General features: G+C 38.7%; 2 protein-coding genes across 3 annotated transcripts; one reads left to right on the top strand and one right to left on the bottom strand.

Moving 5' to 3' along the window:
- The first annotated feature begins 17,597 nt into the window (after window positions 1-17,597).
- TTC9 (tetratricopeptide repeat domain 9) lies at window positions 17,598-77,104 on the top strand. Its single transcript, XM_001376165.4, has 3 exons — window positions 17,598-18,805; window positions 53,752-53,934; window positions 71,165-77,104. Exons 1-3 carry the CDS (start codon window positions 18,382-18,384, stop codon window positions 71,242-71,244), a joined length of 687 nt encoding a protein of 228 aa, XP_001376202.1. The 5' UTR covers window positions 17,598-18,381; the 3' UTR covers window positions 71,245-77,104.
- A 73,316-nt stretch (window positions 77,105-150,420) lies between these two features.
- On the bottom strand, window positions 150,421-283,419 carry MAP3K9 (mitogen-activated protein kinase kinase kinase 9). 2 transcript variants are annotated; one of them, XM_001368515.5, is made up of 12 exons: window positions 282,537-283,419; window positions 271,045-271,458; window positions 190,195-190,375; window positions 188,058-188,206; window positions 186,526-186,701; window positions 181,628-181,868; window positions 175,806-175,928; window positions 173,227-173,380; window positions 170,551-170,619; window positions 168,701-168,813; window positions 161,696-162,499; window positions 150,421-160,702 (listed from the first exon to the last, which is right to left on the bottom strand). In XM_001368515.5, exons 1-12 carry the CDS (start codon window positions 282,949-282,951, stop codon window positions 160,218-160,220), a joined length of 3,324 nt encoding a protein of 1,107 aa, XP_001368552.3. In that variant the 5' UTR covers window positions 282,952-283,419; the 3' UTR covers window positions 150,421-160,217. The 2 variants fall into 2 exon arrangements, with proteins under 2 accessions (XP_001368552.3, XP_003339538.2); XM_003339490.4 differs by lacking the exon at window positions 170,551-170,619.
- Between the last annotated feature and the right edge of the window lie 4,939 nt (window positions 283,420-288,358).

Below are 288,358 nucleotides of genomic sequence, written 5' to 3'. Positions count from 1 at the left end.
CAATTAAAATATTTCCTCCATCATCCTGCCACTATTTTTATGAAATTTAGGTTAATAGTATAAATATATTCAGACAGAGAGTATGCTATTCAAAAGTAAAAAGCATGAAGGCCTAACTAATGAATTCAGAATAAAAACAGAGAAGCAATTAAAATTTACACAAGAAAAGATTTTATCATACATTGTTGAAATGGTCACAAAATTAAGAAATTATTGATACCAAACTTAAACTATAATATTAAAATAGATAATATTACATACAGGCATTTTAAAATTAACAATAATGAATATTACTCATGAATCTGGATTGCCTATTTTGCTTCCCAGGATGATTATTTCTAACTCACTGTTTGTTATGCCTATCATGTGAAATCCATGATCTATGGGTCTCCAAACTGTAGGCCCACACTGAGCAGTTTCAATGCTAAGATATTTTCTAAAAGGTCCATGTCTCAAGGAAAGAGGAAAAACAAATTGATAATATCCAAGAGGAAAAGGGAGACCTCACCTCTAATGAAGAAGAAATTAAGGCAATCATTAAAAATTATTATGCCCAATTATGTGGCAATAAATAAGGCAATCTAGGTGATATGGATGAATATTTACAAAAATATAAATTGCCTAGACTAGCAGAGGAAGAAATAGAATTCTTAAATAATCCCATATCAGAAAAAGAAATCCAACAGACCATCAAAGAACTCCCTAAGAAAAAATACACACGGCCTGATGAATTCACAAATGAATTCTAACAAACATTCAAAGAACTACTAATCCCATTATTATACAAACTATTTGACATAATAAGCAAAGAGGGAGTTCTACCAAATTGATTTTACGACACAAATATGGTACTGATTCCAAAGCCAGGCAGGTCAAAAACAGAGAAAGAAAACTACAGACCAATCTCCTTAATAAACATAGATGCAAAAATCTTAAATAGGATACTAGCAAAAAGACTCCAGCAAGTGATCACGAGGGTTATTCATTATGACAAGGTAGGATTTATACCAGGAATACAAGGATAGTTCAATATTAGGAAAATCATTTACATAATTGACCATATTAACAAGCAAACTGACAAAAATCACATGATTATCTCAATAGATGCTGAAAAAGCCTTTGATAAAATACAACACTCATTCTTATTGAAAACACTAGAAAGTATAGGAATAGAAGGGCCTTTTCTAAAAATAATAAACAATATATGTCTAAAACCATCAGCACACATCATCTGCAATGGGGATAAACTAGATACATTCCCAATAAGATCAGGAGTGAAACAAGGATGCCCATTATCACCTATATTATTTAACATTGTACTAGAAACACTAGCAGTAGCAATTAGAGAAGAAAAAGAAATTGAAGGTATTAAAATTGGCAATGAGAAGACGAAGCTATCACTCTTTGCAGATGACATGATGGTCTACTTAAAGAATCCTAGGGAATCAACCAAAAAGCTAGTCGAAATAATCAACAACTTTAGCAAAGTTGCAGGATACAAAATAAACCCGCATAAGTCATCAGCATTTCTATATATCTCCAACCCATTTCAGCAGCAAGAATTAGAAAGAGAAATTCCATTTAAAATCATCCTAGACAATATAAAATACTTGGGAATCTATCTGCCAAGACAAACACAGGAACTATATGAACACAATTACAAAACACTCTCCACACAATTAAAACCATATCTAATCAAATGGAAAAACATAAATTACTCATGGGTAGGATGAGCTAACATAATAAAAATGACAATCCTACCCAAATTAATTAATTTATTTAGTGCCATACCCATTGAACTACCAAAAAAACTTTTTTACTGAATTAGAAAAAAACCATAACAAAGTTCATTTGGAAGAACAAAAGACCAAGGATATCCAGGGAGATAATGAAAAAAAAAATGCAAAGGAAGGTAGCTTTGCAGTCCCAGATCTCAAACTATACTATAAAGCAGTGGTCATCAAAACAATATGGCACTGGCTAAGAGACAGAAAGGAGGATCAATGGAATAGATGTGGGTTAACTGACCTCAGCAAGACAGTCTATGATAAGCCCAAAGATTCCAGTTTTTGGAACCAAAATCCACTATTTGATAAAAACTGCTGGGAACATTGGAAGACAGTATGGGAGAGATTAGGTTTGGATGAACATCTCACACCCTACACCAAGATAAACTCAGAATGGGTGAATGACTTGACTATAAAGAAAAAAACTATAAGTAAATTTGGTGAACACAGAATAGTATACATGTCAGGGCTTTGGGAAATGAAAGACTTTAAAACCAAGCAAGATCTAGAAAAAAATCACAAAATATGAAATCAATAATTTTGATTATATCAAATTAAAAAGTTTTTTTACAAACAAAACCAATGCAACCAAAATTAGAAGGGAAGCAACAAATTGGGAAACAATCTTCATAACAAAAACCTTTGACAAAGGTCTAATTACTCAAATTTATAAAGAGCTAAATCAATTGTACAAAAAAATTAAGCCATTCTCCAATTGATAAATGGACAAAGGACATGAATAGGCAATTTTCAGATAAAGAAATCAAAACTATTAACGAGCACATGAAAAAGTGTTCTAAATCTCTTATAATCAGAGAGATGCAAATCAAAACAACTCTGAGGTATCACTTCACACCTAGCAGATTGGCTTACATGACAGCAATGGAAAGTAATGAATGTTGGAGGGGATGTGGCAAAGTTGGGACATTAATGCATTACTTGTGGAGTTGTGAATTCATCCAACCATTCTGGAGGGCAATTTGGAACTATGCCCAAAGGGCGCTAAAGACTGTCTGCCCTTTGATCCAGACATAGCACTGCTGGGTTTGTACCCCAAAGAGACAATAAAGAAAAAGATATGTACAAGAATATTCATAGCTGTACTCTTCGTGGTAGCAAAAAAAAATGGAAAATGAGGGGATGCCCTTTGATTGGGGAATGGCTGAACTAATTGTGGTGTATGTTGGTGATGGAATACTATTGTGCTCAAAGGAATAATAAACTGGAGAAATTCCATGTGAACTGGAATGACCTCCAGGAATTGATGCAGAGTGAGAGGAGCAGAACCAGGAGAATATTGTACACAGAGACTGTTACACTGTGGTACAATCGAATGTAATGGATTTCTCCATTAGTGGCAATGCAATGACCCTGAATGACCTGGAGGGATCTGTGAGAAAGAACACAATCCAATCAGAGGAAAAACTGTGGGAATAGAAACACAGAAGAAAAATAACTTCTTGATTACATGGGTTGAGGGGGATATGATTGGGGATGTAGACTCTAAATGAACATCCTAGTGCAAACATCAACAACATGGAAATAGATTCTGATCAAGGACACATGTAATACCCAGTGGAATTGCGGGTCAGCTATGGGAAGGGTTGGGGGAGGGGAGGGAGGGAAAGAATATGATTCTTGTAACCAAGGAATAATGTTCTAAATTGACTAATTTAGACTAATTTATTGACTAAATAAACTTTAAAAAATTAAAATAAAAAATAAAAGGTCAATGTCTCTCTGGCTCATGTTTTATCTCTCAATTTACTCTTGGATATATCTCTGAATTTAGCTCAAATCTAGTCATCCACTAATGTGAGTAGAATGGTTTCTAGTCCCTTCACAAGTAAAGTACTCAAGATAACAATTGGATATTAGGTTGAGGAGAACTCTGTAGAAAATAAGATAACAAACAAATAAAAACCTAAACAAATGCATAAATCATAGCATTCCATAAAAAGACAAAAAAGACAATTCACCTTCCTTTCTGATAAATATTACTTTCCTTCCAGGTTTTACAGTCCTAACTCAGAGCCATCTTATTGCCAGAACTCTACTCAGATGGGATCTAAACTATAAATTGACCACAGGGTAGTCATACCCTAATATTCTGGAGAATCTCTAGCTCTCCCACATGGTCCTAAATGTAATATTTTTCATAATGTCACCCTGTAGGTTGGGGCTGGTAGATAAGCAACCCCCTTCCCATTGGATCTGCATTGTTTGAATAATTCATGGCAATAGAGGGGAGTAAATTATAATTCTTCTGTTCCCCTAATTTTCTCACTTATTCCTTATTTTCCTTCTTGGCTACTGGAGCCAAATAGGTGTTCCTTTTCTCTCCAAGAAGGGTGCTGCTTAGAAACTTACCTGACTAATTTAGAAGGAAAAATTAGCCAAGTGTTTAAACTAGAGTTTATTCACAAGACAGCTTCTAAGGTGATTCCAATATATTTCTCTCCTCTGGTTAGAAGACTAGATGCTAGCATTATTGTGCTTCGGAAATCTGCTCTTCTCCAACTGTATGGCAGGGCTTCAGGAATGACATTCTTCATGAACTCCCCCGTGTAGTTGATTAAATGTGGGTGCCATTTGCTTTTGTAACAAGGTAGTCATTCATGGCTCTTGATGATGAAAAAAGAAATTCCTGCTCCTTCTCTCTCCCTACCCTAAACTCTGTAATAAGGAAAAAGATAGTAAAAAGCACCCTGCCTTGGGAGAAATCAAATCACATTTAAAGGCCAGCAAAAAGTTACTCCTCACAAGAGAGTTCAGCCTGCCAACAGACCAACCCAACCAAATCATTTTGGAAGCATCCCCAAGATAATTTGGTGTGGTCGTTTATGCTCTTAGCAGAATGTCAACAGGCATGGCTATACCATACAGAGAGAAGTATCAAATGTCCTAAACAAAGACTTGCCTCCTAGAAAAGTGAGGGATCACCTCCCATTCATCAAATTGATCAGGGAACTTCTCTGATCAGCCCTACTTACATGTATATTTATCATTGTAGCATAAGTTCAGAACTGGTGGGGACCTTAGAATCCAATTGGTCTATCCAAATAAAGCAGAAGCATTGAAGTGTCCTAAGAAAAAGTAAGGAGGTAGCATGAGCAAGGGGCCAAACCAGCACCATTGCAATCACTACCTCCTTCCACTCTTCATGGAATTGCTTCAGAATCCTGCTCAAGAGTCCTAGAAGTAGGTCATTATCCATGGGGGCTTCTCCTGTGGAGATGGGGCTAGACAGTTACCTCTACCAAGGCTACAGTACTCAACTGCTTACTGAAAAGACAATTCTGTACACTCAAGTCCTCAGGACAGTCAAATGCTTAGCATTAGAAAAAGAGTATTTTTATCAAGAGAGGTGACAGTGAGAGGGGAAAAGACTTTTGTCCAAAAATACTTCAAGAGCTCTTTTTGTGGTGGCAAAGAATTGGAAATCAAGGAGATGTTCATCAGTAGGGAAATGGCTGAAGAAGTCACCATATATTCCTGTATATAGACATTTGAAGTCATAGATTTTCTTGCTGCCACCATTCTTAGTTCTTGTGTCCTGTGAACTGCTGGTTTTCTTTTCATTTATTCTTCTTCCTACTACTCTCTATAGTATCAGGTTTTGGGGGGTTTTTTTAACCTTGTTTTCTTTCTCAGTATCGGTTCTAAGACTGAAGAGTGCTAAGGTTTAGGCAACTGAGGATAAGTGACTTGCCCAGAGTCACATAGCTAGAAAGGTCTGAGGCCGGATTTTAACCCAGGTCCTCCCAACTCTAGGCATGGCACTCTATCCACTGTGCTACCTAGCTGCTACTATGGTATCAGTCTTGACAGGTCTATGGGGGGAGTTTTCCCTTCCATGTCTCTTAATTTTATAGCATTCTTCTCTAAACAAATAGGATTGTTGTTGTTATTAGTGGTAGTGGTGGCATTGTGTGTGTGTGTGTGTTTCACCAATTCTTTTAGATTTTCTCATTCTCTGGTCAAAAATGTATCATTCCTGTACTTTCAATCATGACCCAGAAATCCAAATTCCATTACCAGGACTAGGAAAGCTTCATTAAGGACGTGCCATTTTAGTTGGGTCTTGAGGAATGAATAGGTTTTGATAGGTAAAGCTAGGAGAGCAAGAGAGTATCTTGGTAGAGGGAACAGCATGAACAAAAGGATATTTGGAGAACATTGGATAGCCTGATTTGAAAAACCCAGAGACGATATTGGCAAGCTATTGTCCACGGGGTCACAGAGTCAGACAGAACTGAACAACTGAGCAAAAACATAGTGCACGTTTAGGAGAAGGCTAAGATGGATGAAAAGAGGATTATGAAGGGCCTTAGAAATTAAAATGTTGAGCTGGACAAGAGAATAACAAAGTCCAAGATATTATAGCCACCAGGTGGTGATGGTGAGTAAGGCTGGCCACTCTGTCAATCGCCCCAAAGCTTAGGACTTTGTTTGGGCTTGCCACTTTGTGTGGGCAGAGCTTCCCTAGCAACTCACTCCCTTTCTGGTGTGACTTTTCTTAAAACTCAATGTTGCCTTCCAGGGAAAGTGGGAAAAAAATGGTTGCCTTCCTTTGCTCACTTACTTCTAGGGTTGTTCAAAAGACAACTAGGAATCGTCTTCCCAAAGCTTGTTCTTTCTCTTTCCCTCTGGTCAACTTTTAAGACAAACTAATAAACTCTTATCTTTATTGGATGTGTGGCTCCAAACCCCTAGCTAGTTTGTATAAGCAAAATCCAAATTGGTTTACAAACCCTGAATAGTTTAGATCATTTCCCTTTTGGGTTGTCCTTCTCTCCTTTCTAATCTACTCATATACATTTAATTAAAGAGAGCTAGCACAGATTCAAAAGCTATCTGATTTTAATACAATTTCAAGTACATAACAAGAAACTCAAAATGCCACATAATGGGATAACAATTCCAAATGTCAGTTACTTAGCCTGTAGAGGAGGTAAGGTAAAGAGTAGCAACAGGGAGGGAGGGAGAGGATGGGCAGGCAGAACCATTGCTGTCTTCATTCTCTGTTGGGATGAATAAAATCTGGAGTAGATAGAGGCAAACAAAAGTGGAACCTGTCTTCATTCCAGGAGTGCACTAGCAGGATCCCAAAGTAGTCTCACCAAAAGATACCTTTGGCATTAGCAGTTTCCACATCATTCCTTTTCCAAACAGAACCTCCTCTAGTACTTTGTCCTCCTTTAGCCTTGGTCAGGGCAACTAGGTGTCACAATACGTAGACTCCCTGAAGTCAAGAAGACAAAAGTTCAAATACAACCTCAGATACTAGCTGTCTGGCTCTGAGCAAATCAGTTAACCCTGTTTGCCTCAGTTTCCTCATCTGTTAATTGAGCTGAAAAAGAAAATGGCAAACCACTCTAGTATCTTTGCCAAGAAAAGTCTAAATAGCATCCAGAAGAATCAGGCTCAACTGAATAATGACAAAAAAGCGCCTTGGTTAGGAAAATGATGACCATTCAGCCTACAACTTGACCCTATATCAGATCCTGGAGCTAGTAAGTTAGGAGACCAAGAGTTAGAAAGGCATAAGTTCAAATCTGACCTCAGATACTCACTCTATGACCCTGGATCACTTAACCTTTTTCAACCTCAGTTTCCTCATTGTAAAAATGGCAATAATAATAGCACCTATCTTTCAGGGTTGTTGTAAGGATTAAATGAGATCACAATTACAAAGTGATTAGCACAATGCCTGACACATAGCAAGCACTATATAAATGTCAGCTATTATTGCTGCTATTATTATTATTAATAGCTTGAGAGGTAGTATGGTATTACAAGTACAAAGTCTCAAAGTTAGAAAAACCTGAGTTCAAGTTTTGCCTCCGGCGCATATTCACTGTGTAACTGTGGACAAAGTCACTTAACCTTTCAATGGCCTCTACAACTCAATAAGACTATAAATTATGGATTAGTTGAATAAATGAGTAAAACATTTATTAATCACTTAACAGTGTGCAAAGCACATTACAAATAGAGAAATGAAACTGTCCTTTTCTCTCAAGGAACTCAGTCTAAGAGGAGACACAGAGCATATAGAAAGTTTCAATGACAAGGCAGATGTCAAGATCCCAGGGCTTTTGGAGCACAGAAGTAAAGCAGATGCTCCTGTCATTTCCACCAATAAAATCATGCCATTTGTTGATGCTGAACCAATTGATGATGCCAAGGACTTTGGAGGCAAGAACTTTCTTTTCCGGGTCTTCAATAGCTGTAGCTGTAGCACCTGCAGAAGCAGTTGCCAGGTTGCAACTCCACAGGGTTTGCTTCCCAGGATGATAATAAAAGGTGTAGGCCTATAGCAATGTTATTCCCAAGACTCTTGGGTTCATGAGAAGAGACTGATGATAGCATCGGATGGGCTGGAGAAAGCCAGTGATGGACAAGCAACATATATGCAGAGCTCTGAATAAATATGTGGGCCATAACAAGGCCTGGAAACTATTCTAGAGAACACAAAATCACTTCTGACTTTACCACATCTATGGAATATTGAAGATATAAGCCTTTCCCCTAGCATTTAGTAGTTAACTCAAATTTGTTCAGCATTATGAGGTGGCAGAGTGGACAGAGTGCCAGGTCTAGAGTCAGGAAGATCTGAGTTCAAACCTGGCCTCAGACCCTCTAGATTGACCATAGGCAAATCATTTAACCCTATTTGTCTCCATTTCCTCATCTGGAAAAATGAGCTGGAGAAGGAAATAGCAATCCAGTCCAGTATTTTTGCCAGGAAAACCCGAAATAGAGTCACAAAGAGTTGGACATGACCAAAAAACAAATGCTACTATTACTAGATTACTGAATGAAGGGATCTAGAAACAGAAGGACAAGAAATGTCAAATTGTCTTAAGACATATAAAGCTATTTGGATGAATAGACAATTTGAATATATCTCCGAAGTTTAGCCTACTACTTGGCACCTGCCCTATCCAATCCAAAGTATCAAGCCAAACAAGCTTTTTGTATTACACACACATGCCAGACTGGAACATGTGAGAACTGTCCTGTACCAAAGGTGTGATGGTTACCAGAAATAAATTACATTTGTTAGCAGAATGTTGATTAATAGTAAGACTCAATATACTATTCACAAACTGAAGTTCTTTTCTTTTAAGTGGTCTGTCACTAAAAAATTCAGACTCAGAGCATGGAGCAAAATTCTAACTGGCAGACTGCTAATGGACTGACATATTGTGACCAGTCACGTTAGAGGCTTCATGCCAGAGATGGGTGATAGCACAAAGTAGCCATGAATTCAGCATACACTTTATAATCCATGGAAGATTAATATGGATACAAATGCTTTGTCTCAAAGACCTTGTGACCCAGTTGCAACGATACCAAAAGATGATATAAAAACTATGTGTGAAACCCAGGGAGCTGGGCTAAAATCAAATGGAGATTAAGATTAAAAAGAGAAACAATTAATTTGGGGAAAAAATCTTTCCAGTAAGTCTCCTGGATATGAATCTCATTTCTAAGATATATAAGGAATGGGTTCAAATTTATAGGGGAAAAAAAGAGCCATTCTCTAATTGAGTAATGGTCTAAAGATATGAACAGACGGTCCTTAAGGAAAGAAGCCCAGGCTATCTATACCATATTTTTAAAATGCTCCAAGGCTCTACTAATTAGAGATATGCAAATTAAAGTTTTTCTCAGATTCTACTTCACACCCATGAGAGTGACAAAGATGACAAAATAGGGAAATGATAAGTGTTGGAGGGTCTGTGGAAAAGCAGGCACATTGAGGCACTTTAGTGGATCTGTGAATGGGTAGAATCCTCTAGAGACATTGGAATTTCCTCTAGATAAATTGACAGAAGAATATTATAATCTATGATGATATTTTTATTTTTGTCCTTCATTTTAGAATAGTGATGTCTTAACTTGTAAATTAATTGGATTTAATTGAGGCAGAGTTGCACAAAATCATCAGCCTCACTCTGTCTTCCAGAGTCATTGAAGTCCAGTGTCAAAACAAAAGTCTAGAGGATTGGCAATGGCCCAGGATTCAGTGGATTACTTTGGCATTTTTGAGCACCTACATTAGCCACCTTTATAGCCATTGGAACAATTTATTCTCATCTGCCAGTTACATTGAGGGAAGTCTTCACTTTCTTGGGGTAGTATCCCTCCAAATGCCCTGACAGCCTTGAGACCTATTTGTTATTCTCAATCTGGTCTAGCCTGTCTGCCAAAATGGTGGTTTGACCAGGGTGCAGATAGATGCCCTTGCATGGTTTAGCTTTTTGAAGCCAAAGGTGAGAGTTGGGTGAAAGGTGGACTTCAAAGTTGTTCATTATCGGGTAAACCATCCACCAGCTCAAGTATAAGAGCAGAGAGGTCATCAGGTCACAAAATAGCTAGATCAATTCAAATTGTGACCAGACTAATTTAGGATGTTGAAGGGGAATCTGAAGAAGTCAATTGCCATAAAGTCAAGTGCCAATACTAGAGATGACCCATAGAAAGTGTATGTTGTGTGTAATTGCCTGTTTCATGATGCACATGTCAATTACTGTATGCTGAAGTTATACTCCTATTTTATTATTGTTTTTATGTACTTGTGTTATGTTCAGAGCATAGTAGTATCTGCCTGTTAGCTACAATTTTGTCCATTGCTTATTTGTGTGTGTCTTATTTTTTTTCTTTTTTTAGGCTTGTTGATAACTGTGAGAGTTAGCTAGCTTTTTTTCTGTTTCTGATCATTTGCTTGTGGACTATTCTCTTAGGAAATGCATATGCTAGGTCCTTCTTGTAACCTAGATATTTAGTTCCTGAAGTGATATTTTGTATAGTGTTCAATCTCTTGTATGTATTACTAATACTCATTTCTCTTCAACAATACTATAGGGTGATTGATTACCTTAGATTTGGGGGGATGATAGCTCTTATTATTTTGAAGTAGTTACTATTTATTTTAATGTGTGTACTGTATAATTAAAGATTTTAAGTGTGCCCCAGCTAATTTTTGTAAGTACTGAAAGATTTTTTACCCTGGGGAAGAATTTAGCCTGGTGCTCCTGAGTACCCAGCACATATATTACTATATAGTGATATTTTTTGTTCAGTTGTTTCAGTCTTCCTGAGCCCATTTGGGAATTTCTTGGCAGCAATATTGGAGTGATTTGCCTTTTCCTTCTCCAGTTCATTTTACAGATGAGGAACATGAAGTAAACAGAGTTAAGTGTCCAGAGTCACACAGCTAGTAAGTGTCTGAAACAAGATTTGAACTTAGGAAAAAGAGCCTTCCTGACTCCAGGCCAGACCTAGAACTCTATCCACTATGTCACCTATATGCCTCTGGTACAGAAATGCAAGTCTTTTTTGTTTGTTTGTTTGTTTTGTTTTGTTTTTCATTTGAATTCATTTATTTAGTCAATTTAGAACATTATTCCTTGGTTACAATAATCACATTATTTCCCTCCCTCCCCTCCACCCACTCTTCCCTTAGCCAATGTGGAGTTTCTTTGGGTATTACTTGTGTCCTTGATCAGAACCTATTTCCATGTTGTTGATGTTTGCACTAGGATGATCATTTAGAGTCTACCCAACAATATCCCTTCGACCCATGTATTCAAGCAATTGTTTTTCTTTGGTGTTTTTACTCCTACAGTGTTTCCTCTGGATGTGGATAGTGGTTTTTCTTGTAGGATCCTCTGAGTTGTTCAGGGTCATTGCATTGCAACTAATGGAGAAGTTCATTACATTCGATTGTACCATAGTGTATCAGTGTCTGTGTACAATGTTTTCCTGGTTCTGTTCCTTTCATTCTGCATCAATTCCTGGAGGTCATTCCAGTCCCCATGGAATTCCTCTACTTTATTATTCCTTTGAGCACAATAGTATTCCATCACCAACATACACCACAATTTGTTCAGCCATTCCCCAATTGAAGGGCATCCCCTCATTTTCCATTTTTTTTGCTACCATGAAGAGTACAGCTATGAATGTTTTTGTACATGTCTTTTTCCTTATTATCTCTTTGGGGTACAAACCCAGCAATGCTATGGCTGGTTCAAAGGGCAGACAGTCTTTTAGCCCCCTTTGGACATAGTTCCAAATTGCCCTCCAGAATGGTTGGATGAATTCACAACTCCACCAGAAATGAATTAATGTCCCAACTTTGCCACATCCCCTCCAGCATTCATTACATTCCTTTGCTGTCATGTTAGCAAATCTGCTAGGCGTGAGGTGGTACCTCAGAGTTGTTTTGATTTGCATCTCTCTGATTATAAGAGATTTAGAACACTTTTTCATGTGCTTATTAATAGTTTTGATTTCTTTAACTGAAAATTGCCTATTCATGTCTCTTGCCCATTTTTCAATTGGAGAATGGCTTGAATTTTTTGTACAACTGGTTTAGCTCTTTATAAATTTGAGTAATTAGACCTTTGTCAGAGGTTTTTGTAATGAAGATTGTTTCCCAATTTGTTGCTTCCCTTCTAATTTTGGATGCATTCATTTTGTTTGTACAAAACCTTTTTAATTTGATGTAATCAAAATTATTGATTTTACATTTTGTGGTTTTTTTCTAGCTCTTGCTTGGTTTTAAAGTCTTTCCTTTCTCAAAGATCTGACAAGTATACTATTCTGTGTTCACCTAATTTGCTTATAGTTTCCTTCTTTATATTCAGGTCATTCACCCATTCTGAGTTTATCTTGCTGTAGGGTGTGAGATGTTGATCCAAACCTAATCTCTCCCATACTGTCTTCCAATTTTCCCAGCAGTTTTTTTTATTATCAAAAAGTGAGTTTTGGTCCAAAAACTGGAATCTTTGGGTTTATCATAGACTATCTTGTTGAGGTCATTTACCCCAAGTCTATTCCACTGATCCTCTTTTCTGTCTCTTAGCCAGTATCTGGTACAGAGATACAAGTCTATCCTAGATTTTACCAGTTGGGGGATGTCTCTGAAACTTGGATTTCTGAGATTGTGGTTTCGTAGGATGTGAGGAGAGACAAGACTAAAAGTCATGGTGAATAGTTGTTCCATGTAATGAGTGAGGAATTATAGGTAAGATATGGTGAGATATCCAATCTCTGGCTCCCTTCCCTTGATGTCCAGCTCTCCTTTCTATTCCTCTGAGATTGGATGAAGTTCCATCAGAAATGTTAGAAATCAGAAACTGATGAATGACCCTCCCCATCCCAGTTGAGAATTGATGGAGTTTGCTGGTGGAACTGTAAAGTACCTTGAGGGGAATTTGCTTTTCTTCTCATTTGCCTGTAAAAGAAAGATTACCTCAAAGCTCATATTTTTGTTAAAGCTGGTGGACAATTTTTCCTTCTTTAGGAGAAATCAATTCTATTTCCCATTACTAGCAGCTTAAGCAACTGTTTCTTGAACTTTGTTCTTTAATTGCTTACTATTTTTGTTATTTCTTATGAATCTATTCCCTCTCTTTGGCATAAAAGAAAATCCAGTAATCATTGAATCTTCTTTTTTATGGTGGGATTAATGATGCCAGTAGGCTGTCCTTCGAAGACAGGGGATTCAACTTAAATTTAACATGACTGAGGAAGGAAGGGAGGAAGAACAGGACAGGATAAAGGATGAGGAAAAGTAGAAAAGTGGTTCTTTCTTTCTGAAAATACTATAATCGTTCCCATGAAGAAAATGAAAGGAAGTGGGATGAATGAGAATACAATTCATTTTCCCCATGAAGTAAAACTAAGAATAAAATAGTTAAATATCTCATGCATTCTTTATTGACATAAACATTGAATACAAGTGTAGCCCTGATTTTAAAACTTCTACAGAAGCCATAAACACTGTTACTTTAAAAAGAAAAGAAGCTTTGAAAACTATAATTGCTTCTGCTTGTCTTTGTGGAGTCTAGAGGAGTGTGGCTTTTTACCTTTAATCTATGAGAATCTGTGAGAAATCATAGAGAAGACAGAGGGAAAGAAAGTGAAAAGAAACTTTCTTGTAAGAACTATCAACTTTTATGAAAAAAAATTTTTAAAGAGACATGATGAGCAATCCTAAAGAGAAACTATTAAAAGTAATGGTTTGATGGAAGGTGAAAATACTGTTTTCCTGTCATGGTTGGAGAGAAGCTGCAGAAGACAGAGGGAATGAAGATGGCGAGGTCATCTTTCTTTCTGAAACTATCATAATCTTTATCATAGAGGAGATTCTTTAAAATAGACCTCATTATATTAAATGAAAAAAAATGGTGTGGGACCATGTTTTCAGAAAGGAAATATTTTGTGAATAATAGGGTCTGAGGTCATTGGCTATGATCATTCTCATATCTAAAACAATTATCCATATATTTTATTATTTATTTGTTAATTATATATTCAGTAATCTTAACATTTATTTAATCCTTGGAGATTAAGGGAGTTAAAATGTAGAGACACATAACTACTGTTGGTCAAGGAAGTTTTTTCAGTTTATTAAATAACATTTGATAAATTGAGGTGGGGGCTCTGAGCTTAGTTGACGGAGAGATATATTGACATTTTATTAAATTAATGAGGAAATATCCATATATATGCCTAGACTTTCCTAGAGTTAAAGATGATAAGTTTAAAAATGGAAACTAGTCAAGGAGCAGGCAGAACAGTGACCTACTAGTGAGGTGAATGACCCATATAACCTTTTATGTACTTGAGGAGTTTTCATTTGAATACCGTTAGGTAAAAGCTGTGATTTTTCTTGGGTAAACTACAAGAGAAGCTGTGATTAGAAGAATAAGTTCTAGTTATTGTTGACTAGTCATAGCTAAACTCTGAGTAACTTAGAAAGGAACATGAGAAATTCAAATATATGGAGGGAGAGATAAATGAACAGAAAAAGGGGTAGATTTGCAAGGGCCTAAGAAATATTGTTATATGGTATGACATGGAATAACATGCCTGAGAAATATTAATGTGGATGCAAGGATGATGAGTAAATAAACACTGCAAGTCCAAATCAGGGCAGTAGGAAATAAGCAACTGCCTTTGTTATTACACTGTTTCTCCTCTTCTTTAAAATTCGCTTCCAAATATACTTCCTCTAAAAAGACATCCCACATTAACTTCACCTGAATCTAGCTATCTTTATTGAATTGGCTATAATTAGTAATATTTAGTAAAATTTCTTTAATCCTTTTTTATGACCCTTGAGCCTACCTTGGTTTTTGCATTAAAGTAAAAGACACAGAACACATCTCTGTCCCCTCACCTCACCCCTGATGAAAAGGCTGTGTAGGGTACTAAGCTTTTCATAACTTCTAGTGCCTAGAATATTGCTTTGCTTATAGCAGATATGATCATATCTGCCCTTATCCTGTGGTTTGCATCTCCACAACTCTATTGAAATTGTATCCTGGAAGGTCATTAATTGCCCAAATACCCTATCCTCTGCTTTTATTCTTCTCAACCCTTCTACAACCTTTATATCAGACAATATAGGTTACTAATTGTCATCGACATGTTTGATGAATTTTTATTAACACCTATCTTCATTCACACATGGAGTTTGGAGACCAATTCTGAGAATCCCACAGGCAGCTATGTAGCATACTGGATAGTGCACTATCCTTGAATTTGGGAAGACCCGGGTTTAAATACTGGTTCCAGCACTTAAATGGATATGTGAGTGTGTGAAGTCATGCTGCCTCTCTGAGTCTCAGCTTCCTTATCTGTAAAATGGATATAATGCCTACCTCACAGGATTGTTGCCAGATCAATGAAGTAATTCATATAAAAGGTTTGGCAAACTTTAAGTCTCAATGTAAATATCAGCTGTTCTTATGAATAGGTGGCAAAATAGAGAAGAAAAAGTATGCTGTTAAAATGAAAATATGTACTACGGAAGACACAGGATGAATGCCATGACTAATATCCATCCAATTAACCATTTGGAATGTGAAGACCTTAATTCAAGTCTTGTCTCTGTTACTTCTGTGTGTGTGCATGTGTGTGCATGCATGTGTGTGTACGTGTGTATATGAGAGAGAGAGAGATTAGAAAAGTCATTCAACTCACTGAACCTTAATTGTTTTATCTATTAAAAAATAAGAAAGTTAACATTGTCATCATTCAGGGTGATTGAAGGAAAGCAGTTTCTAAACTGTAGAGCACCATATAAAAATCTGAGCTATTATCATTGTATTTAATGTACAGTATTATAATAAAGTTTCTGTCCTGCTGCCCTTTTCTTAAACTCAAAGCCCAAGAATTAACTTCTAGACCATTAGATGAGAGCATTGTGGGAAACAAAGCCCTTTTCTGGGCTCCTTGCCTTTAAAATGTCTATGACCTGGTCGACCTCATTCATCTTTTGGCTCTGTTAGTAGCCAAGCCCCAGGAGTCAGTTTTCCAGCATTATGCCTCAATATTTCTTTCTTTAGCCTTAATCTTCTTTTGCAGTGCAAATTCAAAGCTCTTACTCAACTTGCAAGTTCCCACCTTTGTTCAGAACTACAGATTGTAGAATGAGGATGGGACTTTGAGTTGAAAGGCCTCAAAGGACTGGAGATGAGTATTTGTTGTGTAACTTCAAGTAAGCCATTTTACTCTGAGAAGGTGCTATTTGTACAATGGAGATAATAACACTTTCATATTACTTGCTTCAAAGGGTTTTTGTGAAGATAAAATGAAATAGCGAAAGCTTAAAGTGTTTTCTAACTGAAAAGTGCTAATATGCTTGAATATTTCAAGGATCTGTGAGAGGGTTGGTGTGGCTACTTACTCTCTACCATTTAAATGCAAATCCCAACCTCTTTATCACTTAGTGGATAACAATAATAATAGCAAATTTATATCCCTTTAAGGTGTGCAAGATGATTTACATGTATTATGCTGTTTAATCCTCATAGCAACTAAAGGAGGTAAATGTTATTAATTTTCTTTTACAGATGAGGGCTCTAAAGCTGAGAGATATTAAAAGTCCTGCCTTGAGTCAAAGAGTGTTGGAGACAGGATTTGAACTCCAATCTTCCTGACTCCAGGTATAGTGAACTGCACAGGTAGCTGGACCTATACTGTCTTCTAGAGAGTTATAATGATTGAAAAAAATCATTGGTTCCCAAGACAATCTGGTAATGGACCTCTCAAAACTTCTCTCAAAACTGAGTTGCTGGTCCTGGAAGAAAAGACATCCAGTCCATCGAAGCCTTTTTAGTTCATCTGGATTTGCCAAACCTCTATTGTCAAAACCTCCAAGCCATTATGAGGGATCAGACTAGGACTTAGTAAAGTGCCATGTAAATAGACAGTTATTACTATTAACAATTCATATAATGATATTAATGATAATTCCAAACCTACAGCTTCCTCTAATGAGTAAAAGTCAGTTCCCACCTGCAGCCTCCATTCTAGAGTTTCCCTAGCAGAAGTCATACGACCTTGAGCAATCAACAGATTATTTAAGGAGCCAGTTTGCGCTCTGCTGCGGAGTTTCGCCGTTCCCCCATTTTCCTGCCACTCATAATCATACCTTCCCTTCATCTAAAGGGCTTTTATGAGATAAAAAAAAAAAGGCAATAAATATGGAAGCCCTTGGAAAAGCCAGAACCTCCATATAAACGTTGGTTGCTGTTATTATTGTGGTTTTATCCATATCAGAGAGCAACAAAATGAATTTAAAGGACCTGTCCAGTAATCCTGGACGGTGTCTATGGAGGTGGGAAACCAAAACACCTTCAGGAGCAGAACCTTAGATGAGCAAAATGAACAGTTCTAAAGTCAAGGAGTCTGAGGAAACCTCCCAAGATACAGTTGCCCACAAAGGGAAATGAGGACACTCAGGGACACCTAGACATAAACCAGCCCACGCTCACTTAGACATCTACTTCATAGAGATGTATTTACTCACACTCATACCCTAGCCACAACTCGGAACCCCTAAACGGGAAACTTCTCCTTTAAGAACACTATTACCTTGCAAAAAGGCAAGGTGATGGATCTTGCTTCTTTTGCCCTCATCCCCACCCACCCCAGCCTCTCCTACCTTAAAAAAAAAAAAAAAATGTATGATTCAGTGTGTGCACACGCAGACGTTGCGTTGCCACCTTCCCCTCCCCCCGTATTTAGTTTTTAATATTTTTTTTTCCATCCTCCTCCTCTTCCCCCTCCCCTTCCTTCCTTCCCTCTTTTCCAGATTGTGCTTTGAAGGTTGGATTGAATGGGAGAGAGTTCGGCTCTCTTTGTCATTTTTCTTCCCTCCCAACGGTGTTCAAGCTCCTTCCGGGTCAACAATAATTATCATCCTTCTAATCACACCCGAGATCGCCAGCACCACTAGGCAGCAGAGGCCGACCACAGCCCCGCAGGTTGCTGGAGGGGTGGAGGAAAGGGGGAAGGGCGGGGGGATACGGGGGCGGGGAGGGGAGAGTAGAGAAGGAGGGCGGAGGAGGAGGAGGGTGAGGAGGGTGAGAAAAAAGAGAAGGAGCCAGTCTGGTGGCGGGAGAGAAGAATGGGAGTAAGGGGCAAAAGAGAGCCAAGTAGTGTCACGGCTGCTAGAAAGACTGGGAGCTCCGAGACTCGCTCCTGGAGCTTCTGAATCCCGGAGGGCTTGGCAAGATCGCAGTGAGCTGGCGAACCTGGGCACAGTAACTGCAGAGACTAGGGTATGGAGAGGAACAGCTCGGGCGGAGCGAAGCTGAGTGCCAGCCACCGCCTGGCAGGGGATGGGCAGCAGCAGCAGCCCCTGAAGTCCTGTACCCTGGGCAGCAGCAGCGGCGGTGGTGGCGGCGCTGGCGGTGCCCCTCGGGGCCAGGCTGGGGCGGCGGCGGATCTCGGGGAGCTCCTCCAGAGAGCCCAGGATTTCAAGAACCAAGGAGCGCAGTGCTACAAAGACAAAAAATTCCGCGAAGCCATTGGCAAATACCACCGGGCACTTCTGGAGCTCAAGGGGCTGCTGCCAGCCCTGGAGGAGCGGGACAAGGACACCCAAGCACCTTCCACCACCCACGGGGCCAAGCTGTGCCACCTAACCGAGGAGCAGAGCAAGACCGTGGAAGCCGTAGAAATCGACTGTTACAACAGCCTGGCAGGTAAATGCAGCTTTTCTTATATGCTCCTAACCCGCTTTCCCCCCTTATTCTCTCGCAACCATCTACCCCTTGCCCTCATACTTTCCAGTTAATCTTTCGATCATTAGCCATTCTTTGCACCCCCTTTCCCTGCGTATCTACCCCCCAAGTCCTCCCACTTTTCCAGTTCATCTTTTGATCATTAACCTTGATCATTTACTGTATGTCCAGGTTTTGAAACCACCCCACGCTATGACCACCTCTTTCTGGAGACTGAGGATAGGGCTTTGGAGAGGAAGAAGTATGACTTTTAAAAAATCTTTCCAGCCATAGGACGCGGCCAGTTTCGCTCTTTTTACATCCCCTCCCCCAGATAACTGGGGCAGACCGAAAGGGAGACACCGCGGCTGCTAATCTGAGGGCAGAGTTCCAAATGCATGAAGGAGATAGGGAAGGGTCTGGGTCACCCAAACAACATGCTCTGTTTACTTCAATCGCAAGACTGTTTGGGGGGAATGCAGAGGGCCAGGGCATGCCATTCATGGATCTGTTGAATTTCCCAGGAACAGTGATACTTTCTGACACTAAATCCTGTCTCCTCTCTCACCAATGAAGATGCCATTAAAAATCTAGGATGAGTTCCTCCCCCCTCCCCCCAGTTGGAAGCTGCTTAAATACCCTTCTATAAAGTTTGATTGCTTTTGTCTACCGGGGCAGCCTGCCACAATGTCTTCGGTGTAGTAGGCAAGCAGATTCCCCAAAGACCACTTTGGCTCAGCTCTTCCCCATTCCCCCTCTTCTGTGTTAGGTGAGGAAGGAGACCTCACAGGGCTAGGAGATCAGACCTGGGGCTTGAAACATATGTATACCCTTCTCTCTCACCAACCTCCAAATAGAAATCTTCTGTCACAGATCTTTGAAACCCAGGGCATCAATTTGTACACTAGGTGCAGCATTTACAAAGAAGTGGGGTGGGCCCCTAGGATGAGAGATGATGATGAGGAGAATCAGGGTTAATTCTGATGATTGTGGTCAACACCAATTCTTCCTTCCTTCCTTCCTTCCTTCCTTCCTTCCTTCCTTCCTTCCTTCCTTCCTTCCTTCCTTCCTTCCTTCCTTCCTTCCTTCCTTCCTTCCTTCCTTCCTTCCTTCCTTCCTTCCTTCCTTCCTTCCTTCCTTCTTTCTTCTTTACCTCCCTTCCCTATTCTCTTTTTAACTTTGGAAGAGGATTTAAAATCATTACTGGAGGAAGAGGCTGGGTCTTGATAGAGGCTGCCTGTTGGAAAGCGGAGGAGGTAGTGGCCTTCAATTGGGTTTGCCACTGGTCTCTCATCCTCTCCTCTTTGGTACAATCCTGGCAGGGTTGAGCTATCCTGTTTGGGTTAGAGAAAACTATTTTCCTTAACCCTTGAAGGGATCCAAAATTAGACATAAATGGTCTTGTGTGTGTTTGTGTGTACACTCTTGGGTGTGGCTGTGTGGTTGTGGTATGTTTGAGCCTGGGGGAAATAGAGTAATGTAAGTATAAACATTTCTCAGGACTCTTCTTGTCCTCTAAGTGCAGATCTTTCCCCTGTGGTTCTGTCAAAGCAGCTTGACCCTTGCCTACATGCAATCTTAAGTAGCAGTTTTAACCAGACTAGAGAGATCCTTGCTGGCTGTGTGATTGGCAGAATTAAGCAAAATTGACAGGATCCATTTTCAAGGTGGAATGGCTAAACCATCCAAAGATCTGTTTTGTTTTCCTTTTTTTCCTGTAACCCCTTGGCACACATGCTCCCCAATTAATATTTAAAGGATGCAGAGGAACTGGGGGAGGGTGAAGTGGTTTGGGGTGGAAAGAAACGTTGAATTGATAACTCAGTCAATTCTAAGTAATAATAGAGCTTTCTCAAAAGTTTCAGTCTTGGTGACCAGCATTCTAGCCTCTCCCTCTTCCCCTAGACTTTTGCCTCTGTGCCAGGTGCTACTCTTACCTTGTACCCTGTAGCTAGCTACATCTCTGTAGCAAAGCCAGAGGTATGTCCTTGGTCAGAGCTAGGCCATCCCTAGGGTGAGGCTGAGACCAGGGCCTGGCACTTTGGAAATTTCTGCTTGCTGTACAAATTGGATTGAGTTATGTAGCTAGGTCAGACAGTGAGAGAAAAGTAATGGGCTACTTAAACCCTTATGTTTTCTTACTTCCTCCCCTCCTTCCTGATATGCCACCTGGCACCCATCACCTTCTGGATGCAATCTCACCTGTGCTCTGTATTTCCAAACACTAGGCCTTATGCTTCATGACACCTCTGGGCTAACGGGGTGCCTGGTCCTGTTGCTAGGCAAATCAATGTCTCATTTAAAAAAAAATTGAAATGGGGTCATTTCTCAACATTGTCCATTTTCACAAGTGGAAGAAAAGGAAAAGGAGGTTCACTGCAGGCTGATCAGTGATCTCAGATGCAGGACCCAAAGGCCAGACTGCTTAGGCTTAGCATGTTAAGGAGATCAGGCCAAGAAGAGACAGTGGTGGGCAGCTGCATAAAAAGTCGCCTTGGTTACTCAGGTAACAATCATGCTGGGGCTGTCTTCCCAGGACCTTGGCATCAGTCAGGTCTGGGGCTGTAGATGGAGGCAAGATTTCCTTCCACTCTCTCAAGGGTTGACATCCCTGGATAATAGGAGAATGAATTTTTTTATATTATCTCTCGATGGAAAGAGCTGAAAAGCATACAAAGGAAGAGAAAGAACCATTATGTCAGGGCTGGATTTGACCACTTGTAAGACTTTACTCACTCCCATTCACCCACTGAAAAACTGAGAGCCCAAACAATGGCAGAGCCAGATAGAAAGATTGTAGTCTGCCTCCAGCTGGGCTAAAGCTACTAGTAACTAGGCAGCTTCCAGGCATCAAAGTCTCTGAAGATTTCCTCTCATCTGCCTTCCCTTTGCCAGGGCTGCGAAAGTCCATAATGGGTGGAGCAATGCAGGGGCTGAAGAGGGAACCCAAACTGGGCCAAACTTAGCAATTAGGATGTTGCTAAGGGGGAATCTCTGCTCCAAATAAGAGGTGCTGCACCAAGAATTTGTGAAGCAGCACAGGCTGATTGGAGCAGCTTCACTCAGCTCTGGGGACTCCTCCCAAAAGGAATAGCAAGGAGGCACTGCTTGGACGTGCTAAATCAGGCCAGCACCGAGTGAGTGTCTGTTGGGCTGGGGAACGTCAGGCCTTCACGCCACAGTGCACAGGTGAATTGCAAAGTGTAAATGGGTGACCTGCACTGAACTCATCTATTTTTGGAGGGATGTTGTGATTCCCTGGGCTTGAAGTGCTTTTCTTTTATAGTAATCCCTTCAGGGAAAGAGGAAGGAATTTCAATGACTGCCCCGTGGTGATCAGGAAAGAATCTTGACAAAAAGCCTCAAGCCCTACTAGAAGAATACCCAGAGGAATCTCTAAGCAGTAGAGACCCAAAAAGTGTATTTCACCAGACTGAGCAGCAGGTTGCAACTATCTTTGACCTTGAGTGAGGCGTCCTTTTTTGTTCTCGGTAAACCCCCTAAAAGGCAGTTAGATCCAGTAGAAAAATGCTGGTTTCTGAGTCAGAGGACTGTAACCTTGGATAAGTCACCTTACTGTCTTTGCATCAGTTTCCTCATCTGTAAATTTAAGGGGTTGTTCTCTATGGTCCCTTAGAGCTCCATTGCCATAGATTTAAACAATCTATGGATAAATGCCTTGTGTCTGGACTGATGCTGTCAATAGAAAGGGCTAGGATAAATTCAGGAGCCAGTACAAAGCACATTGATTTTTTTTAATGACTTCAAATGAGGTTTGAGGATCAAATGTCAAGAATATAGAAGTGTAGTCATGGGATTAAACCATGAGACTAGGAGTCTAAGGCTTCTGTCCCCTGAGTCACTGTTTGACCTTGGAGAAATCTTGTCCCTCTACCTTGGCTTCCCTAGGCGTCAAAATCAACTTTTCTCATCACTACCACCAGCCCTGAAAATGGTTAGAAACTGGCAAGGAATGGCATGAGATTTAATTTGGTCATGCATTTGTAGGAAAGATACCAGATGAGACAAGGTTAGACATCAGGAAGAACCTTCTGTCTATAAGGGTAATTAGATAGAATGAGTTTCTTTTTTTGTTTGTTTGTTTAACCCTTTTCTGTCTTGGAATCAATACTGAGTATTGGATCCAAGGCAGAAGAGTGGTAAGGGCTGGGCAATGGGGGTTAAATGACTTGCCCAGGGTCACACAGCTGGGAAGTATCTGAGGCTGGATTTGAACCTAGGACCTCCTGTCTCTAAGCCTGGCTCTCAATCCACTGAGCTACCCAGCTGCTCCCAGATAGAATGAGTTTCTAAGGAAGATGAAGAAATATTCTTAGAGGAATGGAATGTACATCTTCCAGTTTACAGACAGAGTGGAAGATGACTTGACCCCTCTTTCCACCCAACACTTGGTGTATCCTAGAAAGCTTTTTATAACTGCAGAACCTTCCTGGAATGGGTCACAAAAGACAGGTGACACAAAGCCAGGGCAGCTCAGAGGCCAAGAGGCCAAACAACCAAGACTGAGAGGTCTTGTTTCTCATTCATTCAACTAATGTTTCTAAATATCTGTGTGCAATGTGTGGGTTAGGTGCCGGGGTAGGGGGCCAAAATCATAGAAAGATGAATAAAAGACCGTCTCTAAGAATGAGATTGCAATCAAGCCGGGGAAAGAAAGTCGATTAGTGTAATACTAATTAGAATATAAATGAATGAGAAGAGAATAAAAACTATGAAATTAGATGAGAAAGAGATCATTTCTAGTTTAGGGGAACTGGAGAGTCTTTGTTAAAAAAATTCTATTTGAGCTAGGCCTTAAAGGATAAATAGGTAAAATGTTAAGGGCTTTTTTTTGGGGGGGAAGGGAGGAGAATCAGTTAAGAGAAGGCATTCCAGGACTTAGGAATAGCATGAGCCAGGCATTAAGATAAGAAAATGTGGTTAGTGTTCAGGGAAGAGAAGATCGTCCAATTGGCCTCAACTATCTATGAAAGAAGAATAGTATGAAATAAGATTAGGGAGGGTGAAACAAGATTGTGGGAGTCCTCAGATGCCAGAATGATGGAAACACACATGACGTGAAAAGACGAGGTGATCAGATCACACACAGATCTGTGTGAAGGCTCTATTTCACCCTGGAGGTAGCTCCCTGGGACCAAACATGTTTAAAACATGTTTAAAACCAAAAACTTCAATGAGTTATCCGGGTCTCTCCAAATGCCCAGCTGTTAGCTTTGAGGAGGCCGACTTTCCATTTTCATCCTGATATCTGACAGCATGTAATCATAGCCCCAGATAGCAATCCCAGCAGCTGCCAAGTCTTAAGGTATGAAGGATGATGACATCAGATTTTTAAATTTTCAAATGGATTTTAATCAGAATAAGGGTACAGAAGAGAAGAATAAAGGAATTTTGGATTCAGGCCCTTTGAAGTTAGGTCTTTGATTTTTAGGGGTATCTCAGTGGAGATCAGGGCTGGAGTCAGGAAGACTTATCTTCTTGAGTTCAAATCCAGCCTCTGATCCCAGCTGTGTGATCCTGGTCAAGTTTTTGGCCTCAGTTTCCTCGTCTGTCAAATAAACTAGAGGGGGAAATGGCAAACCACTCCAATATCTTTGCCAAGAAAACCCCAAATGGAGTCACAAAGAGTCAGATACATCTGAAAAATTACTCTATGACATGATTCTTTTAATTTCTCAGTCCATGGAACCCCCAAAATCTGTTCTTTCATACATAACATAAATACTCACCTCCCTCTCCCAACACTCCCCCTTGGAAAATTGCTTCTTTTGACAAAACACAGAAGGGATACTCTCTTGGCAATGTGCCTAGCACTGTGCTCTGTTAGCAGTAGGTGCTTAATAAATGTGGAAAGAATGAATGTGGGGAGGGGAAACGGAAGAGAAGTGATGAAGCAGTATGAACCAGAAGCAAAAACAAACCCAAACTGGAACAGGGTCAGGAATAAGCTCCTTCACCAGCTTTACTGAAAAGACTTAGGAAAGACCTACAGATGACTTCACGTGAATAATAGGAATCATATTTCTTGCCTTCCCAAGGGATTGGAGATGGGGAAGAATTTGAAACCAAAAATATTTTTTAAAAAAATCAATAATAACAAAAATGGAGACCTGCAGAAAGAGTCCTAGCTGAGGTGATCCAATGGGCACTTACTTGACCTGCACTGAAGGACAGAAGAGGTGAGGCTGAAAAAAAAAAAGAGAGAACACTTTTGGGCACCTCAATATCTATTGAGAAAAAGCATCAGGGGACTTTTTTTCCTTCTCTAGTTAGTCAGTCAACACTTATTAAATATTTACTATGTATAAGTAACTATGGCAAACACTGGAGGTATCAGGGAAGGCAAAAAACAGTTCCTACCCTCAACGAGCTCACATCCTAGTGAGGAAGAGCACCATAAATAGGCCATTTGGTGTTTGTCATCATGTTGTCTCAAATTGCATCTGGCTCTTTGTGACCCCATTTGGGGTTTTGTTGGCAAAGATACTGGAGTAGTTCATCTTTTCCTTTTCCAACTCATTTTACAGGTGAGGAAACTGAGACCATCAGGGTTAAGTGACTCACCTAGTGTCACCCAGCTAGTCTGAGGCCAGATTTGAAAACAGAAAGACAAAATCTCTCTGACTTTTAGGTCTGGCACTTTATCTATATTTATAGTTGCTTCCAAAAAGTAGAAATAAGCTGGATTCTAAGTCTTGATTCTGATGCATATTGGTGGTGTGACCCTGGGCAAGTCACTTCTCTTGTTTGCGTCCCAGACATTTGTATGGGCAAAAGGCAGCTCCTCACCAGAGATTTCCCTGCATGTATGAAATCAAAGTAGTGGTGGGAGGATTTTTAGTTCCTCTTCTCCACCTCTTAGAATTCATATCTCTCTTCAAATCTCAGCTCCTCTGCTACCCTTTACATGAGACCTTTATGGATTCCCCCAACCTCAGTAGCTAGTGCTTACTCCTCTCTGAAATAACTTTATATTTACTTTTATATAATTATCTGTGTACATGTTACTCCTGATACAATGTAAGCCTCCTGAGGACAGTTTCTTTTTTTTCTTTGTATCTCCTGTGCCTAGCATAGTGCCTAGTATAAAGTAGGTACTTAATAAAATGTTTTGATACAGGAATGCCTTTTGACATGACTAGATGGCTATGAATCTCAATCCAAAGCTCCCATCATAGGTTGGGAGGTGATATGATGGGTCATCCTGACTTTGGCCAAAGTAGTTGACTAGCCCAATCTTGAGAATGTGTGATGGGGTGGTCTCTACTATTCTCTTCTCATTGGTATCTGCTGAGAAATGATCTTTTAGTGATATCACAGGAAAAAACAGAAAACCTGACATCCAGGCAGCCCCTGAAGGGTCTGGAGGTCACCACAGTAAGGAGCCTTTCCAACTGCCAAGAGTTCTTAAGTGAGAGTTTTTGTTGGGAAAGTGGGCTGAGTGGAATGGGGGAGAATCATAAAACTTCCAATACTGGTTGGTTTCTATTGCAATAAACCTGGCAAAAAAAGCCTGGGGAGGATAATTAAGACCTGGATGCCTTTAATTGTTTTGTACTGATGAGCTGTATGACCATGGGAAAGTCATTTTGTTTCTCTGATGGATATTGGAAGCATGATGCCCTTCTTGCCAGATCTGACAAAATTATGAAATCTTGGCAACGCTGACCCTTTGAGATGGCAACAGGAAAAAAAAGAGTTCTTTTTTGAGAACAAGTTGGTTGAATTAAGCCTGGCAATAACCCGTGCATAAATTGTCAAGGCCACACTAGCATCTGAGGTATTTATCCATCTTGGCTCCAGGGTCTGCTCAGGGAAGGTCCTAGCACTGGGGAGCCTCTCATGCTTTGGTCCTTCTCAGAAGAGGGCTGTTTAATGGTCTGGGTACCTCTCATCCATTTAGCTTCTGGGTCTTTGGCCATCAGGATCCTGTGAGTATTCTTTCCCTTATACTGAAAGGGCTTAGAAGAGCAGGGAGATAGGAGAGAAATGTGAAACTTAGAGGGAGTCCACAGACAATCTTTTTTGGCAGCCATGGTATACTTTTTTTTTTCTGGTGCATTAAGGCCTATGAAACTGACATTAGCTCTCAAGCCCAAATACATACACTAGTAGAATCTTAGAGGAAAGTAGATAAGAGATGATGAAAAAAAGAAAAGATGATATCAGAAAAGGAATACTAGAAAGTAAAAGCATAAGAAGAAAAAAAGAGAAGGGGTGAAATGTAGTTTGTCTACGCCAGGGTTTACTGATGGTGGAGAAGGAGTAAGGATGCTATCCAAACTAGTTCTTGAGTTCCAAGAGCCTTTTGCTAGATATATTTTGTTTTTTGTTTTTTTTTTAAATGGTACCTTCCTGTGATTGACTCAGGACTCACATCCAGAGGAAACCCAGCAGGCTCCTTACCAGGGGTAGCTGAACTCCAGCCCATCTATTGAGTTGCCCAGATAGAGCCCCCACCCTACCTCTAGGGGTGGGTGAAGCCACTTGGCTCTTGAACTGGTCTGTCTGGTACAGAGTCCTGTCATCAAGTGCTAAATATCTACTTGGTAGAGAGTTAAATGTCCTGTGATCAATTATGGAGCTTAGCAAACCGGATAGCTGGCTGGGGTGAGAACTGATACTTACACCATAGAGCATTGAGACTCAGAGGAATGAGGAAACAACAATATAAGAAGGTGGAAAAGTGGATAGAGCACTGGGCTTGGAGCCAGAAAGATCTGAATCCATAGCCAGCTTCACATTTACCAACTTTGTGACCCAAGTCACATAACCAGCCTCAGTTTCCCAATCTATAAAATGGGGATAATCATACCACCTTCTTTCTCAGGGTTGTTAGGATGACAAAATGAGATAATATTTGTAAAACACTTTACAAATATCAAGGTGCTGGTTGTTGTTATTACAAGAAGCAGTTAAACTGGTCAGTCTACTGCTTCTTTTTCTTTTTCAAACCCTTAGCTTCCATTTTTAAATCAATACTAAGGATTGGTATCAAGGCAAAAGAATAGTAAAGACCAGGCAATTGGGATTAAGTGACTTGCTCTATATCTGAAGTAAGATTTGAACCCAGGACCTCCCATTTCTAGGGCTCACTCTCTATCCACTGAGCCACTTAGTTGACCTGCTTCTTTTTCTTTGTTCAAAGTTCAAGGTATATAAGTGTTTGGATAGAATGAAAACCTGTATTTTCCCCAACCACTGTTGACTATCCCAAGCACATTGCCAGAAATTGACCATACTAAGCTTTGAATCACAGAATCATAATGAGAAGGGACTTTGGGGGTCATCCAGACCACCCTGTACTTAAGTGGAAATTGCTACAATATTCTTGACAAGCAATCACCTGGTCTTGGATGGAAGACCTCAAATAAGAGGGAAATCATTCATCTCAGAGCTAGCTCATTCCACTTTGAATTCATTGATAGTTGGGAAATTCTTCCTTCAGTGGAACTGAAGTCTGTCTCTCTAAAACTTCCCATTGATAACTCCTAGTTCTGCCCTTTGGGACCAAGCACTTTAAGTCTAATCCTTCTATAACCTTTGCTATTTGGAGAGCTATTAAAATTTCTCATTTCTGGGTTAAATACCTTGGACAAGTCATTTACCTTGTCTTGTTTTCCGTTTTCTCATTTGTAAAATGAGAGGATTAGATGAGATGATCTCTAGGGTCCTTTTTCAGCACCAAATCTTATTTCAAGTGATTGTCATAAAAGGAGATGGTCTCTAAATCAGAAATAACCTGGATTCAAATACTGCCTTCAATATATACTGACTGTGTGACTGTGGGCAAGTCACTTAATGGTTTTTAATGCCCAAAGCAATTTTCTAAGTTGCAGAAAAGGGGTTTTCCCAAAATTGATAGAGGGAGCTCCTCAGCAGGGATTCCCTACTCCATTTTAAGGACAGGTCTATAAAAAATAAGGAACAACAACTGGTCTTAATATGTCATAATATATATTTTTTTAAAACTCTTGCCTTCTGTCTTAGCATCAATTCTAAGACAGAAGAGCAACAAGGGCTAAGCAATGGTGGTTAAGTGATTTGCCCACAATCACACTGGTAAGAATTGTCTGAGATCAAATTTGAACCCAGGTCCTCAGCTCTACATCTGGGTCTCTTATCTGCTGTGCTACTTAGCTGCCCCCATATACCATAGTACTGAAATGCCTCACCATTCTAGTCATCCTTCCTATAGTCATAACAAAATAATAACAAGGATTTTTATAGAGCTTTGGGACAGCTAGGTGGAAATCTCTACAGATTGAAGACATCCTCCTGAGCTCAAATATGGGCTCTTACTAGCCGGGTGACCGTGTACAAGTCACTTGACCCTGTTGGCCTCAGTTTCATCATCTGTAAAATGATCTGGAGAAGGAAATAGCAAACCACTCTAGTATTTCTGCCAAGAAACTATCAATTGGAATCACAAAGAGTTAGACACAACTGAAAAACAACAGATTTGCAAGACATTTTACATATATTATCATTGTTCCTCTCGACAGCCCTGTAAGGTGGATGCTATTATTACATCCATTTTTGAGATGAAGAAAAGGAGGCAGAGGGGTTAAATGACTTGCCCAGGGTCATGCAGCTAGGAAGTATCTGAGGGAAGATTTGAGCAAAGATCTTGATTTTAACTAGTCAGTGTCTTTCCTAAAATGCATTGATGAACATCGTAACAGTTCAGATGTGGTCAAATTAGAGCAAAGTATAGGGGAACTGCTGCCTCCCTGACTCTGCTTCCTAAAATGCATCCTGAGCTCCCATGAGTTTTTTTTTTTTTGAGGTCATCATGTTACTTGCAGACACAATGTGAGTCAACAAAATGTTCAGGTTTGGAAGATTGTACAATAGATTTTTTTTTTAATTTGGGTACAAGACCCAAGGAGGAAATGGTCAAAAAAATTCAGAACTTGACATTACTGGGTACTTAGAGGGGAAAAGAACCTATAATAGGTAAGGAAAGACCTAACACTAAAGGATCAATGAGGCAGCTAGGTGCCTCTGTGTAGAGTACTGGGTCTGGAGTTAGAAAGATCTGAATTCAAATACAGTATTAGACAGTTTCTAGCTGTGTGACCCTAGATAAGTCACTTAACCTTTGTTTGCTTTAATCCACTGGAAAAGGAAATGGCAAGCCATTCCAGTATTTTTGCCAAGAAAACTTCATGACCATCATGGTCCAGGAGTCAGGGAGAGTTGGACATAACTGAATAACAACAATAGACTTTACATTTCTTCTCATTCATTCTAGTCCATTGCTCCATCCTATATCCTATCTATTTTTTTCTTCTTCTTTTTGGTTCATTGATTCTACAGTCTTAGTTCATTGCAGCTGTTTTCTGGGGGTGGGGGGGGACTTCTAGATTTTCAAAGAAGCAAACCAGTTGATAATAATTTTTTAATTTTAAAAAATAAATTAAATTAAATTAATTAAAAAAATTTTAAACCTTTAAAAATGCATTTTACCTCACAGGAAGGAAGGATTTAATTTGAGACACTTGGAGAGGAATATGAGGAAAGAGGGCAAGGGAAGAGGAGGCCAGCGTGCATTGGGTTCACAGTTACCTGTGCTAGCAATAAGGACAGGGATCCAGCCCTCTCCCAGTGACCCAGATAGACGCTCAGCTTTGCCTGTGGGTGATAGGATCTTGAACAGAGGTATCAAACATGTTCTTTTTTCCCATCTTCAATTCAATACCGTATATTGGTTCCAAGGCAGAGAAGAAATAAGGACTAGGCAATGGGGGTTAAATGACTTGCCCAGAGTCACACGGCTAGGGAGGGTCTGAGTTTGCATTTGATCCAGAATCTCTGATTTCCAGGCTTGGCTCTCAATCCATTGAGCCACCTAGTTGTCCCCTCAAAACACGCCTTTTAGACTGTGTCCCAGAACACCTCTATGAACTGTCCAAACGATTAAAATTGGGGAATATTTAACAAAATAAATAAGCATCCAATAAAACATAGATACTTAAGGTCCTGTGCAGCCCACTGGGATCCTTCTGGACTGTTTAGTGGCCCCTGATTCTCTCTGGGTTTGGCACCAGTGAACTTGAGGCCAGGGCAGGAAGAGGAAAAGAGTCAAAGATTATGCCCTCTGGATCTCCCTAGTTCAGTCTAGGTACACCTGGGTATCCCATCACACCCAATGTGAGGACTGTGTGGGCATGTTCATCCCACAAAACAGGAATGTTAACCCATGTTTTGAGATAAGGAAGTAGGTTGGGTATTTTATAGGGCTGAGAGGGACATTGCTCAGGCTTGTCTCATTGGTTTCTCATCTCTGATGTCACAGGAAGACAGCCCCCAGTTAACTAAGATGCTAGAAATTTCCAGGGAGGCTAATTTCTCATAAGATAAGAGTCTAGAGAAGGGATAGGATAAATGTCCCAAAGGAAAGACCATCTAGAAGGATTTAGGGGGTTCATAGAGCTTTGGGTCTGGAGTCAAGAAGACTTGAGTTAGAATTCTGCTTCAGATACTTGTGACCTTGAGCAAGTTATTTAACTTTTATCAGCCTCAGTTTACTCATCTGTAGAAGAGGATAATAATTACACCTACCTCCCAGGGTTGTTATAATGATCAAATGAAATAACATATGTAAAACAACCTTAAAGTGAGTAGCCAAGTGGTACAGAGGGTAGAGTGCTAGTCCTGGAGTCAGGAAAATTTATCTTCCTGATTTCAAATACTAGAGACACACTAGTTGTGTGACCCTGAGCAAGTCACTTAACCCTATTTGCCTCAGTTTCTTCATCTGACAAATGATCTGGAGAAGGAAATGACAAACCACTCCAGTCTCTCTGCCAAGAGAACCCCGAATGGAGTCATGAAGAATTGGACATGACTGAAAGGGACTGTGAATAACAAAATCTTAATGTACTTTGTAAATACTAGCTATTAATATTATCATTTGTGTGAAAGAGGCAGCCTATTTCATGAAAGATTAAGCTTAGAGAGCCAGTGGGTTGTTCTTTTGTTTGTTTGTTTGTTTGTTTGTTTGTGGGGATGGGGACTATCAGACTCTGGCATCCAACATGTGAATTATTGTTCCCAGTTTCTCTTTATCTGCAGAGGATGCAAATATTATCTCCAACTACACTCAAGCCATTGATTAAAAATGTCACACAGCACCAGAGAAAGGACAAATGCCTACGGGTATATTCAGACAAGCAATGTGGCCCCAACAAAAAAGAGGTAGATTCATTGATCCTTCACCTTTAGACCTTCCATGACTTCTTAAGAGTTCCTCTCCCCTCTTAACTACCTAATTTCCTCTTGCTACCTACTAAGGTCAAGTTCCAATTCTCTCTTGACCACTTCCCCTACCCAAGTACCCTTCTATAACATCGTTCCTCAAGATCTTCTTCTCAAGCAAGAAACAAAGAATAGCAATCAGACTTGAACCCTGCTAGTCTATTGGATAGCTAATATATTATCCCTTGCAGAATACTTGATTTCAATGATATGATAAAATAATAGAATTAAATTAGATGACCTCCATCTTCCATTTTAGTTTTAAATCTATATAATCCCATAAATTCCTTAAGGTTATTGTTTTAACCCTTCTCTTTTATTTTAAAAAAGATAATATTTCTATGGCAGAAGAGTGGTAAGGGCTGGGCAACTGGGGTTAGGTGACTTGCCCAGGGTCACACAACTAAATGTCTGAAACCAGATTTGAAGCCAAGAGCCTGGTTATTCCTTAAGGTTTTGAAAGTGCTAAGCACTGGCCTTTCTCCATTGTAAAGGGCAGGCATTTTAGGCAACAGACAGACAGACCATTTGGGGTGGGGCGGGGTAAGAAAAGATTTTTTGTTCAGGTGGGCAAGAGTCCCCTGTAATTAAACCATGTAATTTGTTGTTGGATGGAAGATAAAGAGAGGCAAATTTAGGCTTGCTCTAAGAAGAAGCTTCCTAACAATTAGAGCTCTTCCAAAGGGTAATCAAATGCCTTAGAATGTTCTTCCTCACCGAAAGTCTTCTAGCAGACTTGTTAACTATGTATATGACAAATACTGAAGAAATTCCGGTTCAATGTGGTCCCTAAGGTCCAACCTACCCTGAGATTGAGTAAACCTTGCTGAGGCCTCTCTGTAGATATGTACAAGCACTGTGCATTAGGGACTGAGGTTACAAGGATGGAATGAAATCATCCCATCCCAAAAGGAACTTACATTCAATTAGGAGAAAACAACATTCAAGATCAAAATGTGTCCAAATTAATTTCCAGTGAGAGGGCACAGGACAAATGAGAAAGCCAGATTGTCAGTAATTAAAAAAGGGATTTTAAAGGGCACAATGGAGAAAGTCCAGTGCTTAGCACAGTACCTGGCACAGAGTAGACACTTAATAAATGCTTGTAGACTTGATGTAAGTCAGGAAGATTTTGTGATTCTCTTTTGTTGTTGTTCAGTTATTTTAATTATGTCTAACTCTTCATGACTCCATTTGGGGTTTTCTTGGCAGAGATACTGTAGTGGTTTGCCATTTCTTATCCAGTTCATTTGACAGATGTGGAAACTGAAGCCAACAGGGTTAAGTGACTTGCCCAGGGACACATAGCTAGTAGGTTTCTGTGGCTGAATTTGAGCTCAGGTTTTCCTGATTCTAGGCCCAGCTTTTTATCCAATGTGCCATCTGGAGTGATTAAGGTAGAGCTGTCCCCCAAAGGTCAGCTTTGGGATCTGTGATTGAACATTTTTATCATAATTGGAAGATAGAATGAAGTTACTGTTGTTTTCTCAGGAAAAGAAACCAAAGACAGAACTCATAAAGCTTTTCTCCAAAGGTCTGTCAGAATTCAGAGAAATTAGTTAGGTTTGTACCTCAAAGAGATAATAATGGAAAATATTTGTACAAGAATATTGATAGCTACACTCTTTGTGGTGGCCAAAAATTGGAAAATGAGGGGCTGCCCTTCAATTGGGGAATGGCTGAACAAATTGTGGTATATGATGGTGATGGAATACTATTGTGCTGTGAGAAATGATGATGTAGATAGAGGCTTTCTTTTTTTTTTTTAACCCTTACCTTCTGTCTTGGAATTAATACTGTGTATTGGTTCCAAGGCAGAAGAGTGGTAAGGACTAGGCAATGAGGGTTAAGTGACTTGCCCAGGGTCACACAGCTAGGAAGTGTCTGAGGTCAGATTTGAACCTAGGACCTCCTGTCTCTAGGCCTGGCTCTCAATCCACTGAGCTACCCAGCTGCCCCCTGGAGGCTTTCTGTATGAACTGAAAGAACTTCCATGAACTGATGCAGAATGAAATGTGCAGAACCAGGAGAACATTGTACACAAAAAAGTGAAACATTGTGTAACTATCCAATGTAATAGACTTTGCTACTAGTAGCAATGCAATGATCTAGGCTACTTCTTAAGGAATTATGAGAAAGAATTCTTTCCACATTGAAAGAACTATGGGAGTAGAAACACAAAGGAAAAACATATGACTTATGACTTATCACTTGTATATGTGGGTATATGATTTGAGGTTTGGCCTTTAAAAGATTTCTCTATAGCAAACATGAATAATATGGGAATCGATATCAAGTGATAATATTTGTATAACCCAGTGGAACTGCTTGTAGGCTCTGGGAGGGGGAAGGGAAAGAAAATGAATCATGTAAACATGGAAAAATATTTTAAAAATAAAATAAAATAAATAAAAAGAATGTAGTGGACTTTCAGCTTTCCAGGATAATCTACTTGGCCCTCCTGAAAGAGTGAAGGTAGCAGGAAACTGGGGTATGGGGGAGAATAGACTCAATAATTTTCAGGGTCCCTCCTGACTTTAGCATGTTAGGGTACAGAGAAGGCAGTAGAAAAGATTGACCCAGGTCTCCACCAGTAGTTATGGGATTTAAAAGTTTAACAAGAAAAATCAACCAGACTAGTAAATGCATAAGGCAATAAGAATTTTATTATGATGCTTTATCTCACCCAAAAAGGCAAGGGAAAGACACAAACTTCTCCTATAGGAGTCTGCCACAATTCTGGGTGTAATGAATGGTTTTAAAACTGAGGCAGAAAGAGGAAGGGTAGAGGATTGGTCATGGTCCTTTAGGAAGGAGACCATCCGCAGACTTTGGCACATTCCTATACTCTCTCCTCCTATACTCCTTCACTCCAAGAGGAAAGATGTTGGTGAGAGTTGGTCCAGGGATAAGTGGGTAGTATTTGTTCTCACAACCCCAGGACTCCTCAAGGCAATCGAAAGCCATGATTTTATAGGAAGGAGATAGGTTCTCATTCTCACATGTCTGGTTTATTTATCTTCTCTGACATCATAGGCAAGGAAAAATGGGGATTGGCCAGATGTATTAAATAGAGAGGTGACACAATGAATACAGTGTTGGGTCTGGAGTCAGGAAGACCTGAGTTCAGATTCTGCTTCAGTAACTTACTAGCTGTGTGTACTAGGCAAGTCACTTAACCCTTTTTGCCTCAATTTTCTCATTTGTAAAATGAGCTGAAGAAGGAAATGGCAAACCACTCCAGTATCTTTGCCAAGAAAACCACAAATGGGGTCACAGAGAGTCAAACATGACTGAAAAAAAAAAGCAACAATTGAAGAACAACAAATCAAATAGGGAATCCAAGAATGCAGTAAGGAAGTTTCTAGAAATTAATTAGAAGGAGTTTGCCTGATTTCTAGATCAAAGGCAGCATCTGTAAATGAAATTTACAAGTCTCAGAAAGACCCCTCAGCTCCAGATTTTTGGATAGCCATACATTGCATCATCCTTGAAAATGTCATCCTGTTGAATTTAAGATGGATTAGTCCTCTCAGACACTTCCCAGCTGTGTGACCTTGGGCAAATCACTTAACCCTCTTTGCCTAGCCCTTACCACTCTTATTCCTAGGAACCAATACACAGTATTGATTCTAAGACAGTAGTAGGTAAGGGTTTAAAAAGGAAAAAAAAAAAGATGTATTAGTTCTATTAAATTGCAAATGTTCTCATTGTCTGGAATAAAGCTCACTCAGTTAGTATAGCATCACTTGAAGAGGCAAAAGTTAGAGGAAGAAAGGAATTAACTTTATTTTTTGCTTTAATTTTGACTTTTAAAAATAAATTCCTTTGATGCCTTTTTATTTTTAAACATTTTTAGATATGTCCCCTCTTCCTCTCCCCATCCCATATTACCTCCTTGTAAGAAAAACAGTAAAGTGAAAGAAAACAGTGATTATATTTGACCGAGTATTCAGTACCTGTAGTCCCCCTACCTCTCTGCCAAAAGGAAAGAAGTACATTTCTTAGTCCCTCAGGGGATTTACCTTCTATTATTCTGCTAATGTATGGGTATTCAAGGAGGACTAGCCTCTCAGGTATGAGAGCTTGCTTAGTCCCTTTGAGGGGTGCTCATCCATTTTTGGTGTCTACCTTTCACCCAATTCTCACCTGTGGCTCTAAGAAACTGTCACCTGCCCAGCAGCCACACCTGGCAAACCATCTCAGCAAATGGGCTAAACCAGATTGAGGGTATCCCACAAGTCTCAGGCCTGTTGGTGAATTAGGAGGGTGTCTACTCCAAGCATGTGAAGACTTCCGTTGGTGGAATGGACAGATGGAAACAATTTGTTCCAATGGCCATGAAAGCAGCTGAAACAGGCAGTTCGGAGTGCTTAGAGCTTGGTCAGACATTGAAGGTGCCAAGGTCATCCACTGAATCCCACACCAGCTCCTCAATCTTACTTCTGTCTAGATTTCAGTGACTCTAGAAGAGTGTGGATGAAAATCTTGTCAATTCTGCCTCACTTAAACCCAACCCATTCTTGAAAATGAAGACAACAGCAACATTCTGCTAATAACCACTGGTGTCAAGAGGGCAAGTCCCTTAACCCTGTTTGCCTCAATTTCCTAATGTCAGATGAGTGGGAAAAGGAAATGGCAAACCATTCTAGTATCTTTGCCAAGAAAACCACAAATAGTCACAAAGAATCAGATGTGACTGAAAAAAAAAACAATTGAACAACAACAAATCAAATAGGGACTGCTTTGGTGTTTTATGTTTTCAGAGAAAAAAAACTTTGTATTGAGCTTCTTTTGAGTCTCACTTATGAACCCAACTACTCTGTTCTCTCCATCATTTCGCAATGCCTCTCCAGAGATCACTGAGATAATTATATTTAAGTCAGAGTAGAAGATGTCTCTTGGGAATGTTGTTCAAACAATAACAGGAGTAGAACAACCTCACTGAAGGCTCCCTGGCCTTGGGGGATTTTATTTCCCTTAGTGCTATAGAAGCTGCTTGAGGACAGATAATGTTTTCTTTGGTCTTTGTATCCTTGGTTTCTGGTACAGTTCTGTTCTCATAGTAGGGGTTTAATAGATGTTGAGTTGAACAACTGAATTTCTGTGATATGTGGAGAAGATAAAACACTTTTATGAAATGAGGATAACACCTGCAACATTTTCAAGGTCCAAACTAGCAGAAGCATCTATTGTCAGGTATATAAAATCTTAGAATTAAAAGTGGTTTTAGAAGTCAGCTAATTCTACCTCTAACCTCATGTAGGAATTGCTTCTTTAGCCTCTCTGAAAGGAGGTCTTTCTACCCTCTGCTCAGGGCATCCCCCCCTTGTTTAAGACAGCTAGACAGAGTATCAGACCTGTAGTCAGGAAGACTCTTCTTCCTTTTTTCAAATCTAGCCTCAGATAATTACTAGCAGGGTGACCCTGGGCAAGTCACTTAACCATGTGACCTCAGTTTCCTCATTTGTAAATTGAGCTAGAGAAAGAAATGACAAATTATTCCAATCTATTTGCCAAGAAAACCCCAAAAGGGGTTACAAAGAGTTAGACGAGACTGAACAACAGCACCCTCTGCTCAACTCTTTCTGTGAAAGCGAGCTCATTGGGTTGCCTACCCACTCCACCTCTGACTTTTAAAGAGTTCTTCCTTGCAATGAGCTGAAATCTGACTCCTTACAGATCCCACTCACTGGGGCTACTTCTTTCCTTTGGGATCATCTGAAATAAACCTCATCGCTCTTCCAGATGTGACTCTTAGAAGGCAGCTCTCAAATCCCCACTAAATGATCTCATTTTTAGGCTCAGCCTTAGGTCCTCTGACCATTCTTCATATCACATGATTTTCAGATTCTTCTTCATCCTGATCTCCTTTCTCTGGATGCATTCCAGTTCATCAATATCCTGCTTAAGAGTGTGGTGCCCAGAACTGATGTGGTCAGACCAGTGCAGAAGTACACTCAAACTTTGGCTGCCCCTTGCCTCCTCCCTCCTCCTACTGCCGGGCTCTAAACACTGCTCTTCTATTAATGTAGCCGAAGTTGACATATACTTTTTTGGCTGCCATGTCATACTGCTGACTCCGCTTGTTGACAGCAAAAAAACCCCAACCTTTTCACACAGATTATTATTAAGCCATGTCTCCCCCATCCGGTATTTGTACAGCTGCTTTTTTTTGCCTATGGGTAAGACTTTATGTCTATCCTTTTTAAACTTCATCTTGTTATTTTCAGCCTTTTGGGATCTTTATGGTCCCTGACTTTAATCTATTATATTCAGCCCACCTGTGCCTTACTTGACTTTGCCTTTCTCACTGGTTCCCAGTCTGTACTCTACCTTGCCAAAGGGTTTAGGATGCTTGTTTCCAAAAGGCATAGCCCACTGTGAGCTACAGACTTAGAAAAAAAGGTCTGAAAATTTGCTAAAGGATCTGTGCCAAAAGTATCTAAGTGAGAGGCTACCATGGTTCTTAGAAGAAACCTTCCAGCCCGGTATGATGATGCACACTTATAATCCCAGTGGAGGTTGGGGAATCTCTTGTGCTCAGCTGCAGTGGGCTATGCTGATCATGTGTCTCCATTAAGGGACCACCAGAATGCCCAGATGAGTAGGAAGGACTTAGAGAAAGACATTGGATGGAGCAGTTAAAAAATCCTTTTGAGAAAGCAATAATAGTGGGTGTTGAGGCTGGAAGCCTCATTATAAAGGCAAAGGAGATGAGTGGTAAGAATCTAGAAGCAGAAAATGCACACCCTTTATTCTAGGAACCTGAGAGTGACAGGGAAGAGAGATATTGGGAGGGTACTAGAGGTTAGGGGAAGAGAAGTTTTCTGAGGATAAAGGAGATTTAACCTTGAGGATAGAAACAGCCTGCTTAGAGAGAGTTGGTTAGGGAGGAATCAAAGTATCACTGTGCAGCAGCAAGGGACCCAGTTGAGATTAGATAATATGAATTAGTAGTGGATATAACCAACATAGTTGCATGTGACATCTGGCAGCATGGGAATGCAAATGGAGAAGGCAGATGGTTGGTTTAACCTAAGGGTTGAGGACTGGAAGGGTATGGATGGGCCATGGGACAAGGGAGCATGAAATTCAAGCATGGATTGGGAATTGAGCAAGTTGACTCTGAGGAGGAAAAGAAAGCCAGTGTAATAGACTTGGAGAACAGGGAACAATGGAGATATCAGAGATATCAGTGAAAATAAAACCCAAGAGTGAGGCATGGAGAGAGATGGAAAGGGAAGAGATTATATGAAAGGGAAGAATTTCAGAGCTCAAGATCCTGATTTGGAGAGAGAATAAAGAATTCCTTTTTACAGAGAGAATGTAAACAGAGTGGCAGAGAAGACTATAGATGTCAATGGCCCAAGCAATTGGGTGGGGACCAGGAAAGTATAGAACAGTAGAAAGGACACCAACTCCAGAGTCAGAAGAACTGGGTTCATATTCAGCCTTTGACATTTGCTATCAGTGAGACCTTGGTTAAGTTACTCTTTCTGGCCTGCTTTTTCCTCATCCATAAAATGAGGGTTGGACAAGATTGAGGGTTCTTGAACTTCTGTGTGACTTGATCTTTGGGAGTCTGGTGAAACATATAGATCATATCTTAGTATAATGCTTTAAAATTCATAAAATACATAGGATCACCAAAGAAACCAATTATATTGAAATAGTTACTTACAGTTGTTCAGACATTTTATCAGTAACATCTGACTTTTCATGGATCCCATTTGGGGTTTTCTTGGCAAAGATTCTGGAGTGGTTTGCCATTTCTTCTCCAGCCCACTTTCCAGATGAGAAAACTGAAGTAAACTGGGTTAAGTAACTTGCCCAGTGCCCAGCACTCTATCCATTGTACCTAGTTACTAGGTTGATATATATATGTATATATATCAATATATCAATTAGGTGGCACATATATATATGTGTGTATACATGTATGTATATGTATATACACATCTGTAAAATTCACTGGGGGATGAAATGGACCACTGCAGTCTCTTTGTCAAAGAAATCCTGAATGGGGTCATGAAGAGTCAGACAGGACTAATCAACAAAACAACAATTAAATAAACACAGATATACATGTCTGGGCATATATATGTTCATTTACATATATACATAGGTTAAGAACTCCTAGACTTGATGACCTCTGAGGTCCATTGAGGCTCTAGATCTCTGATCTCCTTGTTCCACCTTCTCATTTCTTTGTGGCCAAATTTTATCCCCTATTAGACTAGAAGTTCCTTATGGGCAAAGCTCATGCCATTTTGTGTTTTTTATATCTGGGGTCCCTGGCACCGTGCCTATGGAACGTATGTTGTTCCTGGAGGAGCCAGGTTGTTTCATATCTGTGTCCTCAGCACTTAACCAGGTTGGGGGGGGGGGGAAGAGAAGACAATAAATGTTTGTTGATTGATTGTACTTCATAACTGTTAAATTGCATTGAATTGGGAGATCAAAGGAAAATTGAAGGACTAGTCTGACAGCCATGACTCAATAATAGTCTCCCCTGTATTTGATTAAACTTCTCTGAGTGTAGACCAACTAAATAAATAGAGGAGTGAGCATACAGAAAAATAGATTCAGCCTCCTCTCACCAAACCCCCCCCCCATCTAAAGCAGAGGGTTCCTTAAAAAATTTTTTATTGATGTCCTTTGTTTTTTATATCAACAAAATTTCTTCTCTCCCTTCTCTTTCCCAGAAAGTCATCTCATATAATAGTTGTTGTTGCTTTTTTTTTTTCCCAAAGAAAAAGCAGAAGGCAAAAAATTCAGCAGAACTGTTCAATAAATTTTAAAAAATCTGAAAATATATGCAATGTTCCATACCGGCAGTCCTCCCACTTCTGCAAATGAGTGGGGTGAAAATATCTTATCATATTTGTTCTGTGGGGCTAGGCAAAACAGGGATTCTTAATTAGAGATCCGTGAACTTGGATAGGTAAAGATATTACACCTTTACTTTCATTAAACTCTGACTGAAATGTCACATTTTCTTCAGTTATTTAAAAATGTGATTCTGAGGAGTTAGGTTTCAGCAGTGTAAGGGGTCCATGGCACACAGAGGGTTAGAAACGCTGGAGCAGATTGGAATTTGGTTGTCCAGTAAGGTTTCTAGTAACAAGTTCTCTGGGTCCTAAACCCTGAAGCCAAATATACTTATGAAATGGTTCAAGGGAAAAGACATGGGTTTGTGCACAGGAGTCATCCTGTGATTTCTTCTCATCTCAAGCAACATTAAACCTATCATTTGGAGCAGAAGGGAAAAACCTATGCATGCTTCATTAGAAGAGAAAGGAGAAAAGAGTCAAGCATTGCTTGAGGGCCACACCTTAGCAAGACTGCTGCTACTACATCTGGTACTTACAAATGGCTTTGGGGTTCCTTTCTTACAAGAGCTGCATGCATTTGGCAAGCAGGGAGTCTTCTAAGGCCCCACAGCAATCCTTCAAGGAAATGGCAAAGCAGAAAACATTTTGATCAACATATTATAGACTTAAAATTGAGGACCAAAGCCAGAACTCAGAGGAACCATTTTCAAATTGGACTTCCAGCTGACTCCACTCTCCATTGTCTATTGTGCCTGATTCAACTTCGTGGGACAAGATGCCCCACACCTCTGGGTACCCCTCACTCATGTTTCCCCAACTTTCTAGTTTTCTTTTGTGTATTGTCTACACCATTAGATTGTAAGCTACTTGAGGGCAGTGTTTTAGCATAGTGCCTGGTACAGAGTAGGTGTTTTGGGATTGAATTGAAAATTAGTTCTTCCATTTTTCACCTTTTAGACCTAGAGTAAGTTCTTCCCATTCTTGGGCTTCCATTTCTCCATTTGTAAAGCAAGAGACCTGAACCAGATGATTTCCAAGGCCCCTTGTCTTAGCCTTAAATCCTTCTTACTTATCTGAAGAACCCCAAGTAATTCACTGGCGGAGCTGGAAGAGATAGTTCCTAAATACAAGCTAGGACTTGCTAATGGGGTCAGAAAAGAGAGTCACTAAAACATCCTTTCTTCTTCCTCAAGGGCTCCTGGTATGGGGTCTGGAGCCAGGGCTGCTGGTTTCCCTCACTCCAACTGGCTTTTAAAAGCTTTAAGCTCTCAGCTCAGTCAATAGAACTGGTGAGAGGTGAGGGTGAGGGAGAGGGAGGCAGAGGGGAAGGAGTGGAGAGGAAGGAGCCCAGGGGACTTTTTGGTGCCTCAGGCACCATCCAGAAAACTGTCAGCCTGATAGCTGAATTCTGATCAGAATCTTTAGCTGGTGATGAAAGCCCACAGCTGGATGGCGAGACTATCAGCAAAAAGTTCCCTCTCCCTTCCCCCAAGTCTGTTGACTCACAGACTGACTAGGTTTGATCTGGATAAGATTTGGAAGGAATTGGAGCAGATCCCCATCACCTCCTTCTCCCTGATGCCTCCTGCCCTCCCATAGTAATTACTGCCCCTCCCCCCCCAAAGGAGGGAAACAAAAACCAATTAGAAAAAAAGCCTCTACCTGGATAAGAAGATTGTTTAGGGAGGTCTAAGCATTAATCCACGAAGTGAAGCTCCCTGCCCTCCCTCCCCAAGTCATTTAACTTCTCTGTTTCAATCTCAGTTTCCTTATCTGTGAATTGGAGAGGATAACACCCACCTCAGGCCAAACCATTCTTCTTGGACTTTGGGACTGTTTTAGGCAAATAATCAGAATTTATGTGGCTGTTAAGAAAATAGTGTATGTCAATGCTTAGATAATGAGTAACCAAAAAAAGAGAGGTCCATCCAGAAGGTTCTATGGAGTCAAATCATCATAGAAACAGGTCAGTTCATTGGTGTAGCAATTCATTTGAAAACTGAAGGGAAAATCAGGATTTATATGAGGAAGAAGAATTCTATAATCTACATGTAGAATATGTATTTTATTTATTCTACATATATGATATATTTTATATAATATATTAATGTAGAATATGCAGATATATATGATTCTATATATAGAAATAAGGACAAATAATTCTGAATCTGGACTTTTTTCTACAATCACCATAACCCCCCACCCCCTCAGATGCCATATGTCCTATTGATCCGATATCGTGTACACTCACTATGGCCCCCAAAATGCATTCATTATTAGGTATTAAATCAGTTACACAGAATCACAGGGTTGGAAGGAACTCCAGTGGTCATTAGGTCAGGGGTTGGCAGCAAACAGGCCAAACCAAATATGGCTTACTGCCTATTTTGTAAGGCCACTGAACAAAGAATGGCATTTACATTTTTAAATAAAGTTTTATTGTACAGTATTTTAAAATGTAAAAGTCATTCTTAACTCTCAGGCTTTACAAAAACAAGCAGCAGTTCCAGACTGTAGTTTGCTGACTCCTGATCTAGTCTAAGCTGTCTGAACTAGGATTTTCTTTATAACATCCATGAAAAGTGATTTTCCAACTTCCACTTGAAGACCTCCAGTGGTGGGAAACTCAGTCTCCTCATTTCTTCTCTCTGCCCCTTGTCAACCTATTCTGGTGTTGAACAGCTCTAATTGAAAAACTGTTTTGCCTCCTAATGAGCCCAAATCTGCTGCCTTCTCTTCCTAGTACTACTAGCTTTTGGAGATACATAAAATCAATTTAATCCTTAATGGCAACCCTTGAAATACATGAAGTTCACATTGATGGTCCTTCCTTCTACCCTTATCCCAAAGAAACTTCTCTCTTTTCCAGGCTAAACATCCTTCAGCTATTCTTTGTTTACTATAATATCAAGTTCCTTCACAATGTAGGTGGTCCCCTCTTGTCAATAGCCTTCTTATACCTATATCTGACTTATTATTAAAAACCTAATTTGAATCGGTGGGAGCTTTGGCTGTTCATATTATGTACTGTCTGCAAAACTCATTAAGTCCCCTTTGATCACTTAGTCCAGTACCAAGGAGAGTCACTACAGAAAGAGACTACTTCAACATAATTAATAGTAAGGATGATATGCTCTTGAGATACCAGAAGTAAAAAGTAGTAGGTAGCTATCAGAAAATGATGATCATAGGTAATATACTATTTTAAAGTGTGGACCAGAGGATAGCTGGGTATCTCAATGGTTTGAGAACCAGGTCTAGAGATGGGAGGTCCTAGGGTCAAAACTGGCCTCAGACACTTCCTATCAGTGTGACCCTGGGCAAGTCACCTAACCCCCTTTGCCTATCCCTTACCACTCTTCTGCCTTGGAACCAATAAACAGGATTGATTCTAAGGCAGAAGGTAAAGGTTTAAAAAAATAGAAATAAATAAAAGTGAGGAACAGAACTATTGAATAAATGTCTTTGTGTTGAGTCAATTGTGTCCTTTGATTGTAAGAGGTATGCACTGGTACCGATTCATAGGTTATAGTGAATAGGATCATAGGAGTGCTTCCTCCAGAGCAGAGATGTTCCACAGTATCTTATGCTTTAAAAAAAAAGTCCCATCAATGTCCACATATCAAAAATTTTGGACAATCCAAAAACTGACAGCATTCCATGAGAGCTGGTGGAAATGGAAATCTCTCTCCCCTATTTTTGTTCTTGAAATTGATCCTAAGTATCATTGCCAAGATGGAAAAATTGTAAGGGCTCAGCAATTGGGGTTAAATGGCTTGCCCAAGGTTACACAACTAGGAAGTGTCTTGAGGCCTGATTAGAACCTAGGACCTCCTGTCTCTAGACCTGTCTTTCAATCCACTGAGTCACCTAGTTGTCCCACCACAATAAATGGTTATACAACTCAAGAAAGGTGCAGCTAGGTGACACAGTGGATAGAATGGTGGACCTAGAATTAAGAAGAGTACTCTTCCCGAGTTCACATCTGGCATTAGTCACTTATTAGCTGTGTGACCCTTGTCAAGTCACTTAACCCTGTTTGCCTCAGTTTTTTCATGTGTAAAATGAGCTGAAGAAGGCAATAGGGAACAACTCCAGTACCTCTGCCAAGACAATCCCAAAATTCTCATAGATTTCCACTTGTCTTCATGCTTTTAAAGGTCCAGCCCAAAGTCAATAAAGAAAATTGAGTTTCACCTCAAAGAAGGAAAATCTGGTCCCAGCAGGGCTCCCAATAGGGATAGGGGACTTGGGGTTGACTGGAAGTCACCCTCTCATTTTCACAGGCAAGAATTCCTCTGGGTCTTTGCAATGTACTAGGACACCTGATGTTTCCTAGTGGTTCTTTGCAACACATGGGGTGTTTCAAACAGAGATCCTTGCAAGATTAGTAGGCTACATTAAAAAGAAATTAAACAATCTCAGAAAAATCCCCAAAAAGGTGTATGACCCACAGGAAGGGATTATATACATAAAGTTGACTCTGTGATTTCTAGACCATCAGGAAAAACTTATACTATATATGAGTAGTATATAAGGCCTTCAGACAACTATCTCGATGCATACCACAGTAAGTCAAAAGGACACATCTTCAAAGAAGTAAAATTTTAAAGTTTTAACATGGATGATTCCTCCATAGAGTGATCTAGATGTATTGCTAAGCACCAGTATTCTAGGAATGTTTAACATCCATACTGCTTCTATCAGTTTCCAAACCAATAATGGACATACAGGTATCAACAGATATTAGTATATAAAGATTAAACAATAAGAAATTATTTCAAAGAAACTGGTCTAACTGGTAATGAAAATACAGAGCACTATCTAGTTCATAGTCTGAAAATACACACAAATTGTTTTTTCTCCAGTGGATCCTTACAAATGAATGGGGAACTCCAGAGAATCACGACCAGAATTACCTGCCCTTTGTCTGTCATACAGCATTAAGAAATAACTTCTTTATACTTTAAAAGATGACAGATTTAGAGCTGGAAGAGACATTAATGGTCACTGAATCCATCTTTCCCTATGAGGAAACTAAGGCTGAGAAAGGTTGAGTGACTTGAACAGAGTGACATAGCTAGCAAATATCTGACAAAGAATTTGAACTTAAGTCTTACTGATTTTTAAGTCCAATGCTCTGTCTACTAAACAACCTCGCTACCTCTAAGACCTTCCTTTAAGGCCAAGGTTTCTTAACCATTCTTATACCATGGACCCTTTTCAAAGCTCAGTGAAGCCTAAGCATGTCTTCTCAGAATATTTTTAAATGCATAAAATAAAATACATAGGATTACCAAAGAAACCAATTGTATCGAACTAAAAGTATAATTTTTGCCTTATTCACATTCAAGGACCTCCCTGAAATCTATCCTACCCTTCTTGGGGAGAAATCAGTTAACCAGATGCCCTATACTATTCTAAAATGAATCAATCCCTTTCCTCAAGAAGATTTGAATGCTGGTGCTATTTCCACTTGGCCGCTCTGTTGTTAAAATACTAGCCCTAAGATTTTAACCCTTCTTTTATCTCCCTAAGAATTTTCCCAATTCCTAGGGGTCTCTGATCACCCCACAGAGGACTAGTCACTGATAACTCTACCATCTCCTTCTTAAAATGTGGAGCCCTTGATTGACAACAGCTTTGTGATGTTGACTAAAAGGCCACCTGAAAGCAAACTGGTAGTCCTACAGACATGGGAAGGAGGGGGTAGGGGAGATAAAATGAAAACATTAAGTTAACCTCTTGGCAACTGTTTTGCTCCTTTCTATTGACTTACCTGGATTCCCTTCTAGAGAACCTGACTAGCCAGTTCAAGCATCATTTCCCATTCTCTTTCATTTCCTGGTTTTCTTACCCTCAGGTCCTCAACTTCAGAAATCTTGGTTTGTGGCTCACTGATGTTGCAAGGGAAAGTTTTCTTTCATCCAAAACTTGTCGGTTACAAACCACTCAATGAAAGGTTTGTTCTTTCTGAATGAATGTATTACCACATTTCTGATGACTGGAAAGGTATCTGAATTAGCAGGATTGAAGTTGGACCTTTCTAGGAGACATCAGTCAGTCAATGAGTATTTAGTTGTTGTTGTTGTTGTCATGTCCAACTCTTTGTGACCCTGTGGGCCATACTGACCATGTGCTTTTCTTGGCAAAGATTCTACAGTGATTTGTTATTTCCTTTACCAGTGGATTAAGGAAAACAGAAATTAATTGGCTTTCTCAGGGTTACACAACTAGCAAGTATCCGAGTCTGGATTTGAACTTCATGATTCCAAACTCAGTGCTCTATCCACTCAGCCACCTAACTGCTCAAAAGATTCTAGAATGATTTTCCATTTCCTTCTCCAGCTCATTTGACAGATGAGAAAACTGAAGCAAACAGGGTCAAGTAACTTGGCCGTAGTCACACAGCTAGAAAGTATCTAAAGACAGATTTGAACTCAGATCTTCCTGAATCCAGGCCCATCCCTCTATCCGCTAGGACTCTCTAAATACTAACCACTGTGTAGCTTTGAATTCAAAGAATAAAATAAACCCCCACTAACAAAGAGGAATCACTTATGTTCTAATGAGGAAGATAGGTAAATATATACAAAGATAAAAATATATACAAGGCAGTTTAGGAGGAAGGGTGCTAGCAATTAGGGGAAGAGGGTAGGAATCAGGCTAGGTTTCATGGGAGGGGTTGTTGAGGAGGTGAAAAGGAAGAGAAGGACTCTGAGGTCAAGCTAAAGGAGTGAGTTATAGGCATAGGGCATGGCCAGTACAAAGGCACAAAAGGGAGATAGAAAGTTCTATGTGAAAAATGGAGAAGGCCACTTTGGCAGTGTCATGGAGTACATGAGGGGAAGGAACATCTAATGAGGATGGGAAGATAGGTTGGGACCAGATTAAGGAGTCTTAAAAGAACGTCTTTTGTGTCTGGTTCAACAATTTGTTACTGTCTCAGGAATCATGGTTTGCCAGACCCTGTGAGCCTGGAGCAAGGTCAGAGAAGGGAGCTAGCTAGCTAACACGAATGGGTCATAATTTCCTATATTGGCCCCTTGTGTCCCCATTCATTTCTCTAGAGCTGAGAGTGATGCCCCTTATTTATTTTGTGTTCTCCCAAAGTAGCTAGCACTGTGTTCTGCACACAAGTTGGCACTTAAATGCTTGATTGTTCTAATGAGAGAGAGGCTACAAAGCTGTCTGGGAGATATTTAAGGAAAATAACTGCTCACTTACTACCATTAGTCTTTTATTTATCTCACACAACTCCTTTTCATTTAATCTGTGAACAGTCAAATTAGACTTGTCACCATTCGTCAAACATGTTCTTCCACTGCCTAACTGTATGCTGTTGTTAATCCTGCCCCTAGAATGTGCCTAAAATGCATCACCTCCCTCCTCTCAATCTTCTTTCCATATTTATCAACTCCAACAAATGTTTATTAAATGTCTACTATGTGTAAAGCACTGTGGTAGATGCTAGGGATATAAAGACAAAAATAAGACACTGAGCTCTCAGGGAGCTGTCCTTATTGATGGAGTTTTACTAACAAGAGTGGATAGGGTCCTGGACCTGGGATCAGAAAGGAGCCTGAGTTCCAATCTGCTAAGCTACTTACTAGTTATATGACCTTGGGCAAGTCACTTCACCCTGTTTGCCTGTTTCCTCATCTGTAAAATGAGCTAGAGAAAGAAATGGTAAACCAAAAAACCCAAATGGAGTTACAAAGAGTTAGACAAGACTGAAATAGCTGAACAATAACAAATAAAGTGTTTGAACACAAAATCTTTCCTATATGTGTGATTCTGGGCAAGTCACTTAAATTTTATCTGCCTCAGTTTCCACAAGGTTGTTGTAAGTATAAAATGGGAAAATATATTTAACATGCTTTTCAGATCTTAAAGTGCTATAGTAATGCTAGCTATGTCATCATCATTATTACTAGTACTATTGGGGAGATAGATAGATAGATAGATAGATAGATAGATAGATACATACATACATACATACATAGATACATAGATACATAGATGGATGGATGGATGGATGGATGGATAGATAGATGGATAGATAGATGGATAGAGACAGACATACAGACAGAGAGACACATAGAGAGAGAGATACACATAAGGAAATCTGATGGGGCAGTTTCACTAACAGTTGGGGGGATGAGAGGACATGGTACATGAAATGAACTTTGAAGGAACACGAGGAAGCTTAGAGGTGGGTGGAGGAGAAGAAGGCATACATCAGGTCTAGTGAATGGCTTGTAAAAACATCAGAGAATAGGGGATTGAACAAGATCTGAGAATAGCTAATATAGCATTTTGATAGAAATGTGGTGTTCAAGAAAAGAAATAGTATGAAATAAGATTGCGTGGAAGATCTACAAAGAAATAACCTTTACATTGATATAAGAAAAAAATATTAATGAACATATCCAAAAGTGGAATGAGTGTCTTAAGAGACTGTGGATTTCTCATACTGGAGTTCCTCAAACAAAGGCTTCATGACTCTTGCCAGGTATGTTGTACAAGAGACTTTTATTCAGGCAAGGCATGGCCACTAAAGTATCTTCTGGATTTAAAAACAATGAACTTATGTTCATTTAATTCAATTAATGTTCAATTAAATTCCACATTTTACCAAAAAGAAAGAAGAAAGGAAGAAAAGAAAGAAAAAGGGAGGGAAAGAAGGAAGTAAGGGAGAGAGAGAAGAAAGGGAGCAAAGAGAAGGAAGGAGCTTGAGAGCTAGATGGGGAAGGTCTTAAATGGCAGGCTAAGGATTTTGTATTTTATCTTCTCAATAATGAAATACCATGAAGTATTTTTAGAAGGGAAATCTGTACCTTCTGGGAATATTATTTTGGCAGGTGTATGGAGAGGGGGTTGGAGAAGGCAAGAAGCAGACTTTTATAGTCTAAACAAGAGGTAATAGAAGCCTGAATTAGGTTGGGGGCTCTATGAGTGGAAAGCAAGGCATAATTAGAAGATGCTATAGAGCAAGAATTGACAGGATTTAGGAACTGATCATATATGGGAGTGTAGGAGAGGAAATATCAGTGACTCTGAGGTTATAAATTTGTGTGCCTGGGAGGATGCTGACATCCTCAAAAGAAACAAGATTAGAGAAGGAGCATGTTGCAGAGTAGGAATGGCAATAGTGGGTTCTGTTTTGGATATGCTGAATTTGAGATGCCCTACAGGACATCCAAGAAGAGATATCAAATGAACTAGGGTTCAGGAAAAAGGTTAGAAATTAATATAGAGATTTGTAGAAATTTAGATTTGTAGATAAGTAGAAATGATCTTTGGAATGAATAAATGAAAAGCTTTCTCATGGGGCAGTTAGGTGGCTGAGTGGATCGAAAACCAGTCCTGGACACGGAAGTCCTAGGTTCAAATATGGCCTTAGACACTTCCTAGCGGTGTGACAAAGCTGGGCAAATCACTTAACTCTAGTTGCCTAATCCTTATCACTCTTCTACCTTGGAATCTATACTTAGTTTTCATTCTAAGACTGAAAATAAGGGTTAAAAAAAAAAGAGCTTACTATGCTGTAGATACAAATGCAGAGAACAAGCAAACAAACAAGCCAAAAGAGTTCCTTCCCTCAAAGACCTTACATTCTAACAGGAAGACCACATACATAGGGGAGAGTGGTGGCTTGGCAAAAGAAACTGTGGTCAGGAAAGTTCAAAAGCTGTTAAGGGGAATTGTTTGGTAGTGAATTAACAAACCTTTTCCAGAGACAATGGTAATGTTAACTTGATGATGGTTTTCAGGGGATGAGGTGGAAAATTGGGATATAATTACAGAACAATAAATGGTAAGAGTAGAGAGGAGCCTGCATTGTCCCAGATAATGCCAAAATGAGTGGTCTTGTTCTTCCCAGGCTTGGTCTCAGACAATGCATTTTGAAAAGTAGAGCAGCAGAGTAGCAAAAGAAGCAGATAGATAGAAAATCTAAGGAGATGTGCCTATGGGGAGGGAAAAGAATAGGAACCAGGACAGAACTGTGCTTAACACCCATGCTAAGGTCAAAGGAGACAGATGATAAAACTACTGCAAAGGAGACTGAGAAAGAGTGTTCAGTCACGAAGGAGAATCAGGAGAGAGCTGGGTCACAGAAGCCATGGGAGGAGCAAATGTCCAGAGAGGAGGGAATGATTTCCAGTATCAAAAGCTGCAGAGAAGGACAAGAAGGATGAGGACTAAAGATAAAAAGATGAATGGACTGGTAAGATCCTTAGGTGACCCACTACATCTAAGCAGGCTCCAGCTATGACTCACTTTACTTCCTGGGCAACATTTCCCCTGATGCCTTGCCAGTGTGTGTGTGTTCGTGACCCCTCATCCATCTCATTCGTCGGCTGAGGCAGTTTCTAAGCTTTTTTTATTTCTTTGATATGACAACTGCTTTATAGCTGTTAAGCTTTTGCCAGAAATAATGATAATCAAGGTCAATGTCTACCTTTTACTTTTCCATTTTCCAGCTTCAATGACTTATTTGAATAGATCATGTTGAAGCTGTTGCAATTATACAGTGTTTTCTTGTCATCTTTACTGTTTCTCCTAAATGGATGCTGATTTTGTCATTTGTTCTAACTAAACGATCTGACTGAACATAGATTTTCATATGGCTTCCATTTCAGTAGTCATTTCTGATCTTTCAATATGATCATTCATTTTTTGCACCATTCATCAGTGCTAACAAAATCTTGAGCTTTTATAGCCATTTTTAGAAGTATAGATATTTCTTTTCAATATATAACATGTATCATAACAATATAATATATTATCAACATATATATAATATAACATAGCAATGTAATAGATATTATTTTTATAAATATGTAATAAATTATAACAAATATGCTTATCCAAGAGAAACAAATTCTCACGTTAGTTATGTTCGAAAATCCATGTCTCATTCTTTTTTCTTCCTCCTTTCTATCTTTCACTCTCCCTAAGAAGGCAAATAATATGATGTATTTTATATATATATATTATCACATAATACATATTTCCTTGTTCATGTTGTGAAGGAGGACACATATTGCTTACACTAGAGAAAAATTCATGGAGGAAATACAGTGAAGAATGGTATGTTTCAATCTGCATTCAGACTCCATCTGTTCCTTCTATGGAGGTGGATATTCTTTTTTGTCAGGAGTCCCTTTATAGCTATTTTTAATTTAGCCCTAATATTACAAGTGTACATACAGGAAATGAAGGCTGTATCTTCTTTTTTAAAGTCTCTTCTTCTCTTTACATGACCGTGTACCTTTCCTAGACCCATTAGTAGGTTTAGAGCAAGAATCTATAATCTCATTTTACAGACAAGAAATTTGAGGCCCAGAAGGGTGACTTGCCTAACTTCCAACTCTATTCTAGAATGTCATCATGAGATACAGAGGTGAGACTTCTTAGTAGTTTATAGGGTATCTGCCTATTTCTTCAATGTGAGCCATATTTTCCAACATACTTATCACTATCCTTCCCCAGAACCACCTTTGCATTGAAGTCACCAGATATCAACATATATGCTGACTTGGTTTGAAGAAACCTATCAAATTCTTTGTAGAATTTCCCTACCTCCTCATCCCTTACAATGCAGTTTAATGCTTAACACTGTAATTTTCTTCTTGGTGTTTTTTTTTTGCTTTGTTTTGTTTTTGCCCATGTTCTCAACTTAAATAATATAAGACAAGGAACCAAAGGCTTTTATGAAATGAATGGCATGTTTTATTGGGTTCATTATGAAACCAACACCATCAGTTAATTTGTTTTTCTAAGAGAGAACTATGAACTATCCTAACATTTAGCTGAAACTTTTTGTCTTTTGTGTCATATATTATGATGTTAAATATGTATGTGTTGAATATTCATGATGTTGATTCATGGTGTTAAATATTCATGTGATTCAGTTTTTCTAATAATTTCACAGTTTATCAGCCATTAGTCAAAGATCTCATGTTTGAACTAGCAGCAGTTAAGTTAATATTGTGATTTCATTGGTTTAGGGAATTTCCAGATAAGGAAATCCCCTTGCTACCAATTCAGGTTAGCACCTTCTCTGTACCTTTTAATATTAGAGAATTGCCTAGATAACCAAGAAATTACATTTCTTCCCCAGAGGCATATGGTTAATATGTGTCAAATGTGAGAGTTGAACCCAGGTCTTCCTAACTCTGATTTTAATTCTCTATCTATTAGGATATATTGCTTTAAAAAAAACCCAACAACTTATATATTTAAGTAGGATTTATTTCTTTAGTTTCTTTTTTTACCATTTATTTTTATTTCATCTTCATATGTATAACAATATAATATGTAATATAGAAATAAATGTAATACATATGATTTGTTATAAATATGTAATAAATGCTTATTTATCCAAGGGAAGCATAGCTGCTTCCATATCATGAGTTACCATGGCCAATGAACTCAAAACCTCATGGCTAGTCATAAGCCTTCCCATGTTTGAGTCGGTCCTCAGCAAAATCAGTCAAAGAGATGAATTTGGATATTATGTCAGGAAAAACTTCCTAATATTCAGAAATGTCTGAAAATAGGGTGAGCTGGTTCAGGGGATGATTGGTTCCCCCTTTTTGGAGGACTTTAAGTGGAGGCTGGAAAACCACTTATTGGATACATCATGGCAGGGAATCCTTTGTATGTGGGGTTAGACCACATGGCCACTTCATGGAGTCCTTTCCAACTCTCAAATTCTGTGATTCTGTGAAGGAAGCTTACAGCTTTCTCCATTCCGAGTTCATGTCCTTCTCTCTTCTTCCCTCTCAACCTCCATAGCCTGCCTACTCCAAGCTGAATTGGTGAATTATGAACGAGTCAAGGAGTATTGTCTCAAAGTTCTGAAGAAAGAAGGGGAAAATTTCAAAGCTCTCTACCGATCAGGCGTGGCTTTTTACCACCTGGGTGACTATGACAAGGCACTCTACTACCTGAAAGAAGCAAGGTCCCGGCAACCAACAGGTAAGCTTGTAGCACCTTCTTTCTTTCTTTTTTTTTTAAGTTTATTTACTTTTTAAAAATTAATTTAGAATATTTTTCCATGGTTACATGAATTATGTTCTTTCCCTCCCCTCTTCTCAACCTCCTCCCATAGCCAATGAGCAATTCCACTGGGTTTTACATGTGTCATTGATCAAGACCTATTTTCATATTATTAATATTTGCACTAAAGTGATCATTTAGAGTCTACATCCCCAATCATATCCCCATTGAACCATGTGATCAAGCAGTTGTTTTTCTTCTCTGTTTCTACTCCCACAGTTCTTTCTCAGGATGTGGATATCATTCTTTCTCATAAATACCCTAGAATTGTCCTAGATCATTGTATTGCTGCTAGTAGAGAAGTCCATTACATTTGATTGTACCACAGTGTATCCATCTCTATGTATAATGTTCTCCTGGTTCTGCTTCTTTCACTCTGCATCAATTCCTGGAGGTCCTTCCAGTTCACATGGAATTCCTCCAGTTCATTATTTCTTTCAGCACAATAGTATTCCATCACCAACAGATATCACAGTTTGTTTAGTCATTCCCTAATCGAAGGGCATCCAGTTTCTTATCAACTAGCCAAGGCAGGTTTTCTGGACCCTTCTTGGATAAGGTGGCCTTTTTTCAGGACTAGATAATGAAATTATAACAAGAGTTAGATTGTATCATTAGGATTTTACTCAAAGTTGATAGAAGTTTGGGTGTCATGGAGGGAATGTGGAGAGCAACTACTTAGCCCTTAAAGGATGAAGAGTGTTCCACATCCACTGAACACACCTCCCAATATAGACAATTCCCTGGCAGCTAATCATCCTTGACCCTTAGCTTAGGTCGCTAAAAATGAGAGGTGACCCCCTCCCCATTATTATCCCAAGTAATTCTAGAAAAAATAAAATCAATGTCATAAACATCATATAAGAAGAGACAAAACTATCCTTATTTGCAGATGACAAGATGGTGTCTTTGGAAAATCTCACAGATTTAGTGAGGAAACCTAAGTGAGATAATTAGCAACTGCAAAGAGATGGCAATACATAAAATAAACCCACAAAAAAAAATCATCCTTATTCTGCCTGCATATTATAGAGCAATACCAAAATTTAGGAGGAAATAATTGAAGGAGAAAGCCATTTAAGATAAAGACAAAGAACATAAAATGATAACCTCTCCAGAAACACACAAGATTCCTACACATACAACTTCAAAATACTCTTTACAGATATAAAAGACTTAACTAATTGGGAAGAGATAATAATAGCTAGCATTCATATGAGATTCACTGCACATGAATGAGCCTTGTCCTTGTAATTAAAATGACAATACTACCTATTTAATTTGTAGATTTGGTGCCATACCAATCAAATTACTGAGGTGATGCTTTTTAAGAACTAGGAAAAAAAAAAACTCCAGAATTTATTTAGAACCAAAGGTCTAGAATGCACAGGGAACTAATAATAAGAAATACAAAGGAAAGGAACATAGCATTACCAGATCTTAAACTATATTATGAAATAGTAGTCATCAAAATTATTGGTTTTTAAAATAGATAAATAAATTATTGGAACAAGCTATATAGGCAAGAGACAGCAGCAATGAAAAATAGTTATGTTTGATAAATCCAAGAATAAAAATTCCTGGGAAGATATATTTTTTGACTCTAGCTGTTTGGCAGAAATTAGGTTTAGAACAAAATGCCATATCCCATATATACCATGTACATACAATAAGCTCAATATTGATACATATCCCGAATCTAAAAGTTGCATCTTTTTTTTTAAAAAGCAGAAAAAAATAAGATCTACTATGGTAAGAATAAGAATTTTTAATTTGAATTTTTAAGAGTAAGAATTATTTTAGCAAATAATAGGACTCGTAAAAAAAAAGCAAATAAATTTTAAGTCTATAAGTTAAGAAAATAAAAAACTTCTGTTCAAAATTTGCTAGCTTCATGACCCTGGATAAGTTACTTAATCCCAATTGCCTAGCCCTTACTGCTCTTCCATCTTGGAACCAAAATACTTAGTTTTGGTTCCAAGATGGAAGGTAAGGGTTTAAAAAAAACAAACAAACTTCTGCATAAATAAAATTAATGGATCTGGAACTAGAAGAGAAATGGTAGAGTGAGTGAGGAAAATGTCTACCCTATATAACCAATAAAGGACAAACATAAATATCATGCAAAAATATGCATAACATATAGCACAAAGATATAATACCAAGAGCCAATGCCAATACCAATTTACAAATAGAAAAGTGATAAAAAACAATTAACAATTTTCAAAATAAGAGTTGCAAACTATAAATGAGAAAACTATTTGCTCCAAATGACATTTAATAGTATAATTAATGCAAATTAAAATAACTCAGTTTTCATTATTCAAATTTGCAAAGAAAAAAGATGGAAACAACCAGTGCTGAGGGAAAATATGAAGATATAGGCACACTAAATCACATTGATGGAGCTGTGAGGTGGTCTTACTTGTTCTTAATTTCAGTTTGGAATTGTGCAAGAAAAGTGATTAAATTGCCTATACCATTTGGCCCAGCAATCTCACTCCTGGGCACATATCTCAAAGAAGCTTATGGCAGAAAAAAAGGTCCAGTGTATACCAAAATGTGCATAGCTACACTCTTTTTGGTAGCAAAGAATTAGAAATAAAATGGGTGCCCATAATTTGGAGAATGATTGGAAAATGCCTTGCATAATAAATATATGAATGTAATAGAATAACATGCAATAAGAAATGAAGACAAATATATGAATATAAAAAGAACATTATTTAGTAAAAAATGGAGACAAATAAAGCTTTCATCCAGAGAAAAATGAGAATATGTGTATGACCAGATGCAGAGGAAAAGAATGGACATAATGACTGTGACAACAAGAAGGTCCTTGGAAAAAGTCAAAATCAAGATCTTGGAGAGGTGATAATAAGCATACTTTTCCCTTACAAAAGGGAGGTGGGTAACTATTAGGACAGAATATTTTACCAAATTATCAGATATGATCTCTGATTCAGATGTTTTATTTTGCTAATTTTCTTTATCACAAGAAAGCTTTCCTTCTGGAGGGAGGGGTAACATGACTGTGATTTGAAAATGAAAGGTATTTAAAAAAAGAATAGAGGTGGAACATAGTGAAGATGGGTGACTCAGGACCAGAATTAGTCCTAAAAGATCAGAGGGAACAGAATTTAGCCCAGTCAGTATTTTCATAGGATGGAAACCCATCAGACCAGTCTTGCTAGTCTTTTAAACCTGCTGTGAGGTATTAAACCACGAAGCAGGGGCAAGTTGATGGCTAAGAGGAACAATGGTTAACATAGTTGGGTTGGATTGTGGTCAGTGATCAGTGGCTGTGGCAAGGGAACCTGTGGCAAAGAAACAAGAGGAAAGAGAAGTTATGGAAACAAAAATGTGTCTATTTTCTAGGCACTACAATTGGGATCCCTAATTAGTTGTATTTGGATCTGGATAGTCAATAAAGCTGTCATGGTCCCTGCCTCTCTGTGAGTTTATATTTAAAGATAATTCAACAGAGCAATCCAAACAAACCCAGCCCAACAGAGAACATGTCAACATGACCAAAAATGCGGAAAGCAAGAAAAGAGAATGCCATGAACCCAGAACAGGGCTGGCTTATAGCTTCCTTTCCCTATCTTATAGGTGAAAAGGGTGGCCTGAAAAAGGAGGTTGGGAAAATGTGTACACCAGGGTTGTTTGCAATAACAATAAATTGGAAGCAAACTATGTGCCTGGCAATTTAGAGAATGGCTGAATCTGTCAATCAATAAACATTTATTAAGTACCTACTTTGTACCAGGTCTCGTGTTAATCACTGGGGATACAAAAAGAGACAATCTCTGCCCTCAAGAAACTTACAATTTAAGGGGAGAAATAACATGCAAACAAAAATATACAAAGCCTTATTATTATTTAAACTATATATTTTGTAATAAAATGTTTTATTTTGTATACAAAATATACTGTATATTTTATACACAAAATATACAGTATAAATAGGAAATAATTAAAATAAGGAAGGCTCTCGAATTAAGAAGGGTTAGGGAAAGTTTCCTGTAGAAAGTTGGAATTTAGTTGGAGCTTAAAGGAAGCCAAAGGGATGCATAGTGATAAAGGAGGAAGGAGAGCATCCCAGGTATGGGGAACAGGCAGAGAAAATGTCCAGAGCTGAAAGATGCAGTGTCTTGTGCACGGAACAACTAAGACACCAGTGTTCCCAAATCAAAGAGTATGTTTTGGGGAATAAGGTACAAGACTAGAAAGGTAGAAGAGGGCTAGATTCTGAAGGACTTTAATGCCAAACAGAGCATTTTGTATTTCAAAGGAAGCTACTAGAGTTAATTGAGTAGGGTGGCAACATGAACAGACTTGCTTTTTAGGAAAATCACTTTAGTGACTGAATAGAGAAAGGATTGAAGAAAGCTAAGGCTTGAGGCAAGTAAACCCACCAGCAGACCATTAAAATAATCAAGCCATCTGGTGATGAGGACCTGTACTAGAGTGGTGACAGTGTCAGAGAAGAGAAGGGAGCATATTCAAGAGATGTTGAAGAGATAAAATCGACAGACCTTGGCTAGAACTTGCATATGGGGGACTTGAGATAGTGAAGAATTGGGGATAGTTAGGTGATTCAGTGGAATGAGAGCAAGGTATAGAGAAGGAAGGTCCTGGGTTCAAATATGACCTCAGACACTTCTTAGCTGTGTGACCCTGGGCAAGTCACTTGGCCCCCATCTTCTAGTCTTTACTACACTTGTATGTTGGAACCAACACACAGACTTGATTCTAAGTCAAAAGGAAAAGGTTAAAAAAAAAAGATAGTGAGGAATCCAGGATGACTCCTAGGCTGTGTGCCTGAGGCAAGATGATATTGTCCACTACAGTAACAGGAAAGATAGGAGGGGACAAAGGTTAGGGGGAAGATAGTGAGTTCCATTTTGGATATACTAATTTTTAAGATGTATACTAGATATCTGGTTCAAGATGTCTGAAGGGCATTTGGAGATGCAAGATTGGGGGTCAGCAGATAGACTAGGGAAGCAAAGATAGATAGATTTGAGAATCATCAGCATAGAAATGATAATTAAATCCATGGGAGCTGATGAGCTAATGAAGTAAAGTAATACTGAGGGAGAAGAGAAGAGAGTCAAGGATACCTACAGGTAGAGGGTGTGATCTGGAAGAGGATCCTGGAAAAAAGACAAAGAAGGAGTGGTCAGTAAGTAGGAGGAGAACCAGGAGAATAGTGTCTCAAAAAACTAGAAAAGACTATCTAGGAGGAGAGAGTAATCAACAGTGTCAAAGGTCAAGGAGATTGAGGATTGAGAAAAAATCTCTGGATTTGGCAACTAAGAGATCATTTGTAACTTTAGAAAGAGAAGTCTTGATGGATTAATAAGGTCAGAAGCCAGATTATAAGGGGTTAAGATAAGAATGAGAGGAGAGAAAGGAGAGGCACCTAGTTTGGATTGCCTTTTTGAGGAGTTTAGCTACAAAGAGTAGAGAGTTGGGAATGATTGTTAGCAGGAACAGAAGGATCAAGTGATAGATTTTTTAGAGTGGGGTAGAATAGATATATTTGTAGGCAATGGGAAATGAATCAGTATAGAAGGGGTAACAGAGGGGGCAGTTTGTTGGAGGAAAGGGAATGGAATTCGATAGCTTGAGCAAGAAAAGAGGTTATCCTTGGTAAGGAGAAAGATCAGTTTTATCATATGAAGTAGGAGTGAAGAGAGAGATGGGGTCAGAAGGCATCTGAATGGTAGATGAGGAAGAAGGGAGAAGAGAGAGCTAATGTTCAGTGGCCTTAATTTTTTTCTGTAAAATATGAGGTAAAGTTCTCTGCTAAGAGATTGGGGGGAATAGGGAAGCCATTGAAGGTACGAGGAGTGATAAAGAGGTTTGGAAGAGCCATTGTGAAGACTGAGATATCAAGTGGATAAGGAAGTAGGATTGCCTAGCAGCAATGAGGGTCCAGTTGAGATAGTGTAACATAGATTTGTAGGAGACCCAGTCAGGATGGTTGCATGATTTTCTCCACCTTCTTTCAGCAACTTAGGTGAAGAAACAACAGTGATGAGAGACTTGTCTGAGTGTAATCAGTGATTAGATAAGGGGGTTAGAAATTCAAGGGAAGGCAACAGTGAAGAATTGAATTGGCTTGTCAAGGAGTGAAGATGTGAAGAGGAGAGAATAGATAGTACAGGGAAGATGGCCTAGAAGAGAATTGAGGGGTCACAGTGTGGATGGGTTATATTCTGAGGGACTTATGACAAAGAATGCTATCCACTCCCAGAGAAAGAACTGTTGGAGTCAAAATGCAGATCAAAACATATACTTTTCACTTTAGTTTATTTAGGTTTTTATTTGGGAGTTGGTTTTATATGATTATATGATTATTCTCTTACAAAAATGAACAATATAGCAATATGTTTTGCATGATAAAATATTTATCGTCCAAATTGAATTGCTTTCCAGATCTAGGAAGGGGGAGGAAAGGGAGAGAGGGTGACAATTCAGATCTTATACCTTGGGAAAACTTGGGTAGAAATTTATTACAAGTGATTGATAAAATATAAAAATTAAAAATAAAGAGTAGGATTATATAAGAGAAGGCAGAGAGAGAGAGAGAGAGAGAGAGAGAGAGAGAGAGAGAGAGAGAGAGAGAGAGGAAAGCTAATAGATTATGGTTGGATAAGGGAATGTCAGAATTCTTGAACATGGAGGTGGTACATTTATGAGTGATGGTAAGATTAAAGGTATGATCATTTTTGTGTGTGTCTAAAATGGGGTGAGGAGGTGAACAAAGTGAAGAACTGAGTGGTTAGGGTATTTGAGGGAGAATTAACATTTGTCGTGACCTTTACTAGAATGAAGACAAGAATTGAAAAGGAGAGGAAAATCATAAGCTAGGTATGAAACTCATTGAGGAAGGAAAGGGAGGTCTATAGACAACTGCTACCAGAATTTTGATTGGGCAGTAGATATAAATAGCATCAACCTCAAAAGAAGAGAGGTTACTGAATAATAAAGGAAGGGGGAAAGTTGGATGTGGAAACAGGGAGCAAGAATGTCTTGAATGTCTTGACCACTGAGGTGAAGAGAATGAAGAAAGGTGTAGCCACTACTGGGAAGTGTGGCCAAAGAAACTGTCATCAGGAGAAAGTTGGGTTTCAGTAAGAGCTAGCAGATGGAAGGAGTGGGAAAAGAATAGATTTAAAATGAAGGGAAATTTATTGCGTATGGAAAAGGAATTCCAAAACAGAAAAGCTGGATAGTTTAAGATGAAACTTTGGGTTGGGAGGGTTGAAAGGGATGGAAATGAGGAATCTGGTGGAAGAGGGTTTGAAGTGGGGTTAGAATGATGATTTTCAGGAGTTGTAATCTGGAATGTGAAGGGTATGACTAGGTGTGAGAACATTCATCTTTGAGTGGAAAGCATCACCCACAGAGGACTAGCACAAGAGTCAAAAGGGAGGTTTATTCTTCTTTGCCCTGGGGTTTCCCCATATCCCAATTGGGACTGGCAACAGGAGGTGGAAGATTCGATGTGCAGGTACAAAGGAAGTAGTTGTTTTGGGGCAAATAGAAGATGCCTGGCCTAGCCTGAAGCAGCTGAGCCCAGCAGATGGAAGACCTTTGATCTGAGGACTTCTCACCTGAGGAGGATAAATGATACTATGTAAATGTAACGTCCAGTCCATTCAGTTTACTTCCCAAACTTGCCCTTACTCTCAGATTGAGTGCTGAGAGAATGACAGCTACCTCAAGTTCTAGGGGTTCTCCTATTACTGTAGCCTCTAATTCCTCACTAGTATGCTTCCCATTTTTAATCCTGCAAAAGACTTAGTTAGCATTTAATAAAGGCATTTATTCATACAGTATAGCAAGAATAATAGCTATAAAATATTCTTCCACCAATAAGCACAGCATCCTCCAGGAGAATTGATTTGGAGTGGTAGTGATGCATTCATGTGGGATACACATGGCAAAGGCAGCTTATTGCCTGTGGCACTGAAGAGTCTGGGGAACTTTTTTTCTCTTTGTAGAGTCCTCCCACAGCCCACACATCTTTGTTGGGCAGATTTCTCAGCTGGGCTTTTAGGGTTTGCTCCTATCTATGCAGCTAGGTGTCGAATTGGGCCTTTAGTTAGGAAGAGATGAGTTCAAATCTGGCTTACTATACTTACTAGATAGATTCTATACTAGGTACTTACTAGCTGTGTGACCCTGGCCATATCACTTAACCCTATTTGCCTCAGTTTCCTCATCTGGAAAAATGAACTAGAGAAGAAAATGGCAAATCACTCCAGAATCTGTGCCAAGAAAACCCCAAATGGGATCGCGAAAAGTTGGTCACCACTGAAATGAGTGAACAACACACCAAAACTGATAGAAAGTGTTTGTGTTTGTGTATCCAAATAGAAAGTATCGCAATGGAAAGAAAGCTAGAAATAAGTTAAAGAAATAAAAGAAACATCAGTTTCAGGAAATCTCCAAGGGCCTCGGTTGTCTTCATCCAGGCCCTGAGAGAAACTACGCTGGCTGCTTCAGGGAGGGCTATGCCATCCGCTGCTGACCATCCCTGGCTTCATGCTCCAGGAGTATGTCATCAGAGTCCAGCTGCCATTGTGAGGGAGAACTTTTGTAAAGGGCATGCAGGAATTCCTCCACACAGACTTCCTCTGTTCTGAAAGGAGTGCCTAGTGGAGCCATAGATTCAGAGAACCATTCAGTGTCAGAACTGGAAGAGACCTAGGAGATCATTTAGGTCAACCCCCTCATTTCACAGAAAAGAACTCTGCAAACAGCTGCCAAGGAGGGTAGGGGGTCAGGGGCAAGGGCAGGCCAGCTGCATTGCCCGCCTCCTCCCTTCTCTAGCACAGAAAACAAAGGTCAGGAGACACAAGAACTTTATATAACTCTTGTTTGAATGAATGCTGTCCTTATAAAAGGGAGTCTCTTCAATCCTCAGAGATTGTCCTGTTGACAAGGGTAGGAGGCATCCAATAATGGACAATTAAATTTAATTCAATAAGCATTTATTTGGTCATTTGCTGTGTGCAAAATAATAGCACTGTTAGATGCTTGAATGCTAGAAACAAAGTTTAGATTTGTGTTTATAGTCAAGAAGACTCTCGAATGTGACCTCAGACACAATAGCTGTGTGATATTGGGCAAGTCAATTAAAAATAAAGCAAAACATATACCCTCCAAAAACATCTTTTTACCTCAGTCTCCCCAAGTGTAAAATGTAAAATAATAAGTATATGATATGTAAAATAATAGCACCTATATTCTAGGGTTGTACTAAGGATAAATAAAATGGGGAGGGTGCTGGACCTGGAGCCAGAAGGAAGTTTCATTTTGAGTTCAAAACTAGCTTCAGATACTTCTAGCTCTGTGTCTCATGGCAAATTACTTAATCCTGTTTACCTCAGTTTCCTCATCTGTAATATGAGCTGGAGAAGGAAATAAAAAATGGGTTCACAAAGCATTGGACACAACTGAAAAACAACTGGAAAACAAAAAAGTGCTTAGCACAATGTTTGGCAAATAGTAGATATTAAGTGAATGTTAGCTAAAATCATCAGTATTATTGTTATTGTTTTGTTTGTTATTAGTATTATTGTCATTATTATTATTAGATGAGATGTGGTCCTTGCACTAGGGGAGTTTATAGTTTTACTTGGGAGAAATAATAAAACAGCAGCAATAATAATAGTAACATTTTTGATGCTTTACAATTTACAAACCACTTTACACATCTCATCTCTTCCACTCATACAGAGCAAACCAAGAAGCATATGTGATCAGTACAATGGAGAATTGTGAGATGAAATGCTATGGGAGATTGGAGGCAAAGATCACTCCAAATGAAGAGTGTCATGCAGGATTTGGTGAAGAAGGTAGCATTTGAGGTTTAAAGGATGAGCAGGAATTCAGTGGGTAAAGAGGGAGAAGGCATAGGAACTAGTGTAAGCAGAGGACACTGAGTCAGGGAAATACATTGTATTGTCAGGGTGTAGAAAAAGAAGACCCCAATTTGATTAGAGTACATGAAGAAGAGTAATAAAAATAGTGACTACCATTTACAGAGTGCTTTAAGGTTTGCAAAGCTCTTTCCAAATATTATCTCATTTGATACTCACAAAAATCTTAGGAAGTTCTTGCTAATATTATTATTATTGTTATTATTCTCATTTTATAGATGAGGAAACTGAGATATATATAGTGGCAAGGTAACTTACCCAGATTCATACATCTAGTTTTATGTCTGAGGCTACATGTATGAACTTTGGTTTTCTAGACCCAGGTCAAGATCTCAACCCACTGTATCAAAACAGCTACTTCTCTAATAAGACGCAAGGCTGGAAAATTAAGGTGGGACCAGTTTGAGAAGGGCCATGAATGCTTAGCAATGGAAACTAAACTATATTTGTTGAGTGATTTGGGGCTGCAGAAGATTTTTGAGTTTAACTACCAGGTGGCATTGCTAGCCATTTGCCTATGCTCACTTCATGCCCAGCTGGAGCTGAAACTGCTCAGTAAGGACAACGTTCTTTATGATTACCAATTAACTAGCCTCTCACAATACAGTACTAGTTTATCAAGGGCTGGGTGGGTCTAGCCAATCAAAATTAATTTTTGACTGTCATCCTCTCCATCCCATCCATACATGAGAAACCATTCTACCTTTTGAAGAGGTATTGGCATAATGGAATGGGCTTCATGCAGGAATAGACCGGCATAGCTGGTTGCTGTAAGTGGCGTTTCCTCTTAGCAAAGAATCACCAAGAAAAGAAACATTAAATAATAACCAGAGTATGCAAATAGAAGAGTCATGTTTGGCATATAAAATAACTACTGAGCACATGGCGGGCCCAAACACTGAGCTTCCTCAGATCCTGGAAATTCCACCAGGTTCTGCACAGCCATTGCTTCAGCAGGGAAAGCAGTGCTCATTTGAGGTTTTTTTGGTTTTTTTTCCCACAAGACAAAGAGGCAGACACTCTGGAAGTACTTTAATCCAGTTATTCATGGCGTAGAAAATAGACTCTGGATGTAGGTGGCATCAAGAGCTCAATTTAGGCCAACGAGTATAATTCAAGATCTGATATGAATAGAAAGTCAGAAGAGTTCATGCTTCCTCTGGTCTTGGCTGTCTCATTGCCAGCCAGAATCCTTGGCATCATTTGGCCTTTCAGAGGCATTCCTTTCTGACACTGAGCACGTGGGCTCCCCTATTTGCTTCTGTGTTTTTTCTCAGACCACTTCTATCTCACTCTCCCAATCCAAAGACCCCATTAGTCCTCATAGAAGAGATTAAGATAAGCTATAGAGGGAGGGGGCTTTTCATGAGTAAAGAGAGGAAGAGGAAGCGATCTCATGATAATAAGTGCATCTTAAGGGAATTTGTACATTATAAGACAACCTCTCATAAAAGGTTATACCTAGCAGGACTGTATCCTCATCCTCAGGAGAGGGGATGTATGAGTTCCCATTGGCAACAAGTTCCCAAAATGTTAATGGTCAACAGAATAATAGACACAATTAACATAGTCTTAGGAGCCAGGAGTTGATCCTGGAAGGACAAAGACCACATGCCTTGGGATAAAGAGTAAATCTCAACAAAATATTACCCCCTTTCATTTGACTGCCTCCTGAAGGATCTTATCTTTTTTTTTTTTTGGCTATGTCAAGAATGTATATTTCAATCTGTGACTATCAACTTTTTGTCAGGAAGTCAAATAGTATAATAGATGATATTTGGAGATATATTTGATGGATAATAGATAACTAATAAATCAGGTAGTTATCTTCTTTTTATTCCTCCTTTTTATAACTTCTCCTTCCTCCCATCTTCTTCCCTTCAGTTTCCCCCTTCAGTTTCCCCTTCCCCCTTCTTCTTCAGCCTCCTTTTTTTTGTCATTTTAAAAAAATTATTTTTTTTTGGTTACAATACTCACTTTATTTCCCTCCCTCCCCTCCACCCACCCTTTCCACAGCCGATGCACAGTTTCATCGGGTATTACTTGTGTCCTTGATCAGAACCTATTTCCATGTTGTTGTTTGCACTAGGATGTTCATTTAGTTTTCATTCCCACCCATATCCCTTTGACCCATGTATTCAAGCAGTTGTTTTTCTTCAGTGTTTTTACTCCCACTATTATTTAATATAGTTTTAGAAATCCCAACAATAGCAAGAAAAGAAAAAGAAATTAAAAGGCAATAATAGTGATGAAGAGGAGAGAAAATTAGAACTCTGTTTTCAGGTGTTTTATTTGAAGAACTCTAGAGAATCAGCAAAGAAACTGACAAATAATAGCTTCAATAAATAGCTATTCTTACTTATGTATATAAAAGAAATCTACAAAACCCATCAGCATTTCTACATAGCAATAACAAATTTCCAGGAGGAAATAATAGCAAGAAAAGTTCCAGGGGGCAGCTGGGTAGCTCAGTGGATTGAGAGCCAGTCCTAGAGACGGGAGGTCCTAGGTTCAAATCTGGCCTCAGACACTTCCCAGATGTGTGACCCTGGGCAAGTCACTTGACCCCCATTGCCTAGCCCTTACCACTCTTCTGCCTTGGAGCCAATACACAGTATTGACTCCAAGATGGAAGGTAAGGATTAAAAAAAAAAAGTTCCATTCAGGATAACTAAAAAATTCACAACATCATCTACCAAGACATAGAAACACAATTATAAAGAAAAAAATGAAGTAAATAATTGGAGACATATTTACTATCCATGCCTAGGCTACACCAATATGATAAAATTGCTGATACTATCTAAATTAACTTGCAGATTAAACAATAGACCAAATAAGTTATAAAGGGAGCACTTTATAAAGTTAGACAAAATGAAATAAAAATTAATTTGAGGGAACAAGGGGCTAAGAAACTCAAAGTAAATCATTTTTTTAAAGGATGAAAGGAGAAAAGTACTTCCAGACCTCAAATTATATTATAGAGTAATAATAGCAAAATTTGGTACTGTTTAAAATTATAAAAGTAGATCAATAGAACAGACTAGTTGACAATATTAAAAAAAAACAACCAAACTCGACAACTCTATTCTTCAATAAACTTAAAACATAAACTGTTTGGGAATAAACTCCCTATTTGGCAAATGCTTCTGGAGAAATGGAAAGCATTTGGGTAAAAATTTGGTTTGCATTGGCCTTTATACCAAATAAATTCAAAAAAGAAATGTGACCTGAATATAAAAGAACAGTATAAAAAGTAAAAGAAAATAGTGAGATTTTGTACGTTTTATGACTGTACCTGGGGGAGAATATTTTAAAATTTGTATTAATATCCTTTGTTTTTTATCACCCACATTTCCCAATTTCATTTCACTTTTCTCTCCCCAGAGATTCAGCCCTTAAAAATAAAAAAGGAGAAAAAGAAAAGTTTAGAAAAGCAAATCAGCATACCAACCAAGTTTGACAAGTTTTACATACATGTAGTACTTTCCCAAATCCCCTGCAAATAAAGGAGAGGGAGAGAAACATATTATTTTTTCTCTTTGGGACTATTCTTGATCAATAGTTTCATAACATTCATTTTTTAATTGTTATGTTGCTGTTATTTTCATCCATGTTATTATAGTCAGTATATATGCTATGGGGAGAAATTCTTAACCCAAAAGCAGTGGCAGGGGGAAGAGATCATAAAAGCTAAAGAAAATAAATAAATAATTCCAATGATGTGAAATTAAAAAACCTCTGTACAAATAAAATCAATGCAACTAGGAAAATTGTCAAATTGGAGAAAAAAAGGTTTTGCATCAGATGTCTCTAACAATGCTTAGATGTACAGAGCATAAAGGGAATTAACACAAATATATGACTAAGAGACATTCCCAATAGATAAGTGGTCAAAGAATATGACCACTTTCAAAAGAAGATCTTTAAACTATTAACAGTTTTCTGAATGTTTGTTCCAAATAAGTTAATAATCATTGAAATACAAATGAAAACAACTCAGATTTCACTTGAGGCATAGAGATGACACAATGGATAAAGTGCTGAGTCTGGAGTCAGAGAGACCTAGGTTCAAACCTGGCCTCCACCACTGGCTGTGTGACTTTGGGCAAGTCACTTAATCCTATTTGCCTTAGTTTCCCCAACTGTAAAATGGGAGTGATAATAATAACACCTACTTTCCAGGGTTGCTGTTGAGGAATAAATGGGATAATATTTGTAAATCAGCACAGTATTTGGCACATAAGATAACATTTGCATTTGCCTTGGATAAAGGATTAAATGGCATATTTATTAGATCTATCGCAAAGCTAAGAGGGATAACTGGAACACTGAATGAAAGTAAGGTTCTCCAGGCAAAAAAAAAAAAAAATATATATATATATAGGCATTTGAGCTGAATTTAAGAATTCAAGAGAAATAAGTGTAATTGTATATTTGTATACAAAACAACAACAACAACCGCAACCAGTCCAAGATGGGGAAAGTATAGTAAGCTGTTTATCTGGAAAATATTTGGGGGGTTTAGTGGCCTGCAAGCCCAGTCTGAGTCAGCAGTGTAGTATGGCAGCCAAAAAAAACAATACAATTTTGGACTATATTTAGAGAAACATAGCTTCCAGGAATAAAGAGGTGTTAGTCCCTTTGTACACTGTCCTGGTAAGATCTAGGATGTGTTATTTATCTCTGAACTCCACAGGTTCATAAAGCCATTGCTAAATGGTGCAACGTTCAGAAGAGTGCAACCAAAATGGTGAAAAGACTGAAGTCCTTATTCTTTGAGGATTAGGTGAAGGAATTAGGCATGTTTGATCTGGAATAGCACATAAGGGGCATGTTTTTCCTCCCCTTCCATCCTCTCTATCAATAGATAAAGTAATATATATATATGTACATATATATATATTTACATATATATGTGTATATTTGTATATATATATTAAGGTTTTTACATAGATATTTACTGGGAAGATATAGTAAAAACAAAAATACTAGTGGTATCTCCCATTTCCCAATACTTTGGGACATTCTCTCTTATTACCTTGGTCCTGAAGGAAAGTGGACTGACTTAAAGCGGTTTCTACAAAGCACTTTAGGCTGGCTGTCTTGGATTCGAGGACTCTTTGTGGCCAAAGGCATAGGCTTGTTTTATTTATTGGCAGAGAGAAGAATCAGGAGTAACAAATGGAAATGACAAAAATACAGATTTAGGTATAATGTCCATAAAAACTTCCTCATAGAGATATCCAAAAGTTAAGTGGACTACCTCAAGACATAATGGGTTCTGCTTTCTTGGAGGTCTTTAAGGCAAGGCAATCACCATTTATTCAGCACTTGTTATGTGCTAAGCCCTGTCCAATACTAGTGAAAAGACCATACATGTCCTCAAGGAGCTTACATTCCAAGTGAGGAAGGTAACACGCAAGGGAAGTTGAAAAGGAAGGTACCTACCCATAGGAGCATTGTCTTGGTGTCCAGAGAGGCAGAATCATAACCAAGAGGGAAATAAAGGTTGTGTATGGGATTGAAAGTTGGTTTGCTAAGGTCTCTTCCCCAAAACGGAGGCCTGGGAGGGACTCACCAAGGAGAGACGGTTCCATCATGGTAGAGGTGTGTTCCAGGGTGAGAAGGTCTTGGGGACAGATGGATGTTGCAGAATGAGGAGGACCCTGGTCTTGAGGGAAGGCCCACAATGAGTATCAAAGTCAGAGAAGTCCAAAGCACAATCAGGAGAGGCTGAGTGAGTAGTTGTTAGTGCATCATAGTGGAAATTTCTTTAGGGTTTGTATTAAGACTAGATGACTGCTAAAAATCCCTGCCAACTCTCAAATTCCTTGATTCTATGATACCTTGTTTCCAGTTCTTTGTTACTGCAAAAACCTTACTATAAATATATGAGTATATTTTGGTGTATTTTTGTGTGTGTGTATAAAAATGACATATGTAAATATATTGTTGTATATGTGTATATATATAATAGTATTATGTATGTAAAGTATTTGTCAGAGTTGGCTAATAGATTGCTTTATTTTTTACTCTCTTTTTTTTCTTTGTTGTAAGGGATGATTCTCTGGGAAGAGGAGGGAGAAATGTATTGGAAAAGGTTGATAATTTTTTAAAAAAGGTATCCATATAAATTTTAAAATATTCTCTCCAGGTTCAAGTCATAAAATGGGCTAAATCTCTTCAGCTCTCTAGAACGGGGTCCCAGGGACCCTCAATGGCCTATGTAACATACTTTGAGAACTGTTATATTAAGTCATGAGCTAGGCATTCAGAGGAAATGAAGAGGAAAAAATATAATATATTGTATATAAATTATATATATGTATATAATATAAATCTAGATATATGCTTATCTGTGTGGATATTCACATCTCTTCTTGGAGTATATGCCCATCAATGGGATGCTATTCCAAAATGCTTGCAACAATTATTTCACATCTATACCAACAGAATCACATATTGTTCTGCATTATCTAACAGTTCGATGTATCCGTCTCTTGTTTTCCAGCCAGATCACAAGGTTTCTGAGGGTAGTTGGCCCCCAATGCTACTAGCAGAGCCTGTGCAGAACACTTTCTCTATCCTCCTGGCTAGAGTTGATAGAGTAGCCTGCAAGTAAAGGGTTATACGTGTCCTAGTTCCTTCCATTCCCCAGTGGGTTGTCTTGCCAGCTGTCTTTAGGAAACTCTGCCCAGTGGTCTGGCATTGTAGGAATCTGTCCAGCCTGCTTTGTGGAGTTTGTCAGGCTGGCCCTAGCTATAAGGATAATGTGATGCTAGAGCCGAAGGCTCTGTGCCCCTCGCCTTCATTCCTCACCATCCTTTCTGTTTCCGTAGGGGCATATTGGCCAGGAACTGAATCTCATGGTGGGGAGGGAGCTGCTGCCCATTCCCTGAATCTTCTCCTAGCTCTACAGCCAAGTACATCAGGCTCCAATTCAGAAATTAAAAAAAAAAAGAAAGAAAGAAAGAGAAAGAAAGAAAAAACCAACCTTCTGGCTCCTTTCAACAAAGCATTAGCCAGATGGTCACAGATTAATCAGTGGAAAGTATTGGATCAGCTGAACTGGTTGGTTCTGGCCTGTCTGCTTTGTATAGACCCAGTTTGTCTGGTCTTGGGAAAAGGCCAACCATCTTCCTTTCTCTGGTAGTAGCTCACCTGTATCTTTCCTTTCCCTGCAGATACCAATGTGATACGGTATATCCAGCTGACAGAGATGAAGCTCAGCAGATGTTCCCAGAGAGAGAAAGAAGCCTTGTAACCAGGAAGCTTCCTCCAGAGAGGGACCCATGGTGGACATTGTGCTTCCAGGGGCCCAGCAGGCGGATTTCCCTTTCCTGGGTTTGGTCTTTTTCCTGCACTTCTCCCATCTTCCTTCAAAAGCCCCCATAACTCTTTGTCTGCTCCCCGTATGAAGGGAAAGAGGGAGCGAGCAAGATGAAGCCGGCATAACACTTGGCCACTTGTCAGAAAACGGTCGAAGCCCTACTCCTTGGATGAGAAGAAGCCTGAAGAGGAGATTGGGTCAAACTGGGAAAGGTTTAGCCGGTGGTTTCCATACCTGAAAGGCAATTCATGTTAAAGGCAACCTTAATTAAGTCTGTGAGCTATAGTCCCTTCTAATCAGCCCCCTGATGGACGAAGCCATCCCTCCCCAGCCCTAACAGACACATCTGGGAGACGGGCACGGAAAGAGCTGGAGACCTCAACCCTCTCCTAGAGGGATGTAGATGTATATACTGATGTCCCTCCCCGTCTAGTACTCCTGTTCTTGGCTCCTGTTGCAATCTATGTGCCCCAAATCCCAGATCTCCCTTTGGGGTTCTAGGTCTAGGTCTCTGTTATAGGCTTATCTGTCCCTGAAGCCCCCACTAAATGCCTTTTCAATGAACTTCCATGCCATTCTCATAGAGCAATGCTGATGGCAGAAAGGGGCAGGTTTGGGAAAGTTAAGGCAAGGGAAGGCGGGAGGGGAGGGGAGACTCCCCAGTGGGAGGGAGGGCAGTGAGGCAAAAGCTGAAAAAGCTTTGTATAAATCAGGGGATAAAACTATGGACAAATTAAGTGCAAATAAAAATAAATTAATAGGTGATAATTCCTGTCATTTCTTTTAGAAATTGCCCACCCCCAACCACTTTTTCCTCCCCTCATCCCATACACTGAAGTCAAGGATGTACTCACGCAGCACTGGATGACCTCCAAAGCAGCTGGCCATTTACTTAGTTCCCTGTGGAGTTGCTTATACTCTGTACTGTGCGTCCTTTGCAGCGGTGTCTACCCCAGCATGTGTGCTCCCAATGGAATTCAGCAAGCATTTATCAAGCACCTTCTTTGTATGTTCTAGGACTGTTCGAGGTGCTGGGGACACAAAGACATGATACAAAGAGTCCCTGCCCTCGAGGAGCTTTCATTATTCCCTTCATGAACTTAAGTTTAATCTAGTCAAAGTTGGGGAGAAAGACTTCACTTGAGTGATAAGTTCATTTCTGGACAGCTATAATAGTTAGGAAGTTTTCCCTCATTTTGAGACACAATCTGTCTTCTTGTAACTTCCACCCATGAGTCCTTGATTTTACCTTCCTGGGCCAAACAAAGCAAATTGAATCTATCTGTCACATAACCACTAAATGTCCACCACCTAAGATTTTTCTTCTCTAGACTAAACGTCCCAACGGGTTTTCTACTCTTTCAGTATCATGTCGATCGCTCTCCAGTAGGCATTCTCCATTTTGACCCTACCTTCCTTAAAATAGGGCATTCAGAGCTCCGCTCAGCATTCCAAATGTGTTCTGAATGGAACTGAGTGCAATGACCTCCCACCCTCCCCTTCCAAGATCTGGACATCATGCCCTGGAATTGCATTAGCTTTTCCAGCAGCCAAAGCACACTGCTGACTTCTATGGCATTCATAGTCACTTAAAAATTCCTTGGGTCTTTGTCACATGAATTGCATTCTAGGCTTATCTTCCTCACTTTGTATTTGTGCAGTTGATTTTTTTGAGTCCAACATCAGGACATTGTGCTTACCCTTACTGAATTTCATCTTTACTTCGACCCAACATTCTGATTTGCTGAAATCTTTTCGGATCCCACATCTAAGATTCCATTGTATTATTGATCTCTCCTAGCTCAAGAACAACCATTTCATAAAATCAGCTATAGAATCTGCTTTTCTGATGACATTGATATTAGTTCTGTTTTCCTAAGTTATCCTTTTCTTTTGCCTACCAGTTCTCAAACATTTTGGCTCAGGATGCCTTTACCTTCTTATAAATTATTGAAGATCCTAAAGATCTTTAGTTTATATGACTTATAGCTAATGTTATTTACTATAGTAGAATAATAATAATAGATAAAATTTTAAAATATGTATTCATTAACAATAGAAATAAGCCCATTACATGTTAACAGAAATGGCAATTTTTTGTGAAAAATACTATTTTCCCAAACAAAAAAATTGAAAAGAGTGGCATTGCTTCACATATTTTCGCAAATCTCATTAATGTCTGGCTTATTGGAAAACTGCTAGGTTTCCATATCAGGTTTTGCACTCAATCTATTGTGATAAGTTGTTTTGGTTGAAATTTATGAAGGAAATCTGGCTACAGAGATATGTAGTTGGAAAAGGGAGGAATATTTTGGTAGGCAAATAACATCTTAGCATTATTATGAAAAATTTATGACCTCAAGGACCCCCTGAAAAGGTCATGAGGAATCCCCTGGGTCCATGGAACACATTTTGAAACCTGTTGCATTAACCCATGATCTAGATATTGAGAGCAAGTGAAGAGTTGGAGGTTGAATTTCATCTTTCATTCTCCTCAGCTCCAGGTTAACAGGACTTCATGATTATATTGCACTTTATAGTTTACAAAGCACTTTCCTCACAAGAATCCTATAAGGCAGGCAGTGTTATCTCCACTTTACAGATGAGAAAATAGTATCATTGCTAAGTATATCTGCCCAGGAAAATCAAACAGTAAGCATGTGCTAAGTGCTTATTTATTATGTATCAAGCTGTTGGGGATACAAAGACAAACACAAAACTTTTCCTGTCCTCAAATGCAACAAAAAGGGGATAGGAGAGTTAATAGCAAAGAGGGAATCTGGAAAGACCTCATGTAGGAGGTGGTGGAATTTAGGCTGCACTTTGAAGATGGTCAGGAATCTAAAAGGGGAATCTAGGTGTTGTCGTAAAAAGAGCTCTAGATTTGGAGTCAAGAAACTTAACTATGGTTAAATTTGGCTTCAGATGCTAGCTGTGTGACCCTGAGCAAGTCACTTAACCCTGTTGGCCTTAGTTTCCTCATCTCTCAAATAAGCTGGAGAAGGAAATGGCAAGCTACACTGGTATCTTTGTCAAGAAAACCCCAGAAGGGGTCACAAAGGGTCATCCACAACTGAAATGATTCAACAACTTCGGATTCTAAGAGGTAGAGGTGAGGGAGGCATATAGCTAATAAGTGTCAGATCCAGCTTTTACTTTGGGTTCTAAACACTTAGCCCGGAAGTATTTCTTCTTTGATTGATTCATTGCCTTCTGATTTGAGGTCCAGCCTCTTTCCATTACATCCCACTGTTTTTCTTCCTACTCCCTATACAGTATTGATTCCAAGATGGAAAGTAAGGGGTTAAAAAAAAAACAATTAGAGTCCAATTCTCCTGACTTCTTTCTCCTGATTCTTCTATCAATAAATGTTCATTTAAAACTTGATTAGGACTGTATGGTACAAGAACAAATCAATCACGTTCTGAATAAGTACTTACTGATGATACAAAGCAATATGAGACATGTAGTATCATAGACTTGAGTTGGAAGAGACTTTAGAGTTGAATGAATCCCACTCCTTTATTTAAGAGATGAGTACACTAAGACCCAGAGAGTCTTAAGTAAATTCATCCAAACACCTATAGGCGGAGAATGGCTGAGAGAAGAAATAATCCACATTCTCTGTCTTCTAATCCAACACTTCCCAGCTTGTGGAGTGATTGTCAACACTCACTCACTCTTACCACTTTGCAGTCTGGAGTGGTAAATCTCATGGAACAAGGGAATTACCAAACTTCAAAAACAATCAATCCAGACAATTTGATGCAGGACAAGAATGTAGGATTTGGAATCAGGAGAGATTTAAATTTCATTGCAGATCAAAACTGTAACTAAGGTAGGGTGACTGAAACATTTTTCCAGGGAGCTGAAACTTAAAGAGTGCAAACAGGTCCCAGAGCATATTTCTTCTCCTCGTCTAGAAGCTGTAACCTTCCTCATCCCCTGACACCCTTGTGAGCTCTCCTCGCCTCTACTTCCCACAGGCATAAAAAATTCCTATTTAAAGCTCTGAAACTCACTAGCTATATGACCATAGGTAAATTATTTTACTTCTCTGAACCTCAGTTTCTTATCTGAAAAATGGAGAAAATAATGCCTATAATACTTAATCCATAAGGTTGTTGTGAGGTTCAACTGAGATAACAGGTTAAGTGCTTTGCAAATCTTAAAGCTTTAATTAATGCCAGCAATTGTTATTATTATTGCTAGTAATAATAATTTCATTCTCATCTTTTTGACTACTGATACTGATTTTGAATTCTGATAAAAAGAGTCCTGGAATAAGCCACTATCATGCTACCATATTTTTATATCTAATGTTTTGTAAAATCTTGCATAAATGGATAAAATATCTGTTCTTTGTAACTGAATAAAAATATTAGAATGTACGCTTATCTCCTATGGGTTCACTGAAAGTATCTTTGAGACAACTCTAGTAGCAGATAGGCTGAAAGTGATAATATGTACCCTATTTCATCTCCGCCCATGAATTTTTTTCCTCTGCTGCTTTTCTAAAATTTGAAAGTATATCGTTCCACATAGATTGAAGATTATGATATTTATTTGTTTGTTTTAATAGATCAATGTCATTTCCATGTGATTATGGGCAATAGTTCAGTCTGTAAAAATGGTATGTTTGATTAGTTTATTGACTTTGTTCTCCAAGATCTTGATGGGGGAGGGAGGGTATCTGTATTTGTAGTATGGGAATTTGTCATCTATCAAGCCACAAAAGACTGAGCAAAGCTTCTGATGCATAATTCTAGCCACCAGGTCAAGCCTTGCTAAGTATTCAGTAGGTGCTACATTTTTACAGTCTATATGGTATGATTTGCATACTTTCTATGCCATTTCCTTGTATTATTTACACTGATCACTAAGTCTGAGCTTCCATTGGATAATCCTTCTGTAATTTCCGGTGGTAGTGTTCTCTTTTGGAATTGTTGTCATTACTCCTTCCATTGCCCTCCAAAAATCTATGTGACAGCCATTCGTTTAATGCTCCCTTGGTGACATTGTTGACTGAATTGACACAAATGTCAACCATGAAGCATTTTTTAAATTCTATTTTCGATATTAGCTGTTTCATAGACTCCATCTAAGAGTAAATCACTTTAAGTTACATTCGACAAATCCAACAGCATTTACTTGTTATTAGCCTTTACTTGGCAAAGTGATGTCTGCTTGTTCTAAAAGTATTCTGTAGGTTTTTGACCTGTAAATCATGTGCTCTAAAAACTATCTATCAACAAAAGGCAGTATAAATGTTATAGCATTTTCATGTGGTTTGTTCAATAATTACCAGGTCACTAATAAGTTTCCTTTTACACTCCTAGAACTTTTGGGCACACATTTTTGCTAAGCCAATATGTTGTTTTCTTATGTGTTTATAGTTTTTTTTCATGGTACTCCAAATGCTTTTTATAAAGTACTTTAAAGTGTAATTCCCTTATATTTGAGGAAGTAATTGGTGTTCTCATCTTTTAGTAATAGATATGTGATGCTTTCTGTTAAGCTGGTAAAGTGCCTTGCTAATAATTCATGCTCTACTATGGAACATCTGAGCCAATAATTATGGATCTTATTGACGATGATGATGATTATAATGATGATGATATTGATGTTTTCATCTTCATGTTCAATGGAGTACAAATAGAAACAGTCCTAGAACAAGTCACACTATCTTACTGCTATTGTGCTTTTATGTTTAATGTTTAGCCTATTATTGTGTGAGTAGATTAAGTGATTGATTTTTTTTGTAATTGAATTAAAGTGTTGGGATGCAAATTTATCTTCTGTATACTCACTGAAGCATCTTTGAGACAACTCCAGTAACAGTTAGAAGGATGCTGATTTTCTCTGTTCTTGTCTTCTTCCCTTCCTTCTTCCTTCCCTTCCTCTCTATCTCTTACTTTCTTTGTTAGTGCTACGCTCCCAGACCCAAGAAATTTGGGATCCATGTAGTATTGTTCTTTTAGGAGGAGAGGATAGAGTCAGGGGATGGAACTTAGAAAGGAAAAACTGTCATATGGGCTTGCATATTCAGTGCCCCAATTCCATTTAAAGCTACTCTGTGTCACCAAAATAATGTAGTACTGGAGAGTTTTTAATCATTTTTGGATGTGGGAGAAAGGTGGCAACCATAGAATCCCTAGAGATGCTGCCTTCTGGCCCAAGGTGAATAGGAGTGGAAAGAAGGAGGTTAGAGTTGAAAGAGAGGCATTAATAATAATATCATTACACAGTGTTATGTTTATAGAAGATATTATTGTTCTCAGGAGACTTTCACATACATTTGTATGATTTTCACAATTTGTGAGGTAGGAAAAGCAGGGTTATTATTCCCATTTTGTAGACAAGTTGTAAATAGGCTGCAAGACAGAACCAGTAACTAACTTTGAAAAAGAACACGATTAAAATAGGTCATCGAAGAAATGTATGGTAAAAAAGGAAGGTGTGCTGGTTACTTGGTGAGGATAATAAGGTACAATAATTTGGACAGACCATGTGTTCCTCTCCACTTGATGTCAAAAGACTACAAGGAAGGTTCCGTAGCTTTTGGAGTGGATACACAGCAGATAATTTATGGGAGGACATGGGCAAGAATAACCCAGAATGAACAGATATGGATAGGTTTCAACCTATTTGGAAATTAGACCCATTGCTCAAATTGTTGAGACAACAGATCTATTTGGGCATTTGAGCATTTCCATACAAGATTTGACCAAGCCATGAAACTCACATATTATAAAGGAAAGGAGCTAGAACAAGAACTCAAGTTAGAACTCCTCCCACGCCATACCTCACTGTGTCTCAAATGGCTCCAAATTCCTGCTGAGTATCCTGGCACTATCAGCACTTGGCCTGGAGATAATCCAAACAGAATTTACCTTAAATATCATTTGCAGCTAAATCTATTACTTATCCCCTGATCATGTTCCTTATTGCAAGGTCCTTTATCATAATCTAAAAGTCTAAGCCCACTTAACACTGGAAGATAACTCTAGGCCCCTCTATCCTCATTTGGGGTTTCATTCATCTGTTACCATCTGCAAGCTATGAAATGGTGTCTGTTGTTTATTACCCTGATTTTGGGAGGGGGGGGAAGGAGGAACAAGTGGGGTGGGTAAGTTGAGCCCACTTGTTATATTTTTTAAATTCTTACCTTCCACCTTAGAATCAATACTATATATTGGTTCCAAAGCAGCAGAGTGGTAAGGGCTAGGCAATGGAGGTTAAGTGACTTGCCCAGGGTCACACAGCTGGGAAGTGTCTGAGGACAGATTTGAACCTGGGACCTCCTGTCTCTAGGCCTGACTCTCAATCTACTGAGCTACCCAGCTGCCCTCTGAGCCCACTTATTATTGCATAACTTCTCCCTATTGTTTTTGATCCACTGTCTGTATAGACAGATCTACACTATCCTAGGAACTCAGGTCAGGAGAGACCTAGATTTAAATTTCATCACTGACTGGTAAATTTTGTTGTTGTTCAGTCATATCTGACTCTTCATAACCCTATTTGGACTTTTCTTGGCAAAGATACTGGAATAGTTTACCATTTCCTTTTCCAGCTCATTTTCCAGCTGAGGAAACTGAGGCAAACCAGGTTAAGTGACTTGCCCTGGTTTACACAGCTGGTAAGTGTCTAATTCAGATTTGAACTCAAGCCTTCCTGACTTCAGTCCTGGCATTCTCTACACAGCACCACCTAGCTGTTCTAGTTGTAACTGGGAAGAGGAAAATGAGAGTTTTCTCAGGATGCCAAAATGTATAGTGCCACACCATTAACCAAAGGCATGATTGCTATGACAATATTTGCTCTGGGATCCCATGACATCAGGGTCAGGTAAATTAGAAAGGGTGAGGAGACAAGCAAAGAACAATGAGGGAAAGAGGTTCTGTACAAGCATATGCTCCACTAGATGCTCATACCAACTGTTAGTTTATTCCCAAAGCATATTCTTCATTGGTGCTAATTCTAATCCTTTCCCAGTTTAGAAAAGACCTCTTCCAGATTCTACAGTAGTCAGATGGGAGTGCTTCCTAATTACATATTAGACAGAACAAAGAAGGCAGAAATCCCTTCCCCACCCCTGACAGGCAGTTTCTCCAGGCAGAAAACCCCACCTGGAAAGCTGCCTCTACCTCTTCCTGTTCATAGGAATGCACTGGCCCTTAGCCAGGGTCACCGATAATGCCTTTGCCCCATTCTCGCCACTCCTCTTTCTTTCAGACTGAGTGCATCCTCCTGTCATGTCTTGCTAATCTGGACCAGAATGGAAGTGACTTGTAGTCTGCGTTGTATATCTGCTCAAGGAAAGAAGAGACAGAAGTTTGAGGCACTATTGCTGGGCCAGAATAGCCCTTTGTTCTTCAGAGGGTGGTCAGTCTGACTTTCTGAGAGATAGTTGGGGTTTTCTGCGGTCCCTCCAGAAGTGTTAGCCCTCTTCCACCCAGTCCTCAGCTCACAGCTCTAACAAGGAATTCTGGTACCTGATGAAAATTCATTTGAGTTGGAGGTGATGAAAAAGTGAGGATTGTGTCTAAGAGATGATAACCATTACTGTGCATGGTTGAGATGGACTGGAAGCAGAAATCATGTCTAGTTAGAAGACTAAGAAACTAGGAGGTCAAGGTGTTTGGAATTATAATCCTACCATAGAGATCTCTAATATCATTTCTTTTTAGAAATTATTATGGCAATATAGTTGGGACTAGGGTGGAAAGAAGACTGATACAGGCATTGTACTTATTGGGGAAGAAGATAAATTCATTTGAAGGTTCATCAGTGATAAATAACAAAGATTGGGACAAGATGAAATGAACTTTAAAGGAGGAGCATGTATATCTTCTAAGGAATCACCCTGATGTAATAATAATAATCATATTTACAGAGTATGTTAAAGTTCTCCAAGCACTCTTCAAATATTATCTCATTTTGTTCTCACAACAACCCTTGGAAGTAAGGTGTTATCACCCTCATTTTACAGATAAGGAAACTGAAGCAGACACAGGTTAAGTGACTTGTCCAAGATCACACAGCTAACAAGTATCTGAGGTCACATCTGAACTCATGTCTTGTATACAATTTTGGGACTCTGTCCACAGCACCATCTTTCTATAAGAAGGCTTATATGATGGTTTTGTTCTCCTGAACCAAATGCTTTTTTTTGTAATCCACAAACAATAATAACAAAGGGATCTTACATGGTGGCAGAGGGAATTTCCCTAATGAGAGAGGGTGACCTAGTCCTCTGGGCCAGCAAAAGTCAATCATTGCTGGGATTGCTAAATAGCCTTTTCACCTTCACCTAAGTTCTGCACCATCAGAACTACTAGTTCGAGGTCTCTGCCCTTTGCTAAGCCAGGGCTGGCTTCTCTAAGAAGGGTATAACTGTAAGCTGGGTGGAGAAGGGTGAGAACTTCTGACAGACACTGCAGGAACCCCAGGTACCCTTGTGGGTGGGTGGGGTGCCTTCAGACCACTCCTTGAAAACAAGAGTTTTTCTGGCCCAATATTACTGACAACAGAGATCACAGGGCATGCCAACTTGCCAACTCTTCCTCCTGGCCCTATGTATTAAGGAGCTGCCAGCCTTAGAGAGGGTGCCAAGAGATGTATTGTTGTCAACACATGGAAAACTAGGTTTCCATGAGAACTAGAAAACGGAAGAAATAAGAGAAGACATTTAGAATGAAGGGTAATTTATTAACAAAGAGCTCATAGATGTGAGTAGGTAATCTCCCAGTCACAAAATGTCCAAGGACATGTTTAAACTTATTTCTTCCTAACTCCAGGACCAAAGGACAATTGTCCTTTTGAGGACAATTGAGTTTGTTCCCCAGATTATACATTTATAGTGGTTTAGCCTCTAAGATCCTCTGTCTCTTCTTCTATAAAATGGAGATAAGACTTTTCCTCCTTACTTTATTGGGTTGTTTTTGAGGAAAATGTTTTGCAAATCTTAAAGTACTATATAAGGGGTTCCCAAAAATCTTAGGGTAGTTTTAAGCTTTAATTAAAGCTTAGGAATGTAAATTACTTACCCCCCAACAAATTATTAAGATGTTAATTAAGTTTGTTTTATATTTATTTAATTTTGTGAATTTTGAATAATGAATACAAATAGGATAGGGTACCCTGTCATTATGCACCGAGTGTACAATAATTTCTGAATGATCTTCTTCTTAGATCAGCAGTTCTTTTCATCCCTCATGCTTAGCACAAGGAGATACTTAAATTCTTGTTGATTAATTTGATTTTATTACATATTTGAATTCATTATACATATATTTATTTTATATATTACATGTAATACTCATATTTATAGACTTTTATTATTATTTGAAATGTTCTCTCAGTATTATAATGAGGGTAATCAAGTCCTATTCCTCCCCAAAACACACACACACACACACACCCCACATCTACTCTGACTAGAGCATATTCCATGAATCCAGATTAGGCTTTCTGGACACTTCCAGGGATACATGAGCTAAGAAGACCTAAAATAAAGGATACTGTGCAATAATGTGGAAGATTTTTAAAGTATCAACTTCCTAAAAGAGTATAATAGCAGATGTGTTAATATTTCATGTTTTAAGTCTTTGTTAATGTGGGCTTGTCAGTTTTTTTGTGTATTTTAAGTATCACTTTTGCATGGAAGAAATAAATAATTGTCCTATACCTGATCCACATTGTACATCAAGTGCTTTTCTATTCCATTTTAGGAATGCCCTAGACCCTTGATGGTGAACCTATAGCACACATGGGCCATATAGGGATATGAGGTGGGCTGTTTCCCTCCCTCTCTCCATGTGCACCTGAGGACATTTCTCACATCACCTGTACCTCTAAAAAGTTTGCCATCACTGCTCTAGACATGAGCTACCCTTAATTTTAAGTGATTCCCCCCCTCTGGGGGGGGGGATCCTGACTGGGCATGTCAAGGGCAAGAGACAAGGGTAAAAGACTTTTTAGAGAGTAAGTTACCTTAAGATTGAGTCCAGAAGCTGGAACCCTTAGTGGGAGAAGGTGCCCTAGCTCTCTGGGTTAGCAGAAGTCAATTGTTGCTGCGATTGCTAAAAAGCCTTTTCACCTTCACCTCATCTCTACACCATCAGAACTACAGCTTCGAGGACCATGCCTTCTGCTAAGTCAGGGCTAACTTCTGTTAAAAGAGTTTAGTTTGCTCAAAGGGCTTTAAATGACTGCCTGCCGTTTGACCCAGCCATACCACTGCTGGGCTTGTACCCCAAAGAGATAATAAGTAAAAAGACTCATTCAAAAATATTTATAGCCACATTCTTTGTGGTGATAAAAAACTAGAAAATGAGGGGATGCCCTTCAATTGGGGAATGGCTGAATAAATTGTGGTATATGTTGGTGATGGAATACTATTGTGCTCAAAGGAATAATAAAGTGGAGGAGTTCCATGGAGACTGGAACAACCTCCAGGAAGTGATGCAGAGCGAGAGGAAGCAGAACCAGGAGAACATTGTACACAGAGACTGATACACTGTGGTACAATTGAACGTAATGGACTTTTTCATTAGTGTCAATGCAGTGATCCTGAACGATTTTGAGGGACTTATGAGAAAGAACACTATCCACATCCAAAAGAAAGAACTGTGGGAGTAGAAACACAAAAGAAAAAAAACATTTCCTTGATCACACATTTCAATGGGGATATGATCAGGGATGTAGACTCTAAATGATTACTCTATTGCAAATATTAATAATATGGAAATAGGTCTTGATAAGTGATACAAGTAAAACCCAGTGGAATTGCTCTTTGGCCAAAGGAGGGATGAGGGAGGAGGGGAGGGAAAGCATACAAATCATGTAACCATGGAAAAATATTCTAAATTATTTCAAATAAATTTTAAAATAAATAAATGGCATAGTTGTTGAAAACTCCTGCTACCATCACCAGTCAGCTCTGACTAGGGAACCAAGAAGCTACAGAATTCCAGTTGTAGCCACTCAAAATGAGTATCTCTTAAGATTGTTATTTGGTCATCTGTGTTCAGGGAAAGAAACATATGAAGAGCAGAGAGAACCAGGAGCCAGAGGTCTTAGGCTCACCTGGGCCCATATGCTAGCTGCCATCTCTGAGTCATCACCTCTGTCTCTGTTTCTCTCTCTCTGATAGGAGAGGACAGAAGAGAGGAGAAGGAAGGAAAGGAGAAGAGGAGAGGGGGAAAGAAGTGAGAAGATGAGACAAGACAGGAGAGGGGAAGAAAGAAGAGGGGAAGAGAGAAGAGGGAGGGGGAGGAGAGGAGGAGAAAGGAAGGGAGAAGAGAGAAGAGAAGAAAGTTTGCTTTAAAATGCTTTATATATATGCTACCTCTTTTGATCCTCATCATACCCTCTGACTTAGGTGTTATTATTATCCCCATTTTGCAGATGTGGCAAGAGGATGAGAGAGGTAAAATAAATTGCCTAATTCACACAAACAGTAAGCACCTGAGGCAGAATTCAAACTTGGGTCTTTCCTGCTTCCAAACCTAGAGTTCCAGCCACCCTGTCACCTCATATAGGTGTCTGAATCCCATGAGTGTGTTACTTTTCCTCTCAACACCATAGAAATTGTGAATTCCTGGTTATCAGCTTGCATTTTTTCCCCTAAAGAAAATCACTCATTCTAGGTATCAGCTTACATTTCCCTGCCCCCAGCCCTTCCTCCCTTTCTTAAAAATGGCCTTGAGTACAGGAGAGTAAAGAATGACAATGGGGTCTGAAGAGCGGGCTAATAGACAGCTATGATTTAGCTGAGGCAGCCTTCCCTGAAACCTATACTCATGCCCAAACACAGGCCAGGCAGCAGAGGAAGAGAAAATGCATTTGGTCCATCAGGCATGACTAGTCTCAAAATACAGAGTCAGCGAGAAGAATAGTCCCCCACTCTAAATGGAATGGAATTGGATTCTATTAAAAACCACACTCATCGAGGCCCATAGCTATTAATATTTGCTAAGGGGAGGGAAAGGAAGAGGCCCCTGCCAAAGGCTGGAGACCTCCAGAAGCTGGGGACGAATTGTTCCATTGGGGGTGAGCCCAAATTTGAAACTTTCGCTTTGCCTTATGTGCTTTTGCTTAAAAAAAAAATAAAGAAAAGAAAAGAAAAAAATCTGTTTTCTTTCTTAACAGTGGCAGGGCACGATCCCTTTGAAGTCAGGAGAAACTAAGACAAAGCAGAAAATGTTTAATAAAAATGTCCCTTTCCTATTTAGTTGAAATAAGTCAGCACGAGTCTTTTGCTCATGTGACCCTTGGCCCTAGACCATTTTGATTTTGTCCTTACTGCTGTATTGTATATAGTTTGAGAATTAGAGTAATAGCTCTGATCCCTGCCTTGGATACTTACTGGAATGGGCATTTAGAATAAGTCATTTCTAGGATCTAAGGTTAGGTAGGTAAGGATCTAAGATTAGAAGTTGCAGTGGAGATGCAAATCAGCATTGGAAAAGGGAGTTTCTACACCATGTGTTCCATATACCAGTGAAATGACCAGTGAGGAGGGGCAAGAGAGATGCCAAAAAGAAGGAAGAAGAGAAGGAAGCCGGTCATAAGGAGAGGGAGAGGCCAAAGAAAAAGAGAGGGGAGGAGAGGAGGAGGAAGAGCAAATGAGAGAAGAGAGAAAGAGAAAGAAGGGGGAGAGACACCACAAAAAGATCAAGGGAAGGGAAGGGAAGAAAGAATAGGAAGGATAAGAGAAAAAGAGGGAAATGAAAAGCAAAACAGTGAAAGAGAGAACAGAGGGATGGCAATCAGAGGAAGAGAGGGAAATACAGTTTGAGAAGGGGAAAGGGGGAGGAAGAGCAAAAAAGAGGAGAGAAGGAAGAGGAAAGAGGGAAGAAAGAAAGATGAGAAGGAGAGAGGGGGAAGGAAGAACAGAGAAAAGAAAAAAAGGAAGGAAAAAGTTCCTACTGTATGTCAGGCACTATGCTAAATGCTTAGTAAATATTGTCTCATTTGATTCTCCCAGTAACCCTGTACATGGTACTGTTTTTATCCTCATTTTATAGTTGAGAAAACTGAAGCAGACAGAGGTTAGATGAATTGGCCAGAAGGGCTAAATTTGAATTCAGGTCATTCTGACTGCAGGCACAGTGATCTGTGCCATCTAATTGTCTCTAACAGCTTTGGGGGTGAGAAGTGAATACATGGTGACCCAGGAGATAACACATCTGTTTCCTCCAAGTAAGTAAAAATGATTTCTTCTTCATGCATTTTCCTGGAGCATTTTGTTGGACCCTTCCTTCTCTCCAATCACCCTCAGCCTTGAAGGTATGCACTTAGCTCTTGTGTACTTTTCTATCCTTTTTGAAGGTATGGATTATGTCTTTTTTTTTCTCAGTAAATCTTGGATGTTGAATCTGATTAAGCTTCCTTACTTGGAAAGGAAACAAAACTATGACCCAGAGGAAGGGAAATGAGTTAGTCTGGTTGACTGGAGCTGAGAGGGGGTCAGGGTAGGAAGCCGTCCTCTGGGATGTCAGAACCTGGTGCCTGCAAGATCACCTTCTTTTGTTATTGTTCAGTCATTTCAGTTGTGTTTCACTTGGAGTTTTCTTGACAAATATATTGGAGTGGTTTGCCATTTCCTTCTCCAGTTCATTTTGCAGAAGAAGAAACTGAGGCAAATAGGATTAAGTGACTTGCCTAAGGTCACACTAGTAAGAAACTGAGGCAAATAGGATTAAGTGACTTGCCTAAGGTCACACTAGTAAGTGTCTGAAGCCAGATTTGAACTCAGGAAGATGAGTCCTCTCTCCACTGCACCACCTAGCTGCCCTCTACTGAATTTTAGTACATTAAGATAGTGGGGAAACTAGATATATAAAATAGTGAATGAGAGTGGAAATGGGAATGTAATGACTTGTTTGGGAGTTAGTAAGTAAATCATAGATGAGAAAGATCACAGTTACTTGAGTATGATCTTTGACTCTTGCCTCACTCTCTCAGAGTTATGACTGTTACATTTTACTTCTTATCACCCAGACCCCCACCTTTACCCCAAGGAGTCTCCGATATCTTGAAGGAGTTGAGATATTGCTCCTTTTAGCTACTGGCTCATGTCTACACATGGTCTATGTCCCCTTCATTCTTAGGGGCCCAGTGATTAGCACCCTAGTTCCATTTAATCACTTAACATTGGATTAGCTTTTACATAGGGAAATTTACTTTAAAGAAATAGCAAGAACAATTATGAAGATAAGAAATTAAGAATAAAATAAAAAACATTTCCTCCAACATTTCAAACACCCCCCCCAATACTTAAGGGACATTATCTCCTACATATAATTTCAGTTTTAGGAGAGGGGTTTAAGCTCCCAGTTTAGTTCAATGCCTAACTATTGTTAATCTCAAAAAGTACAAAACCAAAACCAGGACATTTATTTCTCAGGGCTTCACTACTAGGTTTGCTACAATACTCACCTAGTGTTCCTGGACTCAGTGTATGTATATCTTGAATACTTGAACTCCTTCACTGACTCAGAAACTTCTACCCCCTGCACCTAGAATAAAAAATAATAAAATAAAAAGTCAAAGCCCCAGGACCATTTCTCACAGGCAAATGGGTTAAATGGGAAGGGAAGGAAGAAGGTAGCCCTCAGAGTCCTTCTCTTACTGCATGCTCTCATGGGTCTTAATTGAAGAAGTAACTTTCCTCCACCAGAACTAAATGCAGGAAAAAAGGAACTGAGTTTCTGACTCAGACTATTTTAAAGACACAGATCTTCCCTGCTATGGAAAAATGCCAAGCATGGGATGGGCTGACACAGAATGTCCTGTCCTTGATTCTTCCAGAAACAGATCCTCAATACCTTCCACTTGGATGATGCCATCTAAGGTAATCTAGGCTTGGGTCAAATCCCCATTACATGAGATTATTCCATTTTGACTCCAATAGTAGCATTGTTAATGGTCATTAATTGTTAATAAGGATTGAAAACTTGGCTTCAGTGCTATATATATTTCAGGAATTCAGCTCTTGAAATAGAACAAGATGAATACTTCTGGGTACTCTCCAAGGTCTATTCTCAATGTCCTAATCCCTGTTTTCCCAAACAATCTCTTTTCCCTGATACAAACTTTATTAAACCCTTTTGTTCTTGGTCCCTTTCTTCTTCACTTTCCTACTCCACCCTTTCCACTGTGTTATTGTTCAGTCATGTCCTCCTCTTTGTGACCTAATTTGGGGTTTTCTTGGCAAAGATATTGGGGAGGCTTGCCATTTCCTTCTCTAGCTCATTTTATAGATGAGAAAACTGAGGCAAACCAGGTTGAGTGACTTGCCCAGGGTCACACAACTTGTAAGTATATGAAGTCAGATTTGGACTCAGAAAAATGATTTTTCCTGACTCCAGGCCCAACAATCTATCCACTATTCCATCTTGAGGCTCACCCTTTACACTAGGTACTTGCTCTGCCATTAAGAAAGACTCATCTTTGTCCTCCAACCCTTGCTCTTGCATGTCTTCTATCTTCTCCCACTGACTTATGGCTTTTCTCTAAGAATACCACATCCCCACTCACTCTCTGAAACTGGTTATTCCTCTTAGCACATATGTACACTGTTTCCCTAACTCTCCTTCAACTCTGTTCCTTCCCTAAATTCAAAGGGCACAGAAAAGAAATTGTCATACTCCTTCCTTTCCCTTGCCACTCCCAGACCTTTGATCTTGCCATCATTAAACAACCCTTTCTTTGAAATCTACACCATCTGATTGGTACCACTCTCCCAAATGTGCCTTCTACTGACTTCCAGAGTATGTTACCATTTTCCTCCAAGACTTCAGCTGTTATCCTCCAGGCTACCTTTGACTCCCCTCACTCATTCCATTAATCAGTCAATAAACATTTATTAACCACCTTCTAGGTGCCAGGTCCTGTGCTAATTGCTAGAGATACAAAAAGAAACAAAAGGCAATCCTTGCCTGTAAGAAGCTTGAAGTCTAATGGGGAGAACCACAAGCAAGCAAATAGACAGAACAAATAGGAAATTATCAAAGAGAAAAGGCAATGAAAATTTAAAAAGCTTGGGGAAAACTTGCTTAAGAAGATGGGATTTTAGTTGAGATTTAAAGAAACCCTGGAAAGCCAGGAGGTAGAGACGAAGAAGAGCACTCCAGGGGGATAACTAGAGAAATCACCAGGAGCTAACTGGTTTGCAAAACCTCCTCTGGTGGTGACCAACTGTCACACTGATCTTATTAAAGTACAGGTCTATACATGTCACTGCCTCACCACCCTCCCTCAATAAATTCCAGTGGTTCTCTATTACCTCCAGAATCAAGTATAAAATCCCCCATCTGGCTTTTAAAACCTTTCATGGTCTGGCCCTCTCTATCATTCCAGTCTTTTTATACCTTTCTGCCTTCCACATATTCTACTATTCTTTTCTTCTATCACTATCCAGTGATAGTGGAATCCTTGTTGTTCCTGGCACAAAATACTCCATTTCCTGACAATGTGCATCTTCACTGGCTATCCCCCATGGTTGGAATGTATTCCTTCCTCACCTCTTCCTCATGGTTTCTAGGGCTTCCTTCAAGTTCTAGCTAAAACCCCACTTTCTGCAAGAAGTCTTTCCAATCCTGCTTAATACTAGTGCCTTCTCTCTAAGATTATCTTGAATTTTTCATATATAAAAATACACACATATAACACATAAAGCTCCTTCTGTGTGCTGCATACTATACTACATTGTGTATACAAGAAAGGCAAAAAAAAAACCAAAACAACAGTCCCTTCAAGGAGTTTTTAGTCAAATGGAGAAGACAATATACAAAGAACTAACTATCTGATAGAAATATACATATATACATATACAGATATATAGTTTGTAAATATGTATGTATATAATGAGTATCTAGAATAGAGTTTATATATATGTATATATATATAGCTGATATATGTAGTTTGTATATGTACATATATAGTTTATATATAGTTGTTTGCAGGTTGTCTCCTCCAAAAATAATGTCCTTGTGGACAAAAGACTGTCTTTTGTCTCTTTTTGTATCCACAGCACTTAGCACAGTGCCTGGCACATAGTAGGTGCTTTATTGTCTTGCCTTCAGTATTCATAATAATAACCCTTCTAACACCTTGACTTCTTGGTTCCTCAATCTTTTCAACTCCCTTCACCTCTTTTTCTGCCATGGTCATTCATGGGGTGAAACTATTGTGTGAATTGTCAAACTATTCCGTCTCCAAATCTTTTTTTTAATTGTGAAACTATTCCATCTCCAAATCTTGAACTGGGAAATTCAACTCAGTCCAACATTTAAGTGCCCCATTAAGTACAAGGCATCGGACTGGGAGGTAGATGTAAAAAGGCATAAATAAATCAGTCCCTGAACTCAGAGGATCCCTGTCATTCTACCGGGAAGATACAGTGAGGATACAATAAGTACACATGCAAGTAACTACCAGGTATTTTGAGAGCAAAGAGAACACTAACAATTAGGGCTATGAGGAAAGGCTAACTGAAAGAGGTAGAAAATTCTTCCCTTTTTCACCAAAATCTCTCCACCTCTTCCATGTCCCTGTTTCTCCCATACTTATTCTTTGCCTTATTCAGAACCTCCGATCCTTTGATCTGTTTCCCTAATTGATCATCCGCATTCTGGCATCACTTCCCTCTCTTCTCAGTGTGGATAATATAGTTATATCCATTTCAACTGTGCATTCTTCTCTACCACCAAACCCCTTCCATTTTCTATTTTTCTTTCCGTGATAAACTCCAACTCTAGCTAATCTCCATCATCTATCTCTTCTATTCCTACTCCTGATGCAGGTACTTCTAAAGAAAGTCAAGAAAGTCTTATGAGTCTACTTCAGATTTGTACTTTCTGGCTTTAACTAAGCTCTCATTGCTACTGCAAGATAATCCTTTTAGTCATCTCTATTTCATTTACCATAACACTGTCCACAGCAGCTGTTCAAAGCAATCTTCTTCTCCTTAAGCTCCCAATGCTATAACCATCCATCCTTCTTCTCTTTTAGCAGCTGACCCTGACTCCTACTTTATAAAGAAGACTGAAGGCATCCATCTTGAACTTTCTCAAATTCCACTCCCCCACACACATATACTCAAAGCTTCTCTGCTGTGACTCATTCTGTCTTCATTCTATCTTCATTCTTTTCCATCTCAGAGGATGATGTGGCCTACCTCTTTGCCCAAACCAAAGCCTTCCTTGCTTGCCTTGGTCCCCTCTCTTTTTATCTCCTCAAAAACCTTGCTTAGTTCATTATTCCTCCATCTCTCCCTCTCTACTTGTTTCTTCCACTTAGTCTACAAATAAATCTCCCCATCTTTAAAAGAAAACCATTCCCTTCACTGTGCTAACATCTCAAATTATCCTCTTCTCTCCCTGCCAAAGTTTCAGAAAAATTAGTTTATACTTGCTATTTCTACATCCTCACTACCCACTCACTCTTAAACCACTTCCAATTCTATTTGTTTCCACCATTCTACTGAAACTTCTCTTTCCAGGAATCTCATTTAATAAAAATAGGTAAAATTTGTATGGTCTTTAAAAGTTTGCAAAACATTTAACATTCATTTAATTTTCAACAGTAACTCTGAGATATAGATGTTACTATCCCCATTTTATAAACAAAGAAACTGAGACTGAGAGGTTAAGTAGTTTCCCCAGGTCAGTTAGCTAATTAGTAGCTTAGGCAAGACCCAAACCTAGGTTCTTCTGACTCCAATTTCAATCACTATGCCATACTATTTATAATGGCTAATGCCAATGGCCTCTTTTCATTCTTCATCTTCCCTGTCCTTTTGACACTGATGACCACTCACTCCTTCCTTCTTCCTACTTCTATCCTCTAAGTATGGATAGTTCTACAGAATAGTATTTTTGATCCTTTGTTTTCTACCTCTGTATTTTCTCTCTTGGTCATATTTCATTTGGTCCCATAACTGGATGATCACCTCTATTTGGTAAACTCAAAAATTTATAAACCCAGGAGGCAGTTAGGTGGAACAGTAGATAGAACTCTGGGCCTAGAGTCAGGAAGACCTAAATTCAAATTCAATCTCAAACACTTACTGGCTGGGTGACCCTGAGCAAGTCATTTAACTGCTCTATGCCTCAGTTTCTTCAGCAGCAAAATGGGTATAATAATGTACCTATCTCCCAGAGCTGTTACAATCAAATGATATATCAATAAAGCACTTAGCACAGTGCCTGACACATAGAAGGTACTTTTAAAATGCTTCTTTCCTTCTTTCCTTCCTCAGAGCCACAGTCTTTCATTTTCTAACAGTCTACTGTATATCTCTTCCTAGATGTTCTGCTGACACCTCAAATCCATCATGTCCATAACTGAATTCTTCATCTTCCTACCCAATGCTGCTCTTTTGCCTAAATTCCTGATTGCTATTAATAGTTACTACCATACTCCCAGATACATAGACTCAAAATCCCAGAAACATCTCTGACACTTCCTTCTTCCTCCATCCCTCCATTCAATAAGGAGTAAGTTCTTTATTCTATTTCTATGATAGCTATATTTGCCTCCCCCTTTCCCCATCTCTTGCAAACCCTTGCCTTCTGCCCCAAGCTAGGTTCTCATGACCACTCACCTGAGTTATCAGAATAAACTAATTTCTCTGCCTCTAGTCCCTTGCCCATACACACTTCACAATGCTCCAAAAGCAATTACCCTAATGCTTTAGTCAGATCACATTACTCTCTCCTTGATCAATAGCCTTAAGCAACTCTCCATTACCTACAGGATGAAATTCAATTCATTCTGGCATCCAAAACCTCTCATAATATGTTTCCAACTTCCCTTGCCAATCTTACTTTACATTTACACATCATATTATTTCTCCTCCTTGCACACTTTAAATCTAGTCCTATCTCTCCTACCCCTATACATTTTTGCAGACTATTATAAGAAGCATTGAGGTATAATTGAAAAAGAACTTGATGTGGAGTGAAAAAACCTGGATTTGAAGCCAGGCCCTGACATTTGCTATTGGTATCTAGGAAGACCATTGAAACTTTGTGCTGGGCAGAGAGTTTGTTGCTAATAAGTAGGTCTAATAAAGGCAGAAACATGTGGAGAAAGGGTGGGGGAGGTGACAAAGTGATAGCTGGCTGTGATTGCTTCATCATTGTTCTTGCCTCTAAATTCATATATATGCCAAAAGGGGAGGATCTTGGGACAAGGGTTTACCTCAGTACCCTAAGCTCCATACTGTTTCTATGAGGTTTCAAGAGCACAACTTATTGTTTCATAGATGAAGAATTATAATCAGGGAATTAATAAGAGTTAGGAAGACTTTCCTAATCCTAAACAGTTATGTGGGACCAATGACCTTGAATCAGCACCAGACAAAGACAGGCAAAAGAATAGATTTAATATTTATCCTGGGCTAGTCTGTTGGTTATTGCTGGGTAAGTGGTAGATCACAGCCCTCAGCTATATAATGAAAAAGTCATAGCTCTCCCTTCCAGAGAGAAACTTTATATCTAAGGTATCCTGATGGAGAGTACAGAAGATAGTCCTAAAAGACTAGATGGTAGAAGAAAGCCCAGAAGACAATAACAGAGAGCAGTTTGTTGGACCTAAGATGAGAGGCAATGTGCAGTACAAATGACACAGTGGAAAATGAAGATACTATAACCAGCAAAAAGCTGCAGAAGCTCTTATGGACATTAGCAGCTTTGATTCCAAGTCCAAAGTGTGCACTTCCCCAGCAACATGTGTGGTCTGGCTTTATGCTGTTGTTAAGTTGTTTCAGTCATGTCCATATCTTAATGTTTCAATGGACTTCTGCTCTTGAGGTTTTCTTGGCATAGATACTGGAGTGGTCTACCATTTCCTTTTCTGGTGGCAAACAAAGGTTGAGTAACTTGGCTAAGGCCACATAGCTAGGAAGTGTCTGAGGCCAGATTGAAACCCAGGTCTTCCCAACTCTAAGCCCAGCACTCTATCCACTGCACCACTGTCCTTCCATATATGTCCTCACCACATGAGCTCCTGATGTATGTGCCCTCCATGCATATTCCATGGTTACAACCGTTCTTTTCAAATATGGTCTCAGATTTCAATTTCCAGAGCCAAAATGGTGAATTAAGGAAGGAATCTGTGGAGTCCTCCCAAACTGACCTCCAAATAACATAAAAAAGATGCCTCACAATGAATTTTGACGCAGCAGAATCAACAAAAAGATAGGGTGAAAGTCTCCAGTCAAAGACAACATAAAAGATTAGCAAAAAAAGATCTATCCCACTGAGGTAAGATGGGAGAGCAATCCAAGGTAGGTAGTATCCCCCTTACCAGGGCAACCAGGCCCACTTGGCCTACATCCAAGGCAGACCTTCAGGGAGCCAGCCTACCCTCCCACATCAGAGTAGTCCCTATTACAAAAAGGTTGGAACAATGCCCCATTCCACTGTAAGAGGAGGCTGGAAAAATGAATAAAAGGCAAAGAAAAAATCTGAAAATAGAAAGTTTTTATGGAGACAGGGAAGATTAGCACAGAAACCCAGAAAAGGTTAATATCAAAATAGATACATGCAAAATCCCAAAGGAAAATGTCAATTAGTGTCAGGCCCAAAAAAAACTCCTAAAGTAGCTTAAAAGGATTTTTAAAATCAAATAAGAGAGGTAGAAGAAAAAATTAGAAAAAAGAAGTGCCATTAAAACAAGAGAATCATTGGGGGGGGGCAGGCAAGGGTCAACAGTCTGGTAAAAGAAGTACAAAAAAGTGGGAAAAAATACAAAAACTCACTAAAAAATTAAATTGGCCAAATGGAAAGGGAGGCAAAAATATTTACCAAAGAAAACAACTTTCTAAAAGTAGAATTGGGGGCAGCTAGGTGGCTCAGTGGATAGAAAACTATAACTGAACAAAGGAAGTCCTGGGTTTAAGACTAGCCTCAGATACTTCATAACTGTGCAACTCTGGGCAAGCTATTTAACCCCAATTACCTAACCTTTACCACTCTTCTGCCTTGGAACTAATATTTAGTATTGAGTCTAATACAGAAGGTAGGGATATAAAACAAAACAAAACAAAAAACTATATTTGGCCAAATGGAAAAGAAGGTACAAAAGCTCAATGAGCAAAATAATTTCCTAAAAATCAGTTAGGCAAGTGGAAGTAAATGACTGTACGAGATATCAAGAAACAATAAAACAAAAAAAGAGATTCAAGAGGAGTCTCAAATGATGTTGCAATAACCTATAGGGAAATATACCTCATGCATGAATGAGAGGAGCTTCTTTGGTCTTTCTATTTGCTCCATTTCATTGTCATTTGCTTTGAACCAATTTATCTTTAGGTGGTAAGAAGTAAACACATAGGAAGGAGATCTTCAGTTGGAATTTTGAGTGGGTGTTCATTTAATACAGTATCTTGAATCTGGGGTAGCTTTTCTAGGAACACCCTCAAGAAAAATAAATCAACAACAGACATTTATTTGGTTTCTACTCTGAACCAGGATCTGTGTTAGGTGCTAGGAATACTAATACATTAAGTGGCATAAACCCTATTTACAAAAAGGTTGCATTCTAATGGGGAAGGTGACATATATGAATATGTAGGAAAATAATACATAAATACATATATGTACCTACACATATATGATATATACATATATGTATATATACATATATACAGAATTTATTTTAAAGGGATTAAATCCAAATTATCTTAACACTAGGTAATTTGAGAGGGAAAGCACAAGCAATTGAGGGAATCATGAAAGACTTAACCTGGGAGGTAATGTCATTACCATCATCTTTACACAAGGGAAAGATTCTATGAGGCAATGGTCAGGAGGGAGGGCATTCCAGGCATGGAGGATGGCTTGAAAAGTTACAGAGAAAGGAGACTGAGTGTCATGAGTGAGGAGTGTCACGTGTATGATTCATCAGTCAGTCAGTTGAGAGGAGGGCATTTATGAAGCACCTACTATGTGTCAGGCACTATGCCAAGTGCTTTGCAAGCATTATTATCATTTAATGCTCATAATAGCCCTAGGAGGTAGGCAGTATTATTATTCCCATTTCACAGCTGAGAGAACAGAGAGAGTAACTTGCCCAGGGTTTTATAGTGAGCAAATATTTGAGTCCAGATTTGAACTCAAATCTTCCTGACTTTACATTCAGCACTCTATCCAGTGTGCCACCTAGATGTCTAGGTGTCTCAGAGAGAGAGAAAAAAAAGGGTGATTCCTTCATTACAGTTATTGTCAGCAGTTGTTGTCTTACTACATCACAAATTAACTGCCTGAATTCCTAATTGTAGTAATGAGGAAATTGAGGGAATTGGAGGAGCAAGTGTTGGGGGGAATTGAGTGAACCACCCTGTTACATCTTGTAACTCAATTCTGGAATTAGCTCAATTCCCTTTCTATTCAATTATGGGTCTATTCCTATTTCTATCTTTTAAGAAATTTTATTCCATCATGGTAATTGGGAGAAAATCTTATTGTATTGTTTACACCTGGCTGTATGTGGCTAAGGAGCTGGACCATCTCTGCCTGCTGAGAGACCCTCAACTAAGGATTTCGATTATGCTCCACTAAGGACAGTCAGATCCAAAGATTCATGCAAGGAATTTTCTCACAATTGTACATTTCTCATCTGTCATATCTGAAAACTGGCTATATTCATCAATCAGTTATTGATTCAATGTTCTTTGTGGGGAATGAGACACCTCTTTTCCCATTTTCAGGTAATTGAACTGTTCACTCTCTTCCACTCAACTTGGAAAGTCCCTAATCTTTCCTCCAATAAGAAATCAGATTAACTAACTTTGTATCTTGATTAATTATTTTATTTTAATTAATTGGTCTTAAATGATTGTTTCTAATGTATACAAGTATCTCTCCCCCTGAATATGGGGTCCAAAGCCAAAGCTGAGGAATGCTGCTGGTCTTGCTTTGTTAGGCAATTGGCATACATTGCTTAATAAATTGAAATGCTCAGAAACTCGATCCTTTGTTTCCTCAGTCATTTTATTCTTCATCCAGCAATGATCTGGTTGAACAACATAGTCTGGTGGTTCAACCAGCTCCTTCCATTTTGTCCATATCACACCTTTAGGTTCAATTGCATCCTGAAGGAACAAGTAACCTAGGATATCATTATATAAGGAACATTACATAAGAATGGGAATTCCCACCTAATTCCCCCTAAAGCAAATCAGCAATTTGTTTTAGAAAGATGCACTGGACAATGGGAAGTTAAATGGCTTACTCGTGGTCACACAATTAGTTTACAGCAGAGGCAGCACATGAACCTTGGTCTTCCTGACTTTAAAGAAGATTCCAGCACACTATAATAATCCCCCTCTCAAGCGGGCATTTGCATTCCTATATAGACCATCTACATTAAAATTTGTCACCAATGTAGGTTTCACCTAGTCTAAAACACTACACAAATGAGAGGGGAAAAACACTTCAAAAATCTGATGTAGAGTTGGCTCTATAGAAAGAGTAGGCAGTCTTCCAAAACAAGAGCCAGAAAAATAGTTTAATACCTCTGAATTTGGCTTAGTCTGGAACTCCACTAATCTAGGCAGGTAGAAAGACCAATAGACCTCATTAACCTTGGGTGAAATGACAAATGGATCTGGTAGATAAACATTATCTGCTCTGAAATTACTCATTATATCTAGGTGAAAAATGTCCACATAGCTCTTCCGAAATTTCTATAATCTTTTCTTAAGACTGCAAAATATTTTTTTAACTGTAGCCTTTTTGTATGCTTTGGGAGAGAGTTTTCTCATTTCTCTATGTTTCTATGTCCAATTTCTTGGCAACCTGAGGTAAAGTTGTCCTTAGGATCCCTGATTATGCAGTGCTGTAGGTAACATACACATTATGACAAGTAATTGGTTGTCCTTTGTCCTGTCCAATAATTCTTCTATACCTTTCATCTCCTATTAAAACTTACCTGTCCCATGTCCCATTCCCTCAGATACCTAAGAAACTAATGATCACTGTTGAATGTTTAATAATCCAGGAAATCAGTTGTATGCATCTTAACAAGGGCCTTTTGCTGGCAGTCTAGTCCAAAATAGTCATTTAATGGTGAAGGTTTCAGGCACAGTTAGTAGCCAGAGATTTATCTGGACTGAAGAGTTCCTCCAAGAAAATTACAACTTTCAGACTAGAGTTTATGTCCGAAATATAGTTGCTTCTGTATGATGACTGTTTTAAAGCTGGTTTTGAAGAACAGAGACCATGCCTCAGATATTTAAGTGTATCTGAGAGCTCATCTAATTGGATACACTTTCACTATGATACCTGGTAGCCAACCCAGTGTGATTCTCATCTGTTTTCTATCAAATTTGCCTCAAGTTTCTTCTCCTCTCCCCAATCCAGTTTGCTAGGTGCTTTATTTACCTTCTCCTGACTTTGGAGGTATGTAAATAGAACTCTTGGGCTGACCACCAACTTATTTATTCTCTAGGAAACCGCTCCCACCCATCTTTTTCAATCATATAATTCTAGGATGGCATCCTTTCCTCTTCCAAGTTCCTTTTTGTTATGCATTACAGCCTGATCACACCTACTATATGCTTTTCCATTGCCCTCTCTGTGATATTCATTTACAATTCCTAAGAGAGCATAATTTTCCATGATACTCAGGTATAGAACAATAACAATTGAACACTGGTATTAAAAAGATGGACTTCTTAATTTCTGGGAGTTTGGGATCCTTAAGTAACTTCAGAGTTTCCTGAAGGTAATCTAGCCTGCTTGCCTGCTCCTGTTTAGTCCTAAGCCCAATTCACTATCTATATTCCAATGTGCTCTCATACATGGATGAACTCTGTATGTTGTCTAGCTAATTAGATGCACAATAGATACTTCCTATGTGAATGATCAAGCCAATTCTTTTGACTAGTTATAAAGGTCTTTTCTAGTAGGTGTAAGGGGGAAAAGGGGTTAATTTTTAAATGGTTGGATTTTGTATTTTAATAGTGAGGTCGCCAGGAATTTAATTAATTCCAAAGAAATTTTATTTACAATTTAGTACAAAATGTAGAAAGAGTGAAGCAAGAAATCAGAGAGAGGATAAGGTAAGATATTTATCTCCCTCCTCCCACTTCCCCCCAGGGAGAGTTAGTTTCAGCTGGTCTTGACAAAGCTGAGGACCTGGGAAGTTTTCTCAAGAGGATAGGTCTTTCCTGAGACTGGTCTCTTCAGAGAAAAATCAGCAGTTAATAGTCAGCTTTTTCACTCACCACGTGTCAGTCCATCCAGCAGATTCTTTATCAGCCTTACCAAGAAACGGGGTCTCAGGTTCAGTCAGCACTCCAAAGAATGAAGAATTGATTCTCACAGGAAGTAACAGCTCCTTTTAAAGACACTTCTTTTGCATCACTTCCCGGGTCTAGATGTTTACGTCTACCAATCACAGTTGATGCTTTGTTTTGGGGACTACCCAGGGACAGTCAGTTGATTTTGATCCGTCATCCACTATCACACACATGGGTAACAGACCTCCCCCACTCAAGTGTGAGTTGGGGTGTTTGTACCTTTGGTGATTAAAACTAAATGGGCAGATCTTCATACTCAGCTTTAAGCAGGGTGTTAAAAAATAGGCAGGGATTATAATTTAATCTTCACAATCAGGACAGTTAAGTATTTTCATTGTTATAATCAGGGGAGAGTTAATTTTAATCTTCACATAGGGCTTGATGGAACTAGCATGCTGTCATCTAGAAAGAAAAGTATTTGGAAGACATCACCATCCTTAGAATATACTCATTAACCTCATTCATGTCATCATTATGACAGTGCAGAAAACCTACAGCATCTATAATTGTTTTTTTTTTATGCCTTACCTGATATTTATGATCACAAGGTTGATTAGCAAGATTATCTCTGCTTGTTTCAAGGAACCAGGAATAACTTGGACATATGGATGAAAGACCACCTTTTTGGAAGAGGTTCCTTCTGCTGCTAGTTCATATTCAAATGGTCTCCAACACAGGATCACTGTGTGTTGTTACTGTTGTGAGTTATTTCAGTTGTGTCCATCTCTTTGTGATCTCATTTGAGATTTTCTTAGAAAAAATACTGGAGTAGTTTGCCATTTCCTTCTCCAGGTCATTTTATTCATAAGGAAACTAAGGCAAATGAGGTTAAGTAACTTGTCCAAGATCACACAACCAGTGAGTATCTGAGGCCTTAGGTCTGAGAACTCGGGTCTTCTGACTCCAGAACCAGTGGGCTATCCACTGCACCACCTGTAACTCTGGGCAAATCAATTAATCTCTCTGTGCCTCAGTTTTCTCAAATGTAAAATGGAGATAATAAGAGCACCTGCTTTCCAGGATTGTTTGTGACAGAATGAAATAATATTTGTAAAACACTTGGCAAATCATTGTTATATAAATGTTATTATGAGCCAGCTAGGTGGCACAATGAATAAAGGGCTGTACTTTGAATCAGGAAAGTATGAGTTCAGATCCTGCTGGTCAGATTTGCTAGCTGTGTTTCCCTGGGCAAGTCACTCAACCTCCCTGCCTATCTCAGTTAACTTCTCCATAAAATGGGTATAGTAATAATACCTATCTCATAGGGCTGTTGTGGGGATCTAATAAAATAATGTATATAAAGTAACAAACCTTAAAGAATTAAATCAGTGCTAGCTAGATATTATTATCATTACCAAGTTGGATTTTTTTCAACAATCAAAAAACAAGAAGTCTAGTAGGATCTTGCATTTTCTATATTTGTCAAACAACATACCAATAGCCAGCAGGTTGATGTGTATATTCTAGGGATGGCGATATCCTCTGGATACTTCCCTTTCTACATGACATCATATTAGTTACATCAAGCCCTACTGGAAAAGAACTGTAACCATTCAAAAGAATTTGGCCTTACCATTCACACAGGAAAAAATAAGTGGCTGAAGAATATCTATTTGGCAGATAGTTAGCTGGACAATAAGGATAATGAGGTTGATCTACACGTTGCAAGAGTGAGCTCAGTGTTTCAGAGGCTCCAAGGGAAAGTGTGAGAGAAGAGAGGTTTTAGGCTGTCTACAAAGCTGAAAATCTACAGAGCCATTGTGCCAACCTCATGACTGTATGCCTATGAAAGCTGAACAGAAATGGAATCATTTTCATTTGAATTATCTCAGGAAGATTCTGGAGATTTCCTGGCAAGGCAAGCACAGACACTGAGGTCCTTTCTTGAGCAGAACTACCAAAAATTCCAACTCTATTATTTCATTAAATATTTCGGTTACATTTTCATCAGGTTTGGGCTGCATTCTATAGCTCATATCTGACACCTCTCCAATCCGCCACTGCTTAGCCTTTTGTCACTAGTGCTTAGTCCCCTTCAAGGGGCCAAGAGCATTTAAAAATAGTTACCAGGGGAAAAAATCCTTGCACCTGTTTTTAAAGCTCTAAGCTCTTGACTTAGTCCTCACTTAAGCACTCAGTAAGAGCGATAACCCCTTTCTCTATATTCTGCCAACAATCCAAGTATGTACCATAGGAGTTAGCCCTCAATTACTTACTACCATGTACTTATTCTTTAATTGGTTGTTACTTGTAAACTGTGTTTGACCAAAAGGATTATAAACTCCTTCTTGAGGGCAGAGATGATATCATCAACTATCTCTTATCCCTACCCCATCCCCCATAGTGTATTTGATATAGGATAAGTATTCAATGAATATTTTTTTTGACTTTGGCTCTTACATTACTTTTTGTACAATTTGAAGAAAACTTGTCTCTTAAAATTTTTTTCTTGTTATATTTGATTCTTACAACATCTTCATTTCCAAATATATCTTTCACTTCTCCTCTTCCCAGGATGCAAACCCCTTGTAATAAAATATAACAATAAAGAGAATTGGGTGGGGGGAAGCTTCGGGTGTAAATGACTCCTCATGACATCATTTGGAATTTTCTTGTCAAAAATACCAGAGTGGTTTGCCATTTCCTTCTCCAGCTCATTTTATAGATGAGGAAACTAAAGCATTCAGGATTAAGTGACTTGACCTGGGTTACTGGACTAGTAAGTGTCTAAGGACAGGCTTGAACTTAGGAAGATGAGTCTTCCTGACTCCAGGTTCAGCACTCTATCCACTTTGCCAACTGGTTCCCTCTCCACAACCCACAGAAAGCAGATCAGTAAAATTCGCCAACATATTAGTTGAGTTTGCTGGTAAAAACAATGATTTATGCCCATCATCGTCCATCTCTCTAGTGAAGAGGGGAATTCTATTTTCTCATATCTTCTCCAGAGACATTACAAAAACAATTATCCATCATTCATATTATTTTTTTTTGCTATGTTCCCCATTTACATTATTAGAATCATGCTGTGAAATCTTGTTTTCCTGGTTGTATTTACTACTAAGGATCAATTAATATGTCTTTGCATGCTTCTGTGAGCACCTCGTATTTGTCAGAGAAACATGGTACAGTTCAAACAACAACAACAAAAAAACCTGGTTCTAGAATGAAAAGATCTGCATTCAAATTTTACCTCTAATATTACATGTGGTATGTTACATGTCATTCTTTGGGCCTCTGTTTCCTCATTTTAAAATGAAGGGGGTGAATCTAGATGGCTGCTGAGATGCTTTCTGGCTCTAAATATATGATCTTATGAATTCAACTTACCTTAAGTCAACATTTAAAATTTCCCACTAAATACTCTAGTAGTTATTAGATGTACAAATAAAAAGATGAAATAGTCCCTGCTCTCAAAGGACATGCATGTGTTCAACTCTAGGTCAGTTTGAGTTTGGGCCTGTTTGAATTCTATCTCGTTTCCTTTAGCACTCAAAGGGAACAAAAATGAGAGACATGGGGAATAGAGTGAAAGAGAAAAAGAGAGAAAGAGTGGCAGTGATTCTATAGATTCTACAAATGACATAATCCTTGAAAAGTGCTGAACTTTAGAATTGTAATTAGGGACTTTAGCCCATTTGGGGTTTTGTTTGGTTGGTTTTATTTTAATTTTAAAATATATTTGTTTGCTTTATTAAAAATTCCCAGCTACCTCTCTTCCTTTTCCCCTTCCCTGCACTAGAGAAGGTGTCATTTGACAAATATATATATATATATATATATATATATATATATATATGTATATATAAACCTATGTCTTGCTTGTTTCTATTGATCAGTTCTTTTTCTGGAGGTTAGGCATACACAAATTAGTCTTCAAACAATATTTCTGTTTCTACACATAATGTTCTCTTGGTTCTGATCAAAATTTTGTTCTTCATAATTTCATGTGGGTCTTTCCATGTGTTTTTTTTTTTAATCAACCTACTTGTCATTTCTTATAGTGCAACAGTTTTCTGTCACAATCATATGCCCCAACTTGTTTAGCTATTCCCCAAATGATGGGCATCTTCTGAATTTCCAGTTCCTTGCCACCTCATATAAGACTCCACTTGTCGATAGAGATTGATTACTCAATGATCCCAGCGTGCATGAGGGGTGGAGTTGGCAAGAGCTTGGGAGAAGAAAGATCCCTGTCTTCCTGCCTTCCCCTTTGAGAGACAAGGCACACAATTCCAGACTTTCTTAAGGAAGAGGTTCCTAAAGGGAAAGAAGAACTCAAGGAAGAAGCTAACGCGTAGAGCAACCTGTGCTTCCAACATGCCACTATCTCTAGTGTTCTACACCATGGATTTCTGGGAATTGCCCAGTGGATGAAATCTGGAACTCTGTCTCGTATTTGTCTATTTCTGTCTCTCGCTGTTGCCTGTCTCAGTTTCTCTCTCTCTGACACACACACACACACTTCCAGCTGGAGAGTTCGTTCATTTGGTGTTGTCCCTACATTGTCATCCCTATAACTTCTCTGGATTTCTGTTTACTACTAGTGGTTTGAATAAATGGATTTATTTGGCCTTCTTTGTATAAGTGGCTTTTGGTGGGAAGAGAGTTAAGCCCTAGAGAAATAGCTTGGCGCATTCCTTCTCCACTAAAGGAGATTAGTTCAATTCCTGCCTCCAATACTTACTAGCTCTATGACACTGGCTTCTCTGTACCTCAACTACTTCATCTATAAAATGGGGTTTGGGCTCTGTGGCCTCTAAGGTCCTTTACAGTTCTCTCAGTCTATGCTTGTATGATTAATATAGGAATTTTGTTGGGGAAGTATTCTTGTTCTCCTGAGGAAAACTCTAACGGTCTGGGTATATAGCAGACCATATACAGAGCTGGCAGACATCTAACTGGGACAAGATAAATTGTTTTTGTTGTTGTTTTAACCCTTACCTTCTGCCTTAGAATCAATACTGTGTGTTGGTTCCAAGGCAGAAGAGTGGTAAGGGCTAGGCAATGGGGGTCAAGTGACTTGCCCAGGGTCAAGATAAATTGTTTGATGACAATTAGAGGCCTAAGTTATATTCAGGTTCTCTGAGCAGCACATACACTCATTACTCAAGAGAAGTTTAAGAGAGCAGCTTCCAAAAGAGAAAGTGGAATCCTACATAATTCCATAGAGGGCATATTTCTTGACCTCTTCTTGGCTCAGTGGCCTCTCTACTATGATACAGTTTCATGGTTCTTCCCTCCTCCCCAATGTGGGAGGAGACTGTGGGAGGATATGGGGGTAGAAGATTGGAGTGCATCAAAGAGGAACTTAATGACTAACTGGAGCTGTGATGGCAAACCCATGGCATGCATGCCAAAAGATGGCACACAGAGACCTTTCTGTAGGCATGCAGGGTGATCCCCTGAAGATCCCTTCCCCCTCTCCATCACACTTTCCACTTCCTGCTTCCTGCCCCTCTGTGCTTACTTCCTCCCTTGAACAGAGTGCTCAGGCCTTGGCTCTCTCAAGACTGGTGTTGGGGATGGAGAGGTCTCCTCTCCCAATACCAGGTTCGACACCATCCCCTAAAATAGCTCCACTTCCTTCCTTCCCTGATAGCCTCCAGTCTATGGGGTGACCCCACCCCATCAAAGGTTAACTGAGCTCCCTCTTCCCTCAGCTCTCATCCCACATGCCTTGGAACCCAATAGGCAGGCAGGGCTAGATACTGGGGCAGCACGAGGTGGCTTCCTCTGGAGCAAGCTGGCTGGGAACTGGCCCCACCCCTAGACACAGAGTTGGGGACACTGGGTCTCTGACATGCCCACCCCCTAGCTTTGCCTCTCCTTCCCAACCCCTTGAAGCTCAGCAGCAGCTCAACCAGCCCCAGGGTGGCTGAGTAGAGGGGTGGTTCCCCATGGCAGCAGAAGGTGGCTTCCTCAGACTCCAGTGGGCTGGGAGCCTGGCCTCCACCCCATCCAAAGCATGGGGAGGGTCATTGTATGCAGTGGGGAGGGGGGAGGTGGCACAAGCACACAATCTGCAAGTGTGGGGCTTGGCACAGGTCCTTAAAAAGTTCTAAAAGGTTCACCATCACTGAAATAGAGCTTCTGGTTCAGCATATTCTTTAGCTAGAAAGCAAAAACTTCCATTCCATCCCCTTCAAAGTCAGTTAGTCAACAAGTAAAAATGTATTGAGTTCCTACTATGTGCCAGGAACTGCTGAATACAGGGACATTGTTCTAAGTGTTGGGCAGAAGCACATGCCCCAATGGGACTGCCTCTATTACATTTATATGTTAATATAAAAGTCCAAATGCAAGCTGCCTCTAAGTGCCAGTCAAAAACAAAAACAAAAACAAAAACAAGTCAATTGTTCCAGGCTTTTACCAATGTATAAAAGAAACCAAAGTTTTGTTTTATTTTGGTTCTCAATTTGAGGTAGGGGTGGGGTTGAGGGTGAGAAAGTGGATTTTTGCTCATTGAAAAAGATAAAATAAAATTTCAGAAAAGGAAAGAAACCAAAGACAAAAAAAAATTCAAAATAAACTTTGGTAATTTATTTCCCAACAGCCAAACAATTAAATAGCATATAATTTAAAACATATATGACAAATACATAGCACATAATTATATATTATATTTCTGTATATTCTATGTAATATATGTGTATATATGTTATATGTGGCAAAATAGAGTGTGTGTATGTATGTGTGGGGAGAGAGAAGAGAGAGAGAGAGAGAGAGAGAGAGAGAGAGAGAGAGAGAGAGAGAGAGAGAGAGAGAGAGAGAGAGAGAGAGAGAGAGAGAGAGAGAGAATGAGAGAGTCATCCCTTTGTTGTTAAAGAAGCATTTCTCTGCCTGATCCTTCCTGGGTAGAATCAGTTTCCTCAAAGGCTAGACTGTTCAATGGTTCCAAGTTATTTGGAGACTGGCTGCCCAGGCAGCCTTTATCTCTATGACAGATGCCTTTCTATCATGTCTACTCTATACTGCATATATCCTGCTATTTCTGCCAGTTCTTTATTCTCTTCTTTTAAGTGGGCAATTTAACCATCCTTTTGTTCAGCTGTGGTTTCTCAATTTTTTTTCCAGTCCTTCACAGAATGAGAATTTCTCTGTTTTTCTGCCACCTCTTTCCATTGCAGTATTGACAAACAGGCAGGGTAGACCGGATTCTTTAATCAAGAGGATCAAGAGCTTCTTGAGGGACTCATTCAAGGTTTTAATTTTCAATAGTTCTGGATCTATGATAACATCTGTGTGAGAAGGCATTGTTATTTATTAGCAATAAATTTCAAGAAAATATTAAAAAGGAGAGCCCATTTATTTATTTGTAACTTAACCTACCTAAAATGCATGACACCCAGAAACTTGTAAAGCCATTATGACTAAAGGAACAAAGCAGGGACATTCAATGTGCATGGATGGGTTGGATTAATGTAATAAAAATGAGAATATTACCCCACTTAATGTATATATTTAATTCAATACCAATCAAATTATCATGACATTTCATGTTAGAATTGGATAAAATGATAAAATTTACATGAGAGACAATCAGACAAGAATAATGAGCATACAGTAGGGACCAAACACAAATAGTGCTGATAAAGGTGGTCTTTCACACCAGGATTTTAAAACATATACAAAACAGTCAACAAAGCCATATGGTGAAATAAATAGGACATATGAAACATCTAGTCATAAATATAGAGAAAATTTAGTCTTAAACTGGTAGGAAATAAAAACTTGGGAAGGGATGCTGAAAGATTGTCAGCAATTTGGAGTGATATGAATTTAGACCCGTATCATAAGCCATACCTCAATGAATTCCGTCTAGATGAAAGATTTACTTAAACATTTTAAAAATCTATTGAAAAGATGAGTAAAAATGAAATAAGAACTAGAACAGAGAACTTTTTGCCATTCAAGAAATAGAAAGAATTAACAGGAAAAGAGAGGTGTGCTTGATTACATAAAATAAAAATTTTCTGCAGAACAAAAAATGTGAATAAAAGAGAACAGATTGGGAAATATTTATGGCAAATATGAAGATAAATTTTTGATGTTAAAATTTAGATGGATTTATGGCAACTAACTAGAAATAATAACTATCATTTATCTAATACTTAAAAGGTTACAAAATGCTTTAAGTATTTATTAGATCCTTTGATCATCACAACAACCCTGTGATGTAAGTGCTTTTATTATCTCCATTTTACAGATGAGATAATTGAGGCAGAAAAAGGTCAAGTGATTTGTCCAGATTGTCCAGCATGGCTGTTAAGGGTCTGAGGTAGAATTCGAACAGAGATCTTCCTGACCCCCAAATACATTATTTCATTTTAAGGTGAGATGAGTGACCTAGGTAAAAAATGGAACAAGTTAGTTTTACTGTAGTGATCACCAAAAGGATTAGAACTGGTAACCTCTTTGCTTCTAGACTCAGCAAAATTGGGCAGTGAGTATAAAAATTTTTTTAATTGTTCATAATCACTTGAAAGAATGTTCAACCTCATTAACAAAGGGATCAAAGTTAGAGCAGCTTGAAATACTACCTCCCAACCTCAAGTTGGCCAAAATAATGGAAAGCAATGAAACAATGTTGGCAAGGTTGCAGTTGCAAACTGGTGAGCTCACTCAATGCCAGTGGAATTAAAGACTTGAAAATGTTTTTGGAAAGTAATCTGGCTGTGTAAACAGTGAACGTTAATGAAAACATGACCCTGACCCGAGAGATTTCCTTTGTTTTGAAAGTGTTATCAAAATCAAACTAAAAAGAGGGCTAATTTCAAAAACTGTCATAGTGGTACAGAGTCCTGTTTGTGATTGGAAAAAAAAAGGCAACCTAAAATGTCCACCAACAATGAAATGCTTACATAAATTGGGGCATATTCATGTAATAGAACATTCTAGCGCAATTAAAAGAGACAAGTATGGGAAATATAAAGAAATCTGGGAAGACCTTTGGGAAATAATGCAAATTTTTTAAATGCAGAACCAGGGACACTCTAACTACAATCACACATAACAGGGGTTATTGAGGTAGCCTGTCAGTCTTTTCTGGCTTGATTGCTTCCCAAGGAATTGAGAAGGCTCCCTGGTCCTTTCTGGTGGCACCATGATGAACCTCTTTGGATGACACATGGGCCCTGGCCTCTTGCTATCAGTGCTTCAATGCTTCCCACCTTTCAAAAAGAGCTGTGATTGTTTTTTAAGATGGAAGAGCCTCCCACTCGGTGACCTTGAAAGGAAATAACTTCTGTTCTTACTCCCTTTTGCTTCTCTCCATTTAAGGAGCCAGTCCAGTCCAGCCAACTCTTCATTTCCTACCTGACTGCATTCCCTTAGACTTCTCCATCATGCTCCCCCTCAGGAGTATCTTCTGAACCACCCCACCTCCATACTTTTCAGTTTCTTTTTGTATATTGTTTCCCCCCAACTCAAACTCAACAAGTCCATAACAGAACTGATCTTAACTTATCCCCCTTCAAACCTCTCTCTCCTTTAAACTTGCTTATTTTCTACTAAAGGTCCTTATAATCATTTAGGTTTGGAATTTGGGAATCATCCTCAACTCTTCACTTTCTTTCATCCTATATATTTAATCTACTGCCCTACCTAGTTGATTCTACCTACATATTTGTCTCAACTATCCCCCTTCCTTTACTCACATAGCCAACATCCTAGTTCAAGACTTCATTAGCTCTGATTTCAACTTTTGCAAAAGCTCCTTAACTATGGGTGTTCCCCCAAGGGTCAGCCCTGATCCCCTGATCCCCCTCATGCTTAGTACTCTTTCATAAAAATATCTTACATTTATTTATTTATATATTATATACAACTAGTAGAGTATAAACTTTTATTTTTATTTTTTTAAACAGTTTTAAATAATTATTTCTGACAATTTGCAATCCAAATTTTCTCCCTCCCTTCCTCATTTCCCCCCCTTATTCCTGGAGATGTCAAGCAATCTGATATAGATTATAGGTGTGTTATCATGCAATACATAGTTCCATATTCATTATGTTGTAGAAAGAAGATATATCACATATGCAAGAAAAAACACATAAAGGAAATAAAGTAAAAACTGACATGCTTTCATCTCTATTCAGATTTCATTCATTCCCTCTCTGGAGGTAGATAGCATTTTTCATTATGAGTCCCTTGGAGTTGTCTTGGATTTTTGCATTACTGATAATTAAGTCTTTCACAGTAGAACAAAAACTATTTTTAAAAATTGTCTACATCTCAAGTATCTGGTCCAGAGCTTAGTGTATAGTAGGCAAGTTTTAGTAATTATGTAGGATGGCAAAAAACTTGGGAATTTTGTTGCCAGGATATTTACATATAAAAGCAGGAATATGGGCCAGTTTGGTAGAAGACAAGATTGCCACCCTTGTAAACCTTTTGTTATATCTAATTCATTTGCATAACAGCTTGGTAAGTACCTTAGGAATTTCTTACCCTAAATCAGATAGTTGTCTGGAACAAAATTTGTCAAGTGGATCTATAGGTAGAGTTAACATTGCTTAATCAAACAGCAGCAAAAGGAACTGAGGCCTTTCTGAGCCTTGACTTGGCAGCCACGTTGCAAAGATAATGCCTTTTCCTATCTGCTTTTTAAATTAAATTTTATTATATTCTTACACAGATAGAGAGTTGCTACAGAAAAAAAAAAAGCAGAATGTAAACTCCTTAAGGGACTGTTTTATTTTTGTCTTTGTAGCCCAAGTTCCTTAACACATTGCTTTGCACATAGTACACTTAAGAATTAAATGCTTACATAGTAAACATTTTGAATTGAAGTGAAGTGAAATGATTGAGGAAGAATGATCCTGTGAGCACAGAGCAACTAATTTTATCTGCGTCAGAAGCATAAATGATTCTCTGCTTTGCCTCTCATCTTGAACAAAATAAAACAAAACAAAAATTCAATAGAAGCATGAGGATAAGAACACTAAGCTCTGCTTTGAAGAGGGAAATTAAGTATTGTGAAAGTCAATTTCCTTCACATCTCAGTGATGGTATTTGCTGATGAGTCCCCATACAAGGGCAAGTGCTCCCTGAACCCTCCATTTCCATGTACCAGACAAGAAGCCCAAGTCTCTTTTTTCAACTCTGGGAAGTGAAATACATCACCTCACACAACCTTCTTCAGTTTGAACAGCTCCAGACGTAGGGAACTCCCTTCCTTACAAAGCATCTAGGTGCCATTTTTGCATCTCTGTTGGGAAATTCTTCCTTACATTGAACTGAAATAGTCCTCTCTTTAATTTCCATCCATTGGTCTAGTCATCAAGCTTCATTACAAATCTTTCATTATTTTAGGATAGAAAATTGTTCTGCACCAATTGTGCCTGATTTATGGGCTTAAACTCAAACTTAAAGGGAGTGGTAAGGGCTAGGCAATGAGGGTCAAGTGACTTGCCCAGGTCACAGCTGGGAAGAGTCTGAGAGAGGACCTCTCATCTCTAGGCCTGGCTCTCAATCCACTGAGCCACCCAGCTGCCCCCTACCCTTATTTCTAATGACCAGGTTTCAGACTGGTTTCCCCTGTCCAAGTCCCAATATTTGATATGATAAGGAAAGAGGAGAGGAAAAATGTAAGCATTTAAATAGCTCCTACTATATGCTCCCAGAAGAATGGCAGAGGAGAACATTTTCCTCCAAGATTCATGAAGGCAGCAGAAGCAGGTGATATGGAGTGCTCAGAGCTTGGTCAGATATGGAAGATCCCAAGATCATCCACTGCATCCTGGGCTATCACCTGTGATCCTGAATGTCATCTTTCAATGGACTTGGATGACTCTGGAAGAGAGAGTGAGGCTGATAACTTTGTGCAATTCTGCCTCACTTCAATCCAATTCACAAGTCATTGTTCCTTTTTAAAATGAAGGATGAATAACAACAACTATATGCCAGGTAGGGGCAGCTAGATGGCTCAGGGAATAGAGAACTAGGCTTGGAGATCCTGGGTTCAAATCTGGTCTTAGACACTCCCTCACTGTGTGACCCTAGACAAGTCACTTAACTCCAATTGCTAGCCTTTAATATTATTCTGACTTGGAACCTATATTAAGTATCAATTCTAAGACAGGAGGCAAGGATAAATATATATATATATATATATATATATATATATATATATATATATATGCCAGGCACTGTGCTAATCACTTTACAAATATTTGTGAGGTCTTCATTTTACAGTTGGTGAAACTGAAGCAGAAAGAGGTTAAGTGACTTGCCCAGGGTCACACAGTATCTGAGGCCAGATTTAAACTTAGGTCTTCCTGACTTCAGACCCAGAGTTCTATCCTTTCCTGGTCTGAGTTTCCTCCTCTTTAAAATGAGGATAATAATAGCACCTACGGGATTGTTGTGAGGATTAAACTAGCTAATAAGTGTAATGTGCTTTTTGAATTTTAAACACTATATAAATATTAGTTATTATTATTTGCAATGGCCATACTTTAGACTATTTTCCTTTATTCAAGCCCTAACATTTAATAGCACGATGGGCACCAACAAGCTAATCGCTAGAAGCCATGCTGCCAGGGTATGGATTGAACATATTGAAGAAGTCTGTCCACTCCTGGCTGCTCTCCATTAAGAGTTTCTATGACCCCTTGTCTTGTTGTGATGATTCTGGGATTTGACCTTCTCCTCTTGGCTCCCAGTTCTGCCTGATTGATCCACATCAGCTCATCTCTACACTCTTAACTACTTCTTTCTCTCTTGAAGGGAGTCTTTGGTTCCTGGCATTCAGCATTGTTCCTCCACCAAAGCCCTTCCGCATCTATTATTCCTGACCTGTGAATCATACGCTTCTGTATGGCCCATGTAACGTCTAGCTGCCTTAGCCTTCTGGACTCCCAGTGACCTGCTGGACCCTGATAGCTAGCATGCAACAACCATCCTCTTTTAACATCAATTCATGAGCACAAGCTGACTTCTTCTCTCCATGGTTCCTTTTGTTTCCAGTTTTCTTTTTCTTTTGTTTTTAACCCTTACCTTCCATCTTGGAGTCAATGCTGTGTATTGGCTCCAAGGCAGAAGAGCAGTAAGGGCTAGGCAATGGGGGTTAAGTGACTTGCCCAGGGTCACACAGCTGGGAAGTGTCTGAGGCCAGATTTGAACCCAGGACCTCCCATCTCTAGGCCTAGCTCTCCATCCACTGAGCTACCCAGCTGCCCCCCAGTTTTCTTGATTGAAGAAAAGATAATGGCAAAGGGAAGATGTAAGACACCAACAGAGAGTGTCTGATTCACAGTAAGAGTAGAGAGTAATTTGATACTCCGATTTTGTCTTCTCTAATGCGGATCTGAACCCTCTACAACTTACTAGGGTGGTTATCCTCTCCGGCCTCAGATGGTCTTTAAGAGTTATTCTGGTTAAAAAACATAACATACAGTTAAGAATGCGGTTAGGAATGGATCTAAAGCAAGGGAACCCCTGTCAACTACAAGACCAGCACAAAAATGGGGCAGCTGGGCATCTGAGTGGCTAGAGAGCTAAAGATGAGAGGTCCTGGGTTTGAATCTGACCTCATATTCTCTAACTGCATGACCCTGGGAAAGTCACTTAATCCCAATTGCCTAGTCCTTAATGGTCTTCTGCCATGGAGCAGATACTTTAGAATTAATTCTAAGACAGAAGGTTAAAGTTGGGTTTTGGGGGAGGGGTTTAAGAGTCAGAATTGCCACAAGTTGAGGAGAGCAGCAGTAGACAGGATTCTCTTTTGGTAGACATGGACTACATTAAATGTGGCACCATGAGTTTGTGTATATTGTGCTGAATTTAGGAGTTAGAAAACAGTGCTGATTGGTAGTAGATCTCCAAAATATTTTGTTAAGGGCTTGGATACTAATCCTTCTTTTCTTTATAACTTTCTTAAGTAAACATGTTCTTTATCTAGTTCCTCCTGCCCCCCCCCCCCAAAGAGTTGTCATGGCCCCAAACCTTCATCACCCATGATGGCGAACCTATTGCATGTGTGCCAAAATGGCATGCAGAAATCTCTCTGTGGGCACCCGCAGCCACCCCTGCCCGCCCCAGCCTGGTCCTGGCCCCAACCCCCCCAATGCAGGAGGCAAGACACTGGGTCTCTGAGCCTTCTACCCTCCTAAACTTCCCCTACCTTCCCTGCTGGGCTTGGGCAGCAGCCCCCCTTGCTCTTCCCACCCCTGGAATGGCTGGATGCAGGGCCCTTGGTCCCCATGGCTGCAGGAGGTGCCCCATACACACAATCTGGTTGGGAACCAGCCCCCCCCCCTGCTCCATGCAGAGGGGTGGGGCACTGCATGCAGTCTAGGGGGCAGGGAATAGGCACAGCATCCCTAAAAGTTTCCAAAAGTTTCACCATTACTGCTATAGGCAACCAAGCAATGGGTTTTTATGAACTTAATTAGCTAGGCTGCTCCTTAAGTAACATATACTCCATCATAAACAGAAAAGAAGAAGAAACAGTGGCTCAAAAATAAGATTTTTTTTCAGAAGACCTCTCAAGGATTGGGGGAAGAGGGAGAACAAAAGAGGGAGGGGCAAGAAATATAATGGGAAATGAGTATGATATAAAAAAAGGGCAATCATAAAACTTTTTCAAAAGACCTGAACAAAAAAAAATGGAGAAAAATAAATCATAATTAATTTAAGTGGGGCAGCTGGGTAACTCAGTGGATTGAGAGTCAGGCCTCGAGACAAGATGTCCTGGGTTCAAATCTGAACCCAGACTCTTCCCAACTGTGTGACCCTGGGTGAGTCACTTAACCCCCATTGCCTAGCCCTTACTGCTCTTCTGCCTTGGAACCAATACACAGTATTGACTCCAAAATGGAAGGTAAGGGTTTTAGTAAAATAATAATAATAATAATATTAATTTAAGGAAGAAATAGGAGAGGAAATAGATTTTATGTATATATTTTCTTAAAAATTAATTCCCTTGATTTCCTCCTCCAGAGCCATTTTGTAGCAGCAAGTCTTGCAAATAAAATGTAAAGCTTTTTTCTCTGGGCAGAGGAAGAGGAACCATTTTCTGGACCAGAAGCCACCTAGATGGCTTGAAGTGTTAGAGTCATCCAAATCTGGTCCATGTATCCATGAGGGGGTCAGCACTTCAGTCAGTCTATGGGATAAGCTGGCAGCAGCAGCAGCAGCAGCTTTGGCATGAATAGAAAGCAAAATAATAGATGAAGTCCATCTCCCCAAAATGGTTAACTCAGTGAAGCAAATTTCAAAGTTATGCAAAAGATAAATTAGTTCTAGACTGGAAGCAACATGAAGCATATGAATGAGCTTTGGAGGGCAAGTTCCCAGACAAACTCTAATGATGTAACTGGTTTGAGAGAATCTGAAGAAAAGTTAAAACAGAAACAAGATTCTGCCAGAAGAGAAAAATAGTCTCATGATGAGACTGGTAGCCAAGAAATAAGAGATGCAAGAATATACTGCTGAAAGTCAGTACCTCCAGTAAGACCAAGCAGCCTCAGGTTGCCCAAATGGGACCAAAAATGGGGGATCAGCAGTCAACTTGTTTTTCCTAAAAATGAAAGGTGCCTTGGGATAGACCAATGAAAAACAGGAACATGCCTGCAGCGAACTGAGTGCCTGGAAATGTACTCCTGATTGCCAAAGAGGCACAAAGTTAATGGCAAAGTATCAAATACTAATTCAGGAGAACCAAGGTTTGGAGGACAAATTCGTTTTTACAGAAGATACAATGTGGTGGAGAAAAGAGCAGTCAGGATAAACTCAACTTCATTATGAAAAGGTAGAAGGCATATAAGATACATCTTCACTCCACTTCTTTAGCCACCATCAGTTAGCACCATTCCTTAGCCTCAGGTACCAGTAAGACTGGGCAAGCAGGTGGCATAGTGGATAGTCAGGAGGTCAAGCCTGAAGTCAGAAAGACTTAATTTCCTGAGTTCAAATCTGGCTTCAGACACTTATTAGCTAAGTGACCCTGGGCAAATCACTTAACCCTGTTTGCCTCAGTTTCCTCATGCATAAAATGAGCTACAGAAGGAATTTCAAAGCTACTTAAATATATCTGCCTAGAAAACCCCAGATGGGGTCACAAAGAATTGGACCTGAGTGAAAGAGGCAGAACAAAAAGAAACCAGCAAGACTCTGCTTTCTCAGGGACAGATCATGGGCAAAGATTGCATCTGTCTGGCTAATGCACCAAGTGAAAGACCAAAGCCTCCCTCCATTAGAGGACACCTGAGCTTGGATTTTTTAGGGATGATGATGACTTTCCTACATCTCCAGGAAGTGATAATAAGGTCTCCAAAAACTCTGAAAAGAAGACTGGCAGAAGAGGTAGTAGTTATATAAACCAACTCACTATAGTATGTGAAAATGTTAGACTCTCCCAAAGGTGGTAAAAACTCTCACACACCATTCAAACGACACAGACTCTAATCATAATCCTCAAGAAGAGAAAGGAGAACTGGGGAAAGGTAACCCAAGGGACAGCTAGGCATGGAGTCTGGAAGACCCGAATTCAAATGTGGCTTCAGATACTGCCTTAGCTGTCACTTAACCCTGATTGTCTAATCTTCTCTGTCTTTTTGTCTTAGAATTAATATTAAGACAGAAGATAAGGGTTAGAAAAAAGGGTAACTGGACTATGGAGTCCTGTCATGTTCAGAATGCTTTGGACCCATGTGTTAAATGAACAGAGCTCCATTTTGTAACAATTTTCCAGCAACATTTTTATACAGTGCCATTTAATTTGGGAAAGAACATTGACCAGAAACAATTTTGGTCCGTGTCTACTTCTTGTCACAATTTTCCATTTTTGAGCAGCGTGAGGTGTTGTTGTTGTTGTTGTTGTTATTGTTTATTTTGTTTCAATACAGCTGACACTTAGAAAATTGTTAACACTTCATTCCTTTGAATGATGCTAAAAAGGCATTTACGTGGGCTCAAGTTATTTTTATATAAAGAAATGTGAAATTGAAAATGGAAATAATTTCCACAAACTATAACACAGAGATGTGTGCACAAATCCGTGTCTATCTTGGCCCCATGCTGTGTAAAGGTATTCTTATTCATACCGTTCTTATCTTTATGCAACATGCGAACTTGTCATAATAGTTGTGGGATTTTGACTGCCAAGTGTGCCAAGTAAAGTAGTTTTATCATTAAAAATTGGACTGTTGGATGGCAGTTAGGTGGTTCGGAGGATTGACTAGATTGAGAGCCAGATTTTGGGTCCAAATCTGGCCTCAAACACTTCTTAGATTGTAACCGTGGGCAAGTCACTTAACCCCCATTGCCGAGCTCTTACCGCTCTTCTGCCTTAGAATACAGTATTGATTCTAAGACAGAAGATAAAGGTGTTTTTTTTTTTAATTAGACTGTTGATGAGTGCTATAGTTATTTCAGTGTTGTTCAGCCTTTCAGTCCTATTTGACTCTTCATGATCCAATAGACCAAAGCTGTGCATGGAATTTTCTTGGTGAGGATATTGGAGTGGTTTGTTATTTCTTTCTCCAGTGGATCCAGTAGATCCTTTTCTGTCAAGCAATTAGAGGCTAAGTGATTTGCTCAGTGTCACAGACCTAGAAAGTGTCTGAGACTGAATTTGAACTCAGATCTTCCTGACTCCAGGCCCGGAGCTTTAATCATTGAGCAACAGATGCCTTTAGTTTCAGTGTTAATTACAGGTTTTTCCACCATACATCTGTGAATGTTCTCTTTAGGTGATCAATAGTTAATGCAAATTGTTCTGTGAGGTCATTTTATATCTTTCCTTATTTATTAAACTTAAATAAAGATTTTTAATAATTAAAAAATATTTTCCAAAAATGTCCACACATAGGAGAATCAACTGTATGGCATATAACAGGGCAGCATGGGAAAATGGTGGAAAACAGACAAACATAAATAACCCTAGATGTAAACAAAGAAACTCACATTCTAATCTGCCTCTACCACTCCTGTGGGATCAAGAAGGAATTAATTCATTTCTCTGAGACTTAGTTGTAACATGTGGGCCTTGGATTAAGTGACCTCTTGGATTCCTTTCAGCAATAATGTCCCATGATCCAATGGAATGAAAAAATTCACAGCAGCACTTTTTGTGATAACAAAGAATTAGAAACAAAGTAGATGACTGTCTTTTGGGGAATGGTGCATCACTGTGCAATTTGAGAAGACATAAACTTGGAAGGCAGCTAAGAAGCACAGTGGATAGTGTGACAGGCCTGGAGTCTCATCATCCTGAGTTCAAATCCAGCCTCAGACAAGCACTAACTGTGTGACACCAGGCAAGCAAGCTACCTAACCCTATTTGTCTCAGTTTCCTCATCTATAAAGAGTTGCAGAAGGAAATGGCAAACCACTCCAATATCTTTGCCAAGGAAATCCCAGATAATGTCACAAAGAGTCTGACACAACTGAAAATTACTGAGCAATAAACTTGGATGGCTAAACTTAGAATCAGTGGATCTGAGTTTGAATCCCTGCCAAATTTGCTACTCTGTCAACTACATGACATTGGTCCTTAGTTTTCTCATCTGGAAAATGAGTTGAGGTCACAGCTATCTAATGAGATTTTTCAGAAGGATAGCCAAACCAACAGATGATAAATTCTAGATATAGTAATATCTCAGGAGACTAGCCTTGAAAATTGAAAATACAGAATTGAAACTTAGTTGGAATATAGGTGCTTTCTATTTTTATTCTTGGACTCCTGTGTGTTTTTATGCCACACAGTTACTGTGGGGAGAAGAGAAAGGTTGTCCTTTCATCTTAAACCTTTTCATTTCTCATTCCTCTCATCTTCTTTCATTCACTGAGACCTGGTTCCATCTTGATGACATGCTTCCTTGGCTACCTTTTCAAGCACTAGTCATATTTATTCCTCAAGACTCACTGCTCATAGCTGAAGAGTTGGAATATTCCTTCTTTTTCACTGCCCTTTTCAATGTCTCCCTCTACCACCTTCACTAGGTAACCACTCCTCCTTGAAGGGTCACTCAATCCACATGGTCCACCCAATCAAGATTCTGATAGCTGTTGTCTATCAATCAACAAAACACTCTTTTCTCCCTCAAAAAATTCAGTGCCTGGATCACAGTCTTTTTCTCCTTACCAACTCCTGCTCTCATCCTAAAGAAGTTCTGTATACATATTGATAAATTCCCTAAAAAATAAATTCCCTAAAAATATTCCCTAAATCCCTCAATTTCAGGGTTTGCTCTTTCCTGGTGATGTGCTCTTCTACCCATCTCAACATAGAGATGATCATATCCTTGACCTCTCTGTCACCTACTAGCATTCCACTTCCATGTTGATGAACTCAGAAATTCTAGTATCCAATCATAACCTACTCTCGTTCCATCTCCCTAGGTTTCACAATCCCTAACCTTGTTTCTGGTACCCCTAAATGCTACAGCTTCCTTCTGAGATTATCTTCATTTATCCTGTATGTGTTATAAATATACACACATATGTATATGTACATATATATATGTAAGTGCATATATAATATATAAATACACACCTACTTACAAGCAATATATCTACTTATATAATTTATATTTATTTATTATATATATGTTTATTTGTATATCATAAATATATATTAATTGTAAATAGTTATATACATATACATATACAAACACATATAAATACATTAAAATGGTCCCTACCATAAATATATACATTTAAATATACATATTGCTTATTAAATAGTTGTTTGCATGTTGTGTTCCCCATTAAAATGTTAGTTCCTTTTCTTTTTAAAACCCTTACCTCAGAACCAGTACTATATATTAGTTCTAAGGCAGAAGAGCAATAAAGGTTAGGCAATTAAGGTTAAGTGACTTGCCCAGGGTCACACAGCTAGAAAGTGTTTGAGGCCAGATTTGAACCCTGGACCTCCTATCTCTAGATCTGGCTCTCAATCTAGTGAGCTACCCAGCTGCCTCCAAAATGTTAAATCCTTGGTCATCCTTTGCCTTTCTTTGAATCTCTAACTCTTGGCACAGGGTCTAGCACATAGCAAACTTTTAATAAACGTTTGTCAAAAAGCAGTTCAGTGGTTCAGTGGATAGATAGCCAGTCCTGGAGATGAGAGGTCCTCAGTTCAAATCCGGCCTCAGATATTTCCTAGCTGTATGATCCTTGGCAATTCACTTGATCCCAATTGCTAGCCCTTATTGCTCTTCTGCTTTGAAATCAATGCTGAGTATCTGCTCTAAGACAGAAGGTAAGAGTTTAAAAAATAAACATACATACATAAACAAATGTTTATCAACTGACTGTTCTATGCCTGATACCCTTATTACACACACACACACACACACACACACACACACACACACACACACACACACACACACACTGAGTGCTACGTAGGAATTGGTGATTCTGTTATTCATATTGGGGGAAATCTAGTCACTAATTATACCATGAAGATATGTGGAGATTTTCCTAAGGAATTCCACATTGGGGCAAAGACCCCCTTTTGGGGTCAGTTCCCAGGATCAGACCTATGTGAGCCCGCAGTCCATTGTGGGAACCACGGGCCACAGGCTATATTAAAAGTCACTCCCCTTCATGCACTCTCTATTCTAGTCAAACTGGCCTACTTGTGGTTTGTTATATATAATATTCCATTTCCTATCTCGAGCCTGTTGCCTAGTCTTTTGTTTGGTCTTTGTCTTTGTACCTTTAGTGCCTAGGACAAGTAACCCTTCCATTTCACAGCTTCTTCCATCATGGTTTCAATATATCTCATAAATTAAGTGGGAATTGGGGGGGGGGTGAGTTTTGCAGAAGTTGAAGATGATGCACAAAAGCCAGCAGATAATAAATAAAAGTTTAGAAACTAAAAAATGCATAAATATATGTATGGTATTATATAATATCAACACATTTTATCTTTTAATATAATAAATGTACACAATTTCTTTTTTAAGTTAAAATAAGTAAAAAAGTTTAAGTTTGGGAAAAGAACATGAAAGCCAAGAAATTTTAAGTGGATTTTCCAAATAGTAGGGGTGCTGTGCCCCTCATCCCTGTGCTGTAGAAGGAATACCTGTATAGTACCTGACACATAGTAGGTGCTTAGTAAATATTTGTCAGCTGATTAGTTTTTTCTAGAAGAGGGAGACCAGGGGGATGAGAGGATTCTAAGTTATACCACATGCCACAGAAGCAGTGGTTGAATTGAAAGGGTTCCGCTGGATAAAAGAAAACTCGGCAGATACATGAAAGCTCCCTCTGAAGTACATGAAGAGGTATTATTTCAAAGGGAAATTAGATTGATTTAACTTAGACCAAGAGGATAATTTTTTTAAAGTATTTAACAGAATTTCTCCCAATATCTTTATTGACAAGATAGAGACATATAGGCAGGATAACAGTAATGTTGATAGATTCAGGAGTGTTTGGATGGAAGGTGGAAATTACAGAGGCAGATTTCAGTTCAATATGAGAAAGAATTTTTAATTAATTAATTAATTAAATCAGATGAGCAGAGTATTTACTCTGGTTCTTTGGCAGAACAGTCCCTATGGGGAAGCAAATTCTAAAGCCGTAGCTGAGAGATACTGAGGCATCATATTGCCTGTCTGTTTAAGGCCTTTGCTTTTGGTTTTGCCACTCAAACTGGGGGCAGGGGTGGAATCTTTATAACTTCAGCTCCAAGAGATGAGGGAAATAAGACTTGACTGTTTTATAGCAAAGTTACTAAAAGGAGTAACTTTCATAAAAATTTCACAGTGAAGGAATTATTATCTCCATTGTACAGGAAAAGAAACTGAGATTCAAAAAAATAAAGAGATTTCTCCAATATCACACAGCTAGTAAGGGGCTCTAGCCTAGGGCTGCTGACTCGAAATGCAGGGTCCTTTCCACAGGCATATTAGTACTTCATCCTATACAAAGTATAACTGTATCCTGTGGAACCCAGAGAAAAGGAGGGCAAAATCTGTACCAGAAGGGGAGCACTGGACCACCTGAGACATGCTCAACTTCATTTTATTGATTATCAATATCTCTTGTTTGCTTAATTAGATTAGATTTTGACAAAACCAATTTGTCAAGGATGGCTTGCGTTCTAATAATACTGTCTTCCTACATGTTTGCCATCCATCCATGGCTTAGACACTTCACCAATTTTATTAGCTCATTCTGTACTCCATCTTTCAAGTTGTTAATGAAAACATTGACTGGACTTTGAACTTAGGTCAGATCTCTTAGTGACATCTTGCCCCCATCCCTTCCTTCCTAGGCTAACAACCTAATAGTGATAATTTGACTCTTTTCTTTTGAAACCCAGGTATGCACTCCAGTGGACCAACCCAATTTATTTGTTTGTTTATTGATTGATTTATTTTGAAAATCCTTACTTTCTGTCTTAGTAACAACTCTTAAGACAGAAGGGCAAGGGCTAGACAAATGGGTTAAGTGACTTGCTCAGGGTCACACAACTAGGAAGTGTCTGAGGCCACATTTGAACCCAGGTTCTCCCAACTCCCAGCCTGATACTCTACCCACTGTGTCACCTGGCTGCCTGGACCAATTCTATTTAACAAAATATGTCCTTTAGAGTTGTTCTAGTTGATCTCAGGAGATAAAAATGAATGAATCAAAGTTAGGCAAATTTTTCATAAAGGAAAACTTGTTAATTACAAAAGCTATCTATAAGGGGGGATGGACTACTTTGGAAGATAGTGATTTTTCCCTCACTGGAAGATTTGAGCAAAGGCTCCTAGGACTGAGCTTGAAAAGACCTTATATACCCCTTCTCCATTTTTATAGATGACAAACTAAGGTCCAGTGATAGCAAATGATTTCCCCAGGCTCTCATAGGCAGAAGTAGCAGCTGGATATTCACTTGTTAGAGTGTGATACTCCAGCTCTTGTTTCTGTGACCTTGTGTTTGCTGTCTCATGTTCCTGGAATGAACTTTCTCTCTAACCTCTGCCTCACAGAGTCTCTTTCTTCCCTCAAGAGGTAACTTGATCATTGGTTTCTACACAATTCCTTTCTTGATTCTTCTCACCTGCTAGTGTCCTCCCTCCTAAGTGATCTTGTAATTAGCTGCCTTTTTATATGGGGATATGTGTGTGTGTGCTCGTTTTTTAAATATATGTATATACACGCACACATGACTCTGCATATGTATTTCTAATACGTGTTATAAATGTCCATTTGGGGTCTACCTACATGCAGAGTCATGTAGCAGGGAAGTATAAAGAGATATCTCTAGAGTTTTCTCCATCTACTCTTCTCCAAGGGAGACTTTGATTCTTGATGGGGGGGGGGAGCAAGAGATTGGAGCCACAAACTGACCATTCTTCTCTCCTCAGAGAGGGGGTACTGGGTATTTACTTAGAAGTCAGCCTTGGTTCCTACTTTTCCTTTTTTTAACTTTCTCCTATCTTTCCCCCCAAATCATAGGACTTTCAAAAATTAAAGAAATGTAAATCCTTACCTTCTATCTTAGAATTGATACTAAGTATCTGCTCTAAGACAGAAGAGAAGAAAGGGGTAAGCAATTGAGGTTAAATGATTTGCCCATAGCTTGGAAGTGTCTGAGGCCATATTTGAACCCAGGTCCTCCCAACTTCATGCCTGGCACTCTACCTACTAAACTACCTAGCTACCTGATCATAAGATTTTAATACTAGAATGGAGTTTGGAGATCACTGAATTAAACATCTTTATTTTATAGGTGAAGAAAATGTGAACTAGAGAAGTCAAGAGATTGACCCAAGGTAGTGGTAGAGTTAGGATTAGAACTTCTCTTTACTCTGAGTCCAGTGATCTTCCCACTAAGCCATATTGTTGACTCATTTTCCACCATACTACTGGCCCTGCAACCCACCCAAGGGAATCTGATATGCTACCCTTCCTAAGCTCCCAAATTAAAGGTCAAGATTTAGGCACAAGCACAATGAAATATTCCTCTTCCCATGTCTCCCCTACTGAATCCCAACTCTATTTCATCAACCAAAAGGGGGAAAAGAAGAGGAGATATTACTGAATTCAGTCAGGGCTAGGAACAACCATTGCTGGGGGGCACCAATTGGAACTATGGAAGACTGCTCCCTTCCTGCAGAACACGTTATGACTGGCCAATCCAGGAGCAGCAATCTTGCAAAAACTGCTGGTCCCTGAAGCCTCAGGGGGGACAACACTGCCCTGGACTTGATAAATTGCCGGCTGGGTAAGGGGTGACTAATGTACCCCATGGAACCAGCTTTATGTTGGTTCATTAGGAAGAAGAATTACTGAGCTAAATCTGCCAAGAGCTAAGTCTTTGGGATTCTTTCTCTAATGCTTTTCAAAGCAATGCCAGGCTTGCTGAGACTGAAACTCTGCTTGGTGGTACTTGTGCCCTGAGAGAACAGGAAATACAAGGAAGCTTAGCAGCTTTACCAGTCATGTTTGTCTCCTTTGGAGTAATGGCTTCTGGCTCTGCTCTGATCCTCCAAGGAACATTCAAAGAGGCTTTCTTGTTTCTGCTGTTAGCATCCTTCCATGTCCCTGCTGCTCCGGAATCCCTATCTTAGAGAACTTTTCTTCCCCCACCCCCACACACTTAGCTCAAGAGCACCAGAATCATTATCAAAGGTCATTGCTAGTACCATTCAGAAAGTGGAGAATTAGGAGCAATTGGCCTCATGCTTTCTTCCTAGTAAGGGATAGGGGGAGATTAGAGAAAGAAAAGTTAGAATTTGGGGCATCAAAGTGGATGATGCTGTAGCCTTATGGAAATAGATGGTGTCCCCAGGATTCTCTTGCTATTCTCAGATTTCATTAGGGAGCTAGAAGAAATTAATTTCTCTCTGCCAGTTTCTTCACATGACCCCTATGTGAGGTACCAATTGGATGTAGAATTAGAAGATCCAGGGGCAGCTAGATGGCTCAGTAGATAGAGGGCCAGGCCTAGAGATGGAAGACTTTAGGTTCAAATCTTACCTCTGACACTTAGCTGTATAACCCTGGGTAAGTCACTTGACCCCAATTCCCTAGCCCTTAGCACTTTTCTTGGAACCGATACTTGGCGTTAATTCTAAGACAGATGGTAATGGTTTGAAAAAAAAAGAATAAGAAGATTCAGATATAAATTATATATATAAATATATAATATTTATTTATAATAATATAATATATAATAATTATATAATAATATTTAAATATAAAATAAATTCAGATATAAATTTTGCCCCATAAATAGAACTATGTGGCTAGATAGATTACTTTAGCTTTATGATCTTCAGTTTTCTCATTTGGAAAATCATACTTATACTGTCTATTTCATATTGTTGTTGTAGGCAAAAGTACTTTTAACCCTGAAAAAACATACCTAACGTATTTTTATTTTTACAAGTGATGCTCAGGGTATCTTCTCTCAATGGGTGAGGGAGGAGGAAAGAAGAGGTAGCATCCCCAAGGTCGCTAGGACACTGGACATATTTACCTGTGAGTCAGAGCAGTAATTTCCCATCATCCTGCTTCTCACTGCCCTCCACACAGACCCCTATGAATTTTGCCTTACCTTGAGGCTAAATGGATATATGGAATCAAGGAATAGGAAGAATGGTGGGAGCTACCTCCTAAGGAGTAAAGGGTAGATCAATAGTGACCATGGGGGACTGAGCCAGGAAGAAATATGCAGGAATCATGTATGGGCTACACTATCAAAGGATCATGCACCTGCTCTTTTAAAATTTGTTCATGATGGAAAGACTATGGCCTGTCCTCTTCATTTTCTCTCACTCCCAAATGAGTGAGTATATTTTCTTTTTATCTGATGCTTCCCTCAAAGAGTGGTGTTTAAAAGTATACATTATTTTCTACTTTCTGTCTCAGTAGCAACTCTAAGACAGAAGGTCAAGGGCTAGGCAAACAGGCTTAAGTGACTTGCCCAGGGTCATATAACTAGGAAGTATATCTGAATTTAAATTTGAATCCAGGTCCTTTGACTCCAGGTCTGGTGCAACACCCATTGAATCACCTAACTGCCCCTATATTTTGTTTTCTTAAAGTGGCAAATATGATAAAGTTGTTGATCAACAGAATTGCTGAACAGTATGTACTGTTGTTTCAATACAGCATTAAGAGGGGACAATTGGAAATAATATGAAGACAGTTAAAACTGCTGTATCTGCCAATTATGATATAAATTATGATGAAGTACTTATAGTCTAATGAGAGAAAAGAGAGAAGTGTCCATTCAAAATCCCAGTGACTTCAAGAGTTGCAGAGAAATTGACCAGATTTAAGTTTGGTTCATTTTTACATCCTTTGGCAGAGAGAATCCATTAACTAGGTTTTCTCTGTACATCAAAACAAGTCAGTAACAATGTGAGAAATAATTGGTTGACAGTGGGGTCAATCATCTGCCATTACCTGTGATCTTGTTCAAAAAGAGACACTTTGGCAAAATAATAGGAAATGGAGAGGATACTCAGAGAATGATTGAACAAGTTCTGGTATATGATTATGATTGAATTTAAGGAAAGCAAGCTTATGCTGTAAAATGGAGTGTAATTCTATATATGGAAAGTGAATCTTTAATGGACTTTCAAAAATTCCTGATGAAAAGACTCTATCAATCTCAACAACAAAACAGACAGAAAGAGAAAAGTTGAAGAGTTTCTTCAGAATTGAGGAGAGAACAGTCACAAATGGGTGTGCTGGTCTCAGTTCATAAAGATTCACTAGATCTGATCATTAAATGTTCAGAGTGAGCAATTTATGCTTTGGAATTTGGAAAGTATTACAAATCAGATTTTGTCTTATTGTATTTTGAAGTTGCAGATTAAGTGGAAATGGTTACTTCTGTGATCTGTAAAATAAGGTTTGCACTCAGTGATTTTTAAAAATTGGTTACATGATTTATGTTCTTTTCCTCCCTTCCCCCCCATAGCCAACACTCAATTCCACTGGGTTTTACATGTGTCACTGATCAAGACCCATTTCCATATTATTGATATTTGCACTAGGGTGATCATTTAGAGTCTACATCCACAATCATATCCCCATCAAGTCATGTTATCAAGCAGTTGTTTTTCTTCTCTGTTTCTACTCCCACAGTTCTTTCTCTGGATGTGGATAGCATCCCTTCTCATAAGTCCCACAGAATTGTCCTGGATCATTGTATTGCTGCTAGTAGAGAATACATTCAATTGTGCTACAGTGTATCCATCTCTATATACAACATTCTCCTGGTTCTGTTACTTTCATGCTACATCAATTCCTGGAGGTTGTTCCAGTTCACATGGAATTCCTCCAGTTCATTATTCCTTTTAGCATAATAGTATTCCATCACCAACATATACCACAATTTGTTCAGCCATTCCACAGTTGAAGGGCACCCCCCCATTTTCTTATTTTTTGCCACTACAAAGAGCGCAGCTATAAATATTTTTGTACAAGTCTTCCTTATCTCCTTGGAGTATAAACACCCCATGCACTCAGTGGTTTTTGAAGTCTCCTATAGCTCTTAAATCTGTGATGCTATAATTCTTTGGATCAATTTTTAAAATCAGCATTAAAAGACATCATAGTCTTTTCCTGACCAAAACAACAACAACAAAAAAAAACTAGGGCTGAGTATAAATTTTGAAATGAAAACCCAAGAATCAAGAGAACACTAGAAAATTAAATTCACATGAACCTTTGGAAGGAAAAAATGATAATAAAGTACTTATAGTCTAATGAGGGAAAAGAGGGGTCCATTCAAAATTCTAGTGACTTCCAGGGTTACAGACCAGAGAGACTAGTATTGTTTTGTTCTCTTTTGTTTGAAAAGAAAAAAAGAAAGAGAGAAAAAGAAATTCTAGAAAAGAGGCAAAGAAGGAACTTCTATTTCACACAGATAGAACACTCAAGAAGTAAATACAAACACAGGGGAAATGGTTGAGAGGGGACACCTTCTGAGCCTCCTTCACTGAAGGATCTGAATGTAAATTTGGCCTCAGACATTTACTAGCTGTGTGACCCTGTGCAAGGCACTAAGTCTAAAATTTCCTGTTTCTTTATTGGTTAAATGGGGATGACAATAGCAACTGTCTCCCAGGGTTGTTGTGAGGACTAAATGAGATATTATTTGTAAAGAGCTTCACATTATGCCTGGCATATAGTAAACACTTTATATCATTATCATTGTTATTTATATATGAACCAGAAGAAAGAGAGTAGAACATGAGTGTACACAAATGTATACACATACTCATACACAAATAAACATTTGTTGTAGAAATATATTAAACTCAACAACAAAACAGACAGAGAAATGAAAGGCGAGAAAGAGAGAGAAGTTGAAAAGGGAGTTGAGAATCAGGAAGGAAACCAGTCACCAGTAGGGTTGTTCTAGTCAGCTCACAAGATCTGACTGTCAGATTTTCAGTATGAGCATTTATACTTTGGAAATTGACAAATGCTACATATCAGAGTTTCATTTGCACACTGTCTAGATTCAAGAATGTTAATAATGTAGATTAACTTTAAAATGTGCCATATGAACAATTTTTTTCTCCAGAAGGCCAACTGTTAAACATTTACCAGCTCATTCCCAGTTAAAAGTGAAACAATATCAACTTGGAGGATTGATCGTAAGGAGAAATGAATAAGAAAGAAAGAAATATAAAAACCAGAGAATGGAATCTGGCTAAAGGGTATGGAAGAACAGTGAATAATAGCTGACCACTTCAGTTATTGATTACTAGAGTTTTTCAAGTTCCTTCTCTTTCCCCAATTTCTTTACCAAAGAGGGGAAGATGCAGAGAAGAAAATATAAAACAAAAGAGCATATTGGGGGAATGCACAATTTACAGCCATAACCTTGAAGGTATATAGAATGAACTCAAAAATAAAATAAGGATAATAAAATGGATCAGAAAGCAAAATCCCACAATGGGTATTTTTTACAAGAATACACTACAGACATAAGATTTCACACAGAGTTAAAAGTGAAGGGTTAGATATGAAGAACTTATTAATGCTTCAGCTGAGCCACAAAAGTAGGGATACTGAGGTGACCTTAAGTGCTACAGGAATATCTTTCAAGTTCAAATCTCTGGCTCCATTTATATAAACAGGCAAGACAGTGAATTAGGTATCACCAGATGTATGCCATGAGTTTGCTGGTTTTGTTTCTCCTATTGAAGACAGTCCTCATAGTCAAAGGCTTTTTCGAAATGGAGAGAAATGCAGGCCAGTCCCAGGGTAAACCTACAAGTTTTAATACAGACTATCTAGTCCCAATCCTGGTATTTCTTAATTCTCTCGAGACTGAAAGAGTACTTAATAGCTAGAGTCTTGATGTTTTTCCAAATGTCTCTTGCTTTCTGCTGCTCAGATCATCTAACCATGGTCCTTGAGAATAGATACAGTTAGCCAGAGTATCAAGTCCCAGACTGAATACACAAGGATGACAGTAACTAAAGAGTCAGAAAGGGGCAACAAAATAAGTCAGATAAAAGATATTTCTTATTTAGAAATGGTTAATATGGACATTGCCGGCGTTACTCTTTAGGTAGCTAGGTATGCAGAGCAGATAGACCTGGAGTCATAAGAACCTGAGTGAATCCTGTCTCAGACACTTAATAGCCATGTGGTTCATCCCAGGCAAGTTAATCAACTCCTCTTGGCCTCAGTTTCCTCATCTGTAAAATGGGAATAATAAAAGCAAGTATTCTGCAGGATTGCTGTACGGATCAAATAAATTCTTGATAGAGTAGAATACAAGAGAACCTGTGTAAAGTGCTAAATAAGTGCTAGCTATTATTAGGGCACAGCCAAACAATCCTATAAGCCTTCTCAACCCAATTGGCTCTCATGTTTGCCTGGAAGACCTAGAAGTAAATACTAGAGTTTCTAGTAGCTGGGTTGCAGTGAATACTCAAAGCTGCCAAACAGTAGCCCTAGAGAGATAGCAGCAGCAGGGGGAAGAGAAGATGTATGATTAAAATTTTGGTAGGTTCTCCTACGCAGAGGCAGCTGTGGCTCAGTGGTTAAGAGCATCAGACCTAGAGTCAGGAAGACGTGAGTTCAAATCCAGCCTCAGATATTTCCTAGCTGTGTGTCCCTTGACAATACACTTAATCTTTGATTGAGTAACTAAAGGATTCACTGGAGAAGGAAATGGTGAACCACAAGAAACCCTATGGATAGTTATGGTCCATGGGGTGACAAAGTCAGTGACAAGTCAGACTGTGTAATATAGGGAATTATCAAGCACTCTATTTATTCCATGCATAGGGATCTTTCACTATGTAGAGACACTCTGATCCTGAACCAGACATGTATTTATGGTGCTAAGAGAACCCCAAACCATGAGTGGATTGACTAACTCATTTCACAGCACTTATAAAAAAGCCCAGGGGATGTATTAAGCCAGCACTGCCCTTTGGCAGGTCAATAGTTAGAACAGGGGTGTGACCTTAAGCATAGGTCACAGCCTCTGTTTACCTCTGTTTCCTTTGTTGTAAAATGGGAAACATAATCAAATCTACCTTCCAGGGTTGTTGTGAGTATCAAATGAGATATTTGGAAAGTGCTTAGCACAGAGCCTGGAACATAGTAGGAGCTATATAAATGTTCATTATTGTCATCACTGCTGTTATTAAAGACAGAAGTTTAAAAAGTCCAACTCTTCCCCATCCCCCAGGAGAGTGCCAATAGCAGCAGTCACTTAAATAATGATTGACATATGATCCCTTTTCTAGGAACAGATTTTGATGGGAGGGAAAGGGAAAGACAGCGTGTGGTCGCAGGATGCCTGAAATAAGTTTGGGGAAAGGCCACAAAGAAAGCCATAAAGCCTTCACCATTGAGAAGATAGCTTTGGTCAACATAAAGGAGAGAAGTGAAGAAATGGATAAAGAAGTTTATGCAATATAATATTACATGCCTTTTGGGGGAAGAGGGAAAGGTGAAAGGGAAGGGAGGGAAAAAGAATGAGTCTGGTTTTTTTTTAAGCCCTTACCTTTCACCTTAAAATCAATACTGTGTATTGGTTCCAAGGCAGAAAAATAGTAAGGGCTAGACAATTGAGGTTAAGTGACTTGCCCAGGACCCCACAGCTATAAAGGGTCTGAGCTCATATTTGAACCCAGGATCTCCAGTCTCCAACCCTGACTCTCTATCCACTGAACTACCTACCTACCCAAGGTATAGATTTTTGGACATAGATAATATGGGAATTTGTTTCTTTTAAATAAGCATATTTATTATATTACATATTTATAAATCATATGTATTATGTTATAATGTTTCATATTACATTATATTTTTTTTAATCTATGATTTTTTAAAAAATAGTAAAGGGGGTATGTCGCAGATAAAGAATAAGCAACAGATTTAATTCTTGAAGAATAAATTTTGAATGTTACCTTTAGAATGTGGAATGAAATATGGAAATGTGAAAGATAATTTTTATGATGATTTCTATGTCTCTGGGATGACATATGAACACGTCTGTCTCTGTGATATGGGCAAGGGAGGAGGGGCTAGGACACTTGTGGATAAATTGTATGAATAAAAAAATTAGTCAAAAAAAAAAAAGAAGCTGACCTGAATTTGGATCCCACTTAAGACACTAGTTAGCTATATGACCAAGCAATTCAACTTCTCTCAGCCAATTTTTTCAACTGTAAGATGGGGATAATAATAGCACTTAACCAAGAGGGGTATTGTGAAAAATCAAATGATACATTTGTAAACTATTTTGTAAACTTTAAAGTATCATATAAGTAGAATTGCTCTTGTTCAGTTGATTAGTCATGTTCAATTCTTCGTGACCCCATTTAAGGTTTTCTTGACAAAGATATTATAGATATTTGCCATTTCTTTCTCAAGTTCCTTTTACAGATAAGGAAACTGAGGCAAAGAGTTAAATAACTTACCTTGGGTCACATAGCTTAGAAGTGTCTGAGGTCAGATTTAAACTCAGATCCTCCTACTCCAGGAGTAGCATTCTATCCAATGGCCACCTTTCTGCCCATTTGTTATTGTTCTTCTTCTTCTTCTTATCATTATTAATTAAGGGAAGCAATAAGGAAAATGAAAGAGAAAAGGAAAATAAGAGAGAAGAGGAGGGAGAGGGAAAAGAAATGATCTCTTGGGTTTTTGTCCTTCCTTTGGGTCTTTTCATTTGATTCTGACCCTTCAGGGTTTGGTCTCTAACAGATTCTGGGGACATTCACTGATCTTAATTCCTTTCTCATGAATCCAGTGGCATAAGATTCCAGTGGGCCCTGACCAGAGAAAATAGAGGGGGGTGGGGTGGCAGCTGCAGAAATTCCTCCAAATGGAGCATTCATTGAATTCATTGAACATTAGAAGACAGGAAGAAGCAGCAGGAAACTGGCTCCAAGTTTATCTGCACTACAGACTGAGGAAACAGATGGGGTCAGTCTCCCTGACTGTCAAGTCGCCAATATACAAAGAGCTTCAATTCCCTTTAGAAAACAAAACAGGAAACAACAAAAAATCAGTCAGAGGGTTTCCTTCCTACTGAGCTTAATTTTTATGCTTACAGTCTTTGCATCTTTTCTTATATTCTTACTTATATTCATACTGACTCTATTTCCCCTGCTCAAGAAGTTTCTGTAGCTCCCTATTGACCCCAAAATAAAATATGAGCCCTTATGTTTGACATTCTATCATTGTTCAGTTGTTTCAGTCATGTCTGACTCTTCAGGATCCCATTTTGGGATTTTTAGGCAAAGATACCAGAGTGATTTGCCATTTCCTTCTCCACTAACATTCTAAGTCATTTATATTTTTGCCCCAATCTACTGCTCCAGACTTCCTTCATTATACTCTCTCTCATGAACTCTGTGTTCTATCCAAACTGTATTGATGCTGTTCCTGTGCACTATACATGATATTCTACCTCCATTATTTGCACAGGGCATCCACTAGGGCACACAGATGGTGCAGTGAATAAAGTGCTGGTCCTGGAATCAAGCAAACACCTCTTCCTGAGTTCAAATCATGGCCTCAGACATTTACTAGCTGTGACCCTTGGGGAGTCATTTAACTATTTGCCTCTAGTTTCCTCATCTATAAAATGAGCTGGAAAAGGAAATGGTAAACTACTCCATTATCATTGCCAAGAAAATTTCAAAGGGGTCACAAAGAATCTGACATGACTGAAAAACTATAGAACAGTGACAACAAAAATTTGGGAAATAAATGGATCTGATCAGAAAGGTTGACTCCATTTGGCTTGGAAAAAGGCATATGAGAGGAGGATCAAGAGCTAAGTTGATGTCAAGAGAAGTTAGGTTATGCTATCATCTGAATCTTTTATCTCTCCTCGAGTTGTCACCTCTCACTCCCCTCCATTAGTTTCCTGCACTGGACCAGAATCAGAATATTTTGCTCTTAAATTTCTACCTAGAATGCCTCTCTAGGGAATTGTGGCAACTGTTGTATATGTAAACAGTCTCAATTCAAGAGGCTTTTCTTCATGCCAGGAAGTAGCGAGACCTATAACCATGAAGCAAAAAATAAACAGAGAGAGAGAAGAAAGAATTGCTCCCTTTCTAAGCCACTAAGAAACCTTTCCATCCTTGACTAGGTCTTACTTAATGAATCTACTAAGGAAATGAGGATGCCCTCTTCCCGGAGATGAGCAATTTCCTTCTTTCATGGGATAGGCACTAGCCAATTACATCATAATGACACCTTATGTTTATTTTTACATTTTCCTCCTTTTATCATTCTCAACTTAAGAAACACCGACAAGCATGAGCAGGAAGCTCTAAATCATCATTACGTACAGCTTGATTTCTCTCTTTATATATTTCAAATTTGCTGTAAAAGTTCCAACACTATCCTGCTTGTCTACATCCCCTTGTGAATTTTATTTTGTTCTTTTGTGCATTTTTAATGATTCATTGGTTCTCTTTTCTTTTTTTTATTCCTTTTAATATCACTATTATATCCCCCACTACCACCCTGAATCCCCTGCCACCTCAGTGTAATCAATAAATATAGTCATATAAAGCACTCATTGTCCATGTCTGAAAATACGTTTCATTCTATACCTCTAGTCCATTACCTGGATACCAAATGATGGAAAGCCTGATTCATTATTTATATTTGGTAGTGAAAATTTGTCATTACATTGATCATAGTCTTTAAATCTTTGAGGGTTGTTTTTCTCTCAAAATGTTGGAGTCGTCGTAATAATTGTTCTTCTCATTCTATACCTTTCAGGTGGTTTCTGTTCATCAAAACCTCCCAGGTTTCTCTGAATCTGTCCTTTCCTTCTTCTTTCTTTTTTTTTTAATTTTTAAATCCCTACCTAATCTCTTGGAACCAAAACTGAGAATTGGTTCCAAGGCAGAAGAATGGTAAGGGCTTAACAATTGGGGTTAAATGACTTGCCCAGGGTGACACAGCTAGGAAGTATATAAGGTCAAATTTGAACTCAGGACCTCCCATCTCTAGACCTGACTCTCAATGTATTGAACCAACTAGCTGCCCCTCATTACTTCTTACAGAGCACTAATCCATTATATTCATATGCCATAATTTATTTAACCAATCCTATTTGGTGGGCATTTACTTTATTTCTAGATCTTTTCTACAAAAAAAATGCTTCTGTTAATATTTGTATGCTGATGGAGCCTTTTCCCATTTTTTTTTCAATCTCTTCAGGGTAAGTACAGAATACTAGTATTGCTGAGTAAAAGGATATATACATAGTTTAGGAACTCTAAGCCCAGTGTTCTATCCAGTGTACCATCTAGCTACTTTCTCCTAATAGGTCATTGCCCTTCCTTCTCCCAGAATCCCATTCCTTAAAAATAAAAATAAAAACAAATTTAACAAAACAAACCAATACAGAATGCTTGGACCAATTCACAAATATACTCATGAAATGTCTATGTTCATTATTAATGGTTCTGTCTTTCTACAACCTCTCCAATAGTCATTATTCTTATCTTTTATATGCCATTTGTATAGGAATGAGATAAAATTTTCATATTGTTTTAATTTGCATTTCTTTTATGATTAATGATTTGGAGCAATCTTTTTTTTATGATTGTTAATAGTTTGTCATTCTCCAGTTAAAAACTCTTTGATTATATACTTTGACCATGTCTATTGGGTAATGGCTTATGCTCTTTAAATATTTGTATTAGCTCAAAATGTATTTAAAATATTGGACCTTAATAAGAGATACTTAATGCAATCTTCCCTGATCAACTGCTTTACTTATCTTGTTGGATTATTTTTGTTCATATAAAAGTTTTTTAATTTCACATAATTGAAATGATCTTTTTTCTTTTGTGATTGCCTCTTATTTGGTTAAGAATCACTCTGTAGTTACAACTACAAAAAATAATTGCCATTTATGAGTTAACGAGAGATGAAGAGCATTGTAAAATGCAAAATGTTGTCATTTTAACAATTCTAATAAGTATGAGAAGATATCTGAGAATTGTTTTGGTTTGCATTTCTATAATCAATTGAGAGTTAGAGCATTTTTTCATATACTTATATATGGCTTCGATTTCTTCATCCAAGAATTGTCTGTTCATATCTTTTGCCCATTTATTAATTGGGGGACTTCTCTTTCTTATAAATTTGACAGAGTTCTCTACATATTTTAAGTATGAGACCTTAATCTGAGAGGCTGTCTATAACACTTTTAAGCCTAATTTTCTTATTTCCTTCTAATATTGGCAAAATTTATTTTATTTGTACAAAACTTTTTGATTTAATGTACTCACAATCATTCATTTTGCATTTTGCAATGTTCTCCTTCTCTTGTTGACTCTTAAATTCATCTCCTATCTATAGATCTGATAGGTAATATGTTCCCTGTTCTTCTAATTTACTTATGATGTCTCCTTTTATTTCTAGATCATGTATCTATTTTGATCTTATATTAGTAAAAGGTGTAAGATAGAAGTCTATACCTAGTTTCTACCAAACTAGCTTCCATTTGTCTCAAAGATTTTTGTCAAATAGTTATTTCTTATCCCCAAAATCTAAATCTATGCTTTTGTCAAATAAAAGGTTACTATAATCTTTTACTGTTATTTGTTGTATGTCTTTTCTGTTCCACTGATTTACCTATCTGTTTCTTAGCCAGTATCAGATTACTGCTATATAATACAATTTAAAATCTAGGACTGTTAGATCTTCTTTCTTTATTCTTTTAATTCTTTATTTTACAATTATTTTTGTACAGGCTTTGAGTGTGCATCTGTAAACTCACATCCAAATATTTTATTCAATTGTAGTTAATTTGAATAGAACTTCCCTTTCCATTGTTTCCTCCTGGATTTTGTTTGTCCTCCAAGGACATTCTTGTTAATGTGAGTTTATTTTGTATTCTGCTACTTTATTAAGCTAATTTTCTCAATTAGGGTTATTGGGGGTGAAGGTTTCCAATTCTCTAGAGTTTTCTAATAAATCACTAGTAAATCAGCAAATAGAGGAAGTTCTGACTTATCTTTGCCTCTCTTTCTGCTTCATCTTGTTTTATTGTTATCATTAGCATTCCTAGAATAACATAGGTAGAGGGAAGGAAGGGAGAAAGAGGCATCCTTGCATATACCTACTTTTATCAGAAATGTTTTTGGAGTTTACCTGTTCCATATAATGCTAACTTTTAGATTTAAAGATGTACTTTTTTCATATATTTTTGAGTCCTTCTATACTTCTGTTTTGCAGGATTTTTAGCATAAATATATTTTATCAAAGGCTTTTGGGGTGTCTATCAATATAGTCATGTGGTTTTGAATACTTTTATTTTTCATATGATTAATTAATTTTTCTTAATGGTGACATCCTTTCATTCCTGATATATAGCAAAGTCAATCAAAGTAGTTAATTTGTTGGATATAAGCTGTCATCTTTTGCCAGAATTTTATTTAAAGGTTTTTAATTAATATTGTCTCCTATAAACTATGACTAGAATTAAGTGTTCTGTGATGCAAACATTCATTAATTGTCTAAGGAAAGATTATACGGGTGGAGTGGGTGAAGGTATACAGAAACAAAGAGAGGGAATAAGCCTTCTCTGTATGATTGCTAGGGAGGCATTCTTTTCTTCTCCCATGACTCCAGTGTAGTGCTGAGCCAACTGAGAGAGAATCTTTTAGTTATTATTTTATTAATAATTCATTTGTGCTCCTAAACAGAAGACTTAGATGGACCACACGACACAGAACAATTTACCTTAGGCTTTTGAATTATAAGTAGCCAGAATTCAGGTGGCTGAAGTTCTGAAGGGAGGAAGAAAAGGAGTGAAGGAAGGACTTTGATTCTGGATTTCATTCACATGCCTAAAACCTCTTAATCTTGCCAGAAAGAGCCACCTGGTGTTTAGATTTTCAAAGAACCAGTTTTTAGTTTTGTGTGTCTGTTCTATTTTCTTTTGTTTTCTATTTTTATTATTTTTTTCTCTTCTTTTCACAATTTTGGGTTTGCTTATTGGTTTTCTAAGTTTTTTAATTGTATATTAACTTTATTCACTCTTTCCATTTTGTTAATGACTGTACTCAGAGATATAAGTTTTCCTCTGAAGACCTCTTTAGTTGTATCTCCCAAATTTTGATATATTGTTTCATCAGTATTCTTCCCTTTCACATAGTTATTATTTCTATTCTTTAACAATAAACTTATTTTCACTTTTATATGTACTGAAAATATTAGAAAGTAAGAGCTATTTAGACAGTGCAGGGCATGAAATAAACTCTTATTTATGAATGTTCTCCCATAGACAAAATTTTTGTCCCTGAGGCTAATTGGTCTCTTCTTTGAGGGTCACTCTTCCCATTAAACCAAGTGAATTATTACCCAGGATATCATTATTAATTGTTCATTTAGGTATGTACTATTTGTTTATCCAACTATATTAATTATTATTTTTATTGTGTGATGTTCTATAAAAGATATGTTTATTATTTTGACCTTTTACATTCAGTTAGACTTTTCTGCCCCCTAGAACATGATCTATTTTTGTAAAGGTTACAGGTGGTAACAAGAAATACTATTTCTTATGTTTACGTATACAACCATGAGAAAATCACTTAATCTTCCTAAGCCTTGTTTTTCTTTTTTTATTGTATAGTTGTTTCAGTCCATTCTAACTCTTTGTCACCCCATTTAGGGTTTCCTTGCCAAACATACCAGAGTAGTTTCCCATTTCCTTCACTAGCTCATTTTATAAATGAGGAAATTGAGGCAGAGTTAAGTGACTTGCCCAGGGTCACACAGCTAGAAAGTGTCTTAGGTTGGATTGAACTAAGCGAAGATGAAACTTCCTGACTCCAGGCCCAGCACTCTATCTATTGCACCACTTACCTGCCCAAGTTGAATCCAAGTCACTTAAAAAATGAAGAGGTTGGACTAGGCAGCCTCTGAAATCATTTTTTGTCCTAAATGTTGGTCTATGACCCTACTGTATTTTCTTTAACATTCAGAAATGATACAAGTCCCTTCAACTCTAAATTCCCCAACTGTTTGCTCAGTTCTGTTTTCCTTTCTTTTTTTAAACTGCATACTCAGTTCTGAGAAACATTAAAATCCTTTATTATTGTTATGTTACTAGCTATCTAGTTTTGTAACCCAGTTACTTTTCATTGTATGAATCAAACTGCTATTACATTTAATGTATATCTATTTATTCCTGGAATGGATTCTTTGTTTATGGTTCCTTTAAGTATAATTGTACTTCCTTGTTTATTTCTATTAATATGATGAATTTTTATTTTTATATATATGATGGCATGATTGCAACTACTATTCATCTGACATATAGCGAGTGTGTTTGGACCTCTCAAACCCCAGTGGCGCTCTTTCCTTCCTGTGCTCTGATTTGTACACCCTCTCCATTTTTGTTCCTTTTCTTTCCTCACTCTTTAGTTGAGGAACTGATTCTTTTGGAATTTTCACCCCCTTCTTCCTCTCCAGGTTTTGCTTCTATTCATTTTATTTTACTGCACCTTTCTTCCTTCCTTCCTTCCTTCCTTCCTTCCTTCCTTCCTTCCTTCCTTCCTTCCTTCCTTCCTTCCTTCCTTCCTTCCTTCCTTCCTTCCTTCCTTCCTTCCTTCCTTCCTTCCTTTCTTTCTTTCTTTCTTTCTTTCTTTCTTTCTTTCTTTCTTTCTTTCTTTCTTTCTTTCTTTCTTTCTTTCTTTCTTTCTTTCTTTCTTTCTTTCTTTCTTTCTTTCTTTCTTTCTTTCTTTCTTTCTTTCTTTCTTTCTTTCTTTCTTTCTTTCTTTCTTTCTTTCTTTCTTTCTTTCTTTCTTTCTTTCTTTCTTTCTTTCTTTCTTTCTTTCTTTCTTTCTTTCTTTCTTTCTTTCATCTTAGAATCAATACTGTGTTTTGGTCCTAAGGCAGAAGAGTAGTAAGGGCTAGGCAATGGGGGTTAAATGACTTGCCCAGGGTCACATAGCTAGGAAGTGTCTGAGGCCAGATTTAAATCCAGGACTTCTCATCTTTGAGCCTGGCTCTCAATCCAGCTGCCCCCTTGCTGTTCCTTTTTCTAAGAAATATTTCTTTGCTTTGTTCTCTTCCTCATTTTTCTTCTTTTCCAGTCTCTGAATTAATGGACAGACTATAATAACCTTATTTTTTCCCTTCTTTACTGTTCCTGTGTCCCTCAAGAGGTGAAAGCTTTGGAAATATCAGGTTTCATCTCCTCCTTCTTACCAATTTCTGCCTCAATGCCTTTATAGATCTTGCTTCTTCCTCAATTTTTTTCTCTATTGTCTTGCTTTTAGAAAGATCAATTCACGAAAGAAGGAATGTTGGGTTTGAAGCATTACCACATAGTAAAAAAATTTCTCATCTTCCTAAACATGCAGCCCACACCCTTCCCTAATTATGATCAACCTCCTTCCTGAAAACTGGCCTCTATCATTTCTGGCTCTTTGTCACATCATTGGTGCTATTTCCCCTTCGGGACTCATATAGCTTTCTGCCTAGAATGGGATCCTGCACATAGTCACAACACTGTCAAAGAAGTTATCTCTGCATATTCTGTCTTCAAGATCAATTGATGAACAAAGTGCCTGGCACATAGCAGACTCTTAATAGAGGTTTATTGATCGATTGGATTTGCACAGAGTTCATTGTTGCTTTTTCTTTTTCTCCTGTCAAATTTTCCTCCACTTCAGTATTTTAAACTCCATAGTTATTAATTATTCTTTCACTTTCTTGAAAGAGTTTTCCAACATGGATTTACATTCTTCTAAACTGCTAATTGTGTTTTTAATTTTTGCATTGAAAGCTCTAATTTTTTATACCTACGCAGCTCAGTCCTCATTAGTGTGAATAATGAATTCCCTGAAGTGGTCATATTATTTGAATTCCTACTGCATATTTTCAATGGACATAATCAATTACCATATTTTACATAATTATAATTTTGAATAATGTGAATTCAAACACATGAGACTATTTCAGGAGGATTCATTATTCACACTAATTGAGAACTTGCTCTAGTCCCTTCTAGTTCCTTCTTAATGTATTTAATTTCTCTTTGAACTTTTAAAGAATTGTTTGTTGTTCATAGTCTCGGGAAGTCCCCAGTGTTCTGTCTTTCACGGGGACACTGGTTCATTTTCCTTTGCAATATAACATTTGCTAAGAGAGCTTCATATTCTCTTTGATGTTTTACTCATTCTTCCTTCTAGTTTTAGGCTCTTCTACAATGATTTATCTGCTTGTGTGATAGACTTTTATTCAGGTTTCTTTCTTGATATCTTTGGTGTTTTAGCTTTCCTTTTTCTTTTCTTTCTTCCTTTTTTTATTACATTTCCCAAGCGTTCCCTTTTTGACTCCTCCCCCTATGCTGGTGAGCTGGCAGCAAAACTATCTGAGGCTCCTCATGTTGAGGGACATAATTTGCCAGCCTAGGATCCTGCCCTGAGTACCTTTTGTGAGGACAAGACAAGCCTTTATTGGGTTTCAGGCCTGGCATAACCACTCATGCTGGCACTGTGCCTGGATCCTAACTCTTTTCTTCGCATAGTTGGATGGTGTTAGCATATGGCACTTCTTACCCAGTTAAGAGAGGTCAGGAAGATGTTCATGAAGAAAAAGAAAACATTCCAGTCTTGGGAGGCTCCCTACCCTAAGATCAAAGGCTGCACATTTTGATCCTGTCTGATTAGTCAGCATCTGCCTCTTCTTACAGCATTGGGGAGTGCAAAGGTATTTGTATAAAGTCATTGAACTAGATTCCAAGATGGAGTTCCCAAGGTGGACCCAAGGCACAAGCCTGCAAATTTGTTTGTGCTCCTGCTGCTAGAGTAATGAGAACTGGTGGAGGAGGGATGCAGAGTAAGTACTTTAATTACTTTAATTATCCGAATTCTCCAAGATTAATTCATAAAGGATTTTACCTTATCAAAGGTGCCATCTTGTTCTTCATCAGATTTAGCTATAATTATTCTAGATTTGGCATACAATTCCTTTTTTCCAAAGGCAAGGAAGGGAGAAGAAGTGCTGAAGTGAGAGGCAAAAGTGTCTAGTATGCCATCTTGTTGACCATGTGACTTAAATGCTCAAATATATGTTGTTTGCTTTAAACTGATTTGATTTTGTTCAGGTGATAAAAACAAAGACATTGTAGGAGAGCTTGAACTAGAGGAAGCCCAGAGACTATGCTAAAAAAAATTCTCTCCATTCATATGCTATTACAACATATCAAACAAAGGTGTAGACTTGTATTCACACAATTAGTAAATTATCTTTTATAATCCCTATGTGGCTCAAGGGCTTGAAGGCCCATTAGACAAATATACATGAAGACATATGAGCAAAAATACACGCAGAATAAAGTTCCTAAATTGCATTATCCACCAAAAAATAACAATTTAATTATTTAGCCCTCTAAGGGTTTATAAAGTACTTTCTTCTCAATCATCTTCATTTCTCACCATGTTGTACTCTGGACTTTTCTTGCATGGCCCAGGAACATCTTCATCTTGGAAGACCACTTCAGTCCTGGAATTCACCCTGCTAAGCAGAGCCCTTCCTCTGACTGGAAGTACCCAGTCCCTTCCTCTGACTGGAAGGCTGCTCTAGAACCCTACATTTAAGGAGGACTCTTTGGTGGACCTTCTCATCATTTTTCACCAGATGCCTCCCCCAACACCTCCTATTTTAATATCTTTTTATATATTGTCTTTTCCCATTTCCCATTAAAATACAAGCTCCAGGGGCAGCTAGGTGTCTCAGCAGTAGAGAACCAGGTATAGAGATGGGTTTAGATCTGACCTCAGCTACTTCCTAGTTGTATGACTCTGGGCAAGTCACTTAACCTCTTTTGCCTGGGGCTTACTGCTCCTCTATCTTGGAACCAATACTTAGTATCAGTTCAAAGGCGGAAAGTAAGGGTTAAAAAGAAAAAGAATGTCAGCTCCTTGAGGACAGGGGTTTTCTTTCTTTTTCGTTTGTATTTGTATTCCCAGGACTTCCTGGGCCTGTACCTGGCACAGAATAAATTCTTAATAAAAGGTTGCTGAGGGACTGACCTAGACTGGATTTATTACTTCCTATTTACAGGTGAGAAGAATAAGGTTCAGAGAAGTTAAATTATTTCCTTATGATGAGACAGCTCATAAATGTGGGAGTTGGCCCTCAAGCGTAGACTTTCAAACCTAAGGGCCAACTCCTTCCACCATAGATCCACGTGCCTATTAAGCTGTTCCTGAGCAATACTCTCTTTACAGCTTCTGATGACAACTTCTTTAAAAAGCCATAACAAAGTTAACAGACTTAAAAAAAACCAAAACCCAGCCTTTCTTACCTGCGCCACTAGGGGGAGCACGCTGCATTGCATTGGATCCTGGGCTAGGGACTGAGGAGAGTTCCCTTCAAAATCCTCAGCTGACATTTTTCTGCCTGGGAAAATGCAGCAACCTCAACACAACTGTGTGCTCCCAGGAAATTCCCCTACAGACTTCTCAGCTATAGATGGTTGAATCTTTCACTACTGAAGCGCCTAATATCACCTCAAGTTAAAAGTGAAACGTTGAGTTGTTTTCTTTAAGCCCTTTCCTTCTGTCTGAGAATCAATACTAATGATCATTTCCAAGGCAGAAAAGCAACAATTGGGGTTAAGTGACTTATCCAGGGTGGCACAGCTAAGAAGTGTCCTAGGTCAGATTTGAACCTAGAACCTCCTGTCTCCAGTCCTGATTCTCTATCTACTGAGTCACTTAGTTGTCTTGTTTTGTTGTTGTTGTTGTTGTTGTTTTTATTTATTTATTTAAAACCTTACCTTCCACCTTAGACTCAATACTGTATATTGGTTCTAAGGCAGAAGAGCAGTAAGAGCTAGGCAATGGGGGTTAAGTGACTTGCTCAGGATCACACAGCTAGGAAGTGTCTGAGGCCAGATTTGAACCATGGACCTCCCATCTCTGGGCCTGGTTCTCTTTCCACTGAGGCACCCAGTTACCCCCCCCCCCCTTATTGGTTTTTTTTTTTAATCCAATTATATTCTTTTACCTTGCTCTTCATTTCCTGGCTCCATTGAACTACATCATTTCATTTTTAGCTTTCTCTCACTTTCCGGTAAGTTTGTAAATAATAGTAGGACCTGAGACACTGGACATTAAGCCCAAAGTCACCCAGGCCAGTAGCATTTCTGAATATAGATCTGGACCAGGAGACCTTTACATAGAACTCTGCTTCCTTGAGAAATACAATAAAAAGCATGCTTTGTTTAGACTATTGATAGTATGTTTATTAAGTTAGGAGTTCGTAGGCTTGAGTTCTCATCCTACCTGGTAGGGCAAGATAACCTCTGATTCTCAGTCTCCTTATCTGCAAAATGGTAAATGGGGACAATGATATTTTAGGTCCTTAAAGATCATTTTGAAGAAAGTTCTTTGTAAATCTTCAATTGCTCTTATTAGTTTTTACTGCTTCCCTTCCAACTGTCAAGAAAAACTAGATCTCTCACTTTGCCAAGAGCATAATGGGTGGCCTGAGAAGAATTAAAGTCTGAAAATCACACTCAGCCAGTTAACATTCATGCCTTATTCAACTTAGCTTTCTCATAGTATGCAATCTTATGAAGGAATATCAATTTCCCCCACCACCTCCACTTTGGTCATAGTCTAGGAAACAGGAAGCACAGTAAATTGAAATCTAAAAATAATCCCAATCCAGACTTGAGCTCCTCCTAAAACTTCTTACTGAAGTCACTAGAAATGAGAGTGCCAAATAACCAGGTTCAGATTTTAATTCATTGGCCATACCATTGTGGTGAGGGCTGAGTGAATAGGGAGAAAAAGCCTGAGGTGACAAAGATAAGGTCTTGGAGGCAAGCACTGAGGATGTTAGTTTTCTCTTGTTCAACTACAGTCAAAGAACACCCCGGGCTCATTTATTGCTAAGCTCTCCATGCCACTCCATTCACTATCCCCAAATGTGGGATCTGCTATGCTATTTGTAGTTAGGACTAGTCTTTGCTATTGGCTAAATATCTGTAAGGTCTGCTCCTAATCAAGTCTTTGGAATAGAATACCTACTTAAAAGATATCTGTTGGAAGCAGTTTTCAGAATAAGAAATCAAAGCAATCAATAGTTACATTAAAAATGCTCTAAATCACTATTGATTAGAAAAAAGAACATTAAAAACAGCTCTTGGGTTGGCTTAGTTACTACCTCTCACCTGTTAGATTGGCTTAATAGGACAGAAAAGGAAAATGTCAAATGTTGGAGGGGGTGTGAAAAAATAGAGATCCTGTTGGTGGAGTTGTAAACTGGTCCAGTCATTCTGGAGAGCAATTTGGAAGTATGCCCAAAGCACTATCAAATTCTGCACAACCTTTGACTCAACAATATTCAGTTCCTTAATAAATCATTTAACCTCTCAATGATCTAGGCAATATTCTAAAACTGTAAGGGCTGCTTCTAACATCAGTAGAGTTTCCCCACCACGGAGTTCTTTAGAACAGTAGAATCACAGGTCCAGGTGCTCTCCTTATCCTTAATAAGTCTTCCTAAATTGACTTAAAAGCAGAAAGATCAATGCTGTCTCGTTGGGATTGAAAAGTAGAGAAGTCTAAAATGAATCTGTTCAGTCTCAAGACTGCTAAAAGGAATGTATTGACCTTGTATTAGAAGAAAATAAATACAGTGTTGTGGGGGTGGCCCAGCTCTTGATTTGGCACCAATCTATCTGCCCAGTATTGATTGCAAAACCATTGGATGCTCAAGTCTTTGTTGACATGAAACTTACTAAAACAAACCCACTGACTTACACTAAGGGGATTCATTCATCCTTTTGTTGTCACTTTCGCCATCTGGTGGCTTGAATGAGGAATGAACTTTTTTGGATTTTCCTTTTCTCTTTTCCTCCCTCTGTTCTCTCACTGTCATCCTAGACACATTGATGATCTGGGACAAAAAGAGACAACAAATGGCACCTATCATTTTGTCAACATGCCAACTTGTATGCCTCTTTCTGGTCTTTTTTTTTTTTTTGGTCTATTTCTGATCCTCACCTCCCCTAGCCTTGAACTTATCTACACATGACACCCTGCCTGCATCCAAGATGAAGCTACAGAATAGAATGTCACATGAAGCAGCTCAAAAGGTCTTTTTCCTGGGTGTGGAAGCCCATGAGGCTCATGATCTCATAAATTCATTACATCCTAATGAGTATTATATTTCTCTCTCTGTCTCACCACCCCCTACTAGATTGTTAGCTCCTTGGGGGCAGGGACCTTGCTTCCCTGCAGTATAGTTGATTAAATATATTAAATGAATTATATTTAATCACTGGTTAATTTGTGATGGCTGAAGGAATGGGCAGAGGTTCTTATCTTGTCATTCATTCCTGGTTAATTCAAGGAGCAATAAAATCCCCACAATCCAACACCCCCACATTTATATGGTAACCTAACTCCATTCACAGCACATTCAAGGTAGTTAGGTGGGGTGAGGGTAATTAGCTTCAGTGTGCAAATGGAGGCACTGAAATATGGTGACTCACTCAAGGTCACACAGTCAGAAATAGAGCTCCATCTGCCTCAGTAAGGGAACTGTCCAGTGAATTTAAGAAGTGGGGTATTGTGCAAAGAATACCATTCTGGTCCTCAGAAGGCCTGGGTTCAAGTATCTGCTTTGTCACTTATTAGCTTTGTGACTTTTTTTTAAAAACCCTTACCATCAATCTTGGAGTCAATACTGTGTATTGGCTCCAAGACAGAAGAGTGGTAAGGGCTAGGCAATGGGGGTTAAGTGACTTGCTCAGGGTCACACAGCTTTGTGACTTCTTTACCCATTTCCTTCTGTATTAAAAATAACTGAGTTTGGCTACATGATCCTGGAATTTCCTTCTAGCTTTGACATTCTGTGTCCTTGAAGTGCTGGACTATGGAAATATTTTATACACTAGTGTTTGGTGAGTAGAAAAAAAAGGTGTTGTGTTGACTATTTTCAGTCATGTCCACCTCTTTGTTACCCCATTTGGTGTTTTCTTGGCAAAGATACTGAAGCAGTTTGATATTTCCTTATCCAGCCCATTTGACAAATGAAGAAACTGAGGCAAATCAGGTTAAGTGACTCACCCAGAGTCACACAGCTAGTATGTTTCAGAGGCCAGATTTGAACTCAAGAAGAGGAGTCTTCCTGACTTCAAGCCTATTCACTGTGACACTTAGCTGCCTTAAGGTCTCCAAAACATTTTACAGAAAACTGGTTGGATTGTCACTACAAATGCAGTACTTCTCTATCTCCCTCAACCTCAGGCTCAGGGTCTATACAGTTCAGAAGCTAATCTTACCCTCACTGGAAGAGAGATAAGTCATGATGGAGAGTCAGCCTTTCTTTACTTGATTCCCACTGAGCTAATCAAACCCCACAATGCTGTGGATTATCTCTCTTTAAGAAATAAAAATAAGCCCCTACTTTCTGTCTTGGAATCAATACTGTTTATTGATCCCAAGTGAAAAAAGCAATAACGGTTAGGCAATGGGGGTTAAGTGACTTGCCCAGGGTCACACAGCTAGAATGTATCAGAAACCAAATTTGAACCCAGAACCCCCAATCTCTAGACCTGACTCTCACTCCACTGAGCCATCTAGCTGCCCCTATACATCTCTTATTCTTACCAGTCCTTGGTAGTGTTAAGAGTATGTGCTTTTCTGCAATTACTGTCATAAATTTATAAACATATATTAAATATAATACATATAACTACAAAGTTCTTTTTTTTTTTGCAGCTATCCCTCCATTTTCAGCCTTTATATTCTATCTGACTTCACCTCTTAGTCCTAACCCCCCCTCTCCATATTCTTAATTCAAGGCCACAGTATGAGTGCTATCATGAGAACTCAAAGTTTACTGGGCATCTGGGCAAGTGAAGATTCCACTACCCTGGTCACTAGTCAGCAGAAGAGGTTGAAAGGAGGGAAGCAAATTATTCACTGCCAGGTGGCCTTCACCCAAGAAAGTCATGATCTCCCCATTCTGTGATAGATGCAAACTTCTTCCTTTTTCTCGGCTTCTCCTCCATCACCAAGCTTTGTAATTCTACCATGAAAGATTCATTCTCTTTGGGTTTAAGGCATTGCTTCGCTTTTTAGATACAAATATCCTTGGGTGGGGTAACATTCAGTTGTCAAACTAATCCCAACTAAGATTTTTAATAGCTGTTAATGACTTTCAATATATCTTAGAATGAATTGGACTATTCTAGGACTAAAAAATAGGAGTGGTTTGGAGAAGGGTTTGGGGGAAGTGATGAGGGAAGACATAATTTTGGAGCATAGAACATCCTGGAAGACTGGCATAGATGAGATGCCTTAGCTGCAAGTGATGGCGAACCTTTAAGAGACTGAGTGCCCAAACTGCACCCAAACTGCACCAGGGATCCATGGGAAGGTGACCCCTTCCCCAGACAGGAGATTGAGGAAGTGATCCCATTGGGCTGCTGGGCAGAGGGGCAGGTAATGTGAAAAAATGTCTTCAGGCATGGTGGAGAAGGGGAGAGGAGCAGCCTACTCCAACACACATGGCCTTAGTAGCTAACTTGAGTACTAGCAATGGAAAGAGAACAAACTCCTAAGACAGATTTATGTGTGGTGTGAAATGAAGATAACCAGATTTGGAATCAGAAGGCCTGGATGCCTAGTCCCATATCATCTGCTTATGAGCTGTGTGGAGTAGGCAGGGGGATGACTCCAATTTCCATGCTCCCTTCTGTAAAACATGGGCTATTTTTATCTCCACTTTTGAGGAGGGCAAGTCTGGTTCTTGCCATTCCCTGCCCAACTCTTTTCCACTACAAAATCCACCGAAGCCAAATTTCTGTTCCTTTTCAGTAAAACCCATGAAAATCCCTTCCAGAGAGAAGCCAGGAGCTCCACAGGCCTTCATGGAACTGAGCCAGAAGAGGAAGACATCTCTGTCTCTCCACTTTTCTCTTGCAAAAACAAGTTCTCCAACTTGAGCTGGCCTGACCAGATAGGGCAGGGCAGGAAGATACAGAGTTGGGGATCACCAGTCTCTTAGGAAGCACATTCCTCCATACAAAAACAAACCAGAGTAGGTATAACCAGGCCCAGCCCTGCTACTCATACATGGGGAGGCTCTATCCTCAGGGGAGGCTCAGTCAGCCATGTGCCACACCCAATACCTGGCATTCCCTAACTAGGGGAATATACTACTTCTCAGGCCAATCAGGTGATGTCTTGAACATTTCCTCCATGGGATCTTTTACTGCCCAGGTGTTGGGGAAACTGACACTAGTTACTCATTAGCCTGGCCTCCTCTTCTGGTAAAAAAGATAGCTAGGATTTGGGAGATGGGAAAGGGAAGATAAAGAGAAGGATCTCCTAGCTTTCCTGGGATTCTTATGAGGTTCAGGCATCTAAGCAAGGTCCTTCACCCCACCTCTTTTTACTGTGGAAATCTTGGGATCAGTCCCTGCCATTTCCCTGATTTTCACCATCCTCTGCCCCTCCCCAGAAGGAAGCAAGTAAATAGGTTTGGAACTAAGAGAGAGTTCATAAATCTTCTGATTCTACTATAATCCTCCCATTTTACTGGGGAGGAAATTGGAGCTTAAAAAGATATGTGGTACATGAAAAATTAAACACAAATTAAGGAGCAGAGTTATATTTTCAAACCCAGGTCTTTTAAGACCAAGCCTGGTGTTCTTTCCCCCCATAATGACATATGAGCAGGGGGCATTCTGGTAAATGTTTAACTGGTTCTTCAAAAGAAAAAAATATGCATACACAACACAACTTTAGTTTAATCTGCATTACAAACATTTACTCCATCACTTTCTTAAATCTAGACAATCAACCAAACAATAAATCAATCCTGATTTGTAGCATTTGCCTTACAATTATCTAGGAGCTAGTGTAGGGCAGTTCTAGCACACCCCTGCCTATGGGGCAATCTGCCCTATTTAGATTTGGAAAGAACTGAGGAAAAAGGAAATAGCAGTGGCCTGAACTTCTGGAAAATATGCTTAGTTCACAGTATCATTGTTTAGACCTAGAGGGGAGCTTCCAGGGATCTTCATTATTGTTCGTTTGTTTCAGTTGTATTTGACTCTGTGACTCCATTTGGGGGTGTTCTTGACAAAAATACTGGAGTGGCTTGCCATTTCCTTCTCCAGCTCATTTGACAGGTGGGGAAAGGGAAGCCTACAGTTATGTGACTTACCCAGGGTCACACAGTTAGTAAGTGTCTGAGGTCAGATTTGAACTCAGGAAGATGAGTCTTCCTAATTCTAGGCCTGGCACTCTATCTACTGTGCCACCTCACTGCCCCTTGTTATATTACTAACCCCATAGGAAACATAAGATGGGGAACTCAAGAGCCTAAAGAACACCTTAGACAAGTTCGTGTTTCTTATTCTTTCCTCACTATGGGCTCACTAATCCCTCTTCCATTACTTGGTAGCTTAGAATCAGAAGATTTTTTTTTTTTGCTAGAAGGAACTTTAAAAGCTATCAAATCCAACCCCTTCATTTTGCAGATGAGGAAACTATTTACTTCACCTGTGTTCCTTTGGGTGGGTCCCTATCCTAGTACTCAGTTTCTTCATTTGTAAAATGAGACTAGACTTTAAGGTTCTTTCCAACTCCAAAGTTGAGGATTCTGTGAATGGTGACCCAGAGGAGTCATGACCTGTTTGAGGTCACGGTACCACTAAATGGTGGTTTATACCCAGGATCACAAAGTCTAGAGTCCTGTGGAAAAGGCTTCCTTTTATTTCTATCTGATCCTCACCTGAAGGCCATCTCTGTTGTTCATTTTCAGTAGTGTCTGATTTTTTCCTTACCCCGTTTGGGGTTTTCTTGGCAAAAATACTAGAGTGCTTTGCCATTTCCTTCTCCAGCTTATTTTATAGATGAAGAATTAAGACAGAGATTAAGTGACTTGTCCAGAGTCCCACAGTTAGTAAATCTCTGAGGCCACATTTGAACTCTGGAAGATGGGTCTTCCTGATTCCAAGCCCAATGCTTTATCCACTGCATCAGCTAGAACACCCTGTGAATCAGCCTTTCTTACTAATATCACAATTATTCTTCTGAGTTTGTCATCTGTACCCATGCTCAGAATCCCTGCTGTTGCCTTTGTCAAGCAGCTCCATCAATAATGAGGATGATGTGTAAGAAGATTGGGAATGAAGAGACAGTTTATGCTTGAATTGCATGGTGGATCTGGGAATCCAAAAGTGGTTATCTCTGTCAGGAGGCCAACGTTAGGGGGAGAAAGCAGAGAGATCTTGTTACCAGGAGTCAAACGATGTATTATAGTAATTGAACTCTAGCATGAATGGTTCATCCATATAATCTTGATATGTGATCACACTCTGGATTCCAATTAATTATTTTTTCTACTGTGAAAGTCTTGCAGACAATGACTCATTATGGGATGATGCGATGTTTTCAGAATGTAATGATAATCATATTTGCTAGCCATTTATAATGCTCTATAGCTCGAAAAGCACTTTACATGTTCTCTCATTGGATCCTCACAACAAGCCTGTGAGGTAGGTGCTATCATTTTCCCCATTTTATAGATAAGGAAACTGAGGCACACAGAGAGATTAGGTGACTTGCTCAGTCACATAGTGTGTGAAACAGAATTTAAACTGACTCCAAGCCCCAAATTCTAATTACTGCACCATCTATAATTTCTAGCAGACCCTATCAAGATGTAAAGCTTTGAATATGGGCTCTGAGATATACTGTCTCTTCTAGGACCAGCCTAAGGGCAGAGAACCAACACCAGAAGGTGGATTTTTTTTTTTTGGTGGGGAGAAGGGGGTTATAATGATGAAAAAACTAACATTCATATAGTATTTCCAGACACTGAGCTAAACATTTTATTTTATTTTCTGACTTGATCCTAAAAAAAAACCAAAACCCAACAACCCGTGAGGTAGGTACTATTATTATCCCCATTTTGCAGTTGAAGAATCTGAAACATAGAGGTTAAGTAACTTGCCTGGGTAACAAAGTCAGCAAGTGTTTAAGGCTAGATTTAAACCTGGGTCTTCTTTACTCTGTGCCCAATGCTCTCTCCTCTGCATCACCTAGCTGCTCCTATAATAACTCATGAAAATGTCTACTGTGACATGAACAGGCTATGATCTACCTTGGCATAGGGAAGACTCCAGCTGATGAAATTATAGATCTAAAGAAGTACATCTGTCCATAATTAAGAGTGATATATATATATATATGTATGTCTAACCTACTATAATCTGAAATTCTCACTTTAGAAAACCCTAGTTTAATTAAGACAAAAAGAGGAAGTGAGACCGCTTACAAACAAGTGCAGGAAGCCAGAGGTCACTGTGATAACAGTTTTATTCAAGTCTGTGTGTGCTCTGGTGTAGAGACAAGGCTGAGATCAGCATTACACTGTAATACAATAAGAATTTTAGCCATTGAACCAAGCCTGCTTGGCATCCTTGGTTAATAATTTACAGTACATCCAAAAAACAAAACAAAAAGCCAAGGGGGGAAAAAAAAACCTGACCTGTTTTAATCAGCACTCTTTTGTGTTGTGTTGAAACATTGTTTGGGAGATGTAATAACTTGAATGTAACAGTAAAGAGAAAATAGGATGAGAGAGAAAAAGACAGGAGAGATGGAGTCAGTCAAGGAGAGAGGAAGCTCTTGGTCAGTTTCCTCATCACAAGTTCCAGAAAATTAAACAGCTAGCTACTTCATCCAGGCATCAAGGGGATGTCCTAAAGAAAGCTTCTATGGAAATTAAAATAAGTTAAACTCTATCTCTAGCTTCTTTTCTTAGTTCTGGAAAAGCTCAATAATTCTGAAACCCTAGTTTAACTGCAACTAGTTTCTTCAGAAGAGTTAGAGTTAATGACTAGTTTATCATAACAGTCCCTGGATGACACAAGGATGTCTGGGACCCAAGACAACAGAGTAAAACCTGATTTCAATTTTCCCAAATTTGCTTGGGGGAAGAGGAAAGAGGAGGGAAATTAAAATAGAGAGGGAAGGGAGATTTACCACATCAAGGGCTCCAAATTTAGAACAAGGCAGAAGAAATTTTAAGAAAGGTGGACATAAAGCTGCATCACAGATGGGATGAGAAGCCTATAGATGTGGTCAAAGGAGAGGGCCTTTAGTGGTGGAGTGGGAAGAAAATAAATAGCACAGAGATAACAGATGGGAGAGGAGCACAATTCCAGGACCTATACGGTCAATACATCAAAAGACAACCAGGATCCAGGAACTTTTTCCTTGAAGAGGCTTACAGATATTCAAAAGTACCCCCGACCAGGGCTTTCTCAAGGATGACTTTTAAGTTGTTACTGCTCTTAGTAACTTTCTTTCCATCCCTGTGCTCAAAACAATAGACTCTACTCCCACAGAACTGAAGAGAAAAGCCATTACCTATGGGTCTCATGCTTCGTATGGAAGGTGGTAGAGAAGCTAAAAATCATACATTCTTAACTGGGAAAAAGAATGGGAGGGAGCCATCATCTCTGGCAGCTGATGTAAATCCCAGATGAGCACAACCATTTACTTTGTCTCCCTCAGAACACATACATTTCAAATAGGGAACCTGCAGGTTCCTATATACTGTATCCTTATCCTACACATATTATCCAAGTCTTCTCTCTCCTAATCTTTTTGATAAAATGTAAGCTCCTCAAGAGCAAGAAAGGTTTCATTTGTTTTTGTATCTAGTACTTTGGCACTTGGTAGGTATTTAATAAATGCTAACTGACAGTAACACCTGGAAGACCACTGGAAAAATATTGGGGACATTCATACTCCCTTTCCCCAAACTAATCAGATTAAACCTGATTTCCAAGTAACGATGGCCTGTGATTTGGAAGGTCTGGCAAGTTAATCGGTGTCCCTTTCACACATCTATGCTAAGGTCTGAAATGCTATCTTCACAGTTTGAAATGCAAATACCCTTGGGAAAAATAACACATTTATCAGCCAATATCTAGGATTGGGGGTGGGGGTGGGGAAGAGTGGAAAAACGTGGGAATATTACATCTATTGCAATTGGGCCTAAAATGGAAAGGAAAGCAAAGGGAGTTAAGCAGGGCTCAACTCCTCAGCCCTTATTTAGACTTAAATTCTAGCAAAGCTGAGGCTAGGAGGCAAAATAATTATTTCTAGGGAGATAAGAAAGCTATCACCTTAGAAACAAAGTTTTCAAATAAACTAAAACAAATAACACATCTCTTTAGGGTCCTTCTCACCAAGGAAAACTAAGTCCTCATGGAGTATGAGGAAAGGGGAGTAGGGAAAGATGACAGACTTCCTATATCATCCACATTTCCAGATTCACTTCCTCTAAGCAAATCCCAGAAGAACCCACCTCACATCTGGAGAAGGGCCTTTATTGGGGGGAAAAATTTTTGTCCATGGGACCCTGGAAGATGTTTTCCAATTCTCTGTGATAGGAAGCCCTGGATGGATGGATGGCTGCCTCAGCCATACAGGAAACTCAGCTGTGCAAAAGAGAATGGGAAGAACAGAGCACTGGTGTGCTCCAAGTGGACAAGCTTCTTCCTCCTTTTGCAGTCAGCCCATAGAACTAACTCTCTTTTGCTGATTGCTGGCCACCCAAGCTTAATATTTAAATCAGTGTTACCTGTGGAGAGAATATAGAAAACCATGTTGGAATACAGAGAAATGGAATATAACTGTAGGGCCTAGAAGAGGAATTAGGGAAGAGTAATGTCATAGAAAAAACACTGGACTACTGAGAAGACCTGAGTTCTAGATCAACTTTGCCATTAATTAGCTATGTGACCTTTGGCACTTTACCTCTCTAAATCTCATTTTCCTCATATGTAAAATAAAGAAATCGGATTAGTTACTCCAAGGTTCCTTCTAGTTCTTGCATTCTCTCACACTATGAGAGTACAGTAATCTTAGGAACAATTGTCCATGCTTTGTAGTCAGGTAATGGTTCCAGTCATTCTCCACTTATTAACCTTTGATAGCATTCAAATCATCCGATTTCCATCCCTCTTCAGAGGCCACACAAGAATGGAGAATGGTGAGCCCTGTGCACTGAAAGGTGAAAGTGTCCTCACCACCCAGAAATGTCAGGAGCTATAGACACACACGCACATATGTGCACACATGTGTACACACAAAGATACATACATACACCCCTTTATTTTTCCAGCTTAGTCAAACACTGATTTGTTTAAAACAAAAGTATTTAGGAGCAGTGGTTCCTGATGCACCATATTTCCCTAGATGTAGGTTGGCTACGCAGAGCAGTTTCTGGGTCTTTCAAAAGGATGCAATCTTTATTTCTTGCATTAAGCATTTTGGGAGACTATTAGTGCTGAATTTGGGGCTCCACGACCATAGATTTTCCATTTAAAAGGGAATTCAGACAAGTATTTCCTTTCCAAGTTTACAGAGAAGACAACTGAGGATCAGAGAAATTGCTAAATGATTTACCAAGGTCATCCACATAGTAAGTGAGGAGTAGGGTTTTTCTCCTTCCAAAGACAGAGATCTTTCCACTATCTTAGCATAATAGAAGACTAAGAGATAGTTTGGTATAGTGAACTACCTGGTTTTCAAATTCTGCCTCATCTTCTCTGGCATGGGGAGGGGAGGAAGAGAGGGAGATACCTGGGAATTTTCAATTTAAACATAACCAACAAACTAATTTAAAAGAAAAAATGTTGCCTCAGACATTTACTAGTAGTATGCCCGGCAAGTCATTTAATCTCTCTTGGCCTTGGTTCTTCATCTATAAAATTAGGGGTTGGGTTCAATGGCCTTTAAGGTATCTTTCAGCTCTAAATATACAATCCAATGATTTTTTTTAACCTTTTCTTTCTGTCTTAGTAACAGCCTTAAGACAGAAGAACAAAGGCTAGACAAATGAGGTTAAGTGATTTGCCCAAGGTCACACAGTTAGGTGTCTGGGGCTACATTTGAACCCAGCTCCTCCCAACTCCAGGCCTGGCACTCTTTCCACCAAGCCACCTAGCTGCCCCTGTTCCTACAACTCTTGACTTGGAATGGATCTCAGAGGCTATTTAGTTCTAACCATTCAAGAATTCCTAAAACATACCTGACATGTCACCTAGCCTTTGCTCAAAAACTTCCTTTCTTTAAAAAAAAAGGAAAATAAAATCCTTATCTTTTGTCTCAGAATCAATACTATGTATTAAATCCACAGCAGAAGAGCATTATGGGCTAGACCACTGGGGTTAAGTGACTAAGTTAGGAAGTGTCTGAAGCCAAATTTGAATCCAAGACCTCCCAGCTCTAGGCCTGGTTCTCAATTCACTGAGCCCATCTAGCTGCCCCTTGATCAAAGACCTCTAATGAGGGGGTGAACCTTCGACCCTCCATGGTGGTGTCTGTTTCAATTTTATGTACCTCTAATTGTTAGAAAGATTTTTCTTACATTAAATCTAAAAACGCCTGAAACTTCTACCTCTTGTCCCAAGTGCTGCTTACTTGGTCCAAGCTGGCCAAGTCTAGTCCCTCTTGATAGCTCTTCAAATATTTGAAGCCAGCTGTCCCTCCCCTCTCCTTCTCCTAGATTAAACACTCCTAGTTCCTCCCAGTCATGTAGCATAGAATTAAATCTCCTCACCACCTAGTCTCCCACCTCTGGCTACTCCTCAGTTTTTTTTTTAAAATGTTTACCTTCTATCTTAGAATCTATACTAAGTATTGGTTCCAAGGCAGAAGAGAGTAAGGGCTAGGCAAACAAGGTTAAGTGACTTGCCAAGGGTCACATAGCTAAGAAATGTCTAAGACTAGATTTGGACTCTGGACCTCCCATATCTCCTGGCCTATCTCTCTAGCCACCTACCAGTCCCTCTCCCCAGTTTTTAAAAAATGTCCTTCCTAAAATGTAGTACCCAGAACTAACTATAATTTTCCAAATGTAGTCTGAGAGGACAAATCACAGCAGCACTATGAATTCCCAAATTTTGCCCAGATTCCTCTTGTACAGAAGTACCTGGAACCCTCTCCTGACTTATCTCTGCCTCCTGGCCTCCCTGGATTTCTTCTATTCTCAGCTACAAGAAACCTTTCTCAGTCCTCCATAATCTTAGTGCCTTCCCTCTGCCATGACAATTTATCTTGAAGTGTTTGTGCAGTTGTTTGCATGTTGTCTTCCCCTTTAGACTGTGAGCTCCTTGAGGGCAAGCAGAGTTTTTTTTACCTTTCTTTAAATCCTCAGCACTTATCTCAATGCCTGGTTCCAGGCAGATGCTTAATAAATGCTCACTGACTTGATTTATCTTTATATTATAGGAGTTTCATAAGGTTCTTCCCACCTTTCATGTCTGTAAGCATCCCTTAGGCAGCAACCTACAAGTCTTACCCAGAGGGCCCGGTACAATGTGAAATAATTCTTCCAAAGGTAGACACCACAAGAAGAGCTCTTGAGGGCTTTGCTTTCTGAATTAAGATTCTCAAATGAAATGGAGGAATTCCATGTGAACTGGAACAACCTCTAGGAACTGAAGCAGAATGAAAGTAGCAGAACCAGGAGAACCTTATACACTGTGGCACAAACAAAAGTAATGGACTTCTCTACTATCAACAATACAATGATCCAAGACATTTCTGAGGGACCTATGAGAAAGAACACTATCCACATTCAGAGGAAGAACTGTGGGAGTAGAAACACAGAAGAAAAATAACTGCTTGATCACGTGGTTTGATGGGGCTATGATTGGGGATGTAGACTCTAAATAATCACCCTAGTACAAATATCAATGGTATGGAACTGGGTCTTGATACATGTAAAACCCAGTGGAATTGTGCATTGGCTATAGGAAGGGGGTGGGAGGAGGAGAGGGAAAGAACATAAATCATGTAAGCATGGAAAAATTCTCTTAATTAATCAATTAAATAAAAATTTAAAAAGTAAAATAAAATGAATTAATATTCTTAGATGGGCCCCAACTGACTGGGGACTTCACTTTCTGATACTTAATGGGATGTTCAGGTTAGGGAGACATCAGGTCTCTGAATCTGTGAATAGACTCTCAGTAGCTCATCAGTCTTGTCCCCAGTGTCTTTTCTCTGTGATAAGAGAAAAAATGGATTTTATGGATGGGGGTAGCAGGCTACCCAATGAAAGAACAACTATAACTGGTTATCTTTCTCAACTAGTATGAGAAATCTAGAATTAAAAACTTGGAGGCAAAACAAATTCAACAAAGGATTAGTCCTTCCTTTTGAACATTAAGCTGTGTCCCTAAACCAGAGTAGGTTAAAGAAAATAGGATTTTGTGACAAATCACAGAATTCTGGAGTTAGAAAGACCTCAACCAACCATCTAATCCAATCTGCTTGTGAAAAAGAATCCCTACTTCAATATATTCACAATAAGTGATCATACACACAGCCTCTCCTTGAATATCTTTCAAGGCAGCCCATTCTACTTTTGGATATCTCTAATTGTTAAGTTTTTTCTGATTAAGAATGGTATATGGTCTAACATAAGCTAGGAAGGGAAGAGTTAGGTGGTATTGTGAAAGAGAAAGAGTACTGAGTTTGGAGTCAGAGGATCTGGGTTCAAATTCTGCTTCTGTCAATGGTACTTGCATGACCTTGTGGTACATCTAAGTCTGTTTCTTAAAATGTATAAAATAAGGAAAGTGACTTGGATGACCTCTTTAGCCCTTTCCCTTTCCTCTTGCTACAGGATGCTACAGGATCTGCAAGATACAGATTTCTCTTTATACCAAGAATGAAGACAAAACTAGAGAGAAAAATCAGGTTACTAAAATCAAAAGGCTGACACATGAAAAGTGGCATCTTTTATTTCTTGCATTGCTAATAATCTCTCCCTTATCTCTGTTTCTTTATCTGTAACACCAAGATGAGGATAATAGCCAACCTCACTAATTATTGGTTGGAACAAATAAAGGATGATTTTTTTTAAAGTAATTTAAAAAAACTGTGTAGATATTCAAATGCCTCAGAAGAGCTTGTGCCTGGCAAAGGCCCCCACTGGCAATCTCCTCTAATCAGTTTTCTTCCAGACATCTTGGGAAGAAGTAAGAAATAACACAACCCAGAGCCAATGGGATGAGTGACATATACAAATTTCTTTCCCTCCACACCTCAGCTGGAGATAAAAGAAGCTTCTTTCAGGAACTGCCATCATTTCTCAGCTAAAAATTAATCTCTTCCTGCCAAGAAGTCCAAAGTGCTTGTTCAATATCATTTTGTGAGCACTCACACCCTGTGCATTGGGAGGGAGGCGGGTGATGTTTTTCAAAAGGAGGGAAGTTGAGAAAGAGGCTAAGTGATTCAGCTAAGGTCATGAGGTAAGTCAGCGTCAGAAGAAGGAAGAAGAACCTGGAACCTTATCTCAACTCCTCTTCTTCCATAGGTCTCAGTTCACTTGGTTCATCAAGAGATGCCTTTTATTATTTCTTTTCTGTTCATATACCCAGATGTGAATGCCTCTCCCTTTCTGCCAGCAAATACATCCCACTTCCAAGGATATGGAAAATACTTTTAAAAGATGAAAGCGGTTTCTCATTGGACACTTGGTAGTCTTCAAATGAATGTCACATAAAGGATGGAGTTGAGGAAGGGCCTTGGGGTGAAATATGCCTACAGTTAGAAAAGTATCCTTCAGAACTATTTGAATGGAATTACAAGGTCATATGAAAGGCAACTCAGATGCCCAGCAGCTGGCTGGCCTCTCAAGAAAGTAGATGAGAACTACATCTGAGTCAGTGATATGAGCAGGAACTTTATGAAATTAATATTTTCTGACACCACATTCCATGTGGTCTAGCATATTGCATAGTGTTAGGACTGGATCCCTAGGGAGCCCTAAGGGAGGTCAGCTACTCTCAGTGAGAGTAGTTTGGACCACAGCTTTGAGGTCAGCTCCGGCTCCTACCTACAGAGAGCATGAAGCTAGAGGAGGGGAAATTAATTAGAGGGTCATTCCCAGCTGGCTTCTGCCCCGACATCCCCAGCAGAAATCCCACAGCCTCTCTACCCCAGGATGACAGGCCAAGGTGTGAGGATAATGGCTCCTTCCATTGCCTTGCCATGGGCTGGCATGATGGGAAGAGGATGAGGTAGGGCAGAGGTCACCTGCCCCTGGTCCAGAAGAGAAGCAGGGAGCTGGGTTCATTGGGCTGGAGGTAAAATGTAGTAGTGAAAATTCATGATTTTAATGGGATTAAAGCAGCACTCTAGACTGTACTCAAAAAGAAGCTTTCCTCTGCTCTTCCCTTATAGCAAGTCCAGTTTGTCCCTGCAGAAAGGAATGAACCTTAGAGAAGGCTTTGAAACACCCTCTACCTCAGGAATGGCTCAGTAGAGGTCCAGTGTAATGTTAAAGTTACAGATGGATCTTAGTCATTTCATACCATGATGGAGAAACAGAGTGGGAGAGAGAGAGAGGGGAGAGTGAATGAAGAAACAAATGGAAGTGACCTTAAGTTCATCATTCAAGTAAATAAATAAATTTCAGAAATGACAGAGTTTTTCATTAGTTTTTGCTTCTTCTTCATGTCAGGGCCACTGGGCAGCTCCCCCATGGTCCCACTGCTCCCCCATGGTCCAAAGCCCAGTATGTCAAGAAGCCACAGTATATGGAAGAGAAAAAGCCCAGAAAAACTCTGGCCAATTTTAATGTTATGTATGTTTGCTTTTATAGACTCTGTCATTAAACTGTTATGATGCTCCTTTGTAGGGAGGTGTTTCACAACCCTATTTTATGGGCATGGACAACTGGAGTGAAGGGACTTGCTGAAGGTTATGAAGGCAGTTGTTTGAACTGAGAGTAACTCCAGAATCTTGATTCCTATTCCCTAGTGCTCATCACTGGATGCCACTCCAGCTAAAATTTATGAGAAAACCTCTTGGGGTTTGAGAGACTTTTACTAACCATACATGAAGGCTTGCAGTTACTTGTCCCTGAAGAAGAGAGAGTGAAGAACAAGGAGAAGGGGCATAACAGAAAAATCAAAGGAGTATAATGGGACCATCCCATGGAGAATAAACAGAACTGCCTGCCTGCTTTCACTGGATCCTTTAGCATTGAGTCACTTACAACCCAGCCAGAAATATAAAAGGGTTTTGTTGTCTCCAAAGCATCCAAATCTATCTGTGCTGACCTATCAAGTGTGGCTGGCCAAAAGTAGACAAAATAGTTCTACATGGACTCCAAGGGATGGCCCCATTACACAAGAAAAGGGCCAAACACAAGACATTGTCTCTAGCACCTAGGATGGTACCAGTGAAGGATTCTCCCTAGAACCCACCCATGGGCTAGGCAAGTATTTTTCTAGAAACATGATTTGGCCACAGACTGACTTTAGGAAGGTCAGTGCCTTTCCCCCTAAAAACGTAAAACAAAAAACCAACCCAGAACATAAACTCTTCACAACAACTCAACCATATTTCCTCATCCCTCCCCCTGAGTTACACAGAGGTGGATTAGAATGCCACCTCTAGGCTCAAATAAATAGATCAGGCAAGTAGAATGGTGGCAGGGGGGTGGGGGGTGATGGTAGGTCCATTGAGTCATATGCTTTTATCACCCTGCCCACCCCCCCACCCCCAAGCATTCCTGATAGATACAGCCAATTTTAAAAAGAGATACAGCCAATTTTAGGACCCATGATGACCTTGACCTGAATTCAAGGACAAGGGAGGGGATGGAGAGAGAAGCAGAAGAATATTCAACATCAGTATTTGCAACCACAGAACTCTGGGATGACCAAGAGACAAGAGAATGGACCCTGGGCATGCCCTACTTAGTGGTCCTGGAAGAGAGCAGATAGGTTTGACTATGACTGGGGTGCCATGCCACTGCCCAAGGGTGAGGAATACTGCAGAGATAGAAGGTCATTCACACCCCCTCTTCCTTCTCTCTCACACACACACACTCAGAGCTGACAGGCTACATCAATGGTGGTGGTTCTAAGCAAGGGAGCTCACTGTTGCCCAGGGCCTTTGGAGCAGCTGCCCTCCCCACCTCTTCTGTCTTCAAAGTGCATTATCAGTGCAAGAAGTAGGGCTGTATCTTGGGATGCCAAATGGTGATAGAAAGGTACCCCCAGGTCCTCTCTTCCCTTTTGCCCAAACCTCTACCTCCATCCCAAACCCCTCTCATGCTAAGACCAAAATTCTTGTTGAACCTCAAAGGTGGTGGATCTGTGGGTGTTTAGTTCAGATCTGCACAGTGGAACAGTGCTGTCCTGGCTCTGTCCCTCTGCATCCAAATCCAAAAGGGCCTGTTCAGCAGGAGGAGGGTGCCCTGCCTGAAAAGGGAGCAAGGCAGGAAGCCCTGGTCGCTCCTCCACAGTGCTACTGCTGCTTGCAAAGCAGGAGTCTAGGTTGCTGGGTGTCTCTGTGCTCGAGCTGTTGGCGGGGGAGGCGCTGCGGGCATGACTGGGGGACACAAACCACCAGGGGTCCAGCCGCTGCCGGTTGGCAGAGGGGCGAGGCCGGGGAAGAAATTCCAGGGTCTTGGGTCTTTCCAGGGTGGAGTCCTGATGGGTGTTCCATCGTCTTGGGGTTGGCGGGAAGACCAGGTTGGGGTCTGGCAGGCGGGGCACCTCACTAGGATCTCGGCTAGGGCTTGGAGTTTTCAGCATCCCTGGTCAGGAGGAAAAAAACAAAACAAAACAAAGGAATTGAGGGGCATGTGGCAAGGGTGCCATGTATTAGGAGATGTATTTGGAGTCAACAGTTAAAGGAAGGAGCACAAGGGGGCTTGGGAGTGGAGACAGTCAACCAGAAAAAGCACTAGAGAGTGCCCCAAAAGTAATTCCAGCCAATGTCATGATTCTTAGCCCTTTTCCCTACTTCCTCAGAAACTAGAGCACTCAGGGAAGCCTACAGGGAATTAGAAGGAGAAGCAGAAGAGTGATTAACAGAGGGAGTGCTGGAGTTCAGACACTTAACACATTGGTATGAGAATTGAGTGTAAGCAGGTGGGTCTAGGTAAAGAGAAGGCAGAAAGGCGAGGCAGGGGACAAAACAGGGTGGTGAGCTACTCATATGGCTCTCTAGGTCCAAGCACAATACCAGAGTAAGTGTCAGGGAAGGGTTTTAGAGCATGTGGGGGGAGAATGAGCATGCATGCATGGGTATGGATCTGTCTACTAAAAGGTCCTCTGAGTCACCACTATCCTGAGATGTAGCAGCCTAGAACATGACAGGAAATCGCCCTGAGAGTCACAACAGAAAGTTTTGCTTCCTGAAAACACAAAAATTTGAGTTTTCAAACTCAGTTCCTTAAAACTCTAGCAAAAGGCAGAAGCTAAGCTTAGATTCACTCTGCCCTATACATCATAAGCCTTATGGTGACTTAACGGCCCTGCACGAGTCCAGTGTTTGATTCTTCTTAAGTCCCAGGAAATTTTATTTTGACCCAAGACCAAAACTGAGAGAAGCCCCTGGGACGTTGGGCAAGCTCTGTCTAAGGACTGAGGGCAAATCACTGACTTCCCCAAAGACCTCAGACCTAATCTTTCTTGGACAATTGAATAGAAGCTCACCTTGGGAAGAAGGGAAATGATTCATGCTCAGAGGATTCCACAGGAGAAAGGGAGGGAAGGAATGGGTTGGTGGTGGTGATGAGGCTCACCTGTACCTGGTGTGGCACTCAGACCATTGCTGGATGGGCTGCCATTAGCCAGAGGTACCACAGGCTTAAGTGCCCCATCAGAAGGCGTTCGCCTGTGACCAGTAGGCTGTGTGGGAGTGGAGAGGGTGACATGGGTGGGAGTCAAGGACTGGTTGGGGTCTCGCTTGAAACGCTCGACTTGAACATTGACCAGTGGATTATTGGTGCGAGGGGGCAAAGGCGCTGCTTCAACTGGACTGACTGGCATCTCATACACCACAATCTCATCGCTGTCTGATCGAAGGAGAGAACGAGTAGAGTTGCACTCAGAGATGGAGGACAAAGAAAGTAGTGTCAGAGAAGCTGAGGGGTCCCCAAGGAACAGTACTGGTTCCTCTTTCTTGAAGAGCTTTCGGGATGGGGGGCTGGTACTCCGTCGAGGGCGACTAGCTCTTTGGAAAAGGCCCTCACGCCTCTTCTTCTCCTCTCGGGGTGGTAGCTCAGGTTCCTCCGGGGGAAGCAGCTGGCACTTTCCTGCTTCTAGCAGGTCAAACCCTAGGCCTGTGGCAGCCAGAACAGCCCCACAACCCAGGAGAGCTACCTCACAGCGGCGATGATGGCCTCCTCCTCGCTTGAGGCTGTTGGTGGGTGTTAATTGTGGGGTGCTGGTAGCTGAGTTTACAGGAGTGGACTCTTCATGGGCTCCATCAATGGGTGGGCTATCTACCTCCTCAACTCGTGGAAATGGAATGCAGAGGTAAGACTGGTTGGGGGAATGGAGTGCTCGGTTCTCCCCACTCCTTAGGCCATCGATTTCTTCATCCTCTGTGGGGTAGGGGGAGATGGATGAGGTAAAAAAACAAGACCAAACTGATTGAGCTGGCCACTTAACTCCTTCCCACTTCCTGGCTTAACTGAGTAATAGTCAGTGAGACTCAAAAGAAATTAGGGGAAAAAACAAGTATAGTCTGGTAGTTGCAATGGCTAGTAGACCACTAGTGCTTTCTTCTTAATATCTACTAATGACCAACAGGGAGTGACCACTATTCCTAGGCAGCTCAGTAGATAAAGTGCTAGACTTGGAGTCAATCCATTCTTCGATACTTTCTGGCTGTGTGACCCTGAGCAAGGGACTTAGCCCTGTTTTACCTTAGTTTCCTCATCTGTAAAATGAGCTAGAGAAGGAAATGGCAAACTACTTCAGTATTTTTGCCCCAAAAAACTCCAAATGGGGTCAAGAAGAGTCAGACACAAGGAATCTACTAAACAATTTACCAATTTAGCACATCATCCTTCCCATCCCCCTAAAAGGGAGACCAGCCAATTTGTAACCTCCTTCGCTAGGGACTTTTTATATGAGCTAGGAGAAAAAATAAAAGGTCACATAGGATGCCACAGCAGTCCTAGGAATGATGTCAGGTTAATTAGATCCTTTCAAGGTAAAGTTCTGTAAGCATGCTTTGCTTTCTGTTCATGAGGAAAAAAACCCAGCACTCATAGGAATCTCTATGAGTCAGGGCTATACCTTGGGTTCCCTCCTCCTGCCCTTGGGTGAGAGGGGAACCTTGGGAATTTCCCATAAGTATCCTCATGTCAAAAATGTCTGAATTAGAAGTCAAGGAAAGACTGGATGTAGATTCATATCAGTCTACAAAGAGGTCAGCAAAGAAGCTATGTTATGCCTGAGTAATAATGCTTAAATAACCGGTGAAGGAGAGAAAAGGGCATGTAGCACTCAGATGACTCAAATTTCCCCTTTCCATCAGACTATAAACACCTTGAGGACAGGGACTATCTTTTGATTTTTTTATTTGTATTTCTAAAGCTTAACACAGTGCCTGGTATATAGCAGGCTCTTGGTAAATATTTATTCAGTTGAAGTGAAGTGAACTTGCTTCTCTTTGGTATCCCTTTATGGGAGAGGAATGCGTTTAGAATCTGAGAAGTAGAGTATTAGAGTCAGGAAGATCCAAGTTTCAAATCCTGCTTCAGATACTTGCTATATGTGCCAGCCATTTAACCTCTCTGCACCTCAGTTTCTTCATCAATAAAATGGGTATAATAATAGTACCTACTTCCCAAGGTTGTCATAAGGGTCAAACAAATAATATCTTGAAAGCAATTAAGTACCCCTTAAAAAGTATATAAATGAGACAGCTAGGTGGCTCAGTAGGTCTGGTCATGGGAGGTTTTAGGTTCAAATTTGACCTCAGACATTTTCTAGTTGTGTGTCTGAGTCTCTTAACCCCTACCTGAGTCTTTTAACCCCTATCTCCTAGCCCTTACTATTCTTCTGCCCTGGAACCAATACTTAGTATTGATTCTAAAACAGAAGGTAAGGATCTAAAAAAATACAACCAAAAAAAGTACACAAATGTGATCTATATGGAAAAATATTTATATTTTATCCTTAATTAATATTGTTTGAGCCTAACTTTATGTGGCTAGAAATTATTTAACCCCAAACTTACTGTAATGGCCAGGCTGATCTTAATGATGTATCAGAGAAACTAGATGACTACACAGAATGCTTGGATCCCACTTGGTGCTTACACTCTACTCAGGGCTTGTGTTTTAGGTTTCCAAAATCTGAATGTTTCTATTTACATCTCAATCTATCTTAATTCAAATGTTTATGCTTGTTGGGCTTCAGACTTTTTATTTTTCCAAATCTTCCTGACCCCATTTGGAGTTTCCTTGGCAAAGATACTGGAGTGGTTTGCCACATCCTCCAACTCATTGTACAGATAAGGAAACTGAGGTAAACATGGTGAAGTGACTTGCCCAGGGTCACACAGCTGGTATCTGAGGCCTAATTTGAACTCATGAAGATGTCTTCCTGACTCCAGATCCAGCGCCCTACCCACTGCACCACCTCATTACCCTATGTTTATGATTACTAATATAGCCTAGGAACAGTCCTCCAGCCCCTTATCTGAGCCCTATATAATGTAAATCTTGCAGAGAACAAAGAAAGCCTTTCTGGCTTGCACCTCTACCAAGTTAACAAATACATTTTTTTCCTAAAACTATTTCAGGTTTTGGGATTTGTTCTCATGACTAATAGCAATTGTTATGAATATTATTATACTAATACAAAGTGATGGCCTTCAAGTAGCTCCATTGATTAGGACCACATATGACCCAGCTAGAATAATCCAGATAACTTGGAAAAACCCTTCTCCAGAGATAACTAGGTGCCACAGTGGATAGAGTACTGAGTTTTGAACCAGGAAGAGTATTCTCCATGAGTTTAAATCTGGACTCAGACATTTACTAGCTATTTGACTCTGTACAAGTAATTTATCCCAGTTTGCCTCAGTTTCCTCATCCGTAAAATGAGCTGGAGAAGGAAATGACAAGCCACTCCAGGATCTTTGCCAAGAAAACCCAAAATGAGGTCACAAAGAGTCTGACAACTGAAAAGTAACTGAACTACTCTTCCCCTGCAGAAGAGTTGGGTAAAAGCCATTCCAGGTAGTAGAGATAATCTATGACCTGGGACTTCATTAGCTTGAAGATATTTCCAGAACAATAATAATAACTGCTAGCATTTATATAGTGCTTTAAGGTTTATAAAGCACTTTCCGCATATTATCACAGTGATTAACTGTAACAACCTGCTTCTGTTTAATAAAATGCTTCCCTATGGTTTGCCTCATGGCAGTAAAAGGATCTAAGAAGTGTGACCAGATGCTTCCTGAGGAATTAAGGAAAGAATAATGCTTTAAGACTTACAAAGTGAAATGTCAGAGGCGATGGAACAAAATTGGGACACTGGTGCATTACTGGTGGAATTGTAAATTATCCAATCATTCTGGGTGGCAATTTGGAATCACGCCCAAAGAGTTTTAAAAGAATCCATACTTTTTGATCCAGCCATATCACTACCAGGTCTGTATCCCAAAGCGTTTTAAAAAATGGGAAAGGTTCTGTTTGTATAAAAATATTTATAGCTGCACTTTTTGTGGTGGCAAAACATTGGAAAATGAGGATCTGTCCCTTGATTGGGGAAGGGTTAAACAAATTGTGGTATATGATGGCGATGCAATACTATCATGTTTTAAGGAACGATAAACTACTTGATTTCTATATGAGCTGGAAAGACCTCCACGAACTGATACAGAGTGAAAGGAGTAGAACCAGGGGAACATTGTACACAGAGACTGATACACTGTGGTACAATTGAACGTAATGGACTTCTCTACTAGCAGCAGTGCAGTGATCCAGGACAATTCTGAGGCACTTATGAGAAAGAACACTATCCACATCCAGAGAAAGAACTGAGGGAGTAGAAACACAGAAGAAAAACATAGGATTTATCACTTGTTTATATGGGTATATGATTTGGGCTTTTGGTTTTGAAAGATTATTACAAAAATGAATAATATGGAAATAGGTTTTGAGTGATGATATTTATAACCCAATAGAATTGCTTATCAACTCTGGGAGGTAGAGGAAAGAGGGGACAGAAACAATAAATCGTGTAACCATGGGGAAAAATTAAAAATACAATAAAACAAAAAAACAAAAAAAGATCTACAAAGTGCATTTTCCTCCTGAAAAGTCATGAGGTAGAAACTGCAAGCTGTCATTATCCCCTCTTTACAGATAAAGAAACTGAGTCTTTGAGAAGTGAAATAATTTGCTCTGGGTCATTGACTTAGTCATCGACTGATTTGAGTCCTGACTCCATGTTGGACAGACAGCTTCTCTTTTAATTTTTTTTTAAATTATTTTGTGGGATCAACAGGATTTTATATTTTACAAATGAAGAAGTAGAGACAGAGAGATGTCAAGTGATTTTGCCCAAGGTCAGGCATCTGAGGTAGGATTCACACTCAGGTCTTCCAGACTCCACGTCCAGCATTCTACCCACTGCGTCATCTAGCCTTTTAAGCTGATGAAGTAGTATAAGTTCTCTTATTCTCATGCTTGAAACCTTGCTTACATAACAAAAAAGTTCCAAGAAGTCAGACATCCTATGTAGTTAGCGGCCAAAGAAATATTATAAAACCATATTGTCACAGGAAGATACTTGTGTTATCTTCTGTATGAAACTTTGCTGATCCCCTCCTCCTCAAATGCAAGTGCCCTCCCAAATAAATTACCTTGCATTTAACAACTTTGTATTTATTTGCACATATTTTCTTTATCATTTATTTATCTTTAAGCCCTTATCTTTATTTTTTAGAATCCATACTATGTATAAGTTCCAAAGCAGAAGAGCAGTAAAAGCTAGGCAACAGGGGTTACGTGACTTGCCCAGGGTCACACAGCTAGGAAGTATCTAAGGCCAGATTTTTAACCCAGGACCTCCCATCTCTAGGCCTAGCTCTCAACCACTGAGCCACCTATCTATCCCTTCTCTTTAGATTTATTCTGTATATATTTACATGTGTGCCTGTCATTCTTATTAGAATGTAACATCCTTTCAAGGAAGGATTGCTTGAATTAATTGTATTTATTTTATGTTATTGTTCAGTCATTTTTTGGTCCTGTCTCTCTCTTCATGACCTGTTTCAGGTTTTCTTGGCAAAGATACTGAAGTAGTTTGCCATTTCCTTCTCTAGCTCATTTTGCAGAGAATGAAACTAAGGCCAATGGGTCAAGTGACTGGCCCAAGGTCCCACAACTATTAAGTGTCAGAGGGCCAGATCTGAACTCAAGAAGGCGAATCTTCCTAACTCCAGGCCCAGCACTCTAGCAATTGCACCACCTGGCTCCTCTATTTATTATATTTAATTTATCATAATCATTAGCACCTGGCCCAGAAAAGGTGCTTCATAAATGCTTGCAGATAGTTGGGAGAAAAAAACTGAGAGATTATTTCATATTACCCCCTGATTTTATATATGAGGAAACTGAGACCAAGAAAAATGAAGGGACTTGTTCAAGGCCACCTCATTATTTTTACTCCCTATTACACTGCATAGGTCCTGAGGGGCTGTTAAGTCTCAGCTTGGGAGGGTAGGTAGTAGCAACAATGAGAAGTAAGTTGGGAGAAAAGATAATTTGTGATTTGGGAATTAGATAAAAAGGAAATAGTGGAAAGAGGGGCAGCTAGAGAACACAATGAACAGAGTGCCAAACCTGGAGACAGGAGGTCCTAAATTCAAATCTGACCTCAGTCACTTCCTACTTGTATCATCCCAGGACAAGTCACTTAACTTCAAATGCCTAGCCCTTGCTACTCTTCTGTCTTAGTAATGATACAAAGATAGAAAGTGAAAGAGAGAGAGAGAGAGAGAGAGAGAGAGAGAGAGAGAGAGAGAGAGAGAGAGAGAGAGAGAGAGAGAGAGAGAGAGAGAGAGAGAGAGAGAGAGTAGAGTTCATGAAAAATGAAGGAACTGCTTCTATTTAGTAAAATGTTGCCTCATGGCAATAGAGGAGTCTAAAAAATGTGACCAGGGAGGCAGCTAGGTTCAAAAGATAGAGAGCCAGGCAGGGAGATGGAAGGTCCTAGGTTCAGATCTGCCCTCAGATACTTCCTAGCTATGTGAGCTTGGGCAAGTCATTTAACCCCAACTGCCTAGCCCTTACCAATCATCTGCCTTGGAGCCAATATTTATTATTAAATAGAAGGTAAGAATTGAAAATAAAAGTATGACCAGCTGCTTCCTGCAGAATTAAGGAGAAGAAAATGCTTTAAGATTTATAAAGTGCTTTCTTCTCCTGAAAGTCATATGAGGTAGAAATTGTGAATATCACTAGCCCCATTTTACCAATGAGGAAACTGAATCTTGGAGAAGTGAAATAATTTGTTCTGGGTCATTAACTTAGCCATGATTTGAGCCCTGACTCCATGTCCAGCAATGTTGTACTAGACATCTCTTAAAAAATTTTTTTAACCAAACAGCTTAAGTGACTTGCCCTGGATCACACAGCTAGGAAGTATCTGAGGCCACATTTGAATTCAGGAAGATGAGTCTTCCTGACTCCAGGACGGACACTCTAGCCACTGCACCACCTGGATGCCCCATGGACATAGTGCCTCTCAACCATGACCCATAATGTTGCCCTTACCCATCTCAGCAAGGCTGGTAAAGCCTGGAAGGGCAGGAGTTGTCCTCAGGCCTTTCCCCAGATTTGGGGCACTGTTTGACCATTGCTTGTATCCATCCACCAGGGATTTAAGGCTGCATAAAGGAAATAAGAGAAATTATTAAACAGGTCATTGTCCCTTCTTTCTCCCACCCCCACCACTCCCTGGAAGCCCCTCAGACTCATGGCGAACCTTTTAGAGACTGAGCGCCCAAACTACAACCCTCACGTGGCATATAAGCCACCCCTTTACCCCAGACAGAGGAGGGAGAAAGTACTCCCATTGGACTATTGGGCAGAGGGGAGAATGATGTGAAAATCTCCTCAGGCTGGGTGGAGATGGGGAGGAGAGCAGCCCCCTCTGCATGCATGCCAGAGGCTCACCAACACAGTTCTAGGGGCGCTAAAGTCCAGGACTAGAAGGCTAACAAGAATCTGTCTATTTGTCAAAATAAAATCAATAAGATGCTATGGGACAAGAAAAGGAAAGAGTTGTTTTGCCCACTGCTATTGGGAACTGGTTAAGTTTGAGAATAGCAGTGTAATACTGATGCAGAAGTGGCAAGTGAATGGCAGGAGCAACAAAGAAGCTCAATCCAATGTACTTGCTCCCCCAAAATATTTATTTCTTTTGCTCATTTTAAGGTGGCCACAACTAATCCACAGAAACCAAACCCAACTAATTCATCCCTGTTGAAAAGTAAACTATAGGCAAGCCCCATGCAAACGGAAGTTCCAGCAGGAAACAGCTGGGCAGAGGTTGGAGCACCCACTCCAGTTGACTCTAGCTGGCATTGTATTTTTCAGATAATTTTATGGCATGTTTGGGTAGATTCCAAAGCAATCAGCTTACAAAAAAAAATATCAACAAACCCAAAAAAGGCACTCTGAGATATATGTATCACCCCAGTGCACTTTGGGACATAGGTATAAGTAAAAAATGACACTGTTCTCTTTTTAACCAGTTCTCCCAGAACCTTTCTTCCAAGCCATTTCAAAGTCATTAACTTGTGGTGACATATCAGTGACACTCCCAGGAAATAAGTCAGGTATCCAACAGGGCTGTTCTCATTCAACAGAAGAGTATATCAGAGACTCGGCTTCAATTCCAAGCAGACTACAAGACTACATGGTTTGCATGTTTTTGTTGGTCGAGGGGTTCCTACAGGGGAACAGTGGCAGAACTTGTCTATTACAACTGTTGCCCTGGAGACACCAGAACAACTATACCATCAGGTAAACTGAGGACCATTCCCACCATTACGACTCCATTCTGAAATTCCAGCTCAACAAAATGAGGGGAGAAGCAGCTTTAACTTCTCTTGGATACACCCTAGAATCCTACCCCAAGTGAACTGGTGGGATCTCCATTGGGACTCTGACCAGCTAAAAATTATTTGATCAATCACTTATTATGACCAAAAATTAGTGCCAATAATGGCTACTACATGGCTAACTAGAACTTACTGCCTGATAACACTGTCTAGAATCTCCCATGGTTCCATAGGGAATGACATCATGATCTGTGTAAAACACTAGGGGATAGACAACCAGGTATCATTTCTCAAGGTAGAGGGAGTTGCTGGGATCCAGTCAAAATGATAAAAAGAGCTAAAAAAAGCAAGGTCAAGTCCAGATTAGCCTGGTGATTTTCCCAAGGTGCACTGTGACGCTATTTTAAGTAAACAAAACATAAACCAAAAAATGAGTATAGCCCTAGAAGACCAAAGCTGAATCCCTTCATTATAGCTTCAGAAAACAATGAAAACGATGTGAATGATGGAAGCAGGTACCAACACAAAATGCATAGGAAGGGTGGAGCACAAACTCACCCCAAGTGAAAATGTGGAGACTCTGACAGGGCACATAAACCATTAGCTCTCTCTCGCTTCTGAGGAGATCTTCAATGAATAAAGAGAATCAACAATAACCATGTAGGGTACACTCAGATCAGTTACCCTCCCTCCGCATACATATCTGATGGTTGTACCATGGAGTTCTTGACTATTCTGAGTTATACCATCATCTATTACTCAGTAAAGAAAAAAACAATTTATCCTTCCTGGCCACACATGCCAAAGATTATGGATCAGAATTTAGGCCCAGTTTTTTAATCCTGGAAATGGTACATAGAAGAATATCAAGCATACAGTAACTGTTACTCAGGGTCCCTCCCTGGTGGGGGGGAAAGGAAGGAAGAAGGAAGGAAGGAAGGAAGGAAGGAAGGAAGGAAGGAAGGAAGGAAGGAAGGAAGGAAGGAAGGAAGGAAGGAAGGAAGGAAGGAAGGAAGGAAGGAAGGAAGGAAGGAAGGAAGGAAGGAAGGAAGGAAGGAAGGAAGGAAGGAAGGGAGGGAGGGAGGGAGGGAGGGAGGGAGGGAGGGAGGGAGGGAGGGAGGGAGGGAGGGAGGGAGGGAGGAAGGAAGGAAGGGAGGAAGGAAGGAAGGAAGGAAGGAAGGAAGGAAGGAAGGAAGGAAGGAAGGAAGGAAGGAAGGAAGGAAGGAAGGAAGGAAGGAAGGAAGGAAGGAAGGAAGGAAGCCATTTTAAGTACTTACTATGTGCTAGGCACCCTGCTAAGTGCTTTACAAATAATATTGAATTTTATCCTTGCAATAACCATGGCAGATAGGTGTTAATATGATTCTTATTTTCTTATTCTTATTTAACTAAGGCTAATAAAGGTTAAGTGACTTGCCCAAAGTCACAGAGCTAGCAAGTGCCTGAAGATTTGAATGCAGATTTCCTGGCTTCCAGGTCCAGTTCTCTGTCTACTACACTGCAAAGGAGAAATTCAAGGGCCAAGAAAAGAAGAAACATCTCAGTGAAGAACTACAGCTCAGGCCTTCTGGGGTATTTAACACAAAGTCCATAGACTCCTTGGAGTCTACTGTAGATAGATTTTGGTGGTGGGGCACATCTAACCAGATTTCAACATAATTGGCTACGTATTTTATTTTATGCATTTTAAAAACATGAATCCAAAAATGGATCCCTAGGCTTCACCAAACTGCCAAAGGGATCCAGGACACACACACACACACACACACACACACACACACACACACACACACACACACACACACACGCGCACGCACACACACACACACTATGAATCTTAAAACTTCTCAGACTCTACCTTAGAACATTTGGTTAAGGTTATTCCCTTATTGTAACAAATGAAGGTACTTGATCAGGAATGTATTGGGAATTTTAACATTACTCCACCCATACTTAGGCATACTTTAGGGGAAGATAAAATTGTAAACTCCTTACTGAACAATGAAAAGTCCCCAACTCATACTTATAGTGAAGCAAAAACCCTAAGCTAGGTCTATTTTTAGACCTAATACAAAAGGGTACTAAGTACCTATAAAAGTTAAATTAATCACTAAAAGGTCAAGCAACTTACAAAGGGCAAGCTTAGCAAAGAGGTGTGAAGTTTTAGTCTACCCAGAGAAGGTGATAACAAAAGAAGATGTGAACTAAGAATGGTCAGTCCTGGGGAAAATGTCTACTGTGATTGGTAGATGTGAAAATTTAGGGGAGGTGACATAAGAGAAATTTCTCTTTAAAAGGAGCTGGCTCTCTGAACTTAGTAGGGAGTTTGGAGTTAGTTTGGAGGAGCTGGCTCTCTGAACTGAGTTGGAGTTTGGAGTTAGTTGGAGGAGCTGGGTCTCTGAACTTAGTTCAGGAGTTGAGGATTTCAGTAAGAACTGGAGTTTTGCTTGGGACAAATCTTGTGGTGAGTGATTAAGGGCTGACTAGTCTCTCTTAAGGCTCAGGCCCTTAATTTGGCCGAGGCCCTTCATACTATTTTCTCTTATTCTCTCTCGCTCCCTTTCCTTAATTCCTTCGTTTGTATTAATTAAAATCTCCATAAAACCAAGCTGACTTGGGTATTTTCATATTTGGGAATTTTTCTCATGGCGACCACTTATTTTTTATTTAAAACAAGACACTAAAAATTATCTTTACAGTTTTGGCAATTCAGTCTTGAAACCCACATTTCTGCGGTTACAACACACACACACATACATAATCTCTTGACTAGGAAATTGAGGGCTTAAAAAAAATGGTGACCTTGGAATCTACTCTCAGCTCAAGGTGGTTTTCCAGGTGGCTGGCTAAGCCATTTCATCTGTTTAGACCTCAGGTTTCTCCTCTGTAAGGTGAAACTTTAATCCATGCCTCTCTCCTCCCCTTACTGGGATATGTTGTGGATGAAAGAGATAATACACTTTGGTCAAGAGCTCAGACCCAAGGCAGATTATCTGTTCTCTTTGAAATAGAAAGCTTCAGCACAGGGGATCTTTTTAAAGTGGAGACTATAGAGAAAACTGTAGAAGGACTTGGAGAAGCATTTCATGCCCATATTGTTCATTGACCCATGGTTATTCACCCACTGAGCCTTCCTATAGGAAAATAGTAAGCTTATTCTTCAGAGAAGTAGGTAAGTCCAGGCTTATCAATGTTAAGAAAGCTTTGTTATGATCACTTATAATTGGCTCTTACCCCTCATCTCCTGAGACAATTTCCTTCTGCCCAAGTGTGCTTGGTCCCCATGTACGTCCCTTCTTCTTCAGGGCCCTCTTCTCGTCTTCCTCACCTTCTTCCTTCTGGACAACTGAACTCCGACCCCAGGTTTTACTGCTTTCACTGGGTGTCACTGTGAGAGCCATAGGAGAGATAATCAGGTGAGATGTGGAAGCTAAACTCAAAAAACTTCCTTCATAGCCACCTCTTGCTTCCCACACTAGGTCTTGGAGGATGCAGAGAAGAAAGAGGAGAGCTAGAGGTTTGTGTGGCATGATATATATATATATATATATATATATATATATATATTATTTTTTTTAAAGCCTCATTTGGAGTTGGCAGGCATTGGATTAAAAATTCTGCCTCTGTTGTTTATTGCCCTTATGATACTAGGCAAATCTTTTTCTTTTTTTTCTAAACCCTTACCTTTCATCTTAGAATCAATACTCAGTATTGGTTCCAAGGCAGTAGATCAGTAAGGTCTAGGCAATGGGGGTTAAGTGACTTGCCCAGGGTCATATAACTAGGAAGTGTTTGAGGCCAGATTTGAACCCAGAACTTCCCATATTCAAGCCTGGCTCTCTATTTACTGAGCCACCCAGCTGCCCCATTGGACAAATCTTTAACCACTTTGTAAATGAAGTAAGGTGCTCTGTTATACAGTGTCTAAGACTTCTTCCATTTTAGATTCTTCTTAGATAGTGACACATTGAAGTTACATTTCAACTCGTTTCCTTGTAAAAAAAGAGGGATAAGATGATGTTTAAGATCATTTCCACCTCTAAACCTGTGATTCTATGACCCAATTGAGTACCTATCCCATTGCTGTACTTGTGTGAGTCATTTAGTTTAAAGAGATTCCCAAATCATACTTAAATTTGTTCTTAGTTTGCATAATTATCAATCAAAACTGAAGCTAAATCTGACCAGACATTGGTTTGAAATAGTCAAGAATCAAGACTTGGATGGGTTATTCTAGAGGTTGAGGGTGGAGATGGGGGTAGGCTGGGACAAAAGTTAATAAAAAGAACCTCAGTAAAGGGCTATACTACACCAGGTTTTCCCTGGATCTTTAGCACCCTCCCCTATCCTCATTTTTAGTGCTTGCCAGATCTCAAAATGACATTTGCATTTATTTATCTCTGTGTCTTGTATCCTCTTAGTAATAATAACAACAATAATAATGTAATAGCATTTAATTAATCATAATGCTGTAAACAATTAGCATCTTTGTAGTGCCTTAAGATCTGCAAAACATTTCACAAACATTATCTCATTTGATTCTTTCAACAACCCTAAGAGGTAGGTGCTGCTTTTATTCCCATTTTTTAGATGGGCAAACTGAGACAAACAGAGGTTAAAAGACTTGCACAGGGTCACACAACTAGTAAGTGACTGAGGATGGATTTGAACTCTAGTCTTCACAATTCCAGGCACAGTACTGTCTCAGTAGAAGGTAAATTCCATGAAGGCAGGCACTGTTTCATTTTTGTCTTAGCATATCCATTGAGTAATACAGCACCTCACACATAGTAAGGGCTTAAAATACTGTTTGCTGAATTCATTTTAAGGTTTATCAGAGGCACTGGGAGATGCAAGGCAGTACCAGGAAAAAGAAAGGATCAGAGGCTATAAGAAATAAAACAAGCCAAGAGGGGCAATCTTAGGACCTCTTTGTACTGCATGGGTGTGAAATATAGAAATACATGCATTCCCTCCATACCGTGACCTTCTCTATCCTGGTTTTAATATATTGTGAGTTGCCATAAGGAATTAAATGGGAATTTCTGAGGAATTTTGCAGATGCTGCAGATGACATGCAAAGGCCAGCAGATAACACATAAAATTTTTAAAAACTTAGACATGCATAAGATTTAGGTTTAGTGTTATATATTATCATTATTCGTACCATAAAAGAAAAAGAAAAAATTCAGACTTTTTCTCTGGTACAAAGAAGGACCAAAACATTTTATGTGAATTGTCTAGCTCTAAGAGGGTGCCATGCCCCTTACTCTGCAATATGGAAAGGATATCTGTAATTGTCAAGTTTCCTGTAATTAAACTGAGAAAAAACTACCTCTCTGAGGAGCATGGATGGGAGTAAGAGATTGGCAGACTAGTCAGAGAAAGGATCTAGCATTCCTTGGACAATGATGATATAACTTCACTGTGTTCCTAGTCTAGAAGAATCCACAATGGGGGAAGTCTTGGACTTTGTAACAGAAAACCTCTTACACCATTTACCAGTGAATAAGCTTCAAAGATATTTTTGGTTTCTATTTCTCTTTGATAGTTTTTAATTAAAAAGTTAAAAAAAAGACAGTTGTAAATATTTTAATGGAAGAAAGGTACCTGGCATGTGTGTATCTGTGTGTATTTAAATGGTAGAATGGTTTGTGGATTTTTCTGAGGTATGGATAGACAAATGGCTAAACCAGTGAATGATTGGACAGGTCAAGAGATAGCTCCTCTCCCCTTCCCAATAAAATGTATTCTGGAAAATTCACAGTAGAATCATGGCCCACCCTTTGTAAAGTCAGTAAACACCATCTTACACTGGATGGCTCTGAGTCGGGGAATGATGGTAGGACTTGCAGGAGGACTGGAGCCACTACTGATCAAACTCTTCCTTTTGTCCATGGTTGGAGATGCCTGCACAGTGAACTTGTGCTGAAAATCTAGTTATGGATGACACAAATAAAAAAAAATCTTTCATTAGGAAGATTAGTTTGTAATCAAATAATCCAAATAAAAGAATTGAAATTTCCCAGCAGGACCAAGGGACAGACATCAATTTCCTGATTTCAGCTTTATTATCTCATTTTTCTAGAACCTAAAGTCTAGAGACATAATAGAAGTATAAAAAAAAGGAAAATTCCTTTTTGGATTGGATTTCATTAGGGACACCACTGCGTCCAATTCAGGTAAACATCTTGGCATCAGAAACAATGACTACACATATGCAATAGAATATCCAGCATATAAAAAGTATTGAATTTCATAGTTATTCTGGGAAAAATCTGCCCAAAGACTTTGCTCCTCATATTCTAACAGGTCTCTACTGTACCTCTATTAGAAGAGGCAAAAACACAAAACCAACTGTGTTGCTATCGCTCATATGGATATGCAAGAATGAACACCATGTCCTTTAGTACAATCTTAACAGTGTGGAGAATGAATAAGGTAGGGGATGTGGGGCCAGAGAGCATGAAGACAGGAATTGTCTGCCAATTATATTGACCTAGGAAGAATGATCCAAATTCTAATATTTTCTAAGAACAATGTGCAAGACAAGTTAAGAAATGTCTATTAAATGTTCCCTTGGTGCATTTGTCTATGGCGATAATATAAAGACAACTCTTGGAGCACATTTTCTTTCCAGGGCACTACATTTGGCAAGATATTGTAGTTTTTGCCAGGGATAGAAAGACATGAGACATCCTCTCAGGGCTATTTTCTCTTATTTGTACTCCCATGCTAAGGGGTGACTGCTGCAGATTAAAGATAACCTGTGAGTCCACATTCCTAAAACTCATGAGCTCCTACCAGTGTCTTTATTTTTAATAGTCAGACGAGAGACATAATTAGCTCAAAGCAAAAGCATTTACTAAGACTGTAAGAACAGGAACTAAAAAAAATCCCCCCTCTAAACCTGGCTTATACTTTCCCATAACTGCACCCAGAGTTATTGGGAAGTCCTCTCCAACTATACAAAGTCAGTGTAGAAGAGTGGACACATACTTAAATGCACTAATAGAGAGACACACCCTTAGGAGACACATGAAGTTCAAGCAACCTCCACCTCTGGAACTGTAAGACCAATGTCCTTTCCCTTCTTATGGTTTCATCCTGTTGATGGCCGAGGCAGGTTATTTATGCAAGTTCCTTTAGCCTGTTCCTTTCCAAAGCTCGATTCCTGTTGGTCAGGGTTGGATTTCTTCTCAATTAATAAAGGTCAGAGGTCAAAGGTCCATAGAGCTAGTCTTACTGCCATTTGTTGAGCCTGGTTCCTACTAGGTGTGATTGTTAATGCTCATTGGGTCTCATCCAAATAATTGACTGATAACTCAAACTGACTCTAACTAAATGAATAGTTCCATTGCAAAGTACAATGACCAGTGAGGGAATGTGGGGGTAGGGTAGAGAGAAGAGAGAGATATCCTATCCACCAACACCCCTCAAAGACAAGGAGCAGTTTTTCCTCTCAAGGGCTGACTTCTTCTTCCAGAACTGACTCTCTTGTCTGCTGCCAATGATCACACTTCTTGGAGCTGGTTCCTGCCTTAACTGAATCCTTAGGGCATATTTCTCTCTTCATAACTCCATGTCTTCCCATTTTTTAAAGTAATTTGCTTATAATGTTTTAATACATGTCTTGCTTTTAAAAGGGCCACCAAGAACGTGGCCAGCCAATGGCTAATTCCCTCCTGATTTTATTAGTTTTGATTAGTGAATTTCTTTACATATAAAGGAGTAACAGAATATTGGCATGACTTCGCATTTTGTTTATATCTTTAATACTCCATTGTCTCTGTTACCCATTTCTTATTTTCTGTGATTTTAATATCTGAATGGGGGCAGGGAGACAGGGGTCTCTGCCTCTCTTTTTTATTTATTTTTTAAACCTTTACTTCTCTTTTAGGATCTATACTAAGTATTAGTTCCAAAGCAGAAGAGCAGTAATAGCTAGGCAATTGGGGTTAAGTGACTTGCCCAGGGTCACACAGAAAGGAAGTATATGAGGCCAGATTTGAACCTAAGTCCTATCTCCAAGGTAACCTAGCTGCCCTAATCACTGTAGACAAATAAGACAGAGTTCTTACCTTCAAAAATTTTGCAATCCAAAAGAACGGTTTAAAAAGAATTTTTAAAAATAAAATAATTTAATTTTGTGTTTTTTAGAACCCTTCCCTTCCATCTTAGACTCAATATCACATATTGGTTCCAAAACAAAAGAATGGCAAGGGCTAGGCAATGGAGTTAAGTGACTTGCCCAGGATCACACAGCTAGGAAGTGTCTGGGGCCAGATTTGAACTCAGGACCTCCCATCTCTAGGCCTGGCTCTCAATCCACTGAACCACGTAGTTGCCCCCTTAATTTTGTGTTTTGGTACATCTTACAATTGGCCAAATACAGTTTATGAACATACCTATGTTGAGGGACACTTGTGGTATGTTTCTGTGCAGTAAAGCTGATTTCCAATAAATCACACAACAAAATTAGTCTCATTGCTTTAAAGTAACAGCCTTCAAATTGGCAGCTAAATACATCTAGGCTACCATGCCATAACCCCCTAAGGTCATGGGATCTCCTGATTGGTGGATGAGAAGATGAATCACATTCCACTTTCCTAAAACAGCCAATCACTGGGCTTATTTCCAATGCAACCACACCTAACTTTTCCCTATTGGCACCAGAATCCCCCAACTACATTGCTTCCTATTGCTCACTCTTTCCCTCTCTGTCAGGTGTTAGTTATGACCTAAGTCTAGCCCAGGAACCCACAATAATAGCTATGTAGATTCCATTAGAAAAAAATCTTCCTCCCAATATATTCACTCTGCCCCAAAACCCATCATCTTGTGCCTGCAGCAGGCACCTCTCAGATAGCTCAGAAGCAGTAACCTTTGAGGAAAAACTCCACACCTCTTTTTGTTTTGGGTGGTAGACATGCATGGAGGAGTTGCAATCTTCATCACAGATGTTACTACATTATTTTTCCTCCCTAATGTATAACTATTCGAAACCATTTATGTGCTCCTCCAAATTTCTAGTCCCCCCGGTTTGCCAACTTAATGTCATCTTTGACACCTCTTTTTTTACATACCCCATATATCCAATCAATGGCCATATCTTTTTCTGTATTACACCTGTCACATTGGTCCCCTTCTCCCTGCCTAGTGTCACCACCTTCTTTCAAGCCTTGAGCAGCTCTCATTTGGACTATCTATTTGGAGTGCTGAGCCTGGAGTCAGGAAGAACTTATCTTCCTGACAAGTTACTTAATCCTGTTTGCCTCAGTTTACTCATCTGTCAAATGAGTTGGAAAAGGAAATGGCAAGCATCTTTGCCAAGAAAACTCTAAATGGGGTCATAAGAGTCATATATGACTGAAATAACTAAGCAACAATGGCCCTTCAATTGGTCTTTATGCCTTAAGTCTCTCCCCACTCCATTTCATCCTTCACAAAGCTGCCAAAGTGAATTTTCCAAAGTGTGTGTATGTGTGTGATCATGTCAAACTCCTTATTCAATACATTCCAGGGGCTCCCTGTTTATCTTAGGATCAAATTTAAAACTCCTCTATTTGCACTTTTTTTTAACCCTTGCCTTTTATCTTAAAATTAATACTGTGTATTGGTTCCATGGCAGAAGAGTGGAAAGGGCTAGGCAAAGCACCTGAGCAAGTGTCTGAGGTCAAATTTGAACCCAGGACTCCCCAACTCTAGGCCTGGCTTTTAAACCTAGCTACCCCTATTTGAACATTTAAAACCCTTCACAACCTGACTCCAACCTACTTTTCTAACATGATTATATATCACTCCACTTTTTGCACTCTATGGCTGAGATAAACTGACCTTGCTTTTTCTCGCACCCATATAAAGTTACAATTGAATGTCCAATTATGAAGAGGAAACTAAAGTATGATGCAATCCATTAGGCAAAACCATGTAAATAAAGAAGAATGAATTTATAGTGAAAACTTTCTGCTGAAATGAAATCAGAGATAATTCCACTTTTGCTTGTTTTTGCAATGTGCATAATGAATTGCTCCACAAAGAGAAACCTAACTGGAGTGGAAGAGCAATGATGTTCACTGGCTATTATGCCTTATTCTTTGATTGCTGTATTGTATTGTAAGCCTTTTAACAAAATAAGCATCAAACTACCCCCAAAAAATTACTTGTCTGGCCTGATACACTGATCAAATTAAATTAGTAATTGCTAAAGAATACTTATTCTTTCACAAGTCAACCCTCTCCCCCAGTTCAAAGGAGTTTTTCAAGGATTTTGAACCAACTTCAATCAAAATCCTCAGGAGCAAAAAGAGCTTTTGTGCCAAATAAATAAATGTAGATGCACTGGGAATACATACTCAAAAACTTATTTCAAAATAGGGGAGGGTACATGATCAAAAATTATGAAAATGGGGGCAGCTGAGTGGCTCAGTGGATTGAGAACCAGGCCTAGAGATGGGAGGTCCTGTGTTCAAATCTGACCTCAGGCACTTCCTAGTTATGTGACCCTCGGCACGTCACTTAACCCCCATTGCCTAGCCATTACCACTCTTCTGCCTTGGAACCAATACATAGTTTTTAAAAAATATTTATCCTCTTATTCTATTAATTCTAAGATGGAAGGTAAGGGTTTAACAAAACCTGTGAAGGCTATTGCTTTATCATAACACCACAAAACATATGTATACAGAGGCATATGTACATATGCAAAATGTATATATAAATGTAAATATTACACAGGTATATTATAACATATTTAACACCATGTAAATGTATTTATGTATATATTGTATATGGCCATATATGTTTGTGTGGTATTATAATGTGTTGGTATACACATATTCCCCATCATACATGTGCAGTTAGGTGGCACAATAGATAAGAGTGCCAGGGATGGATTCAGGAAAACTCACCTTCCTGAGTTCAAATCTGATCTTGAACACTTCCTAGATGTGTGACCCTGGGCAAGTCACTTAACCCAGTTAGCATCAGTTTCCTCATTTGTGAAATGAGCCAGAGAAGGAAGTGGCAAGCCACTCCAGTATCTTTGTCAAGAAAACCTCAAATGGGGTCACAAAGAGTCAGACATTACTGAAACAACTAAACGACAAAAAACAATAACAAAAAATGTTCATACATATTCATATATGTATGGGGAGGGAAAGAACATGAATCGTAACCTTAGAAAAATATTCTAAATTAATTAAATAAAATTTTAAATTAAAAAAATTTTAACAATCTATATTGAATCTCTCTATGCATATATATGTGTGTATGTGTGTAGAACTAAAATAAATATTGACATCCAGATATTTATATGAGTTTGTAGCTATATTCTTATCTATCTAGTCAACTGAGAGTCTCTCCAGTTCTTTTGTTCTAACACTCTGCCCAGGCACAGCTTTCTCCCGGAGGCTTTCCCAGCCCCTTCCACTGCTCTATGTCTTAGGTGTGTTGGTATCCACCATCTAGGTGTACCTGTTGCCTCCCCTGATATTCCTCAAGAGCAGAAAAGGTTTTCTTTTGTCTCTGAATCTCCAGTCCCAGGCACTGTGCCCAGCACTGAGTAGGAGCTTAGTAAATGCTTGCTACCAGATGATGGTATCTTCTAGGCTTTCGGGCTACTCAAAGCACAGACCTGAAGGGAGGCTGATGCGGTTGCCATCCTTGAGTTTCAGTCGGTTCTTCTTAAACTTGCCCTTGCGTTTCTTCACTCGGGGCTTCTCTTGACACAGCTGATGGATAATGATGTTGAGCTCCCTCTCAAGGATGTCGATCTCCCGCTCTGCCAGCTCCTGCTCTCGGCGCCTTAGTAACTCCTCGTGGTTCTTCTGTTGAAGGGCTGCCCGGGTCAGCTCTTCCTCCCACGTACGAAGCTCCTATCAGAGAGAGAAGAAGAAGAAAAGAATGGGCACAGGAAGGGGATGGGTGGCAAAGCCTTACCTTCTGTCTTAGGATCAGTTCTAAGCCAGAAGAACAGCAAAGGCTAGACAATGGAGGTTAAATGACGTGTGCAGTCATATGACTTAGGAAGGATCTGTGCTGTATAGCTGCTCCTCTTTCCACAATTTTCTTTTTTATCTAATTTCTAAATTACAAATTTGCTCTTCTCCAACTGATTTCACATTGTTGCCACTACCTATACTCCCAAGCTGAGACTTACTAATAATCTCTCAGGACCTATACAATGCAAGAAGGGTAAAACTAACTGTGTGACCATAGGCAAGTCTCTTCATTTTTCTTGCTGTCAGCCTTCTCTTGTATAAAATCAATGGATGGCTCAGTGGTTTGAGAGCCAGGCCTAGAGTCATGGAGGTCCTGGGTTCAAATCTGACCTCAGACACTTCCCAGCTGTGTGACCCTGGGCAAGTCACTTGACCCCAATTGCCTAGCCCTTACCACTCTTCTGCCTTGGAGCCAATACACAGTATTGACTCCAGGACGGAAGGTAAGGGCTTAATAAATAGATAGATAGATAGATAGATAGATAAATGAATAAAACCAAGGGATAATATTAAATAATTTTTCAGGTTTTTTCAATAATCTGCAAATATTTATAAAGTAAAATTTCTGTGCCAGGTGCTAATGATCATAAAAAATTAATATAATAAATTATTATATATAAATTACAATATATAAATTAAAATAATAAATTAAGTGATGCAGTGGATAGAATACTGGGCTTGAGGTCAGGAAGACTCTTTCTCTCTGAGTTCAAATCTGGCCTCACTCAGCTACTTTCCCAGGGTCACACAGCTAAGAAGTGTTTGAGACCAGATTTGAACCTAGGACCTCCCAACCCTAGATCTGAGACACTATCCACTGTGTTTCCTAGCTGCCCCACTTCCATAATTTTAGACTCATAATCAAATAAGCTCTATTTGGAGGGCCCTTCATAGAATTAAGAATGTTAGAACTGGAAGAAATTTAAGAAGTCATTCAGGCCTAGTCCACTTCACATTTGACAAATGAGGAAACTGAGGCAGGGTGATTAAGTGATTTTTTTTTCAAAGAAGCACATGTATTTATATCATAAGACAGCAAGGCTAAGTGGATAAGACAATGAACTATATTTGTAAAGTCCTTGAGAACAGAGAATATTTCATTTTTGTCTCTGTGCCTTTAGCACCTGTGGCTGACACAGTCCTCAGAACATTAAAGGCACTTAAAAAATGATTGTTTGGAGGGGGAAGGGAGAGAGAGAATTTGGAACTCCAAAATTTAAAAGAAAGTTAAATTATTTTCCCATGTAAATTTAATGAATGTGGAGTCAGAAACACCTGGGTTAGAGTCCTCCTTTTCACACTTAACTAGCTGTGTAACAATGGCCAAGTCACTTTAAATCTCCCTGAACCTCACTTTTTTTTAAATCTATAAAATGGGGATAAGAATATCTGTAGTACCTACCCTACAAGATTGAGAAGATCAATTGAATTTGTATATAATGGGTATAAAGCTCTTTGCAAACTTAAATCACTATGTAGAATGTTCCAAAAAGGCTTTAAGCTTTTCTAACTTACCTTTGGGACACCCTGCATAAATAGGATCATCATTATCATTATTACATCTTCATTTTTCTGGTGAACAAATCCAAGCATGGTTGTATCATCTCTAACCTAACCTGCAAAGTTCTTGGTCTCTTGTTCAATCAATCAGCCAATAAGCATTTATGAAGTGCCTACTATGTGCCAGGCATTGTCCCAAGTGCTACTCCATAGTGAGGAGGAAAAGATAAGGTTTCCCAAGAGCTTGAAATTAATTTGCTCCATGAACCAGCAAACAGAATGCAAGAGCCCTTATCACTACTCAGTGTATAGCAAAACAGTCATGTAAATAGGGCCATTGAGCCTCAGGTACATCTAGCCTCTAAGCATCCATTTTGTCATTATGATTGTGCCCTAGGTACAGAGTGTGAAACTGAGGTAGAAAGAACTTCCCTAACATTTCATGAGTCATTCCATGATGAAATTGAGATTAAAATTTCACATGTATAATTGATATCACAGGAAGGAGAGAATTTGAAACTCAAAAAGAATTTTCTTTTTAATGAATGTTAAGAAATTTAAGCAAATCCTAGGAGTCTACCATTAAGAATCTTGGGTTTGATCCAAGAGCCAGCAATTACTTCAGGAAGATTATGGTTAAATACAAAAGGATGATTCTCTTGACTAAAGAAGTCAGGAAAACCATCCCCACATTTGAACTCAGGGTTTCTTGACTCCAGACTTAGTGCCTTTCTCTGATACTTGATTCCATGATAAGCACACAATACTGAAGACTGGATGTCAGACAAATGGGGGAATGCAACGTGGAAAAGAAGGCAAACAAGCAATTTAGTGAGGCAAACACCTGAATTCTTAGAAGCCCAGCAAAAAAGATGGCATTGAAAGGGAGAAAACAACCCAAAATACTGAAATCTCTAAAAAAGTAATTTATGTAAAATAATTAGGTCCAGAAAGAGACAAGAGGTTTAGTTGTAATGTTGCTATGGCAAAATATTAGTTACTGAAACTTAAATACTTCTTATAAACCCCCATCTGCCGGAAACTGGGTCTAAAAGAAGATAAATTTTGGAGGCAGAAGGGGAATAAAGGAGAGGGAGAACTAATGGGAAATAAAAGACAAAAAAAACAGAGACCAGATGAAAAGGGGAGAGCTATCAACTCTATCTCTTCATATTAGTTTTTCCTCAAAAATAGATTCTTCAAAGTTGTCATTAAGAAATAGAGGAGAAGCAAAGAGGAGGAAAATAAATGAAGGGGGAAAGTAGGGAGGAAGAGAGAAAAGGGAGGGAGAAAAAGAGACCAGAAGAAATGAAGGGAAACAGACTGAATTGCTTGACAGCTCCAGGAGTGGGGAGGAAAGAAGGGAAGGAGACAATTTGAATCATATAATGTTGGAAAACTTATGTGGAAATTTGTCATTAAAATAAAAATTAAATTAAATTTTAAAAAAAGAATAAAGAGAAGGGATAAAAAAATAGAAGGAAAGAAAGGGGAAGAGAAGAAAAAGTAGGAAAAGGGAAAGGAAAGAATAAATTTAATGGATCTTTATAAATGCAAAGCTTCCCTACAGGAAACACAACCCCTGGGAGCCTAGCATGAACTTTTCAACTTCTTCCTTCTTTAGGGAAATAAACCTGTTACAAATAATTATTCTGAGCCCTCCAAATCCTTTGCTCTCTTATGTGACTCCTCCTTCCCTGTGGGGAGAACAAAAGGATTTTGAAATCACGGAATAATTATGTTTAGTTGGTTGATTTTGCTATTAAAGGGAAAAGTTGAAAAGTTCAAGATGGTTGCAGCATCCCAGATCCTTCCTTCATCTCTGCTGGTTCCTATGAGTGGCAAGATTTTGAGCTTATGGGTCCCTTTCCTCTAGGAAGCTCACACCTGTCCCTCATAGAGACTGACTCACTCTCGTAGAACCTAAAACAGCAGCAATAATTACAATTAACAGAGGTGGATAGGGCCCATGGTGGTTGGCATTAATAGGAGAGCCACCAGCCTGAAAGAGTCATCACTCTTAAGTCAACAGCAGTACTTTGCTTGGGAATTACAATAATTCCTAATTTACAATCTGAAGTGCTAACTTTATATGAGTAAAAGCCCATTAAGAGGCACTTCCATGGATGAAGTTGCATAAACTCAAACCACATTCATGTGATTATGCAGAGTGAGGAAAGATACCTCACTCACTACAAGAAGCCAGAATATACTTCTTCTCTTTGTCCTTTCAAATACCTAAGGAACTGTGACTTTCATCAGCTTGGAGAACTCCCGGGTGGAAACTTGATACACAGACAGATCACATCCTTCCTGCCTTAATGGTAAAGTCTTAGGGAGTTGCCTGAGGCTCATAGAGACAAAGTACCTTGTTCGTTGGTATCCACATCAAAATTATACCTGTAAATTGACAAATGTCTTTTTTTTATTTACTCAAATAGCATACAATGATAAAGAAATTTAACCTATATTCAACAATGAAAATATTTTTGAAAATGGTACAGTTAGGCACTTGTGAGAATAAGTTCTTTTTTTTTTCTTTTGGACCAAACTTTTGATGTTGTTGGCATAAGAAAACTTCCTTGAACAATAGATTCTGCAATTTGTGTTCTTCTAAAAGAATTTAGGGGCCTGAGAAGTTAGGTTCTTTGCCTAGGGTTACACAGTTATTTGTAAGTATGGGAGGCAGGGTTTGAAATCGGGTCCTTCTGATGCTACTAAAAGTCCAATGCTTATTCCATCACCTTGCTGCTTTCTTTCAATATGGAAGATAAGTGGACAATCCTATAAGGATAGGGTGTTGCAAAGAGCTTTGCCCTTTTATTCCTGCCATATCTTGGGAAGAAAAAACATTCTATACCATTTCTAGCAAAACTTGAAGTTTAGAAATTCCCTTCCTTTTGCCTAGAAAAAAATCAGCTCTCACACTGTAATAAATAAGGAGGTGCAATTATTAGAGTCAGTGAGATATGGCCAGATTCCACCTATGGCTGGGTTGACCCATTGATGGGTAGATGTGCTCATTCTTTACCTTTTCTTTGGCTCTAAGTTGGTCAAACATCTCTTGAATCTCATGTTTCCAGTCATCCTGCAGACAGTGGAAGGAATCTTTGGGCATTTCAAAAAAGCCAGACTCCTCTATAGTGGTGAGTTGGTCCAGAATATTCATGAAAGATGGTCGTGAATGGGGGTCAGGATTCCAGCAGTCTAACCAGGTTAGACACAGATAAATGAAAAAGACAGGAAGAAGTAAATATTACAGTTAGAATATGAGTTGACCAGGTTTATCCCAATTCTTCCTCTCATCTTCCCTACCTGAGACTCCTGAATGGGGAAACTGTTGCCACTAACAATAGCCAAGAATTAGGGAAAATGCCAGTCTTGAAAATTACATCAAAATGATAACTCCTATTTTATAGCAAAGGAACAAGGATTGAGGAAGGAAATTTGAGATGTCTAAAGTCACTAGAATAGCATCTAAAATTAAACTCTTGGGTCCTATTTTCTAGGCCAATTAACAAAAAAATTAATACAACAGACCACTAATAGAAATATCAGTCATAGTTCATCATATTTTAAGATAGATGGTTTCTTACATCTATAATCTCATATATTTACATAAAAACACAAATATACATATCATTTAAATATATATGTATATATATAAATATATATATGTACACACACATACATATATACACATACATACACATACACACACTCAGGCACAGACTATACATATCACTTCCCTCATCAAGAAGATCCAACGGTTCCATCTTCCCTTTAGGATAAAAATGCAAATTCCTGTTGGCAAAGTCTTAGGTGGAAGGACCCATAGCGGACTCCCAGTCTAAAGTCATTTTTATCACAGTTGAACAAACTTGAGATAAGAGATATTAAATGTCACTATTGGAGATAGGGCTCAAACCCAAATTCTCCCAATTCACTTTTGAATCAATGGATTAAAAATTGCAGGATTGGAGTCAAGGGATTCCTAACACCATAGATTTTGAGCTGGAAGAAATTAAGAGATCATCCAATCCAACCCCCTCATTTGACAGATTTAGGAACAGAGTCCCAAAGAGGATAAGTGACTTGCCCAAAATGACATAGGTATGAAGTAGCAGAAATCAGTTTTTATTCCAAACCCTGTAATATTTTTCTCTTTATTGCACTACTGCCTTTACGTCAGGGCTCTACTCCCAGCTCTGTCATTAAATGCATGGCATTCTTTAAGTTCCTGAGCTCAGGGTCTTATTTTCCTTGTCTGAATGACCCCTCCCGGTTCAAATGTTCTACACATTCAAAATCAAATTCACAGATTTTGTTGCTTGCTAAGTCAACCCTTTCTATCACGGGTATGAGCTATGAGAAGCACTTAGGAGCTCAATCTAGGAAAAACTATAAAGATGGTAAAATAAATATTATTCCCATCAACCATAGGACTTCCACCAGGGATGACTAATATAAAATGTACTCTCTTGGTAAATTATGTTAGAAAAACCCAATAGCATCACACCACAGTACTCCCTTACTTTCCATTCCAGTTAGGAGGTCACTTACCTTCCATAAGTTTGGTAAAAGGTTCTGGGCATGTAGAAGGAATGGGAAGGGCAAGCTTATTCATGGCAACCCCATAGGCTACTGCTAAGCCATCTATTCCTCGGAAGGGCACTTCACCTGTCAGCAGCTCCCAAAGCAGCACACCATAGCTAAGGAGATACAAAGACAAAGGTTCCATAGGAAATCACATATCCTACTGAATGACCATGGCTTATATGCCAAACACAGAAAAGGTTTCCCATACTAATGGGAAGCCAATGGACAACATATGGCTATTATGATTTGGCATTCTTGGAGAGTACTTTTTGGCAATGTGGCACTATAGAAAGAATATTGGTCTTGGAGTCAGGAGACTGAGTTCTAGTTCCAATATAATCCTCCATTAGAATGTAAGCTCTGGGGAGCTAGATAGCACTGTGGATAAGAGAGGCAAGTCTGGAGTTGGTAGTTGGGAGGACCTGGATTCAAATATGGCCTTAGACAAAGAATTGGAAATTGAAAGGGTGTACGCCAATTGGGGAATAGTTGAACAAATTGTGGTATGTGATGGTAATGGAATACTATTGTGCTGTAAGAAATGATGAACAGTGTGATTTCAGAAAGAGCTAGAATGATGAATTGATGCAGAGTGAAAGCAGAACCAGGAGAACACTGTACACAGTAAGAGTAACACTGCAGAATGATCAATTGTGAGAGACTTAACTATTCTAGGCAATACAATGATCCAGGAAAGTTCTGAGAAACTTAGGACAAAGAATGCTATCCAGAGAAAGAATTGTTGGCCTCTGAATGCAGATCAAAACACAAAATATTTCACTTAAGTTTATTTGGATTTCTGTTCAAGGTTTTGTTTTTTTGTGATTATTCTCTTACAAAAATGATCAATATGGAAATATGTTTTGCATGATAATACATGTATAACCCAGATCAAATTGTTTGCCAGTTCTGAGAGGTAGGAAAGAGTGATAGAGGTTTCCCAGACCGTAACTCCAGTTCTAGTGTTTGAAACCTCTATCACAGAAGGGAGGAAAGAAGACAATTTGAATCATGTAACTTTGGAAAAACTCATGTGGAAATTTGTTTTTACATGTAATTGGTAAAAAAAAATAAATCTTTAACATAAATAAATAAATAATGCTCTAACTTCACCCAAAAAATCTGGTTTTAGACACTTCTTAATTGTGTGATCCTGAGCAAATCACCTAATCCCAACTGCCAAATCCTTACCCATCTTCTGCCTTGTAACTATACTTAGTATCAATTCTAAAACAGAAGATAAGACTTTTTTAAAAAAAGGAAAAAATCTGATAACATTTACTCATATACAATGATACTAATTACCTACTGTTACTAGTTCAGCCCTCTTAATCTTATAGATCAGGAAAATAATCTGAGGTTTACAACTGATTTGTCCAGTCACACAGGGAATAAGAAGAAAAGCTAGGATCTGAACCTATGTTCCATTACTCCAGTTCTTTCTATTATACCACACTGAAAAATCCCACTGCCATCTTCCCCATGTCAAAGAACATAGGACAATAAAACAGTTGCTTGAAAAAATACATGTATTTTAATATATTGAGTATACCCAAATAGTAATAATCATATACCCTGACTGAGTATGGTAGACATCTGTTTTAAGCCTTTATAGCTAGAACAAGAGTTCTTAACCTTGGGTCATGAACTTTTTAAAAATTTTTTTAAATTCTATTTCAATATAATTTGTTTCTTTTGAAAGTGTTGTTTCCTTTGAAATTCCTATGAAATTCTATTTATTTTATGCATTTAAAATATTATTTTGAGAGTCAATATTAGGAATCCATGCTCTAAAACCAAGGTGTTGGTCTGTATTTAATTACTTAGTATCTATAGGCTATGCTACAGATTAGTATCTGTAGATAACATGATTTAGAGGGCAATCAGATATCTTCTCTGAACTATGGTGTTTCCATATGATAATCTGGATTTCCCAGGAAATTTCACTACCAAGTGAGCATAATGGATATTAGCTTTGTATGAGTTTCAAAGACCATCCATCTATTTTGGGGTTCTCATCCAATTTGGGGATCCCATGATCCTAAACAATACTCAGATTCCTGAAAAGTCTGGGTGGTTGAAATGATCTGAGAACACCTACCTCCACACATCACTGCCTTTGGAGAACATGGAAGAGCGGATGACTTCAGGGGCCATCCAAGCATAAGTCCCAGCTGCACTCATCTTGGTGGTTTTGTGCCATTCCCGAGCCAGGCCAAAATCAGTGATCTTCAGAATCTTGTTACTCAAGTCTCCATTCTCAACCTTCTGGAGGATCAATACTGCACAAGGATAGAGAAAGGGAAGAAAAAAAGATTAAACAATCAGCAGAATAACACAAATAGTCCTGTTAAATAGTGTCCCTTTTATAAAATACATTGTCCCCAGAAGGGAAATGATGCTAGTATTTTCCTCATTATTATCCCATAATTAGGTTAAATACCTTGCCCAAAATACATAGGTAGTAAATATTAGAGCTAAAACTCAAAACAAATTGTTCTGACTCCATGTCCAACTCTATTTTTCATTACACTAGAAGTATCCAACCTTTTGCAACTGCTATTTGTAAGAGTTCCCTAGATGCTAATCATTTGAGCTCCTCAAGGCTGATTATTTATTACATAGTAGCAGCTCCCATTTTATCATTCTTTAAGGCTTACAACACACTTCCTTCACTGTCACCATATAAGTACAGTATCTTCATTTTGCAAATGAGAAAGCTGAGCTCAAGAGGGGAAACATGAAGAAGAATGTTGTAGTGAAAAAAAAAATACCAGACTTAAGAGTCAAATTTGAGTTTAAATCTTGCCTTACTACTTTAAGCAAATCATTTACCTCTGTGGACCTTAGCTTCCTCATCCATCAAGTGAGGGAAATGGTCTCTTCTTTTCAGAGCTGGGGGACTACAGGTATGTAATATTGCACATACTACCCAAGTGATGTGTTAGCTTGTTTTTACTGAAATGCTTTTTTAAAGAATTATTATTATTCTTTCTTCCTAAACGTGGAAAAATTGTATAAAAGATAGAGACAATCAGAAAGGAAGGTGATATAAAAATAAAAGATATCTGCTAGCTACTGCAAAAAGACAAAATAAAGAAATTGAGAGAATAAGCATAGGTAAAGATGGAAAGCATAGCTTTTTTGCGAATGATTGGATGGTTTATTTAGAGAATCTGAGAGATTCAATTAAAAATTAATTGGAATGATAAATAATTTCTGAATGATGGAAGAATATAAAAGAAAACCCATGAAAATCATCAGACTTTCTGTTTTAAAAGCAAGAAAAGATGGAAAAACAAATTACATTCAAAATAATGACAGACTGTATAAAAATGTGTATATCCATCTACCATGACAGACTCAAAGGCTTATATGAGGCTTATATACAAGGACAAAATACTCAATAGAAATAAAGGAAAATAAAAATGGCAAAGATATAAATTGATCATGCTTGAGCCATGTTGATGTAATAAAAGTGATACTAGCCAAATAAGTTTAGTGTCATTACAATCAAACTACCAAAGTACTATTTTATAGAATTTGAAAAAACAATAACAAAATCATCTAGAGGAATAACAGATCAAAAATGTAAAGCAAATAATGGTGGAGAAAGCACTAATGAAAGGGATCTAGCAAGTACCAGGGCTCAAACTATTCTATAAATCAGTTATCATTAAAACTATTCAGTATAAGGTATTTTTTTTAAAAGATGATCACTGAAACAGATTAAGTTAATAGGATCCAGAAGGAATCAAACTTAATAGCACCATATTTGATAGGCCCCAGGACACCAACTACTGAGGGAAGGACAAATGTTTGACAGAAACTGCCAGGAAAACTGAAAAGCAGTCTGGCAGAAACTAGGTTAAGACCAACATCTCACATCACAACACACACACCACAATTGACCCCAAATATACCCAGGACTTAGATATAAAAGTGTAATCATTAAAATAAATGGAGCAGGATCAAGGAAGAAGACATTTTTCATTACTATAGGTAGGGGAAGAATTCTTTATCAAATTAGAGTTAAACAAAATAAAGATAAAAGAAAGAATTTTGAATATATAAAACTGAAAAGCTTTAAGAAAGTTATATTTAAAAGGAAAACTGTTAGATGGGGAGGGAGGAATATTTGTAGTAAATACATCTGATAAGAGTTCTGAGAGCCAAGATAAGTAGAGAATTGATAACAAATATATAAGAAAAAGAGCCATTCCCTAATAAATAAATGGGCAATAGATTCAATCAGGTTTCTCTCCAAATATGAAAATAAGCTTTCAGCAATACTATGAAAGAAATGTTCCAGATACTACACACATATCAGTCAGTCAATCAACACACAATTATTAAGTGCCTACAATGTCCTTGACACTTTGCTCAGCATTAAGTATAGAAAAGGAAAAAAGAAAGCAAAAAAAAAACTAGTCCCTATTCTCAAGTAGCTAATAAATTAATGATACAACATGCAAACAACTTTCTACAAACAAGCTAGATACAGGATAAGTTGGAAATAATCAACAGAAGAAAGGATTTAGCATTAAGAAGGAACCAAGAAAGACTAATTGTAGGAGGTGGAATATTAGCAGGGACTTGAAGAATGCTTGAGATGACAGGAGAGAGAGAAATAAGGAAGAAGAGAATTCCAGGCATGGAGGATAGTCAGTGAAAATGCCCAAAGGAGAAAAAAATGACAATTCCTGGAGGAACTTTCAGAAAACAAACCTATTACTAGTTAGCTATGAACTGGTTTAACCATTTTGAAAAGCAATTTGAAACTTAACCCTCCCACCCCCTAATAACTGAATTTTATGTACTTTTTGATCCAGCAATAAAACCAATGAGTACTACTATATCCCAAAGTGGTCAAAGGCAAAGGGAAATCTATGATTGTATGATCCATATATTCACAAAAATTTATAGCAGGTCTTTTTTATAGCAAAGGACTGGAAATAGGATTCACATCAACTGGGGAATGACCGATTTAAGTGATAAAATATTAACATACCACAAAAATGATAAAAGATCCAAAGAAATTTGGAAATACTTACATGAACTGATACAAAGTAAAGACAGTAAAACCAGAAGAAAAACATATAATGACTGCAATAATTTATGAAAATAACCTGAAAAGGCTTGAGAACTCATATAATACTGTGACCAATCTTGACTTCAGAAGACTATGATCCTTACCTCTTGGTAAACAAGAACAATGCATTAATTTGTTTTCACTAAACTCACTTGTTTGAAAGGAAGCAAAGTTGGTAGGCAATGAAAGTGATCACACACACAAACAAAAGACACATTTTTCAAGGAAAGGCTCTCAAGGAAACATTTTTAGAAACAGAGAACAGCAGAAAGGTCAAAAGGGAAGTCAGACAAGAAGGGCAATTTGTTAAGATCATGTTAAAAAGAATGTAAGACCTTCATGAGCAGTTAGGTGGCACAGTGGATAGAAAACACTAGACCTGAAATCAAAAAGATTCATCTTCGGAGTTCAAATCTGGCCTCAAACACATTTTAGCTGTGTAACTCTGGAAATCACTTAACCCTGTTTGCCACAGTTTCTTCATCTGTAAAATGAACTGGAGAAGTAAATGGCAAACCACTCCAGTATCTTTGCCAAGAAAACCCCAAAATGGAGTCATGAAGAGCTGGACACACCTGAAACAATTCAACAGCAACAATGAGAAGTTCATAGTTTTTATATACAGTCTTCTTTTCTAGTCTTTTTATTAAAATGTTTTTTAATTTATTCATGTATTATCAAAAGTAATGAATAAATACATTAATGTTTTTATTAAAATGTTCTTATCTTTAAATCCAGAATTTAAAAACATTTTAAGATATAAATAAAAATGTTTTTTTTTGTTTTTTTTTTAAACCCTTACCTTCTGTCTTGGAGCCAATACTGTGTATTGGCTCCAAGGCAGAAGAGTGGTAAGGGCTAGGCAATGGGGGTCAAGTGACTTGCCCAGGGTCACACAGCTAGGAAGTGGCTGAGGCCGGATTTGAACCTAGGACCTCCCGTCTCTAGGCCTGGTTCTCAATCCACTGAGCTACCCAGCTGCCCCCTCAATAAAAATGTTTTAAAGTCAAAATGTAAATTTTTTCCCTTCCAGAATTAATTGATTTTGTGATTATCTTCTTCCTCTCTCATTTTTTTTAATCTGCATATCCAGAAGCACCATCAGAGGAATACTCAGAACAGTACTTGGGACTGAGCCAAGACCACTCTTTCACCCACCAAAATGATTCCGATAGAAAGTACATTCCTCTGAGAGGAGCTTTCTGTAAAACAAAAACACCCTGAAGCACTAATGGAAACTGAGTGCTATATGCCATAAGCTAGGAAGAGTTGAAAAATTCTCCATGGGAGACATTGCTTCATTATACCTATTAGAAAAAAATGCTTAGTTGACATATTTAGGAAAACAAACAAACACCCAGCATTCAATAAAAATTTCCTAGCTAGGAAACCTGTTCACAAAGAAAGAGAAGAAGCTTCTAAGCACCAGTGGCAAGAACCTCCAATTTGAAAGGAAATGGGTGGGAGAGTTGCCACTCAAGGCCTCTCCATAATGGAATATATGAAGGACCTTAGACACTAACCAGCATCCGTTTCTTGGAACCTTGTGCACAGGAAACTCTCAGAACCCCAAAGTCAATCTGTCAACAGGCAATTATTAAATTCTATGGAATGTGCTAAGTGCTGAGGATGCAAAGGTTAAAAAAAAAAGTCCCTACTATCAAGAATTCAATTCAAATCAAATTCTAAGGGGGCAGACAACTACAAATTAAAATTATAAGGGAAGCAGGGAAGATAGATAACAGTGGATAAAGTGCTAGATCTAGAGTTGAGAGGAACTGGGTTCAAATTTGGCTTTAGACACTTCCTACTTGTTTAACTCTGGTCAAGTCACTGAACCCCAAAGACCTAGCCCTTTCCACTCTTCTCCCTTAAAATGGATTCTTGGGGGCAACTAGAGGACTCAGTGGTTTCAGAGCCAGACTTAGAGCCGGGAGATCCTGGGTTCAAATCTGACCTCACTTCCTAGTGGTGTGACCCTAAGCAAGTCATTTAACCCCCATTGCCTCACCTTTACCACTTTTCTACCTTGAAACCAAGACACAATATTGATTCTAAGATGGAAAGTAAGAGTTAAAAAATGATACTAAGAAGATATAGATTTTTTTTTTAAAAGATTAAATGGAGGGAGATAATCTTAGAGGGAAAATACTAGTATACCAAGCTACTGGTGGGAGGGGGGGGGGGGACTGTAAAAGGTCTCTTGCCAAAGGTAGGATTCGAACTGAATCTTGAAGGAAGCCAGGAGACTGAGGAGACTGAGGTGAGGAGGGAGAGCATTTGAGGCATGAGGGCCAGCCAGCCAGGAAGAAGCTATCACAAGATTTGAAGTGCTGAATGTGAGAAACAAGAAGAACAAGCAAGAAAGCTCCTCTTACAGGAATTGTGCTTTTCCCCCAGAACCCTTTTGGAGGGCAAGGAAATGGTCTTGGCTTAGTCCCAAGCCCATTTTCACTGGATCATAAAAGGGAATACATAGAGAGGTGTAAAACAGCAGACGATATCTAGAAAGGTAGGCAGGGGCCAGATTGTGCTACAAACCAAACAGAGGATTTTATATTTGATCCTGCAGGAATTCGGGAGTCATTCAAGAAGGGAGCCTTACTGAGAAGAGGGGGTGACATGGTCAGACTTAAACTTTAGGAAGATCACTTTGGCAGATAAGTGGAAGATGGACTCGAGTGAGGGAGAGGTTTAGGGCAACAGACCAAAGAGATGAAAATCTGCCTCTTAGCTAATTTAGGTGCTAAATAGGGATAGAAACTATGTAGGTGGCAGAGACTTCATAATCAAATTAATAATGATTTAGCCCCAGCTGCAGGCAAAACAACCAAAGTAGGCCAAGTTACTCTTTGGGCCCGAGGCCCTGTCACTTGGCCAATCCAATGTCTCATTCTCCCAGGAGAGCCTTTCCTTCAGCTACCTATCAATTTATCCTTACAAATGTATAATAAAGTTTACTAATGTGGAGGGAAGTTTTTGTGAGGGACATCTGCTAGGTGACCCCATTATATAACGCCCCCTCCTCCTGCCAACAAATTTGCTCTAATTAAGCACTTCAGGAAGCTATCCAAAGTAGCCTACAAGACAAAATATGTAGCTAACCGGCCCTAATAATGACTACAGTAGCATCTGGGTGGTCAAGCTTCCAGCAAGGAAGGACCCAACCACTTTCTAGATTTGATGAGACCTCACCTCACACAAGCTGTTCTCTATTACGGTTCTGGTCCAATGTGTCCAATGTGGCATGTACACCACCTGCCAGCTGTTCAGAGGCCCTTCTCTGAGTATCTTTGCTTAATTATACAGCCTTCCTTAAATAAATCCTAGCATTAGAAAGCAAAAATCCCACATCGGCCTCATTATTTCAATGTTCCAAAAAAAGAATCCAGCACAAGTTATTTCCCCTTCAGGTATATTTGTCGAAAAGATATATTCACTTTCAAGGCTCAACTAAATTGATGGCAAGACTTGAGTCATATCCCATTATGTAGTGAGGAGGATACTTTGGGGCAGAAAAGTTTAATCAGGTCCTTCAAATAAATGAGACTGTTCTCCTTGCCCTATGCATCCCTGATATACTCATCACCATTACTCGGAGATCAATATGATTTAGGGGACATACCAACAAGGACATAAAAATAATAATGACTAATAATATTTATCACTGACATTTATATAATATTTTAAGGTCTGAATAGCATTTTAGATACATTATCTCACTTGAACCCCACAACCTTCTCAGGCTATAAGGAAAACATTGCCAATGGTGACCTATATCAAATAGATGAGCATGCACACGTACACACACACACACACACACACACACACACACACACGAGTTCCTGTCACATCTCTGCAATAAATGGAAACTATCTCTGAGTTAATCCTTCATTTAAATTTTTTTAACTTAAAAGTTTTAATCAACATAATTTATTTTCTCTTCCTCCTACCTCACCCCTGCTTGGAAAAGAAAGGAGGAAAGAGAGAAATAGACAGAGAGGGGGAGGAGGGAGGAAGGGAAGGAGAGGAAGACATAGATGGAGAGAAAGACAGAGAGCCAGAAACAGAGAGCTAGAAACAGAGAGCCAGAAACAGAAACAGAGAGAGACAGAGACAGAGAGAAAGGAAGGAAGGAAAGAAAAAAGGAAGGAAAAAAGAAAGGAACAAATGGAGAGAAAGAGCAAGAAAGGAAGAAAGGAGACAAGGAAGTAAGGAAGCCCTTGTAACAAATATGCATAATAAAACAAATTCCAGTGTTGTCTAAATACATATTTATGTATATAATTTTGCACCCTGAGTCCATCATCACCTTTTTTTATTTGAAAATTTGTATTTAATTGATTAATTAAGAAAAATTTTTCATGGTTACATGATTCATGTTCTTTCCCTCCCCCCTTCCCCCACTATAGCCAACAAGCAATTTTCACTGGGGTTTACATGTGTCATTGATCAAGACCTATTTCCATATTACTAATATTTGCACTAGGTGATTGTTTAGAGTCTACATACCTGATCATATCCCCATCAAACCATGTGATCAAGCAGTCATCATCACCTTTCTATCAGGAGGTGATCAGCATGTTTCATCACTGCTTGCCTAGATTTGTGGTTGGTCACTGCATTGATCAGAGTTCATAAGTCTTTCAAACTTATTTGTCTTCACATTATTGTTATTACATAAACCAACAGAACTGGGCTGCAGCCCAGATACAATAATCAGCACTGATGTTTGGGAGGGTAAGTCACACAGGTGACAGAAATGGGATTTGAATCCTGGATCTCTGATTTCATACCCAGGGTTCAAATTGTGGCACATGAATATAATGGGATATGACAGTGTTGTAAGAAACTACAAATATGAAGGATTCAGGGAACATGGGAGTGCATATAAACTGATACAGAATAAAGATAGCAAAAATCATGAAAACAATATACACAATGACTACAACAATGTAAAAGGAAAGAACTAAAGGAGTGAAAGTGATCATTGTATAATTATAATGACCAAGCCTGACCTTTGAGAAGAGGTGGGAAAATATACTTCCCTCCCTTCTTTGAATAGAGGAGAGCCTATGGATATCAGATATTGTATATACTATCAGCTAGGGCTTATGTGTTGGTTGGTTTTGCGGAAATGTTTTTTTTCACTCTGAATTTTCAGCTCTGGGAATTTGGTTGTACCCCATGTTGGAATGCTCCATCTCCTCAACTATGCCTACTGACTTCCCTAGTTTTCTTTAATTTCTAACTAAGATCTTATCTTTTAGCGGATGCCTTTCTTAATTCTAGTGTTTTCCCTCTGTTAATTATTTCCTATTTATCCTATGGTGTATATGGGGTGTTCAGGGAGGATTAGCACCTCTGGTATGAGGAACTGCCAAACCCTTTTAAGGGCTGCTCATCCACCTTTCACCCAACTCTCATTTGTGGCTCCAAGAAGTTGTAGCATATACAGCAGCCACAACCAGGTAAAACGGTCTTTAGCAAGCTAAACCAAGAGATTGGATGTTCTGAGGAAGAAGCAGCAATGTGTTCTCCAAAAAATTATATAGAAGCTGCTAGGGAAAAGAGCATCAAAAAAGGGTCAGAGAAAGAAGCAAAGAGTAGCACACTGGGGAAAGAAGTGACAGAATGATTATAGCTAGCAACAGAAAAAAAGAAAAGCTGTTTCTAATTTTTGATTTTCTTTCCTCTGCCAAGAAGAATGACTATTACATTAGAAAGAACACAACCAAAACATCTACCATAGAGGTGAGAAATGGATCTATGGCACAGGGGACAGAATACCAAGCATAGTGCTAGGAAGATCTGATTTCAAATCCAGCCTCAGATACTTCCTAGCTGTGTGACCCTGGGCAAGTCGGTTACCCCATTTTTCTCAGTTTCCTCTTTGTAGTAAGCAAAGGAAGAATGCAAAAGGATTTTGCAAAATGAACTTCATTTGATTGACAGGGACATGTGACAGAAGGTCACATGGGAGCCTGAGTCAAGATTCTAAGGTCCCAATTGTAAAACTCTCTCCTGGAGGAAGCTTTTGGAGGATATTGGGAGATTTTCCATTGTTCTACAAGGTTTCTGGCCAGCTTGAGTGAGTGAAAACCTACTTGGACTGACTGCTGGCAGCTGGACAGAAGACCAAAGAAGAACCATTTCTCTGCTAGACCTACTTTGGACATTTCTTCTGGGATCTTGACTCATATACTGGACTCTATTTTGTGAGATTATGTTTGGGGAACTTAATTTATTTAGCCTAGATAAGTTAGAAATTAAGATAGTTTTAAGGGAATTAGTTTTGGGGTTAAGATCAAGAACCTTCCCTTATTCTTTTACCCTCCTTCCTCTCAACATTCCCATAAATAAACTCAAAAAATATTTAGATGTTTTCCTTCTTGTTTCTTCCCCCTAATAATCCCACTTTAACATCTTCTATAAAATGAGCTGGGTTGGAAAAGGAAATGGCAAATCACTCCAGTATTTTTGCCAAGAAAATCTCAAATGGGGTCATGAAGAATAGGACATAACTGAAATGACTGAACAACACAAGCTGGCAAATAAGGAGGCAGTAAGAGAGTAAGTACCTAGTAATCTTTGATGAACTCAGTCCACTTAATCCATATGGATTACAAGACATTAAAGAAACTGGTGGATGTAATTGCCGAGTCACCACAAAAAAATGATTCCTGTATATGAATGTTTTTTTACATGATTGTTTGCATATTGTCTACTCTATTAGACTATGAGCTCTTTGAGAATAAGGGCTGTTTTTCTACTTTTTATGTTTATTGAATGACTATTAATCCCAGTTATGTGAAAAACAATGTTTTTTTTTTTTTAGTTCAGCCCCTTCATTTTATAGGGAAAAAAATTGTTTTAAGATTATAGAGAATGAAAGAGGTACCTTAGTACTAGCTATCAAATAAATATTGTACTTGGTGTTTTTAGGTTCAGGTCTGCCAAAAAGAAATTCATTTAATCTTTATCTTTATTTTATCTTTAATCTCTATCCAAGTCAGTTCAAGCTGGAAGAAAGAGAAGTCCAAACTGGCAGAGTCCTCCATGTAATAAGACAAGATTCTGCCCCAAGAAGATTTCAGGTAACATTTTTAGAAATCTGGAAAAGAAAAAAAAATGCTTAAAGTACAGCCTGAGTTCCAGTATTAAGGAGATTCCATTCCTTCAGGACCACTCCTCTCACTTCAGGAGTTAAACAAAGGGAGTGCCTCCCTTTCACTGTTATCATAATCTTTTCTCAATGGAAAAAGGTGGGTTCTAGCTGCCACACGGCTCCAAGAGATAAATATGTGGAGTTATTCTTTAATATCACCCATAATCCTGTTCCCTAAGAAAAGTCTTTTTGCCCTCTATCACCTAGTTTTCCAAGACACCTTTCCCAAGAGACTGGAAAGAGTTTTAAAGAAGAATATTATTTCTTAATATTTCCAGTTTTACTATAAATGAAGTAAATTGTGTGTGTTCATGGAGAAGAGCTAATGTTCCTATTTTCAAAAAAAGAGATGAGAACAGTTTGCATACTATTATTCCAGTGAGTTTACTTTCCTTCCTGGAACAATTGTTGAACAACCACTCAAATATCAGTAAACATCTTCAAAAAGAAGTGTTAGTATGAAAGAGCAAGCCGTCACTAAAACTAGATCATGCCACATTAACCTTATTTTTTTTTTCACATGATTACGGAGATAGTAGAGGGAAGTTGTAGACATAGTTTACCTAAATTTCAGTAAACCATTTATTAAAGTATCTCATACTGTCCTCATGGAAAAGATAGAGATGTGGATTAGATGATAATACAACTAAAAGGATTCAGAACTGGTTGAATGACCAACAAAGGCAAGTAAGAATTCAATGCCAGTTTAGCAGCTCTCCAAAGGATTTCCCTGAATAAGTTGTGCTTGTCTCCATTCTGTTTAACAGTTTAATCAAAGACTTGCATCAAAATAAAGATGACATGTTCAACACATTTGCAAATGATGCAAACCTGAGAATGACACTGGAGGACAGAGTCATGATTTAAAAGACACAGGATAAAGCAGGATATAATTAAATGAAATTCAATAGGGACAAATGTGAATTCTTATCCTTGGGCTCCAAAAATCAACTTCACAAGATTGGCTCACTTTTCTAACCATGATGCATCTCTCCATTTTCCTTTGAGTCACCAACAATCTAGATTCATATGAGATCACAGCATTTTGATATCAGCAACCTTAAAACACCATGAGAAAAAAATCAAACTGAGAATGGACACGTGATTTTATTGGGAATTTCCTGATGAGGAAAATTTATCGCCTAGTGCAAGATAGCACTTTCTTTGAAACTTAATTTTAAAGAATTACCTAGAGCATTGAGAAGTTAAAGGTCTTGTCCAGAGACACAAGACAATATATATTCAAGGCAGGACTTGGATGCAAGGCTTTTTGATTCTGATGCCAGTTTTTTATCCATAGCATCAAACTAAAAAGGCCCAGAAGCCACCTCAGTCAAAAAACACAATTTCTTGTCAAGTAGACAGACATATTAGCCAAGGGGATCATCTGTTTAAAATATGAACTTAATCACAATAGATAACAGAGAAGAATGGTAGAAGACTATGAGCAGTATTGCTTTTTAAAACATTGAAAGGTGGTAGAAGGAAAAAAGATTATTCAGAAACTGTGGCATAGGATGCAACTGAGTTACATCATACCAAGAGCATCTTGTAAATAATAGTGGAAGGGCAATAAACAAATTTTGAAATGAAAAATACTACTCCCTAAAATGCGTATCAAGAGGGCATCAATAACCCCTATCCCATATACCTATTTTTTCATATAAAGACATTACATAAAATCTTTATGATTTTTATCTACACAATTATTGAAAATGGCCTAAAAATATGAGAAGGAAATAGGCATTTGCAAAACCCTCCTCTACAGTAGCCCACATCTTCAGAGTCACACAAATGCATGGGGGAAAGGACTGGGCTGCATTTGGGAAACTGGACAGCATCTTCAACTTTTTTCAAATTGATTCCTGAAATAAAAATATACCTTTTAAAAATCAATATTCTTCCAGTGAGGTTTTATGACTGTGAATCATAGAATTAAATAATCTCTGAAGAATCAAAATTGTAAGTGACTCAAAGGACAATGAAAACATGTATAAAAGCCATAAGTATTCTGCAGGGGTTGCCAACTATGAATTATACACATGTGACATAAAGATGTCATCCAGGAATGGTATGATGATTAAAAAAGGGGTAGGACAATCACGTAATGAGACCAAGGAATAACAAATGGAGATATCGAAAGTGTTAGTCCCTAGAAAAATTTAAAAGGCAAAGGGTACCTACAATATGATACAGAGAAACATCACTTGAATTATGGAATATGAGTTTTAATTCTATCTAACTACCTGTGTGACCTTGGACAGGTCATTTAATCTCCTTGGGTCTTCATTTCCTCATCTGAAAAATGAGAGTGTTGGACACACTAAGAATCTCTGAGCTCTCTTCCTGCTCTAAATCTATGCTTCTATGTATAAGACATCTTCTGGATTCTTTTGGAAATGCAAAGAATAAAAACATAATATGGTAGAAACATTCACACTCTACTAAAGACTATGAGTATGTGAATAGATATGCTACCTAATAGAATATGATACATACCACAAGATAGGAACAAAGTCCAATGGTGCTTCACTTCCATTTGAAGGTACAGGGAAAGATATCATGGAAGAAGTATCATTTGTGCTAGGCTGCAAGAATTTTGACATAGTAGCTCATATTTATACAGCTCTTTAAGCTCTGCAAATAGCTTTACATATATTATCTCACTGGATCTTCAAAACAACCCTGGGAAGTAACTCTATTATTATTCCCATTTTTCACATGAAGAAACTAAAACATATGGGGTCATGGAATCTGGTGTCTGAGCCTGGAGTTGAATTCATCTTCCTGATTCTAGGTCCAGTACTCTATCCATTGTGCAATCTAGTTGCCTAAGACAGAGACTAAGATGTGGTATGCCCAGGAAAGAGTACAGAATGAGCAAAAGAAATTGTTTCCATCTCCCTATTTCTACTCAGGGACTAGTGCTTACCTCTGATCAACACTCACTGCTAATATTAACAACTGAAGCTGTTACTGTATCTTTCTATCTTCTGAGACTCAAATTATATCAATGGGAAATTTTTTATGTGAGAGAATAATCACTTGTATGAAGTAAAACTGGAAAAAGATAATTTTTAAGAGGCAAAGGGAGCAGTCAGATGATTATTAAGAACCAGGCCTAGAGAGGGGAGGTCCAGTATTCAAATCTGGTCTCAGACGCTTCCTGGGCAAGTCACTTAACCCCTTCCCCATCACTATCTAGCCCTTACTACTCTTCTGCCTTGGAACAATACACAGTATTGATTCTCAGATGGAAGGTAATAGGTTTTTTTTTAAGACATAGAAGAAGCTCTCCAGGATGTTGGGTAGAAAAATCTATGGAGGATTTGTGGAAGTACACAGAGAAGAACTGCACAAGGCAAAAAGATGGAGTTTCAAAGTGATATGTACTCCTTTGATCCAGTAATGCCACTAGTTGGTCTGTATTCCAAAGAGATATTAAAAGGGGGGAAAGGACCTACGTGTACAAAAATATTTATAGCAGTTCTTTTTGTAGTGGCAAAGAATTGGAAGTTAAGGGTATGTCCTAAACATATTGTGGTACATGGTGAAGAAATGATAAGCAAGATAATTTCAGAAAAAGCTGAAAAGAACTGTGAGAACTGATGCAGAGCAAAATAAGCAGGCCTGGGAGATCATTGTACACAATAACAGCAATATCAGTTGATGATTATCTCTAAAAACTTGGCTATTCTCAGCAATGCAATGATCTGGGATAATCCTGGAAAATATGATGAGGAATGGTATCCACCTCCAGAGAAAGAAGCAACGGAATCATCTTCACATCAGTATATTTATGGTTTATTTGGGGATTTTGATTATGTATGAGTATGCTCTTATAACAATGACCAACATGGAAGTATGCTTTACATGACAATTAAAAATATTTTAAGTGGCATGTACTGTTGGGAGAAGGTATATCAGTGACCTAGGAGATCCTTTAGAGTGCTGAAATAATAAAAACTAAAATTCATATTAGCATTTTTTTGGTTTACAAAGCATTTCTCTTTCAATTTCTCTTCCATGGGATGCTAATATCTCCATACTACAGATAAGAAAACTGGAATTCAAAGAGGTGAAGTAATTTGCCCAGTGTCAGAGCTGGGGTTTATAAAATTCTAGAATCTTAAGATCATAGGATCCTTGAATTAGAACTGTAAGGGGCCTTAGAGGTCCAATCTTCTCATCACAAATGGGGAAAATAAATCTTCCAAAAGTGAAGTAACTTGTCTAGGGTAACACATCTACTAAGTGTCAGAGATGGGATTTAAACAGGCTTTCTTATTCCTAGTCCAAGAATCTGCCAGTCTGCTTTACCACATCACCTCAGGTGGTCATGGAAAGTATCAGAGATGATATAGGATAAATGCCTTGAGTATATCTGTGGTTCTATATTTGATTTCTAGATGGAGGAGAGAGCCTTAAAGAAAAGAAAAAAAAAGGAGGCTATTCCTCCTTAGATTTTGCATTGTTATTTAGAGGTCTCATCTATTAGAATTTGAATCAGAACCTAATGGCAATATTAAGTTTGATTAATGCTTTGTCATTTTATGATTTTACTTATTTATTATTCATCTTTAATCACATGAAGGAACCAGAGTTACTAAGTGCCTTGGATTCTACAATTGTTTACTCTGTGCCTGAATGACTCACCTTGGTGGAATGGCTGCTTTTCTCCTAGTCTTGAGAAAGAGAAATGTCTGAAGTTAAATTTGACCTCAGTTTCCTGATTCTAAGTTAAACACATCATACCACCCAGTTGCCTCAAGTGGAGACTGGAGATAGAGAAGTAGCATTCTCTGGAGAGAGGATATCCACAATTATATCTATATCTATGTATGTGGGAGTATGTATACACATATATGAGTATAAATATATATGCATATATACATATAGTCTTAGGAAAGGAATAGCTTTAGTACAATGATTTTATAACTTGGAAAAATGAAATGTAATTAGGGTATGAAAGAGAGGCAGTCATTCTGGGTATAGAGAATGTACAGGGGGTTTAACAGAGTAGTACAAAGCCAAGAATACCAAACCAGGAGTACAAAGATTTGGACTCTGGTACTATCTCTGCAATTAACAAATTATGCAATCTAACATATTCTCAGTGCCTTCATTACCCTAGCTCCAAAAATCCAAGTTCTATTGTTGTTCTGACATGCCATGAATCTAAGGATTCTGGAAGTGCTGGTGGCTGAGTGGTGTAGCAATAACAAGATGCAACCAAAAGCCAATATATATCTTTTCAACTCCTTACTCCAATACTTAGTTCAGAACATTATTGTTTTCCCCTAGGGGGAAAAAAAAAAAGCATGGACTGCAGAGCAAGAAGGCTTTGGATTCAAATCCTGCCTTCATGACTTCCTACCTGTGTGACCTGGGGGAAATCACCCTCCATGGACCTCAGTTTCTTTACCTGTAAATTGAGACATGGTAGAACTAGATGATCTTTAGGATTTCCTTCTAGTCCCAAATTTTGAGATTCTTGAAATCCATTCAGGATAAAAAAAAAAGGAAAGGTGACATTAAGAACAACAAGAAGAAAAATGGTACCTGCAAGGATCTGCCTTGTTTTGGAACCATCTTTTTAGGCCATTTCCTCTGAATACAGCTGGAATCCCTTATGATGGGAGAACATGCTAAGCAGGTATGCAAGAAGAGAAATCCACCAATGTGCACAGATGTTTTGGTTTCTTACTACCATATCTAGGTCGTCATTGAACCCATATGAAAGCTCTCTTCCATCCTAACATGAGTAAACAACCTAGTACCAGAGGCAGGAGACCAAGGTTCTATTCCCATTTAAGCTACTAACAATCTTTGTGATTTGGGGTACTTCTCCAATACTTAGAATCTTTGATTTGGAAGGACCCTCAGAGGAAATCTTGTCCCAATTCCTACATGAACAATGATTTTCTCAAAGCCTCAGTTTTTTCATCTCTAGGGAAAGGAATAGAGAGGATCTCTAAGGCCCCTCACAAGTCTCAACATTCTACTGGTGGCACAGAGGATAGAGCACTGGAAACAGGAGGATCTACGTTCAAAATGTGCCTCAGAGAGTAGCTCTGAGCATTAGCTTCCTTATCTCTAAAATGAGGGAGTTGGATTCCAGCCTAAATCTCCAATTCTAAGACAATGTCTTTTTTTTTTCACTTTTATTAATAGCATGATTCAGGACAGCTAAGCCCCATTCAGCCATCTCAGATTCCTTAGCATTCTAAGGGCAGGACCACTAAGTCAGAAGGCCAAAGGGATTTAGATATGATTATTCTGCCCCAGGAGAAGGGAACAGAAGTATTACAGCTATTCTGGAAAAAAAGAAAACAGACTGGTTCTTGAAGAAAGTGAGGAGGGATGGTCAGAGGAGAAAAAAAATCCCATTTATTTAATACAAGCAAGGTACATAGAGATGAAAGTTCATTCTCTTTGTAGTGTCTTATGATTGAAAAGAAAGCAAATAAAATAGGCAATAAACAAGTGAACAAATAAACTAGATGCATGGAGAGATGACAGACAGACAGACAGACATGAGAAGAAGGCGGGTATGGAAAGGCTCAGAGTTTGTCTACACCCTGACATCCCAGAAAAACCAACCTGCCAGCTGCCAGTGTGTAGAACCAGGTCCTGGGCTGTCTCATGCTGACTCAGCAGGGACAGACTGCCTAAACTCGTGACTCATCCATCATTGCCACCCAGAGAGGGCAAAGCCAGCACAAATTCCCCTAGCCTCCCCTGGCTGTTGGCCCACTGCTGTCTCCACCTCCTGCTGCTTGGGGAAGGCTCAGAGGTGCCAGACTCCCAGTCTCTAGCCTCTCCCTCTCTCCTGAGGAGTGATGCGTGCCAAAGACAGATGGAAGATACCAATCAAGGTTGGGCTAACCTAATCCTAGCACATCAACAGGGCTCCCCATTAGACCCCTGTTATGTCTAAAAGAGACAGGCTATCATTTTTAGTCACATGGGCTAATGCAACCAGAAGCCTTCCATGCAGAATAATAAAATGGTCAAATTGAATGTGGCTTTGGAGATTGTCTCATCCAATCCCATCATTGTATACACGAGGAAACAGACCCAGAAAGTTTCTGACTAGCCCAAGGTGACACAGTTAGCGAATGGAAGAGACAGAAAGAGAATACCTGGTCCATGGCTCATTCTACTCACAACAATCAGTGAGATGTGGTACAAATCATCAGGAGAGACCAATATCTGAATCCTGCCTCTGATACGAAAGTTATGTGACCCTGGGCGAGTCACAAAGCCTCGACTCTAAGACAGAAAATCTGCCACAGCCCCTATCTTACAGCATCGTTACGGAGGACCAAATGAAATAATATATATGTAAAAGCATTACAAAACTGAAAATATCATAAAAGTCAGCAGTAATAGATAGCTGTGATTATAACCATTACACCACACAAAGCTTAAAGTATATAAAATATAATTGAATCCTCAGGAGTCTTTCTCTTTCTGTGTCTATATTCTAAAAAGTTCCTTTGGATTTCTACATTCTGATTTGTCCCCTTGTCCTGGAGCTGGGCAAAAAAGAAAAGTATAAAAGGATTATCCAAAGCTGCCAAGCTCTCCAACTTTTCACAGGTTCGACATTCCATTCTTCTAGGCAGCTGGTGGTACAGTGAATTAAGAGAACAGGAAGACCAGAGTTCAGATCTGACCTCAGATACTGATTAGCTGTGTGACCCGAGACAAGTCATTTAATCTGTTTGCTTCAGTTTCCTCATCTGTTAAATGGAGATAATAAAAGCTGCTGTCTCTTAAGAGTTATTATGAGCATAAATGAGATAATAATTGTTAAGCACTTACCATTTTGCCCAGCTGTTGTCCTTTGTACTTGAAGAGGACCAAAATGACATCACTGGTGATGTCTATTGACGCATATAAAATGTTTTTTAAGTGAGGCTGAATTGCACAAAGTCATTAGCTTCACTCTTTTCCAGAATCATAGAAGTCCAGTGGCAAAACAAGAGTTAGAATGACTGCACATAGTAGTCTCTATATAAATGTTAGCTATTATTATTATTATTAACCTCTGTTTTCCTCAGTTTCCTCTACTGCAAAATTAGAATAATAATGCCTACTTCACATGAGAGTTCTGAGGATCAAATGAGATAATATTTTTTAAATTATTTAACAGTGCTTGGCACACAGTAGGCATTATATAAATGCTTATTCCTTTCACAGATTTGCTATGCAGCTATTTGGGGTATTCCCCACAATGCCCTACTTCTTCAGCACCAGCACTCTTTTAGGGCTTCTCTCTTATGTATGTCTACACATATAGACATATATAAACACATATATGACTATACACATACACGCAAACAAAAATGCATGTGTGTATACATATATACATGGATCAAAGAAAGAGGAAGAAGATCAATAATTACAAATTGTAGCTCTTTTCAAGGTAACAAGGAATGGGAATTGGTGTCCATCTATTGGAGAATGGCTGAACAAGTTATAGCATGCAAATTTGATGGAATATGATTGTGCTATAAGAAATGATGAAGGGGGCAGTTTCAGAAAGACCTACAAAGATTTATATAAACTGATGCAAAGTTAATTGGACAGATCCACAAGTGTAATTTATATAATTACTCAAACATTATTATAAAAATACACAAAAATTAAGAAAAAGGAAAAAAAAGGTTGTCAAGTAAGAATTTTTTTTAAACAGAGAAGAAAGCAGAAGTAGTTTCAAAATGGGACACAGACAAGCAGGGCATTTTTAAACTATTTATTAAATTTAATATTTTTGAATGCTTAATATTTTAAATACTTACAAATAAAATATCAATTTTTAAATTAAAAAACTATCTTTATGAATTTTAAAATAAAATTTAATTTAAAACCAAAGTATAGATAAAAGATGTACACTATCATGTAATTTTTTTCTTTTCTTTTTGTTTTATTGATGATTGTAAAATTTATAAAAACAAAAGCAAAGATGACTAGCAATTTCAACTACCATCCTTTTCTTTTATCAGAACTCTTCAGTTTATGATTAATATTTATGTGAGACTTCATGGTTTATGATATTCTTTCCTTCAGAAAAGTTTATTTAACTTGACCAGGGTCACACAATTGGTAATTATCCAACCACACAACCAGTCAGCTGGTTGACCACAGCTCAAACCATTCCAGAGGAACCCCACCAATCTCCCAAAACACTGCCCATGGGAGTTTTATTCTTGCCTAATAGAAGGTTCAGTTGGTTGTTTTTAAGTTGTGTCCATTCTTTGTGACCCTATTTGGGGTTTTCTTGGCAAAGATACTGGAGTGGTTTGCCATTTTCTTCTCCAGCTCATTTTAATAAATGAGGGAACTAAATAAGGCAAATAGGGCTAAATAACTTGCCCAGGACCATATGGCTAATAAAGTGTCTGAGGCCAGATTTGAACTCAGGCCCAGTGCTCTGTCTACTGAGCCACCTAGCTGCCCTAAATAATAGAATGCAGTCTGTTATGTGAAAGAAATGGAGAATTATATGTAATCTGGCAAACAAAGTGAAAGAGTAAAACAAGAACAATTCACAGAATAAGATTTCTCCTCCCCTAAACCCAGATGATATAGTCACAGAATGTAGCTATAAAGGATGATATTTTATTACATTAGTAAGATGAAACACTGATAGTTTTGTAAGGTACAAACACCTCATTGGGTCAAGAAAGTAACAACTGGATTGGCCAAATGGACAAATTAGCTGCATCCTTTCATGTTTTATATAACTAAGCCAGAAGAACAATTCAGGAAAGAACAATTTCAGCAATTTAACAGAGAAAAAATTGCAAAAACTGCCTGTTGAGGAAATCCTTGCAAGACAGTAAAAAGGAAATTTCTTTCTCCTTCCTTCCATCACTGGCCATTGATTTCTGAAGGGAGCATAGATAAACACTTCAAATAGAGAAACACAGAGACCCAAGGGAAGAAACAGCTTCAAGGAGTGTGATATCTGGCAGCACAGAAAAGAGTTGACCTACTGAAAAGAACAAACCTGTATTAGCAACACTTTGGCAGCCAGAAAACTGTGTGGGGCTCTATGAAAAAAGAAAGAACTTCCAAGCCCTATACTACCACAAATTGTACCTCTTTTATTGCTGTTGTTCAGTTGTTTCAGCCTTTTCTGACACTTTGTGACCCTACTTGGAGTTTTCTTGGCAAAGATACTGGAATAGTTTGCTATTTCCTTCTCCAGATCATTTTGCAAATGAGGAAACTGAGGCAAACAGTGTTAACTAATTTGCTCAGTCACACAGCTAGAAAGTATCTGAGGACAGTTTTGGATTCAGGAAGATGAATTTTCTTACTCTAGCTCTGCCACTCTATCCACTGCTGTCAACAATATATTTTTTTTCTTTGCCTATACTTATTCCTTCAATTTTTTTCTAGTCCTATTGCTATGTTATTATCATTCAGTTGTTTCAGTCATGTCTGAAATGAACTGGAGAAGGAAATGGCAAACGACTCTATTAACTTTTTGCCAAGAAAACCCCAAATGGGGGTCACTAAGAGTCAGGCAAATTGAACAACAGCAATTTTTGTTACAAGGCAGAATTCTCTTTTTTAAGGGGTAAGGGGAGGGGTAGTTAGAGGTGAGTTGGGATATTTTAAAAAATGAGTGATGTTTAAGGGAAAAAATCATCCATAGAACTACTTTTATGATGTCATCTAAATCCTGTCTTTCTACCGAACCATATAACCCCACTCAAATAGAGGGGCAGGGTTGCATGTCTCTCCACTTTCCACCAAGAAACAGTTAAATATCAAATCCTCAGTTACTGAACAGCAACATCCCACACACCCACCTCACTTCCTTCCCCAAACAGATTGCTCTGTTAAAAATGAGACTGACGTTAGGAAGTTGGCAAAGTTCTTTCTCAGCAAATCTCTGCTGGAAAGTCTCTAATGTCTTAAAAGCCTTTGGAAATTCATCATCTTTTCACTGCTTTGTTGAAGGCTCTTACTCAGCAATAGGAATGGGGAAATGGTACCATAGGCACATAGCTGGTATTCTCTGTGGGACTCCTGCCTGATGATGATAGCTAACATTTATACAGTGGTTACTATGTGCCAGGCAGTGTGCTAAGCACTTCACAAATATCATCTCATTTGATCCTTACAACAACCCTGGGAGGTGGGTACTATAATAATCTCCACTTACAGATGGGGAAACTGAGGCAAAGAGAGGTTAAGTGACTTGCCCAGGTCACATAGCTCGATGATAAGGAACCCCCTTAATTTGAAGACTTGCATTATCCAAAAGGTCTTTGGAATACTCTCTGCCAAAGTTCTGATAAACATTAAGACTACTCTAAGTTCCTTTTTTCCCTTCTGAAGAAAGACTGAAATTGAAGATGCAATTATTCATTTCTTCCTGGCCATGTGTCCTTGGATCCCACTTTCCTGTAAATAGCCAACCTCCCCCATTAGTCCATCTAATAATGTCTAACAATCCAGCATCACTTTTCCAGTCTATTAGTTGTTTGCTTTTTTTCAGGCTCAATCGGACAAACTGAAGGATACTCATATTATTTCTAATCAGAGAACATAACGGGCTTGATTCTGTCCATGAGAAGGGAATAGACCACTCACCCTAGGACAGTACTCAAATGATGTTCTCTAGGGTACCTAATGACCTTCAAAAAGCAAGAAATTTCTTCCTTTAGGGCTAGCATGACCTCATGGAAAGACCCCTGAATGGAGAATAACAACAATAACAATCACAAAAGGTATCATTTATGTAAACACTTTGAAGTATGCCCTTACAACAACCCCGGGAAGTAGGTGCTATGATTATCTCCATTTTATAGATGAAGAAACTGAGGTAGACCTGTCCATTGCCACACAGCTAGTGTTTGAGGCTAGATTTGAACTTGGGTCTTTTTGACACCAAATATAGCACTTGGGGAATCAGGCAAGAGAGATTTTAGTCCTTGTTCAGCCACTTATTTTCTTTATGACTTTGGGCACATCATCTCACTCCTCTGGGCTCCAGTTTCCTCACCTGTAAAATGAGAGGAAGGGACAAGATGACCTCGAAAATCCCATCCAGCTCTGATGTCCTACGATTCTAGTATGCCTAATAATAGTGATGATGAACTATATAAAGGACTGGTCCTGGTAGGATTCCTTTCGGTCCACTTGTTCCAAGGACATTCCAGAAATTAATCCACTTTTTTTGGCTATGTTCTAATGATGGGCTCAGAGAGCAAGCTCATTGCACCCCCAGAACTGAAGGTAAAGCAGAGTAACAGCAATTACATCAAAGCTGAGTCCAGAGACTTGGTAGTAAACAGAGCCACTAGTCTAGTAGTATTATGATTCAAATACTTGGTAATTAACCACAATTGTCTTTTTTATTTGTTCAAAATGTATTCTTTATCAATTTAGAGACAAATACCAAACTTCATTACAAAAAAAACCTATTATGACATGTTTATTTTTAAATATTTATTTTATAAGAATTTGTTTCTCTCTCTCTCTCTCTCTCTCTCTCTCTCTCTCTCTCTCTCTCTCTCTCTCTCTCTCTCTCTCTCTCTCTCTCCCTTCCTCCTGTCCCTTCTCTCCCTCCCTCCCTACCCCCTCCAATAGAACAATAACAAAAACAAATAAAACAAAAAAATCCACCAAACAAACCCTCAGATAGCAAAATAAATATCCACCTTGGTCAGGCTCTAATTAGAGAGCTCATTCTGAGCTTTAATTATATCACCTCTCTGGCAAGAGGAAGATTGGCCATAGTTTTTCATTTGACTGCTATCCTTAACGCCATTCACAACTCTGTTGCTTTCTGCCTTGACCTCTAAAACACAATTCCAGCCTCAGACAGAATCTGATTCACACTATTTCTCAACCTACACTAGCATTGGTGAGAATATCTAACTCTTAAGCCACCCAAAGCAATCAGCAATCCCAAGTTGAGACTGTTTCTCTCTTTTTTTGTTGTTGAGTCATTGTATTTGACTCTCATAACTCCATTTCTTGGCAAAAAATATTGGAATAGTTTGCCATTTCCTTTTCCAACTCATTTGACAGATGAGGAAACTGAGGCAAATAGGGTTAAGTGACTTGCCCAGGGTCCTTTCCCCAATTTTACAGATGTTAAAAATGTGGCCCTTAAGATAGGATTGATCCAAATTCAATCAATAAGTCAAATTTCATTGATTAAGTGTATACTATGTGTCAGGGATGACTAAATGCTAAAGCAAAGAGAGGGAAAAAATAGAATCGCTGTCCTCAAGGAACTTGCTTTCTAATGGGACATACAACATGCAAATAAGTTTGTACAAGATACAGATAGTATACATAACAGGTAACTTCAGAGAGTTGGCAATAGCAGTAAGGAAGCAGGCCAGGGAAAGGCCTCCTACTGCAGAAGATAGCTTTTGAGCTAAGTCTTAAAGGAAACCCAAGAGTCCAGAAAATGGAACTGAAATGAGGGCATTTGAGACAATGGGCATCAGGATAAAAAGGCCTGGACTATGGAAATGGAGTGACCTTGGCAAGGAGGAGCAAGGCTATTGTGATGGATCTTTGTAGACTTTGTGGAATGGAGTAGATAGAGTAGAAGAAGTCAGGAAAGGGAGAAAAAATCCTGCGGATTTATAAGAACCAAAGGATCTTATTTTTTATCAAAAGCAAATTCATTTTGTTACTAAAAAGGCTTTTGCACTAGGTGATTAACATAGGGTATTCCAAAAGTCTTATTCCATTTTTAAGCTACAGTAAGCTTAAAATTTCAATTTTATTTTTGTATGGTTGTTTTCAGTTGTGTCCAACTCTTTGTGACCCCATTCAGGGTTTTCTTGGCAAAGATACTAAAGTACTTTGCCATTACCTTCTCCACCTAATTTTACAGATAAGGAAACTGAGGCAAATAGAGTTACACAGTTAATAAATGTCAAAGGCCAGATTTGAACTTAGGAAGATGAGTCTTCTTAACTCCAAGTCTGGCATTCTATCCCCTATGATACCTAGCTGTTCTGGCATTATTTTTTTAGAGGGGGTATTTTGTTTAAAGTTATTTTTATAAAAGTTTGCTATTTTTCTTTTCTACTGACCATCTCTGGTATAATAACAATAATAAAACAACAAAAACTCTCAAAATAAATGCACATAGTACAATAAACTAAATGTTGGCCAAGTTTAAATTACACATATCTCTCACTTTGGACTTAAAGTTCATTACCTCTCCTACATTTCTATCAGCTCCATTTAACTGATGTCACTTAACTGTTTGCCTCAGTTTCCTCATTTGTAAAAATGAACTGGAGAAGGAAATGGCAAACCACTCAAGTCTCTCTGCCAAGAAAACCCCAAATGGAGTCCCAAAGTGTCAGACATGACTGAAGCATGACAAAAAAAAAAACAACCAGAAACCAACAGACAAACTAATATTACAAGCCAACTAGGTGGCACAATGGATATAGCACCAGACCTGGAGTTAGGAAGACCTGAGTTCAAATATGACCTAAGACATTTACTACCTTTGTGATCCTAGGCAAGCCACTTAACTCTGACTCAGTAACTGTCTCAGTTTCCTCACCTGTAAAATGAACTGGAGAAGGAAATAGCAGGTTACTCCAGTATCTCTGCCAAGAAAACCCCAAATAGTCACAAAGAATCAGGCATGACCAAAATAATTGCACAACAAAAGTATGTTTCACATTTCTGTTCTGCAGGTTTTAAGCTGAAGCTACTGCTTTCCAGTAGCTTTCAAGACACTAAAGTTTATGAGGGCAGCTGGGTTGCTCAGTGGATAGAGCCAGGCCTAGAGACAGGAGGTCCTGGGTTCAAATCTGGATTCAGATACTTCCTAGCTGTGTGACCTTGGGCAAGTCACTTAACCCCCACTGCCTAGTCCTTACTGTTCTTCTGCCTTAGAATAAATATTGATTCTAAGGCAGAAGGTAAGGGTTGTTTTTTTTTTTAATTTTTTAAGACTCTAAAGCTTATTTGGAACACCCATATAAGCCACTCTGCCAAGCAAAAATAATTAATCTAGAACATTCTATATAGAAACCTTTGACCTATAAGCACAGAAAATATATATATTTTTATAGATCCAACATTATGTGCTGGAGTTATAATGAGAGACTTTAAGGGACATACTGCTCCTGAGATAGGGAGTTCCATTTCTGTCACCAAGACTATAAGACTCCCAGACTCCCAGCAGATGTCCCCAAACCTCCACTGACACAGAAAGGATGCAGTGAGATGGTAATAAGAATTTAAACCCAGCAGAAATGATTGCTGTATCAGCAATACTGTCTATGGTATGGTTGTTTTTTTTTTATCCTGGCTTTCTATTAAGAATAGAATTCCAACTATAACAGAAATCCTATTATAACAAAAATTTCCACATAATAAAGGGATTTCTGGGTCCCAAAATCATTTCTTTCAAGCAACGGTAGATAAATAAAAATTCTTCCAAGGACACTAAGCCAAAAAATCTCAGAGTTTGCTCTATAACAAGACATAGTCTAGCTGTCTATTTTCATATGACATTTTAGTTTGCAACAGTCAAATTTAAATTAAAGCAGTTAATATATAAATAAATTGATCATTATGCCTGGCTCCCTATGATTCCCCTCTCTTATCCTGCTGTAGGAGGTTGGATTAGAGCAGAGACTCTTAACCTAGGGTCTACAAATTTTTATGAAACAAAAATTTGATATCTCTATTTCAATATAATAGTTCTCCTTTGTAATCCTCTGTATTTTATTTTATGCATTTAAAGGCATTATTCTGAGCAGGGAGTCATAGTCTTCTCCAAACTTCAAGGAGACCCTTGATACAAAAAACAATGTCAAATACCATATATAACTGGAAAACGGGTATGTACAATGTTAAAAGGATGGTAAGATAATTATTTTTATTACACAGGGGTTTTGAGCCAGGAATCTTCAATCTTGGGTTCTAGACCCAGACACATCTGAGATTGTCTCTACCAGTGAAAAGGAAATAATTATTTTTTGAAAAGGAAGCTTTATGGTAGATCTCAAAATACCCTTGTGGCATTTCTAATTGAATTTTCTTCTTTCCTCAAAGACTTAAAATAGATATTTTTCAGATCCCTCTTTCCCAATATAAAATAATCTAAAACGGTCAATGTACCATAGTCTTGACCTCACACTCAACAGTGGTTATGACTTTGCATTAGGGTGAATTGTCAAGGTCCACTTCCCTCAAAGCAAACAGGAAGGTTCCTCATATGTTTCATGTCTAGGGCAGGCTGATTATTAGTACTGTGCCTGTGTGCTATAAGAGAAGAATTCTCTTTCAGTGAGTCAAAGTTTCCAAAAAGCCATGAGTTTTTTTAGCATGCATTTGTTTCAGACTAGATTGAAGGAGATGCTATTTTCCTGTTTTGCTAAGTTATATGATCAAACTTATTTCCCTCCTTCTCTTCCCTTCCTACTCCTGGTGTTGGCAGGCAATTCAATCCTGCAAAACCCATTTCCATATTGATTATTTTTGTAATGGAGTCATCTTATAAAATCAAAACCTCAAAATATAAATCCAAATAAACAACTGAAAAATTGTATGCTTTCATCTGCATTCTTTTTTTTTTAAATATATTTTATTTGATCATTTCCAAGCATTATTTGTTAAAGACATAGATAATTTTCTTTTCCTCCCCCCCCACCCCCCATAGCCAACGCGTAAGTCCACTGGGCATTAGATGTTTTCTTGATTTGAACCCATTGCTTTGTTGATAGTATTTGCATTAGAGTGTTCATTTAGAGTCTATCCTCTGTCTTGTCCCCTCAACCTCTGTAGTCAGGCAGTTGCTTTTTCTCGGTGTTTCCACTCCCATAGTTTATCCTTTGCTTATGAATGGTGTTTTTTTTCTCCTGGATCCCTGAAAGTTGTTCAGGGACATTACACTGCCACTAATGGAGAAGTCCATTATGTTCGATTATACCACAGTGTATTAGTCTCTGTGTACAATGTTCTCCTGGTTCTGCTCCTCTCGCTCTGCATCACTTCCTGGAGGTTTTCATCTGCATTCTAACTCCAATGGTTCTTTCTCTGGAGGTGGATAACATTCTTTGTCATAAGTCCCTCAGAACTCTCAGTTGATCATTCCACAATATTGCTGCTACTCTATACAATGTTTTCCTGGTTCTGCTCATGTAGGTCTTTCCAGCTCTTGCTGAATTCATCCTGTTCATCATTCCTTGCAGCACAATAGTACTCCATCACCATCATATACCACAATTTGTTCAGCCATTCCCCAATTAATGGCTATCTCTTCAATTTCTAATTCTTTGCACCACAAAAAGAAAAGGTATAAATATTTTTGTACAAGCAGGTCCATTCCCATTTTTAAACATCCCTTTGGGATACTAGTAGTGGTATTACAAGATCACCGGGTATGCATTGTTTTGTAGCCCTTTGGACATAATACAAATTGCCCTCCTGAATGATTAGATCAGTTCACAACTCTAACAGTAATGCATTAGTGTCCCAATTTTGCCACATCTCCTTCAACAGTTATCATTTTTCTTTACCAACATATTGGCCGATCTGATAGGTATGAGGAGGTACCACAAATAGTTTAATTTGCATTTCTCTAGTCAAGAGGATTTAGAACATTTTTCATATGATTATTGATAGCTTTGATTTCTTCATATGAATACTGCCTATTCATATCCTTTGACCATTTTTCAAGTGGGGAATGAGTTGTATTCTTATAAATTTGACTTAATTCTTTATATATTTAAAAACTAGACCTTTATATGAGAAGTTGTAAAAAATCTTTTCCCAGTTTGTTGTTTTTCTTCTAATCTTGGTTGCATTGGTTTTATCTGTACAAACCCTTTTTAATTTAATATAATAAAAATTAATCATTTTACATCTTGTGATGTTCTTTATCTTGTTTGGTCATAAATTCTTCCCTTCTATTCTATGTTCCCCTAATTTACTTCTAATATCACCTTTTACATCTAAGAGATATTTTTAAATGATTAAAACTAAGTTGTTGAAATCCAGCTTCCATCCAGACTTTGTCTACAGAGTCAGAATGCTAGCTATGAAAAACCTAGGGAACCTCTACTCTGTTAGAATTATCTCTTTCTGCCACCCTGATTTAAAACAACTTCTCTTTATCATTCTTTTTATTAAACCATTGCCTTCTGTCTTAGAATCGATTGATTCCAAGACAGAGGAGTGGTAAGGGCTAGGCATTGGGGGTTAGTGACTTACCCAGGGTCACACAACTATTCATAGTAGGTGCTTAATAAATGTTTAGGGAATTGAAGGGGATGTAGGATAGGACATATGTGCTATGTCCAACATATGTTGTTATACACATGAAGAAATTAGGAACTATGACAGTGGTGAGGAGGAGGTATATGCCAGAGAGAACTTGGATTTAGATTAACAGAGGCAAAAACAGAAAGGATATTATTGTCATCAGAGTATATCAATCACCTGGAAAGGAGAGGAAATAGGTAAGGAGTTAGGAAAAATAAAACAAAAGCCTCTCATAGAGGCATGATATAATAGGAGAATTCCATCATATATCTGCTGGAAGTTCCTTTAAGCTATAGGTTTAAAAAAAACTATAGACTAGGCTTTGATTCCTGGAAAAATTCTAAATTAAAATCAAATCTGAAATTTTAAACAAAGAGATGATTAGGGAATATATCTAGAAAAGGAAATCATGATCAGAAGGGTCTAGCCTGGCTTCACTGAGAGCAAAACATACTAGACCAACTTCATTCTTTTTTTGGCCAGTGTTATTAGACTAGTATAAAAGGGAAATATTATAAATATATCCCTCCTAATATTGTATGCACATCTACATATACATTCAATATTAGGAGATTTTCTGAGCCTTTTATGGTGGCATAATTCCTGGCATACAGTAAGTACTTAATAAATGCTTTATCTATGAATCTAGTCTTGTTGCCATGATGGATGGAAGTGGAGTAATGACAGTATAATAAGTAGTCATTAATGGTTTAGAGGTAACTTGTAAAGAGATTTCTAACAGTCTGTCCTAAGGATCTGTACTTGTCATTTTGCTACTTACCATTTTAATACCATCTTGGATAACAACACTTATCAAAACTGGTCGATGAGATAAAGCTAGGAAAGATAGCTGTCATCTTAGATGCCAGAGTCAGGATCCAAAATGATTTTAAGTGAATTATTTAAGTTGAAATTTAATAGGGATAAAGGTAAAGTTCTAGATTTGTGTCCAAAATAAACTCACTTTCACAAATACAAGATAGGGAAGGCATAAAAGGTTGGACCAAAGTTCATCTGAAAAAGACCTAAGGATTTTGGATGACTGCAAGGTGTTCAATGAGACAATAGTGTGGTATGGAAGTCACAAAAGCTAATATAACCTTGACATCATTAAAAGAGACAGAGTAAGAGTAAGACAGGCAATTCTCAGCATACTATCCATAGTCATATAAAAAATGCTCCAAATCACTATTGATTAAAAAATGCAAATTAGAACAACTCTGATATTCCACCTCATACCTGCCAGTTTAGCTAACATGACTAAAAAGTAAAATAATAAATGGTGGAGGAGATGTGGGGAAGTTGGGACACTAATACACTTTTTTTTACATTCTTTTATTTGGTCATTTCCAAACATTATTCATTGGAGACAAAGATCATTTTCTTTTCCTCCTCCCCCCCCCCCAACCTCTTGCATAGCCAACACGCGATTCCACTGGGTATCACATGTGTTCTTGATTCAAACCCATTTCCATGTTGTTGGTATTTGCATTAGAGTGTTCATTTAGAGTCTCTCCTCAAACATGTCCCCTCAACCCCTGTAGTCAAGCAGTTGCTTTTCCTCAGTGGTTTTACTCCCACAGTTTGTCCTCTGCTTGTGGATAGTGTTTTTTCTCCTAGATCCCTACAGATTGTTTAGGGACATTGCATTGACACTAATGGAGAATTCCATTACATTCGATTGTACCACAGTGTATCAGTCTCTGTGTACAATGTTTTCCTGGTTCTGCTCCTTTTGCTCTGCATCACTTCCTGGAGGTTGTTCCAGTTCACATGGAATTCCTCCACTTTATTATTCCTTTTAGCACAATAGTATTCCATCACCAACATACACCACAATTTGTTCAGCCATTCCCCAATTGAAGGGCATCCCCTCATTTTCCAATGTTTGGCTACCACAAAGAGCACAGCTATGAATATTCTTGTACAAGTCTTTTTCCTTATTATCTCTTTGGGCTACAAACCCAGCAGTGCTATGGCTGGATCAAAGGGCAGACAGTCTTTTATGGCCCTCTGGGCATAGTTCCAAATTGCCCTCCAGAATGGTTGGATCAATTCACAACCCCACCAGCAATGAATTAATATCCCTACTTTGCCACATCCCCTCCAGCATTTATTACTTTCCTTTTCTGTCATGTTAGCCAATCTGCTAGGTGTGAGGTGATACCTCAAAGTTGTTTTGATTTGCATCTCTCTCTAATACACTCTTGATGTAACTGTGAACTGATACAATCATTCTGGAGAGCAAAACTAATCATAGCCTTTGACCTAGCAATACCATTACTGGGTCTGTATCCCAAAGAGATCAGAGATAAGGGAAAAGGACCTACCTGTACCAACATATTTTTAGCAGCTATAGTGGAATTGGAAACTGAGAGATTGTCCATCAGTTGAAGAATGAATTAACAAGTTGCGATATATGGTTGTAATGGAATACTATTGAGCCATAAGGAATAATGAACAGGATGAATTCAGAAAAACCTGGAAAAACTTATATGAACTGATGCAAAGTGAAGTGAGCAGAACCAGGAGAACAACATATACATTAACAGAAATATTATACAATGATCAACTGTAAAGGACTAAACCATTATCAGCAAAGCGAATCTCCAAGATAGAACCACAAAGACTCATGATGAAAATGTTATCCTAAACCAAAGAAGGAACTGTTGGGATCTGAGAGCAGATAAAAAAAGCATGCCATATTCTACTTTATTTTCTTCATGAGATTTCTATTGTATGTGTGATATGTGTCATTCCTCATGACATAAGCACATGAAAATATGTATTACAAGAAAATATGGTTATAACCTATATCAGATTCTTCACTGCCTTAGGGAGGGGAAGAAGGATAAAGAGGGAGAAAAATCTGAATTTTAACATGTCAAAAATTGTTTCTACATGTAACTGAAAAAAAAAACATTTTAAAAAAGAGGCAGATTGTCCAAGATTAAACTAGGTCCTACAATGGATAAATCACCAGGCCTGGAGTCAGGAAGTCCTTCGTTTCTTCCTTCTTTCTTTCTTTCTTTCTTTCTTTCTTTCTTTCTTGCTTGCTTGCTTGCTTGCTTGCTTGCTTGCTTGCTTTCTTCCCCTTACCTTTTGTCTTAGAATCAATAATAAGTATGGGTTCCAAGGCAGAAGAGCTGGAAGGTCTAGGTAATTGGGTTAAGTCACCTGCCCAAGATTACACAGGTATCAAGTGTCTGAGGCCAGATTTAAACCCAATGACTCCCTTTTCTAGGCCTTGAACTCTATTCACTGATATAGAACTAGCTGCTCCAACATTTCATTGGGAAAAGAGAAGAGTTAGGTGGGGCATTCAAGTTGTCTTCAAATAGTCAAAGGGCTCTTTTGTAAACTGAGGATGTGACTTGATCCACTGGACCCAAGTGGGTACAACAAAGGAATAAGGAATGGAGGTTGCAAAGAGGCAATATATTTAACAATAGAAAATATAGGTTAGGTGACAACAGAGAAAACTTCCTGACAATTAAAGCAATAGAGAAGTCATTTCAGTTGGGTCCAACTGTCCAACTCTTTGTGTCTCTCTTTGGGATTTTCTTGGCAAAGGTACTATAGTAGTTTACCATTTCCTTCTCTAGCTCATTTTACAGACAAGGATAGTGAATTAAACAAGGTTAAGTGACTTGCCCAGGGTAACACAGTTAGTATCTGGAATCAGATTTAAACTCAGGAAGATGAGTCTCCCTGACTTCAGGCCACATGGCACCACCTAGTTGCCCTTAAAAATCTTTAAACCCAGGCTGGACAGCTATCAGGTATACTGTAGAAAGGAGTCTTCTTCAGGAACAAGTTGAACTAGAAAGTCCCTTCCAACTCTGAGTTTTGGAGAAATTCAGAGCTTGGTATCATGGGGGGGGGGGGGGTCCTTACTTTCCTTCAGTGGTATTTGGTAGGCATACATCCCTCTCACAGAACAGACACTTCCCTCTGGGCTTCTGACAGGCTCAGCTCACAGAAATGAAAATAGAAGGTGGCCTCTATATGCTACATCTTGATTTCTGAGTGGGAAGAAGAGGCATGACTTTGAGAAACACTCCTTTACAAAGAGAGGCAAACAATGGCTCCTCATCCTCCTTACTATTATGCCAACATCTCCCCATCCACCTCCTCTTCTCTTCTCTAAGGAGGGGGAAAGACCCAATACCTGGTCCCATTTTGCAGCAAGCTCACAGAGCGCAGCCAAGATCTAGTCCCTAATTTTCATTTCACTTTACTTAACTGCCCAAAGAAGCAGCTTAGTGATTCTGGCACATGGGGGCCAGAAACCTATTTGCTAATGTAATTCCGGCTTGCATTCAGCTAGGATCAGCTGGTAAGTATCAAATATCAGAGTACTGCACTTTGTAAGATCAACCCAGGACATGCAGCAAGGAAGACAGGTACAGGCCAGGACAACAGATAGGATCAAGGAAGGCAAGCAGCTAAAGGGAGAGATTCCCACAGAATCTGCTCACCTTCTTACTGCGGCACTATTCCCACGCATTGCCAAAGCTGCTATGGCTTTTCTTACCCAATCATTGAGTGTAAAGCAGCTTGTTAAGCCTGGCTAGCTAGTCAATTGAATTCAATAGATAATTTATTAATGTGCCAGGCACTCTGCTACACACAGAAGACAATGAGTTACACAGGTAAGTAAACTGAAAATATATACAAAGCAAGGCACCTAGGAGGCTCAGTGGAAAGAGAGCCAGCCTGGAGATAGGAGGTTCTGGGTTCAAATCTGACCTCAGGAACTTCCTAGCTATGTGACCCTGGGCAAGTCACTTAACTCCAATCACCTAGCATTTACTATTCTTCTGGTTTGGTACTGATACTTAGTATAGATTCTAAGACAGAAGATAAGGTTTCTTACACACACATACTTATACATACACACGAAGTAGTTAGTGTGGGAGAAAGGAAGAGAGAGAGAGAGAGAGAGAGAGAGAGAGAGAGAGAGAGAGAGAGAGAGAGAGAGAGAGAGAGAGAGAGAGATGGATGGATGAATAAATGGACAGACAGAAAGGAACAGGTAGATTAGATAGACAGACAGATAGAGAGAGACAGACACAGAGAAAGAGAGAGGAAAAGAGAGGGGTGGAGAGGGAGAGAGAAAGAGATATGCAGAGAGAGAGAGAGAGAGAGATTACACAAATGCACACGTACAAAGTAGTTGGGGGTAGGAAGAAGAGTACAATTAGGTAACCAGTAAATAAAGCTTGGCTCTAGAATCAGGAAGACTGGAGTTCAAATCCAAAATAGCCATGTCACTCTGAACAAGTCATTTAACTTCTGTCTGCATTAGTTTCCTCCACTGTAAAATGGGGATGATAATACCACCTACCTCTCGGAATTGTAATGAGGATCAAATAAGATAACATTTGGAAAATGCTTAGAACAGTGCCTGGCACATAGTAGGCACTTGGCAAATGCTTATTCCCTTCCTTTTTTCCTTTCCTGTAGGAAAGCACTAAACTAAAGGGATTGAGAAAGATCTCATGAAGCAGATAAACTCTTCAAGGAAGTTAGAAATTCAATATGGTACTATTGACACATCAGTGTGAGGCATCAGGTAAAAAGAAGCATAATATACAATGGCAAAAGCACCTTGACGTCACAAAATCTTGGATTTAGAACTTAACTTCAGCAAATTTTTACCTGTATACTCTGTGCATAGCATAATGACTAGCACATAGTAGGTTCTAAACAAAGGTTTGTTGACTAATTCTGTGACCATGAGCAAGTCCTAGAATCACTTCTCCAACTGGTTCCTTATCTACAAAATAAGGGCCAGATTATGTTTTGAGTCTTATTGCCTTTAAACCCTTTGATACTTTTGATATGAACCTCTTATTTCCAACCACAAGTCTGACTCTTGTACAGTTTAGTTAGTTTTTGTGGTCTGTTTCAAGACTGAAAAAATGATAGCTTTGACCCCAACTAACAATCTTGCAAATACATGCCCTAGAATCAAGGAATAAGCATTAGTATATGAATTTGTTGCTGTTGTTCAGTTGTTTCAGATATGTCTGACTCTTTATGATCTCATTTGCTATTTTCTTTTTTTTAAGTCCTTATTTTCCATCTTAGAATCAATACTGTGTATTGGTTCCAAGACAAAAGAGCAACAAGGGCTAGCCAGTGGGGGTTAAGTGACTTACACTGAGTCACAAAGCTAGGAAGTGTCTGAGGTCAGATTTGAACTCAAGAAAATGAGTCTTCTGATGCCAGGTCTGGCACTCTATCCACTGTGCCGCTAGCTGACTGACATATGAATAGTATAAATCAATTACTTCCACTAGAAAACTAATTCAAACTAAATGATTATTGAATGACCCTGGGCAAGTCACTCCATTGCCTAGTCCTTGCTGCTCTTATGCCATAGAACCATTATATAGTATTGATTCTAAAACAGAAGGTAAAGTTGTTTGGAGTTTTTTTTAAATTCTGTAGAATGTATATGATTATGGGATGATAGCATCCTCCTCAGGTGCTTCAATAGTATCATGCTAACTGTAAACCAAAATGTGATGGTGGCATGCTGCAGCCATTAACCACAAGACATGAACTTTGTGATGAGTCACAAACAGAAATCATAGGTCTGGAGAGTGACAAAGATAGAACTACTATGGCCTATGTTCTCCCTATTTTCTGTTTAATCCTGACATAGTTAATTTCATTACAGCCTCTTATTTTCATTCCACCAGTAGTTTATTTTTAGATGTGCTTCTTCTCTGCAGCAAAGTGTTGGGTTTGGTTTTCTTACCCTTTCTATCACTCTCTTTCTTGGGCTGAATAAACTTCAAACTTAAAGGTTATGATGGTTTTTAGGCTTGTGTTTTCCTCCATATATTATTAATTTCTGCAGATTCAAACAATCAAATATTATTGCCTGTATTCAACAATTATGGGTAATTTTCTTGAATTATTTTCTAAAACAAGTTATTCATGTTTTAAAAAAATTTATCACATCCTTAGAGACCTATAAATGTTAAATTATTTCTGCACAGCCTATCATCAAGGAAAGTCATTTGGACTTAAAGAATTCATGAGTTCTTTTAAAGTTGGTACTTTTTAGTTCTCTTCATCCAAATTTACCTTCATTTCAGTGTTTTTATATTCTAGATATTTATTCTCTTTCAGAGTCTCTCCCTTTTTGGATGGATTCTCTTTTGCCTTTTTTATCAAAAATTTTTGGTGTTTTCTTTGATTATGAATAAATAATTCAGATTTCTGACCTATTTTCACTGCTAATAACTTCAGATAGATAAACAAATAGATATAGCTATACATATGTATATTATATATATATTTTTTCCAGATGTACAACAAAAGATCTTTATTGTTCCTTCAAAATCAAGCCAAGATAGTAACTTTTCCCTTTACATAGAAAAGAAAGCAACTTTATACTAGTTTGTTATTATACAGCTCAAATTCTGATTTTAGGTAATACAAATCTTCAGTGATTGCACTTGGGAGTTTGGAAGAGAACAGGAAAATGAGGCAATATCAAATATGATATGAAAAACACATTTAAATGTCATTGTAGCTTTGTCATGTCAGTGGCACATATGAGAAAAATAAAATATGAAATATAATAGCCTATGATATGGTACTCTAACATGTAAAGCTCATTTTGAAGAAAGAAATACAGAAATATAGGCTCCATTACATTGGTAATTTCATCTTTAGCATTTTCCAGCTTTGATTTTTTTTTTGGTCTACCATAGTGGACTAACATTTTACAGTCCCTTCCTGATTCCTTTGAGATGATAGGAAAATCACATAACTGATCTAGATGAAGAAATCGTGTTATGCCTGGCTAAGAGTGACTTTGAAGAGCAACTAGGTGGCTCAGTGGATTGAGAGCCAGGCCTAGAGATGGGAAGTTCTGGGTTCAAGTTCTATGTGTCCTTGGACAAGTCACTTAACCCCTATTGCCTAGCCTAGTGAGCATGGTGCTATGTGTCTTATGAACTTTCCCCATTTTATTTTTATAGACTTATTTTCCTCCTTAAATTTCTCCTTGCTCCTGCCCTCTGGGTACTTCCTAATTCTGATTTTATATGTACAACTGAGACCTGGTAGTCATAGCAGAACCTGGCCAAGGCCTACCACAGAGAGGTTTTTGAGAACAAATATTCAATCTTATTGCTGATCATATGATTTCCTATTCAATCCCTAAGGCCATTATCCTCTCCAGTTCTGAGAAGTGAATAAAACTCTTGGATAACTAGTGTTTTCAGGATTAAAGCAAGGAAAAAAAACATTACCTTCTACCCCAAAAGTCTATCTCCATCTCTCTCCAGTCTTCCTAAAATATACCTAAACTTTAAAATAAAGTTTGGCATCTTCTATCCTTTGCTCTCTTGATTGAATTATTCCCAAATGGCACAGCTAGAGCTCAAACTCTACTCTTAGCCACACATAGTTGGTCCCAGTAGGAAAAAGAAACCAAAGGTCCTGAGCATTTATTTGTCTCAGAAATCATATGGCCAGCATCCTCTGAGTAGCCCTTGTCCTTGTTAAAGAGCTATTCTTCAAATCCCTCTCTTCCTCCCTCCCCTTTTCAACTGCCAACACAGAATGAGAGAGACGATCTGCCAAATACCTATTAAAGAGCTTCCCAGCTGTGCCCCAGAGATGCCATAACGATACCTCAGCAGAAGATGAAAACACCACCAGTAAAAAGGAGCACAAGAACTTTAGTCTCCATTAGCCTCTCCCTGGACCTTTGGTGGCTCCTCCACAATGAACAGTTCACTCCCCTGGAGGATGAAGGCCTCCTGCTTATGTCTCCCTCCTCTTTGGAATCCATCCAATGGTGCTAAAACCATTTTAAAACCTCTCAGAATATCTGCCCAGCCTCACAACCTTTGTTTCTCTGAACTCAGTCAACCCAACATTCCTCTTATGAAGCACCGGCAGCAACTTCACATCTCTATCTTCCTCCCTTTTCATCTGCTTCTGGCAGGAAAGGAAATGCTATTGGTCATGATGGAAGAGAGGCAAAGAGAACAGTGGAGGAAGGGGAGGGAATCTGCTTTTTCTCAGGAAAAAGAAAAAAAGATTCCAAATCAGCCTGGCTCCCCTTACAGTGCTGCCTACCTCCCTGCTGTGCTCTCTCATCTAGATCTGGGCAAGTTACCTTTTTTTGGCAGGCCAAAATGGAATCCACCTCAATCTCTTCTTCCTCAAAAATCTAATCTTCATTTCCCTGGGCTTCAGTTTCCTCATCCATAAAATAAGAAAATTGAACTAGCTGATCTCCAAAGTCTCATCCAATTTTAAATCCTGTGACCAGGAGCCTTTTTGTGGGTCAGTGGATAGTCAGACTAGAGATGGGAGTTTCTGGGTTCAAATCTGACCTCAGACACTTCCTAGATCTATGATCCTTGGCAAGTTTCTTAACCTCTATCTCCTGGCTCTGACCACTCTTATATTGGAACTAATAGACAGTATTGATTCTAAGATGGAATATAAAATAAAATCTATATAAAATAAAATAAATAAATCCTATGGCCCCACTTCAGTTATAGTCTGTACCCCATAACACATTCTTTTTTTTAAACTAGGCTTGTGATTTCATTGGTGGCATTGCTGAACTATGGATGGAACTTTTAGCATTTTGACAGTATAGAAAGTCTTACAACTAGGACTCCTTGTGGGGTCAGATATAGGAAAATGACTATAATGTTGGGGAAAAATAGAAGGCTTAAATAAAAATTAAATTTTAATAAGTATGCCAACAATGTGATGAGAGACCACATGGCCCAGAGTCAGGAAGACCTGAGTTTAAGACTGACCTCTGATACATACTAGTGGAGTGTTACTACCAGCAGGTCACTTAAGCTCTCAATTTTGTTCAGTTGTTTCAGTCATCATACACCTCTTTTGTGACTCCATGGAGCTTTTCCTGACAAAGATCCTAGACTAATTTGCCATTTCCTTCTCCAGCTGAATTTACAGATGAGGAAACTAAGGCAAACAGGGTGAAGTGCCTTGCTCAGGGCTGCACAGCTAGTAATTATCATGGATCAGATATGAACTCATGAAGATGAATCTTCCCAACTCCAAACCTAGCACTCTATCTACTGTGCCACCTGGCTGCCCTAACCTCTCAATATCCCCAAGAAACTGTCCAGTCATAGATGATTTGCTGATCTATGTCAGTGGAGGGAGCTGTCACACCAGGAGCTCCTATACTAAAAGAAACAGGGAAATGGGGGAGGAAGAAAGGGAAAAGGGGAGAAGGGAAAAGAAAGTAGAGGAGAAAAAAAGACAGATCTATCAAGACAGTTTTTGTCCTCAAGAAGCTTACATTCAAATAGGGGGAAGACAAAACATAGAGGTGCTGGGAAAAAGTTGGTTGGAGGAATGTCTGGAAAAGTCTGGGGAGTGATATAAAGGTCTAGTTAAAGTTGGGACTCTCTCAGGTAGAAATAATTTTGTAACTGTAGATTAAGTCACTCCCTAAAATACTGACACTGTGCCTATCTTTTCAGAATCATCAAAGTCTGACCAGCATATGACATCTTTCAAGTCAGCCTCTCAATAGTGGGTCATAGCGGTGGCCATGCTTTGTTCACCATTAAAAAGTTGTTCTTTCCAGTAGTCATAACCCAGGTAGATAGATGAGGTACAGAACTAAAGACCCCCAGAAAGCCTCCTATTTTATCATTTTATTGTTATCAAAGAAACAATTGCTCCTTTGCTTTGAAGGTGATATTTGTTATCTAGGTTTTTAATACACTTGGACTTCCTTTTTATTTTATTTTTTTCTAGGTCATTTCTTTTTCAATTTTTTACTGATGCCTTTTGATTTTTACATCACATTCATTTCTGAATATATCCCCTCTCCGTCTTCTATCCAACAAGTCATCCTTCCAAACAAGGATTTTTAAAAAGGGGAGGGAGGGGAGCAGTTCAGCAAAACAGATCAATACATCAGTCATATCTAATACTATATGTAATATTTCATATTGATAATCTACCATCACTGAAAGTAAATAAGGGAAGTTCATTTTCTAAATTAGTCTCTAGGCCTAAGTGTGGTTGCTATAATTAGAAAGTCTTCAATCTTACTTTATTGTTCTCATTTACATTGTTATAATATTGAATATATTGGTTCTTCCTACTTTTACAGGTTCCAGTTCATGTGTTTTTCCAAGCTTCTCTGAATTCTCCATATTTGTCCTTTCTCCCAATGCTGTAATCTTCTATTACATTAATGTGTCACAATTTCTTTTAGCAAATTCACCATTAGGGAGACACGAACTTTCTATCTCCTATTCAAAATATTAACCTGCAATGGTGACAGCAGAATGTTTCCCTTCAGTATTAACTTCCAGATTCAGTAGGTTAAAAGTCTTGCCCAGGAGGTTGAGGCTAAATTTAAACTCAGATCATCCTAATTTCAATCAATCAATCAACATTTATTAGCACCTACTATGTGTCAGGTGTTGTATTAAGTTCCAACAACACAAAAAGAGGTAAAATTCCAGATCTAACATTTTTCCATTGTCTCAGATGACTTTCATACATGAATAAAAATTCTAATTCTTAATTTCCAGCTTCCATGGATGGAAAGTTGTGGGAGAAAGGAGCAGGAAAAGAAAGATTTTAACTGAATCAGAAGGTAAAGAAAATCGTGTAGGTGACTTGGAAGACTATGGATTAGTGAAGTGGGTCAGAGGATGAATTTAAGGAAAAGAAATTTGACCAAAATTTTGAGAAATTGAAGAAAATTTGAAGTAAAACAATTTCTAAACCCAGATACTGGCACAGATTCTATTTCATATTGTTAAAGAAGCAAAACCAAGGACAATTAGGGATAATATAAAAGGATTAAAGAGGATTAAGGAATATAGAAGAAGATTAGGGAGTAGAACCATCTAGAAGGATGAGAAATAATTGGCAAGCTAAGGTCAAGCCCAGTGAAGCAGAAAAGTAAAACAGAACCAACAGAATTAAATAAATAGATGAAGTATATTGGTAAATGGTACAAAATGGTTGCCAAAAAAAAGCAATTTTAACTTTTTTTTAAATGAATGATTGTCAAAAAATAAATAAAAGTTTTAGCCAGGTGCTTAGATGTGAGGTGAAACCATCCAATAGTGCTTTAAAGGAACAAGAATGAAAATGTTGTCTCCTCCTCCTCTCCCTCTTCCTCTTTTTAGTAACCCTTACTTCTTTCGTAGAATCAAAACTAATTATCAGTTTCAAGGCAGAAGAACAATAAGGGCTAGGCAATTGGAATTAAGTGATTTAGGGTCACACAGTTAGGAAATGTCTGAGGCTATATTTGAACCCAGGACCTCCTGTCTCCAGACCTGGCTCTCTATCCACTGAGCCACCTAACTGCACCCAGGATTGAAAATTCCAACCATTGTGGATAGTAGAGGAAATTGTGCAAGGACTGGCACCAACTATGCAGTGTTTGTATTTCAATAGTCTAGTGACTACTGTCTGTGTTCCAAGTGTAAATATTTGGGGTTCAGCTCTATGCCTTCTTTGCTACCGTTGTCTTCTCTGTGCAATATCTAATCAAATAATCAATCCACAGAAACTATTAAGTATCTCACTATTGTGCCAATATTGTAAAGTGCTGGGTGGACACAAGGAAAAAGAAAGAACAGTTTCTGCCCTCATAAAGGTTATATTCTAACTGGGGAAACAACCTGTCCTCATTGTTATTCAGTTGTTTTTCAATTGTGTCTGACTCTTCATGATGTCATTTAGGGTTTTCTTGGCAGAGATACTGGAGTGGTTTGCCATTTCCTTCTCCAGCTCATTTTACAGATAAGGAAACTGAGGGAAAAAAGATTAACTGACTTGCCTAGGGGCACCGAGCTTGCAAACATTTGAGGCCAGATTTAAACTCAGGAAAACAAGTCTTTCTGACTCGAGACCCAGTGCCCTACCCACTGTGCAACTCTCCTGTCCAGACAACATATACTCAGCATCTTATATCAGCAGGGAAATTAGAAGTCTTCTGTTTCTAAAAAAGATCTTTGGAAGTTTGCAGAAAATACCAAACTTCATACATACATGCATACATACATACATACTACTACTACTACAACTACTACTACTGCTACTACAACTAATAATAATAATAATAATAATAATGGCTATCATTTATATAACACTTAAAAGTATGCAAAGCACTTTTCAAATAGGATCTCAATTTGATCCTCACAACAACCTTGGAAGGTGAGTCCTTTTATTATCATCACTGTTTTATGAATGAAGAAACTGAAACAGAGGTTAAGTGACTTGCCCAGGGTCACAAAGATAATAAATGACTACAGTCATATTTGAACCCAGTTCTTCCTGACTCCAGGTTCAGCATTCTCTCCACTTTTAACACCAGTGACATTCAATTCTACAGTAAACCAGGTCCACATGAAAGTTTATTTCTTGTTGTCATTATTATCAGTGTCTCTCCAGAATGGTTCTGTACAGTGTTGGCAGCAAACTAATTCATCTTGGGCTGCAGGATAGAAAAGATCAAACTCCTTGATGAAATTACCTTTTCGGAGCAGAACCAGGAAAACATTGTACACAGAGACTGATACATTGTGGTACAATCGAAGGTGATGGACGTCTCCATTAGTATCAATGCAATTTCCCTGAACAATCTGCAGGGATCTAAAAAAAAATACTACCCACAAGCAGAGGATAAACTGTGGGAGTAAAAACACCGATGAAAAGCAACTGCTTGACTACAGGGTTGGAGGAGATAAGACTGAGGAGAGACTCTAAATGAACACTATAATGCAAATTCCAACAACAGGGAAATGGGTTCGAGTCAAGAACACATGTGATAACCAGTGGAATCATGCGACGGCTATGGGAGAGGGAAAGGGGGGGGGAGGGGAGGAAAAGAAAACGATCTTTGTTTCCACTGAATAATGTATGAAAACGACCAAATAAAATAATGTTTAAATAAAAAAAAGAAAAAAAGAAAAAAAGAAAAAAAGAAATTACCTTTTCCCTTCTCTATCCCAAAGTAGGAAGTACAGAGATTTGCTCAAAGTGTCACAATCAAGCTCATTTGACAAATAAGGAGTTAGTATTTGACGTATTTAATGAACACATAGAGATTTAAAAGTCATAAATTAGCTTCTCTTCTGGTTATCCAAGACAGTGCAGAAAGATGGCAGCCAAGTGATTCAACAGACAGAACATTGGGACAGGAGTAAAGAAAGCCTGAGTTCAACTTCAGACTCCAACATTCTCCAGCTGTGTGACTTTGAGCAACTCATTTAACTTAGATTTCCTATCTGTAAAATGGGGATAATAATAGCACTTACTTTCCAAGGTTATTGAAAGGATCAAATGAGATAATATTTATAAATCATTTAGCACAATCCCTGGTAAATAGTAAGCATTACAAAAATGGTAGTAGTAGTAGTAGTAGTAGTAGTAGTAATAGAAGTAGTGGTGGTGGTGGTGGTAGTTATAGTGATAGTAGTAGTAGTGATAGTCATGGGGTGGTGATGGTGATGTCCCCAAGAAGACATCCCAGGGTTCATGTTTTCTACAGAACTGATGGATAGGATGCTCCCACAGCAAATTTACCAGATGATCCTCACTTCAAAACTCTGGCTCTTACGATTGTTAAATTAGACAATAGTCTCATGTTTTAAAACTATCCACAGCAGTCTTGCAATAACAGATAAGGTAAAATAGTCATGAAATTCAAAGGCAATTTTCAAAATCAAATTGTGGTGCTGGAGAACAAATCAGTCAAAACTTAAAGACATTATTGAAAGAACAAATGGCAAAGTTGAAATCTAAATAATTTGGCCATATAATGAGAAGACAGGAATCACTGGAAAAGACCCTGATTCTGAGAATAATTGGAGGCAAAAGAAGGGGACGGAGGAACTTGAAATGGATAGTGTTGTGGAAGCAAAAAACGAGTTTGAATAGACTTCAGGAAATAATGGAGGTTTGAAGGGATTACAAAGAGTTAGATGTGTCTGAGTGAATTAAAAAACACAGTTTCTTACCCTTTAATATATGAATTAAAAAAATTATGAATAGAATTTATTTCAAGGTATCTCAGCTCCTTCTTCTCCTCCTAAAACTAAAGAAGGCATTATCCAGCAAACATAGATAGATATAGATTATGTCTTTTGTATCTCCATTTTTCAGTTCATTCACTGGAGATGAACATTCACAAGTTATTCTTCAAATATTAAATCTGTAGCTATATATAATGTTTAATCTATGAATTTTTAAAAATATTTTAAGCACCGTTTTAATCTACTTATTTTATTAATGCCATGTGTTTTATTTTATGCATTAAAAATTATTCTGTGAATTGATCCATAGGCTTTCCCAGACTGACAAAAAAGTCCATAATACATGTATCTGCCTTGAATTTAGATAGGTATATATGTAATGCATTTTGGTCTAAATCTAATTTCTCGTAAACTCCTTTCCTTCTTGTTTTTGTCACACCATAAAAAAAAAATTAGGAGAAAACCAGGATCAGGTGCCTTTCACAATTATGGCAGAAGGAGGACTTGTTAAAACAAACAAGGGAAAGAGGTGATTATAAAAGATGAAACAGATAAATTTAATTACATGTGTAGTGCCCTTTGGGGGGGAAGATCTAAAGACAGAACAAGTCTCCAAGGGCTGGCATCATGGACTCCTGGGATTTGAAATCCTGTGTTTTGAAGAGGGATCTCATCCTGGCCCAGAAAAGATAGAAGGCAATCTGGACTAGACTGGAAAGGATTATACAACCCAAGGGGAAGCTTGAACAGATTGGCAGAGAGAATACAAAAATGAAAGAAAAAGGGACACAATTGGAAATTGGCATAGTGGCAGGGAAGTCAAGAGATTGCTATAGCAATTAAGACTGTCTATTAATAAGGCTGAAGGCAGTCTGTCCTCCCTTACTGCTTTAGGACAAGGAGCATTGACTATAATAGTTAGAAGTGCTTGTCCCTCGGTGAGGACTCTGAGGAAGCCCTTTCATCTATAACTCCCCTCCTCCTTCACATGCTAGTTCTGCTTACAACGGGCTTCTTCATTAGGTTCTTGTTCTTTTATTTTATCATGTTCTTTTATTCTAATTTTGTTTCTCTTCATATATAACACCTGTGGTTGACCCAGAAATGTGAATTTTCTGTTTGTACTTGGGATAAAGTCCAGTTAATGCAAATGAGGTAGCCTTGAGTTATTTGGCTTCACAGAATGGAAGTGGCAAAGAAAATTGCAGGCTAGGAGCCACCTGGGGACATGACGAGTTGTTATTTGATTTTATTAATATTTCCCATAAACAGAATCTGGGTTTCTTCTTTTGCCTCCAGTCTATTAAGTCTATTGCTTTATTATGGGCATGGCTAAACACCCAAACCCAAGGGGTAAGGGCAGAAGAAGAATAATACAGTCTTGAATCTTTTGGGCAAAAACTCTCAACCCCTCTTCTCAAGCAAGTAGGAAAGAGAAGGCAGTTGTAAGAAGGGAAAATTTCCACCTCCAACCAGTCCAGGGGAAAGAAATAAGCACAGTCTGGAAGGATCATTTCTGCCCCATTCCCTGGAGTGAGAAGCAAGTAGCTTGCCATCTAATTTTTCTCTCTATAGTGAAAGGCAGATTTCACATGAAATTGAAAAGTTTTTGCATGAACAAAAGCAATGCAACTAAGTTAAGTAGGATGGTATTCAACTGAGAAAAGGCCCATTATATAAAATATTTTTGTAAAAATCTAATACTCAAGTTATACATAACAACAAAGAAATATAAATGCATATGTGTAAGTGTTTATATATATAATGTGCATATGAACAAGTATATATGTATGTATAAACTAACAAAAATATATAAGACTAAAAAGCCATTCCCCTATAGATAAGCAAAGAATATAAAACAATAATTCTCAAAATAAGAATTGCAAATTATTAGCAACCCAATATACTCCAAATTGCTAATAATAGCAGAACTGCAAATAAAAATAACTTGACAGTTTCACCTCACACCCAGATGGTAAAAAGAGTCCATGCTGGAGTGCTTATAGAAAGACTGACATAATAATGCATTGGTGGTGGATCTATGAATTGGTCCATCAAAGTTATTCTGTAAAGCAATTTGAAATTATTAAAAAAATCACTAAAAAAATCTGTACCTCTTTTCTGACCCAGAGATTAAATCTTCAGAGTCTGGGTCTTGACTCAGGTCACAGGCACCTAAGTGCTAGACTGAGGTGGAATGCGAATGGAGGTTGTCTCTGATGCCTCTCAGGATCTCCTAAATCCAACTAAATTGCAGAAGGTTATATTATCAGATGGTGATAGGATGATGACCTTTGGCACTGAAGACTGATGTAGAATAATTTCTGGCTCTAGAGTTGACTCTCAGGCTGAGTCTCTGAGGGCTCATCATTTAGCCTGGGGATGAGACCCATATTATCTTCCCTCCTTATTTATCCAGCACTACTTTGCTTACTATCAATTAACTGAGCACGAACACAAGGAGAGTAAATGTTCCCATTGGCCATATGACTTCAGTTAGTTTAGGGTGAAAAAGTATTTCTTCAGCCACAGACTCCACCGCACTGGGAATATACAACCTAGTCTAGAGGGACAAGTTTTTCAGACCACAAGTGCCAATGAAGGTGTGTTCAGGTTTTGTTTTTTTAATTTAAATTTTTTAAACTTTCCTTCTTAGAATCAATATAGTGTGTTGGTACTAAGGCAGAAGAGCAGTATGGGCTAGGCAATATGGGTTAAGTGACTTAACTGGTTACCCAGATGGGAAGTATCTGAGGTCAGAGTTCAGATTTTTTAATAAACTACTTCTTTACACACCCAAGCAACTCTCTGCACCAAAGCAGCATTCTGTGATTTTTGCATGTTTTAGAATGAGCTAACAGAGCTTGAATGCAGTGCAGTCAATATACTCATTCCCAGGCTCAGGTAATGCAGGATGACCAATGATTTCTCTACACATCCCTCTAACTATGTTGTAAAGTTTTACACTAGTAGCATCCTAAACAATAAGTACATGTATGTGTCATCCAGCATTTTTTCCCAACCTTTACCTTCTATTTTAAAATCAATACTAAGGATTGGTTACAAGGCAGAAGAGAGGTAAAGGCTGGACAATTGTGGTTAAATGACTTGCCCCAGGCTGGAACAGTTAAGAAGTAGCTGAAGACAAATTTGAACCCAGGACCATCTATCTCTATGCTGGGCTCTCTATCCACTGAGTGACCTAGCTGCCCCTTGAGGAGGAGGGGGAACAATCTCTTGAACACATACTATTCTAGTTTCTTGTGGAGCTTCTTAGAGGATGCCTTTGGTCTTAAGAGAAACATTATCTGGGCATCTTGAAATTTCATTTCCTGTGGCTTTGTTTGTTTGTTATGTGGGGGCCCCCCAAATCCATAATTCTAGATTTGGTTGCAACTTAAGGAGTTCCTTTTTTAATAATAAGTATATATTTTCTCTTACTCCCTCTTCCCCTAAACACTGAAGAAAAGAGAGATAAAGAAAAACAAAATCCTTATAACAAAAATACGGATGCCCATATTGGTCATGTTCAAAAATATATGTCACCAGTGAAACAAATCAGTTCCAGAAAACTCCTGATTAAACATGCTATATACCTTCAGATAGAGAACTGACAGACTAAGAATGCAGATTGAACATTATTTTTTTTTGGACATGGCTAATGCTGAAAGTTTTTTTGCTTTATTATGCATATTTGTAATGGGTTTTGTTTTTCTTGCTTTCTCCAGAAGTGCAGAAAAGGAAATTCAAAGCTGAAAATAAAATAAAACTGAATTTTAAAAAATATGCATCTCTGGGGGTAGCTAGGAGGCTCAGTGGATAGAGTTAGGACTGGAGAAAGGAGGTCCTGGGTTAAAATCTAGCCTCAGACACTTCCTAGCTATGTGGCCTTGGGCAAATCACTTAAACCCAACTGCATGACTCTTACATTCTTCTGTTTTAGAATTGAATACTTTAGATTCCAAGACAGAAGGTAGAAAAGAAAAAGCCTCATTCTTCAGTCCATCCCTCTCTGTCAGGAACTGGGTAGTATATGAATGTAATTTATGGCCAACAACAAAATAAATCCTTGAACCTCCATTCTACTGACAAATAAAGGATATGATTTAATTTTTTAAAAAAACATAATCCATACATTGTTTATCCTTGGATTTTATCCTCTCTCAAATCAAACACCTTGAGCAGCCTTTCTATAAATCCTCCCCTAAAATATTGTCAAACCAGTTAGTTTTACAAGTTTAAAAAAAACTTTACCAATAAATAAGTTTTGCATAATCTCGTTGCCGTTTACCTTAACTACTGTAAGGAATAAAAATGTTTGTAAAATGTTACGGTAAGAGAATTTCAGTATTTCCAACTCCCTCTGACCACACCTCACTTCTCATTTCAGTTTTGATCAAATACTTACCAATGCAACTTCAGGTCTTTTAATGCTGAGAAACGTAGGGCAGAAGAAAAGAGACAGAAAGTGTAAAGGATGAGGAGAGGTCCACTACTGAACAGTTCATAGCATATAGCAGGAAGAGGATGGGTTTTCTAGAGATTGATTAAAGAGGTGACAAGATGAGTGGGTTATACACAATAATTGAAAATTAATACAGGCATGGGCAATTAAGTTTTTCAATGGATTGAAAGCCAGGCCTAGAAACGGAAAGTTCTGAGTTCAAATCTGACCTCAGACACTTCCTAGCTCTGGGACCCTAGGTAAGTAACTTAACTCTCATTGCCTAGCCCTTCCCCCTCTTCTGACTTGGAAAAAATTCAGCATTAATTCTAAGAGGGAGGGAGGGAGAGAAGGAGAGAAGGAGAGAAGGAGGGATGGAAGGAGGGAAGGAGGGAGGAAGGGAGGGAGGGAGGGAGGAAAGGGGAGGAAAGGGGAGGAAAGGGGAGGAAAGGGAGGAAGGGAGGAAGGGAGGAAGGGAGGAAGAGAGAAAGAGAGAGAGAGAGAGAGAGAGAGAGAGAGAGAGAGAGAGAGAGAGAGAGAGAGAGAGAGAAAGAGAGAAAGAGAGAGAGAGAAAGAGAGAAAGAGAGAAAGAGAGAAAGAGAGAAAGAGAGAAAGAGAGAAAGAGAGAAAGAGAGAGAGAGAGAGAGAGAAAGAGAGAAAGAGAGAAAGAGAGAAAGAGAGAAAGAGAGAAAGAGAGAAAGAGAGAAAGAGAGAAAGAGAGAAAGAGAGAAAGAGAGAAAGAGAGAAAGAGAGAGAAAGAGAGAAAGAAAGAAAGAAAGAAAGAAAGAAAGAAAGAAAGAAAGAAAGAAAGAAAGAAAGAAAGAAAGAAAGAAAGAAAGAAAGAAAGAAAGAAAGAAGGAAAGAGCAGCTAGATGCTCAGTGGATAGAAAATCAGGCCTAGAGACAGATGATCCTAGGTTCAAATCTGACAGACATTTCCTAGTTGTATGATCCCGGGCAAATCATTTAAACTTGATAGCCTAGCCCTCGATGCTCTACTGTGTTAGAATTGATAAAAGTTTAAAATAAATAAATACTATTTTTAAAGGGGATGGGATGGGGTGAGTGATTCCTACTATAGCTTAATCTCAGAGAAGAAGCCTAATATAGTAGAAAAGAATACTGTAGTAAGAAGATTAAAGTTTCAGCTCAACCACTTACTAGCTATTTGACCTTAGGCAAATCAATTGATCTCCCTAAACTTTAATTTCCTCATCCTCAAAATAAAGGGGTTGGATTAGGTCCATGACCTTTTTTAAAAAATATTCTCTTTCCTGATAATAATTCTGAGACAGAATGGCAAGGTCTAGGCAAGCAAAGTTAGATGACTTGCCTAGGATCTCACAGCTAGGATCTCCTGACTCCAAGCCTAACACTCCATCCACTGTGCTATGAACTTTTTAAAAAATATTTTGATAGCTGTATTTCAATACAGTTGGCTTCTTTTGTAATCTGTTATGTTATATTTTATGCATTTAAATTTTTTTTTCCTGAGGAGACTATAGTCTTCAAAAGCTTGCCAAAGAGTCCATGACACAAAGAAGGTTATTAGGAAGCTCAGATACTGTCCTCACCTCGATCTAACATTATAGGATTCTATGAAGATAATGGATGCCTAATTGTTCATTGCATGATCAATAATAAGACACAATGAATTATCTATGGTAAGACTAGCAGTGGCAGATTTTAAATCTCTGTTGATTTCCTTCTGCCACCTACAACATGGTAGAGTTACTTTTCCTTGTCATTCAGCTGGTATTTGTAAGAGAAGGATGAGCTAATTTTACTATTAAACTAATCAAAACATAATTAGGAGGTTAAATCTGCTGCAAAGAAGAAAATAACTATGTCAGTGCCAAAGAGAAATTATTTTTGGTTCATCCTCACCACCATTTCCTCCCACTATCATGACCAAGATTTGCTTGCACAGCATTTCATTTTTAGAGAGGATCTAAAATTGGTCTGCATTGATTCTTCTTCCTGATCATTTTTAAGATGGTTTAATGTGATTATTCTCCTTTCTTGGATGAAATCAACAGGACCTCTCCAGGGAAGTAACCAGCCCAGGGTACAGAAGGCACAGGTTCAGATGAAGGCATTCATGGTTTCCATGGCTATTTTCCACAATGAAGATCAGAGAGCCATGATGCTTGAGGGTTACAATAGTGAGTTCTCCCCATTCAGGTCTCCTGTTTGCCCCATTACTCATCCTACACAGTCACATTATAATGTTTCGTGACACAGGCTATATGACTATAAAGGTCATCCTTGGCTTGGATGGAGAGACAAAGAAATGTGTCTCCTTCCTATCCAGGAAGAGGCTGAGGGAAGAGGGGAGGGGGATATGCCAGGGTTGAAGAATATTACTTAGGCTGACACATGTTTTTGATTGGATTTGTATAAGTACTTTTCCTTATTACAAGACTGGTGGAGATCTGGGGGAGGAAAGCAGGTCTAGAAATAACTGTAATCTAAAAGGAATCAGTGAAGCTCTAAAAAAAAAAAAGAGGGGGTGGGGGAGGGTAGAGATGGATGGATGGAGAATAAAATGTTGTCTTCAGAAAACCAGGAACAACCCTTTGTTGCTTCTGAAGTGGTTGTATGTTTCACATGTGTAACAAGTGGTCATATACCCTTTCCCTGAATGGTATGTTCTTCTTACAATGACCTGGCCATTAGCCAGAGATGACAAACACAGCCCTGAAGCCTCAATGGCTTGACAATTTCTCACCAGGCTGCAATCTAGATTTCTCTAACATGCCCTAGAAAGCTCTTAGTGCTAGAAGATTACTCCAACTCTATAACTACCATGCTAAAAGTCTCTCTTCCCCTGTGACATCTTTCCGTGATTGGATGGTTCCTTCCAGAACCTCCTTTTAGAAAAGGTGCCCAGGTCACCCATGTCTTCATTTCACACCAGGCCGAACTCTTGACTTCTTTACCATGACTGTGGGCCAGGTAGTTTCATTAACTCCTCTAACATTTTTTAGTTTATATTATCTTCCCTCCATTTGCATATAATGACCATGTAAAGCTCCTTAAGAGCTTTCTTTTTGTCTGTATTTGTATTCTGAGTTGTATTGAAATTGTATTCAAATACTTGTATTCATTGTATTAAACTGTATCCAAATACTTGTTGATTGATTCATTCATGTGACTCATCATTTCAAGTAGACCTACATCCAGCCAACTTCCCTTCCACCTTCCCAAAAGCCTTTTCAATAGACCTTGTCCCTGAGCCACTGGTACCCTTCCTGCTCCCCTCTAGTTCTGGAAGCATGAACAAGGCAATTCTGCCTTCATTTCAGGAAGATATGTGTTGATCACCTATCCTCTTTGGCCTCACTATCCCAGTAACTTTCCAAAGTGTATTCTCATATATGATGGGAAGTGCTATCTACCTCCATAGAAAGAATGAGTTGAGTATGAGATCAAAGAATACTTATTTTACTTTATTTTTCTTGAGGGTTTTTTTTTGGTTTGTATATTCTTTTACAACATGGCTAATATGGAAATATATTTTGCATGACTGCACATGTATTATCTAAATCAAATTGCTTGACTTCTCAAGGTTCAGGGAAGGCAGGAAGAAAGAGAATTTGGAATACAAAAATTTTAAAAACAAATGTTAAAAATTATTTTACATATAACTGGAAAAATATTTTTAAATTAAGTGGACCTTCCACATTATTTAACACTCTGTGTTATTCCCCAATATGTATTATCTCCTCCTGCTAAAATATAAGCTCCTTGAGTTGTAATGGTCTTTGCTTCTGTATTTGTACCCTTAGCACTTAGCAAAATAACTGGTAAATGGTAAGCCTTTCACAAATATGTTTTCATTCATTCAGTCAGTCACCCAGCCAACCTACATTCATTCCAGGTCTTTCAGTAAATATATCATTCGGCAAATGGTTGATTTTTCCATAGTATTATGAGAAAAAAACACAAATTTGATGTTATGAAACCTGGTTCTCTATTTGACCTTGAGCAAGTCACTTCCTCTCTCTCTGTACTCAAGTTTCCATATCTGTAAAATGACTTCTTATTATTCCATTGTTTCAATTATGTCTGACTCTCCTTGATTTCATTAAGGGTTTTCTTGGCAGATATTGGAGTGGTTTGTTATTTCCTTTTCCAACTCATTTTAGAGATGAAGAAACTGAGGCAAACAGGGTTTAGTGATTTGTCCAATATATAGCTAACTCAGGGGCTGACACCAAATTTAAACTGAGGTCTTCCTGACTACAGATCCAGTACTCTATCTACTGTGTCACCTAGCTGCTCAGAATGAAGACTGAAGATCATCAGTTTTCTTCCTGTCACCATCTCTTTTTTACTCCTGGATTGGGAATATACAGAAGGAAAGAATTAGGGTTTCAAGATCTTACCTGGTTCTGAAATAGTACAAAGTTCCATTTTTTCCATTTATAGGGGTTAAAATAGTTATGCCATTGATACAGGGAACTTCTAAGTACAGTCGATAGAATGCTAGATCTGGAGTCAGTAAGACCTCAGTTTAAATATGACCTTAAACATTTACTGCTGTGTTACTCTGTGGAAGTCACTTAACCTCTATTTGTCTCAGTTTCCCCGCCTGTAAAATAGAGAAGATAATAATAAACCAGCTACTTCCCAGAGCTGCTTTAAGACTCAAATGATATTCTTATAAATTATATAGCACAATATCTAACAGATAGTAGCTGTTATATACATGTTTGTCCCCTTTCCTTTCCTTCTACCAATGGAAGTCAGCATTTTCTCTGTAACTTATAGTCACACGGACAACTGCCTAGAGCACTGACAATTATCCAAGGTCATACTACCAATATGTATCAGAAGGAGGTCTTGTACCCAAGTATTCTTGCCCCTGAGGTTAGCATTCTATACACTCTTCCATAATGGATCACCAATATCTAGCTTAATTTCATATTCTTTTTATTTTTATGTTTCAGATAAATAGGACTTCTCTTCTCTATAAATATGTACTAAACTCTTACATCTCCATGACTTTCCTCTGGATTTTTCCTATTTCTGGAATGGCCTCATTTTTTATGTTCATTTATTGAATTCCTATTTATATTTTAAAGCCAAATTCAAGTGATACTTCCCAGTCTAAGCCTCCCTTGATTTCCAGAGTCAATGATGCCCTTCCTTCTAAAAGCTCACAAGATGCTTTTCTTTAAATAATTGCTTTAATCATATAATATTGTGCATAATAGCTATCTATGTTGGTCTTATCCCTTTATAGTTTTAAGTTACATAAGGATAAGAACTGTATTATCTTTCAAAAGTTTTTATTTTTGCTTTTTCTTCTATCACATTTATTTAAGAATATATTCCTCCTCCTCCTCCTCCTCCTCTACTCTGTAAACCATCCCTTGGGACAATTTTTTTTTGCTTTTTGGGTTGTTTTTTTTAAGAGGAATAAAAACAACCAGCAAAACTAACATATCCAGAGTTTGACAGGATATGCAATATTCAGCTTGAACATTTCTCTTTTCTTTCCCCTTCTGCAACAAACAGAAAGAAGTACATTTTCTTAATTTTTCTCTGAGAAAAAGCTGGATCACTATATTTTGAAAGGATTCTGTTTCATTTTATTATTTTATTTTTAGTGCTACAGTTATTTTATATATCATTTTCTTGGTTCTGTTTATTACATCAGTTCATCTTAGTCTTCCCATGCTTTCTGAATTCCTCACATTCTTCACTTCTTACAGTATGGAAATGGTATTTCACTATAATTTATTTAGCTAGTTTTCAATCAGTGAGTACTAAACTTTGATTCCCATTGGCATATATGGGGCCTTATTTTTTGTCTTCTACCCTCAAAGAGCACATGCTCACCTGCGAGATCTCTAGGATAAAGAATATGGGCATGTTTGCTAATTTAAAAAAAAAAAAAAAGAAATTTTGGGGTTCCAGAGCCAAGATGGTGGAGTAGAAGTAGGGAAGTTCAAAACCACAATGAGAATCCTCTCTAACCAATCTTAAAACAACACCACAAAACAAATACAGGAGTGAAAGAACTAACAAGGAGACACAGCAAAGCAACTTTCATGAAAAGAACAACTTGAAAAGTAGGCAGAGAACATCTGGGGTACTATGGTGAGAGGGAACCACAATCAGCAGGAGACTACAGCAAGGAGTAAGTAGCAAGCCAACTGCAAGCACCTATATACACACATCTACTGTGCTGAGTTCTGAATCTGGGTCCAAGCCAACATCCAGACCCTGAGTCTGAGACCCTGCCTGGACCAATAGCTATCCAACCCAACAAACACTCCTATAAGTTCCAAGCAAATCTATGGTGAAAACTGGAATTCCAGCCAAGGGCAGATTGTGCTGTGCAGCCTGATCTGTGTGGGCCCATAGTGAGGCCAGAAGTCCTAGCCTAAGCTTGTGGTGAGAGCATAGATCCCAGTTTGGGACAGTTGGTAGACCCATAGCTGCACCAGAACCCCCCATCTCTGGCAGAGGCAGTCCCGAGTGCTGACTTCAAGGCAGGGCAGTCTGCAGTGAGCCTACACCCATGTCTGAGGCTAGAATTTGAGCTATCAGTAGTTTCAGAGGGCAATTCAATCAGCAGTGGAAGGTGCCTCTCAGAACTCCCAGGTCAAAGGTCATCATACCATCTTGGAAGAACTGAAACTTAAAGAAACCCAGAAAGATAACAGTAGCATCAAGAAAGGACTGAAGTTTAAGAGGGTATCCTAACCTCCCAAGCAAACATAAAAAAACCAAAACACCTAACATAGAGAATTATTATGGTGACAAAGAGCAAGGTACAGACACAGAAGGGAACAGTGAAAATAAAGCATGCAAAGTCCAAAAGAAAAAATATGAATTGGACTCAAATTCTAGAAGAGCTCAAAAAGGATTTTGAAAATCAATAAAGAGAGGCAGAGGAAAAATGGTGAAGAGAAATGAAAGCAATGCAAGAAGAAATGGGCCAAATGAAAATGGGGGCTCAAAAGCTGATGAAAATCATTCCTTAAAAATTAGAATTGGGCAACTAAAAGCCAATGACTTCAAGAGACATCAAGAAACTATAAAACAAAATCAAAAGAATGAAAACATGAAGTATCTCATTTAAAAAAACTGACCTAGAAAATAGATCCAGTAGAAAATAGAAAATTGAAATTGAAAGAATCCACAGATCATCTCCAGAAAGAAATCCTCAAATGACAACTTCCAGGAATAATAGCTAAATTCAAGAACTTCCAGTCCAAGGAGGAAATACCATAAATAGCCAGAAAGAAACAATTCAAATATTGTGGAGCTACAATCAGGATCACACAGGACTTAACAGCTTCCACATTAAAGGATTGGAAGGCATGGAATATGATATTCCAAAAGACAAAAGATCTAAGTTTACAACCCAGAGTCACCTATCCAGCAAAACTTAGTATATTCTTTCAGGGGGGGAAATGGTCATTCAATAAGATAAAAGATTCCAAGCATTCCTAAGAAAAAGACCAGACCTAAACAGAAAATCTGAAGTCTAAACACAAGAGAAGTCTAAAAGGTAAATAAGAAAGAGAAAATTTAAGGGACTCAATAAGGTCAAACTGTATGTATTCCTACATGGAAAGAGGATATTTGTAATTCTTAAAAATTCTAATTAGTAGTAGAGGAATTAGAAGGAGTATGCTTAGATAGAGAGTGGAAAAGTAAGCTAATTAGGATGATATGGTATGCAAAAAAATCAAGAAGTAAAAGAGAGGATTGCACTGAGAGAAAAGGGAAGGGAGAGATGGAATCGAGTAAACTATCTAACCTAAAGAGGCATGACGAACCACTACAGTGGAGAGGAGGATGAGGTGGTAACAGGCAATGCTTCAACTTTACTCTTATTGTAACTGACTCAGAGAGGGAATAACAACCATACTAATTGAGGTATAGAATCCTATCTTACCCTATAGAGAAGTAAAAGGGGAATAAGACAAGGGAAGATGTGTGTGTATGATAAAAAGCAAAACACTGGTGAAGGGGAATAAAGTAAAATGAAAAAGAGCAGAATTAAAAGAGAAAAAATAGATGGAGGGGTATACACAGTTGGTAATCATAACTATGAATGTGAATGAAATGAAATCACCCATAAAATAGAAACAGATAGAGAATGAATTAAAAACTAGAATCTTACTACATGTTGTTTACAAAAAAAAAAAACACATTTGAGGCAGGGTGATACACCCAGAATAAAGGTAAAAGGTTGGAGCAGAATTTATTGTGCATCTTCTAAAGTAAAAAAAGTAGGAGAAGCAATCATGATCTCAGATAGAGCTAAAGCAAAATTAGATTTGATTAAAAGAGATAAGGAAGGAAATTATATCTTGCTATACGGTACTATAAACAACGAAGTAATATCAGTACTAAACATATATGCACCAAATGGTATAGCCTCTAAATTTATAAAGAAGAAATGAAATGAACTTCAGAAATAGATAGTAAAACTATACTAGTAGGGGACCTCAACTGCTCCCTTTCAGATCTAGATAAATCAAACCAAAAAAATAAACAAGAAAAAAGTAAAGGAAGTGAATGAAACCTTAAAAAAGTTGGAACTAATAGATCTCAGCAATAGAAAAGAATATACCTTCTTTTCAACAGTCCATGGCTCCTACACAAAAATTGATCATCTATTATATTAGGGCATAAAAACTTCACAACCAAATGTAGAGAAGCTGAAATAATAAATGCACCATTTTTATATCATAATACAATAAAAATTATAATCAAGAAAGCTTCATGGAAAGATAAATCAAAAATTAATTGGAGACTAAGTAATCTAATGCTAAAAAAGGATGGGTCAAAGAACAAAGTATAGAAATAACCAATAATTTTATTATTGAGAAAGATAATGAGGTGACAACCTATCAAAATTTATGAGACACAGCCAAAGCAGTACTTATGGGAAAATTGATATCTCTAAATGCTTACATCAATAAAATTGGGGAAATGAAGATCAATGAATTAGACATGTAACTAAAAAAAACTAGAAAAAGAACAAATTAAAAATTCTCTTTTAAAGACTAACTTGTACATCCTAAAAATTAAAGGAGAAATTAATACAAATGAAAGTAAGAGAATAATTGAACTAATAAATAAGACTAGGAGTTGGTTTTATAAAAAATAGACAGTGTTGGTTAATTTGATTTAAAAAAAGAAAGAAGAAAATAAAATAATCAATATAAAAAGTGATAAAGGTGAACTCATCACCTATGAAGCTTTTAATTAGCTCAATTTCTTAATTGATATTCTGATATTTTTAAAGGAAGTCATACTGTTTTGACTAGTTTTGTCTACTCTTTGACAATTATATTTTTAATTTCTCATCACTAGAACTAATATTTTTATAACTACATGAAACACTAGAGGGGAAAAGGGCACCCTTGCTTTCTTCCTATATTTATTGAGAAAGCTTCTAATATTTCTCCACTGAAATAATGCTAGCTTTTTATTTTAGGTGTATGTGCTTTACATCATATTAAAAAAATGGACCTCCTCTACTTTCGGGATTTTAGCATAAATGAATACATTGCTAAGTCTTTTCTCTGCATCTATTGATATAATTATATAATCTGGTTATTGTTCAATTATTTCCATCATGTCCAACTCTTTGGATCCTATCTGAGGTTTTCTTGACAAAGATACGAGAGTGGTTTATTATTTCCCAATTTCAGTTCATTTTACAAGTAAGGAAACTCAGGGGAAAAGGGTTAAGTGACTTCTTCAAGGTCACATAACTAGTAAATCATCTTCCTGACTTTCAGGCTTGGCACTGCACCACCTAGTTCCCTGATAGTTTGGAATATTTTGGTTTTAATATAATTTATTACATTAACTGTTTTCTAAAGTTGAGGTATTCTTATATCATATTTATAAATCCATAAATAATTTTCTTTCCATATTGTCAGTTGTTTTGCTAAGATTTAATATTATAAAGCATTTCCATCAATACACATTACAAATATTGGTGTTTTGTTCTCTTCTGTGCTTTTTTCTTCTCTAGATTAGGTAGGAGAACTATAACTATCTCATAAAAGGAGTTTGGCAGAACATTTTTTTCTTAGATGAGACTAATTTGTGTATCATAGATATTAATTATTCTTTAAGTTTTAAATAGAATTTACCTATAAATCCATTTGGACCATGGCTAGTTTTTTTTTTTTCATCTCTTTGGTAGAACTAGGTTTTTTGTTTTTGTTTTCTGGCAATTTGTAAGGAAGAAATTTGGTGTGATTGAAATTGTGATATTTGATCACTACCTGGTTTGGAATTTCTCTTTTTCTGGTAGTGATTTGCAGATTTGATGGATAACTCCTTTACGGCAGGTATTCAAAAGTTCTTGTTATTTCCTGAGGTATGTTATTAAGGGTTTTATTTATCAAATTCTTCTTAAATTTCTGCAGAATGATGTCTTTAATGTCAGTCACTTTGGTTTATGTAGAATTTGTGTGCTATTTTTAAACCAGTCTTTTTCTCCCAAATTTTCTTCTACTTCTTTATTTTTGCAGTCTAAATTTATTATTCTCTTTCTCTCTCTCTCTCTCTCTCTCTCTCTCTCTCTCTCTCTCTCTCTCTCTCTCTCTCTCTCAACCTCTTCTTTCTTTCTTTTTTATTGGAAATTTCTATTTAATTAGTTAATTTAGAATATTTTTCCATGGTTACAAGATTCATGTTCTTTCTCTCCCCTCCTGTTGCTGACACATAATTCCATTGAGTTTTACATGTGACAGAGCCTCTTCGTTAAAGAAATTATCACATTTCCTAAATTCTGAACCCTGTTATTTGTATTTTTTTTGTCTTTGTTGAAAGGCCTTATTTCTGACCTAATCAGATTCCTAAATTCTTCTGCTTTCCTCTCTCTTTCACCCTCCCCATTCTGGAATTCAATTCTTATTGTTGTTCCATAATCTTTTTGGAGTCTACTAAATTTTCTTTTTCATAATAGAATTTTCATTCATTTTTCTTCAGATTTTAATGTTTATTTATAGTGTTCTGATATCCCTAAATATTTACTTTCTTCCTTCTATCTTTATTTGCCTTTCTCTTGTTTTATATGCTTGTGAATTAGGTTTTTGCTGAAGTTTTCTCCTTTTCTTTCTTTTTCTTTCTCTTTTTTTTCCATGTTAGCATGTCTCTGATTTCCTTCCTCATTCTTGGTTCATCGCGATTTCACACCAAAGGTCTGGATATCTTTGGCCTCCTCACATAGGAATATATGGGAACATAGACCAGGACCCTGCCAGAATATGCCATATGTGGAAAAGTCTGATCCCAACTAAGTTGGCCAGTGAACTTTCACTCAGTCACAGAAGTCCTTTACCCCATTATATAGCTCCGGTTTACCTATTCTCTCTTCTCTACTTCTCCTTTCCTTACCTTTCCAAACTAACATCCATCTTCTCTGTGTATATCTTATATATGTAGTTATTTCCATGTTATCTCCACCATAGAGCCTGGAATATAATAAGCTTAATGAATGTTCATTAACAGACCACTGCCCCTTTATGGGGTGAAGTTTTCAATATTGGGGTGGGGTGGTGGTAGAAATGAGCAGGGACACAACTTGCCCAAAAGCACAAGTCTTACATTTACTTCAAGGTGGTGACAGTGAGAGCCAGATGTAGAAATTTGAGATCTCCAAAGTTATTTAACATCATTTTGTTGTTTTTCCTTTGTTTGATGTTTCTGACTTCTTATCACATACATTCAACTTTGGTTATTTAATATCTGGAGCATAATTTCTTTTCTTAGGTTTTTGGATTGGAAAGAGTTAAGAAAAACAATTACTTTGCCATTTTACCATCCACGAGTCTCTAAGGAACTATGTCTTAACTATACTTTCTCCCTCACATATCAATTACATAGTGTCCTGCTGTCAATGACTTTTTGCTATCATTGAGTAGAGCAAGAACACAGTGACTGTAAGATTCTATCAACAAAAGTTTCTTTGCTCATGCAAAAATAGGCATAAAAAAAAAGCAGAATTTTAGGCCTTTAAAATTCTCATGAAGTACCTGGACTCATATGTGTGGAACATTGTACCACTATATGGATGGGAGGCCTTTGGAAGAATTATTGTTCCTGCTGTCACGCAGTTGACAATCCAACTAAGAAAATAAGACAGAGTCTATTAATTATCTCTGACTCTTCATGACCCCATTTGGAGTTTTCTTGACAAGAATACTAGAGTGGTTTACTATTTCCTCCTCTAGCTCATTTGACAGATGAGGAAACTGTGGCAACAGAATTAAGTGACTTGTCTAAGTAATATAGCTAGTAAGTGTCTGAGGTCAAATTTGAACTCAGGAAGATGAGTCTCCCTGACTCTAGGTCTGGCACTCTTATCTATTGTACCATCTAGCTGCTCATTCCATGACTTTAGCAAAAAATAATTTTTATTTTTAAATGAGGAATTTTGGAGTCAGAAGACATGGGTTTAAATTTTGGCTCTGAAATGTACTACCTGTGTGACCTCAGGCAATCATTTAACCTCTCTGGAGCCTAATCCTTATCTAGTTGGCCTCTAAAATGCCTTCCATTTCTCTAGATCTAGAATTTTGCATATTATTCCCATTCCTTCATTCTAAGGTCTAATCAAACTGGCCTTCTTGCTGTTCCTCATACAACAATCAATCTCAAATATCCTATGCCTTTACACAGGCATCATTTCATCCTTACCTCCATATTTTGTTGTTCAATCATTTTTCAGTCATGTCCAACTTCTCTTAGCACAGTGCCTGGCACAGAGTAGGTCCTTAATAACGGGTATTGGGTTGGACTGCACTGCACTGCACTGCATAAAATAAATATTTTGGATGAATTATAAAGCCCAGAGATGTAAATAAAATGAATGTGGGCAAGTATGTGTGTGTGTGTGTGTGTGTGTGTGTGTGTGTGTGTGTGTGTGTGTGTGTACACACTTAGCCCTTCTACATCACAGGGGTTAGGAGCATAGTGCTCCCACAATCTAGAAAATTTGTGTAAAAAATGTTGGCCTGCTCTTTCTATCAGGGAAGAAGTATGAATCTTTTTTTTTTCTTTTATGGAGTGTTTATAATACTTTATTGTAAATTTTGAGTTAAATATGCATTTCTGAGTTTCTAAACTTTTTCTGTGCCTGCTGACTTTTGTGTGTCATCTATAGCTTCATAAAACTTCTCCCCCCCAAATTCCCATTTATTTTCTTATGCCAACCTGCAATGTATCAGAACTATAATGGGGGAAATCATGATGCGGAAGCGATAACTGCATATGTGTATTTGCAAATAAATATATACATGTATACATATATAGAGACATATGTTTTATCTAATGTAAACATGGAGGAGAAGAGAAGATGTTCCATACCTGTGATTTCACCAATGTAAAGTAATCCTGGTTTGGAAACTCTTTCCATCAGTGTAGACCAGCAATTAATGTGTAACTTATAGTTTTAAAGAATTGATGGGAGAATATGAATAAATGAATGAATGAAGTTGTCTGTCTATGGTCATACATTATATCAGAGGCAGAAGTTGAACTCAGATCTTCCTGACTCCAAGACTTACCTTTAGCCATCTGCTACACAGCTCCAAAAGGAAAATAAAGAATGAGTTCAATATTTATGAAGTGCCTATTAATTATGAGGCTCAAGCAGGTTAATCTAAATGAAATATAAAATCTGTGCAGGAAATGAGGGTGCTAAGAAAGAAGCAAGTAGAAAGGGATTATTGACAAAGGGGCAGCATTTTCAATTACTCCCTGACAACTAGCATCTTTGGCTCTAGGCAGCGAAGTGGCACAGTACATAGAGTGCCAGGTCTAGAGTCAGGAAGACTCTTCCTGAGTTCAAATCTAGCCTCAGATATTTCTAGCTGTATGATCCTAGGCAAGTCACTTAACCCTGTTTGCCTCAGTTTCCTTATCTGTAAAATGGGCTAGAGAAGGAAATTGCAAACCATTCTAGTATGTCTGCCAAGAAAACCCCAAATGAGGTATTGAAGAGTCAAACACAACTAAGAAACAACTAGACAACAAAACATTCTTTTATGAGAGAGCCAAGAGCTTTGAAAACTTATCATGGCTTGTGCCACTGACCCTCAATTCTACACTCCAGAAAGAAAATTTGCAATTAGAATACTGCCTTAGGCTGATGAAGGAGGGAAGAGGGTGAAGCAAGTAAGATATAACTATATATCATTCATTCTCTATGACCTCAGCATCAGAGTTGAAGGAGAAAGAAGTTGAAAGAGATATATCGCCCTCTTTCTGAAGAAAAAGCATTTTAATTATCAGCGGAGTGAGAGTCCAACGGAGCCATAAAACTGGTCAGCTTTCCCATTTGATCACTCTTGAGGACATGAGATATAGGACTGGTGGGGTGGGGATGGAGGAGGAGAGGGGAGGTTGATGTTAAGCAGTAGCACTGAAAATTAATGGAAAAATCCATTTCTTGAAAAATGAAGAATCAGATGATAGGGGCGCCAACAGTTCTCCAAATCAGAATTGCAAGCTATTTAGAACCATATGAAAGATTGCTTTAAGTCCCTAACAATAAGAGATATGCAGTTCAAAAATCAAAATAGTTCTGAAGTTTCATCTCACACCAAGCAAACTGGCAAAGATGGCAGAAGATGAAAATAATCACTTTTGGAAAGGCTTTGGAAAGGCTGTGGAAAGACTGGCCCATGACTTAAGGTGGTGATGAAACTGTAAAAGTGATCCAACCATTTTGCAAAGTAATTTGGAATTATGTGAAGGAAGTGATGAAATGTCCATACTCTTCAACCCAGAGATTTCACCTCTAGGGAAATACATATATGGATACACATATATACATACATACATATATATCACATATACCTAAGCATACACACACACACACACACACACACACACACACACACATACACTGTATACACTCCCTGAGTGGTCAATGACAAAAAGGACCCATATACACCAAAATATTTACAGAGGAACATGTTATAGTAACAAAGAAATGGAAATAAAGTGGTTGCCCATCAATTGGGGAATGGCTAAACAAATTGTGGTACAGAAAGTTAATAGAATACTACAGTAATATAAGAAATGAGGAAGATGAGGCAAAGTCAGAACCACAAAAACAATACATTCAGAAACTACCACAAGGCAATTGAAAAGAACAAAACAAATTTTGAGACCCAGTGCTGGAAAATTATAGGCCTTAAAGAATGTATAAGAGGAGAACAGCTAGGTGGCTCAGTGGATAAAGAGCCAAGCTTGAAGATAGGAAGTCCTGGGTTCACATTTGACCTCAGACATTTCCTAGCTGGGTGACCCAGGACAAGTCAATTAACTCCAGTGGTCTAGCCCTAACTGCTCTTCTGTTTTGGAACCAATATTTAGAATGATTCTAAGAAAGAAGGTAAGAGTTAAAAAAATGAGCATATGAAAAAGGCAACCTTGGTAGCATCCTTCACTTCTCACTCATTCAATCCACATATCCAATCAATTCCCCGATCTTATTGTTTCAGCCTTCACAACATATCTGGCATCAAACCCCTTATCTCAGATCACACAGCCACCACCCTTGTTCAGACCTTCAACACCCATTGCCTGTACTATTGTGGTAAAGTGCCCTATCTTGAGTCTCTCCTCTTACAATCTAATTTTCACATGAAGGCCAAGATTTTTCCTGAAGCATAGACTTGGCCCTGCCATCCCCTTACTCAGTAAATTCCAATGGTTCCCTGTGACCTCCAAGCATTTAAAACCCTTTACAAGTAGGCTCCAATCTACCTTTCTAACCTTATCAAACATCATTCCCCTTCACACACTCTACAGTCAAGTCAGACTAGCCTTTTTTTTTAAGTTTTAGAAATTTTTATTTAATTAATTAATTTTGAATATTTCTTCATGGTTACAAGATTCATGTTCTTTCTCTCCCCCCTCCCAATCCCCCTCCCATAGCTGACATGCAATTCCTCTGGGTTTTACTTGTACCATTGATCAAGACCGATTTCCATATTATTGATATTTGCATTAGGGTGATCATTTACACTCTACATCCCCAATCATATCCCCATCAACCCGTGTGATCAAGCAGTTGTTTTTCTTCTGTATTTCAGACTGGCCTTCTTAGGGACCCCCACACCCTCTATTTCCTATTTCCACATTTTTGTGTTGGCTGTCCCCCATGACTAAATTTCATTCCCTCTTCACCTTCACCTCCTAAAATCCTGAATTTCTTACATGAGCTCGAGTGCCAGCTGCTACTGGAAGATTTTCCTAATTTCTCCAGATGCCAGTACCCTCCCCACCAAAATCACTTTGTAACTATTTGCATATACAGGCTCACTGGTTATTTTCCCCCCACAGAATGTAAATTCCTTAGGGGCAGGGACTGTTTCACTGATGTCTTTGTATTATAAGTGCCTAGTACATAGAAGGTGCTTAATAAATGCTTATTAATTAGTACAGGTGAGGAAATTGAGGCCCAGAGAAGTAAGTAAAGGGCAGTGCTGGGGGCTGAACACAGATCCTTTTACTCTGAATCCAGTATTCTTTCCACCATTCTATCCTACACCCAAGCCTTTACTTAAAAAAGGGCAAAAGGCAAGAGGTATATAGTAACTGTAATAACATTTCTTAGAATTAGAAAGTTCCCTGCTTGGTCCAAAGGACAAAAGCATTCTAATACACTAAATACAGCCACTTTGAGGGATGAATGATAGTCCTCCATTTCACAGGAATAGCCATCATTAGGAGGCTGATGCAGAATGCCTTCTCTCCATACTGCCACCATCTGTCACTGGTGGGACTGGGGGAAGGGAGACTCTTTGTGCTCTCTTTAGCTGTTGTCTTTACTAAACCTCTTAAAGCTGGTTTACATGGTCAGCTGCACCTGCAGCAGGAGTCCCCACACCCACCAGAAGCCATAAGCTTCAAGCTATTCGTCTCTGATAAATCTCAATGATATTCTAGCTTATCACACCGATTCAGCCATATGGCAAATAATAAAGGTCTAGTAGCTACATAGTGTTTTAAGGTTTGCAAAGCATCTTACATGTGTTATGTCATTTGAACCTCACAAAAACCCTGAGGAAACAGAAATTGTTATTTTCCCCAGTTTACAGATCAGAAAACTGAGGCTGAGAGCAATTAAGTGACTTGCCTAGAGTCACACAACTAATAAATGGCTCCAGCAATTTTCAAACTCAGATTTTCCCGACTTAAAATCTAGCACTGTGGGCTATATCAAAACTGTCCCACAATTCTGAGGGACCTATGAGAAAGAACGCTATTCACATCCAGAGAAAGAACTGTGGGAGTACACAGAAGAAAAACAACTTCTTGATCACATGGGTCGATGGGGATATGATTAAGGATGTAGACTCTAAACGATCACCCTAGTGCAAATATTAATAATATGAAAATAGGTCTTGATCAATGACACACACATGTAAAACCCAGTGGAATTGCTCATTGGCTACAGGAGGGGGCTGGGAGAAGGGAAGGGAAAGAACATGAATCATGTAACCATGGAAAAATATTCTAAATTAATTAAAATTTTTTTCAATTAAAAAAAAAAACCTATCCCAGATCCAAAAGGGAATCAAATTCTACCCTATTCTATCACCATCCCCAGGCTACCAATGACTGGTTGCCAATTCTAAATCACAATCTTTGCTACTAGCTAGTCCTACCAAGTACTCTTCCAACAAGTGACAATAGCTTGGCTACTTGGCTACTTGGCTACTTGGCTACTCCATGAACCCGCCACTCCTTTCTCAACTTGGGCATCTTCTCTCACTGCCCCCCATGCTTCTCATCTTCATCTACTGGCCTCCTTGGCTTCCTTCAAGGGCTAAAATTCCATCTTTTCCGGAAAGCCTTTCTCAATCTCTTTTCATCCTAGCACCCTCCAGCTGTTAGTTCTTTCCTATTTCCCCTGTATATAGTTTGTTTGTACCTACTTGTTTGCTTTCCCCCAGTAGATTGTAAGTGCTTTGAGAACAGGGATTAATTTTGCCTATTTCTATACCCCCAGGCTCAACTCAGTGCCTGATATAGGTTGTTTTCCATTGTGTGCAATTCTCTGTGACCCCATTTTAGGTTTCCTTGGCAAAAATACTGAAGTGCTTTACCATTTCCTCCTCCAGATTATTTTTTATTATTAATTATTATTATTAAACTGAGGCCAAGAGAATTAAGTGACTTGCTCAGGAACACATAGCTAGTAAGTGTTTGAGGATTTGAACTCAGATTTCCCTCACCCCAGGCCTGGAACTCTATCCAATGTATCACCTAGTTGTTGCTTGGCACATAGTAGGTGCTTAATAAATATTTATTGACTGATTATGGAATCATGGCTCAGTGAGGTTGTCTCTGGCCCAAGGTTACACAGATAATAAATGAAAGAGTTGGAATTTGAACATAGGTCTTCAAACTCTGAATCCAATGGCTTTATCCAACTTTCTACCTCAATCCTCAAATATTATGAAATAAAGCAATAGGCTTGACAATAAAGTATATGCAAGGGTGTGGTGGTAAATAGTTAACAATCAGCTGGAGGGGAGGGTGTAGAACATGTGCATGACATACTCTTGAATTTAATCTCCATTATTAACATTTCCTTCTTTATTTTCTTAAGTTCAGAAGATCAACAGAACAGATTTCCTTGCTTCAAAATTTAAAAATTTACTCTAGCAAGATGGAAAATGGTTTACAGCTTATGTGGCCTCTGATTGCATATCTATTTTCTGGAGACCAGCTTAGCTAAACTCAGAGGTACTTATCAACAAGTTGACCACAGAATGATCATTTTTTTGGTCCTATTGACTCTCAAAGTCCACCTACTAATTAGGTTACAGAGGAGTTACAGTATGAATTGATGGATATAGTAACCACACCAACACAAGATTAAATACATCTGTAGAACATTTCAAGTTCAACATAGCACTTTCATCACAATTCTGTGATATCAATAGTGCAAGTATTACCATTCCCATTTTTTGAGATGAAGAAGCCAAGGCTTGGAGTGGTAAAGAGACTTCTCTAGGGCTGTACAGCAAGGGAATGGTATATATTATCTTCAAAAAAAATAATGGGAGGGTAATTTCAATTAAAAAAACAAGGTCACAAGACCTAAAAGTAACATCCTTTCCACTCTCTTAAAAAGAAATGCCTTGGCAGCTGGGTGGTTCAGTGGATAGAGAGACGGATCTAGAGATGGGAGGTCCTGAGCTCAAATCTGGCCTCAGATAATCCTAGCTTTGTGACCCTGGGCAAATCATTTAGCTCCCATTGCCTAGCCCTTGCCACTCTTCTGCCTTGGAACCAACACATAGTATTAATTCTAAGGGGAAGGTAAGGGAGAAAAGAAAAGAAAAGAAAAGAAAAGAAAAGAAAAGAAAAGAGGAGAGGAGAGGAGAGGAGAGGAGAGGAGAGGAGAGGAGAGGAGAGGAGAGGAGAGGAGAGGAGAGGAGAGGAGAGGAGAGGAGAGGAGAGGAGAGGAGAGGAGAGGAGAGGAGAGGAGAGGAGAGGAGAGGAGAGGAGAGGAGAGGAGAGGAGAGGAGAGGAGAGGAGAGGAGAGGAGAGGAGAGGAGAGGAGAGGAGAGGAGAGGAGAGGAGAGGAGAGGAGAGGAGAGGAGAGGAGAGGAGAGGAGAGGAGAGGAGAGGAGAGGAGAGGAGAGGAGAGGAGAGGAGAGGAGAGGAGAGGAGAGGAGAGGAGAGGAGAGGAGAGGAGAGGAGAGGAGAGGAGAGGAGAGGAGAGGAGAGGAGAGGAGAGGAGAGGAGAGGAGAGGAGAGGAGAGGAGAGGAGAGGAGAGGAGAGGAGAGGAGAGGAGAGGAGAGGAGAGGAGAGGAGAGGAGAGGAGAGGAGAGGAGAGGAGAGGAGAGGAGAGGAGAGGAGAGGAGAGGAGAGGAGAGGAGAGGAGAGGAGAGGAGAGGAGAGGAGAGGAGAGGAGAGGAGAGGAGAGGAGAGGAGAGGAGAGGAGAGGAGAGGAGAGGAGAGGAGAGGAGAGGAGAGGAGAGGAGAGGAGAGGAGAGGAGAGGAGAGGAGAGGAGAGGAGAGGAGAGGAGAGGAGAGGAGAGGAGAGGAGAGGAGAGGAGAGGAGAGGAGAGGAGAGGAGAGGAGAGGAGAGGAGAGGAGAGGAGAGGAGAGGAGAGGAGAGGAGAGGAGAGGAGAGGAGAGGAGAGGAGAGGAGAGGAGAGGAGAGGAGAGGAGAGGAGAGGAGAGGAGAGGAGAGGAGAGGAGAGGAGAGGAGAGGAGAGGAGAGGAGAGGAGAGGAGAGGAGAGGAGAGGAGAGGAGAGGAGAGGAGAGGAGAGGAGAGGAGAGGAGAGGAGAGGAGAGGAGAGGAGAGGAGAGGAGAGGAGAGGAGAGGAGAGGAGAGGAGAGGAGAGGAGAGGAGAGGAGAGGAGAGGAGAGGAGAGGAGAGGAGAGGAGAGGAGAGGAGAGGAGAGGAGAGGAGAGGAGAGGAGAGGAGAGGAGAGGAGAGGAGAGGAGAGGAGAGGAGAGGAGAGGAGAGGAGAGGAGAGGAGAGGAGAGGAGAGGAGAGGAGAGGAGAGGAGAGGAGAGGAGAGGAGAGGAGAGGAGAGGAGAGGAGAGGAGAGGAGAGGAGAGGAGAGGAGAGGAGAGGAGAGGAGAGGAGAGGAGAGGAGAGGAGAGGAGAGGAGAGAGAACAGAAAAGAAGATACAAAAAGAAAAAGGACAGAAAACAAAAGAAGAGAAAAGAAAAGAAAAAGAACAGAAAAGAAGAGAAGAGAAGAGAAAAGGAAAGAAAAGAAGGAAAGAAAATCGTAGGTATGAACTTGTTTTATATTTTGACTCCTGGATTTCAGAATAACTGATTTCCTTTGTAATCCTATACATTTTACTGTATGTCTTTAAAAACATGCTTCTGAGAAGGGGTCAATGGGCTTTATCCCACACAGAGGTCTAGGACACACAAAAAGTATGTGCAGTTGGAGAGCTTACAGTAGTAAAGATATATATATATATATATATATATATATATATATATATATATATACTAATACTTTGAGTTGGATAGTTTCACTTTGTCACAGTTCTATCTAGAAACCAAATTCTGAGTAAGCAGATAAGTATACATATATATATATATATGGAGAGAGAGACACACACATCTATGATCTATGTATGTATATGTGTGTACATTATACTTTGGAAAATACTTTGAGTGATAGGGAAAAACATCCCAGATCATCACTCTTTCCCTGAGACATGAAAGTAGGAAAGACTCTGAAGAACAAGTCCCCAGGGTCTGGAAGTACTAATAATCCTTTTTTTTTTAATTCAGAACTTTGTTGCTTAGTTCTTTCCAATTCATGTCCCCATTTTGGGGTTTTCTTGGCAATGATACTAGAGTGGTTTGTCATTTTCTTCTCCAGCTCATTTTATAGATGAGGAAACTGAGGCAAACCAGGTTAAGTGGATTTGAACTCAGGCCCAAGATGAGTCTTTCTGACTTCAGTCTCAGGCATCTCTGTTCATTATATAACTATTCCAGTAATCTTTTATAACAATCTTCTTGGTTCCCTGTCTCTGCATCTCTTGAACTTTTGAGGGAGGGGCCTGTAACAGCTGGAGGGGCCTGTAACGTCAGCACCACTTCCTAGAATCTTGGACTAATCCTCTTCCTAAAGAAAAAACACATATGGATCCCACTGGTAGAAGGAGGGTAGACAGAGATGATGGCAACAATAATCTTGTATTTATACAATACTTTAAAGGTTTACAAAATATTTTTATCATCTTAGTTGATAATAATAAAAACTTTGTGAAGTAGGTAGAAGTATTATTATTCCCCTTTCATGGATGAAGAAACTAAGGCCCCAAGAACTAAACTGTCTTGCATAAATTTAAGACCAATAGGGAATTTCAACCCAACAAATCCACTTCTCTTCCTAGAACCTACTATTACTCAAGGTCACAGAGTTAATAGGTGACGGTGTTTAACTCTATACACTAAGGCCAGTGTTGTTCCTAAGTTCTAATAGCTGTTTTTGCCTTATTCCCTTGTGCCTAATCCACAATACCTATGGCTTTGGTTTGTTTCCACCCCTACCTCTGACCCACCATTTCTAGAGAAGTTCTATCTTGACCTCCAAGTCTTTCTAGGACCTGGAGTCCTTCAATTGAAACCCAGAGCCCTGAAGTTAGGTCTCTGTTACCACAATTCCTCTAAACTGTCCACCCATTTGCTTGGAATTCCTCATGCTGACTATTATTCAGACCTTTCCTGATCATCTACACTTCTCTCTGGCTCTATCTCTCTCCAGTCTTTGGCTCATGACTTAGTCCATCTTGCTGCCTATCAAGCACCAGTCAGGACATCCTGAACTTCTGGCAGAACAACAGCACAACTGTCAGCCAAAGATTAAGCTGGCCAGTCAATTGCTACCAGCTTCTCATAAAGCCAAAATGCTCAAAATTGTCTTATTAATTAAAAAAAAACCATACTGGTTCAGTCAGAGGCTGAAGGGATAGAGGATATCCAGTGGAGGATAATAAATCAGAAACAGGGCATCTACATTCATTTCCCTTAAACCAAGTCTATTCCAAACCACATCCTCACCTAAAATCCATTAAAGCAGGGTTTTCTCAATCTTTTTCTTTTTTTTATGTTGAGGATTTCTCTGGTGGGCATGTTGAGCCCAAGGTTCCTTTTTCAGAATAATTTTTTTAAATGTAGAAAACAGAATACATTAAGTCTATAAAAGAAACTAGTTCGTAGACCTTATATAAAGAACACCTATTCTGTGCAGAGAATGTAACTATAACTGCGGTTTAAATAGTTTAGAACTGGCCTTAGGATAGGAGTTCTGAACCATTTTTGTGTGTCATGGACCATTAGCAGTCTGGTGAAGCCTAAGGACCCCCTCTATTAAATGCAGGAGACAAAATGCATAGGTTTACAAAGGAAAGCAATTATGTTAAGATAGTTATGAATTTTTTTATGAAGATTAAGAATTCCTAGCAAAAGCAATGAATAATAACTACCTCACATTTCAATGAAACTGCCCCTGAGGCCCCTTCTTCTGAATGGTTGGTTCCTTTCCTGAACACTAAGTTCTAGTCAAGTCTAAATACATCTCCAGGATCCACTCCTGACTTTCTAGACCTTCTCCTCCATGTCACAACAGACTCCTCACCCTGGAAATTCATATCATACTGGTGACCCCATAAGTGCTCAGACCAGCTACTTCTTCACTTATCCTTTCACTTGTGGCTCCACAAAGCTACAGCATGGGCAGCTGCCATACTCTGGTAGAACCATCGGTAAACCAATAGGTTTACCCTCAGACCCACTGGTGGATTAGGGGGATGTCTGCCCCAAACATGTGAAGACATCCCTCAGTGGAATGGGAAGATGAGAACAATTTGTTCCAATGGCTGTGAAGAGAGCTGAAGCAGGAGCCATAAAGTGCTTAGAACTTGGTCATACCTCAAAGACACCAAAGTCATCTACCTCATCCTGGGCCATCACCAGTCATCCTGACTTTTGTCCTACCACTGGACTCTAAAAAAGAGAGTAAGGTGAATGACTGTGCACCTCTGTCACTTAATTCTCATGAATTCTCTTTCCAGTGGAGATATCATGATATCATTGCTCCTCTTCAAAAGAAGGACAAACAACTAATTTGGTTGATATGGAAATATAAAAGTCAATACAATGGACCTAGACTTTGGAAAGCAATTAAGGAACTTAAGGTAGGTAATTACACAGATCCAGGGGAATATAGAGTGGAGGGGAGGGGCAGAGACTACAATTAATAAGTCACCTGGGCCCAGGATTGTGGAGTCTATTCCCCACTTAGTTTTCAGACTCCTTACACCTCTTGATATAGATCTTAGAGACTAAATTAAGATACCCTCTAGCTGCAGAATACTGAATGCAAAGCACATTATACTATCAGCAAATACCAAAAATTTTGCAGGAGGAGGGATTTGATAATGCTAAAGGAAGTAGAGGGAAAGACATCACTTTCAGTAAATATGCACAGTCCATATATATTTACCAAAAACCACTTCTACCCCTTCCCAAATACGTACTTAACCCCTAATCACTTTGGCAATTGGAGGAAGCATGATCCCTGAAGGGAGACCTCAAATGGTAATGACCAGATCTTAAAACTGAAGAAAAAGAATAAATTCCTTTAAGTCTACAAAGGGCAAAGAAGATCTAGGCAAAGGGGGGAAAACTGATAAAGAATTAACCTATAATTTCTAAATGAGTAAGCCAATCCAGAACAGCCAACCATGGCATGATACTAAATGAATGTATAATATAAGTGCCTAATTCTTACCCACCCACCAATGCCTCCAACTCATAGGTGAGACCTTTGACTGCCAACAACATCAGTCCTGAATATGAAGCTTAGTAGTATAGAGTTGAATAGTCAGACAAATAAAATTAAATCACTTTTTCAAAACCCTGACATCTTTTTAAAAATCAACTCAGCAGGATTTATTAAGCAGTGCCCCGAATCTCAGCCCACTATTATATTACACTGCAATCCAGCTTCTCTGGAACTTAATGTTTTCCCAAATGACAAGACTCAGATTTATAGGGCACTCAGAGGACAAAGTAAGAATTTTAGCTCTAAGTGTGAGAAGTCTTCTGACTGAAAGAAAGACAGGATTCCTGAAGTTGCACAAGAAGAATGGAACCACCCACAGGGTGATTTCATCTTTACAATAGCTTAGGTTCCTAAGCACAAATCTCATAATAATTATGCCTTGTATTTATAGCTTCAAATTATACCTTAATTCCAAAGATCTTAAAACACCTAATAGGCAAATTCTTAATTATCAAAATCCCCTTGGGAGGCACATATTACTATCCAACCTTTTAAACAGAGTAACTGAGGCAAAGGGAAGTTAGAGGACTTGTTCAACATTTCACCACAAGACAAAGGTGAAAAAAGAATAAAAGTTTAAAAACTTAATTCTGCAACCACATATAACATTGATGATCATAGGTGTAGGACAGAAATATTTTGCCTTGTCTCATCATAAAACAAGACCACTAGACATCAGGAGCTTTATAGAAAGATCACCATGAGAGGCAGAGTCAACATGGAACAGTATAAAGCAGGGTATCACTTCAGCTATCCCAAATTCCCCCAAGATCAAAATGCCTCAAAACCAGTTCTGGAATGGAAGAACCAATAAAAAGATGGGGTTAAAACAATTTTCCAGTCCAAAACAACTTGGAAATTCACCAGGAAAGTCTATCCCACTGGAGTGAGAGTGGAGTATAGTCCAGCGCAGGTAGAACTCTGGCAAGCCAGCAACAGGCTGGACCCAGATAAGCCAGTACATGTCATGAGTGGGATTAAAGCAGTGGCAAGTTCCAGAGCTTTCAGTCCACCAATGGTAAGGGGATCAGACAACTGATCAGAAGATTACTGAGGACACACAGCTGGCCCAGAAAGGGATCAAGGTCACAGGCCCAGGTCACAATGTCAGGATAAGGAAGAACACTAGGATACTAGAGCTCTCAATCCTAAAAGAACAGGGACCCTAGTCACATGGCTATTGTGGAAAATATTGCTCATGGTCCCTCATAGATCAGAGCACAGACCAGGAGAATAGTGACCATGCCTGTCATTAAGTTATAACACCTTAGAAAAAATGAAAACTTACAAGTCTCCAGAATTAGCTCTGAAAATAGAATAATGAAAAATCTGATGCTGCAAGAACAGAGTCCAAAATAAATTTAAAAGTCAAGGAATAGATTGGAAAAATGAAAAAACAATAAAAACAATGAAAAAGATCATAGAAAGTTACAATGGTAATAAGGATGATCAAAACAAACTCAGAAAGAGACAACAATGTCAAAAGAGCTACATGTGAGGACTCAAAGAAAAATAAACTGGTGTCAGTCACAAAAAGGATTACGGAAATAGCTCAAAAAAGGATTTTTAAAAATCATATAAGAGAGATAGAGGGGTAACTCTTGGGGAAATAAGAGTATCTCTTAGTATCTCTCAAATCAGCCAGAGTCTCTCATTTATTACAACCACAAATATCTCCTCAGGATCTTTTTTCTATTACAATTGGCACCTCGAAGTCTGACTGAACCCCACAATCCTTAGAAAGGCAGAGTAGAATAAGAAAAAACAATGTTCAAACAAGTTGTTTGTGGAACTGTGATTGTGGCTATCATTGCTTGTTTCTGAGTCTATAACATATTTTACAGCAGAATGACCCATATGATCATGGAATCTATTGATTATATAGGCAACATAACAAGGTCTGTTTTGCAGTTGCCATTCCAAACAGACCCTATATTCTGGCAGGTCCTGGCTCAAGTGTATGTGCCCTTAATGGCTGTCCTTCAAACTCTGACCCAAGTAAAGAAGATCTTTAGATTTGTGATTCCCCTTAAGACAGAAGAGATACTGGCTATTGATAACAACCTGGAAAGCATGATTAAGGCTGTGTTTGAGGAATTAATTAAGGGAAAAGGGTTAGATCAGGTTATGGGCAAGGACAATGGACAGGCTGACAGTGTCTCTGAAGGAAAGACAGCTAAAGTCACTGATAAGGTAAATGAAGGTGACAAGGACACTGTGTCTGCTGGTGAACCTGAGAAAATCTGTCCACTAAAAAAGGTCATTAATCTATCCAATACTGCTGGTGTGCTACACTCCACAGCCCATAGACAATTCACCTCACAGGAACTTGAATCTATAAAAAGACATTTCCCAAAATTTGTAGAAAATCCTTTCCAATCTCAAAAGGAGTTGAAACATGCTTTTGAGATCTTTGATCCTGATTTTGAAGATGTAGAGTTCTTACTATCAGAACTGTTCAGTCCCCAGGAACAAAGGCAATTCTCGGAAAAGACAAGATCTGATAGCAATTTGACTAGCTGGCCAACTGTGGAACAAAGAGTAGATATGGACTTTGCTAACCCTACTTGCATGTCCTACCTAAGGAAATGCAGGAAGGATTTGCTTGAGGCCATAAAACAATGCTGTTCAAAACCTAATGCAAGGGCTAGGTTTGATAAGATATTGTAGAATAAAGGGGAACATCCTGCCACATACATAGACCATCTGTCAGAGATGGCAGATTCCATTTTGAGAATAGAAGCTGATAGTGAAGAATCTGCTAGCCATGTCTGTAGGCAATTTCTAAGGGGCTGCACACCTAATTAAATTTTTTTTCAAACACTATTTCCCTAAGTATGCCTCGGTTGGCCTGATAGAATTACATGAGACAGCAAGTTACTTGCATGAGAATGAGTCAGAACAAAGTAAAGAAGTCCAAGACCTAAAAGAAAAGTTAGATATGACAGAGAATAATCTTAAAAGGAGATTGAAGAAATCAAGAGACTAAACATGGTTAAGACTTACACAACATCTAGTTACAAGAAACCTAGTTACAAGGAAAAACCAGTTCAGAGAGAAACTAGGGAATGTTTCTTTTGTCACAAGAAAGGTCACTTGATTTAAAAAAATTGCTTTTTGAAGAAGAAACATGAGATTTACAATAAGAGCACACATAATTCACAAACTAGGTATAAGAAGTCCACTTGTTCACACTGCACGTTAAAGTCCTCACAGCAAGCTCTGGACTTGCATGAAATACAACAGGCTATAAATTCTGGAGCCAACCCTAAGTACTCAGATATGGTTAGGAAAGAGTTATGAAGCCAGACCCATAAGATATATAGTGTGACAAATGGAGATAGAAGAATTAGTGAGAATGAGGCTGCAGTTGAAAATAGTAGAAAAAAGTTGGGAAATGGTGAAAATTCAGGGCAAAAAAGTGAATCTGTGACTGATAGCCATTGCAATAAAGTAAGAGAAAGGCAGAGACAGATTAAAGAAATTGATGCAGAAATAAAAGAAATAATTTTACAAATTGCAAATGAGATAAGAGACTTGGAGATAGAGAAAAGCTGCATAGTAACCAAAGAGGAAAAGAGTGTCAATGAAATAAAATCACTTTTAGATAACTTTTTCCAGTGTAGATTAGATAATGAGATTGAATTATGCAAAAGGGAAAGAAAGAAAGAGTCACAAGAACTCAAGAAAGAGTTTGTGACTGATACAGTGACACATAATTTCAATTCCCTAAAGGGTTACTGTTGGTAAAGAAGAAAATATAAAGGCTTTGAAACCATTCACAGATGACCTCCCACCAAACTTAGTTAATTCTGTATATAGCTTTATGGCACAGGTCCCCATAAAAAATACATCTAATTTGAATCCAGAAGCTAATACCTTCCATCCAGCAATGAGTGATATATATAAAGAAAAATTAACTGAAAATGAAGCTGAAATTACATTTGAACACAATAATCCTTTTCAAAGTAATGGAGGTGACATAACAGTTAAATTTGAATATGAGGATGGAATGGAAGTCTTAGTAACAACCAAGGATTCAGGTGGTGCCAATGTTTTAAGTGGCAGAGGGGTATCTGGCCAAAGCAACAGCTGTGATTTAGATTCATGTTCCACTGTAGTAGAGAATACAACCTCAAAAGTAGACTTCCTAGGAAATGAATCAAATCAAGAAGAATTAGTTGAGACACACATACAACTGGCAGAGGGTAGCAAAGGCATGAACACTGATTTAGTGGTTATGAACACCTTAGCTACAAAGCCAGAAACATATATATATGGTTCTCCTGGGGACAGACTGAAGGCACACATACTAGTGATGATGCAGGGGGAAATGTAGACATACCAAACTTATTCCCAGAAAATAATACAATAGAGGGAAAGATTCCTATCTCTACACAGTCAAATGAGAATGAAGATAAATGTAAACCCCAGACTAGTGGTAGAGTAGGGTCTATAATTATTAACAGTATAGAGGATCTGCAAGAAGAAGCTAACCCCATACCATCAAGTTTACCAATTCAAAATGAAATTCTAAAGCTTAGTAATGAAAAACAAACAGGAACTGATTTGAGAAACATAGAAGTTGGTGACATAGGCTTAGATCAACATACAAAGCCAGAGTTACCAACATCTGACAAAAGTTTACATGACACTGAGCAAGATCCAAATAACATAGTGAATGGAGTCAGTGATTCAGTTCATACACAGAATCAGAAGGAATACCAGAAGGTGTAATTATAATGGATGAAGATGATTTAGAACAAATGCCTTATCAATTTTATAAGCTTTATGAAGAGGTAGACAAAAGAGATGTGTGGGACACAAGTGAGAAGACAGAATACCTGAAACCAGTACAACCAAAATCTCACCAAGACTATGATGAGGAGTTATTTTTTGGGCACAGAACAAGTTGCATATCATTAAAAGAAATGTATGCAAGATTAGGGGTTGATAATGAAGATGATTTTATAGAAAAGTTGAATTACATGGCTTAAACAGATACAGATTTTGAATTGGAAGGAGAATATCAAGAAACATATTGAGAACTGGAGAATGAGAGATAGATACACAATTTCACTTCTATTTTCTAACTTCAAAAACATGACAAGTGCCATTCATGTTGTAACAGTGAAACCAAGATTAGTTGTACTTCCATAGGGCATCATACTACTCAAAAAGCCTTATGAGAATGAAGACTAGTCTTAGGTAGCATAGAAAATAAATTATTCCAGCAAAAGAAGAACAAGTAATTCAATAACAAGAAAACTCCTAACCTGGCAGCATGAAACTCCAACTTCATAACTATGACAGAGACAAACATCTTGAATGCTATGGAAGCATGGATTCACATTGGTTGAATTTGTTAACAAAGATTTTAACAGCAAGTTGTAGATGAGAACTGAAAAAGGTTATTCATATCTCTCAACCTTCATCCTAAAACAGTCTCTACCAGGGGAAGGAAGAGAGAAAGAGTTTACCATGATGATATTACTTCATAGTTTCAGATACCTCAATAGACACAACAATATAATCATGTCATCAATGAAGATACATATAGATGACATCATCAACAACAACAACAACAAAAAAGCCCTAGTCATGAGCAGCAACACAAGTAGCCCAAGAAGAAGACATCAATAATAGTCCTTGTGAATGAAAACCCTACTGAAAACACAGGAAAGCATATGAGAGTACTTGACACCAGAATACAGACAAGAGAGTACTGCACATGTTGAAATGATAAAAGGATAGCACCCCTGAAGCAAATACAGCCAGTAATCTAGATGAAGGAAAACATGCATTTGAAAATATTAGCAGCCATATAAAATATACGAAGTCTCTGCCAGCCACACAATAACTGAACAGACAGAAACAATGTTATTGCAAATGAATACATAATTCTTTAAATTCTATCTCCAAGAAATAAGTACAGTAACCATACAAGAAATGATTACAGTCACCATATAATAAATCTCCTTGTAAAAAGTCACACAGCAAAAGATTAGAAACAACTTCAAATCACTATTCTTAACAAAATCTTGAGAACCTATGCATAATGCTCACATCCACCCATGAAGAACACATGTACAGCTTACTTGCATTCATGAAGATGTACATATGCAAATCTTACTCTCCTGCATGAAGAAAACACATGTAATCCTTACTTTCACACATGAAGATTGATAAATTCTGACATTCATGAAGATTTCAACTTACTTCAATGCACATGTAAATTTCACTCTTATATGCATGCACATGTAAAAACCTTACACACACATGTTCCCATGTGTTCCTGGTTCCTGATTATTCCAGATGGATCCTGATTTGAAGAACACAAGCCTTCACTCAAAAGTGAAAGAAGACAGAAGAGTGATATGCTGACCAGAGAGGAAGAAAGAGTTTCTACAAGCCCCATAAAAGCACATGGAAGAACTTTGGAACTTTGAAATTTTGGAACTTTTGATCATGAAGATATGTAAGAATGCATCATGCATGTTAACATCACATATATGCATGCACATGCTACATAGAATAATTTTAAGAAGATATCTCATGGAATGGGCAAGTATACAACATGTATAGTTACATAACAAAAAGACACACCGATAAAAATTTCTGTGGAAAATTCAAACAGATGAAGATATTTCTTATCTGAATGAGTTTGCACAGAAATCTAGAAGGATGTACATATGTAAATTTGAATAGACCCTATGTACAAATGTAAATACTAATTGACTAACAAGCTAACTTTATTGGAATACTTTTATTAATATTCTAACTACTAACAATAGTGACAGCCTAATAAATTTATTCAAGTCTTAAGGAAGTAGAGAGAGACACAGAAGTTCTTAAGTATAGAAGTTAGCTTGCATTGCTATTGTAAGTTAGTATTTGTTAGTGGTAGGAATTTCCTTGGTTGAATTTATAGGTATTAGGAAACAGGACAACTGCATATTCTGAATGTTAGTGAAATTGTTGGAATGATTTGAAAAATTGTTACAGGATTTGTTGTTAGGTAAAACTATGTTCATGTAAATCCCTTACCTAAACCATTTTCCTAAACCCACTTTTAGCTTAGCACTAGATATAGACAGAATAGCTAAGATAAGTTAGGATTTTGTTATGGGGGGGTAAGGGACTATTTAAGACATTACAGAGTTAAGAATAGATAGATAGAATTATATACATGGTAAGTATCATCAAAAATGCAAGGTGCTTTTTTTTTTAAAGAAAAAAGGGGGAAATGTGGAAGAGGCATGAAAGAAGAGAGGCAAATTAAGAAACTACAGTTGGTTCATGAGAGCTAGTGAGGGGTGAAAAGAGCTTATAAGTGGAGACCAGGTGGTCTTTGGGGTCTTCTGGTTAGAGCAAAGGAACCTGAAGGAATCCTTGTCAGAGTTAGCCATAGGCCCAACATGGTGACTAACAGATTAGAAAGCTAAGTATCTCTCTACCTCTTTCCTTCCTTTCCCTCTCTTTACTACTATTACTTTGATTTAATAAAGTTATTAAGCTACTATCAGCCTCATAATTTTAATTATTACACAAAGGAAACACATCATAGTCTTTCCCTCTGTATTGCATGGTATGGTGGATAGAGTAATGAACTTGGAATCAGAAAGATCTTGGTTCAAGTCTTCCCCCAAAACCCTAGAAGCTGACCAACCTTGGATAAATTACTTACCCCTCTTGACTTCAGTTCTTTATCCTCATCTCCTTAGGGGGATAAACTAGATGTCTTCCACAGTTCCTTCCAACTCTAAATCTATGAGCCAATGATGCCATGAATTCAATTTTGCCTAACTTCCAGTAGAATTGTGAGGAAGTATTATATGTAAATGAGTGTGAGAATAGAGAGCATAAAGTCCAACAAAAAAGTATTTCCAATCTTGAATCCATCTAGCCAGGACCCCCAGGAAGAGAATGGCATGTTTTAGAATCTTGCCAAAAATTCAATATCTACAACATCTCAATATATGAGTTATAGTGCCTTTGGATTATCTACTAAATACTCACCAGGTAGTCACAACAATACATAATACTTTCAGGATTCCTAAAAGTGCCCAAGTTTGCATTTCTGGATGGTTCAACTTTCTTAAAGTTACAAATATAAGAATGAATTCATTTGACCATCATTTGTTAAATGCCTATTATGTACAAAGCACCCTGTTACATTCTGGGTGGTTTAAAGAATGAGCCTAGTCCCTTAATGGTATTTTCTCTGGTCCCTTTTGGGAAATATGTATGCAAATTCACAAATGTCCATTTTAAATAATGATCCACAGAAAAAGAAAACTATTTTGACTCATCTAAAGTAGTAAAGAGAATTTGATAACACCCTATACATAACATGAATACCAATACCAATCATGCATGGTATCTGTTCCATTTCCAAATGTGCTCTATTCTTCCCTGGTACCCAAACCAACCCACATCCCCACTCAGATAGGCTGCTTTCTGTATGCAATTTCACCACAAACATGTTCAGAATCCATTCTGGCCATGGCTATCACTTGGTCCCATGCACTTCTTCCACCCACCCTTCTTCCAGACTTACTGTTGCTGGATTTGAGGTCTCGATGAATGATGGGAACAATTGCTTCATCATGCAGGTAGTTCATCCCCCTGGCAATCTGAACAGCCCAGTTCACTAATATGTCAGGAGGGATCCTCTTCCCCGATAACACTCGATTTAAGGATCCTCCACGAGCAAATTCCATGATTAAACAGAGATTGGGTTCTTTCAGGCACACCCCCCTCAAAGCAATGATGTTAGGGTGCTTCAGCATGGCAAAGAGTTTGGCTTCCTGATGAACATTCTCAATCGTCTGGCTGATGTCTTCATCAGGATCATGACGAGCAGCTTTCACAGCAACTTCTTCTCCAGCCCAGAAAGCTCGATATACCTTTCCAAAACCCCCGATACCAATTATCTCCTCCAGAGTCAGCTCTGCAAAATCAATCTCTAACACTGGACAAGAAGAGAAGAGACAGAGACATTAAGTCAAAATCATTCTGGAATAAATCATTTAATCACCAATACATAGTGTAATATAGGAGCATAATTAGTCATGCTGGATCTGATTTCCTATCTTACAAATAGATATACCAATGATTTTAATTATGGAAATCAGACATGTAGAATTTTAATGTAATTGGTCATTTCAACAAGGCATTTTGAAGGAAAACATTGATTTAATACAAGAAGTCATTTGCCAACAATAACCTGTGCTGTTATTGCCATCTATTCCAACTCAGTCTTAGACTTTACCAGAACCACACTTTTCCACTGATTCTCCTTTAAAAAAAAAGTTTCTTTCTGAGACTATGACACCATCAGTTTCATTTAGGATGAATTATAATGGTTGTGCATGGCTGAGAGCATGATCTGAAGTTGTTGATTGCCATATAAGCTCTACCCTCAATATTGGAATTCTTTAAAAGGGAAAAATGCACAGCAATTACAGACAAAGGATGCACTCGGGCTTCCAACAAGATAGCTTATATTCAATAAAAGCCAACAAACCTCTTTACTAACCACTTGCAAAATATTGTGCTACATGCTGAGGATGTACAAACAAATGAAAAATGTCTGTCCTTAAGATTATTTTCTACTGGGGGAGGGGAAAGGGAAGGGATACTATGGGTAAATGGATGTATATGCATAATAACTTTAGGAGATAGCACTAAAGCTAGGAGGTTCAGGAAAGATAGATAGATAGATAGATAGACAGACAGACAGACAGACAGATAGCTAGATATTTGTGGGTGTGACACTGCTGACGTTTAAATCTAATTCATGTTCCTCCATAGAGGGTTTGTGACCAATCAGATGAATGGAATCAGCGTTATTTTCTTGCTCTGTTGCCACCTAGGTAATTCTTCTCTTAGTGAATGGCTGAAGTCGTTATTTGCAAAGCTGCTTCAAAGCAACAATCTTACTGAGCTAGTAGTTGCAGGGGTCAACTAAGGCATTAACACAGAATCTTATATGTGTTAGTGACGGCATTCATTTCTAAGAGAATCACTACAAGGAACTGGAATTATACAAAGGACTTTCTACCTGTGTCCTCTCTTGGGCTAATAATAATAATAATAATAATAATAATAATAATAATGCTTGATCTACTGTTTGCCCTTACAGTTGAATTTATTCATTTTGAAGTATCCAGGATGATTAATAAGAAAATGGATTTACATCTGAAAGGGACTATGCCTCTAACTCCATGTTGGCAAATCTATGGAAGTGGGCTAGAGCATGCAGAAGGGGGTTGCTCCCTTCCCCTTCTCCATGGGTGCCTGAGGATACTTCTCATATTACCCACCACTCTGCCCAGAATGCTAATGGCAGTGCTTCCTCCCTCCCTTGTCTGGGGTAAGCCAGAGGGCTCACATGTGGCATGAAGGTTGCAGTTTGGGCATTCAGTCTCTAAAAGGTTCACCATCGCTGCTGTAGGTGGTATAGTGTATAGGACACTAGACTGGAAGTCAGAAATAAAGCTAAATTCAAATTTGCCTTCAATAGTTACTAGCTGAGTGTTCCTGGGCAAGTTACTAATCCTTATCTATAGGTTATTGAGGAGATTAAATGAGATAATGTACATAAAATGTTTTGCAAACCTTAAAGTGACATATAAATGTTAGCTGTTATTATTGTTATTCTATAAAAGATTTGAATCTACAGCAGATATCTTAGTTTGAATCAGAATTAGCAAACTATGAACCCTGGACCAAATCTGGCCAGCTGGCTATTTTTGTTAAGGTCTCTGTACTAAGAATGGTTCTTATTTTTGTAAAAACCTCTTTTTTAAAGTTTGCCAAATCCTGGCTTAAATAAACCTGCAATGATAGCAAATATTTGTTGTTATTAGTTAGAAGCTAGTGAGATTTAAGATTTAAATGAATCTAAATGAGGGTTCAGGATACTTTAGATCTCATTCATCTTTACATCTCTCACTGAACAACAGCATTGTATTGTGGATAATCAGGAAGACATAGGTTCAGATCCTGCTTCTGACATCTCCTAATTGTGTGACCAGGGATGAATCACTTAATCTCTCCGGCTAAGTTTCTTAATCAGTAAAATGAGAATAATATCTACAGTAAGCACCTAACTTATGGAATTATTATAAAGGTTCAATGAAAGTGTATAAAATACTTTGTAAACATATATACACATTTGTGTGTATATTTTTATACATGTGTATATATACAAATATATACACAAATGTACATACATATACATATATATCATAAAAGTTCTTAAAAATCATTACCATCACCATTATCATCTTCTCTGCAGTAACTTGTTAACTCAAAAAAAGATTTGTAGGGACAGGTAGGTAGTACAATGGATAGAACACCAGGTCTGAAGTTCAAAAGTCCTGAATTCAAATCTAGCCTCAGACATGGCTTAGCTGAGTGACCCTGGGCATGTCACTTAACCTTGATTGTCTAGCCCTTGCCACTTTTCTGTTCTAGAAATGGCACTAAGACAAAAGGTAAAGGTTTAAAATAAGAATAAAAAGATTTCTAAATCTCACGTAAAATGTTAGTGCAATAAAACTCATAGAAAAATGTAAGGTAAAAATAATATTTTCTATGTACCACACAAAAAGTCAAGGGATAAGAAGAAAATAATAGTTCACTTTTTAATCATGTTTTTATAGGTTATAAAAATGCTGTCAGAATGATGGAAAGAACACTGTATTTGGAGTAAAAAGACCTGGTTCCAAATCTGACATTTAACACATTAGTGAGTTTGAAAAGTCACCTAACTATTCAACTCTGCAAGGACAAACAATAAATAGAATGTGATTTATATAAGTAAATGCAAAAATCAGACACAAAATTTCTTGAAACCAAAAATTTAAAGATAAAATTCATAATTATTCCTAGGTTACTTGACATGACCTATTTGTCTACACTATTCCCTTCTGGTCAATCTGTCAGTAAGGTCTTTAGTGTACAAATGGGATCATCTTCTCTTTTATTTCAATTGCTGATGATTTCCAGAAGTTGTTTATAAATCATCTTCTCTTGTTTGTGGTATAGCTCTCATGGCCTACCACTGCCTTCCTTTCATCCCACTTTTGTCCTTCAATTGGCATTTGTGCAAAAGCCACTCAAAATAAAATTAGGTGATGCTTTCTGCATTTAGCAAAGTAAGCATGCTTTGTCCAAAAAAGAGACAAATGCTTAAAAGTTTCTAATCTTAAAAAAACGGAAAAGACCTTTTGCCCTTTTCTAATTCCTCAGCTGATTGAGAATATTATAAATTCATGTTATCTAACTTCAACTGGCTCTTACTGCAGAAAAGCAGTCCTTTTAGTCCTTCCTAATTGAGTTCCTATCTTAATCCCCACATTCCATACCTTCTCTATACTCCTTAGGCCTCCCACACCTTTCTTTGACCCCTCTCTCAGATGAGGACTATGACTCTTACCTTTTTGAGAAAATTGAGATCATTCTATGTCAGCTCCCTCTGTTCTCCTTAAAACTCTTTGACATCATACTCTACTCTCTCTTCCTTTCCCCTGGTCTAACAATGAGGTGGTCTTCCAACTCTTCTACATGTGAATTTGATCATCTGTCCTTCTATATGGTCCAGCAGAATGCAACTTCATTCATTCCTTCTCTATCAAATCTTCAATTTCTTATCTACTGGTTCCTTCTCTACTCTCTTCAAACATGCCACACTTCCTCCATATTTAAACAATCTTCAATAGACCCTACCCTCTATTCAAACTGCTGTCTTATATCTTTCTTCCTTACATAAAGCCAACTATAGAAAAAGCTATCTAGGTTCCCAACTTTTATTTCTTCTCTTCTCACACTCCTTAATATTTTGCAGTCTGGGTCTAGCATCTTCATTTAACTGAAACTATTCTCTTTAGTTACCAACAACTCTTTGATTGCTAAATCTAATAGGCTTTTTTTTTCAGACAAAATCCTTCTCAACCTATCTGCTGACTCTCCTGTCCTCCTGGAAACACTCTCCTCTTTTAAGTTTTTGTAGCATCACACATGGTTCTTCTGTCTGTCTCATCACTTCTCTCTCTCCTTTGCTGGCCCTTTCTCTATAACATGTCCCTAATTGTAGATTTTTCTCTAAGGTTCTGACTTAGGCCCTCTTCTCATCTTGGTAATCTTATAAATTCCATGGGTTTAATTTCATCTCTATGCAGATGACTTGTTGATCTCTCTCTATATAAATCATCCTGTCCCAATCTCTCATATAACCAACTGCCTACTGGACATTCCAAATTATATGTCCCAGAGACATCTCAGACTCTAAAACAGGGGTCATCAAACTACAATGAGCCTAATTTTTGCATTTAAAAATGTAAAAACCATTCTTAGTTTGCAGACAGGCTCTCCAATTATAGGTTGCCAATTTCTGCCCTACATAATAGGCACATGCCTGAACTCATTTCCCCTAAACATCCCCTCTTTTCAAACTTTTCTATTTCTGCTAAGGGTATCATCATTATCCAAGCCTCTTTGGCTTGTAACTTGGCATTACTTTTGTCACTCTCCTTCACTTCATATATTTAAATCAATTGTCAAATTAACCATTTCTAACATCAGAGCAACTCTTTCACCTGACCTTTCTGCTCTATTCATACAACTATTATGTTGGTTCAGGTTCAATCAACTTCAATAAAAGATAAAATATAAAAGGCTTTGGAAGATCTTCACAACTTAGTCCCATCTATCTTTCCATCTTCATTGGACATTACTCCTCATACCGTAATCTGAAATCTAGCCAAATGGCTTTCTTTCTCTTCCACAAAATCTTTCATCTTTACACCTTTGCCCTGGCCATCCACCATGTCTGGAGTGCCTTTTGTTTTCACCTCCACCTGACAGATGCCTTCTCTTCCTTCAAGATACATGTAGTGTTTTGAACTCAGTGTTAGTGGCCTAGTATTTTAATATTTTATATTTATTGCCTATATGTTTTTTCAGGCTGTGGTATACATATACAAATACTCACACGTGTATGCATATATTCATATACAGACAAAACTGCATTTGTTTTTTCCCCCATTAGAATGTAAACTCCTTGCAGTTATGAGTTATTTATCCACTTTATATTTATATCCCCAATACCCAGAATGGTGTCTGAGATATAAGAGATATAATAAATTCTTGTTGATTGATTGACATCTAGAAAGCCATAATTTTATCAATGGAAATTGTTCAAATGTTTCTGTGAGGACCTGGGTAGTGGTAAGCTTATAACTGCCTTAAGGAGCCCTATACTAGGTTCATAAGGGGAGAGATTGATAACTTTTACATCAGAGGGAAAGGGCTAAGTAAGATAGTGTGGAAGAATGGGTGGATATGTATTATAAGGCAAATCCCATGGTTGGCTATGGTGGGAAGAATGGAATGTGATATATCTTTCCACCCTTCAATTGGTTGATTACATACCTCTTAGGATCATATCATGTCTCCCCTCCTCCTCCTGGAAGATTGCTGTTCTCAGCTACTCTATCTGATCCCCTCTGTGCACTTAATCATTTTTTAAAATTGTATTGTAGTCATTTGTCTCATCTCTTTATCCTCTTCTAAAGTGGTAAGATCTTTGAGGGCAGGGACTGCATTGTTTGTTTTGTTTTTGTCTGTATTCCCAGGGCTTAGCATAGTCACTTACAAATTGTTTACACTTAAGCAATGTTTGTTGAATTGAATTTTGTGCAAATGCCTTGTCTTCTCAATTAGATTATATTTCTTTTCAGGACAAGAACTGTGCATTAAACTTTTCTTGAATCTCTCACTGTGTCTAAGAGTACCTGGCATATAATATGTACTCAAAATATACTTACATGAATCATTGCTGAAAGACAAATTGGTGAGATGGAAGATGCACTGGCTTTGAAGTCAGATCGTTTAGAATCAGATCTGGCCTCTCAAACCTATTACATATGTGGGGAAGTTATTTAACTTTCTTAAGTCCCAGGTTCATCATCTGTAAAATGAAAGATTTGTACTAGATGACTGTGACAACCCTTTCGAAAAGCTCTAAATCTATGGTCCTACAATACAACTCATGGTGCTGAAGGAACAGCTCCTCTAGTTCCATTATTCAGAGGAAGAAGGAGAGAAAGAACATGGGGAAATATGGTAAAGACCTCTTTGGTTACAATATAAAACCTTAGTTTCTTGTGTAATACTTTATGGAAATAATATTTATATTACATATTAACTTTGAGACCGATGTCCAGATAGAAGAAAGCCATATAGAAAATAACACTGAAGAATGACTTTTCTGAGAAAACACTACACTTGGGCATTATAGCTTATTCATCTGTGAAACTAACCTTCCTTCTCTGCTCCAGTAAAATTTTAGTGCTGATTTTAAATAAGAATCAGGTCAGGAAGTTTTTAGCACAAGCTGCAGCTCAGTCAAGTTTCCTAAAAAAAACCATATTTGTTTCACTTTGGGGTCATTCTCCCCATCTGACAGATTGTGTGCAATAATATAAGCATATTTTCAGCATTCTCAGAACAAGTGAGCCACAGCTTTCCAGAATTTGCCTGTTCTACAAAGAAATGTCTAAGGATTAGGGTAATTAAAATCTAAAGCACACTAGAACCTCCCTTTGCTTTCTAATCATGCAGTAATGAAGGTGTAAATTGGTAAATAACACTTAATATACGCTCTGCTTGAGAGAAACATAAAGGCATTTATTGTGAAAAAAATTTAATCCCCAGGACTAAACCACCCAAGAAGACACAATATAAACAAAATTAAGAATGAGAAAGAACACTGAAAAGTTCTTGGGTTATATATGTCAACCCTTTGGGGAGCTAAACTCTATTATTCTTGCTGACAATTAAAATAAAAGTTTATCCTATTATATATGAATAGAAGAGGTCATATTCCACAAAATTAAAAGTGACATATTCAGGCCTAGAAAGGGGAGATCCTGGGTTCAAAACTGACCTCAGAAATCCTAGTTGTATGACCTGAGTAAGTCACTTAACCTGCATTGAGCCCATCACTTAATATTGATTCTAAGATAGAATTTTTAAAAGTGATATACTAATTTAAGATGGCATTATCATCAATAACCTCGTAAATATAAATAATAGCTCTTGAAAAATTAATCTTTCTGACTCTATTCTCTTCCCTCTCCAAACCATTTTCACATAACTGCTAGCTATTCTTAAAATCCAGATTTAATCATTTCACCTCACTACTCAAAAGTCCTCAGTCATCCTATTATTTCTGGAAAAAATTATAAAATTCCTCAGCATTGCACTTAAAGTCCTCCACATTTTCACTCCTCAGTATTTAGTCAGTGTCATTTAATATTATTGCCCTCTACAGATTTATTTCAGTCTAAATGCCCAACTATCTAGCTATTTCCTGTATATGATATAAACATATGTACAGGTTTCATGTACATATTTCATCTCCTTCTATGTATTTGTATAGGTCATCCCTCATGTCTGAACTGCCCTCCCTTCTCACCTAAGCCTCTCCTACATAAGACTGTATCTCATCCCTCTAGTTATTAGCACCCTTTCCTTGAAATTACTTTTTTTTTAATTTTATGTGTACTTTGTATTTACTCATACCCATGTTGTATCTCTTAGTGGAAGTATAAGTTCCTTTATGAAAGGAACTATTGTTGCTATTGTTAATGTCTTCGGTTGTTTGTTTGTTGTCTTTGTATCTCCAGGAACTAGAACAGTGTTTTGCACAGGGTTGGTGTTAAAAAGATGTTTGATGAATTTAATTTTTTTCTCTAAACAAAACTTGGAGAATTTTTGTCATCAATATTTTTAAAAAACCCTTACCTTCCTTCTTTCTTAGAATCGATACTAGGTACCTGTTCTAAGTCAGAAGAGTGGTAAGGGATAGGCAATTGTGGTTAAATGCTCAAGGTCACACAGCTAGGAAATGTCTGAAACCAAATTTGAGCCCAGGTTTTCACCTTTCCAGGCCCAGCTCTCTATCCCCCAATCCAACTAGCTGCCCCTCTTCATTCATAATTGAATGGAGTTTGACAATAACAAAAGTTCACTTTAAAACACCAACATTGAAAACAAAAAGGCAAACTCCTTTCACATCAAGTTCTTTAAGATCTCACAGACAATGTTTTTAGAGCTCAATCACAAATGTACACATACCCAGAAAAAATTCTGAGAGACTGATTCATGGAGAGAGTAGTTCTATTCCACTTACACCCAGCTAAGTGGCTCAGTGGACAGAATGATGGGCCTGGAGTCAGGAAGACCTGAGTTCAAATTAGGCCTCAGACATTTCCTAACCATGTGACTCTGAGCAAGTTACTTCTGATTGTCTGACAAAAGGATCCACTTGATACACTGGAGAAGGAAATACAAACCACTCCAGTATCCGTGCCAAGAAAACCCTATGGATAGCTGCAGTCCATGGGGTCACAAAGAGTCAGATACAATTGAATGACTGAACACCAACAACATCCCACTCCAGGTCTCTGGTGACAAACCTATTCATTTTTATTTCCTACATTATCCTGAATGATCACCTAACTTCTAATAACAAAAGGCCTACCTGCTGGCAATTTCTAGAACCATGATTAGAACCAAAGGAAAACATTCACAGGGATTTTGTCTGGCACTAGATGACTTCAGTCTCCAGAAAGTATCAATTCCAGCAACGTTATTCAAGGTCCACTTAATAAAGTCAGTTCTTTCTACCTTTGTGAACAGTATGAAGATTGTTATATTTCCTGTCTATTCTTTTACTACAGCAGCTCAATCAATTCTACCCTGGGAGAATCTTAAAAGGTCCAAATTTGCCTCTTCTGCCTTTTAGGAAGGAAAAGCTCCTAAAGTGGGACAATGTCAATCTACTGTGTTCATAGAGTTCAGGATCATTTTTACCTTCATATACTCTTATACATCTGGTCTAGACTATTGCAACAGTTTTTAGAAGCCACAGAATGGAAGACACTAAATAAAATGAACTTTTCAGTATCTATTAAATACTCAGTTCAACATACCTTTAATAAGACTTTATGTGTAATTCAATTAAACATTTATTAAGGACCTGCTATGAGCCAGGCACTATGTTGCATGCTAAATTCTCTCTACCCTCATTTAAGGCAGATCAAGGACTTCAATGGCAGAAAACATTAGACTCCAACTTTACTTAGTCACCAAAATGACTGTCATCCAACATGCCCATTCTCTTCTTTCTACATCATACCACCAAGTTTGTCACTAATTTTATGTGAGGGCATTCAGATAACTTTAGAGGATTTTAGTCCAATGGACTTAGTACCTGGACATCATTCACTAGAGCTCTTTTCACAGTCCAAGAGTTACAAAGATCAACATGTAGTCAAATGCAGTTCTAAATTGAATGAAGCAATGGAAAGGCAGGGTTGGAACTGTGGGAATCCCAAATTTGGAGACAAAAAAAGAAGAGAAAGAAAGGTTTCTGGTTTTATTCCAAATTTCTTGCCATAATAAAGAGGAGAGAAATGGTAGAAATACTCATTTAGGACTAAACTATAAACTATTTTTGTGGAAATAAGTTACAAGCCAAGAGCAAAGAGTAGTTTCACAACAGAGATTAAGTTAAACACTGAACATTTAAGTACTGATAACATTCTTGCTATGAACCTGTTTTCCTTTTATTTTAAAGGTCAACTGGAATGTGAAATATGGCATAAATGTTAGTAAGAAGTAAAAAATATGCAATACACAGATTTAGAGCTGGAAAGTGCCTTAAAAGCCAACAGATCCAACTCCATCATTTTTTTATGGGTAAGAAAACTAATAGCCAAGAAGATTACCTTGCCAAAGACCACCAAGGTAATGAGTACCAAAGGTGGGAGTTGAACCTGGTTCTGGAACTAATTTTTCAACAGAGTCTAGGTATGCCAAGGAACATTTCAGATAAAGAATCTTGTAATTTTTGTGTAATGTCCTCTAAAAATGACCAGCATTGGCTGAGATTCATGTAGTAATGTAGGTCCTAGGAGTTTAATGATGTAGGGAAAAGGTTGAGGATCACTGGCAGATTCAAGACAGTGAGAAGAATACTATGGATACTAGTGATCTGCTATAGCAAAAACTAGCTTTAAGAACAAGTATCACTGTAAACAGGGAGCAAAAAATATTTATGAAGGTTCTTTAAACAGCAGATGAAAAAAAATTGCACACAGCAAGTGAGTTAAAGAAATGGAATTCAGGCAATGAACTTTGTACTTTGGATACATTCTCCCCCTCCCAAATCACCACTTCTTGAGATATCATTCACATAGCATGGTCCCTAAATATACAGCTTCCTTGTTGTAGAAAGGAGTCAAGAAAACTATTCAATATTACACAGAAATTTTAGTTTTGAGGAAACCTGGAGTCCAACAAACTTTTCAACCCAGCCCTGTCTTGTACTCCCCAACCTTTCTTCCAGCAAATGCCTGGATAAGGTGGGGGAGGAAGAGAAGGCTAGTGGATCTGATGACTAAGATCCTCACAAATTTTATATAATTAAATGAACTCTGGATTTGGAGTAGGAGATCTATGTTCAAATTTTGATTCTGTTAGTAGCTGTATGACCTTAGGCAAGTCATTTTTCACAGATCCTCAGTGTCTATAAGAGGAAGGGGTGGACTAGATAATCTCTAAGGTTGGTTTTAGAAACATCTATGTTGTTATGAGCCTACTATCATCCACCTGCACAATAAAAAGGGTGAAGGGTTCTCTGGACTAGGACTTGACTTTGTGGGGGTACGTTACAGTAGGTAGTATAGTTTCATCAAAACCGAGAAGGCCCTAAGCCTGAGATTCCAGGATCAGCCTGCGCACTATGGATCTTATCTAAGGCACTACCAAGCCCCTGCACCCGGCGCAAGCGCGCACTGGCTACCTGCTTTCCCACGGGTAACCCCCCCACCTCCCTCAGCAACCTTCCTGCCCAGATCCCCCTACAAGAGGCCCCTCCCCGCCACCACAGCACCTCCAACCCTCCACTCTTTGCGCCGCGCGTCCCATCCCTTCCCCACGCGTCTTTCAGTCTCCCTCCCGCCTTGCCCTTACAGTGGATGGCTGGGTAGCAGCTGGGGTCTTCCCCACCAGGCTGGCAACGGCTGGAAAAGGCGCTCCGAGGGGTCACGTAGTTGCTGGGGAAGATTCCCACCCGCTGATTCAGCTGCCCAGTCCACCAGCCCTCGTCGCCGGACACCTGCGAGTCCTTGGACAGCACTTCCACCACATCTCCCAGCCGCAGGGTCAGCTCGTCCTCGCCCGCAGCCTCGTAGTCGAACACCGCGGTCCAGAAGGGCAGTGGTGGCTCCGAGCCCAGCTCCTCTGCTACTGCCACGGCCACCGCCGCCCCTTCCTCCTCCTCCTCTTCCTCCTCCTCCTCGCCCCCGGCCCCAGCTCCATCCTCCCCAGGAGGGGCGGCGGCAGCAGCGCTCGCCAGGCAGCCGAGAAGCGCGCGGGAGGGATCCATGGAGCGGGAGATCCATGGAGCGCAGGAGCCGCCGCTGCCTATTGTTCATGCGGCTCCGCAGAAGCTGGGGGACCCCTCCCCCGAAAGCAGCGGCTGCTGCAGGTAGGGTAGGAGGTGGCGGAATAGGGCAGAACTTGGGGCCGGGGTAGTGGATGTGGAGCGAGAACACCTGGAGGTGTCCCAGCCCGGAGAGCCCTTACTGTAGCAAGGGGGCCGGGCAGAATCCCCCGCCTTCCCCCTACCTCTTTCTTCTCCCCCCTCCTCCTCCTCCTCCTCTTCTACCTCTACTACTCAGGGGTGGGGGGTTGGGAGGTACGAGGTTGGGGAGAACCCAATCTTGCAGCTAGCGCTCACTGCTCTGCTTCCCAAAGCCGCTCCCGGATCCTCCGTCTTCTAGTCTCTCTACTCCCCTCCCCACCCCTTTCGTCCTGTCTTCCTAGCCTAGGCTGCACGCCCAGGACCACCTGACACGCACTCCGCCCCGCCCAACCCTGCGGACTAACTGGGGCGGGGCGGGAGGACTGGGTGGCAGGCGGGGACTCCTGCCCCACCCCCAAATCCCCGGGTTTTGCCAGCTTCCCTCCCTATTGGCTACAGGCATCCTGGGTCCACAGGTTACACTAGTTCTGATTGGAAATATCCCTTCCTCCAGCTACCCGCCCCTTAACTGCTCCCCTCCCACCTACTCGCCATCCCTAAGGAAAAGCACGCCTCCTCCGCAGGAGAGTCTCCGCCCCGTCCCATCTCCTCTTCCCCCTCCTTCCCCCTTCCCCCCTTCTGGTTTCTCATTCTCAAACCCATGGATCAACCCATTCTTCTAGTCCATTGGCCAGAGTCAGATTCAACCATTGGTGAGAAGCACCTGTCGATTAACCGTGAGCATATTGTCCTCCCCAAGTGAAGAGAATTCACATTTCATTGGATAGGCTAGGAAAGAAGGGTGTGGTCTGATAGGTAACAATCCACCCTCCATTCAGATTTAGTAAGAAACCTGAAGGAAAGAACAGTTTCTTTGTTTGCGAGGAATTGAATTGGACCCTTTATTGAACTTCACCTAAAGGACCTTCTCTAGATGTGCTAGACTAGGGTTCCATTCCGCATCGGGAGACTTTTCCTCCATATCCCTTTTATATTTGCATTGATTTCCTCCTCTCTTGCAGACCTTCAACTCCTACTTTCTAATAGGGATATATACACATATACCTACACATATGTATTCCTATATGTAGGCCCTCCCTTGGCGTTTGTTAGGCAGGGTTTTTTAATCTTTCTGATGCCCTTTGGCAGTCTATCTAAACCCATTGACTCCTCCGAATAATGTTTTTAAATTAATAAAAATAAAATACACAGGATTACAAAGCACATCAATTACATTGAAATGGCTATCAATTTTTTAAAATTGAAGCTCAAGTGAAGAATCACTCCTGTAAAGGATGAAATCCACTCCTACTCTGTCAAAATCCCCCATTCTTTAACTCTTTTGGGGTTGATTTGGTTGGTTTTCTGTTTCCAGTTCTCTGTGGGATTTATTTCTTTGATTATTGCTTAAGAGCCAGGTTTCATTATTCTAATAGCTATCAAATTGTTTGCCCTTTGACATTTGGTTAGTTTACAAAGTAATATCTGCTCATACCTATTTTAATTTTTAATATTGGGAAAATATTCATAAAACCATGGGAATTTAGATTTAGTCTAGTACTCAGATCAACTACTTCAACTGAGCTCAATTTGACACATATTTATTGTGTCTATTATACAGAAGTCCTTCATTAGGATAAAAAGATGAAACATCGTAGTATGCCTCAGACATCTAAAAACTAATTCACAGAATTATGATATATACATCTAACATTAACTAGCCCCTAGTCAACCAGTCAGTCAACAAATATTTATTAAACACTGTACTAAGTCCTGGGAATGCAATACTTGCCCTCAAGGAGTTTAAGTTATCATTCAGGAGTCAACATATAAATAACTGTATATACAAGATACAAGCAGTAGACAGTCATATCTGAGGTAAGGCACTAATAATGGGGGAAGGGGAAGGATAATCAGGTAAATCCTCTTGTTCAGTCATTTCCAACTCTTTGTGACTCTGTTTTGGATCTTCAAGGCAAAAATCCTGAAGTGGTTTACCATGTCCTTTGGCAGCTCATTTGATAGATCAGGAAACTGAGGCAAGCAGGATTAAGTGACTTGTCCAGGGTCACACAACTAGTAAATATCAGAGGCCACATTTGAATTCAGATGTGCTTTTTATCCCCTGTGCCACCTAGCTGCCTTAAAGGGCTCCTGCAGAAAGTCTTTAAGTCAGGGAAAGAAGGAAGTGGAGGTGAGAACAGAAAGGATTCTAAGCATGGGAAACAATTAGCCATGGTCAGGAAATGAAGTTTTCTGTGGGAGGAACACAAAGGAGGCCAGTGTTACTGGATTCTACTGCATGTGGAGGAGACTAAGGTGTAAAAAAGCCTAGAAAAGTAGGAACGAGACTATGAAGGACTTCAAATGCCAAAAGAAGAATTATATATAGTTGATTGTGGATGTAATAAGGATCCACTGGAGTTTATTGAGGTGTGATTAAAGGGGCGATAAAGTCAAATATACATCGAGAAATATACATTTCTCTGCTCTGGCCCCAGGCAAGTCAGGACTTCATTCAGCCCTGGAGGAGCCTGGGCTTCAGAAGGCTTAGGCTCCCTCTTCTTACACTTCAGCTCATTATACCCTAGGACAAAATACTTAAGGATAAAGTTTTGGCTTGTGTCTTTGTTTCCCTAAGGGGAGCTGAAAGTTACTCTGTAAAATGTAAATCAAGTAAGGGAATGTATGTGTTTTCTACCCAGGAAGTAGATGCTAAACACAGAACACTCACAAGCACACAACTGACTGATAAAATAAATTAAATAAGTGACAATATTAAGTATTATAATACCCTACCAAGAGACTGGTATATAAAACCATTAAACATGAAGCAGTTTATTGGACAACTGATTAGGAATTTTGAATTTAACCACTCCTCTGCAACATTTACCTCAAAGCCTGTGTTTTCTGGCAAAAGAACTTAGATATTGTGTTCATTACAAGAGCAAGGTAGAACTAAGTTTAAATCACAGACATTTACCAGCTGTGTGACTCTAGGCAAATGATCCTGTCTGCTTCAAATTCTTCACCTGTAAAATGGGCATAAATGATAAAACTTGCCTCCAAGAGTTAGTTCTAATAAGATTAAAATAAAATATTTGTAAAACATTTTGCAGTATATAAATGCTATTGCTATTATTAATACTCCTGGGGAGTGGTCATTGTCAAGAGTTGATGGAAAGGAATCCTTCTGAAGTATGATCAGTACTAACTGAAGAGCCAATATCTCTGAATCTCTTCAACTCACTAAAGTAGTCAACAAGTCTAAATAGGTCCATCTTGAGAATGTTTAGTCCTATTTTCTATAAAGGAATTAAAAAGCACCCAGAAACCTAGGAATAAGATTATCTAATTGAGTCCCCCTATTCTAGCTGCCATATGGAATCAATCACCAGGTAGCAGAGTGAAGAAGTTATTGATGCCACCTAGAGAGTTGAAAGAAGAAACAACCAGAAACTGGGTCTCCTTTTTCACTGAAACAACATCCTCCCTTACTGCTGCTGTTTCAGGTCAGAGAAAGGACCAAGGAACCTTGGGGGATTTGATGTATTATACTAAAATAGCATAGAGGAAGCTGGGCGGCACAATGGATAGAGTCAAGTCACAATGACCTGAGTTCAAATTCTATCCTTGCTTATTAGCTGTGTCACCCTGGGCAAGTTACTTGACCTCTATCTGCCTTAGTTTCCTCATCTACAAAATATGGATAATAACAGCCCCTGCTTTCCATAGTTATTTGAAAAATGAAATAAGACAGTATTTTTAAGCACTTTGCCAACTTTAAAGTGTGATATAAATGCCAGTTATGAAAGCACCAAAGCCTTTCAAGAGTGAGCACATGTTTCCCCAGAAGTGACCAAGGCAACTCAGTGCACACAGTCCATGGGATGGTCTCTATAGGTCCATTTCATAACTAGAGGTATAATCCAATTCAATACCTTTCCCCTACATATACAAATATAGCAGGGGCAAGGGCAGATTTCCTTGGCAGATTGGGAAGACATGGAAATGAACAAATCAGTAAGATGGTGAAAGAGTCATGAAAAATGGAATGAGGGGCAAAATAGAGGATTTAGCCATAGCAAGCTGGAAAACTACCTTGTCGTTTGACATTGAAAGAAAGCAAAGAAACCCGACAATGACAAATACGAAATGAGAAGCCTGTGGGTAGCAAGGGTTCATGTGTTAGTTAACTCTCTTCTCACTTGTAACATTGGGAATGACCTGTGTGTCTCAAAGGGAGGCTGGATAGACATTTCTAGTCTCTCCTTCACATCCCCACTTTTCTCCAAGGGAGATTTTAATTCCTACCAGAAGCAGAAGCAGAAATAAGGACCAGAGTTCTCTACCCTGTTCTCCTTAAAGAGATGGAGTACTGGACTGGAATTATATCTAACTGTTCCCTTAAATATCCTTAGCCTAGAAGATAATGATGAGATTTAATCTAACTTCTAAAAGCAGGGAAAAGCAGGGTGCCAAGCTCTATATCCAAGACATTTGCCACCAAAAACCATTTCCACAACACACATAGTGAATAGCAAAGAAACCCATTTATCCAAATATATCCAAATAGAATATATGCCAGACAACATAGAGTGAAGTTCTCCCATTAGAAACAAAATAACTCAGGTCAATCAAGGGAGAGAGCTCTAGATCTCACCCAAAAGGCAACTCCCTGAAGTCTTTAGCATAGCATGCTGGGAATGCGGATATAAATGAGCCTGTCAGGTCTTCTCAGTGTCTTTCTTTCAGCAAACAGTCCTTATTTCAATGAGATTGGTTTCTTCCATCTTCCTCCATAAATCTGGAATCTAAAGTAATGAGAACGTTCTCTCACTCTTGCTAGCCTTGATCCTTATTCAAGGCAGGACATTCATCTCCACCAATAAGGAGAGTCCCATTTCAATGGGCTTTGGGACAGGGGTTATATTTGTGTATGCAGAAGAAGAAATTAGGGAGCTCATTATTGAGGGCCTTAATATTTTTAGAACTGGAGGACATGTGGTTATTTGCTAAAGAAAAGGAAGGGATTTGGGGAAGTTCAAGGAGAGAAGAGAAAGTTGGAATAGGAGAATTTATAGTAAATCAGAAATAATTGAAAGATAGCGTTGCAGTATTGCAAATGCAAACATGCATTTGAGGTTAAATAGCACAAATTTTTAGTCAAATTATCCCAGCAACATTGTTGGATCTAGGAGTAGGAGTGAAAAAAACAATATGATATCATTCTACATCAGAGGACTGGAGTCAAAGGGAGCTCTATCAC

Source organism: Monodelphis domestica, chromosome 1 (genome assembly GCF_027887165.1).
Source record: "Monodelphis domestica isolate mMonDom1 chromosome 1, mMonDom1.pri, whole genome shotgun sequence".
Taxonomy (NCBI): domain Eukaryota; kingdom Metazoa; phylum Chordata; class Mammalia; order Didelphimorphia; family Didelphidae; genus Monodelphis; species Monodelphis domestica.
This window is presented reverse-complemented; position numbering and strand designations above follow the sequence as displayed.

Bases quoted from the DNA above. Each gene is read 5' to 3' on its own strand.
- MAP3K9 (XM_001368515.5), bottom strand. From the start codon at position 282,951: ATGGATCCCTCCCGCGCGCTTCTCGGCTGCCTGGCGAGCGCTGCTGCC. The intron at 188,207-190,194 runs GTAGGTGTTCTC...GTATCTCCTTAG, and splicing joins AAAGGCAGTGATGTGTGGAG to CTATGGTGTGCTGCTTTGGG. The intron at 170,620-173,226 runs GTAAGAGCCAAT...TATTCATTGAAG, and splicing joins ATTGTCTCAGGAGATGAGGG to ATCTCCTCAGAAGCGAGAGA.
- TTC9 (XM_001376165.4), top strand. From the start codon at position 18,382: ATGGAGAGGAACAGCTCGGGCGGAGCGAAGCTGAGTGCCAGCCACCGC. The intron at 18,806-53,751 runs GTAAATGCAGCT...CAACCTCCATAG, and splicing joins CTGTTACAACAGCCTGGCAG to CCTGCCTACTCCAAGCTGAA. The intron at 53,935-71,164 runs GTAAGCTTGTAG...CTTTCCCTGCAG, and splicing joins AAGGTCCCGGCAACCAACAG to ATACCAATGTGATACGGTAT.